This window comes from Nilaparvata lugens, chromosome 8 (assembly GCF_014356525.2).
Source record: "Nilaparvata lugens isolate BPH chromosome 8, ASM1435652v1, whole genome shotgun sequence".
Lineage (NCBI taxonomy): Eukaryota > Metazoa > Arthropoda > Insecta > Hemiptera > Delphacidae > Nilaparvata > Nilaparvata lugens.
In genome coordinates this window covers 32,650,639-32,881,982 of record NC_052511.1, presented here as the reverse complement: position 1 = coordinate 32,881,982, position 231,344 = coordinate 32,650,639, and the positions used below count along the sequence as shown (strand labels likewise).

General features: G+C 34.7%; 2 protein-coding genes across 2 annotated transcripts; one reads left to right on the top strand and one right to left on the bottom strand.

Annotated features, from left to right (window-relative positions):
• The first annotated feature begins 18,697 nt into the window (after positions 1 to 18,697).
• On the top strand, positions 18,698 to 202,774 carry LOC111049906. The gene is given in 21 exon segments (XM_039434559.1): positions 18,698 to 19,017; positions 149,277 to 149,342; positions 161,882 to 171,463; positions 174,608 to 174,876; positions 176,577 to 176,744; positions 177,371 to 177,578; positions 178,646 to 180,840; positions 180,843 to 184,443; positions 185,979 to 186,223; positions 186,812 to 186,941; positions 188,393 to 188,539; positions 188,796 to 188,918; positions 189,775 to 190,058; positions 192,799 to 193,065; positions 194,311 to 194,443; positions 195,562 to 195,694; positions 197,632 to 197,709; positions 199,278 to 199,392; positions 200,266 to 200,343; positions 200,970 to 201,043; positions 201,701 to 202,774. Coding segments are annotated over 20 exon segments (17,970 nt in total). The 5' UTR covers positions 18,698 to 18,902; the 3' UTR covers positions 201,003 to 201,043; positions 201,701 to 202,774.
• Positions 61,655 to 63,442, bottom strand: LOC120352706. The gene is made up of 2 exons (XM_039434558.1): positions 63,408 to 63,442; positions 61,655 to 62,247 (listed from the first exon to the last, which is right to left on the bottom strand). The coding sequence occupies exons 1-2, from the start codon at positions 63,409 to 63,411 to the stop codon at positions 61,781 to 61,783; spliced, it is 471 nt and encodes a 156-aa protein (XP_039290492.1). The 5' UTR covers positions 63,412 to 63,442; the 3' UTR covers positions 61,655 to 61,780.
• Positions 202,775 to 231,344: the final 28,570 nt, after the last annotated feature.

Sequence of the window (231,344 nt, the reverse complement as noted above, 5' to 3'; positions counted from 1 at the left end):
TGGCTTTCCTACTCGCTTTCATCTAAAAAGCAGCAGGCCTAATTAGAAAGCAGCTTGTCAACTGTTATGTGTTATGTTGGCAATTCAAGAGGTGGAGGCCTACACTCGATAACCTGTACATAATTCTTTGATAATGATCGATTTATCAATTTTTCGACCGCTGGAATAAGAACAACGTGAAGGAAGAGAAAAGAGGCATCCAAAGTCGGTAGAGCACGTGTACAGTAGTAAATACTACTTTCTTGTACAGTAGAGGAAGATTGTAAGAAAGCAAAGACGAGAATATGTCAAACGACAAATATATCTTACACTGGAGAAGAGCGCGGGAATAGCGATGCGGTATCATGATGATTGTCATTTATCGATTTTTTTCATGATAGATTATCGCATGATAGTTTGACATGATAATGGGGGAATCGACACCACACACACACACACACAACACACACACACACACACACACCCACACCACACACACCACACACACACACACACACAACACACACACACAACACACACACACAACATGGAACAAGGTAATAAACGGGGAGGTGAGAAATGAACATACATTGCGGGGAGGCTGATTTACACACATTTACACACATGTTGGAGACTTAATTTTGTTTTAGAAAGTATATTAATATGTGTTCAATACAGTTGTAACTTTTTTTTCTGTTAACTTGAAAAAAAAATTACGCATTAAACCTACAAAAAGGGGAGAAATGTGTACACTTTCACTGAACAACCGAGGAGAAATGTGTGTACACTTCCACTGCACAAAGCGGGGAGAAATGGTGTGTACACTTCAAACCCACATTCGGGGAGGAATTGTGTGTTTAGTTTAACTTACAAAGCGGGGACAAAACCGGTTCTTAACACAAGTTCTGGCTGCAACACTTATTTCGATATTTACTATTCTATTTGATCATAGAATACAATATCGTATGGGTCTTCGAAAGCCAGTTACATGCACGTTGATTTTTGTACATTGTTTTTGCCATCCTTATGAATTCGAATAAGTGCAACTTGTCAAACATCATCTGTTTGATCTAATAGAATTTTATAAGGACGGTAAAAAATCGATGTGTATGTAACTGGCTTTTACTAAACAGGCTTCACGAATTACAATACGATAATAGGATAGTTGATACAATACATGGTTTTAATTCAGATTCATTCATTGATAGAAATAAAAGGAGATTCCGGTGTCGATAGCATCGAAGTCGCCAGGCTGGTCTGGATCATTTATGAATTTCTCAGTATGCAGTATCCACTCAGCAGCTCTAATACAAACACAAACATTAGTTCGTTTTACTTGGAATAGTAAGACATTATTTCATTATGTCCATTATTACAATAGATCAATTCAGATCCAGTTAGCTGTTAGAGTAATATAATGTAATTACATTCTATACTCACTGTTCAGATCAGCACAATGTTTATAGCCTACTGTAAGCAGTGAGTATAGAATGTTACATTCTATACTCACTGACTGCATATTTATACTGTGTAATAGATTTTATTGATTGTTGCAAAGATTTTAAGTCAATGATTCAACAGGAAATCCATGGTAATATTCAACGATTTCAACCTAATGAATTAGATTGTTGTATGACAAAATTGAAATCCGACAACGTAAATAATTCAGTGATGTTAACTGTACAAGGTTACTTTTCTCGTATTTTATTGAGTGATAATGGGAGATGATTTCTGATTCCATATTTGGATTCAACCTTTTGAAGTTTGAAACTTTCAAAGCTGGAATTTTTTTTGTCTTTTTCTAAAAAGACTTTTCCACTTCAACATTAAAATGTACATTTCACAATATGCATAACAAGATATCAATAACAATAAAGAGGAATGACTCTTATCGATTATAAACTCCTAAAAATGAATTCCTTTATCAATTCTCGCCTGTATTCCACTGCCTCCCTCAATATCCTACTAGACTCGTCCAAAATTTTCCATTCAGATACTCAATTACTGTCTCTCTCTCTAGCATCGCCCCTCTCAGATATTTCTTTCTTATTTCACCCAAAATTGAACATTTACCGATGAAATGATAAGCATCTTCCGTTTCTCGGCTATTGCACATAGAACAGATACCTATCCCCTCCTCTCTTTGCGGTGCGTGATTGAGCGATAATAGCCCAGAGGAGGGCCTTGAAAATCATCGAGGTAACATTCCGTTTGGACATCATTCATGTAATTTCTCGTTCCATCGTCATTTTTACATCTGCGTAGATTCTGTGAAACTGTGACCGCTCTCTTCTCTCTAGCCACTTACTTTTAACTTTAGCTTTTATCTTCTCCATCACCCTCTCCCACGTTGCTTCCCACCCCCTCCTGAAATTTGCTGCTTGCCAGTTGCCCGCTGTTATCGGCAATTCAATATCAACTCACTTAATATCCGTCTCCATTCAGAATACCAACCACACTTTTATCTTAAACAATGCCTTGCGATCAATGTTCGATATCGGTCGCCAGGTATCTCAAAAGAATTCAATACATATTTATATGAACGCTCAAAGTATACAACCACAAAATTTCCTTTCCTGTCACTAAGTATACTATATAATTTGGCGTATTACACGGTAGTCCAAATATTTTCTTGACAAACAACCTCAGAAATTTTCTAGTTCTTCTCTCTCCGCATATCCCAATACCTGTGCTGCATATGTTACAACTGCTTTACTTATCGAATCAAAAATCCTCATTTCATTGACAGAGGTGCTTCATCATTCAAAATGAGTCTTCGCCATACACTATTAATCCCAAATCTGGCAGCTGTTATCTTACATTTAAAATGTGCGGTTAGGGCAAGTCTTGATGAAAAAACAACTCGCAGGTATCTGTACTCATTCACTGTTTCAATAACTTCATTTCCATAGTACCACTTCTCTCTTTCTCCCAATCGTCCTCCTCTTCTGAAAACTACAATCTTGGATTTAGCCATGTTCACTGTGAGATTCCACCTTATGCAATATCCCTTTAACTTATTTATCATTGACTGCAGATGTCGAGGATTCTCAGACAACAATACCACGTCATCAGAATATAACAGCGAATTTATCAGCCTCTGCCCAACATAATATACCTCCACCAATAACATCACTCAAATCATTCAAAAATAGTGTGAATAGCAACGGGGAGAATACGCATCCCTGTTTTAATCCATTTCTGGTTTCAAAGTATTCTGTTAAGTTACCCTCCACGCCATGCCATACAGGAGACTTCGTATTTCTATATAGACTCCTCAACATCGCAATAAATTTAGTCGACACTCCCAATTCACTCAGTTTAAAAAATAAAGCCTCTCTGTCCACACTATCGTAGCCCAAAAAGAAACAGTACAACTTCTTTGTAGGTCTATTCAACGTTTTCATTACTATATTGAATAGAACAAAAATATTATCAGTAGCCGAATAACCTCTCCGAAAGCCACACTGATTCTCTTTAATAATCTTTTCTCTTTCTCCCACAACTGCAACCTTCTCAGTAAAATAAATGAAAATACTTTAGCGACAGCATTTATAAAAGATATGGCTCTATAATTATTCACTTCATTAGTATCACCTTTTTTATGCAATGGAAATATAATTGAACGTGGAAACCCTGTTGGTATCTGTCCACCTCTGACGATGGCATTGGAAAAAGTCAAAATAATCTCTTTGTAATTTTTTGACGCATTCTTGTAAAACTCAGTTATCACCTGGAGCCTTATTGTTGCGCATTGTCTTGAAGGCACTTTCCAATTCATTCATATCTATGTCTTTGTCAAGAGTTTGATCTTCAACATTCCTCGCCGCATAATATGTGACTACCCCGCAAACTGATCCAAACACTCGTCTGAAGTGTTCAACCCAATCCTCAGCACTCACAGTTCCCGAAATCTTGAACTCTCTACACTTGAATTTCTTTATCAGAGCCCACAAATCACTGGAATCCTTGACTCTTCTGAATTGTTCTTTTATATCGCTGTAATACGCTTGCCTTTTACTCTTACATAGCAGTTTGTATTCCTTTACTACCTTCATATAATTTTCTCTCACCTGCTCCGAATTTGATTTTCTAAACACATTCAATAGGCTGAACACTCGCTTTCTCATAACCGCACACTCTTTGTCGAACCACTTTTCTCTCCATCCTTCTCTCTTTCTATCAGTTGGGGCACATAATTTGCAGCTCTATATACAAGATATTTAATACTTTATAAGTCTCCTCACTACTCTCGGGAAGACCATTTATTTCTCTACAAGCATTGGTGAGTTTAGATATATATTCATTCTTCCTCGCTTCCTTCCATTTCAACTTCGGTAAGAGTGGTAAAATTGTGCTCTCTCTTTCTAGAGTATCAACCGTGATTAGCGTAGCTTCAATTGGGAAATGATCAGATAAAAATTCTGGCACAATAGAAAATTTCCAACTATTTGCGCTAATTCGACAGCCATGCAACATAGATCTATTACGGAAGCCCCTCTGCCTATAAAAGTAAAGTCTCCCCACCTATCTCCACTTATCCTTCTATTCATAATGATGAAATTAAAAACCTCACAGAACTCCAATATTTTCTTACCTTCATATTAATCACTCATCCTTTGACTCTTGCTTATTACTCAGTGCATTTCCCAATTCTATTACATCTGTTAATTCCGACATGTCCTGTCCATTTCCTATTCTACCGTTAAAATCTCCAATTAAAATCATATTATTTCTATTATGCTCTTGCACTATCATAAACTCCCATAATGTATTGAATTCTCTCTCCCATTCCATGTCTCCTCCACCACTCAGGTAAATTGGAACTATATAATATTCATCCCGTTGTCCTGCATTCATGTGAATAACTTTCCTCTCAAGCGCATCGATTACCTTACAAAAACTCTCTATTCTTTTACTAATTTCTATTAACTTTCCTCCCTTTGCTCTACCTCAGTTTGATTCTCCAACTGCGAATTCCCAGTATAAATTGTAATCTGGAAAACAGTTTTCAAAATACAATTGCTTTCCTCTTTCAACAAACGTCTCCAATAGTACAAAAACATCATAATTACAAATAAAATTATATACTTGAACAATCTTACCACTTAATCCAGCCACATTGTACGCTACTATACTCAACTGTCCCTTCTCACACGGACTGACGGCGTTATCTCAGCGGTTGCGGTCTTCGTCCTCGCCGCCTCGCTCCTCCTCATCACACATGCTCCCGCTCACGGCCCGCATCACACTCTCATCGAACATGCTCCCGATCTTCTGCAGCCCATCCTCTCCCTCCGAGACCAGTCCATTCTCCTCATCCAGCGTGAAAACCCGACTATTCACGATTAAACGATCCACTTCAACCGATACTCTCCTCTCACTCCGGAACTTGTTTCTTCAACTCGCCAAGCACCCGGAAAAGCTTTGATCGTCGTTTTCTTGTGTCGAAAGCAAAGTCTTTATGAATCACAAACTGTGTACCCTTCAGCTTCCTACTGTTTCTCGTGATGAAATGGATGTCCTGATCGTCCGGAAAATGCGCAATGATTGGCCCGTTATTATTTTCTTGCCCAATGCATGTGCTCGATTAACCCAGGTACCTGCTCGTGCCCCCAAATGACTCACACAAAAGTCTTTGACAGTTCTCACGTAATCCACTGTTGCACATTCATATTTCAGCCCGCGAAAAGTATATTGTTCCTTCTCGATCTATTTTCAAAATTTTCCATCTTCCTGATTATGAGATTATTCTGAATTTTTTGAGCAACAATTTGATTTCTTAACTGTTAATTCTCGACAGAGAGTTTATTCACTTTTTCAATTAGACCATTTAAATCCACCTTGTAGCTAGCAGCGCGAGTTTTTCATCCATAGCCTTACTAAACCGCTTTTCAAAACGGTCAAATAGTGATTCAATAAAGTCTGAGTTCACATTACCGGAAGCTTTAACACTTGGGTCTGGAGCACGCTTTTTCTGTTCCATCTCTTCGAGCTCAGGCGAACTTTTAGCACGAGGACTCTTCTTAGCACTATCGTCCGGTGAAAAGTATTGTTAGATACTGTTCTTATTCATTCAGCTTCGAATATTTCGATTCACTTGAAAACAATTTCACAAATAAATAACAATTGATAATTCAATTTATTACGAAAGAACATATTAGAGACGAGATCTACACTCCTGTTAGCAGATCTATACTTCCCAGTGAAGCTTCAGGATAACAAAGGAGAGAATCAAAAAGATTCAAATTGAGACACATTATAAAGCTTATTATGTTTGATTAATTTAATGATTAAGTAACTAAGAAATTACAATTTTTGATTGAATTGAAGCTGGAGAGTTCAATGAGTCTCAGAAGACTCATCAAATAGGAGTTTTATGAGTATATGAGTCTGGCGAATTCCAGTGGCTTGAGCTTTGTTGGAATCCTATCAACTCTTCATTTATTTGTACATTGAAGTCCACGAGCAGGATGTACATAATTGTACTATAATTGAAGGAGACACTTTATCATTTCTATCACTTATTATTAGGGATGGGATTTACCTCTCATATGTGATGAATAACATAGTAATACATTAGTGAGGACTGATGAAGATGCAGGATCAAACTCTTAAATTTGATCAATAAAATTCGATTTCTATCGACAACCATGTGATTAAGCATTTCCTAAATCTCAATGGAAAGTTCTCAAAGTTGGCTTTTCTATACTGAAGCCTCTCAAAACAAATCTCTCCAGCGAAACTTGTTATTTTAATGAGTATAATACTGTCATTCCAAACTACTAATCTGAATCCGTAATGTATTTGATTTCCCTAGATCAAGTTATGTGAAAAATGCAGTTCTGATGAGTGAGTTATCAAGAGATAACATGGCATGGCATGAAGACATTTGAATTCTGTCATGTTTGTTTAATATCTCACAGGAAAATGTCATTCTTCAATAAATATAACAAGTGGCTATCATTCTAAAAATCCACTTCTGAGAATTGAATATTGTCAAAATTATCAAATAATTGAAAATTTTTGAAACTATGCATTTATTTTTCCTTGTTTTTCTTGAAGGCCGACTGTATATGCATTCCAGATTCACGGTAAGAAAACGATAAGAAACGGTCAGTTCGATTATAGCATAATTATTATGTATGAACGTCACAAATACCGTAGCCATTCTTTCAATTGTAGACTATAAATTGAAAATAATTCGAGTAATAAGTATTTGAACTTGAAAATTAATTAGTATTGACTTTAAGAGATAAATTTCATGTTTGAACAGAACATTTTAAGAATATTTGTATATTTGGGTGCTATTTCTCCCAGATCACTCTCCAGTGCATCGTTCTCCATGATTGCAGTGAGCAATGCTCATTGGGGCCATTTTTTGTGTCTTCTACAGAAAGCGCTGCACGCTTTAGTAAGTTATCAAGAGAAATCGCTTAGTCGTTAATCGATATGATAGCGATCGGTTGTTTTTGCCAGTAGAATTAAAAACAGTGATTGACCAATAATCGCGACTTCATTGTGCGCGCAATTCTACCACTATCAAAGCACTTGCCAATAATTGTGAATTGGAACTCATCGATTGAAAGTTTTCTTATTTAGAAGTGTTTAAGGTTCTTATACATTGAAGTTATTGAAGTCTTGAGAATCAGATGAAATTGAGCAGTTATGCAATAGGATGAAGTAAGGAATTATGTGATTGAGTGAATTGATCTATTGATGGGTGCACGCCAATCATCAAATAATCATCATTATACTATCAATCATTAATGCTACAGATTGAAATTGAAGCTGGATCAAGATGGAAATCTTTCAAATTCTATCCTCAATACTCACAATATTGGCGAGCAAAATAAATAATGGAATCATGCTTCTCTAGGAATGATCGAAAGGATCGCTAAAGTTTTGTAAAAAAAGATTTGTTACCCCAAACAAGGAGTGAATTACAATAAAGATATAGTTTTTCTTTCATTTCCTCTGAAAATGGTTACACAAACATCAATAATTATAATTCAATTACTGTCTATTATCACAATAGAAAAAGTGGTTGATAACCATTTGAGAATTCTCGGAGCTTCCGTAGTTGAACATTTACTGTTGTGGAGATTCCTAGTTCTCACCAAAATCTAGTTTGAGTAGTCTCTTGTTTTTTTTTTTTTTGAACCTCGCAAAAAGGTTTTTAAACACAAAATCAAAACAGAAACTACGTAAGTCCTGCTATCCAGTGTATACTAGTATACATGTTGCATGCTACAGGTTTTAATGAGTGATTCTCATTGGGGTTCATAAAGACTTTAAAACCACACGCTTGGAATTCCAGCATGATTGAACAATAAATTTAATAGTAATCGAAAAAGTCCATAACTTTTCAATCATATTACGTAAATGACACTCGCCCCTCATGCCTACAGCACCTGACTCCTCTATGTACATTATAAAACGTCACCGCGGGGTGAATTACGCAACAGGTTCAAGTATTGCGATCCCTTACCTAAGTTCATCGCACAGCCTAGCGAAGTCTGCGAATGAACCTGTTTCGAGGTGTGTTACATAGCAGACTGAAACATGTTGTCCCCTTATTATTGTCTGAATATACGCACCAGACAAACAGCCGCAGAGACTTGGCGCAGAATTTCCCATGAGCGGCAACTAGGTCTCACTAATATCCTGACAGTCGTCGTTGTCGTCTATTGTTCTGATAAATTGACTATCTTTGTATTACGAGTCACTCACTCAACATACCAGCCAAGCGTTGTGCAAGATCAGAGCTTGTATTTCTCTGGTAGGCCATTTCTATCATTTGCCACTGTTGAGAAATAAAATTTATTGATTGACCGTAAAATCATAAAGACAGTTTGAGTGAAATGATTTGGAATCGCTGTTCAAGACGATAGTGTGGGAATATCGGTTTCTATAATGAGGAAGCTCAGCGAGTTTTATTGACTGACTCATGAAGAATGCTTGATCCTTTGTCAATATTTTTTTCAATTACGCCACTAGACAACTCAACAAATACGAATATCTGAAGATCTAATAGGCTCATGATTTCACTAGAAGTTATGCATGATGATATTATATAATTATTAATATCATTGAAAATCACTCGTAATTATTGAGGGTCATTGGAACACAGTAAATTGCTAGAATATTAGTCTAGGAATACATCGGTCATTGGAAAACATCACTAGAATATTCGTTTCGGAATACATTGGTCATTGCTAGAATATTATTTGTATAAGAAAATGTTTTCAATGAGAAAATTAATTTTCTCATCTTCTAGTCATTCATGTATCTACATGATTCTATGATTTTGGAGGCAGCAGATGAATTATTGCTGAAGGTGTAGTTGAGAACCAATCTAGTTATCATTTATTTAATTATTCATTTTCTTCACATAGAAAGGCTCACAAAGATCCATAAAGAGCCTTATTTACACAATTAAATGAAACAACAATTTAACTTATATACATTACGAAATATAGTAAATAAAGAAAAGAAAGCAAAAAGCATTTACACAGTTGAAATAATCTGATTAATTACATTCATATAGAGAAAAATGTGAAAAGAAAGAAAAAGCATTTACTCAGAATGATCAAATTAATTTCATTATTATAAAGAAAAATGTGAAAAGAGAGAAGGTAAAACAATCCTTTCCAAAGATTCTAGAGGGAAATACAATTAAAAAAAACGATTTAAATATTACAGGAAAGAAAATAATAACTAAAAAAAGCTAAGTAAACAGGAAAAAAAAGTCTTAAACTAGGAGAGTTCCAGCCAGAGTTTTCAAAACATTCATCTCAAAAACGAGCGTCTTATGATAGATTCAGTTCACAATGTTTCTTATATTCATTGAATGAGTTCGAAAAAGGATCAATGTGTTCATTCAAGCTATTAAACAGTCGTAAGGTTTTATAAAGAAATGAGTTGTATGATGGTTTGTTCTAGCAAAGGGAATCTCGAACAATATATTCCTTCTAGGTCTTGCATATGGTACACTGAAATTAATTAGGCTGATAAAATATGGTAAATGGACGTTATGATTTGAAATATTATATAACAAAAATCTGGTGTGGCGCACTCACACAACTTTCCTTGCCGTTATGAAAATTGATCAACTGACGCTAGTGTTCCCGCGCATCTAAAGACTACTATTCCAAGATCTAAGCCAGCTGGTGACAGGACAATAACGCTGCAGACACATGAAGTCTGCTATCTCTTCATAGTGAATGATTCATTAGAATCAACACTTGCCAACAAATTGCAAATTGAATACCTAATCTTACTTTCTCGAACTTCGAGCTTAATTCCAATTTTAGGTGAAAATGTTACTGAACATTATTTGTAGAGATTTTTATGCTCAATCTTTTCCACTTGAAATTTTTCGTTTAAATTGTATCTGAAGCCTGTTAATTGGGAATCTAAAATCAAACTTTGCATAGTTGGGGCGGAGCTCCTGAAATTTTTACAGATATGTGACTAGTGGCAGTTAATAGAGCTTATCAATGACTTTCTTAGGCATAAATTTGATCAAAATCGTTGGAGCCGTTTTCGAAAAAATCGCGAAAAACCCTGTTTTTGACAACATTTTCGTCATTTTAGTCGCCATCTTGAATTGCATTTGATCGAAATTGTTCGTGTCGGATCCTTATAGGGGAATGACCTTGAGTTCCAAATTTCAAGTCATTCCGTTAATTAAGAGATGAGATATCGTGTACACAGACGCACATACACTCACACACACACACACACCACACACACACACACACACACACACACACACACACCACACACACACACACACACACACACACACAGACCAATACCCAAAACCACTTTTTCGGACTCAGGGGACCTTGAAACGTATAGAAATAATTATAGAAATTTGGGTACCTTAATTTTTTTCAGAAAGCAATTCTTTCCTTACCTATGGTAATAGGGCAAGGAAAGTAACAATAGGACATTTAATGATCTCCGCACCTGCAATGACCGGATATTCAATAAGGATCTCAATTCACTAGTTGGAAAATTGAATGGACAGAAGATACTGAATTTCTTGATGAAAAGGTGTCTTAGAAATCTATTTTGAATCTTCTCAATTTCGTAGCTATCAGTTACATTAGCAGGACCCCACACCATAGATGCATACTCAAGTTTACTCCGAACCAGTGCATTAAACAGTTTTATACTCACATCACAACTAGTAAAAGGTTTTGTACTTCGTAATTCAAAAAAAGTAAAAACAAAATGAGTAAAAACAAAAGAGGCCCAAGATTCGAATACTATAGGCCCATTTAACGAATACTATAGACTATTAATTTTATACGTCCAAATATCGCATTTTACCATGAATTTCATTTTTCACTCTGGATCACTTGAGGGTATTGGGGCAATTTAACGTCATTGTTTCTTGTTACAACATGAAACAAACCAGCATTCTTCTCACCAATAGTACAATGAATGTATTCCAGTATCTCCGTACCTGAAAAGTCAGCATCTTGACCTTTCAGACATCTTCCAAGGCACGAATGCCTTGCTCGGAAGATTTGTTGTCACAACAGAAGAACAAGGCCAGCATTCGCATCCACTTGATAAAAAGGACTTCAGAACGAGGTGATAATTTGGCAAGTGGTACCGTATGTGCTATCGTCTATCTTCGAATCTAGACGGCAACGAAAACAGAAAATAATTTAGAAAGTTTATCATTGTACGAACGAGTGGCTGACTGGTCCACTCTACGATATTCGCTACAGATTTAAACGGTCCGCAGTCCGCACATATGTAAAGCGAACTGGGCGTTATTGGGCCGGGGACCCGCATAATATGAGTGCGACTGCGTTGATAGTTGGCTGCTGCTGGCTTTCCTACTCGCTTTCATCTAAAAAGCAGCAGGCCTAATTAGAAAGCAGCTTGTCAACTGTTATGTGTTATGTTGGCAATTCAAGAGGTGGAGGCCTACACTCGATAACCTGTACATAATTCTTTGATAATGATCGATTTATCAATTTTTCGACCGCTGGAATAAGAACAACGTGAAGCAAGAGAAAAGAGGCATCCAAAGTCGGTAGAGCACGTGTACAGTAGTAAAATACTACTTTCTTGTACAGTAGAGGAAGATTGTAAGAAAGCAAAGACGAGAATATATCAAACGACAAATATATCTTACACTGGAGAAGAGCGCGGGAATAGCGATGCGGTATCATGATGATTGTCATTTATCGATTTTTTTCATGATAGATTATCGCATGATAGTTTGACATGATAATGGGGGAAACGAAAATAGAGAGGAAGAGAAAGAAAAATGTGAAACAAGTGAGGTAAGAGACAAGGTCAATGTCATCCGAAGTTATTGCAACTTCTAATTTAAAATGTGAACAGCTTGAAGACAAAAATCTTATTGTATAAATTTCTGTTTAGAGTACGTATCTTTGAAGAATATCTCAGTGAAAGAGGACATGCACAAATTGTAAAGTTCATATTTCGATTAAAGGTGCAGTTTCAAATGGAGTATTCAAATTATTAAGGTGACATTCTCCGTTTCAAATGAAATGAAAGTAAGGTATCATTGAACACAGTTTTCATTTAAATTTCTGAGTATTTTATTAATCAATATTTAATTACTAGTAATTAAGTGAACAGTAGACCTCGCGCAGTTATAAACCAGTCTCCTTTAATACTGTCCATCAGAGTAAATGCTGTCCTGTCCTGTCGTGTCGGCGAGATATCGGTGTATAAACGACTAATGGCTGTTCGGGTTGTTGTATCAACAATGATAATAATTTGATGTGAAAAGCTATATGCTACTGCCATCAAAAGCTTAACGAGTTGAAAGCAGAAAAACGTCGAGAGAAAATACTATGCTACTTCAAGTTATCAATTGCCTGTCTCACTGCATGCAATTAATAGTCCACACAACAGCTGTTTTTCACTAAGTCACTAAGTACTGAGACATTGAATTGCATGCAATTTATAATCCACTCGACAGCTGATTTATGATGAATAATTCTATAGTCTGATTTTTTACTCTAATATTGGCGTATGAAGGAGGCCCCTTTTCCTTTTATATTTTCCTTGAAATGCAAAATTTCCAAAAACCTTGTATATACGTCGACGCGCAATTAATAAATGAACATACCTGTCAAATTTCATGAAAATCCATCACCGCGTTTCGCTGTAAATGCTGAACATAAAAACATGAATACCTATAAAAATGTAAACATATAAACATAAAGATGAATGCAAAACCGTCGACTTGAATCTTAGACCTCACTTCGCTCGGTCAATTATTCATAATATTTGGCTTTCGTTTCGTTGTATAGGTGCATGTAACCCTGAAGAAAAATTTGACAATCAAACTCATCCTATCTCTATAATTATCTATCATTTGAACGATATCTATATTTTGCCAAATGATTAAAAAGCTTGTAACAAATAAATTATGCTGTATAGGTTTAAAGCTGATCTCTTTTAGATTCAAAACTTATCCATGAATTGAATTTGTTTCAACTATTAGCTGTTTGTAAGTCGGGACAGGCAATAGCCTAATCCTTGCACGTAAGTTGATGATAAACTTATCTATGATAGATTCAAATGAATTTTTGGGGGAAAATGATCCAAGTTTCTCGTAAGTTAGTTGCAAAATTCTCATTCTGAAATTTGTTTTCCTGGAAATACACCCACACAAAGTGAAGCTTTCAACGACCATTGACCATGTTACTCATTGAAGACAAGGAACATGGACCATACCGGAACAAGGAAGCGTCATTCGACCACCTCTGGCTATACTACTAAAACGGTTGGCGTGTTGTACATTCAGCCTATGGACGTCCACTGACGCGGTAAACCTCTTCGTCGATGTCGAATGGCATGAAGTGGTGCACACAAACCTACCACGTAACCTACTCTTTCTCTCCAGCTTATTCTCTCTCTCTGTGTATATTCCGCTCTCACTTCCTTTTCTTCTCGAACATAAATCTCTGTTGATATTTTTTATATTCCTCTATTTCTGTCTCTCTATCTTTCTTTCTCTCTTCCCCTCTCAATTACTTACTCTCTTTTACTCTTCCCCTCTCACTCGCTCGCTCTCTCTTTCTCTCACTCACTCACACTCTCTCCTCTTCCACTCCCTCACCCACACCCTCTATTGCTCTCACTCACTCTTTCTCTCACGCTCTCTTCTTCATCAACTGATTGAGCGCACGATGGTTAATTATTCTAACTCTCATCCACACTTACGTCTTCTAATAGACTACACACTCATTACTACCCTCTCTCTCCTATTCGCACTCATACTTACCGAATTAAACTTACATCAGATGGTTTCACGCTTATTTACCGTTTCCTTGGCACGTTATGCAGATGCAGATAATTGTGGCGTGTTGAGGAAACAGTCGTCTACATGGTTGACGATGTGCAAAAACTATCCAATATATTACAGATCGTTAGGTGTAGTATTCATAAGTTATCATATCAAAACCTTCTGAATGAATGAATCTTTCTTTTTATAAAAAAGAACAGAAAATGTATACATCGAAACTCTATTATGTTTAACATAACAGGCTTAAGGAATCAATGAGATCAATAAGCCTATGGCAGTAAATGCCCTTTGCAGTTTGATAGTTTTCACTCAGTTTGATTCAGGGTTGATAAACTCGATAATTCGATGAATATAATAATTGATGAGAAGGTTTTCATCTGCAATATTCTATCCATCGAATTAATGAAAAAGTTTTATCTTTGACATCATCAAACCTATAATTTAGTGTGCGCTATAAAAAGCATAGAAATTTTTGATCTGAATCTACTGTTGAATGAAAAAGACTAAGAAATTGTCAAAAAACCACTGATTTATTGATAATTAGAAAGACCGGTTTCGGTTATTACACCATTGTCAATCTCTGATAAACTAAAACTAAATACAAGAGCAGCAGAATTTATACTAGTAGGCGAGTACTGCTATTGGTCGAGGGCATGAACGCCTGCCATTGGCCTAGCTAGACAGTCTCCTCCCCCTCAACGGTGTGACAAAATGGCGGCTTAAGCAACAGAATCGCCATGATAATCAAATTTACTTTTTAGTACAAAATAAGAACCAAGAAAAAAAAAATGTGAAAGATAATAAAACAAATAAGTAAATGGAAAAACTATTGACTAATGTATGCTTACATGTTTATGATAAAACTAAATTCGTAGTGTTGTACTGGTTGAAATGAATCTGGTCATTTAAACTATACTGGGGATTTTCTTTAATTACTCTTGTTATTTCTAAAGCCTCTAGAATATTCAAAGATCTGCCTTTGTTATTAACATGCAGAAACTCAACATTCTCCTTAACTGTAAACTTGTGATTATTTGTTATCAAATGCTCTGCAAAGTTAGATTCCCCATTTTGTTTATTCCAATCTCTGATGTGTTCTTTAATTCTAATAGACCAATAGCAGTACTCGCCTACTAGTATAAATTCTGCTGCTCTTGTATTTAGTTTTAGTTTATCAGAGATTGCCAATGGTGTAATAACCGAAACCGGTCTTTCTAATTATCAATAAATCAGTGGTTTTTTGACAATTTCTTAGTCTTTTTCATTCAATATGAATAATTACCACAATATCAACTTCTCAACTACACAAAAAGTGAATCTACTGTAGTACAAGAAGTTCAGAAGCAAATATCACATCCATATTCCATCAAAGAAATTATCTGGATTATTTCCAGATATGACAACAAAATAATACGTGGGTTATCTCTTGTGGACGTAGTTGTGAACTAAGGGTGTATTATTTATCTTCTATTGATGAGCAATTTCAGTTGTGAATACATGTATTCAATATGAAATGTAAGGAAATGAAAAAATTGAATGTGAATGATGTTTCAGTTGCTTGGTCTATTATGATTTGGATTGAGAAAACCTCCACATAGAATATTTCGCCGTCTCCTACCAATCCAGTCTAGTCTAGAGAGAACACACCAACAAAAAGAACTTGATAATAGATTCATATTAAAAATTGTATAATATTTCTTTAATATTTTTCTCAAAATAGTATATTTTCTTTCCTTAATATTCTACATGTTTTGTGATTGTAAGACTTCTAAGTATTGTATCTTTTTATATTTTCTTTCAATTTTTTTCTTCTATTCAATAGTATGTTCGTAGAGCATACAATTCTATTGTATGTTGTTTTGTAGAGGAAACAAAATATGGTTACATGTTGTCTCCATAAATGAATAATTAAAAAATGTGAGATTAATAATATACTCTCAATCACGGCATATGTGATTACAAGAAGAATAAGTCATTGAATATTATTGCTGACAAGTACCACAACATCTCTTACATCTGAAACACTCAGATTATATTTGATGAATATTTGATACTGAAAAATATCATTGAATATCGTTAAAATACTACAAAATATTCTTCAGCTAGTCTCTCACATTGAAGTTTTGAACTGATAAAAGAATCTTATTTACAATTCGGTATCTGTATTCAAAACCAAGCAGAGTCGAATTAAAATTCGAATATCCCACTGATTTGATTTGTGATAAAAGGCGAATCAACTCTTTCTCACTGGTATTGGAGATCTCGCTGGAGAAGCAAGTGTCAACCTCTCACTCACTCACACTCCATCCACTCTCTCTCCCCTCTCATACTCTCTTTTCATTTCAATTGTATTTTTTAGTAAAGATTCCATTTTTATTTATTAATTTGTATATTTGTTTTATGTAAAGGGTTGTGTGACAGAGAGGAGCTGGAGTCCTAACACTGCCCTTAATAAAGGCATGTAAAGAATCAATGAATCAATCTCTCTGTATATCACTCTCTTTCTCTCTTCCCCTCTTCAGTCGTGATGACGTTGCATTCTTCGACTGTGGAAAGAGCTGTATCGTTGCTGAGTTTGATACACTGGCTAATTCCCAGTTGAATAAAACTGAGATTCACGCCGTTATTTCAAGGGTGATTAGGTTCAAAGTGTTTGATCTGTGATGTCTGCCGAGACTCTATACAGTTTCAGAATAGTCTATAGAGACAATATTCAGCTGTAGAAAATTTGAGAAGAATTAAGAGAACGAATCTCAAATAAAATTATAGAGAATGATAAAGGAAAGGGAGAGTAAATCAGTGACTAGGCATTCTCATTGAAGAGAAGTATTGAAATGTTGTCGATAAATGCTTATTATTAGGGATATAAAAGGTTTTTGTATGTTATTCGAATGTTTCACAAAGCAAAGCATGTGACACAGGCAGAAAATAAGCTTACTCTCTTAGTTTAATATAATATAATTTAGTATTTATTTATAATTTTCACATAAAGTAGCACTGATTGGGAGAGAAAAACTAAGGATACTTCTTGTACTATTTCTCTCCCAAATTTAGATAACATTTCAAAAGTCCGAAATAGGTTCATGGTTTCACTTTTTTAAAATTTAGTCCATTTTCACTAAAAAACAAAAAAAAAATTCACTAGAAAACTTAGAAATGATAGTTAAGAAATGATAATAATAATAATAATATCGAGTGACCTGGCTGGTTTAGCTCAGGTCTGTTGTCAGAGTTTTCAGGTCACCGCTGATCAATTCCAGGACCTCTGACATGACCTAACTACTACTACTGCTTTTTAGGCAGCCGTGACCTTCGACTTAACGTGTCCATCCGAACCACGGGAGTGGCCCGAGAAAAATATCTTGCCCGGGCTGGGATTCGAACCCGGGCATCTGGATTATAAAGCCAGCATCTAATCCACTCGACTACCGCCACTTCTAATGAAGTGATTTGAATTATTGATGGAAATTAATCAGTGAATGTGTTTGAAAGTTCTTGAAGGAGAGATGGATGTAGTTTATGAATATAGGATTATTGTGAATCTCATTCAATAATGAGAATTGAAGCCAATTGACTCGTGAACTTGTGAAATTTTAAAGATTTCGAACTCAAACAAGCCGTTTTAACTTTAAGCAAGAATATTATTCAATTGAAAAATATATATCTAAATATGAATTATAAATTGTACTTTTTCTTAAGGGCTCCTTTTGAATATAAATAAAATATAAATCCGAATACCCTTTTAAAATTATTTCGTCACGATATGTTTTGGCTACAAATGCCATTTTCAAGTAAACTTAGTTTTTTTCATTTCAGTTGAAAATGGCATTAGGAGCCGAAACATATCGTGACGAAATAATTTAAAAATGGTACTGAGATTTATAGTTTTATTCATATGAATCATGAAAAATGTCTTACCAAAATTCATGAAATAAATCATTCTTTCTCGATTCGAGTAAATAGTTACCGGTACCTACAAAGTTGTGATAGACTTCGGATACGACAACTAAGCTGCTTTCACTGCAGAGGAAGTGAGAAAGTCTCATTCTATTAGGAAAAAAGTAGCCATAAATTACAGATTAATTCATCACTTATATCGGAATAAGTATTAAATAAATCATTTGATACATGATTCAGGAGATGGTGGAACGTCGTGGTATGTTTGGAACGGCATTAGCAGTCTAGCAGTTAGGAAACGACACGAGTTGATATTGGCAGTAAAGGGAAACTCACTGGATTCATGTCGATTCTAGTGAGAATCGACACGAGTTTATATTGGAGGCAAGGCAGAATGGATTGGATGGGTGTCGATTGAGCATTGAGCCACCACTCCGGCCTGGATCCAGTGGAAGGAAGAAGGAGCAGTGCAGCAGTGAGTGGAACAGGTCTGCAGGCCCTCATTCTGGTGTGTTCTGCCTTGGAAGCAGCATGAAGCGGTCAACCGTTGTCGTCGTTGTAACGCGTAGTGAAAGCAAGAAGTTGTGGTGAAGTGAGATACTGTGTGGCGCGCCTAACCGGAGGACAAGTGCTAAAATCTGTCACTCAGGATTTTTGTCGTGAGGATTGAGTGTCGTTTGCAAAATAGTCGGGGTGTGCGTGGGGTGTGACCATGCTGCAGCCCAGAAGGGCGGGTCTACCCCTGGGCTCTGCGACATTCGTCCTGCTCGGAGTACTCATATTCTCCGCAACATGTCGTCTAGCCGACTCTCAACAGTATTTACAAGGTGAGTTTCCGCTTAACAAGTGATAAAGAAACGCTTACAAGAGTTTTCACTAAAAATGTGAGAAAAACGCTTTTCCTCAACTTTTTCTAAACTCTTTTCGAATTATTTGAATCCATGAATTCCAATAATTCCATGAGAATTATTGATCAATTCCAAATAGATGTATTTGTGATCAATATATTCAAAGGGAGTCTCCTGCCTATTTCAATATTGGGTGATTTTTTTCTGGGAGGGTAAATTTTGCCATCTTTTTTGTTAGAATTGTCAATAATATAATGATTAATATTACTGATAACTCTATTCATAATAATGAGTAAGAATCTCTCAAAAGGGAATATTTGGAAAATAATAAGAAATTCATGTTTTGGTAATAGGTATGGAGAGATAACTTAGTAGAGTACATGCGAGTTAAAATTCCATGGAGGGAATACTTGGCTCTTTCATCTCTCACTTTTACTCAATTTCCTACTGTTAAAATGTCTTAAGCTTCTCAGTTATACCCATCAAGTTATTGCCTGAAAATATTAATTGAAAAAAGATTATTTTAAAGGAAGATTACATCATGCTCAGCTCACACAACCAGAAAAGTTTGATGGACGTTGATGGAATAAAAACGAAGAATCCTAAACTAAATGATGTAATATGTGATCAGTGATTATTGATAACTCCAGTTTAAAGAGAAAAGCTGCAAGAATATTCCCAAAGTTAAATAATTAATAATGATTGAACAATATCGAGAGAAATTTGCTACGGATTCAAAGGTGAAAGAGATCAAGAAAATGTTGGGATAGTAATGAGATAAAAGCTCCATGTTATCATTTTTGAAAAAAAATTCAATCTCAATAATTATCTAATAACGAGACGATAATAAAATAATTGCTGGATTGTGGTGATTGAGTGAAGCAAGAGCACTCAGCTACGTGGAAGTCGGATGGAATATTGTCAAATCTTTCCTTGAATCGGGCCCAGAAACGTCAGGAAAACCTGTCAACTGTCAAGAACAGGATCTCGATCGAAAAACTTTATGGTAAATGCGATGGTAGATTAAGTGGTCGAATGATTTTTCTTTTCATTGAATATTATTTGACCAATAACTAAGTTCAGAATTGAGAATTCAAACAAAATAAAAAGCTTGCATCGAGTCAAGAAAGTAAATCTTCTAAGGGAACTTCGCGAAGCCTTATTCGCAGACCGGCTGTAGCTTGTGATGTAGGTCATGCATTCCCGTCTCCGTCCGATAAGAAGTAGAGGAGTTCTTTACGCTCACCTGTTGAAATCTCCGGTAACATTTTTTTTCTACACAGCTTATTTGAGATCGCTCTTCAAATTTTCCTGTAGAGAGGATCTGCCCTGTAGGAATGTATGGTTTTTTTAATTGTCGATAGAATCTTTCCCTGGATATCCCTTTTTTATATAATATCCCCGACATTTCATCCCGAATTCGCGATCGAGAATGAATATTCTTAAAGGAAGAATCGAGATTGAGAATGAAGAATCCTCATGAGGATGAAGATTCTAAGCTAGGAGTATCTATATATATATAAAAGCGAAATGGCACTCACTCACTGACTGACTGACTCACTCACTCACTCACTCGCAGAACTAAAAATCTACCGGACCAAAAACGTTCAAATTTGGTAGGTATGTTCAGTTGGCCCTTAGAGGCGCACTAAGAAATCTTTTGGCAATATTTTAACTCTAAGGGTGATTTTTAAGCGTTTAAAGTTCGTCTTTTAGCATGTATATTCTTCTTATTCTCTTAATTATAATTGAAAAATGTCCATACCATATGTTGATATAGAACTATAATCTAGAGAGAGTACCTCTTCGAAACAGTTGTTAAATGGTAACTAAATTAATAATTTTGTCAGTTTGGCATTAAGTTGAGTTGACTTTGTTAGGTTGGCACCAAGTTGAAGATTGAAATGCATTTATCACGGAAAAATTGATTGGGCACTGCTACTTCAATCAGAGCTATTCCTGGGAATATTATATTACTAGCCGTCAGGCTCGCTTCGCTCGCCATATCCGTTTAGCCAGACGTTTAGTCTGGACCCCCGACTGGATCGTCCTCACATATGATAAAAATGCTCAAATGAAAAGCGAGCGAAGCGAGCCTGCTGATCTCATTCTTGGACGATCCATTCGGGGGTCCAGGGGGCGGAGCCCCCTGGCTAGACGGATATGGCGAGCGAAGCGAGCCTGACGGCTAGTATCATATATTCCCAATAAAAATACAAATGCCACACACAAGAATACTATTAAGTTTGCAATCAAAAATGTGTTTTTCAATATTTTATTTATTTATCCTTTATTGCTGTCTTACATTCATTCATGAATTGAAAATAGACATTAATCAATGCAAAAACAAGATGAAAATAAATAGTACAATTCTAAGAGGTTATAATATATACTTATAACTACATAGCTATACAGTAATACATATTGTCTACTTATATTAGTATTTAATACATCAAAGTTTTTGTAGAAAAAAATAAAAAATAAAATGGATGAATGTAAGCCCTACGAAAGCAGAGCTTGTGTGTGTGGGATGTTGCAATTACAAAAATCATAATCAATAATGGCTTAAATTGAATAGATGATGGCATGATAAAATCTGGAAAAATATATAGTATTATGCAATGCCTTGCATGTTATATTATTTCCTTATGGATTAAAACTGGTATTCTTATTGATTTTGTTACAGTTCATTCATTGTCAGAAAAATCGAGTAATGTTTAGAAAGGAAAATACCACTCTTATAATAAGGAGTTTTTGAAGCTCTTCCACTAGTAGCATTAATTCTCGCAACTTCCCTACTTTCTAGATGACATTGAACTTTTCCATTCGACCTTTGATGAATCACAGGCTATTGTGAAATCAAATGCATCCTTTGAAAAATTACTAACAATCCATCACTTTTCCTTATAATAAACTCTTCTTGAGGTACTTTCATTTCCAGTAAACTCTCAAGAATAACAATGCAATCGAAATGATTGGAAGGTCAATATTACAGTAGGTCTCTGGAATATTGATAATATACAAGAAAAAATAATAGTATTCCCAGAGACACTCAAAACAGGATTTCCATGCATTAACAACAATTAAATCAATGCCATTAGTCTCATTACTTTCTCCAATGGCACCAATTCCAGTGGCAATATACACTGTGATAACTCAATTCCAGAACACATCAAGTACATTAAAATGCCAAGGTGACTGAAGATACAGACATACAGTTGATTGAAGTAATTATTCCACATTACTTTGATTAAACCTGACCTGGAATGAATTGACTGGAATTAATCTTGATGAATCAAGGGAACCGAGTTGATATCTTGGACCTACTCGCGAGCCAATACCGTACTAATAAGGTGGTAAAATGAATGACTTTAGCATCACTGCGAGTTGTCCATATTGTCTTTAATAAATGGAGAGTATTTAGGCAGCAGGTGATAGATTTATATAAGGCTGTTTATGCATTCTTCTACAGACATCAAGGTATTCATGAATTACGTCTTTTTTAAAACACATTTCTGGAAAATATTTCTTTCACCGAAATCAAGAAACGATCAAAGGTAGTATTAAGCATTCAAATGATCATGAAATCAATTTTTGCAACTTATTTGTTTGTTGATTTATGGATTTTTTTTTTGGTTATTGGAAGTCTTCCACTGATATCAAATAATAGAACTTATTTCTGACATGATTCACGTCACGTGATGAAGTCCAGATTTCAACCTTAGGCTATCCCATTTATTTTGTATCTTATTCCTTCTAAAAGCACCACATAAGTTAATCATATAATAAATTGGGCTTCTATGACAATATCTTGATGTATGAGTATCATAGATTAAGATTAAATACCTGAAAGATAGCCTACAAGTATTAAAATGTTAATTGACTATTCAATGTGATAATATAAATGTTGGTATAGATTGGACCAGTGAGATTGTGAGAAGGATACTGAAGGATCATTTAAGCCGGAAGTAGTCTTAATTTTTTCGAGCACATATTTGAAAGTAAGTAGCTGAAATAGAAAGGTACGTTTACAGTTGAGTAATTCATATGTGAAACTAGTTTGAGCCCGAATCATAGACGATAGTGAAGGACACTCGATAGTGGTGGCGTTGCGGCGATCTAGTGAAAGCGAAGTCTTCTGTTTATAAAGATGAGCCGGTTATTCAGCTCCAAGGGATGATGGAAATAGCTCACGCTACTGTATTGACACCAGCTAACACGAAATATTTCCAACACCTCTAAACCTATTATTCTCATATTGACTGAACTCAAAAACTGTAGAAACCATAAGAGAATAATTTATTTGAGACATTTTTATTCTTTTAAAACACTTCACAGTCTTTATCAGATGAAACCTTAGTATCTAACCAGGAGTGAGAGTTTTCAATAATTTCAATTGATCAAAATAAACATAAATTATCTATCAATACTTATAGTACTATAAATAATTATTAACTATGATTTGAATTATTATGTTGAATTAGAAATTACTATTATAATATTTGGAACATTATGAATAATGATTATTTTGGAGTAGAATCAATTGAACCGAATTATGACTGAAACAATTCGAGTTTAATTAATTCATCATTCTTCTTCAATTCAATTTTATTGTTTTTTTATCAAATTTGTGCCTGGCCTTTTAAAAGATAATTTGGAATAGAATTTAGAATTTGGAAATAGGCCGACACATCTAGAAAATACCTGAGTCTATACTTAATTCATGCAGGTGAACAGGCTAGAGTCAAGAAAACTTCAATTAATCTTGCCATGCCTGATTTAATAGGTTTCTACTATAAACTAATACTACACTTTGAAATAATTGAAGATACAGACAACTTCAATAATCATTGGCAACTAAAATCGGACAAAGGAAACAACAATTTCATGTCACTTTCTTGACATTCTTCATCTGATTTGGGGGCGCATTACTATCCCTCGTTTAGATAGCAATACGTCACAAAACCAAACAATATCAGTCATAAAATAACAAATTATTTCAATGCAGAAACTCAAGAAAGAAAAAAACCCGTTGAACTCAATTTTCGTCGACCCATATAACACATTTCACAAATTTCGAATCCCCACTTTTGATAGACATTATTGAATAAACCTTTTGTTTCACTACACTGCACATTCGTTGGTCTGTATGTTGCTTTATCGTCGAGGTTACAGTACCTTGTTTTTGGCGGTGAACTTATAGCGGTTGAATTTGGCTTGACGGCGACATCTTACGTCCCTAGACCTGTCATCTGAACGGGTGTCTTGAAGCGGTGTTACATAAAGTTGCGGAACCAAAGGGGTGGTAAATGAAGTTGGTTTGGGGGTCACACATGAACCACTGTAAATGAATGTATTACAGCATTAATTTCTAACTCTTCCTTCAATTCATCAAAAGCAATTCATAAACCATTGATTACAGATTATTTAAATTCTCTCATTCTTTTTGAATCCTCATTTTATATAGATTTTTACCTTTAAACTACTAATTCTTTGTATCAAAATTGATGGATCTTCCTCCACAAATAATTCAAAAGTTCTGGTATAATTTAATAAATTAGCGTTAAGTTAAAAGCCTTAACGCCATGAGAAAACACAGTCAGAAAAATATAAAACATTGGCAAGTCTCAAACTCAACATAATATTCAAAATTACATTCCAATTTGAAGACTATCTGACTTTCAGCAGTACTCTACAATAATATATTTTCAGAAACAATAACTCAAATGTAACATAACTGAAAACTTTCTTCTCTACTTTCTGTACTTCTTTAGAAAACATTATAATTATCTTCCATCACTAATAAAATCAAAAGGACTATTCTCAATCAATATTATTAAATTGAACAATAACAGGCTTTGTTGTCACAATCCTCTGAAAGAAGTTTCAATTTATTAAATTTCCTAAATTATATTTTAACCTTATTTTACGTATCATAGCGGTTATTTGAAGAAACAATTATTCGTACATGATGAAGAAACGCAATTAAACTTTTCAGGACATGGCACTACTAGAAAATTTAAACTTTAATAAAAATAAAACCAGCTCCTACATTCACTAATGATATAAACTTGTCCAAAAAGGGCGAAACATAATGACTACATCTTTACTCTCGTAGTGCTTCTAGCAAAGTGTCCTCCGAAACGTAATCTGGTCTCGGCTGTGGAATTGCCCCACTACTGTATTTAGAAACAGGTCTCCTATTGGGCGAAGGGAATCAATTTGACCAATCGTCGCGTTGCTTCTAGAGCCTTGAGAAAAAAAAAACTGCAAAATCATTAGTTTGTTATAATGTAATAGTTGCTGTTTTCCAACTTATCACACTCTATGTCGCGACAGGAAGGCTAAGTTTCCGAAATAATTCCATAATCTACATTCCTCGACGACTCGGAGCCACAATTTTTAAATATCTATCCTGGGAAACTCGAAGTCATGACCATTCATAATAGAGAGAGAAAATCATTTATTTCGCTAACTCACTTACAATAATGGCTCTAGCCTATTGCGTATTGAATTTACTATTATAACTTGTGAAAAGGACTGAATTAAAAACAGTGCTCAGCATACTCCCCGTCCTTACAGTGTGAAACGTAAAAAGAAATATAATCAGGATATGTTACCATAGAGGCATCCTGTATTATTTGGAGAGTCGAATTTCTGGATTGATAGCAGGATCCAATCTGAAGCGGGCCCTCCTCAAAAGGAATCCCATTAATCATTACGGAATTCAGGAAAATGTATAAATACAGGCAAATAACTTTTTATTCTTCAAAATTCACTTCTCAATCGAATTTAATATTGTTATTATTACAAGAATACCCTACAATGACTATAGTATACGTCCAGTATGAAATCTTATCAATTTTCACTCCTATGAGATATTCTCAGTATTATCAATATGATGAAGGATTAGGAAATATTTTGTTAGCCTACAATTTGAACTGAATTGAGGTACCTTACATGTCTGTAAGCTCCACATGAATGTGTAATTCACCCCCATGAATGGGTTATCTCTCTCACTCGATTTCTGTGGCTTGATTCAATATTCAAACATGGTTCACATCCAAACTTCAACCTTAAGGAAAATAACTTGAATAATGATAGATTTTAAACATTGGAATTTGAAAATTGAAATATTCGTGGATCAGCTACCAAGTCTTCTTAATCTACACTCATTATGAATTACTTATCGTTTTCACTGAATAAACTTAAACGAATATTCAAATGAAGGCAAGATGGATTGGATAATTTAACTTATGAAAAAAAAATTAAGATCAAAACTGAAGAATTAGACATTATTTCGCAAGCGAAACTAAGCACAGCTCGATCAAACATTTGTAAGTTCGTAGTTTGAACCTGAAACAAAAGAAAAAACCATTCTTGAATCTGTTTGAGTTTCTAAATACCGGCTCAGACTACAACTATGTAGGTCATTTGCATAGGCCTGTTAGTTAGAGCAGTCCGCACCTTTATTAGAATATTCTGTTAGCACAACTGTTCTCATAGTTTTCAATCTAGTTGACGGCTATCTCTAGACTGAGCTAGGTTGAGGAAGGGAAATAACTCAATCAATCTTCCAGGACTATTTGTGTCAAATACCAACTGTTGCATGCTGCAGTAATATGCTTGGTGAATTCAGTTATCGTGTCAAGTTAATCAAAGTGATCATTGAGAATGTGAAAGTTTTTTTAACCTCTGAATGAATCTTTTGGTATAGTTTCATCACAGTATTATCATAATAGTTTACCATAAATTGCAATCAAGATAATTGAATGTCCAGCAAACTAACCTGTGCAATTTCTCATAGTTTGTTACAATCACCATAGAGTTGTAAGAGAACATGGCAGGCAGAAATTGTACCTAGATAAATCAGTTGCCTAGAACTATATGCTTTTTTACTGGAAGGAACATGTAATTGTCTCCTCTGGTTCTTTCCCCCTCCAATTATTCAAAAATATAACAAAAACCAAGAATCTGATCATGATAGATAATCTCATAGCCTCACCTGAGGAAAGGGTTGATCACTGTTATGGTTCAGTCGAATCACTTTTGATTTTTTAGATTGTGAATGTTTTGACAAGGTAGGCCAAGGACAATATGGATGACAAATGTTTGGAAAGAGATGGAATGCAGAGGTTTGCGAGAGGATGACTGGAGAGATAAGGAGCGATGGCGGGGGTGATGCGAGGAGCGACTCTTGCGAAAAACTTTCGAAAAAAGTTTGGACTACAAATCAAATAGAGGAATCGTTTACAAAAATAAATATAAAGACTCACTTGCGTCTAGTCCACTGTTTCATAATACATTGTAACTGTACAAAAAAAAACTTTGAAAGAAGAATAATGCTTGTAAGAGTGAATTATTTGAAGCATCAGGTGGAATTAGAAGGCTAATATTATTGCCTATTGTGTAGCCTGATCAATCTTACTGTCCAAACTCACAGCGGAACATTATTGCTGGGATTTCCAAAGAGTTTATTACTCTGATGAGGTGGAGTTGAGTTGCAGGTGATTGACTTCTAATTGAATTCAGAATATGTATTAGGATATTCTCATAGCAAATGTACACGACTCGGTTTGGCAACACATCAACATTTTGTTGCGTGGGAAGACAGTAGCCATGTTCTGGTTGGCTAGGCGCAGCAGCCGGCCTCATGCAACAGGCGTGGGTAACAGAGTGACTGAACTTTTGAGCATCGGTGCAGTTGCTGCTAAAAATTATCTCATAAACTTCTTCTTCATTACCTCCATCGACAACAGCAGGTCCTTTCTCTTCTCCTTCGTTTTTCTATTCTCAACTTGGTTCATGTTGGCTCATGTTACTTGATCTTTCCTTCTACTATTTACCTACAGAAAACACCTGCTGATCTTTAGCTTCTTTCTACAATATTTTCTTGCTAACGAACATACTTGTTTTTTGTTTCTAACATGTTCTTGTTTCATATTTTAATCCGTTTCCTCAGATTTTTTCTACTCTCGCTACTTTTGTTTTCCACCTCAATATACATTGGTGGTCTTATACTTTCGTTTTTATAAGTTCCTATACACTATTTTATTGTCTTTTTTCTTAAGGGCTATTTATTTTTTTCAAATCACTTGAAAATGTCGTGACGGAATATTTTAAAAGGATACTAAGATTTATATTTTTATTCCTATACACTAATAAGTTCCAGATATTTTTATTGGCTTTCATAATTGAATGAAAAATTGACTGATCATAATATGAAACTGTGATTGAGCTGAGATGGAGGGATAAGAGCTGGAAAAAGTTGATTTGAAAGGAGAAATGACATTCTCATTTATACATTCTCATTCTCAACATATTTTTCAATTCGTAGACTCATTGAGTGTATTACCTTAGAGAAAAGATAGTATAAGTTTACCAGAGAATAGTCATAAATAGATTGGTTATTCCATAGTATCACTTTGTAAAATAACGGCATGATATGGAGTAATAGGCAATATTCAAATGAAGCAATTACAAGAATTTATTAGTGAATATAATGAAATAATTTAATGCATGTATCGCAGAGTGAGTATTAAAAAAAACCGAAACCTACTTCAAAATTCTTCAAGGATTCAAATCTCAAAATTTTTCCAAATTGATACCGGTATCGCACAACACACATTGTGATTTCAATTCAATAAAAGCGACTCCTAGACAATTCTTATAGTATTTTCATATTTGCAGTGAATTAGAGGTTGGTTTTCATGACAACTTTCACGTCCAAACTTTTTATATATAAATATATATCAATATGATAAAACTTATAGCAGTCTTTATCACGAGTGAGCAATTCAGAAAGCATGAATGCAAGATAAACAGCTGAAGAGACTCAAAGAATTTTGATGGAATGGAAGTAGAGTCAAGTTCACTATAGGGGCACTGCAGTTCATCTTCACTTGACTGCTCGCAATCAATGTGTAGTCGACTATCCAATGAACTGTGGAAATAATGGTCGTTGCAGTAAACTTGAGGAAGGAAGGACGAAAGAAGTATTTGTGACGAAAGAGAGGAAGAAAAAAGGCGGAGAAGGAATTTAGTGGAAGTAGTGGAGTGTTTATAAGGAAACAAGCCTATGAGTTCCGTCACCCTGTGAGAAAATTCTCGGAGAAAATTATTGTCACTGATATTATATGACGTGAGTCTACTCTTCTGACAGAATTCAGTTCATGTCACGGTGCAGTGCAGCCTGATGAGCTTAATGCTCCAAGTGCGTGCATCGGTGCGATGAATGCAGCAAAAGTGATCAACATTCAGATGCTTTGATACTTAAGGTCAAATCTAATACAAGCAGACATTATACTATCTACTATCGCCTGTATAAAATAGATGCGACACTCAAATTTGGAAGAATATACCAATCGTTTTCACTTCAATGCTATACTTACAACTTATTTAATATCGTCTTGATTCAACCCTACGACAATAATAGTTCAATACTGAATCTGATTTCCGGAAAAGTTATATTCAAAATAAGTTACTAATCCTCAATTAGATGGCAAGAGTATTAGTTTTTTTCCATACATGAAAAATAATTTGATTTTAGTTTTGTGATCGTATATAGAATATTCCTTCACAAGTGATATCAATTTCCAAATGTTCAAGATGCTTTTTATCCACTACTTACGGAACATGATTCAAATGACACTTGACTATTTTAATTCAATTTTTAACAATATTTCAGAAATAGGGTAAGTTTATTAACTTAGAAATGCCTATTAAATGAATTCGGGAGTTCAATGGAGGAATGGCAGCATAGATGCACTTGTATGAAAACTCCACTGATCTTCTACTCAATACAACGTAACCTTTCCAAAAATTGAACCATCAGTCGGGAAGGTCAAACGATGACACTATCCCCGCAAGTACACGACCATCATCAGTTGGAGTTGGAGAGGAACAGTGCACTTATGGGTAACGGTGGCATAATGTCACGAGGGTAAGCTCACGTCACTTCCGTATGCCCCTCTCCCTCCACTATACACACTCACCCCTCTCCCACTGACTTGGATTTCAGGTTGCAAAGGTGTGGCAGGCTGCGCGTCTGCGTATTCATTGAACCTTAGTAGGTTAGGAAGTGCAAGAAGGCACACACACACACACACACACACACATGCAGAAAAGATACACACACATACATGTAGAGACCAATCGGACTGCCTGTGCGTCGTCGACTAGTTCCCATGGTGAGACAAAAATGTATACCTATATAATGGGGAATATATATCTGTAGATATTAGCAGTATATGCGTCTGTGTGAAGAGTGAAGAGTGAACATAGCGGTTTGTGCGTCTGGTTGCTATCGGTCGCGGCAAGCGACGACTGCTATTATAGAAGCGGAAGTGGGTCTTGGAGACCGGCTTATGTCGGTCGCAGTCGCACAAGATACGCAAGCGTCCCGCGTTGCAACAACATCTGATACGATGAGAGACAAACATTCAGGATACATTTATGCACCCATTTCATTTTTATGTGTTTTATGTGGCAATGAAGATTTTCGAGATTTGAGATACATTTAGAACATAATAATAATATACTACATTGAAAAGATGAAAAGGTTCTCTTGAATGTTGTAAGTTTGTGATAAGAACGCTGAGAATTACGAGATCATTTGAATGGAACCAGAGACAACTGATACAAGTATTAAACAGTAACTTTACTCTATGATGAAACTATTAGATGTTGAAGAGTTGTGATCTTGAGTATTTAAGGTGTTTATGTGCCCTCATTGAAGAGGCCCTAGACTTGTGCTAGAGAGTGATGAATGTGATTATGATGTACTGACCTAAGAATCTGCAGACCACCTTATACATTTCTTTTTCAACAGGCCTACCCAGATGTTTCATTCAGGTTGAAAAAGTTGTGAAATCAATGAAAAACATCGACTGAATTTAGAGACGAGAGTTCAACCCTTTCCACTTCCAGACATTTGAAAAGAAAATTCTATTGCAATTAACATATAAAAATGGCAGAATTGGAACTCAATCCACTGATCATGAAGGTCATGCAATTCCACTTATTGGATCTCTCTGCACGATTTACGAGTCAAGTTCTTCGTCCTCGTATTGGGCTTTTAAACGTCCTTTTTAAATTTGCTGAGGATCTATAATCTTTCAATTGATTGTATTGGAACTTTTTCGAAGCTCACTCAAATCTTTTTCAATTTTGAGAATCACGTGGATCAAAATACAATGGAAAACCGAACTCTTGCTACAGAACAATAATCTAACAAGCGTTTTTTGAACGTCGGATTGAGTATTCAATGAGCATTGTGGACGGGCAACACAGCCCGAATTCAAATCGAGGTTTATCGAAGATTGAATTGTTTTCTTATTAGAGGTTTGATTGATAAGGAATAGCGGAATGCTGATTAGAGGAAGTATCGAATCAATGATCGTAGTCATCATGTCCAGATAACGGCCACAGGTGCCAAAGTCGAAGCCGCTGAGAAAGAGAAGGGACACCAGTCCACCAGACCACCGTGGTGACCCACTTTTCCACTGTCCTATCGCTCCTTCATTATCCGAATGGACTCTTCGATTGTACATCAACTTGTGGTTCAAGGATGTACATTTCCCTTTTCGTCCGATATTAATTTACCGATATCTCCAAGGTCCAATTAAAATCCAAATTTCTCATTACTTCTTCTGTGGGAACTGTACACAAGAAACTGGGAAATAGTATTCCATTAACAGGAAAATTGGAACGTTTAACTGTATTTTATATGTTGTTTTGCTATGAATCTCTTGCACTATAAGAGGTTCAATGTTAAATGTTCAGCTTATCCTCAGGAGCACAAAAGGAGAACATGTTTAATCAATAATATTTGATTTTTCTCGCATCATGACTCACCATTAAATGATAATATAAGTATAGATTTGGGAGTTTTCATTATAATTACAAATTCTATAGATTTGTTATAAAATATGAATTAGAAGTTTTCAAAGTTTCCTATTTCAACAAGCTCATTCATCAATTTGTCCATGTTCATGTCATATCCTTTTAGCAAAAGCAATCTGGATTTCGCTTGATTCTGTATTCATTTCTTAATAATGAGTAGAGAGCAAAGTAAAATAGTGAAATAGTATTACTACCCAGTTAATAAAATTATCCTGTGAAAACAAAACCTCTCCTGTAGAATATAGATTCACTTACAATACATATTATTTATTCACTTGAAGGATGAGGAGTTTTCAACTTCATAATGCCCATTACTCCACTCCTCATGGAATTTTCATTCCTTATAGTAATGATTACAACTGAATGAATATTCAAAAATCTCAATATATGAATTCCTATTGAAAACAGTCTGAGAACCCGTTAGAATGTAGCAATTGGAATGAACAGTTCATTGATTTTCTTTGAGTTCATAATAACCGAGAGGCTATTAATAATTAATACATAACAATAATAGCCTCTAACATTCAATTCAATTCAATTCAATTCAATTTATTTATTTCACAATATTACATTTCACCAAGTACATATATAATAACCTCTCTAGCTATTTAGCTATTTGAGAGGTATACAGTTAGAAAATTTACAGACAATAATTATTTTAAAACAATTTGACATTTCCAATGAACACAAAGTCAACAAAAGAAGTTCGAAAACAGTTCAGTACAGATTGTCGGTACACTTTTTTAGCATCCCACTTTGTCACAGTATTCTGATCACAGATATCCATACAGAAGGCATTTGCTGCCAACTTGATTTTCATCGTCTCAGCCACAAATTAATACACACAGGTTACAACCAAGATTTATCTAGTTACTCTTGCTAAAACTCATTTTGATCTTTTTCATAATAATAATAATTATTATAACCTTTCTTTCATCAGAGTATAAACATTACAAGAAATAAACTCAACAAAAAACTTTTCTTTTTCTACTATTTTCAATTTTGAACCCTTAATTGCTCAAATTATACATCGTATTTTTATGTGTTTCCATTTAATCTTGTTGAATATGACTTTATTATCTAACAAACAAATCTACTTATACCAGGCTCAATTCAGTGTTTATAAATAATATGGAAGTTATTCATATAATTGGTAGCATGAAAATTATTTATAATAATCTGGAAGTAAACTTCTAGCTTTAAATGCGTTTTGAACCATAGCCAACTTATTATAACATTGAATCAAGTATTCTAACCTCATTAACATTTACAACGGGTAAGTCATTTAATAATTTCAATCAGAATAATCTAAAGTTATGCTAGCTATTTTTCCTATTCGTTATTAATTCTCATAAAATATGCCTTTAATTTCCTTTTAGCTTCACCTTTCCTTTCCAAATTTCTTAATTCTATGGGGAGAGAGTTCAATAAATCGGGTATTCTATTATTAGGTAAGTTTTTCCCATAAACATTATTATATCTCTGCGTTCTGTAATTTCTTTGTCGCAGCCCATAAACAATTTCATTTAATACTCTATATTCCTCTTTAAAATAGTTCCTTGACAAGTCATGGTACTTGGCTAATAAATCAAATGATAAAATTCCCAGCAGATTTCTTTCAATTCCATTAAACAACGTTTGAACAATTCTTCTCATAGTCCTCTCCAATGGCAATTTTACGTATTGAGGGGCTAGGGAGTACACTGTTATTCCATAATTAATAATACTCTGTATCATTGAGAAGTATATAATTCTTTTGGTATTCACTGGAAAGTAATGACTAATTCTAGAACACTTGTAAAGCGCCACCTTCATTATTCTTGTCATTATATCAATATGGGTTTTGAATCTCATATGTAAATCAAAGTTTATACCCAGATGTTTAATACTATCATTAACTGGAAGGCGTTGACAGTTGCATACTACTCTATTCTCTCTTAAGCATTCTGTTTTATGACATACCACGTTGAACAAGTTAAAAGCATTTACAGTTATTCTATGGTTCTTAAATATAATCATTGAGTTTTCTGAGCATTCATCTTGATAGAATTATTGTAAAAATATTTCACTACCATATTCAGATCCTGCTGCATGTTTCTCAAGCCCATTTGTAAATCACTATCCATGACATAGAGTAAATTATCATCTGCATATTGTAGTATACTACCCTTGAATGCTAGACTAGCCAAATCGTTGACATAAATATTGAAGAGTGTCGGCGAGATTATACTACCCTGAATTAATCCGCATGTCTGATTATAACCACTACTAATTGATGTACCTATAATGACGTGCAATCTCCTATCCCTAAAATAGTCCTCAAATATCCTAAGAAATTTTCCACTAATGCCTATCAATTTTAGTTTGGATAGCATGATCTTATAATTCACCAAGTCGAATGCCTTACTCAAATCTGTTGCCACCGCTATTACAAACTTATTATCATTCAGTGCACCATTGATGTCATTTGTCATTTTTTCTAATAAGTCAATAGTAGATTTCTTATTAACAAATCCGTATTGTGAATTATTCAAAATATTATGTTTGTCTAAGTATTGTTGCAACTGCATACATAAGTAGTGCTCTAAAATTTTCATTATAACAGATACTGAGCCTACTGGCCTATAGCTTTCTAAATTTTTTCGAGAACCCTTTTTAAAAATAGGTCTAAGGTAAGTTACTTTCAATAAAGGTGGTATATTCCCAGTATCAACAATTCGCTTAATTAAATGCATCAAAATCAATTTCAAATAATATAAGTTGGACTTTATATCCTGCGGTCTAATTTTATCAGGGCCTGCAGAAGATTTGTAATTAAGCTTATTTACTGCTTTGATTAATAATTCTTGATTAATTTTTCTCAGATTCATGCTCATTTTATTGCCAATAGTATAATTGCCTTCCTCAAATTGTGCCGCCAAGTCAAATGGCTCTCCATTCATCTCATGATTTATTTTTTCAACACTTTCTTTGAAACAAAAATTGAACCCTTCTAGTAGATTAGACATTTGATGCTCATCATTAATCTGGAAACTACTCTTAATTGAATCTAAAATAGTAGGTTTACTTTTCTTATTTATAAACTGATTGATTGTCTCCCAAGTTTTCTTGCTGTCATTCAAATTATCAGAAAATATCCTATGATAATACAATCTTTTCTCATTACGAATCTTGAATGTAACCTCATTTCGAATCTTCTTAAATTGATCTCTTAATTCCAAGTTGTATTTATCTTTTTTCAACCTATTCCAAATATACTCTTTCCTATCTATTAAATTCCTAATACTATCATTGAACCAGGGATTTTCTGTCTTACGTCTATTGAATTTAACTTTTATTGTACTTTTATCATATATACTTGTAAATTTATTCAATATCTCATTGTAGATCTCAGATGGGTCTGTGATATCCAATATAGGCCACCAATTTTCATTTTGAATGAAATAATTAACTCGACTATTCAAAATTATACTTTTACAATCATCAATATTCTCCATATGAACATACGAATTATTTTTCATAACAATTTTCAAACCTGTCCAATAGTGATCAGCAATTTTATTTTCAACAACAAAAGATGAAAATGAGAAATCATCATGCAATTTAACATTGATATGGTCTAGACATTTAGACACTAATACATTATCATACAATTCCTCTCTAGTTGGTTTCTGAATACTGTTATACAAACCATTTGAATACAATACACTTAAATAATTATCTGATCCATACATGTATGACATATAACAAATATTAATATCTCCCATCATAACAATATTATTTTCATTTTTAATCCTTTCCAAGGATAAAAAATACTCTAGCTCTTCATTAAACAAATTGACATTTTGATTGGGAGGCCTGTAGAATGCTGCTAATATCATCTGTTTCCCATTATTATTAACTCTTAGACACATCATTTCAGCGGATTTAAACTCTATTACAATCTCATCGACACTCCAACCATCTCTATAAAAAATTGCCAATCCTCCCCCTCCCCTTCCATCTGATCTACATTTAAATTTATTTCCAAATCCCGGAATCCCGTATAAATTTGTTTCTTCATTTCTTAAATTAATTTCCGTTAATACAATAAAGTCTACTTCATTAATTACATTATCCAATTCTATCCTTAAATTATCCCAATGTTTTCTCAAAGATCTTATATTAGTGCATAGAAATCTTATTTCATTACCGGACACAATCTGCTTTTTCAAAAACCCCTAGTCTCATTCAAACTTTGAAAACATAATGTATCATCGTATAAATTCAAATCCTCATTATCCAATTGATGCATAAAAATTATTATATATACAGATTCAGTTAAAAATTAGTACAAAGTAGGAAAAAAAAACTATGTGACAATTATCCTATATTGTTTTAAGTTCTTATTGTGTAAGTGATTAGCAGATTTAATAGAATATTGCTTTAATGAAAAAAATGTGAATGATTTCTTGATAAACTTAATTGGCCATGGATCGATTAAGTCAATTCATTTTATCCAGATCGTCCAACTTGATAATTCGAATAGCCTTAGATAACTCATCTTTTTTGACCATTATTCTATCACCGTTCATCCACACAAACTTATAATTTTTCACCTTATTTAACTCTTTCACTTTCATCATCAGCGAATTAAAATACGGAGTTAGATGATCGTTGAAGTATATCGCTCTTTTTGGACGATGTGGATTTATTAATCCAGTATCTGGTTTCTTTTTTCTTGCTGCTTTAATTATTTTATCCCTAACCGCTCTAGAGTTCAATTGCAGAATTGCAGGACTATGAAGTTTATTTTTCGATGGCAGTCGGTGAGTTGAGATATCTTTTAATCCTATTTCGATTTCCATTTTTCCCAGCAAAGTTAACACATTCTGAGCTAGATCTTCCTCTTTTTCGAAAGGTATACCTGTAAGAATTATATTCCTGGATCTTGCATATTGCTTTTCACATTCCACTGTTGTTCTTAAATCATCCAACTCTTTTCTTAACTTTGCCGATTCTCCTTGAATAATTTCCATATCCTTCCTCATTTCTCCTACCTTAAGATCGATATTCGCAATCATATCCTTCATTTCATCCATCTTTTCAGTGATTATTTTATCCTGTTTGGCAAACAATTTTTCCATCATACTTTTCATTGCGATGAAAGCAGGGTCTGTAGAGTCTTCTTCAAAGCTATTCAATCTACTCCTGGATCTACATTTAGGACATTCCCATTCATTTTTTTCTGCACTCCTTTTGCCTTCCACGTACTTTTTGACACACCCGAACAGTTATAATGTAAACCAGACTGACACCTGCTGCAGGTAATAAAATCATTATCATCCGGTAGATCTTTATCGCAAACTGAACAGTTCATTGTTTTTCTTTGTTTAATATTCAACTTTAATGAGAATTATGAAGTTACTTACGAAAATAGATTTCAGTTTTGTACTCACTTCCCAGTCTTTAACCTCAAAATGAACTGTCACTGCAGGCCGGTTTCTAAATAATCACTCACCCACAGCTATTTATCACTCCTACATAATAATAACATAATAATAATAATAACATAATATTAATAGCCTCTCGGTTATTAAGAACTCAAAGAAAATCAATGAACTTTTCATTCGAATCAATATCCAGTCGGCTAAACAAAAGTTTCACAATAAAACAAATCTATATATTATATTTAGTACATGTATTTTTAAAATGTTCAATCAACTTTTCCAATACTCAATTTGGTTGTTGAAGTACTCTGTGATCTTTCTCTGATTCAATTTGGTTGTTGAAGTACTCTGTGATCTTCCTCTGATTCAATTTGGTTGTTGAAGTACTCTGTGATCTTCCTCTGATTCAATTTGGTTGTTGAAGTACTCTGTGATCTTCCTCTGATTCAATTTGTTTGTTGAAGTACTCTGTGATCTTCCTCTGATTCAATTTGGTTGTTAAAGTACTCTGTGATCTTTATCTGATTCAATTTGGTTGTTGAAGTACTCTGTGATCTTCCTCTGATTCAATTTGGTTGTTGAAGTACTCTGTGATCTTCCTCTGATTCAATTTGGTTGTTGAAGTACTCTGTGATCTTCCTCTGATTCAATTTGGTTGTTGAAGTACTCTGTGATCTTCCTCTGATTCAATTGGTTGTTGAAGTACTCTGTGATCTTCCTCTGATTCAATTTGGTTGTTGAAGTACTCTGTGATCTTCCTCTGATTCAATTTGGTTGTTGAAGTACTCTGTGATCTTCCTCTGATTCAATTTGGTTATTGAAGTACTCTGTGATCTTCCTCTGATTCAATTTGGTTGTTGAAGTACTCTGTGATCTTTCTCTGATTCAATTTGGTTGTTGAAGTACTCTGTGATCTTCCTCTGATTCAATTTGGTTGTTGAAGTACTCTGTGATCTTCCTCTGATTCAATTTGGTTTTTGAAGTACTCTGTGATCTTTCTCTGATTCAATTTGGTTGTTGAAGTACTCTGTGATCTTCCTCTGATTCAATACTGTATGTAACACAGAGTTCAACTCAAGCAAGGAATAGTAAGCGACAAAAGCATGTCACCCATTGTTGGAGAGCTCATTTATCAATGACACTGCATGGCACTCACTTAAGTTCTCCTCACAATGAGATCCGTTGTGAATTCTTTTCGGTGTCGTTAGCGCCACAAAATTCTTGACCTACAATCATATACTGTCCCGATACGAAATCTCGTACCGTATAAAATGCAGATACTTTGCAAATAACACATAACATATCATCTTCTTTTCTTTGCAAAAATGAATTCTACATGGAGAGTTATGTCAGGTGAATACTTCTCATTATCAAAACTTTCAAGTGATTAATCATAACAACTCTGTATATTCAGAATAGATTTCATCATTCCATTGACCTTATGAGCATCACAGAAATAATATCACAGTCTATATTTTTTGACAGTGTGATCTAATTTCAATGGTTCTCTTTGCTCATTCTTGGATCAATGGTTCTACTCCCAATTCTGTAATATTATTCTGGCTCATAAATATAATAGTCAGTTATTCATGAAAATAAACTAAAACAAAGAATATCTACGCATCACTCATATTTAAATCTCGAGGTGCAGCTTCATGACATAATACTCGACACTGTACCATTGTTGTTAATGACCAGATGATGTCAGTTACGCCTTGGAAGACCTTGCCAGCTTCTCGATGAAAATGTAAGTTTTTCGAAAACAATGGGACACTCTCACTTCCTGCCGGCCCACAGATCCCCGTTACCATGGCAACTGTGCTTACTCGACCCACGCCCAAGTACTTGCATGTTGCCATACCCACGTCTTCCAGTTGAATAATTACTGCCTGGAAAACCTATCTCACCGAGTGAAGAAATGGTCTCCAAGAGTGAGTTTGAGTCAAGAGATGAAAATTACTTCTTTCTTTGTTGAAGTATCACTGTACAAATATTATTGTAGACAAAGATAATCACTTTTGTGTTTATTGGGGTTACTTTTATGCAGTATGTACATGAGAATTAAAAATCAAACCTTTACATCCCACCCCTTCAACATTCATTCTTATCTTTACATAAAATGTTTCAACTCTCGAGTGATTTACAAGAGTGATTCATCTTGGAAATGACTTTGCTTGAACATGGTGTGTAAAAATAATAATAATACATGTTAAAAGGATATTTTGACTTTCAATTTGTTGGTGAAAAATGATATTCTATAGATGATTGACATTTGAAGTGTATGAGCAGTTAGCACTTCATGAACAATAAATTCACCCATATAAACTTCGAAGATGAACAAAACTTACTATCTATACATGATAAACCATATCAAATATAAAATAATGTATATGGCGAGATAATCTTCTTATTCACATATTTCAAATTCTAGATCATGAGGGCTCTCTGTGCTTGTAAGTGTACAAATTAATTATAATAATCATTATTATAAACTGGTAAAAACTCCATAACTTCTTTTTCAAATAAAAAATGGCGAATTGATTGGGTGAAAGCTAATTTCTTTCAGTTTCAAGTGCGCATCATAGAAGTTTGTATTTGATTAATGGGCCTTATCATATAATATTTATGTTTTGTTTATAATGGACAGAGGTAAGAGAACATGATAGATCAAAGCTCATCTATCGACCCTTGAAAGTAGCACAGTTGAGAATGGATGATAGGGCTTGAATGAGTTATTGAATTTCCATCAATACTATATGCAAAAGCGATTGGTATTGTTCTGTCCTTTGTTGAGGAAGACTCGTTGTGATCCGTTAGTAGCCGTGATTCATTAGCTGCCCATAAATTATGCGCGGAGTTCCATGGGTTATATAGTTTAACGCATAGGCTGAAAGACCTACTAGTGTGAATGGATAGTTTCAAGCGTTCAGAAATCGATTTTCCAGTTGTACTGTACTATAAATCATTAGAATATGTTTAGTAGGAAATAACGTAGATGATAAAACATACACAGAATGTGAGCAGCATAAATTTTGATGTGAAGAAAGACAGGCCATTATTGGGCAATTTGATCTAGAGCTTTTCAATCCTGAGTCGACAATCGGTATGTCGGTCCAAATCAATCCACCTCTCAACGGTGAGATATGTATGGAATTTGAAGTTAGATTCAACTACTTCTAAAATACTAACTACATACTTTTAAAATATGCAGTTTACTATTATTAGCAGTTTACTAGAATTAACACTTTTGTCAGATTATACTCACCAGTCTATTGAATATCATTCATCTTATATAATGTAGAGTCATATCATAAACATCGATCCGGAATTTCTTGTTCTAGAATAATATTTGATGAGGTCATCCCTGGTGAATACCTCATGATCATGGAGTCAATCATAAGATTTCTAGTACTTAATTCAATAAGTTTAAATGATATGTTATAATCTCTGGGTAGTGGGTACAAACTATTTGACACGTTGAGTGTTTTACAGGCCCTGTATACACTTTCTTCTACACTTGTATACACTTTGGCAGACTGTGGTCTGTCAAATACATGTTAATATACCCACAGTGCTAAATGGTTTTGAAGCGTCAGTTGTTCATTAAGTCAAACTCCTTCTCAATCGATCCTCTTCACTCAAATAAACGTCACTAGCTCCTATAGTGCAAATTCATCAAACAGTTCCAATTAAGCAAATTGATCAGAACTCCCTGTTCCAAGAAATTTCATTCTTGACTCTACTTACACCTCGAAAAATCATTTATGCTTCAATCATATCATGCTCAATCAATATTTTTCAAGATTTTATGGGTCCTTAATAAGTTTCAAGTTAGCAACGCAATTAAATCCCTGTCCACCAACACAAATGATCAATCATAATGTTTCCATTCACAATTGCCCTCTCACATACAGTCACACACATGCTCACTCTCCCACTTCTCAGATCGGTTCGCAGCTTTCTCTGCACGAACTACAACCGGTGTCTCTCCAAAATGAATCTATTAGCAAACGCTAGCACCCAGCTCATGTAGTCGCCCATATAAACATGTTCAGACGCGCCATATATGTATATAGAGCTGGTTTGGACTTTGGTTCCCAGCCAACACAATTCGAGCGATTAAAGCGCGCGCGTTTCCCAGTCGCAATCGCAATCGCAATCCATTTCACGCGCACGTATTGCCTGCCGCTTTCCTTCTGCTCTGAGATTCAATTCGAATCGGCAGCACCCCTCGTAAATAACAACAGCACTCCCCATTCAACCTCTCATGACACTTTGAAGTGAATCTCAGTATAGGTGCGGCACTTCAAACTGGCAGCATTTCTTGTAGTTAAAACAATAATACTCCCCATTCAACTAATGCTGACCAACTGAGGAGATTTCATTTCTACGTGTAGCACTTGAAACTGGCAGCGTTGGTCGTGATAAGCATCAATGCTTCTCATTCAACTGATGCTGACAGTTTGAAGAAAATTTCACTGTACGTGCTGTCAGTTGACGATGAGCTTTCACGACTCGCCTCGTTTTCATCCCAATCTGAAATGGATTTGACGTTCAGTGGCATCAACTCACAACTTGAATCCATGAGTTGTGAATTAAACTCACACTATGAATAGAAATCAATCCAATCCAACATAGAATCGATTATGGATATAAGATTCTACTCAAGGCTATAAGATGTAAAGCAAACTCATATTATGCATAGAGGATGATTAGCCGAAAACAAGTGGCATAATGTGGAGACAAGAACCAGACTTATGGACTGGTATGAATGGAAAATGATTTGCAAGAAAAGATTGGTCTAAAGATTGATCTAAAGGGTATTGTGATGTGAATTGTTGAGGGTTTTGTATTTTACAGAGTGTAAGACATCGTATAGTCTAAAATAAATTTCAATATATTAGTGTTTTGTATAAACATAAACTTGGAAGGGGGCAACTCTCCCCCAATAATACACTATGATTCAAATAAAATTATTTTTTTTCAAGGGGAATACACTCATGCCTAGAATCCTCGAGGTTGTTTTATTTGTTAGCTCATCTTATCGAAGAAGAGTCTCAGTATCTTCGTGTGTTAAGAGTCCCCCGCAACACCAGGTATTGACATAATCTGTGTCTCATTTATTTATTATGGAGAAATACCTAAGTATCTGTTCAAAAAAATGGAACCAAAATACAATTAATTTTCCCCACAACACTTGAAATGTTTATAAAGTGTGGAAAAAAGGCAATAGACATTTATCTGAATAAAAAGACTAGATATTATTCAATCACAGATGTATTGAATCATCGAGATACCAGTTTCGGTTGAAACACCATTATCAATCTCTGGTAAACCAAAACTGGCATTACTTATCTATCTATCCAAGTGAAGGCTTCTAGCTCATCAATGACAATCCTCAGATCTTAAAATGCCGAAAAGTTTTCCAACAACTGTTATACGATTTATAACAGTAGCTTGGCGTTGGCAATGACAGATCCTATTACCAAACCGCTCATGGAACAAACGTGAAATTGAATTAGCAATGGCAAATAATCTCCGAGATGAGATGAGATTCACGATGGTTGTTTGCTCAGTGCCTGCTGGATGATGCTAAAAGAACCGTTCAGTTATACCGACAGAAGAGAACTAAAAATAGTGATATTCACGCGAAAGAAAGAAAAGAAAGACTGGAGAGAGGAATAGTATTTCTTCTGGTCCAGTTATAATCTATCATGAAAGGCTTCAATTTATTCGATCTTCATTCTTCCACCCAATAAACCACGATCACCGGTATATTCTATACAGAAACGGTACTTCCGACAGTTCATGTTTTTCTTCTTCTCCATGATTGTCACCTTTTGGGTGGATTTTCATCGAGAAATAGTTTCGAAGAGAAAACAAGAATTTAAAGGATTTGATAGGTCTGTGTTATCATGTTTCGGGTCCTAGACCCCCTGTGGTTTGGGCTCAGTCGCATTCAGGTGGCTTCTGGTAAAGTTATAATAAACAAGTCAACGCATTATGTTAGGAATTATGTAAAACGTGTTTGAAATGTTATTGTTAGTCTATTGACCCATCTCCAGACTACATGCTTGAAGAGAATTCGAAGCATCCGGTTTGCTTGAAATAGGTGATCTTGTGACTATAGGCTATTTATTATTCTTGAGAAATGGGTTTGAAACAGTATAATCTTCCTGTATAGAGAATTATTACTGTAATTTCTCATTTGAAATGTAATATTCGGGTAATTAGAAACCATTTGATCAACGTGGTTATCTCCTAGCTTCATTTCTCCCATCATTAAATAATCAAATGACGGTACCTACCTTTTTTAAAAATGGAGGGAAAAATAACACATGACAGTGAAAAACTGAATGGCCGATGAGAAAGATTCATCAGCGCTTTTTTACTCATTACCAAGTTGTCTTTTCTGAAAAAGGTGCCTACATAATATATAGCATATTATATAGTTTACTATGCATTTTCATTTTCTACATAATAATGTTGTTTTATATCACAAATTGAATGAGCGCATCTACCCCTTATTGTGGTGGATGCCTCATTACGCCATTAATTGATGTAGTGGGTGCTATTTCCCTACACCTATACGAGTATAATAAATTCCACTACAGTACTTTGTACCTGGAACAAATTCGATATTCAGCTATTAAGTTCATGACAACCTTATATCTGTATCAGTTTTTTTTGCAATTCAATAATAATTTTTCAATCATTATGATTATCGAAATCTAAGTATTTCAGATGTGAGCAGCTCAATAAATGTGTGGGTTGTATGTGCAATAGACGCCTGAATTGTTTTAGTATGAACAGCTACTAGGCAACAGGCAATAATACTGTATCTGTAATGTGGTGAAAGTTGCGAGGACTTTTGGCTAATACGAAAAGTTGTGTAATCTGTTAGCCACACAGGCTACTGGATACTGTTCGAATACATACCATGAAGTTTTCGTTGCAGTAGGATAAATACTATGAGCCTTATTTTAAATTTTTCAATATAAATTCTTGTGGAGTGTCGGAGTGTGGTTTCAGCAACCACAAAAAACTCAAGTGTAAAATTCCTGCATGAATTGAGTACATACAATTTTCCACTGATTAGAATTGCTCAACAGCTTAAAAGGAAGGCTTAGACAGAGAGTTGTATGAATACAGTATTATTCTGATCATAAAGAGAACCTAACATTTAGCTTATCGAAAAATTCCTAAGAAGAAACATTCATTTCAGCATTTCAAATGTTTCACATTTTTAATCAAGAGCTGAGGCACCTATTATAATTTTATAACCAGTAGTCCTATATACATATAACTCAAAGTCCAAATTCCATAGAGAAACCTATTGGAGTAACAACCTCACTGCAAATGGATAAGATTGTGTGAATTCGTGTGAAATAACAACTCATAACATTAGTTTATCATAAAATCTAATCTAATAAAGCTTATAAAATTCTGTTACCTGTTTAGGAATTTGGAATCCTGTTATGGAGACTCACATTATTATATTTTAACACATAACTATTTTGATTCAAATATCCGCATTTTATTCAAATAAACTTGCATATTTCCCATTTTGGCCAGTAAGCTAATCATGTATGATGTAAATTACAAAACAGGAAGTTGAATTCCCATCAACAGAAACTTCTTCACCTACGAAGTAGCTCACAATAATATAATGCCATAATACAGGGAAGAAGTGGAGAATATGCAAAAATCAGTTGCCTGTTAGCAAGCAACATGTAAAAGGAGAGTCTGCATAGTAAATTCTGTCTCTCTCAGAAGTGCTCTTTCCACCTCCAGGTGCTTCTTCCTTCTGCTTTCCGCTCTCTTATCTCCAGTTACTTCTTCTCTTTGCTGCTCTTTCTGTGTTATGTACCAGCTATTAATAAATTACGTTTTTACTCTTCCAGGTAAGTCACGATCTTCGATTTCTGAAGCTAACACTCCTTCTCCATCTCCAAGTACCTACGTGCTTCAGGTAAGTAGGATAAGCCAGTTAAGATCGCCCTAGGGGTACCTACCATCTTGCCAGTGAATTTGAACAGAAATTGAATCTTCAGATTAGTTTCGAGATCTGTTTGGAACAGCTAATAATTTTTATTTCTGTGTCTAGCCTTTTACACACTTCCGTTATTATCTAGAGTCTAGAGAAAACAGTTTCTTTTACGATCCATTGGCTGTCCTTTCACATTTCCATCCCAATTATAAGAAAAACAGGAAACCGATCAAGACAAGGCTTGTATCATAAATAGATGATTGAAAAGATAAGTTAATGTTGTTACTCATAGATATAAGTCGGACTTTATAAACTAATTCAATGCCGTTACATTAACAAGTGAGCTAACAGGGTCGAAACTCTGGAAGTAACATCTCTAGGAGAATGTGAAATTCAGTGTAATATGATACTCATGTTACTTCTTGATGGCCTTTCACTATAAAAAGCTGAAAATGTGCTCTGTAGATTGTTTCATATGCTTTGAAATTTGGATCTGGAGCAATCGTCACAACCAATCTCTACACTCAAGATTGTTATTATTCAGAAAATTATATCCATTTGGAAGGATTTGGCACTATAATGTTCAATTCAATTCAATTTGATGATGTGATTGTGGGAAAATATCTTCAAAGTTCTCTTATAGATGCAGGGGATCTTTATACCACAACGCATAATGTGAGAAACATATTGATAATTTGGGGATTCAATGATAACCCTTTAGGTAACAATTCAATCTAACAACATATCCGATATGCTTCATGCTACTGTTATGAAAGTAGTCAATTCGAATTCAAATCTGCAGTCTTTATTAGTTAGCTATTTTTTGAGAAACTGTTATTATGATTTTTTGCCATATATCAACTTACCAGAGAATTCATTCTGAGATATTAGAAACTCAAGTTATTCTACACTGTATGTTGTCTGTAAATTTATTGTTCAAATTCGAAACTCTATTCCCAATAAAAACAAATTTCTCATCCTTCATTAATAATAACATGCAATAAAATTCCTCCACATCTCAGCTCATCTAATCAACTTGAAATAACACCTCCAGGCCACCATCAATTTTAGCCGAATTCTCTCTGGACATCCACAGTTCTCCGTGATGTTAGCGAATAACTCATTTCGAAAAACACTCCATCAACTTGAAACGTGATATCCATCATCCCAAGATAAATCTGGTTTGGTCTATTATTTCAATTCGACACCAACTTCACGAAATTCCAAGTCAGATGAGGTTTGTGCTCCAATTTCGGTTTGCGGCAATGTTTACATAATTCCACACCGGTGGCCCGGCTAGGAAATCTTATTGTTTTCGGTTTCGTATATTATACTGAAACGTGACGTGATCGTGAGTCATATCCTAGACAGTTATATAAGGTCACGAAGGATTGGCGGAGGGCGTGACTCTTTAATTGAATTCCACACACACCAATGTACCGTACCGTACACGATTAAGGGGGACAAAAGTTTAAACGTTAGTGCCAAGCAATTCGACTCCAATTTTCTTAGATTCTATTTTTCGAAACAGTGCGATGCGGCTAATTTTGCTAAGCGAGGAGCGTGTGTGAAAGTCTAGACATTTGCGGATTTCACAAATTTGAAGACGAGTTACTACATTACCTGAATCATGTGGCATGCATCACAAATACATGAGAGTGAGAGTTGGCTCAGGATAGGAGAGTTTTATGAGTAATGTATAAGTTTTTCATTCATAAGTTATAAATTATTATTTTTGAGACTCTAAACCCGTTCTCAGTCATCCTCAATTTCAACAGTCCAGGGATATCTATTGATTTCATGAAAATTTGATTGTCAACTCTAGGAATAGAAAGTTTCCAGTTAACTGACCATTTTTATGGAATTACTCCCTAACTCATTATAGAAAGAATTATACTCCAGTATTATAAGATAAACATTAGTAAATGATTAGTAGTTTTGTGAACAGTAGACCTCACGCAGTATTCGCATCCACAAGTACCTGATTGAAACTATAGACCTTATGGAAATACAGCAATATACTGGCTTCTCCACACATCTGTGTAATCACTTGTCAACTGATTTATGATAAATAATTCTATAGTCTAATTATTTCTACTCTAATATTGGCGTATGAAGGAGGCTCCTTTTTCCTTTTATATTATCCTTGAAATGCAAAATTTCAAAAAACCTTGTATATACGTCGACGCGCAATTAAAAAAGGAGCATACCTGTCAAATTTCATGAAAATCTATTACCGCGTTTCGCCGTAAATGCGCAATATATATATATATAAACATATAAACATATAAACATATAAACATATAAACATATAACATATAAACATATAAACATATAAACATATAAACATATAACATATAAACATATAACATATAAACATATAAACATATAAACATATAAACATATGAACATATAAACATATAAACATATAAACCTATAAACATATAAAAATATAAAAATATAAACATATGAACATATAAACATAAACATATAAACCTATAAACATATGAACATCTAAACATATAAACATATAAACATTTAAACATTAAGAGAAATGCCAAACCGTAGACTTGAATTTTAGCCTTCACTTCGCTCGGTCAATAAATGTATGATAAACCGTGTGTATTCAGGCCATATATTATAGTTTTCTATGTATCACTTCAATTACTAACTTCTCTATTATATTCAAATAATGTGAGAAGCTTGGAACAGATTACTCTCTCATTCAATTACATGAAGAAAAGTACCTATCAAACACTCTTAAGTAAATTTTCTTCTTGGAAGTGCTTTGATACGATAAAATGTTATTCGCTTCTCTTTTATATATTTTTTGGAATCATTGGAACAAAACCATGTCAATGTGACCAACATCGAAAATAGCAGTGTTGATGTTTACAGCTGACAACTGACACAGCCTTGAACCAAATGAACTTCAGTGACCCAACCACAATAAGTTCACCGGCATCACGACGTCTCTGCGTTCTGGGCACGCTTTTCGCTCAGCATGCCGATTTCAGGAAGATTTTCCAGACCTTTTTCCTGCTGAAAACGTAAATGTCTGTGTATCGCGTGTCGGAATTCTCACTTCTCCACACGAGAACAGTTATTACAAAACGGTTTGCCGGCTGCGTGATTTTCAACAAAATTCAAATTGCTCTTCGCCAATGAAGTTGATGATGACCGAAGGATCGTAAGGAATTTGGGAGCTGTGTGTTTGCTGGAGTAGACATGAGAGTAATATAGGAGTTGATGAATTCATACTAGGACATTCCGTTAATTTCTCAACTAATAATCTTTGAGAAAACTTGCTCCTGTTTGAGCTAGTAGAGACGGATATTGAATTGATCGTTTCTGTAAATTGTATCTTTCAGTGCATGGTTTTATTTTTAAAACTCAGCAGAAGACATTATCATATACAGTATGTGAAACATCTTCTTCAGGCGTTTAGGATGGAAACTTTTTCTATAAATATAAAACCTACTAATTTCAAATTGTGCATGCGTGGGTATGCAGAATTGAAGGCGAAAGCGATAATACATTTATACAACGAACATTCTTCCCTATACTTTTTCCACTATTTCTTCCAGGTTGAGTTCGTTTCTGTTTAAGTTATCGATTGACAATTTGACATCTTATGGACTCCTATGACATTTGCTAGTTTATTAAGAAACCTTATTAAACGTTTAACTTTACAACTAATTAAAAAAAATTCATCGATACATCATCATAATAATTTATTTTCATCGTGTTAGATCAAATTGAGGTTGATATTTTTAGCTTATTTGAGACAGTACCAGTTCTAGAACAGCTTCTACATTACCAGTTTTGAACATTCTTCAGCAACACGAACTTTTCCTATTCCTGTTGTCTAGTGACAACATCAATAATAATTGAACTTCCTATTGGTGTTCCCCATAATATTCTAACCTCAGCTTACAGAAACATTAGAGAACCTGTGGTGTTCACTTTATTTCTTTAAGAATCCTAAAAGCTAATATTTGTTTACATTTGATGTCTGTGAAGCTGCGTTTACACCAAAGTTATCAACAAAATGTTAATAACTTAATCCTTATAGATTCTATTAGATTGAATGGAACTTGACAAACACATGTGTTGATAACTCAAAGTTATTAACAAAATGGTTATAACTTAATCCTTATTGATTCTTTTAGATTGAACGGAACTTGACAAACACATAAGTTCATCATGTGTATGATAAGTTATGTTCAATCTAATAGAATCTATAAGGATTAAATTATTAAAATTTGGTGTAAACTCAACTTAAGACTTTGAACAAATTGTATAGTGCTTCAATTCACTAATCAATTTCACTAGCGACTGCCCTGGATAAGATTAGAGTAACTATTACACAACTCCTTGAGAACTTTGAACCAATGTTGCTCACCAACAATGAGCAACACACTTGCACCTGAGCACAGTTTGATCTAGTTAATAGCCTCTGTAATTATTATCATAGACAATGTGGTGCATTGTTCCTATTTCCAGCGATACCTCCTTGTTGCAGTTTTCCCATCATCTACTCCAGTCATTTCTGTCACAACTTAGTATTTCGTTATCCGCAAATAGGATGTTGTTAGCTTTAATTGACCTGAATATTATCAGAGTCCATTCATTGTATGGGAGCTGATGCTTTTTACAGTGTGTGTGTGAGATCCCATTGCTAATTGTGTTAAGATTTCGATCTGAATAGTCCCAATGACCAACAGTGTTTTGTAATACCAGCTCCAGCATTGCACTAGTTTGATCTCAGGGAAATTGGTGAATTGAATGTACCTCGTAATTTGTGCCAATAAGTAATTCAATTGTGGACGAGTTTCATCATCAACTGGTTTTTGATAAAGAGCTTCAGTATCGAAAAGCGTCGATAGTCCTGTAATATACCCTTTGTCATTCATTTTTGAATATTCACTCTTTTACTTGTGATGATGATAGAATCAAAGAAAAAATTATTTTATTTCCATTGGAAGTGTAAATTTCGCCTATAATATTACTCTCAAATCTGATTGAATATTGATCTCATCTATATTCTGTCACTTAAATATTCCATATTAGGTCGAAACCACAGTATACATACAGTACGGAAACTTGGCTATATCCTGACGCCAAAATCCGCCATCTTGTTAGGAAGCGCCGCATTGTAATAGTATTGATGGTAGGTTCGGATCACTTCAATGATCCGGATCAATTGATCTCGTTCACTGCCACGAGCCAATCAGAAGACCAGGATTGGAACTTCCCAAGGTCACGTGACGTGTTTAGTATTGGCGTCATGTAAAAAGCATTGGTTAGATAGGCGATTGATTACAAGTTTCCATTCTGTATATTCTGTGTCGAAACTTTGACGAAGTTGAACTTGGGTGGATCATACCACAGAGGAAAGAAGCCAGAAGCACTACTTTGGTATGCTTATTCCGTGATCATACCAAAGACCTTAAAGAGATATCGACCCACAATGCCTATGCCTTCCCAATGATAGCTCTTACTTGAAATTGTAGGCCGCCATTGGGGTATTTTAGCACGAGATATTATGTCTATATATTTGTTATATTATAGATTACAAAGGCATTGGTATGTAATAATATTATGGGTTGCCCCCTCAATGGCCGATTTCAATTCCAAGTACGACACTACCGCTGCATGTGAATCTATGCATCTTTAAGGTCTTTGGATCATACAGTTTCTGATTTATCGACAGCTAATTTCCAGTTACCACCAATCGACAGATTAATTCTCATGAGAGCTTTGTCATGAATAATTCAATGGAATATTGCAAGAGTTTCTCAACTGAGGTATCCAATTCCTAGTTCAATGCATCTATAATAATCATATTTAGAGAAAACATCTACAGAGAGGTCGTTTAATGAAAAAAACATAAAGATTTATGGTTTAATGTTTGTACAAGAAAACCATTGAAGATTAAAGACTACAATAATACAAGAATGCATTCATGGAACATAACGGAAGAGTATTCATTGATCTTTCAAATGAAAACTCTTTTCGTCCTCTCCAGTCACTGAGCTATACGATACATTCATGGTAATATGACAATAACTTCCTCGAATCTCACCTTGCTCTTGCTATTGTAACAATATCATGGATGATTTTCTTCTTAGTTCAGTCACCTATCTATCAGACAATACGGAGAAAACATATCGATAATAGCGCACCGAATTCCTTGCAATAGTGATTGGGAGTCAGTACTGTATTCGTATTGTACCCTAAACACGTTCGATTGCTTTCTTATCGGAATGCACCAAGAGTCTAAAAACGTTTCTTATTTCCGGAAGCTCACTTCCGTTTCATGATCACAACGGAATATTTCCCGGAGAGTCTTTTCTCACTGTTTATTTCTTGAAGTGAGATTTCAGCCTAAAACTACAAATTTACACAACATAGAAATACAAATAAGAGTACCAGTGAAAAGAGAAGTTTTCTCATGAAAATGATATCTTCTAAGTTTAAACATATGTTTCGATTTGTATTGAATACATACTAAACGTATGTATCCTATCCTATACTATTCAACGAGCAATTTCTGTTTAGATGTTTGTATTTCACCGGATCTCGAAAACGGCTCCAACAATTCTCACGAAATTCATAAAATAGTATGTTTATAATATAAAAATTCGATTGCACTAGATGTCATCCCAGGGAAAACTCGCTGAAGGACATTAAATGGACGATTATTATTCATCCTTGTAAACAGCTGATAATAATTATTTCGTCGTCTGTTAATGACGGAAGTGAGTGAACGAGTTCATGTGTGTGGTACTGTGTCAAAATTATGACTCAGCTGTTGAACTTTTGTAATCATTTAATCAGGTACTTGGTGCCGGTTGCAAAAAAGCCGGGTTATTTTTAATCCTGATTAATTCCAGTAGAACGATCTTTTTGAAATGGTCCTTCTCTGATTTGGTTCACGTGCAATTATTCAGGATTAAAATTTAACCGGCTTTTGTGCAACCGGGCCTTTGTGAGGAAAATTTTTGCATTCCTCTGAGAATTAATCTCAATTCACTGCGATTAGATAGAACATTTCTGTACGAACTATGCATATTATTATAATTTCTTCTTTCGTAATAATTTTTTTATGCTTTTGTACTCCAGAGCGAAGCTCGGTCCCCGATATTTGTATGATAACATCTGCTTGTGTTTTATAACAGCTCTTGTGAATCCTTATTATTATCATTAATCCTATTCAAATGAAATGGGAAGGAATGGAAAATTCTTATAGAATGTGTCGTATAATACAGTTTCATAGATATTAAACGTATTCTGAAAACTTACAAATTTTTAGTACCACCTTAACGAACCATTACATACTTGATTCATTCACCAACATTCAAATATTAACAAATAAATCTTAAGAAATTCTCAGTTTCTGCCCTAGGCCATTCACTATGCTAATTCTAAGATATTCACTTCTGCCCTGAAAATACCACCATCTAGAGTCTCACATTTCTAGAATTCATTTGAATTTGGATCCTCTCAATTCAGTCAATCACAATGACTCACTTCAATTAAGGAATTTGCTGCCATGGATCTGCTGATTAAGGTTAATGCAGAACCAATATATTCTTAAAAATACGATATATAAAGCTTGAGTGCAGGAACTTCAATCTATACTTAAGATATTCAACCTCATCTTACTCTCAACACCATTTCACCTTAAAAAAAAGCCCCCAAGTTCTCTGTCCAATTGTCCCCCGTCCCTTCCACTCAAATTGTGCTATATTACAGCCAGTTGCCCTCAAGAGGCCATACAATTTCGATCAATAACACAGAGAACTATGTGATATACAGGGACAGCAATTAGGAAAGTGTTATACAAAGTGGCTCAATCCGTTACAATCATAGACCGGGACAACACAACGACAATGCCAGTAGTAAGTGAACTTGAATATGATGTCTATAGGTATGAAGTAGTAATTGTGAAGCAAGCAAGTATTATGGAATAATGTGGGTATAGGAAGCAGACTGAGAGCAGTGAACAGACAATGTAGCTGCCAAGGATAGCGTGGGCAGCGAACCTCATCAAACGACACCTTTCGACCTGTGACCACGAAAAGAAAGAAGAGATGAAAGAAAGAGTAGGTGAAAGAAGGGGGAGAAAGGTGGAAGTGGATGAAGGAGAGAGACACGAAATAGTATCTCTGCCGATTCTGGACAAAGACGATGTCACCCCCTCCCTCACCAGAAAAAAGCATCAACTTCCTGTCTCGGCCGGAAAAAGCCGGCAGAAAATGAGAAGAAGTGAATTTCTTCGGCATGATTCTGGTTGCTGACAACGTCTATACTTGCTTCTTCAAAACTGAGCACGACTAAATCGAAGCTACTAAATGCTTTCTGTCACGAGGTATTTTGCATGATGTGTGCACCAGCAGTAAGGAGATAGAATTGTGAATAATGTTGGTGAAAGTAGCAGAATAGAATTCTGTTATCATTTAATAAGCGCATTAAATACATGGAGCACGTAAATTTTGAAGTAGTCAAATACGCTGCAATTACACCGCTTAATCGGTAAGATATGTAAAATAACAAAATCGATAAGATCGGTACGTAAAAAAATGTTATAGATAAAAACATCCGTCATACTAATTGATGGATGTATTCTTTCTCATTGAAGGACTCTTGGAATTCCATGGATGATGCATGGAATATGAGATTATTTTCGAACTGTCTATTGTCAAAAAAATTAAGATATTTGTAATAAATAATTCATTTGTAATCAGTATACAGTTTCTTAGCTCCTTACGAACTATTCTTTCTCATTGAAGGACTCTTGAAATTCCATGGATGATGCATGGAATATGAGATTATTTTCGAATTGTCTATTGTCAAAAAATTATTAAGATAAATAATTTGTATTGAACAAAATAATGAAAGAGATAACTTAACATCTGAATTGAAAACTTATTCACACAACTGAATTCATAATATCTAAATTCTGTAGATTGATTGCAGGTGCTTGAATGACAGGAATTCTGAAACTTTAATACTATTATGGACTTTCAAATGATACCTACAGTTAACTTGATTCTTTCAACGATATTGCTTCCTCAGTTCGCCATAATGTATTTCATCACATCACAATCATATTAATATAACATTTCAATCTGAATCAGTCAGATTTTTTCAAGAAAGATGAGAGAATCACTTCAGAGAAGTTTTTGAACACATCCCAGACGTCTGTTGTTCTAGCTGCGTTCCAATCAACATTGTTTTTTTGCATAAGATACATCATTGTCAATGTGCGTAGTTGTGCAGCGCACTGCGTCTCAAAGCAACATAGTTGAGTGTCTACTCACATCAATCAATATTGCAGAAACTTGTTCAGCCTCCACTACTCCACCACAAACTGCAGTACCCAATACAAGAACATAATTCATATTCATATGAAAATCGTCAATTTGGTCATGGTTGGAATGAATATTGTCTATCTATCCGTCAGTCAGGTGGTGACCTTAATAGCTTTGAAACGAGTTGCCGGGACTGCAGTGCCTACCTTTCACCTCGATCTTGGTTGGAGGTCCACCAGCACCAACCACTTCACACAAGTACGGTACCCGGCAACTATTGTATAGTAACTTACAAGAGCGATGAGTACCAATTCCAGAGTACCCTCACTTGGTCACCATAATCAAATCGATTCAATCCCCTGATGAAGGTCCAAGAGCCGAGGAAAGCTAGCACCTTCCACTCCCAATGTATGTCGTCCTCTCCAATTGCTCTCCTATGTCCGTGTTCTCAAGTCCAACTTACTTTCCTTGGTGCAACCTTTACTTTCCACCAGTTTCATGCGAGCTTATTCGTTCTGAATTAACTGCGCTGTTCCTTGATGGTGAGTTACTTTCTAAATGACGCGGCACCTTGTCTAACTTATCAGTTGTTTTGCCATCTACAGAATTAGCAAAATTCATATCATGGTTTCATAGATGAAAATAGTTGGTGGTTTGGAGGTTCGGAAACCACTGGAAACTGTACGTCCATTCATCTCTCATTATCATCCGCACCATTACCCACGCACGAGCAGTAGGGCATCACCCTCAGAAAAAAATCTTATCACATTTTGGAAAAATTCAATCAATTACTGAAAAACCGTGAATTTTAAAATTCACCCGTTTCCTATTCTCATAGATGAATTCCCAGAGTCATATAAATATTAATTATAGAAAGCAGCGCAGAAGATTGTGAATTTTCAATAATATTGTTATTCTGGTTTTCTTCTAATAATTTTCTATTATTCAATTGCACTCCATACCTGAATATTTTCATACAAAAATCAAGAATTCAAATGTAAATGAATACATTTCAAATGAATTACTCACCAATTTAAACTGGAAAATGAATGAATATTTGGCGGAAAATCAGGTATTCCACCTGTATTGTGCTAACGATCACTTCCAATAAAAATAAAAGTAATCAATGAATTGATTACATTCTACTGTAATTACAAAGTAGCTATGAGGAATAAGAGAATAATTATAAATAAATAGAATTCCATAATTGGAATGACAAACTCATTCAAAAATTAATCTAGTTTTGACATTATTTTGTTATCTGTTCCATTTCAGGAAAAGCATATTTTTGGTCCAATTATCAGCTCCATTAATTGAAAAATCGGTCAAATTTATGTAATATATTTGAGTTCTGTATTTTCCATATTCTCCAATCGTCATCTTGTAATAAACCTTGTGCTCCATCGTTAGAGCTTTTAACAATCGAAATTTTGTTTCTACAGAGCCGTTGATGCAATATTTTCGAATAACTTACAAAATCGATTCAATAAAAAATTGTAAATGTCGGAAAACTGAGAATAGCATCGAAGCAAGTGTCCAGTCACCTGGTTTGGAGGTCGCCATTCTGAGACAACAGTATTTATTCAACTTGTTGGCCTAAGACTGCATTCATTTCAGTCCCGTTGGCACAAGGTGAACAACTTCGCCAACGAGTGACGACAAATAAATGTTAATAGAGTGGTCAATACCTCAATTCACTAGAATACCACAGACATGATCACTGAAACGTTAACGTTATTAGAAACCATGTATCACTAATGATAGTCTAGTTATTTTTAGATTTGTTGTTTTCTGATATTTCAATCCTGAAATCGGATCTCTGTATAGAGGATACAGTATATCGATATGAGAATAAGAGAAATGAATCTCTAGATTGAGACACATTCCACTGAATCAAAAGTTTCTCTGGTGTATTAATCCGATTATTCAACTAATCCACATTCCAGACCTATATGGAAAAAAAATTCTTAGTAAGAATCTCAATTTGACAAGAATAAACTGCTTGTGTTGTCGTTGCTTTCAATATAATATTGTAATTTAGTCTATCACCTTATTTCCCTATAGATGAGGCCAGGTAATTAGTACAAATTCAATGGTGAACTTCGATACAGTTCTACAAACAATATAAATCAATAATTACAACTTACAGAACACTTGAACTGAATGACAACTACTTGAAAATTGTATATTTTTTAATTAGAAATTGGACTCAAATTGATAAAACATAACTTATTTGGACTTGGATTCGAGAGAGAAATAGCACAAGATTAACCTTATTTTTCTCTCTCAATCATGAAAGTGTCATTGATAGTCTATTCAATAATAAAAGTGTCATTATGAAAATACAAAATAAATGGAGAATAATTTGATTCTGTGTTGAGTTCTCCTGTATTAGAATTAGAAAATACAGAATGCAAATTTTTCACGGTAGCTTTTATCTTAGTATGTTAGCTCTTCAGAGTAAGATCCTGAATACACAGGATACTTCCGATACTCCCCATTAGCATATTTTCTCAAAAAAATTGTTAATAAGAGCACTCACAATTTGGGCGGAGCGGCTCTAACGAGCACCCTAGGCAATGGCCTACTTAAACAAGTTCAAAAATTGGAGTTTCCCGAGCAGGTTGAAATTGCAGAGGAGCTGAGAATGGTGTCCGGCTCCGAGGAAATTGCCACCTGTCATGTTTTGACCAAGCAGGCGCACTCACTCCCTCCTCTGTGTATTTATGAATGGCGAGGAATGCAGATAATACCGCCTTGCAGAAGTGGGCCAGCTGCCGATTTGTGAATTTTGAACGGTCATTAGTGCGTTGGAAAGTGATCAAGGGATTGTTGATAATCTGCCGTAATTGAACACGGTTCATCAAATACAATTTGTAATACTTTCAATGTAGGTTTTGCATTTTAAATCTCAATTCATACTAGGCTGAGTAATATGAAAGAATAGAGTGTGAAAGAAAGGAGGGGGAAAAACTGTGGAAAGTTTACTGTGGTGGACGAGATTGTGGGGCAGGTGGCATAGACAAAGAAAGAAAAATACATTTTCTTTTGTGAAGAGAGATTATTTTAGCTTCTTGGGGAAATGCACCATCAAAACAAACTATCTCCTTATACGGTACAAGTGAACTTGAATGAATAAACTCCAATATTACAAAAAAGGATAGTGTAAATAATAGTGTGAGTGTGAGTAAGATTCTATTTCCCTACCAAAGAGGGAAAACAATGAAATGGATTCTATTTTTCTATGATATTACATACTATAGGAACTATTATTAGTCATTTCCTTATAAGTTTTTTTCTACTAGAACTTATGCAGTAAAATAACCTTTTCAATCAAGTGGGTGAATGTCTACTGATGTGCTTGATGATTTATATAATCAACTCCTACTCGGAATTTTATTCTTGGCATATCATTTAGAAAGAAAAGAAAGTGATAACGTTGTTAGAACTATTCTAAATCTGGCACAGCTGTCATGTGTTTCCGTGAATGTGAATGTCTGAATAAGACTCTCTGAAAAGCAGGATATGAAATCTAAAAGTAACATTAAGAAATGAAATAAACTTGGGTGGATTTTTAGAGGATTCTTCATGGTTATAAAAAAGGTTCAACAGGCAAGCATTAGGATTCCATCAATGTTTGTTTAGGATTGATTGTTGATATTTGTATGACTTTTGAAGAGTCAAATAAACATTCCAAGCCTTCATTCTATAAATCCACTTTCTATTTCAGATAGGATAGGATAGGTGGAATATGCATTATCATCCGAGAGTGTGGGTGATAAAAGCAAACAATTTGTTTTTCAGTGGAGTTCTAGAAATTTGATAGTCAAGAGAATTCGAGTTTCTAATTATTGTTGATACCTACTGTAATCATTTGAAAATCACTTCCATCTGGAATGTCGTTTAGTCTTGGTGGTACGACCACCACCATTCGATATTATACTGATAAGTACTGCTGCTCAGTAAAGTAATTGTTATTATGTATTACAGTAGGTACTAGGTACTATGTTAATGTATACTAATACTAATTATAAATTACTACCAGAAAAACAAAAACTAGTGGTGATTATTCATGTTTTCTAGTTATTATTGATTTATAATCACTGTAGTGATCAAAATAATAGGCTAATTGATAGTTCTATAAACCAATTGATGGAGAATGTCTTAACCTGCTATGTGCGAAAGACCTGCACAACTTTCATAACAATCAAACAAACTAGAAAATATTCAAACCAATAAAAATATAGTTCATTGTATAATAATTATGTTGATGTTCTTTCGAACCACTTCAATACATGCTGAAAGTTAATACCATTGTAGAAATAGTTGGATAATATCCAGGTAGGATAAAAAGTCACTAGTCATACAGTATCTCATAACTTGAATTGCAATACAGTTCAGTCATGAGGGAAGCATACAAGGTACGCAGTGCAATACCAATGTAACTATACCAGGTTAATGTTGTTGGATAGTTGACAGATATGCCCAGGAAACAATAGAAGATTGCAATAAACTTGTATCTGTTGTACCGTAGGAATATTAATGGGATCACACATAATAGGAACATTTACTGACTAAAACACATTCATGAGCCACAAAGGTGAGCTGTCTCTATACTCAGAAATGTTTTTCAAGAATGTTAATAGTATTTATTTTGTGTATCAGTATAGTAAAAGTTGTAATCTATATAAGGCATAATAGAATTCCAATGTGCTATTTCGGGCCGAGTATGATTATAGATGACCACTCTTATACAGTGAGAAAGGCACTTAGGATTACGCAATAAAATGAAAAATGAATGTTATAATCCTTAATAAATGTCAATTATTCTTTCAAATTTTATAAATAACTTTCTGACTGATGTGGTGCAGATCCATTGTTATCTTACTTCATTGAATTAATCGAGTTGTCACATCAACTAATTTCTAAATTGAAAAATTGTATATTTGATTTGCTGAATTATAATTGAGAGGGAACAATTAGATCGTGATAGACAGATCATTTCATTTTCACATTCAATTCAAACAATTGAATGATATCAAAAAACAAATAATTATTCTAATAACGTAGAAGGTTTCTGTGATAGCCGCATAATCCGAATGAACTTATTTATATATAATTCTAGAAGATTATGGAAATATGGGAAGTAGCTCCACAGTTCTGTTGTTTTGCATATTTTCGGGAGACCATTATCAGTCTGAAGTAATACGTATTTGAGTAATATTCTTATGATTCCCAGAATCTTCATTGGTGCTTTGTATATTATTTGAGTTCAAAAATTGAATAAATACTTGAAGCCTGGCAATCAAACGCCTGGTTAACTCACTTATACAGGAGATTTTTAGAAATAGAAAGAAAAAAATAAAAATCTTAGTACCCTTTTTGAAATATTTAATCACAACATGTTTCGGACATTGATGCCATTTTCAAGTGATATGAAGTAAATAAATAAATACTACTAGAAGATTCTCATTTTGATCATATGTTAGTGTATTCATATGATTTTGTGAACTAAAACTATAAATGGTGGATTTAAATTCGCATAATTCTATCAAAAATGGGGTTATCACTTCATATCACTTGGAAATGGCATAAATGTCCGAAACATGTTGTGATTAAATATTTCAAAAAGGGTACAAAGGTTTTTATTTTTTCTTTTTGTTTCTATAAAAGTAGCCCTATACAGAAAAGAGATAAAAAAGGAGATTTTTATTTCGTTTTTTATATTTATATCTTCTTTTTCTCTGTTCACATGATATTATTTTCTTTTTTACTTTCCTTGCCCTATTACCATAGGTAAGGAAAGTATTGCTTTCCAAAAAAAATTAAGGTAACCTGATTTCAAGTTTTCTATACGTTTCAAGTCCCCCTGAGTCCAAAAACATGATTTTTGGGTGTTGGTCTGTGTGTGTGTATGTGTGTATGTCTGTGAACACGATAACTCCATTCCTAATCAACCGATTGACTTGAAATTTTAAACTTTAGGTCCTTATACCATGAGGATCCGACAATAAGAAATTCAATAAAATTCAATTCAAGATGGCGGAAAAAATTGCGGATAATTACTAAGAAACCATGCTTTTCACATTTTTCTCGAAAACGGCTCTAACGATTTTCTTCAAATTCATACCATGGATAGCTATTTATAAGCCCTATCAACTGGCATGAGTCTCATTACTGGGAAAATTTCAGGAGCTCTGTAATATTCTTGAGAAAAATGGCGGATAATGACGAAAAAACCATGTTTTTCACGGTTTTCTCGAAAACGGCTCTAACGATTTTCTTCAAATTCATATCATAGATAGCTATCTATAAGCCCTATCAACTGGCATGAGTCTCATTTCCGGGAAAATTTCAGGAGCTCCGTAATATTATTGAGAAAAATGGCGGATAATGACTAAAAACCATGTTTTTCACGATTTTCTCAAAAACGGCTCTAACGATTTTTTTCAAATTCATACCCTGTATAGTTATTTATCAGATCTATCAACTGGCATGAGTCTTTTTCCTGGGAAACTAATGGGGGGTCCACCCTATCCTTGAGAAATGGACTTTGTAACCTCCATCTCGTGCATGAGGTAGGTAGGTAGGTAGAGCAGTTTATAAAAAGTACACAGTCATAGTCAAGATAATTCATCTGTAGAACAGCTGTTTTGACGACTTTAAAAAAAAATCATCTAATTTTCACAATTTACACGAAGGAAAAAGTACTCTGAAAACAATAATTATATATACACATATACAGTAGTCTGATCGTAGTTGCAAATAATATGTTGCCGCCAATAATTGTCATGATGTGACCCTATTTTATTCCCCCCCCCCCTAAATTATTGTGACCCCTAAATTATTCTCGTTTGAGAATGAGGCTTACAGTTCAATGAGCAAGGAAAGTTGTGTGAGTGTACCACACCAGATTTTTAATCATGCTTTATCTTTGTTTTGTTGTTCTTGAAGTTTTCATATGACCTGGCTTAAACTTCCTTTCTTCAACTCTCCATCAAATATTTATAAAGAAACATTCTATACAATTTTTCTTTCTCAACAGTTTGGGAGAAATTATGTTATTGTTATCTATATGACCTGTTTTTGGACATTATATTTTATTTTATACTTGTAAATATTTTCCAAACTATTACTTGACCTTTTATTGGGAACTGTGCAACGCATGTGTTCAGCCAACCACAGTTGACCAAATGCAGGCATATGTCCGAGAGTTGCTGGTATCCAGCCCGAGGGCCGCAGATTCTTCTCGGTACAGTGACAAGAAATGTGGATGAACTGTTTTCCGCTATTATTGGGAATCGAGCGGTGCTGCATTGGTCTGCACTCTGCAGTACACCAGTCATCTTCTGTTTTACCGTTACAGTACAACATCGATAGAGCTGAGTTGTAACAGACTGCATTGCACAACAGACAAATAAAATACCTCTACATTTCACAATATTTGTATGACTGATATTGAGACGAAGTTGTTGTTCATTATGTGTAACAATATTATTCTTCGAAAGGAAAAAGCGATTCTCTACTTCTGAATATTTGCAGATTTTGTGACTTCTCCTTCCTCCTCCTGTGGAAGAAAAATAGGAACATTTAAGAAAGCTTGAATGAGATTTTCTTGTTTCCGAATTCTCTTTTAATATTTATCAGTTTTCATTTAGCCACACTTCTCGTAGAATCGCAGTAGAAATGATGATATTCAAAATCAAAATATGTGTGATGAACCCGATGACGAACGTGGATATTGATTTGAAAGTGTCTCACCAAAAATGTAAGTACTGTAGATTATTGTGATGGACTATCGCCAGACACAATCCGTGTTCGACTACATGTGAATAGTAACAATAATGAGTTTCATGTAATGATATTACGGGAGATTTTTCATAAGAGAGGAAACTGTTATGAGAAGACCAATATTTCAGTCAACTATGTTTTTCCGAACGCATCAGAATTTCCATCTTTGAATTTAATTATTGGAATTATATCTCACTCATCTCTTTTCCATTACAGTTCCTTCATCTTTCTCCATCCTCCTGACCAATTTCATTCCTGTAAGTCATTAAAGTATGAATTCTACTATTCAGTTGAATTGCTATTGTTAAATTTACCATTGAGTTCCCTCATCATCTCTCACAACACTGTATTACAATTTTTCAAACCGTCGTTCAACGATTTAACAAGAGCTTTTTCAAATTATTATTCATTGATCAATATCCAAGATGAAAAGTTAATTGAGTTTCAAATGATCCCATCAATCTATGTTTGATTGTTTCTTATCAGTTTCAAATTATTCATCCCTTGTTTCCAAGGAACGAATCTTTCAATTCAGGAAAATAACGGATAAATATAGGCCAACCACCATAATCAAGACATATTATTATCAAGCAAATAACATAATTATATCAACTAAATAAAAAATAACTTGAAACATAATACTCAGACAAATGATAAAAGAAAGACAATAAATGAAATGAGACTTTGAAAAATGAACAATGACAGTTTGTAAAGACGCTCAAGTACGAGTAAAGAGCTCAATGGCATTCGTCAAAACACACATATTTGCGACCGTTATGTCAACTTGACCTGACCTTGACTTTGTGTCATATTTACTGGCAATTTTACTGTTTTGTGCTGTGCACACCCATCGGCATCACTTATGCGACTTAATTATGCGTCTGAAAAGAGCAGCAACACGTTAAGTAGTCAGTGCCCATAATGTGACATCCTTACCCATTACAAGGCCTGCACCCAGCTCGGTTTAAACGGTATTTAAAAAGGCAAACTGTTAAATAGTTGGGACACGCACGTGACTTGAGATAATGCCTGCAGGCTTTGTAGTTTGTACTTCTTTATTGGTTTGCCGTTTATGCTTATTTGGACGGTTAGTAAGTGCACGACCTACTGACTGACTAACTGAATCTCAGTAATCTTTACATTAGTAGTCAATCAATGTACAGTGCACCATGTGTGTTCCGAATTTTTTATCAGGAAATTCGAAATATTGGGAACTGTTCCGTTGAAACGGGAATTTATTGCGTTATTCTGATCATTCCTAGTTGTCAAACTACTTGATAGTTTTAAGCCACTATTTATTTTTGATGGAGATTTTATGTTACAAGCAATGTAGGCTGAACAATAAATTGATTTGATATGATTTTGTTCAAGAAATAATTTGTTTTTGTAGTAATATTATGAGAGACAGTTAGATATTTTGACTTTTTCGACGTTTTTTTGATGCATCGGGTTTCAACTGATGTACTGTAGAGATAGAAATTGGGGACAGAGTATGAGAATGTGAGTAGCCTCACATTCGGATGTAGATAGATAGTTACCCTGGTAGTCTCTCATTGATTATTTAGGGTTTAATGAGTTTTTTTATATCTCCTTACCAAACAGGATTCCAATTCTTTAAAGATGATGTCACTTCTATAGATGATTCTATGTAACATTTATAGACGAATAAATAAAATTAATCATTTCATAGCAGAGCTCACCTATTCGTTGACATTACCATGTATGTCATCCCAATGACATTTTTGTCTTTTTGCTTTTGGAAATTGATTTTTTTTGTAGATCAACTATTATTAGAAACCGGTATTTATGATGATTCGTTCAAATGTGATGATTTTCTCAAATAAACATAGAATTTATTCGTTTATTAAATGGTTACTCTCCCGAAACCTTCTGAATAAAATCATTTGCACTTATAAATAAAATCAAATTCATTATTTTTCCGTAGAAGGCAGAAGATAGGGTGACCTGACTGATCGTACTTACACAAGGTCGATTATTTGAGCACTACAACACCGACTATAACTTCACTATACCAAGAATTCACTTCCTTAGGGCGTGAAAGTGGCTCATTACTCATTCATTGTAACTTCTATCTCTCTTCAACTCTCTAGCACCCACCTACTCTCTTCTCACTCACTGGTACATTATTTGTCGACTAGCCACCTTCTCTATTAACGAAGCGCCATCCATAAACAAGAATTATTCAATTCCTGTTCCCAATCTCCAAGTTTAGTAGTCTTGCATGTCAATATTGTATTTGAATAAATATTATCGTGTCAGGCCTACGACAATCATTCTTACGCTGTTTACTTTAAAAAGAAAAACATGAAAAATGGATTAGTCTGTTCCAAGAAGGTAGGAATGTTATTGGATGGGATTAGGCTCTAAAATATTAATGCTGGTGGAAAGACCCACTTATCCGGACTCATGAGAATGACATTACAATTCTCAACAGGTAGTTGTACTACAAATTATCTGACAGACAACAATAGTTATAAATTCATCGCACGATTGAACTTAAAGAGATAATTCAAGATTAAGTTAAAAAAATTTCTGTTATCTACTTTTCACATATTCGTAATATTCTGATCTTTCTCCATTTTAACAAATATATGAGCTCACACTCTGACATTACCCGCCTTTGTGTATATTGTATTCAACCAAAACCTTCCAAAGATAATACATGAAAATTTCATGTTAATATTATGATCTATTGTGGATTTGTGAATAATAAATTTGATTTCTCTAAATACTTATTAACACTGATACTGTACAACAAACTATTTGTAGAAAAATTCATTGAAGATGGTTAGTTTCGGTGGATAGAAATTAATAGATGGGAATGAATTGTAGATCCAGTGAATTAAGTGTCAAAGCTAAGGAAAAAAGTTCCAGCACAAAGGATTTATATTAAGTTTCGTTTTACTACCAAAATAAGCTTTTACTGTTTAAGGAGTTTGCTGAGACTCTTTTATTTTCAATATATTCAAAATCTACCAATAATCTTCTTCTTGAGAAATGTCAAGGTTGGAATCGCTCAACATCTCTTCTCGAATGTTTTTTTTTTGCAATTTCATTTTCCACTCTAACATATTTTTCTTTTATTTTCCAGGTTGGTTCCTGATACAAAGTCACTGAACTGTTCAAGTGAGTAATCAAATAGTGGAATTTGGTAAAGGCTTCTGAAGTGATTATTTTACAGCAATTACCTATTTTTTATTTGTTTTTCCAATTCATGCTGTCTCTCACTCTTCCTTTTCTGTAAATTAACATAATTACGAACTGGTTTATATATGCAGAAGTGAGGAATTTGGAATCAATTTTCGAAAAATCAATTTCGATAAATTCGTAGCTGTAATCAATACATTGATATTGATCACTCTCTCACTCTCCAGATTGGCATTACATTTCATAGAAATTCTTTGGGCTCTTATAGCTTATAAATCGTTTATATTGTTTCATATTTTTCATCCAATATTCATCAATAATAATGCTACTCAATCACAGTAAATGTTATGAATAGTGGAAGGAAAATAATACGAAGAAAATGTAAAAATCTATGTCTTCAATGTAAAACTATATTATTTTTATTCATTTTCTCAAAACTCAAGCTAGTTATACGAACCTGCAAAAAACTAAATTTGATTTATCTAAAGGCTCTGATTCAATAATTTCATCTGATCTTCCTCTTGAGAGTGATAATATCCAACCACTACTCTCTGGTCTGTTCTTATAGCAATCTCAAATTCATAAGTTTTAATTGATGTTTCGATACTAGCAAAGCATAGTAGGCTATATAGCCGTGCACCGAGATATCAGAGAAATTAGGAATACTGAACAAGAACAATACAAAATATGGAGTTGTACCTTACTGAGTTGAATCTAGATCTGCGAAAGGAGAGAAAGTGATAATAGTGAAGAGTTCACAACATCATGTGAGTTTCATGTGTCGTGGATGGAGTTGGAAGTTGGGCAGTTGGCCTCTCTCTCCATTCAAGTAGAACCGATCCGCCCAATGTCGACTATATCTATAAAGCTATACAAATTCCAGTATTCAAATTGCTACACTATAGCTGTAGCTGAAACTCAATCTAAAGCATCAACAGTTATCACTATCTTCAAAGGAGTTATACAAATCAGGCATAACCTAACTACCGAGTATTAACGAGTGTAAATTAATGTTACTCATTTTTGGAGTACCGTGGAACATTCAATTTGATCATGGGTTGGAAATTTAGAATACTTTCACAGACAAACTTTCAAAATGAACTATTTGAAAGTGTGTGAAGTCAGGGTGCACGGGAAAGTATCGGATTCCTTTGTGGTTTATGGCTTTTTATGAGGAGACTATTACAGCGACCTTGAAGAAGCATTTCTGTTTAATATATCTCCTATTACGGGAAATACTTCTGAAAAAATCAATAATCATAGCCTTTGGGGATTCTAACACAAATCTCACCTGTCCTATTTCTTCTAAATGATCTATGTTTCAATTTAAACCATTAATCTTTTCTCTTCTCTTTTTCTCCCTTCTTTCCCCTCTCTCGAATCTTCCTTTTCTCTCTCATCTCTTCCTTTACTTCCTTATCTTCCTGCTCTTCCTTCTTCTCCTTCTTCCTCAGGTTTGTATGACATACTTTCATATTGTCCTATTCTCTCTGACTTCCACTCTTTAAATTTTCAAGTTTGTTATAATATTTATTTTATTCTTCAACTACTAGAACGTGATTCCCCACCTAATATTAACTCTCTCACCTCGATGTTTATTCATATTAACCTTTGATTGATATCCTCATTCAATTTCAGTTTCACTTCAAGTATCTCTCTCAATTTCGAATTGTCTTTTCCTCCCTTCTCATCAATTTCCCTTCCTGTTCTCGGAAAGCAGTCTATCATTAGTGATTGCCATCTATCATGCAATAGTTCTCATCTATTATTATTTGCACTACATTCCTCGGACTGCATCGCATCATTGTGTTCATGACCTAGTTTGTTAATACGATGCACTTTCAACTACATTGATCAGTATTATTTCAAATAATCAATGTTCAAATGAAAGCAAGAGCACTGCATTAGTTGGTATGATTTCCAATTACAGATCGAGTTATTGATTATGACTAACAAGAAAATTATTATCAATCTATATCTTGCTTATTATTTGATTTCATGCATTAATGTTGTTATTGGTGTAATTGCTAGTATGTTAGTGTCTATTTCTAAGAGAAAACTATTTTCATCTATTCAATAAATATATAGGAATCTATTTCGCTATTTATTTATTTGGCCCTATTTATATTTGAATTTTCCTCAGAATTCTCAACTATGTTTTCTTTCCACTCATTTTCTTTCAAAATATTTCGATTTCTCAAGCTTATTGAATATTTTTCCTTTGTTATAACTACGAAGTTATTACCATCTCTACGTCAATTCTGGGCTTCTCCTCAATCATTAAAATATTATTGGTATTGCTATCTTCCTCCGCATTTCAATTTCACCCTGTGATGAGTGAGTGAGTGTTTGACGAGAAATGTGAAAACTCGATTAATTATTGTCAATAAAAAAATCTATCCAACTTCCATGTTAAGTGTGTGACTTCCATTATCAACTCATCATCTTCAATCTTCATCTGCATGAAAACTTGATCATAGTACCAAACGTCAAAAGTGGATAAGAAATTCAAATTAAATAATTAAAAACATATAAAATCAGACTAGACCACACAATTTCCCTTTTGGGAGTGTGATGATTGCTGATTGCTTCTCCGTGGTATCATCACACTATATCTCGTCAATTCCTGACTGAAAACAAAATAACAAGTGTTCCGACTTGAGCCCTTGAGCCATGAAACTGTGATTTCGGTGTGAAATGGAAATGAAAGTTAATAAGCAGAACACTTTTGATAGCAGCACGCGAGCAACGCCTGATGTGATGACGGACTACTTTTTATTCATTGTGCATCTAGTTACGGCTGTCTCGATCAGTGTCGATTGTCGATTTTAGAAATGCCGAGGAAATATCGCGTCGATTTCTCGATAGATTCGCGAATCGGAAAACAGTATCTCATCATCGATAGCAATCTACAATCAATCAAAACAGTTGATTTATATTATGAAGACTAGAAAGGATAGTGTAATAGACAGTTGAGTGGAGTTTCAATCTGCATTACTTTCCTTTCAAGAGTTTTATTTTAGTGATTGACACAAAATGATGCAGATTAGAAAATCATGAAGTAGAATTGAGAGGAAATTATTATAGGATTATAGTGAATGGCTTGGGAAGAAGTAGGAGATAATTTTGTTGGTAGAAATTCCAGAATTAATTGAGCGAATTTACTATCCTACAGTTATGCTGAGATATATGGTACTTTTGGAATAGCACATCCTGTTTTCGGTCAAAAATTTAGAAAAATATAAGTGCAAACCAACCGATGACTTCGTTCACTTTAATCCGTCAATCTGCTCAGAATCTCTCACGTTTCATCTCCTTTTAATCTTCATACAATATTCTATACTGAACATTTTTCATTATATTATGTCAGTGTGATGAGGGTTGCGTGATCATTCAGCTTGATTGAGTATGCATCTTACGGAAAAGAAAACTGCACTTTTAAATAATTATAAATATTTTCCAATCTCTTGTATTCTAACTTAACCTTGTCACCAACTAAAACCAAGTTCCATTCCACACTGAAGCAGTGCGAAAAAGTATTGTCCCCGTATATTTTTTTCAACTCAGTTGCTCCATATTGCTATAATTGTGTAGTAATTGTAGTATTGATAGTAATGCTCTCTATTTATTGAGTAAACTTGGAATCCCAATCTCCAGAACAGTATTGCGCTTGAAAATCGAAAAATTCCAGAACAAAGTTCCAATTTGGAAGAGTCCTTTGTTCGATAATAATTAATCACATTCAAGGAATAGAAGAAAAGTATTACAGCAGCTGCGGAAAACTAATTTTGAAACAGTGACAAGATTTGAGCAGGAAGCAATTGTTTACGGTTTTTTGTGCGTTTCTTACGGCATTTGTCACCGAGTTTTGATGTCTTTCTTGGTTAATGGGCAAAAGATGAGTCTCCAAGTCCAGAGACGATCAGGAGAAGGAAGAGGAGGAGGACAAGGGGGATCATTCTACTTTGCACTATATTCGGTATTGTCCGCTAGCAATGACATTGTGCCGAATGACGACCATGAGACAGGGGTTTTGTTGCTCCATTGAAATATAGGTCAGGTCATAAGGTGACGATATCAGGAGTCTAGGTGAAAAAATTGACCGGCCTTGATTGCTATCAGGCAATCGAATGCTCATTGATTTCGTCATAGTCCTATATAGTTCGATCAATACATTCCGATAGTTGAATGTGTACATTATAATTCAATTCATTATATCATTAAGATACAATGTGAATAAGTAGTAATAGTTCAGAATGCTAGCGGAAACGAACATTCTGGACATGCTAGACAACGAACATTCTTATAGGGTGGACCATTTTCACAATTTAATTGATTTTTATGCTTATTGCTATCTAGTAAGTTAGAATATTTCCACATCAAATTTATTTTTGAGCTTGATGAAGAGAGTTCAACGTGATCATTAATAAGCTTCCAACTAGTGTATATATCGGAATAGGTAATTTCTGAATTAAGGTTTGAAGGAGAACCAGATACTTGATAAATGTTTCATGAATTGCCTTGATTAGAGTTCTTGGAGTGAATTAGTTTCTCTCAGAGAAGAATAAATTTATTCCTGATCACTGCTTTGAGAGTAGGCTACATTTGAGTACAAATTCAAAAGTACAATATTTGATTATATTTCCGGAATGGATTTCGAAAACCTTTTTGAGAGTGTCTACTGACAATGAGAGTTAGCTCACTAATCTATCTGTATGGGTATCAGATAGATTGTAGAAACTCGTACAAAATCGTAAGACGCTCGTATAAGACTTGTAGAAAATATGAGTTGTAGGAGAACCCTGATTTTGCACCCTGGAAGCTTTAACTATTCTATTAACTATTCACACAATAAATCCCTCTTGGATATTATCAACAATCAATCGCAAGAAATCACCTGATTATGCTTATTCATTCAAGGAATAAAACTCTGCATTCTCCATTGGATGACACTACATGTCGTGAGAATTCAACTTTCACTCACAGTAGAATGGAATATCAGTATTCTACGCCAACGATCAAAACACCAGTAATTAAAATGTATTATTTGAACTGTTGACTCTATTGGAAAACACATTAACCACACCTGTTGCTTATAATGTAGCTTTTAGCAACTACTTGTGCAACAATCAACAATATACCATTATGATTCCTTGGAGCGTCTTCTTTAATCTCATCGATGAAGCAAAATCCATGTTTGGATGATAGGCCTTCATGAGATCCTTCATGAGGAGAAAATTGATGAGATATTTCTTTTAAAGAAATCTTTTTATCAATTATTTTTCTCCTCGTTTGCTTTCTACACAGCCTTGCACTGTACCCATCAATATATTTCTTACAAATAGTGTTTCAAATCTATCTTCATTCCACACACTCTACCAACCACATCCTCCAACTTGCAAAATTCTAAAACGTGTTACTTAGTTGATTCAGTCATTTCTGCAACCAATGAGATTAGAATATTATTCAGAGAGCATCCACGTTTCCCCCTCTTCACTTGGTTTTACGAAAGTCTTCGACGAGTTCTATTACGTAAGAGTCCAGCATACAACGGAATGTAGTCATCAATTCCGATTGAAATACGCTAATAATCCAACCGTAGTCTGTGCAGTTGTATTGTATTGTTATTTTCCTGATGTATAATCAAGTCACAACATTATCATAGTGCACCACAAAGCCAACAATAGCATAGACTCTTCCTATAAATAATAGAATAATAGATAGGATATGGCCTTAGATTGTTTCAACGTGAATTTCGTCTTCGAAATAGTCTGGCGTGTTATTGAAGTTTCATTTTCAGCACAACTCAGCTTGAAGTCTGTAATCAGCAATAGTTTACACTTCACAGGTGAAACTCTTCTGTTGCAATATACCGCCTCCTACACAAAACCCGGCAACACATTACTTAATAATTCCCTATTATTGCTACCCAACTTACATCACCCATTCAACCTCAACAGAGAGATTGATACTAACTTGGTAGTTCTGGAATGAAGCGACAAATTCAGCTGCAGTGGTAGATGGAGTATGAGAGGATAAATCCATAGAGTAAATGGAGTATGTTTTCTGAGAAGTAACTCATCGTGAGAGAATATATAATTTGTCTCTGAAAAATAACAAGAGATCGATGAGTAGAGGAAAAATTATATTTCTTCTTGATTTTGCAGCTTATTGGTTCAATGAATTGAGTATCAAAGAATTTTTTATGAGTTACTGGAGGATCACTTTGTACACAGATAAAATAAGTCCTATAATAAGTCCTATGCTTTGTAGCATCAGTTTCAACCTTGATATTGACTACCCTTGATGCTTATGCTAATCCAATATCGATGTTTCGATCCTCCACTTGTAATTTCCAAATTAATGTTTTTGTGAACAATTTTCAATTTACATTTGTAATTCATCATTTTTAATTCATGAATTTACATCATTCATTTTACATCAACCAGCATTCTTTCAAATAATAACATTCATTGATTGCAGACTCCTTTCCACATCATCACTACCTGATCTTCATGTAGGCCTTCTTGCATTGGTGTACATATATGACAGATGAGGCGTGTTGATATGCTAGAATGAAATGCAAGTTGCCAAATCTTGAATGATGCACATTTCGCAAATTTCCTACTTAAGTGATGTAGCAGTCGCATGAGAATAAGAAGTTTCTCCAAGTCGCAGCTTGACAGAAATGGTCAAAATGCTATTGATTTCCAATACACTGTCAATCCGGGTCGGTGACGTAGACATCTGACAGCTTTCACAATCAACCGATAACGACTTCGATGCACTTCTTCATTTTTAATCGATCTTTTTCTTATCCTCTATTGTGTGATTATTTTTCCTATTCATTCTCTCGGAGTAGCTTTTTCTGTCACGGATGTTCTATCATCGTCTATCAAAATAAATCTTATCTTTATTTGTGTATTAATTAATTGATCATAATAAAACAGCATTGTTAAAGAAGCACAGGCTGTTGCTTTTTGTTCTTGTTGTTGCTCTTGTTTATAGGACATAGATTTGTATTTATGAATGAGAATGTTAATATGTTTAACATGTTTCATACACGTCGTCTCACCTTCTCAGTCTTCTATGATGTTGATATTAATTTTTTCTCTAAAAATTTTTCCTATCGTCTTTCAACTTGTGCATTCTCGTGAAGATATTATTTTATGTCATTCTGTGGATTTTTCTTCATGGAATTACATATAGAATGTTATCATCCTTTGTTATGTGTTGACTGTTGTACTACATGGATGGAGCACATCTCAATCATTCCTCTAAGATTTCTCTACTCATGCTATGATCACACCTGTCCTGAGTTGGCAGCTTCAGACTTTAAGAATTCTCTGATAACTCAGAAGTTATTATAAAATGCCAAATGACGGAGGAAGAGATAAAATGGAACATTTCATTTTAAAATTAGTAGATCTTCTCAACAAGCTGTAAATCGTCCAAAAAAAAGGTATCAGGTGCTCGTCACCTTATTCAATCCAAATGGTTATATTGAAGCCTGTTATAATGATTGTTCTGTTGTAACTAATTTAAAAATCACAATAATGAAGAGCCTATCTCAACTAACCCATAAGTAATGTCATATCTGAACTTTCAGATTGGTTAATAGAGTTACATGGAGCCAATTTGTTCAGTGCTGAGAAAGATGCAAGAAAGATACTGAGTTTTGATAGCCTTCGATGCAGAGATTCGAAATCATGATCCTGCCTGCTAGAAGAATAGTCAATAAATCGGCGTAGAATTTTATCAATGAACAACCGTTAGATTTTTTCACCGCCTAGAGCATCTTTTGTAGCCAGTTGGTTATTGCATAATGGTCAGTCAATACCTGAGCAATACTTGAGCTAGAAAGCATCTCCTTCAGCCGGTCTTTTGCATTATAAACAGCCGCAACATATTGCTGTGAATCGACAAAGAGTAGCGTTCAACAAATGATTGTTTGCTGTTGCACAATTTCATTATCAAATTATCCTGTTGTGTCTGCTCGGAGTAGGATAGTGGAGCAATAAAATGGTTTTTTATTGGAAGTCCAATATTCACTCCTCTTCTATATCACCTTAAATATTCTCATTCTCCATTCACAGATTGTTGACTGTCAGAGTTTTCAAAGGAAGTCTCTCTTCTCTGGAGATTTTGTGTACTTTTGAAAAGAGTAATAACTTATTGATGAGGTGAGCAATTCAAGTTGGAGCTTGGAAAACTTACAGTTCCTTTTTATTTCAGTATGATAAAATCATTTGGAAATGTATTCACATATTGTTACAACCAAGATGACTATTTTAGCATAATGTGGTGCCACCCGGAAGCCAAGACTCATTTTTGGTCATTCTTAATCCTACAGGTCCACGGAAGTTTCCTTTACTGTCAGACATATTATCATTGCTACATTTCTTGACAAAATTCCAGCAAAGACACCTCATCCAAAACACTGCACGCTATAATCCGTCCGAGAGAAGAAATCCAGGTGACAGTTTAAGCGAATCTAAGTACAGTGGTGACACCATGTACAGTGTACAGGTTATGCAACTCCTACGCCTTCAGGCTTTGCTGACTTTTAATCACTAACAAACAACTTCCTCTTTCTACTTTAACTTACGATCGCGAATTAACACTTTCATATTCCATTAATTAACTATCAATTTCATACTTTATGGTACTTGTTTTAGGGCGCTTGTTATAAGTTGTAGTTATGTAATTGGGGAGATAGTAATTGTCTGTGCTTATGAGATTTCAATTTACTGAGTATTGACAGATATTGCTACACATACTCATTGATATGAGACCTGTCATCATTTATCAATATGATCTTATATGATTGGAACTTCATATTTGAATTCAGTTTCATCGATATAATTGATGTGGTTATAATCTTGACAACTTCAAGGTATAATAGAACAATGGAAAATTTGAAATAATGCAATAAAAGGAAGTTCTCAAGTGAAATTTATAAAGAAAATATGACATTTTTGAGGATGGACTTCTGAAATATCCAAAAATGCAATAAAATGAAATGCAATTTGATGTATCTCATAATCAAAAAATGAGTTCACTGTTTTCCATTGAAGGTTGAAATGGGAGAAAGTATCCAGTTTGATGGTCCGATGAGATCAAACTGGTCTAAATGAAGTTTAGAATTGATAATGTGGTAGAATAGTTGTAATATTCTCTAGAACTAGAAGTAGTCAATCCCGACATCAATCGATTTGGCGTGGAGATCTTGAATCAGCAGATGGAAAAAATGAATTGTATTACTGATTGATAAACCAGAATACGTTCATGTCAATATTTGAATGAATTCTTCCTTTGTAATCTGAATTAATATTATGAATTGATTCTGAAGACTGTAACATGTTTCTTCCATCAGCACTACTGGCGTATAGAGGCGTATAAATATATTTATGAATCTTAACGGATAGATGATATTACCGAGTTAATAGCATGAAAACTGGCGTAAAATGTGAAACCAATTGCTACTACCTAAAAAGTGAGCTTGCTCGTGCTCACTTCATCCAAAGTAATGATTGACAGTTGACTCTGACATGTCCCACTAGCCTTTCGTTCCTCCAACTTCTTAAACTCAACTTCTTCAGAGATTTTCACTTTTATTCCAATCATTTCCAACACGTATCGTTCATCTTATTAGTTTACTTCACCTCCACACTTGAAAACTAGTTACTTGAGAGTTTCCAAACTAGTAAAAAATAAATAGAATTGTTTTTCTCAACTATAAACGATTTTCATTGTTCGCAGTTAATAGTTTGCGGAATGCGACTGAATGTCTTGGGAGAAAGTCACTTTTAGAGTAGATTTGCGGTCTATCATAGTTTCTAGTTTTTGTTGCAAATTTCGGATTCCAAACGTAATGAGTGTAATTCTTTAATTCGTTTCTTGTTTCGACAGTAAACACTTTCCTACTTTGTTTTATTACTTCCAGTTTTTTACGTTCCGTTTATCCTCAGCTTTCAAATGGCTTTTTAATTGTGTTAAATGTACATTATTCTATTGCAATATGGGTCTGTTTGTATTACAGCAGATGGTGAATGGGCTGCTGGGAATTCTGTGCACGTTTGAAGCCATGTCTCCCCTAATCCGAATCTTGTATCTCCCATTCTCAAAGATATTAAAATACTAGCTCTAGCTTAGTATGCTTTCAACAACAATGATATGATTCTCAAAAAACTATACTGCATTTGCAAAGCTTCTCAGTTTATTGTTAGTACTAGAGCAGTAATGATCCTTGAAAGAAAAACAATTTGAGATTATGAATCGTAGATTCTAATACTTCTAAAATTGAAACTGATAACGGAAAATAACGTCCCCATGAAAATGCCTGGAAAATGAGATATGCGTCTATTCTATAGTGTGAAAAATACAACGGAGTATTACAGAAATCCTCTAATTAAGGAGTATTATTATTGTAATATCAAAATTGGATTAATCCTTCTACGACAGTATTCCTGTTTTGTATAAAGGAGTTTTATATAGATTTTATGTCTCGTTTCTTAATAGGGGAATGAACAAGTGAGATCAACATTACCTATCTTCTACAAATCAGTTTCAGAGTAATTTTGGGGCTTTGAGAGATGTCATGTCATGTCAATTGTTCAACACTTTCTCAAACAAACATACAAATGGGTAAAGACAAATGAAAATACGAGAACGATTCCATCTTCGTTTTGAATGTTTTGTACAGTCAAATATTCATAGTCATTTTTTTAAGACAAACTGAAAGACAATGCAATAATGTGAGGAACACAAATATTGATTAGAATACCACCTCATCATGAATGATTAGTTGTCCAAACCAGGTCACTTGCAGATGATCAACACTCCACAACCGTTTTGTATTCAACTATCAACTGGACATCTCCCGATAAATCATCACCATCCATCCACCCAATGACTAAGGCATTTCAACCAAGAATTTTATTTATGCTCCGATCTCAACTAGACTTGAAGATGATTGAACGACTAATTACAAGTCATACCACTCCCCTTTATTTTGGCGTTCTATAATGGGCTTTCTCTCACTGTTCCTTTATCAATCACCATTGATTGATAGGTTTCGACGCTGGCCTTTTTCTGAGGACTGCGATTCAGTCGGAGTTTGGCTTATCAATCCTTGCATTAGTTAGCTGGTAAACAATATGGTCGATAATGTTTTGCTCGATCGAGGACAGTAGGACATAAACTTCACCTTCGTTATTTTGAATTGTTCAAGGTCAGTAGAAAAGTAATCAATCTTTGTCGGAAACGAATTCCTTCGGCGATCTTTCGCTCAATGGTAAGTTTGTGGCCACTGCGGAGTGCGGGTTGGGCTTTCTCAACGATTCGTTATCCATTATTATGTTGCAGCGACGTTGAGTCGGAATTGCCGCTTCCGAAAGTGAGCGCGCCTTCTATTCAAACAACTGTAATCATTGATCAATGAGTTTTATTCTACAAGGCACTCACGCGGTATAATTAATTATCTGCAGTGTTGAGTCTCTATTTTATAGACACACAATCAAAGAAAGGCTTGAATTTTTTCATGATTCTACTACCAAATTAAAAAAATTCAATTCATAACTTTGATTTTTTTTAACTTGGAGGTAGAAGCGGTATTCTAGGTATTTCAGGGTTTTTGAACTCAAGGTACAGTATTATCGAAAACAATAATATTATTATCTTCTATTGAAATAAACGTATGATATAAGTTTATAATTATGTATAAAATATGAACAAATTCATCCAGCAGGGGAGTCCGATCTCACTAGGCATCAAATCTGCAAAACTGTAGAAATCAATCTGCAAAAGAGCAAACCCATTCAAACTATTCATTACCATCATATCACATTTTCAATTGTTAATATTTACAATACCACGTTTGATCTAATGCGATTTATACTCTTAAGTTCTATAGTCAAGTTCAAGTTTATAGTTTATTTATTCTACACTTCAAAGTTTTATAGTTCTCAACTTGAAGTTCTGTACTTGGAGCTTTCCCAATATTTTAAAATTTTGGATTTTAGATATTCTTCTAGTACCCAACTGTCTTATGCCAGGATAGAGCAACGGAATTCAAGTATTTACATTGAGTCAGCTTATCATACCGACTGCATGAGCATTGTGCTGATCTCGATTAAGATTGATGTAAGATAACCTCTCTTGGTGCAACACATTATTAGAAACCTATATTCAAACAAGAATTCATAGGAAATTGCAACCTTTCTTGGACGTTACAAGTTTTCTCTACAACAAAATATTGGTCACATTTGGGAACACTCATACAGAAAATTGCTACCATTTTAGGTACTCAATCTTTGGAAAGCCCTTACACCATTGAGAAACCTAAATAATAATCTTGCAGCATTAACTTTCAAAATTTCACATATTCAACAAGATGTATTCCGGTAAGTACTGGAGAAAGAAAGACTTGTTGCCAAGTGAATTCTACCAAATTTAAGTGGGCTTTGTTAGCAGATAACAAGAAGAAGAAGAAGAAGAAGAAGAAGAAGAAGAAGAAGAAGAAGAAGAAGAAGAAGAAGAAGAAGAAGAAGAAGAAGAAGAAGAAGAAGAAGAAGAAGAAAGAGCAAGACAATGATGATAATAATTCATCCAAAATCACTTCTTCGCCCTAAGCTCTCGACTTTACTCGTTGGCAATCGTATATGATTTACACTTTCACCTTCAGCCGTTGTTCAATACTCGCCCAAGAGTCACGTTATTACAAAATAACCCATTCATTCCAATAATGACGAATAATCCGTACGAAACAGCATCCCTCCTTTCTTACTCGCTCTCTTACTTGTCTCTATCTCTCTCACTCTCTCGCGTTGCTCGGAAGTTGTTTGCATACGCCTACCTCCCGAGCAAACTCACCTGTCAGATAATAGAAAATTATCTCTTCTAGTTTTTTTACCTATCTTTGTTAAAAAATCACTTGAAGAATGGCCAACACGTAAATTTCTGTACCTATCGGTATAGTAACTTCTTTCTGGTAGCATCTGGCTTCTTTTTTATTCTTCCCATAATTTGATTTCAGTTTCGATATCGCTGGGAAATGATCACTAAGCTTTTTAAAAAAAATGTCTTCCTGTAGCATGACGCACATTATGCAATGAAATGGTAATAAGTCTGGAGTCACGATTTCTGAGTGTTTCTGAAATGAAAAGGCGCAGCAAGAATCTCAATAGGATATCTTCCAGGGGTGCAGCAGCTAAGGGCAGAACCCAAAAGGAATGATTGTTAGTGATATTTTCCGTGGATCTATTCAGTACACGTTTCTATAGAGTTAATAAATTGATTAAATCATCAAAATTCACCAATTTCTTTTATTTAATAATATCAATCATGATTGAATTAGAGACAAAATATGTTTATTGATGAATGGAACAAATTATTGTGGACATTTTTGAAAAGTCACGTTTTTCTAAATACACTTCTTATTCCAGAACCTTCCACCATCCGTAAACCATGAAGGTATTCACTATTCAATTTGCTTATCGATTAACGATAAACAGGATCTCTTCCAAAATTATTATTGTTCTGTTAGCTGGTATTTTTTTAAAATAGAGTTAGTCTATTGTAAAACCTATGCAGAACCAATATGAAATCTATATCTAAAACTGAATCCAAATCAACGTGGAATGATTAAAATAATATATTTATTTGATGATTGCAATGTGAATTCTGTTTCACTGATTTGTAGTACGATCCTATGTTATGTGATAATTGTGAGCTAGTTTTTTCTTCAAAATAAAACAACTTGTAATCACCTAGAATAGTAAAAATGATGAGAATTTTCATGGTCAATTGATTTTATCATTCCACTGCAAAATCTTATGATGTGGATCTGTATTTTCATGTACGTTGCACCTTAGCAGACTGCTTCTACTGCCCAGCAAACCAATCGAAATGTTTGACATTGAAATTTCCAACAGGATATTCTTACAGCACCTTTCACAAACCAGAGGCTTGGCACCTACGTCCACACAACTACACTCACACACTCACGCACGCACGTGCTCAAACATGTGCGAACTAGTTATTGACTGTCTCTTTTTCATACCTGGCGAAAACTCACTTTTCACACCAAAACACACTCTCACCCATCTCTCAACTCTTCCTCTTCTTCTTCTTTCTTCTTCTTCTTCTTCTTTTCTTCTTCTTCTTCTTCTCTGTAAAGATTAATGACGATTGATGCTCAACATTTTTTTTCAGTAGATGAAATTTAGTGAGAATATTAATCAGGATTATAGACTATATTCAAGATATGAGGATGCTGATTTTTGCCCCACTTGTTGGGTGACATTGTGTAAAGTGGTAAATTGTAAATCCTTTACAGGTGATGTGGTATTTTTGATATTTGTAAGAGCGGTTGCTAAAGTCCCTATTTTGCAAATAAATTCGCAAAAAGTTAAGGCCGTCCGGCTCACAAAATTGCTGGGTTCAAACCACAGCTCTAGCTCAGTGGTAGATGCATGAATTTTCCAAATATAATTAATCACCACAGGGTTCAATGACTGGTGATTAATAATTCTTACCGCTGCTTCCGTGAAGTTTTTGAAGAATACCAATAAGGAAATCAAAAAGACAGTTGATGACTGATTACCAGTAACCATGTATCCAATCGAGAATAATGAAGACCAACTATGGTTTTTTCTAGTTGATTTTTAAAACGCTTGTCATGAATACAGGTATACACCAATTTATCCTTCTGAAATTCCTTAGAACTCACAACGCCAGTTCTTGAAGTTCTCTGGATCTTTATATGATATAACTGGAACCTTATTAATACTTATTAATATAATTATCAATATGCTTTTTCTGGCGGACTAGTATGACTATCATCAAAGGATGATAAGTACTGAATGCTCTTAATAAGATCAATATTAATTGATTCACTAATTTTATGTGCTGCAGAATATTTTTTCTTGGTACCAAGACAGCTCAAACTGTATATCACGAGATGAATTAGGATATAATAAAAACTTCTATGATTTTGTATGCTGACATAAAACACAAAATATATTCCCATAAAATAATATATATATAAAATATTCTTATATCTATTATTTTCTTTAAATAAGTTATTTTCTATAAATTGAATGATTATCACAAGTCTTAATAGCATTCACCGTTGTGAGCTTTAAAAATTATAAATTTGTATTTAATACTGATACGTGGACTTCAAGTCAATTCAGAATTCTACAACTTGAAACCTGTTCGGTCTGTAGATTTAACATGACATACTTCAATCAATGAGCAAATAATAATTAGCCATACAATGATCTCAGGATTTTTTATGAGTTCGTGCCGTGCATGGAAGTAAGCTTCCTATATTAATCAAATAAATTCATAAAACGTTCTTATAGACTATATGATAGCACTCAACACGTTGCGAATTTTTTAAACTTGAATTAATTTATATAGCGCTTTGATCAATTCCCCAATTTACTGTTAAAAGGCCTTTAAAAAACGAGCTCGTTTGAACTAAACACTCACAGTAATGATGTTCTTGAAGGTCTTGTAGAGTAAATTAATTATTTCCAATAATTAATTAAGCAGGTCCTTTTCATCTCTGCTGGGCTCGCGCGTGGTCCAGATTTCTTATAAATTTCTCTCAGTATTATAAATATATTATGGGAACCGATTACAATTAAGAACTCTTTAACAACACTGAGTTCACAGATAAATAAACATTAATTACAAACAGTTTACATTTAAAAAGGGATTGGCTTGATGATTTTAAAATTTAATAGGAAGAAAGAACCCTAATTTCCATGTGCGTCCTCACAGATCGGGATCACAAGCCAAAGAGAAATGATTTTCAGAAAAATTTCATCTCTTCCTTGAATGATTTGTAAGCTTCCTTCTGATTGGCTTTCTAATTTTAGTAAGACTCAATACAATTGGTTACTTCAGATTCAGGGTTTCTTCAACTTTGTTATAGAAAGATAAATAAAAAGTTTTTCTATAAATAAATGGAGTGATTGTCTTAGATTATTCCAATAAATAAATCTTGATATACGATACTATCAAGTAGTGTACATTTAATTTTTTATATGAGCTTTGTGTACTCTTGGTTTTCATACTTTTTTAGATTGCAATAAATACTCATACAGCAATAATAATTGTCCCTATTTATTTACATAAACCTTCCCTAGTGTATATAATCACTACCTCCGTTTACGGAGGTAGTGATATAATACATATTTTGTGAGTAAACTCTATAATTCAATTTATGAGGGTTGATCGAGCAATCAGCTGATTCGTTAGGTATCGATTCAAAGAACTGTCGATTTATCCTAGATCGATTGATTCATTTAAAACAAAAACAAACAATTCTAACCTCAAATGTACATGCAAACTTTTATTTTTTATGATCTGCCAATAATAAACAAGCCGCTTTATAATTTTTAATTCTGCCAATGGATTCTCATTATTCTTGAATTACAATTTTGCATGTTTTTTCTTATCGCTTTAAATAATATGATTACTCTTTATCACTAATAACATTCGATTTTACTTGAGTGGTACTTTGACTAGGCTATCTTTCCTTTCTATTTTATAATTCCATTAAAGCTCAATAGTTCATTTCAAAAATATTTTGTGGTGCTAAAATACCACGTGACAAAGACCAAAAACTATATAAATAATATTGAGGGTTACCAGTGGATAGTTTGTATAGAAATAACTATCATTGGGATAGTGGGATAGGTTAAGATGATAGGATAATAGGATGGGATGATTAGGATAATCAAGCAGGAATGCTATTCTCTACACTCTAATAAAGACCAATATGATTAGAGTAGACTTCTTATTTCAAGAAGTACCTCAAATGTGAAGATTGCGAAAATCCTTTAAAAGAAATGGTGAAAACTTTTATTTTCTTGATCTCTGGAATTTATAAAATCTTATTCCTTACTGAAATATTTGAAAACAGTCGGCTCTAATTGACCACTGGAGTGCATTTTGAGCCTTTGACTCAGAAAAGATCGATTTAAAAAATCGAGTTCTTCACCACAATGCTTCTAGAACATGCTCAACTGAGTTGTACGAAACTATAGAACCGTGGACGCTCAAGATGAAATCTAGATCCAAAGATACTATGCCATTAGAAGCTTTAATGACTTTTGATGGGATACCAATATTAGAGGCGTGATTCTTATACCTTATATTATACCTCACCTTTCTCCACTAATTCGATTCCGCCCGAAACTTTCGTTTAAAAATATTATCGCAGCCCAAGGCTTCTATTACAGATTGATAATCGAATGGATTTAGAAGCGAGATAAACTATAACGGTAAAGGACAGACTAGACACAACTATAGATGTGATAGGTACAGATATAAATATGTTAGTGTGAGTGTGTGTTTGTCTGAATGACTGTACCGAACGGTTGTTTGTCCGGACTTGGATATGGTATGGAGGCGAACAGGTATCAGAGCCGGTTACTATACAGGTGATGAGCCATCGCGAACATTACGGGTTTACCACTTTTTATCTGACCGTCTCTGACCATTCTCATTCTGTTTTTTGCTGTACTCCTTTTTCAATCAATTGGAATTGTTGGTATTTTTTGCAATCGTGTGGGATTGATGTAGCATCCACGTATCCTTGAACAGCTAATGGTTAAGATAACTCACACTTGAAACATATTATCTGCAGTCTGGTTAGCAGACACCTTAGCACACTGTAAAATGCGCGTGGTTTTTATGTGCTATGTTATGAGGCATGAAATTGATAAATGGAAGTTGTCTGGTTCTTAGAGATAGAAAGAGTTTTGTGTAAGTCTAATTAAACTTAATTTCTCTTGGGAATTTGGTACATGAGAGTACATTGTAAGCCCTAGTTATAATGTACATTTTTAAAAATAATTACTGAGAAGGTTACTATAAACTTTTATAGTCCAGTAAAAAGTATCATTTTCAGGTAAATTTTCAAAGTGTGTCTATGAAAGAATATGGCAATACGAGAGATGATAATTCTATTAATGCAATAAATATTGAGAATGGCATTTTTCATATTTGGATTTGAAAAGACAATTTACTTTTTATGAACAAATACAACATTCCTTCATTTCTCCAAGAGTTTTTTCAAGTATTACTTTTACTCTCAATAATAAGGACAGTTATAAATGTCAGTTGCTTTCAATCTAGTTTTACTCAATTTCTACAAGGGTGAAAGCTCACCCCAACCCTCCAGCAATTAAATGTTAGTCACGTATCTTAAGTAAAATTTAAATGAGCCTTCTTACACTATTTGTCTTCAACTATACCATTACATTTGAATACTTCAATCGTATCAAATACTTTGTTGGTTCAGATTCATCATTTTATCATTATTCATGAATCGAACACTTCGAAGATTTATAAGTTTCTCAGAGATAGAGAAGCATTTTTTTCTAGCACCAACTTGATCGGGGTTATAATACAAGGGGTCCAAGTGACATATTGTTAATTTCGAGAAGATTGAGCCTAAATTTTATTTACATTTATTTCGTCGGCTCAGTTCCATAAGGTTCTATGTGACAATTTTGGGCTTATTGAGTTATGCACATAGATCGATCCCCAAAAACAAAGAGAATGCACCAGTAAAAGGTTCTATGTGTTAAACTGTATTTTAGTTATAGAAATTGATATTTTCATTATGTCCCATGTGCATTACCCCTCCACTGATTTTAGCCATAAGGTTCTATGTGATCATACTGAAACATAGAGCATATTAATTAGGTCTGAACAGCTGCACTTCCCCTAAGTGGCTAGTGGTTCTATGTTATTAAATGCTTCATTTTCCCCAGTTTAATACAAATGTGGTAGAAGTATCAATACAAACATATACATTATTAGTTATTAAATCATGAAATATTTATTAGAAATATAGACTTACAGAGGAGGTCCTAAAGTAGGAATACACTGAAACAGATTTCTTAAAAAATCATGGAAACAGATACATTTTCCTTTTACAATAACAGTTTCAACAATTTCATCGAGAATCATATTCTTATTGGAAAATAACTTCAAGTTAGAAAGCTAAAGAACCTTTAAGCTGGTTCCATAATTTTCACCAACTCTGTACATACATTGATTGTCTGATTGCGCCCTTTCTTCTGCTTTCACTGTGACATCTTGCAACTTGTTAATTCTCACGTTGAAATATATGCAATAACTCACTTATTGCTCCCTGATCAATAATTGTACCTATTCTATTTTAAGCTTCAACTCTACCGCAGAGAAAAATATATTCTCTATTACTCCGTACCCGTAGCCATACTTCCAAGGCAATTTTGCTACATTGTTGATACTGTAGGAGGAATAATTATACTACTGCTGTTTTAAAAAAGTATTAAATCAGTATGAGATTTTAAGGATTCGTGTAGATAGACCCACATTTTCATTATTTATCTGATCCTTGGCGGGGGGGGGGGGCCTAGGAACTGCGTATAGCGAATACTTCAGAAATATCTTTTTGAAGTCAGTTTTGTTTTTACCATCTTTAACAATTGAAAGTTCAATATTATAACATGTATTGATAATTGTTCATTCAGTTTCATGCATAAATATGAATGGATCATGGATGTAAATCATTTCATGTGATTGAAATGTAGTTCCCTCAGCCAATGCTTCAGCACTTTTTTTTAGTATGGTACACACAAAATTTCCCAGTAATGTTATGATTAAAGAGTAGTTTCCACCGGGGACAGGAGGATATACAAATCTCCTGTAATATCTGGTAACATGGATATATCCCCCCCCAATATATTTTTTTGTACTTGAGTAAAAGTCATGAAAATCATAGGTTTGAAGACTATAATTTTGAAACTATTTATTGAAACAATTGAATGACTAATAAAATTATATTTCCATTCTATTTGTTATATGAACTGAAATATCATAGGCCTATGATATATTATTTTTTTTGAAAAATTAAATAATGATTTATTTAATAAAGGAACTTCATTATTAGGATGTAGTTTTACAAGTAGAAATTGCTTGAAATCACACCAAATTGAGGGTATTTTTCTAAAATTTTCCGGGGGAGGCCACCCAGACCCCCTTCTCGTGATAGGTATAGAATTTTCTTGTTGTTTGAAGGTGTTTTCATTTTCACTTTCTTATGTTTTAATATTTTAAACATCAGTGGAAAAACATTTTAAATATGACTTTGTGGGTAATGAAATTGTTCAGAATTCAAAGACGAACCCCAATTTGACACTACCAAGTTAATAGCTTAATCCGAACTTAAACCTGCCTCCTAGTAGGTCTAAGTTGGAGTCCAAAATCATCATTTTTGCTCCTGATATTATCTCATTTTAGCCTGATCCCGATCTCAGCAATTCACCGAGATTATCTTTTAAACCCGAGTTGATGATCTACGCTTGAACTCAGCAATCCACCGAGATTAATTTTTAGTCTGATAATGAAGAGTATGTATTGATTGAGGCTCTGTAGCTTTCAATTTGTTTAAAATGTTCAATTCATAGACAATTATCTAGTTTCTTAGTTTGTTCCCTTCATGATAATTATTATTCCAGGTAATAAACGTTTGAATAAGCTCTAAATCTTTAATCAGTGACCAATAATGTTTGATCAATAAAGCCTGCTTGCACTGTTGATAAAATGCTGGTATAATAGTTAATAGAGTTGGCTATCCAAATCCATGGATCATCCTTTACTGTATACTAGAATTATTACTAGATTACTAGAATTGCATTTATAAAAAATCGATTGCTTGCCTTACTGCAGTCATGATTTTATAGATGTAATCAAGGTTTAACACAGTATTGTAAAAATCTAAATTCTTAGATTACTGAAATTGTCAAATTCTTATTGATAATTAATAATATTTATAATAGTTTTTTTAATAGAGAAATTATCATGGAGTGGAGATATTCCAGTGATTTAAAAAATATCAACAGTAGAAAAATGGCGAGATAAAAGGTTCTATGTTACATAGTCGTTTCAAATGTGTGATGTAAATGAATAGCCAGAAGGTTCCATGTGGACAGTCTTCTATATTTCCTCAATTCCCAAAACTATTCCTCAAATTACAACATTGTTTTAGTTCCTATGATGATTGAAAAGGTATCTGTTCCATAAAACATTGAAAACATTGGAGAAAAGTTGGTAAGTTTTGGTGTGAGTGTATTTCGAGCCTGCTTGAAAACTTTGAACGCTGATATCTCCAAAGTAGCAAAAATACACATAGAACCTTATGGAACTGAGCCGACGATTTATTCTTCCTTCATGAAGTGAATATAGAAATTATATTCGCCTATTCCTATAACTGTTCAGTATACTTTTATCAAATCAAACGTACAGTTTCATGTCTCAAATATTGCTCTCCTTTATCAATTAATTATCAGCTAAATAGTGATAAGAAGTATAACTTGAACCCCTTGTTTACCAAACAAAACTCTATTGTCTAGCTACACATAAATCTATCAAATTTACCAGCAATTGAACAATGATTAATGACCTCATTGCAATATTATCTGATTCGCTAATTGGTTCTTAAGGTATCTTTTGCTTGGTGTCATGGCTTAATCAAGGTTAAATTTAATTTGATGGATACAAGCATCCGTTGTCTTGTAAACAAGGGATCCAAGTCACTTGGACCCCTTGCTTAATCAAATAAACAGCTGTTTGAAAATGTAGTTTAAAAATTTTACACCAGATGTCAGCACTGATTAGACTTACGCTTATACCTCTTGTATACTAGATTTCTACCACTTTCAGCTATCGATTACTGTAGCTAAGTCAAAAAAATGAAAAATGTCACTTGGACCCCTTGTATTCTGACCCCCTCATCTGTACTCGGATAACAGTAGTACCGATTGAAGTATTCTTCTTACCATATTCAATATCCTACTCACTTTTATCTGAACTATTTTCATAAACTGAATCTTATTTTGAAGAATTGTGATGTGCGGTGAAATATGAGCGATATGGTAAGTTCCACATAATTTATTTGGATTTAAGTAACTGAATATTTCTTGAACGAAGATTCATCAGTTCCTCTAGAAGTTTTCTAGTATAGACTAGTCACACTATTTGAAACTATTTCAAGTCCTTTTATATTTCCACACATTACCACTTCCCCTTGATCCATCTCCCCAAAAATATGCGAATTATATCCAAACTGTAGCCATCGTTGTAGCAAAACAGTTCGTTCATAGCCCATCAACTCCTCGCGGCTATATCATAACACGAAATGATTGTCAGGTACTGTTTCATGGACGACTGGATCCTCGAAATGTTGAGGTTGCTCAGCAACGTTTCGTTGCTCTCATCTGCATGTTACCCAGTGAGAGACAAACCACCTGCACTCTGTTCGCCATTCACGCCATGTAACGTGTTGCTTGTTGAGCTGCATGTTGAGCCGACTGACTGTAACGGGTGAACAATCTTCTCTGGACCGTTTAAACGGCTTGTGTAACAGTGGTTCTTGGCGGCTTACTCATTTTCTGCAGAAAAACCTTTGTTCTGATTGGATGAGGGAAATGTCAACTGAAATATCAAAAATGATTGCTGTGTTTTACCTGGTTCTTGAAATTGTCTTTTGCCACTAGGTCGTAGTAAATCTATTACTGAGACCTTGTCAAGGAATTGAGTCACCCAATGATGGATGAGAAAAATCTTTATGTATTTGTTGAACACAGTTTGATATTAACTATTCATTCATTATTTCTCTTTTAGAGTTACACAACAGTTTTGGAAAACGTTCAGGCAAAACATACATTATATTTCTTATAATTCCTAAAAGAGCACTCGTACATAGAGCTTGCTAAGATTTTTCAATAATTGTTTTTCCTTTTAAAAATTTCGTAATTGATTGATGGAAGAATAAATAGGCTATTTTGAGAAGAAAGTGATAAACTGAGGGAACTGACTCGAATCAGAGGGGATAGTCTCATTTTTCAAGGATGAGACAATCGAATATAGATCATATGCAGTGCAGCTATGATATGGTAAAGATTGGAATTCATAAATACCCGAAAATAAGTTCGAACTCAAGAGAAAATTCTAGAAATTACGGGAAATTATTGAGCTAAAAATGTGTAACTGGATTTTGTTTCCATTACTAAATAGCGATAATTGAGGAATTATAAAAATTCATGATGCTGCATACAGTATATCTTGTAGCACACAAATCATTGTATTCCAGGCATTTTTATCCCACGAACCATTCTCCTTATCTTCAAAATTGTATTAGTGAACAATGGAACAAAATATAAATTATTGTTAGACTTGGAAGTCTGAAAACTACAGAATAATATCCAACTCGTATAAGCCTAAACTTTAAAGGTTCTACAGCGCGGCATTATGCAAATAATTTAGTTTTTTCTTAGCCATGATCGGCTATGGCCATAATTCGAGAGAAAAATGCTGAATAATCCCCTGTCTAGTTATTTTTTCTTATTTGGAATATGAATGCACCAAGTTGTATTTCCCAAGCCTGTATCCCACTGAATGCAAGCCATTAATTCTCTTTTCACAAGCGTTGTGTGCAGAGATATTTATTGAACTTGCAACATTCTGTACATATATTATGGTCTTGAACACAATTTGACTCTCAACAGATTGATAATTCCCGGGCTTTTTAGAAGCTTCAGAAATCTTTGTACCGCCAGCAGCTATAATCCGAAAAATGACGTCATCGATAATATGCACTTGCCCTTTTTGGAAGAGCATGGAAAATCTGAATCATTATATGCAATATGGAATCGTGGAGAGAGAACATTCTATAATATACGATATATAATATACGATGGTTGTTTTTGAACATTAGAAGCAATTGTCGATGGGTGGTATTCCAGCTTGAAGATGAGCTGGACATCAAATATAGAATATTTTGGTGGAGCTCGTGTACTTTATAGAGATTACACCTCCAACTCTCATCAAGGTCAACAAGTTTGAATACGAATAGCATATGTCTCATTATATGAGAAGAATGTATAGACCAGTGATATTTTAATAAAGTTATAATCTCTCTTGGAGAAAAAGTAGAAAACTTAAGCAGAGTAGAAGCTTTATAGGATAGAGTTGAATACGTGGAAGACACATGGAAATGAAAACCCATGATTAGTCATACTTGAATGAGTACCTCTGATCAGAGAAAACTTTAACAAAAGATTGTTTTATTTTGTGCTCAGATCAGTCAAACATTTTACTTCTTCCGAAAAAACTATGGATCTTCTTAAGAAATCCCAGAAATTTTGTTGGTATCAAATATCATTCTGATCAATCACGAGGAGTAGCTATGGAGGTCTGAGATTTTCTTCTCAGGGTCATCCACAAAATTCTTGCGATCGCTGCTTATATATACGGGTGAAATTCAATCATTAATAGGTGATAAATCCAATAAAATCTGAATAAGTCTTATCCGTCATAACTCTAGAAGCTTCATACTATTCAGTTGTTTTTTACTTTGGGATGCGAAATAAAAAAAACCTCGAGGACCATGTAGGCGCTGAACCAGAATTGAATTAATAAATTTTCTTGGAACTAGGAACTTGTTTTGGAACATATTTTAATAGATTCTATGGAAAAAATTCGTATCACACTACTTTGAAACAATATCAATTATAAACTGGTTTCGGTAATTGCTAATAAGCTTAGTCTCATACACCATGGAGTAAGAATAGCACTCCATCTTCTCTTTATGGTTCCACTTAGTTTTGAAACGAATTATTTTCCTATTTTGCAAAGGAATGTTGATAATATTATTCTTTGATATGTGAATATTAATTTTTGTGAGGGAATAATACATTCCTATAATAATTATCCAGAATACAAATGTATACTTTTCAAGTGTTCAATACTAGTATTCAAATAGCCTTTCTATTCTTTGTTACAGGTGAGTTGAGGATCAAGATATCCGTGGGTCATCCAGCATAAACGGAAAATGATGTGAGTTGTAATAGGAAGTTTCTAATCACTCAGAAGACACTTCAAGAATCAAAAGACAAATCAATTGAATTATCGCCTATCCGATTGTGAAACATTTCATGAGTTTTCCCTTCCAATTTGGAAAATGTTATAATATTATCTCGTTAGTTGTTATCAATATAGCGTTAACGTTCAGTTCTTCTCTTTAACGTTCAACTCTGGCACAAGTTCATGCACTTGAAAAATCAGTAGGAATTGGTGGAAACAAATTACATGTACTAACAAAGTACATGGTAAATCGAGAAAAATCGAATAGGAGTACTTTCTGTGACTGAGAAGAATAATTCAATTCAATTCAAAAATTAATTTATTTCGTACGACATAATAAATTATTACAAACATTAAACAAAAACATTCCTGTGATAAGCTCCTTGTTTCAGCCCCAAATTATGTGGGCTAAAAGTAAGGAGCGCTACCAGACCAATAATTATCAGGAAGCTACTCCCACATGGGTCTATTATCTAATCAGAATATTATAGACTACCACTTTACCTGTTTTCACTCCATTCGAGCTGCATTGCCTATTGCCTGCATAGTATTTCACAGCCACAACCTACACTACCACATCGTCCTTTTATTAATATGCTATAAAAGAGAAGCTGACCACCTCTGAAGGTCAGTGAGTTTGCAGTTATTGTATCATCAAGTGAATTGCACAAACTAATCAAGTATTATTGAAACAACCGTTATACTTCATCTCATGAATTGTCAGCTAGAAAATATCAAGATGTATTTAACGTTGCATTGTACCATTAACAATGCTATTAATGAAAAATTTTCATGAAGCTATTAACTATTATAATAGCAATAAATATCACCAGTTAATTAGGTTTCTCATAATAATCAGAAATTACCGTTTATAAATTCCAGTAATTTATCAAATTGTGAATGGAATTCGAAATTAACTGTGAGTTGTATGCTTGTATCACTTGTATCATGAGTGAATTATCAATAAATATCAGGGTAGTTGATGATTCTGAAAGATAATCAACTAAAGTTACTTCTTGAACGAAGTTAGTCCAAATATTAAATTAATCAATCTGTGTTACCTAATACCCTCCCATTATTCAGCCCTTAATATACAATAATTATATATATATATATATATATATATATATATATATATATATTATATATATATATATATATATATATTCTGTCGTTATTTTTATAAATAACGGTTTGCCTAGCTTGGCTGCAATCGGTAAAGCATGAGTGCAAAATTATATAAGTCTGATAGTGGTTCTTAGAATGTAACTTAGATAAAGTTCTTATAAGTTCGCTCAGGGGCTCTTGCAGTTTACTGCTCTTGGACAATTTATATAAATCCTTGAAATGTATTATTCCCAGAGATTTAATTAACAATGCAATATATTGCTGAGTAAACCAGCTTATTCTATTAATAATAAAATCGGATGGTAACTTTCTTGACAATTCAATATTGATAATTCGATAAATGAATATGAGATTGGTCATGCATGCAATTGGGGAATCAAATAAAGGATACACCATAAAAAACTTGATACATATATTGTATAAATAAATATCAAAAACCAAATAAATGTGGAAACATATAGAGCAACAAGCACACACAATAAATATAGAAACAAATATATCAAAAATAAAATATCACAGATTGGCTCACTACTTTTTAGCTCTTTAGCACGAAACGTTACCATGTTCTTTAATTCATTAATAATAATGCATTTATTTTCATGTCAATAAATCAATTTATCCAGTGAACAAGAGCTACATTATATATTTACAAATTGTTAAATAGAATCAATGATTGAGTGAGCTCATGTTTATTACAAGATCAAAATCGAATATTCCTTTAAGCTGTGCACCTTTGGATATGTAAATTTGATATAACTCTTATCCAATAAAATATATTTCTTGTACCCTCTTAAGACTTGCGCGAGTTTTATAATAATTTTTAATATTTATAACCTTTCCGACGAGCTAGCTTTTCCTATTTGTTTCACTCTAAGCACTGAGGGCACCCTAACTTTATATATTTCGACAATTTATCACTCACGTGCTGAATTTTTACAAGGTTGGCGGCGATTCGAATTTCCTGGTCGTCCTGGATTTTTGGTGGCCGAAGTCGTCTTCTCCAAGGGAATAAATAAATGTTTAAATGACTTTCGCTTTAATGCAGCATCACTAAGTCTTATAAAAAATTAATTAAAGAATTTAACTTTAAGTCTTTCAAAAGTACAATTTAGCAAAGGGTCTTGTGCTCTACAAATTTTAGTGTCGTTCCATAGTGGCGTCTGGCAGGCAAGTGGGCAGGTTCTACTCTTATTTCTACAATTTTCATTTCCGACTTACAAATTTACATATATTTAAATGATTTACTAATACGTCTTTAAAAGGATCAAATAGTCCGTGCCAATCTACTAAATTATTACCTATATCTTAGGTATAATATTTCATAATTACTCGGACCATATCCGATACATAAACTGAGTAGTGATAATTTATAAATTCTTATCATTTATAGAAATATTTATATAGGTACACAATTGAATCGGTTCTCTATTGCCGCCCATCGATTACTGCAATTTGATTGGTTCATGCAGATTCATTAATGTATCCATGCGCCTAGGAATATCCTACTTCCTTAATATTCTAATTTATTTTTATTTGGTGGTTTATGTATATTCATTACAGATAATAGTTTTTTTTTTGGGTTTATAAGTTGTTTCTCCCTCTACAACAATTAGCCATGTGCTTCCCAAAGTCCTCCAGTTGCATACCATTTGTTTACAATAAATTTTTGCCAAGGTGTCTGGCTAGATTTCACATTATGCGACTTGATCGATTATTAGGTCGCCGATCAGTAGGTATTTTAAGCCTAACCTCAAATTTTTCAATACTTTATATAATATAATAAGTAGCAAATAACATTCTTTTTCTATTATATATATATATATATACTCAATATACACGCTCAATATACTTTTACTTAGCTATATTTGTGATAGTGAAGTGATCATTGTTATACATTATACTTATTATTTTCTACTACATTATTTTGATAGCGACTGTCTACTATACTCTCATGAGGTAATCAAGTCATACTGTAGCTACGTGAAACTTTACATTTGTATACTATGAAGTATAATATTATATTGCATGTACTTATTGTTGAAACTCTCCATGAAGTACTTGTCACTTAATTGGAATGCAACAACATTCACTTGCCCCTCAAATATTATTACTCTGTCAATGTATCACCTCACGTTTGCTCTTGATAGATTCCAATTTGTAATAGCTATTTATGTTAGCTAGTAATCAACTGATTAATTATTTAAATGTCACTGTTTAATCTATTTCATATCCAATGAACCTACTCATGTTCTAACAAAACTTTTGATGTGATTAATTTCCATATAGATAAAAGATTGATCGAGTTTTACTAGTCCAATGAGTTCAAGATCTCTTCCTTGTCCCCAATTCCTTGCTTTTTACTCCAAACAGAACCCATATTTCATGAATAGGGCCTGAAACACTATAATGGACCAGAAGAAATCTGTGCTGTTTCCGTTAGCTGTTGTATTATGAGCCAACTGCAGCAGCAACAATCCTGCTAACAATATCATTATCCAGTTACTGACAATCACTGCTATGCATTTGGAAAAATAGTCAGCTTATTTCCTTCTACGTTCTTCTGTAATTTTGAAATAATGATGACAGTGACAGCTCGAAACCGCAAAGGAAGACGAAGCTTTTCAGCAAGATAATATCAGATTCTCAATCCTAGCTGACTGTTTCCCTATTGTTGACCAGACGTAACGCCTTCGTGTATATCCAGGTACCATCCAACTTTCTAAATCTAATAAAAACTGGGCATCTATTTTTAGAGGTATTATTCACTAATGACAGACTCTGTCTGAATTGAGACGTGGTTTTGTGATTATTCAAAGCTCAAAAAGAATATTTAGTTTGTCTACTCACAGCTTATTTGAGTTTTGCCTCGAGCTTGAATGTTTCAAGTACGTATCTTTTTGTACTTCTTCACACATTCTTTACAATTCATAAGATACTATTCTAGTACTGGAAACTACTGAAAATTTTCAAGTATACACTCTATCAATCATGCTATCATTGATCTGTATTGACAATGAATAATTGATCTGTAATCTAAAGTTGACCTTAATCAGATTCTATAAATCTCAAGACTTACCTCTAAAAAAAGCTGTTGGACGATTGGAGACTGTCTAAGTTTAAGTTCAATCAAATACTCTCAAAGCTCATGATAGTTTTCGAAATAATACAGCTTCCTAAATTAAACTCAATGATTCCAAATATTTTTAAATACTTGTCTGATTTATTCACGGAATAATTATTTCAATTCATGGATTTGTGAGACACCCAGGATAATTGTTAATTAATTAAAAAATAAAATATATCAAACAGCCAATTCAACTTCTTGAATAAGGCGACAAAAATTCATCTCAAATAACATTGACTTGAAGATCCTGCTAATTTTTAATGATATTCCTACCAGAACGCAAATAAACGAATCTTATTCTCTGAAAGAGAATGAATTTGTTAAGTCGGGTCAATCACCTTCTTATTTATTCTGTGTGATTTGAAGCGAATCCTCAGCGGAAAAGAAGAAAAGGAGTATCCGATGATACGAAAGCGGATTAACAAGTCCAAACAGAACCAACCAACAAGCTTTGTAACAGAACCAGAAAAATATTATTTTTGATTGTCACATTTCATTAGAAACAGAGGGATTGGATTGGGATAGAATTTCAGTGCACCTTATACATAAGAAATGGATGGAAAATTGAAAAATATTATTTTTTATTAAAACTATGTTAAATCAAGTATGATGCCGAGGAGTTTTTGATAGATATCCATTTTCCAATAGCACGCCAATATGATAACATTAACATGGCTTATTCCATACGATACATCATTTGCAGCTTAATGTTCAACAACATTAGTTCTCTTACAAAAACTTTCGTTTTTTGAGTTTGATTGTTACAAATCGCGTTAGTTACTCAACAACGCAACAGCCAACCTGTTATGTTATTCCAATTTCTTCCTACAAGAACATTTGTCTTGAAAGTAAGCTATATTTACAGACTTATCATGTGGCCATCCATACATAAAGACTATTGCGAAAACGGATATGAATCTTTTTCACTTCTAACTGGAACATGGCAGTTGGATGATTATATCCCAGATTAGGAGTTGGATAGATCATAAGACGGGTAGATTATAAAGTAGATTGCATTAGAACTGGACAGTTGGTGATTGCTGTACTGATTACAATGATAATGATGTTGGAGGAGTTGGTACATCGTTGATCATTCTGCTTTGATATCGTGTGGAACAATAAACAATCGCTAAGGAGGAAAGCGAGAGTCAATGCACTCAACAAGTGCCAGCAAAAGTGTAAGTTGTTGAAAGATGGAGAAGTAAATGGGTGATGAGAAGAGTTGGGATTTCCATGGGAACATTATGAATCTTAGAATTATATTGAGGATATTTACTAGATTAGGGTGAAATGGTTTGTATTAAGTAATTATACTTGAGCAAAATTGAGTCAAAAGTACCTCCGAAATTTGAAAAATTAAACTAGAGAAAGAAGGATTTACCATGAGCATTCATGTTTTATTACGTATTTATGGAACTCAGAAAACCAACCCGATTGAAAAACATGTCAAATAATGTGAAAACAATATCCTTTCATGCTACATCTCTTTGATAGTGGAACTGTGTCATAGAGAAATAACTTAAGATAATTATTATAAAATTGAATGGCCAATTATATGCCTATTTATTTAGCCTACATAAGAGTAAAGTTTTTCTTTTATTTCAAATAGTGTTAATATTCTTTGTTGGTGTATCCAAGCGAGGAGGTATGATGGATGAACTGCCATTGAAGGAATATAAACCAGAAAAATCCCTTAAGAGCTTATGCAGTCTTGTGGGATCACTTTATTGCAAATAGTAAGAATTAATTTTGCTGTAAAAGCACAGCATCCTGAATCTTTGGTCAGGTAATACTTCTGTAGTGAAACACAAGATCTATCTTGGATCTGGGATTTATATCAATGAATAAATGATGTGATCACTACATGAAGTCAATTTCAAATTCTGAGTGGAATAGAACCTAGTTACTTACATGTATTCTAATATTGGATGGAACCTGTCGCAGTGAATAATATTATTCATAATTTACTTTACTCTTCAACTGTACTCATTCATATCTACCCGTCTGCTTGGCTCAATCTCACCCGGATAAGAGCACCTGTCAATTTCGAACAGTTCATGCATAATAAATTACATTATAATAATCCCACAGATTAGTAAAGCATCATAAACAATTTTGTTACCTTGAAACTGTCCAATCTTTTTAATAACGGAAGATTTTCCCTTCAACCACTTTCTCAACAACCTGTTGGACGCTGCTCTGTACCTTATCCGTTATCAGTCCCTCCTTTTTACTCTCTCTTTCTTGTCTCTATTTTTCTACCCACTTGAGCATTGACGGTGTGGAGTCTGGAGAATAACGCGTGGTTTGATAGGACACGACATGGCCCCAATTCTAATGTTCATGACTTCTCGATGAGCCACTGATACGTGACTTTTCCCTCTCCAACTCTCTCATTCCATCACTCTTCCTCCTTGTCTATCCATTCTCTTTCATCTCGTCTCTTCTTCATCTGTCTCATTTCTTTTCTCCCCTCAGTAGCCTTCCAATCACTTGCTCTCTCATACAGTTTCCCACACTCCAGCTTCAAAACGTTAAAGGGAATACGAAGCTGCCAAACAAGACTGAATTTTATGAAGACCACGCTCATCTTGTAGCTGAACACTGGGTGAAGAAATTCTTTGTCGTTTATTAATATTAAATTGATTCACTTTCTTTCAAAACAAATGTAAGAGGAAGGAGAAGAAAGGGTTGGGTTAGTATGTATAATTGAGAAGATAAGTGAGGAGAAAGACAAAGAACTTGATGGATGAGGAGAAGAATTGAATAAAAATGTGAATGAAAGGTGGAAGAAGGTAAAGTAGAAGCGACAAAAAGTTTTACGAAAAGGAAGAGATGAAGTGAAGGGATGAAGTGAAGATAATGAGCAGTAAAGAAAATATAACAATAATGATTATAATAATAATATATTTTTTGCATTAAAATCTGTGCATTGCAAAGAAGAAGAAGAAGAATGAAAAGAATGAAAAGAGGAGAAGGAAGAAGTAGAAGAAGAAGAAGTAGAAAAGCAGCATTAGTAGAAATAGAGATAGAATAAGAAGATAGAATAAAAGCAAAATAAGAAGAGATTGTTTAAAAAAAGGTGTGACTGTACTTGCAGGCATCTGTTTGAATTTGTTCACGCCCTATGGAAATTTCAACATCACTTCATCGATGTGTGATCTTTTTTCTTCTAAAGGGAGATCTGCCTTGTAAGGATATCACCTACATTCACGTAACACATGTTTCAGTTGAGGTTTTGTTCACCTGGTTGATTCAGCTCGATAATTCCCAAAACTTGAACTGCAGATCATGGCCAGGAAGATCGAATAAGTCAAGAGTATTATAAAAATTGAAAAAGACAGGAAATGTCAATGCAAATAGTAATTTGATAGTGTGACGCAATGGCTCATACAGTACAACAGGTTAGATTAGAATATAACATTTGCAACAAAGTATTGCGAAAAGACGAATATAAGAATTATATATTTAGGAGAGACATAATCTATTAGGTCTTGTATTATTAATGATAATGTATTATTTCGAAGAGCTTCAGTATTTGTGGATATAGTGGGATATTTTGAAGAGCTACAGTATTGATAGGTATCTACAGTATATCAAAGAGGTAGAGAATCATTCGATTATTCTTCTGCTTTGATTTATCACATGCTTTGAACATTGACCCCTGACTGACCTTCATCCTTATTGAAGACGTTGTTCGATGTTTATGGATCCCACTTTCCATGAGCAGTGACAGATTTAAGTTCATGTATATGTTTCTGCTATTGAAAATAGAAGTTCAAAACTTGAATTCCATCTTCCTCTTCTGTCTCATAAATCAAAAAATCTTCAAACCTACGTCAGTAAAATCGCCGTTTTTCTCCAAGTTTCCAGTTACCAAATGGAATATGGATATCCAAATTACTAAAATGAAATCTTGTTGAGTCACGAATCAAGATACAAATCTTCTATAAGCAAAAGAGTATGGATTTGCTTCAAAGAAAAGAGTCAACTTATATTGCTGGTAGAATGAATCTTTATGGAAAGTTGAAATGGCTCGTAAAATGATATTTTACATCCAATCGATGAAACATTGAAGATCTTTGGAGAACTTACTTTGTCTGATGAAGAGCAGAACACCAAGACAAACATAGACACATAGCTTAGCTCTTCATGTAGACAGAAATAGTTCGGTGCTTGAAACTCTAGAATACAGTAATTTGAGTTCACTTCGCTGGCAATTATAAAGTGAGCGGGGTTCCCATAGTCGTGAGAGAAGAAGCAGTAATGCACCCGGAGTGATATCTGGAGTGACTATTGCTAGGAAAAGTGCAGAAGATTTCGCTCATTGTCGGAAATCCTTTGAAAACTTTGTACTTTCTACATTTACAGAGTCCTTGAGTAAGGATGCATTGTAATCACTTTCGGAAGTAGATAGAGCATGCAATTAGTCTAGGCTTCCAATCAACTGTGTAATTCTAGGATCCACTATGAGGTGATCAATTCACTTCCAGTGAAAGGCTGTAGGTGCCTAGAAATCCTAGAGTACCTAGAGGAAGAATCATGAGGATGAGATAGATTCTTCTCGGAAGAATACCTAGAAAGAGAATGAGAACTAGAGAGAGAAAGATAACTCATTAAATTAGGCTGTAATTGATTCTGTGTTACATACGCAACACACTCAATTTATCCCAGTTCACACTAAAAATTTAAATTAATAAGCTTTTTATTGAAATATTGGATTCGCAAAGGTACTATAAGTCAATTATTCTAAAATCATCTTCTGTTGATTCTTAAATAAACATTGAGACTTTCTTAGGTATTACACCGTTGTTAGTTTATCCTATACTATTAAACGAGCAATTTCGGATTTCATGTTTAGATGTTTATTTGTTTGTATTTCACCGGATCTCGAAAACGGCTCTAACGATTCTCACGAAATTCAGAACATAGTAGGTTTATAATATAAAATTCGATTGCACTAGGTCTCATCCCTGGGAAAACTCGCTGAAGGAAATTAATGTTGATGATGGAAGTGAGCGAGTGCATGTGTGTGGAACTGAGACAAAATTATGACTCAGCTGTTGAATTTTAGTAATCATTCAATCAGGTACTCACTCAGTGCCGGTTGTATAAGAGCGGTTAAATTGTAATCCTGATTAATTCCAGTAGAACCAATCTGATAAGCTATCTTTTTGAAATGGCCTTCTCTGATTTGGATTGAAATTTAACATGCTTTTGTGAGAGAATTTTTTTCATTCCTCTGGGAATTAATCTCAATCCACTGTGATTAGATAGAACCTCTCTGTATCAACCATGCATATATTATAATTTCTTCTTTCGTAATACATTTTATATGCTTTTGTACTCCAGAACGGAGCTCGGTGCCCCGATATTTTATTCTCAAAGAACTGATCATCCAAACTAGGAAATTCATAGTCTATTGTGCGCCAAAATGAGTCAAAACATAATTTTTTACAATTTTTAACTATGGATCTGTTAGCAAGGATCAAGAGCAAAGCACACAAAAGTATTTGACAGTTATTGAATAATTTCAAGTATATATTCACTTTCATACGTGGTCATCTCTTCTAATAATGTGGGTGCTGCACTTTATAAATTGATTTTTTAGAACTAAACTGGCTTTCTATAAGTTTCAATAGATCAATTCTCCCACATCGGCAAAGAAGCACACATTCTCTATCAATGATATTCTTGTATAACAATGTGTTAGTGGTCAACCTACAATCAACTGTACAATTAGCCTACATCCTGTATCAAAAATCCCGGAATGAATTCACCTCGATTGAATAAACATTTCCAGTTTATCAAATGATAAGTTACACAAATCAAATTCAAATACAGTATCTGGAATGGACCCAACTATTGATTCACAGGTTTGCTCTACACTTTCAAATGTAACTTTATAAGATTGTATCATAGATCTAGATCAAGTGAAATCAAACCAAAAACATATTTGATCCCACCATCATCATTCTAGTACACAAATAATAACCAAGCCTCAGTTATTGACCATCCAGCTTTCGTTAGCCAACTATTACGTGAATAACGACGGAATCGCATAGACGAAATGTTACGCAATTTGTTTTAACCGCGATCACATTATTGCGAAGATGTTTCCCTCTTTTTTCTCAGCGGTTCGTGGTTCCGTTTCACCCGATGACCCTTTGAGAAAGGTCAGCACACTGAATGATCTCGAGGAGTGGAATGAGTGGATGATGGTTGATGGTGGAGGAGGAAGGCCGACTGCTTTCAACCACTTCTTGTCGAGCCTCTCCTAGCATCAATCGAAAGGCAACCTGATGATCAGAGTTCATCTGGCGCCATGTATATACATTATTGATCAATAATATTCATAAATAATGATATTTCATCGATGATAATGGATATGAGCGCTCAAAAAAGTTTTAAGATTTGAAATATTTTTCATGTTCATTTCATTCAATTAATAGCGTAGTTTAGTCTGTTTTTAACAACCAAAGTGAACTTGATGACGCGACTTCGTTTTATCATTCTCATATTTTCATTTCATGCTAAGTAGTGAGTTTGTCAAGTATGATCAACCTTACAAGTCGTAATAAATATTGTTCTCTGTTATTCATTCACGTACTATCACTGTCACTATAGTGAGGTCTACGTTATAATGGCAGTGGAGAAAGATAGAAGAACAACTTTGCTGATCTTCTGTCTTCTATAGACGGTAGCTGATACAGGTTTATTGATGTGATATTAGTGTTCAAGTGTTCATACTCGTTAAAAATAATCAATTATATTTTATTAAGCAAGAAATTATATTTTTCAATAATTTCTTAATGAATTTTCATAACAAAGATGAAATTTTTTGTTAATTAATTATTAAATCTACATTGTTAAAAGACTATCTGGCAACAGAGCAAAGCAAGAAAGAGATAGCGCTACCAACTTTGTTGGATAATAGACAAGGATAGCAATACCATTGCCAATCAAACACTGCCATTATAACGTGGACCTTACTATAGATATTCGAATTTATTCTACAGTATCTAAAATATTGATCTATATTTTTCTTTCAATTAAATACCTTTAATACTAATTTTTTTTACTTGCGCAAGTATTACTCTTATTAATTTCTTAATTTATACTAAACCCTTTCGGCGAGCTAGCTTTGATCATCAGATAATTCGAAGCACTAGGGCGCCCATCACTAAATTCAAATTTATCACTCACGTGTCGAAAATCTTCTTGTAAGCCGCCGATGTCGATCCAACTCCATGTGGTCCGGGAATATGGTAGCCGGAATCGTCTCCTCCAAGGGGTTATAAATTAAATTAAATGAAAAATGACTTCTGCTTCACAATAGCATCACGAAGTCTTTTAAGAATTTAATAATTTACTTTAATTTAAATTTTTACAAAATTATTAATAAGGTACTTCGCTCTAAAATATTTGGGGTCCTCTTATGGTGGCATCTGGCTGGCGAGTGCTGGTTCTTCCTCCTCAAGTTTTACAGATCCTCTTTCCGACTTTCAAATTAGCATAAAATTTAAATATCCCAATCCTCCGCCATTAAATTCAAATAGATCTTACAAAAAATGCCAAAATATTGCTTAGATTATATGGTTAATAATTTCTTTGCATTCGAGCCATATTGATAACATAGATTACACAAATTTTTACACAAAATCTAGTACATTTATATAAATATATATAAATATTTTTGAATTGGCCTACAGTTGCCGCCTATTAACTGCCGTTTTACTATTGGTGCATGCAAATTTTATTCGGTATTCATGCGCCTGGTAACTCTTATTTCCTGAATACATTAAATTATTTTTATTTGGTTTTTTATTTATGCTCTTTGCATGCTAGTTAATATTCTATACATTAATATTAATTCCATGCTACCTAATAATTAGCCACGTGGACGGGTGTTTTTTCACATTGCACACCATCCGAATGCAATAAAGCTCTGCCAAGGGGTTTTGGTCAGATTCTACGTTCTTCGGTTTGATCGATCTCTAGGTCACCGATCCGTGAATACATCTACATAACCTCAATCTTCAAATATTTTATATAATAATCTATTTATGAGCAATAAACTTCCTTCAAATCCTTTTAGGTTCTTGTACCGTTTAGCCAGAACAAGCTGATGCTATCTAATCTTGGTTATTATCTGCTTGGCGATATTAGCCAATTACTTTATTTTTAGACCTATTACTATTTCTGTTAGGGCTTTTTATCTACCCAGATTTAAATATGTTACACGCGCCCCTGGGTTTGAATTCAAAATATTTGAGAATCACAATGTTTTTAATGAAAACCCACCTTCAATACATCGATATACACTATACTTTATTTATAAATTATACTCTCATACTTCTATCACAGATCGCAGACATATTTGCTGCATCTCCTTTATACCTTTATCAAATACAATAACAAATTCTCCTCCTCAACACACATAAAATATCATAAATAAACTTCTAAACGCATTCCTCCTGACAACACTTAAACATAGTAATTTTTAATTCGCCGCTTGCAGGGCCGCCAACTTAACTACACACATTCATAATTCTCACAAATGATTCCTTTTAGACAATAATTTCGATTCACAAAACTTCTGGGCTTATATCTATAGTATTTCTTAGGTCTTAATATAAATATTTTCTATACATCAGGTACAATACTTTTCTTTTGCTAATGGCTCTTTGGTTTTGGTAGCTGGTATTCACTTTAAGTCTTTTTCAGGTAACAAACGTGGCATAATTAAAAGTAATAAATATAAAACCATATAAATAAATATATCGACATTAATAAATATAATAAATAACAATAATAAATAACTCTTTGGGTACAGTACTTCTTTTATAAACATATGTTCAACAGACATTACATATTTGATTTAGGTGGCTTTGCTCAGCTGGTCGCTGTTCTACATTTCATAGTGCTACATGTTACATCAGAATTTGCTGTCGACTTTCATAAATAACCTAACTGCTCAATTTTTTCTCTTAAAAAGGTAATTAACAAATTTTAATTTTATTATCCCCGCTTGTGTCCTTTTTTAGTGGATGTAGCTAATTTAATTACACATTTAAAAATTATTCTTTTTCTTATTGCAGGCTTCTAACGGCTGGAAGGAATTAAAACATTGGATTGTTGCCACGCGGTCCTATGCCAAGATTAAAATTATTAAGGAAGGTTAGTAATCGGTTTGATAATAATGTTTTCCTTGATTTCTTATCATATTTATTTCAAATTCTGTGAAGATATTTCATGTAGAATTGTTGTGATTTACTTGCATTCTGTTTGTAGTTGTTGCTGTAGGCCGTTCGGTTATCTGCTGTCTGGTTGTTTGTTGAGGCTGTCCTAATTGATAATTATTTTCATCATAAATTTGAAGCCCTTGTATCTGGTATACTTTTCTAAACAATCCTAGCTTCCTTAATGGTAATTTCTTTTAATCCATTCTTTTCAAATATCCTGCACTCTTACTCATCCTTCCTCTTATATTCATCTAATATTCTTGTTTTCGTTCACTATAATTCATTAGGCTTACAACAATAAACATTTTTATAATATTAAATTTCCAACCATCAATAATAGATTCATTAACACAACAACAATACAATATTTTTCGTTCTATCCACAACACAGTCTTTTATCCATATCACAGCCATTACCAACATTAACACCATAACAAAACATTTATCATCTCTTTAATAGTATTATCTCTCATCATATAATAGTCAGGTACTTCCATTTTATTAATATAATTCCTTGTTTCCATCACTCTTCTTAACCACCTTCCATTATTCATTAGTCCATCTTCCATTTTCTTGTTGCCCATGCACGAATCCGTATTTGTTCTGGTAGTAGCTCCATTTTTGTTATATTTCTTTGGCCTATTATTCCGGTCACATCGTTGATCATCTTCCTTAAAACGAATGTGCCGCGGATGCATGACGTTGGTCCGCTCCTGTCCTCCATCCTGGATTCTGTCCGGTGTTTTCCTCGGCCTCTTGAAGCGTGCATGCGGCCGGTATGCGCGCGCGCGGTTCCTTCTTCGTCGCTTCTTCCGCCTCCGGGCCTTACGATGCATGCTCCTCTCCCGAATGCCGTCCTCTCCGTCCTGATGTCGGCCGTCCGGTGTCCTCGGGCGCCTCCGTCTCCGGGCCTTGCGGTGTTGGTTCTTGCGGTCCTGTATGCTGTCCTCTCGGTCATCATCCAATATGCGGTTCAAGGCGCGAGCATCCAGACAGAGTCTCACTGTTCCATCCTTTTTGGCTACACACACAATCGGCAAACTATAGGGTGCTGTGGATTCTTCTATAATTCCTAGTTGTTCCATGCGAGATATTTCTGCTATGGCGGCGGATCGATAGGCGAAGGGTATGGGGTATGATTTGCGATAATACGTGTCGTGTGGTTTAACGTTGAGTGAACATTTGAAGTGAGTAGCTAGGCCAGGTTGTTCGGAAAAAACGTCTGCATTTTTGCGGAATACTTGAATTATTTCCTGTCTAGTGTCAGGGTGCCAATCGGTACGTTGATGAATTCTGTTTATCAGTATCTCTAACATTCTTCGTACTAGAGTCGGCTCTTGACGGTGCTCGGTCCTTCGTTGTTAGGCTTAATACCTCCATACACTCCATAGCATTTTCCATTCCGCGGATACCCCACTCCCTCGGCACGCCTTCCATGTAGTGAGCGAAATGTACCTCAGCGATTCCTTCAGTGCGTTTCTTCAGATCAAGGGGTACTATGACTTCGTATGCTTCGGTTTCGGTAAATGCATGAAATTTCGAGGTTTGGAAATTTAAACAGGCCTGGAAGTGTTGTAGAAAATCTGTACCTATTATTATGTGCGGACCGGAAACAGGTAATACAAGAAATGTATATGCGAATCGTTGTTGTTGAAGATTTATTTCCAGTAAACATTGAGTAGTATATGTATTCGCCGTCCTGGACTGATACCTGATACATATACGTTGGTTAACGGTAGAGTAGCTAATTTTGTTTTTTCTTTCAGACGTTGGAATAAGTCTGTTTGTATGAGGCTACATTGTGAACCACTATCTACTAATGCTTGAACCTTCATTCCATATATTTCTATATCGATATACGCTTGCATTTGTATATCCGGTAGCCTGCTTTCTTTTTCCGTTTCTTCTAACAAGTCTCCGGTAATCATTTCTGAATGTGGTGTATGATGTTGAGATGTCTTGTTTTTCTTGGTTTGTTTCACTTGAGTTTGTGCTTGCTGTATCGGGGGTATCATATAGTCATGGTTTATTAGCTGTAGTTTTCTGTATGTCTGGTGGCGGGTCGTTGGGTGTTGGGTTCCGGGTTTTTGTTGATCAAACCTATTGCATGTGCTAGTGTATATTTGTACTTACTTGTTGAGGTGGTGGTTTATAATTTCTGTTGTAACTGTTTTGTGTGTGATTATTATGTGAGTTTAATCGATCACGGCCATCATAGTGATTCCTACGATTGCTCTGCTGGGCATAGTGGTTGGTTGTACGATTTTGAAATTTTTCATTATTCCAATTACCATTTTGCCTGTGCTCATAGCGGCGTTCAAATTGGGGAGCAGATCGGTAGCGATCATATGATACCGGTTCATAATTTTGGCTGTTATGCGGATTAAATTTTGAATTATGCTGATTTGATGCGTATCTCTGGTCTGAGCGGTGGTTTGATATTGCCATTGCAGACTGTATGCCATATAAATATTAATCAGCTGCTTACAATCAGTAATGGGTTGTGTGGCGAGTGCCATTCTAACTTGATACGGTAGCTTCTTTAAAATAATACTTGCTAATGCCGATTCATTAATGGGCTCGCTCAATTGAGAATTTTTAAACTGTAGGGCAGTGACGAAAGTGGTACATGCACCGTCTAAGTTAGGGTTGAAATCGCATGATATGATGTCCGCTAGCACGTCCAACTGTTTACTTCTGCTCCAATACTGTTCCAGGAAGACAGCGACAAACTCATCCAATGATGTAAATTCATGGGCTCTACTCCGAAAAAACATCAGGGGTTCGCCAATCAATAAATTAGTCAAACGGAGACGCCAAAAATTCCAAGAGGTAGGTGCAAGAGTTTGTACTAATTTTATCTGATCAATGAATGGTTGAGGTTGCAAATGGCGATCAGTGTTATCAAATTTTCCTAGTCCTTGTAATATACTATGTACGTTGAGGTTGTCTGTTTGAATTCCTTGAGGTTGTTGTTGAATATGATTTTCCAATGCTATTATTTTTTCCTGTGTTATCTGCCATTGACTATTATGTGTAATTTTATTTGCGTTTATTTCTTGATTTAATTGAGTCAGAGTGGATTTTTGAATTAGTAGAGTTCCATTTAAGCTTTACAGGTTTCAGTGTTTTGATTGATGCTACCTTGCAGTTGGTTCATTTTGTGGACATATTAATCTGTTTGTTTTGTATTTCTTTAATATTGTTAATATTTTTGTCAACTGTAGTTGTTAAGTTTTGATTGGCAACGGTAATTTGTTTGTGGATTTCTTGGTGGCAATCGGCCTTAATGTTATTTGTTATATCCTGAATAGGTGTAGTGATTTGTGTAGTTAGGTTATCTATCCTTTCATTGAGTTCACATGTAACCGTATCCAACCTTTCCGATAATCCTGCCGTAACTTTATCCTGACTTTCTTTTTGTAGGGTTATCATTGCTTTTAACTCTTCCTATGACTCTCTACTTTAGTTTCAATATTATCCAACCGTTGTTCTACTGATTTTATAGCGCCTGTGGTCTCTTCATACCCTGTTCCACTGTTTGTTTATTTTCCTCTTTTACTGTAGCAATCTCTTTTTTATCTCCTGCATCATACTATCCATTGTTTTTTGTAACATAATGTTGAAAGTGCTACTAGTTTGTTCCATTATTACCTTTTGAAGCGGATCTAATTCTGTGATTGAAAATATACTTTGTTTGCCCAGTGTGACTCGGCCTCCGGCGATGCGGGTTCTGCAGGTTGCTCCTCGCCCCCTTCAAGTTGATCTCTACTATCCGTTGATTCAATGGTGTGTCAGCGGCGTCGATTCGAGTGGAGGATAGAGGTTGCAGACCTGGTGGATCGAAGACTATCGACCCGACGCTTCCTGGTTCCCTTTCTCGTGGCGTATTGGCATCTGCCGTGGTGGGGTTTGATGTGCTCGGAGTCGACAAAGTGGGATCTGTGCAACCGCCGTACATATATGAAACTTCAGAGTTTGCGGGAGTGTGATTCATTATGTCAAATATGATAAATGCTAATTAAACAGTGATAAGAATGATGAGCGAGAATGCTTAAAAAAAAAAAAAAGACACAAACCGGGACTTACAGTGAACAGTGATGTGTAAAGTGTTTGGATACTCTTACAACAAGGTATTTATACTTAAGTTTTTTACAATGTTCTAGCGCCCCCAATGTTTTGTTGATTTATTCTTGGCTAGTTTACAGGCTGCGACTTATTTTCCAACCGGCTTAAACACCTAATATATTTTTGACTAGAAAGTAATAGCAGTTTAGGCTTATAAAATATAATCTCTCTCTATAAACATGTAATTTTTCACAGTACTAATAATATAAAATTTTCTTTAAAACATATAATTTCTCTCTATTAAAGCTCTTGTTTCCCCAAAAAGTAATACAAATTTTCCTTCGCCAGTTTTCCTCACAACTCGTATAAGTTATCTATAATTTTCAATATGGTTATTGACCTAATTTCAACTAATTATTCGATGAGCTTGGCTCTCATCATCAGTCCCACGTTGGTACGACATGTCTTTGTGTCACGTTATTCTTTATATTTAAATAACGATTAGCCTCCTGCTTGGCATCAGTCGGTAAAGCATGAGATTTAATATAATTAGGTCGTGGTTTTTTTTAATAGTATTCAGTCTTAAAAAATCTTGATAGGCCTAGATATGGCTTCTCCAATAACTCTTGTAATTCAATAAATAATAAATATACATATATAAATGATACTTATACTATAGAGTTGAGGAATAAAAAATAAATTGCACACCATGGAAGTTTCATACATATATTACATAATAATGCAAAGATCAATCGAGGCAAAAAATATATATAGAGCGATAAAAAATATAATATAAAAATAGAACAATATTTGAAATCAATAAAATATCACAGGCTAACTTATATTCTAGATTTATGGCACGAATCATTACCATGTGCCTTTATCTTGGAATCATATGCATTCTTTTGCATGTAGCTGCGACATGTACTTGCTAATACTTGTCGACTTGGATAATTCAATCAAAAATATGTGCTCTAAGATCAGCTTGATAAATTAGCCACTAATAATCCAAATATATATATATTAAAATCTCTAGTATTTAGTAGATTTATTTGTATCGAATATATATATTTTCATCTCAGGGTGCAAGATTCGGCACCTGACGGAATAGGTAGAGCCATTCATCTAGTGAATTAGAACTATGATAAATTATCGCAAATTGTATTGCAAAAAATTAAATATTATATGCATATGTTTTAATAGCCTAGATTTCGTACTTCTTTGATTAAATAGAAATTTCTAAAATATTGATCTATATTTTTCTTTCAATTAAATACCTTTAATACTAATTTTTTTTACTTGCGCAAGTATTACTCTTATTAATTTCTTAATTTATACTAAACCCTTTCGGCGAGCTAGCTTTGATCATCAGATTAATTCGAAGCACTAGGGCGCCCATCACTAAATTCAAATTTAATCACTCACGTGTCGAAAATCTTCTTGTAAGCCGCCGATGTCGATCCAACTCCATGTGGTCCGGGAATATGGTAGCCGGAATCGTCTCCTCCAAGGGGTTATAAATTAAATTAAAATGAAAAATGACTTCTGCTTCACAATAGCATCACGAAGTCTTTTAAGAAATTTAATAATTTACTTTAAATTTAAATTTTTACAAAATTATTAATAAGGTACTTCGCTCTAAAATATTTGGGGTCCTCTTATGGTGGCATCTGGCTGGCGAGTGCTGGTTCTTCCTCCTCAAGTTTTACAGATCCTCTTTCCGACTTTCAAATTAGCATAAAATTTAAATATCCAATCCTCCGCCATTAAATTCAAATAGATCTTACAAAAAATGCCAAAATATTGCTTAGATTATATGGTTAATAATTCTTTGCATTCGAGCCATATTGATAACATAGATTACACAAATTTTACACAAAATCTAGTACATTTATATAAATATATATAAATATTTTTGAATTGGCCTACAGTTGCCGCCTATTAACTGCCGTTTTACTATTGGTGCATGCAAATTTTATTCGGTATTCATGCGCCTGGTAACTCTTATTTCCTGAATACATTAAATTATTTTTATTTGGTTTTTTATTTATGCTCTTTGCATGCTAGTTAATATTCTATACATTAATATTAATTCCATGCTACCTAATAATTAGCCACGTGGACGGGTGTTTTTCACATTGCACACCATCCGAATGCAATAAAGCTCTGCCAAGGGGTTTTGGTCAGATTCTACGTTCTTCGGTTTGATCGATCTCTAGGTCACCGATCCGTGAATACATCTACATAACCTCAATCTTCAAATATTTTATATAATAATCTATTTATGAGCAATAAACTTCCTTCAAATCCTTTTTAGGTTCTTGTACCATTTAGCCAGAACAAGCTGATGCTATCTAATCTTGGTTATTATCTGCTTGGCGATATTAGCCAATTACTTTATTTTTAGACCTATTACTATTTCTGTTAGGGCTTTTTATCTACCCAGATTTAAATATGTTACAACTTGATGACGCGACTTCGTTTTATCATTCTCATATTTTCATTTCATGCTAAGTAGTGAGTTTGTAAAGTATGATCAACCTTACAAGTCGTAATAAATATTGTTCTCTGTTATTCATTCACGTACTATCACTGTCACTATAGTGAGGTCTACATTATAATGGCAGTGGAGAAAGATAGAAGAACAACTTTGCTGATCTTCTGTCTTCTATAGACGGTAGCTGATACAGGTTTATTGATGTGATATTAGTGTTCAAGTGTTCATACTCGTTAAAAATAATCAATTATATTTTATTAAGCAAGAAATTATATTTTTCAATAATTTCTTAATGAATTTTCATAACAAAGATGAAATTTTTTGTTAATTAATTATTAAATCTACATTGTTAAAAGACTATCTGGCAACAGAGCAAAGCGAGAAAGAGATAGCGCTACCCACTTTGTTGGATAATAGACAAGGATAGCAATACCATTGCCAATCAAACACTGCCATTATAACGTGGACCTTACTATAGATATTCGAATTTATTCTACAGTATCTAAAATATTAATATTTATTTTTCAATTGAAATTGATTTTATAGTATAATTATATTCACTATTTTATGTAAGTCAATAACTACATATCATTTCTGAATATCATTTGTCAGCTTCAGAGAGTATACAGAATGTGATGTAGCCATAGAATGTGCTTAGCTCTTGTTAGAATACTATGGATTTGGAGTCAACCGTTTTCTTGAATAACAAGAATTGTCTTTTATTGATTTTTGAAAGATTGAATAATATTATATTATATTTAAGAGATAGAATTTGAAGATTTAAGGGCAAGTTTTTAACTTTATTCTGAGACCTTCATGATTGCAATAATGCATTGGAATGTAATGATAGAAAAGCCTAGAATAGTCTACATGAGTTGAAACTTCATTCTACTGTTCTACTTTATTCTACTGTTCTACAATCCTTTTGTTTCTGGTGTAATTGAATAAACATGAAAGTGAAACTGCAATATGATTATCAAACGTTTTTTATAATTCAACCTGTCTGAGTTTTTGTTGTAAATCGTATAGTCTCCTACTTGTTTGTTGGGCTCAACAAGTAATTCTTCAATAGAGAATTGAGATAATAAGATAATGATACGTAAACAAAGCAGAGGCGCCTGAGGCAACTTAGGGTTTAGGCCTACTAAAAATGATCCCAATTCTTCCCCGTTCCTTCTCCCACTATCTTTACCTGTCGTTGTCTCTCGCTTCCTCCTCATCATTTGTCGGAGAAAGTTGAAAAGAAAGTAAGATCATGTGTAGGCAGCTGCGGGGGATTATGGGAGATCACCATCTTCACACTTCATTCCTCTTCCTCACAAGCCAGTGAGCCACGTTTCCTTAATCCAGTCATTTGCCTTGGCTTATTCTTATCCTCTTCTTACCCTTCTCGTCCTATCTCTTTTACTCTTCTACTATATTTCCTGTATCAAGCCATTTTCATCCACTTTTTATCTTAGCCTCTTCATCCTACCTGCTCCTCGTCTATGGAATATATTTAAAAAATGAAGCAATTTCAGTCTGCTTTTCATCCAGTCTCGCATTATCCACTTTCTTACTATATTTCCTGCATCAAAGCCATTTTCATCTGCTTCTCATTTTACCCCTTCTCCAATTTTCTCTGCTCTTCCATTTAACTATATTTCATGAATTTTCAATTCATTTTAATCTGTTTTGTAGCACAATACATTTTTTTAACTCTTTCCTCTCAATCTTTTAATTTTTATCTCCAAGCTTAAGATTTTATTTATCTTCATGCTTGAGATTTCATTCTTTCCACTTTCCTTCAAAATAATTAGTACAATCCAGATGGATAAGGACCTAATTGAAACTCAATTCATGGATGTTTCTTATAATAATTAATTGATTATTTATCCATCATTGATTGTTGAAGTTACATAATAAAGAAATCTCATTACTAAACCTTGATTGAAATTTTTGTATACTAAAAATATTACAAAATTTCTATGTGATACTTCATTTCCAATATGCTATATCACTCTGATCTATACCAATACTCCATCCATACAATACCATACTATATCCATTCCATACCATACTATATCCATTCCATACCATATGCATAATTTAAAATTTACTAAAATGTACTTAAAATACTATAAAATTTACACACTGGTAAAATTTTACTATAATCTATTCGATACCACATCCATCACTTTATTCCTTTCCATGCTTTATTTCATAGTCCATACCACTCTATTGAAATTTCGAAGATATATTTATAATGAAAAAATATTGGAAATTTTCCTAATCTAGCTTATCTTGCAAAGTATACTGCAAAAGCAAAAAATATTCACCTAGATTGAACGTGCCGCTAATACACTAAGCCGCTTGCACAGTTACAAAAAAATTTTATTATTTATCAGAATACAAACTCAGTAATCAGGTGCTCACTCTATAGAAAAAATCCTATTACATCTAGTGGTAGAATCAGTTATGCTGGAAACAAGTGCGCACTGACAGAAAGCTGTTATTTTCCGGAAGTTGAGCATAGAACATCGGAATAAAGCTTACAATATGAAGCAAGCAGCCAGTTAACCGGTTAAATCAAATCAAAAAATGATAACCGGTGATTTTGCGAGTGGCTTGTGCACGCTTTTATGTCGTCTGCTCTCATTCTACGAACGTTACATTTTCTGGGGTAACAGTTAGGCGAAATGACCATTGGAATCAATCCGCTACGCAAATATAACCGTTATCCGTGACCAACCGAAGTAAGGTAGCAATCAGCAAAATTGTGAACGAAAAAACTATGATCATCTGCAGTATTCATATTGTGCAGCCTACTAAACTGAGGTAACTGGATAACATGCCCCAAATTGTAAGCTGTCACTTCAATTTGTTACCTGTTGTTTATTATTGGCTGACCTTCCTCAAGAAGAAGCTCCGGTTTGTTTTTATTATTCGGATCAGCAACAGCGGTTTTGTCTCCGGAGTTGATTTTCTGTAGTTAAAAGTGGACTAGTATCGAATACTTGTTTTTATTATTTCTAATCAAGATGTTTCAGCTGCCAATCAAGATAAGTTATGAGTTCGAGTGATGACAATAAGGGACCAAATTTGATAAGCTACTGAAAATCGAGGTGTACCAGTTTTATTTATTTTAAACTGATGCATTTATAGTTTAAATCACCAGAAATTCCGATTTAGTTCAAAATTACACTGAGCGAACAGAGAATAACAGAATAAATTCATTCTAATTGACAAAATTATTTCGATTAACTCATTTTGTACCTTTTAACGATAGACGCATACTCTACTTTACGCACACATAGTGACAGATGAGCTTCATGCACAATAAGTTATGCAATGCTGACATTTTGAAGATAAGTCTAGCAATCGCACATGGTAAAAACATACTACTATGTGAATCCCGCATTATGTGGTCACTGCAACCTATCACATAGACAAGGAACCATATATGACAATCAAATTCAATTGCATCAACAAAAATAAATCGGCAAGGGGAAGTAGATAACGATAAACAAATAGGGATTGAAGAAAATAAGTGAAACAGGCATTGGAAATTGAGGTAATTAAGTTGCTGAAAAAGGTAAGGAGAATAATTTGGTCGGGGAAAAGGTTATTGATATTAGTTATGGAAAAGATTAACAGTTATATTCAAATAAATCTCAATTAAAAATGAGAGATCTTGATTATCTCCACTTGCACCGAAAATGATGAGCAACGGCAGAATCCAGAGGGTATCTGGGAGAATCACCATTTGCATGAACAGTAAGTAGGTCAATGTTTTTTCGGCATGTATCTTCCCACGCTTATTGCCGAAACATCGGTGCATGTAACACAACCTATAAGGTGATTGATAGATTGATTTGGAAACCGGTATCTGTGCCTGATTCCCTTGTGACACTGACATATACTATACACTCGGCCATCTCACTGGAGATCATTGCGGGGATCGGGGATGTTATGATAATTTGCATCACACAATCTTTTGTATGATCAGGATCAATTTCATTCTAGTACATGGACGATAGTAATTGTGAATTACGAAATTATTGGATACTATTAGTTACTACCCTACCTATTTTATTCATATTATAAGAAGATAAGAACAAAAAAAAAACAATTCTTCATTTGACTGACAACATTTTCATGTAATATATGGCTGGAATTAAATGACCACTTCCATTGAACTACACACCAGAAATCAAATAGCATCATACAATTTGCATGGCAACGTTAAATAGGCTTCAATTAGAGATTATTTCGAAACACATAAATAAGGCTTCATACACTCTGAGCCACACAAAGAGCCAATCTGAGCTCTTCATAACTGAAACTATTATAAACAATGCAATAGATAATTAATTTTAACTTTGGAATCTCTATTCTCTGAGATCTCATTTTGGAACAAACGTAACTCAACAGTTTCTATTTGATTGAATCCTTAAAACGTTAGAAATCTTACATTGGATTAAGAGAATCAGTTTTGTTGTGACTGTTGACGAAGACCAAATCCTCAAGTAGTTTAACCCATTTTATCGCCGTTTAGCGCCGTCAATCATCGAATAATTTGTTAACAGACGATGATTCAATTGAATTGTCAGTCTTAGCTAACTGTTTTCATTACCGTTCAACCCTAATAAGAGCAGCAAGGTTGCGGTTCCCAGGCTAGATTATAGTCTAGAGTGATGAAGAAGCTCCTCTACTGGAACAAAACACTGGCAAACAACTCTGGTGAACTGAATTCAAACACGAAACAAAGCTTCTGGGTAAGGAACCGCTTTGAATTTTCCCACAATTTTGTATTTAATCGTGAACAGCAGTCTATTTACAACAATTTGGCGCTATACTCCCTAGTTTTTCTCAACTGTTGAATCTCAAATTGATTGATGAGTTGTCAAAAGAGTTATCAACATGTAAACATCAACAAAACTGTTTCATCAATCAGTACATACTCCCAAGCATTTGATATTGAAAGAAACTTGAATATTGATTCTCAACCACTTGGAACGCTTCTAAGAAGGTAAAAATCTTGAATTTTTTGTAGCTCAACTCTATGAAGAGTGAAATAGACCAGAGTTCCAGTGATAATTTATGTAGATATATTTTTGATCAATCTGAATTCGGAAAAAGAGTACTTAATATATTATACAAATTTCCTAGTCATTCACAAGTTTTTTGGAAAGCTTGAGTGATATGATTGTATTAAAGTAATTAATTGATGTTTTGATCCATTGTTGAAAGGATATTCGTTGCAAATCATTACTTAATTACTATTAGGTACTTCTTGGAAAACAGTTTTCTGAATTCATTTCCCAAGAGGGATGACTAGTTTCTGCAATACTAAGAGCAATAAATCAGATTTAATGATTCACATTTACGACGATATACTAATCAAAGCATACAATTCGTTTATATACTAATAGTTATCAACTAGAGTATAATACACCATATTTCAGTATAGTGAATATGTTATTCTAATAAAAAGAAGAATCACTAAAGAGATGAAAGCAAGTAAAAGTGAATGGCGAGCAAGTAAAAGCTGGAATATTGTGTAGAGAAAGCAGCCATTAAAAAACCAATCAGCCTTTAATGAGAATTTAGCCGCAACTAATAATGATAAATCTATTTGTCACCTCATTGGCGGGAAGAGAATTTTTAACAACATTAAACCTCCGTTCAATGGCCGACAGTAAATTAAAATCTGTCAGTTATATGACAATTAATAATTTTGCAGAGAAATTATAAACCTGTCATTGGGAAGATTTATTCTTAATTGTTATCAGCAGATTGTTATTGCTATATGAATGGAAAAATGATAATGAATGGGCTGTTAAGTTTGTCAGTTGGCTTCTGTAGAGTTATGTAAGCTGAAGCTTTATATTTTGTAATCATTAAGTAACAGGTATAAAAGTGGCAATTATATGTAAATAATGAAAATAGCATACATTAGGCTACCTAGCCCATATACTGTGTGAAGAAACGTGGAAATAGTAATTCAGGAAACCACTTACTTGAATTGATGATAGTATTGAGCTGAATAGGAAGTATTCTGAATTTATTCTTAGTCATATAGTGCTATAAATTATTTTCTCCGGAAATTGAAAATAATTTATCATTTTTTTATCTACTGTCTAATGCTTGAATTTCTCTTTTAAAATTATTTTACATGCAGAGGTTCTGCATAAAGCTTTATTTTACTGTAGCACACCAAATATTTCTCTATTTCCGGACTTTCATCTCAAAAATTCAAATCAATAATTCATAGATGAAATTGATTACTTAACTATAATTATTCTGAGAATGACCAAATTTTGAAAGTCCTAGCAAGAGAATAATATGAACTCACCCTCTTCTCTGGAGCATAGTGTCATGTCTGTAGGACAGGAACGAATAGGATTGGTTTGATAAGTCAAGTAAGCCTAGTAACATGAAAAAGGAAAAATTCTAATTATACTGAAGTTATACGTTTTTTACAAATTTGAAAAAAGATTAAAATTTGACAATCATTATTAGCTGCTGAGTTACCTAAAATGGCGCATAGTCGAGTAACAACGATGTAACAATGTACAATCAGAGATTGGTTCTCTGATGAATAACTGACTACTCTATGATGTTCAAATATCTGTATAAAGCTCCATAGATAATAATATTATTGAAGTGGACTAACCATATTACAATGCAAGCAAACGAGTTCAACCCTCCAAGTACCGTCCAACTATTAAATTCACGCTTGATATCACTCAATTATTATGTGGCTCATTTCGTCTCAGCTGCATTAACTGTATGCTTCATAATCAACTGTATGCTCCATAGTGGCTAATCGCCGTTGCAGTGAGGCGATTGTCACAGTAATGGTCAGAGTGCAGGAATCTTGCGACCTTGCCCGTCACGAGACGCTGATCATTCAGGCCGATGCTTACAGCGTAGGAGTGTGCGAGTGTGCGCGTGTTGTGTAGGAGTGATAACAGTTCACAGATAGGTAACGGTAACAACCGTGAGGATAGCCTTGAATAGAGTCTGAGTGATCGACTCATCCTATCAAGCATTATCCATTCTCAATAACTGGACCAAAGAAAAATGTTTTTTAATTTTTTTGGATGAATTAATTTCTCATACAATGAATGTAGTGGCTATGATGATAAGATACCAGTTACCAGTTGCACGTGAGTCTTCAAGCTAGAGAGTCCTACCGATTAATGATTTTTGGCCCAAAGCAATTAGTTCAAACTGAGGATGTTATTCCAACATGTACTTGAATGATACAGTACCGTATTCTTCGTGTCTAATACGAGAGGTAATGGAATGAAAAAAAGGGTTGATTGATAATAATTACTACAGATAAAACAAGGAACTTTAGTACTTAGTTTTCCACATAAATAAATTTTCCAAGTGTTCGATTCGATAGCAATGTTTTTTCAGGCCTGACAAAAATAATTGACTAGGACAAATCTTTGGAAAGATTATTCTTACTTTATTTGACGTTAAAATATTATCAACACATAATAGTACTGATGTTTCCATTCATTAAAGTAATAAATTATTCATTAGTTGGGATGAATTGAATGTTTCTTGCCTCATTCACAATCAGCTCCAAAGAAAGACAAGAGCATCAACGAAACTAACTATGATGAAGTTTCTTCAAATCCAAAATTCGATACAAATGTATCAAAGGGTGGGGCTGGACTATTTTTTATCTAACATGTATTTTAAGAAGGCCAGTTTGTCATTGAATTATTTCGCTCTTGGCTATAATGTCATGTATTTATCCATTGATAGTATCTACAGAAGCCTGAACCGTATTATTGATAGTTTTTTTTTTAATGAATAGGTTTGTATTGAAAATAACAATGGACGCGGTAGATAATGATGTCATATATGCAGCCTGTATTTATGTCTTTCAATAGCCAGGGGCTGTGTTCGGTACCAAGTTATTATTTGTGATAGAGGAGGCGTTTCAGGGGCGTATGTGATATACTTTTGTAGGGTGGGAAAAAGTGTTGTTTATGTGTATAGATGACATGATTAATTTTTACCATTCTATTATATTCTACAGAACTCACAAGGACAGGCGTTAAATAACCAAACTTTACGACAAGAACTGAAATTTGTTTTCACATTTTCTCAAATATACTTATATGTCGGGCACATAAATGATTATTTTTCACGAGAAACTATTATTTTTAGATGCATATTCTACAAAACAATCTGCCTTTGAAAATATATACTTAGTAAGTTATACAGTATAAGCAGAACAGGTAGGCTTTTCTTACTTCTAATAATACAGAAAGTACAAAATCATTATAAGTTATTAGGTCTAGTGTCATTTAGTGGACAAAATTAATAACCTTCTCACTTGATATCTTCCCAACAATGAAATAAGATTGAATCAATATTGTATGCATTCAATCTGAGTCAGAGACTGTGACTAAACTTTTAGACAGAGACAAACCAACAACGGTCATTATTTGATTCTGAATAATTTAAGAGAAGAAACCTGGAAGATTCATGTATGGAGAAATAGTCAGTATCTTTTATTGCCTCTAATGGAAGGAAAATACGGGACCTATCTCAAAAGGCATCAATCTATTTTCTATGCACCTAACACAACGTAACTAAACTATTGTAAATTTCAATGGATGCACACATTGCTTCTCAAAAAACATATTATCACAGGGCCTTCCACTTGGATGATGAGTGAGACTCTAGAGAAATATTTAATAATAATTATGTCTCACCTATCCTAAATATTCAACCATATCTTCAAATTATCGATAGCACTCCATTCACTCCAATATACAGTTGGAAACAGAATATTTTATTAATAAATCAGCATCTACCTCATTGATTGTAACTTCACTTTATCACAGTCACAACAATATTTCAATTTTCGACGCTGTAGAGAAGAGCAACAACAACAACTATAAAGATTCATGTAAACGGAAAAAGTGGACAGGATCTGTTCATCTGTTACAATCCTGAATAAAAAATGCAGGATCTTTCATTATCTGATGCTATCAAGATGCTTGTCAAATACGATTGAGCTATATCATCTAACGGTCGGTGAATCATAAACCTTGTATTGTGATATTCACTTTTAACTGTCATCATTCTTTACTTGATAACATCAATACTTTCCATTCAAACAATGCTGACAGATCAAAGTGAATCTCACTATAGATTGTCTGTATTGAGATTTACCTTTTACTGTCAGCATTCCTCGTAAACAACGTTAATATTACTCATTTAGACAATACTGACAGATCCAGAGTGAATTTCACCGAAGACAACCAAGTTTGGGTTGAAGCCGCCGCTGCTTCAAACAACGTCTGAAGAGAGTACCTTCTGTGACCGATTTTCGTGTCTATTAAATTCTCAGGACCGGTTAATTTATTTGGTGTCAACCGAGCCGGGGCAAGTGGACCGGATCCCTGCCGGCGAGGTTCACTGCATTCTGTCAGTGTATTCTTCATAAATAGCCTCAATGCTTCCCATTCAGCCAATGCTGACAGGAGTCAAGTTGTGTCCCACCACCGAGGAACTCCTGATGCTCGATCCGAATCATCGTTGCTTCCTCTGCAACTAAATTATCGCCATATCTGGCCAAGCTGTGGCTTTTCATTGATGCTCTATTTGGATTATGGATTCGGAATCAATGAGTAGTTACCGAAGTGTTGAAGTTAGCATGGATCGTAACCCTTTCTGGTCATTCTGTGGCTTCTTATAGATGCTCTATTTGGATTACCGATCAAAAATCAAGGAGTAGTTACCGATGCTGAAGTTATAATTATAGATGACGACCATTTGTGGTAAATCGTTAGCTTCTCATGAATACTCTTTATACATGATGCTTTTCAAGAATTTATTCTTATTCATGATTCTTATTCATCTATTTAACAATGAATACTTGCCTGAGTTGAAGCTATCATGGATCATAAGAACCATTTACGGTCATCCTGTAGTTTCTCATTGAGAATTCATTATAATTAATAATCTGTATTCATTGAGAATTCCTATCCAATCCTAATTTTAATCGAATCATATTTAACACTATGCATTCTATGAGAATCTGATATTTCATGGTGATGCATTTCTCTGTGAATCATGAGAGAGATAGATGGTAATTTACTCAGTGTTTTGCAAGAAAAAAAGTTTCTCCTTCATGAGATAATTTGTATTTTACTCGTATATCTAGGAAAGATAGTCAGTCTAATCCAGAGAAGGCTTATACACCAACTAGAATTCTCCAGCTTTTTCTGAAACTGCATAACAAAAGTCAACTACATAACAGAAAAATATTCCCGATCACACAAACCACAGACATATGACACTCGAATGTTTACCAAATAAAAAAGTCCACCTGATTGGAAACAGTTGATGAAATTGGTGGTTTGAAATGCCATCTATTTATAGCGTCTATGTTGCACAGGTACAGGATGGCATTGATCCAGATTTTTTGCTAGAGGTCTTCAAACCTCCACGCCCTTCTTACTGCTCGCATTCTTGTTCTTCATCGGTAGAAAAGCAACTATGAAGTGACCTTGAGCATTCCGTTTATTTCTTATATAATTTGTTATTAATTGTATGACTTGAAATGATTACATGCGGATGTAGAGGCATGAAGGCATAAATTGACCATTACTTATGCAGCTTCGCGGCTATGCAAATTTGTGATTCATGCCATGCCCAAGAATCTTATTCATTACACACTCACTTGTTCGTAAGTTACTTTCTGTGGAGGTGAAAGGTATTAGCATAGGGTATGCAAAAGTTTAATAACGAAAAATGTTCAATCAAGTGATCAAGATCATTTATTCAAAATTTTAATAATCACCTTGTAAATAAAACTGAATAATTTTTATTGTATTTATGGATAATAATGATAAATAATATTAATATATATATAATAATATTATATATAATATATAATAATAATATTCATATATTAATTATTAATAGGATATTGTAAAACCTCTTTGTATGTAGAGCATAACCCTTAACACGAATTATTGGTTTGATTTTTAACTAAATGGGCTAGACCATGTGTACAAATGGAACTTCACTGCAGTTTGTTTGTTATTCATTGAAATTTTTCAGTAGATTTAAATAATGATAATTTGAAACATAGTAAGATTTGATTCTGATCTGAATTAAATTAAATTAAATTCTGATTCTAAATTGAATCAAACACATAAGTTTTACCCTGACTTCTTTATCTTTCGTATGCTAAACAATACTAGTGGGAGAGAAAACAGAGTAGAAGTAATTTGGTCAATACACTGACAACAATTAACTTGCAATCAATCACGTTATATCTACCCATCATTTACAGTCCACTAGTGTGCTATTCAATATAGAGATAGCACCGCCATCGCTCCGCAGTCGCACCGATCATGAACGTTACGGGAGATGTTAGCTCTTCTCGCGTTCCACTCTTGCTCCCCCGTCGATCATCAATCGATCTGCTCTAGTGACGTTCGATTGCGGAGCAGAGCGAAAGTCTGTACGCACCTTAAGATTCAAGTCGACGGTTTTGCATTTCTCTTTATGTTTATATGTTCCGCATTCACGGCGAAACGCGACAATAGATTTTCATGAAATTTGACATGTATGTTCCTTTTTGAATTTCGCGACGACGTATATAAAAGTTTTTTTTTTCAATTTTACATTTTAAGGATAATATGAAAGGAAAAGGAGTCTCCTTCGAACGCCAATATTATCGTAAAAATCAGACTATAGAATTATTCATTATAAATCAGCTGTCGAGTGGACTATTAATTGCATGCAATTAATATTTCAATGTAAACTTAGTTAAAAATCAGCTGTTGTGTGGACTATAAATCGCATTCTCTCGACCTTTCTCTGCTTTCAACTTGGGCTGATCTGTTGCCAGTATGTTTTGGAGGAGATCAGCTCTTGATGTTGGCATTTTTGATACACCACCCTCAACAGTCACTAGCCGTTTTCACTCCGATCTCTCGCCGACATGACATACAGACGGGATTTACTCTGATGGACAGTATAAGAGGAGGCTGTGGTTTAAAACTGTGCGAGGTCTACTGTTCACAGAACTACTAGTAACTCACTTCTTCATGCAAAGTGCTCAGCATTTTGATAACTCTTGCAAATAAATTATTAACGTAGTCTACTCCAAATTGAGATTGGAGTTACGTGTCCAGTAATGAATATTACGAAATTTTGTCGCATACAATTGATTTTTTAGAGAGTAGGCACTGGCCAGATGGCAGGCCAATATTGAATGGAGTAGACAGTAACGAATGGCCAAAGCACAAAGTTGCTGCTTTGCCAGTGACCAAAGCACAGGTTGCTGCTTCCTTATGTTGTCTAGCCGATAGGGCTGGCTAGGGGCGATGAAAGCCAGACAGCTCCGTAATGACCCGCGCCGAATATGGTGACAAGAGTGGACAGTTGTTGCATGCAACCAGGCTGCTAACAAGGACTTAAATGCAACTTGCAAGTGCTTCTCGAACTTGATTGACAGGTCCAGCACTGAACGGCCAACGGTAAACTAGCGGATGGCTACCTGAACTACTGCTTTTCAAGTTCCGCAAGCATTCTGTCCTTTCCGGGCTGGTTATCAGCTACTCTACGGGAAAACTGTAAAGTGCAGTGCAAAGGTGTATTGCAACAATGCAGAATCGAGAGGCATTTTTCGATGTCTATTTTTGATGTGATTTTTCGGGTCTTTTCAATGTGAGAGGAAGGGGTTACCGAAACATTAGGCATATAATGGACCAGAACTGGAGTTATCGTGGATCTCAAACAAACTATCCAAAAAATAAAAAAATAAATTTAAAGGTTTATAAATATAATAAAGGTTTTAGATTTTTTTGAACTGTAAATCTTAATGATTCAAGGAAAATTTGTAGCATTTTATGTAAACCATGAAAAGTTTTAGGAATAGGCCTGTAATCATATTTCTATTGAGGACACAATAACTCACTTTGTTGCTCATGTTGATTGGGGATTCAGCTACATTCACTTATGTAATCAAGCCTGACGGTTATTTCTATATAGAGAAGCAATGGGACTTTAGGAGGGATTCAGGGTGCGCTATCTTTCTTGTACCAAAAGAAACCTTTCAAATAGAACAAGAGAGTTGGAAAAGTGATTGTAGCCATTTTAATAAGGCTGCATCAAGAAGAGACAGTTCGAGAGATAATAAAAGACAGCATTTTAAAACGAACAAGGCTCACCTTTTTTATTGGGCAAGAAGTAAACATTCGAATTTTATAGCCCATTGAGCCCAGTACATCACTCAATGCAGCGACACTCTTACCTCTTACTACTCTGCACAATGAAACTTACATAAAATAGAAAAAGGAACGAACTTTTTATTGTCCGTCCAGTGAGGACGATTTATGCTGTGTACTTTGGTCATTAATCATTAGTTGGAGTAATTGTATTACGTTCTAAAAGCTTTCTCTCACTTTTCAAATACATTTATCTCTTCAATCACAGACTTTGCTGGTCATTCTCCGCTTTCCATGTCTCGATAATGCGATTTGCGATTCAAGCGTCAGTAGTCCGACTATCAGGAATGATAAACAGAACTGGGAATAGATTTTCCAGCGTAGGCCTATAGATGTATCTCCTTCATTATTCGAGTTTAGAAGTAGTTACGGTTTTTACCAAAGATTGAATTGATTCTCTTTAAAATATTACATTCCGTTAGAAGATGAGGCATGGGGATTTGGAAATAGAAATGTTTTTGCTAAATTATTCCCATTTCAATTTTAAACTTCAATTGAAATTTTCAGTGACTAACGTTTGAATACCTCTTTTGTTACAGGTGAGCTTGATTGGAACTTCATCAAAGCAATATAATATTACAGCTCGTAAGTACAACGATAATTGGCCAGTGGAAACGTTAATAGTAGAATAATAATAATCATTAGCAACTGGTCTAAAATTTTCAATTGTGTTGAAGGATAAGTTTCTTGAAAAGCACTGAGGAATGGAGCATTCGCAAACATACTCAATTCAATCTCAAAGTGTGGATTTGTGGTTGCAGTTTTTATTTAAGTATAAATAAAGTTTTCACTACAGTTTTTATATAAGTACCGTACCGTAGTTATGAACGTAATTGTAGCCCGAATAGAATAATTTCTTTTCATTGATTGATTGTAAATAGAATAGATGTAGGATACAGAAATAAATATTGAGACATGACATGATCATGACATGATAGTGATTCAACTTTTACATCGTTATCCATATTGTTTTATATCTTAACTTATGTGTTGAATAGATCCAATTAACTTGAAATAACCATAACCTTACAGAATATAATCAATTGACAAATACGAATATGAATACTATCAATAATGAGCTTGAACTTATCACACATTGTAATTGAGAGCTCACCTGTGTATACAAAATGATGCGAGAATATCAGTTGCATGTATGGATAATATTGGTTTAACCGTTTTTATAGATGGATATTTAATCTACCTCAGAATACAAACTGTTGCTGAAGTACCATTTGGATTCTTAATTGACTCCATTTTGATTCTTGAATGAGAAGCACGTGTGATTCAATACAATATAAAATTATATATTATCAGTTGTTTTGTGCACAATTCATGTACTTCTGAGAGAGAAAGATCCTCTTCACTCTACAGTATAAATTTATTCCAAGATTATCCAACATTAACAGGCTACAATCATAGCATTGTTCGTCCACTCCCAAACAACCATTAATAACAAATTTATTGACGTTTATGGATCGAGGCCTGGCCAGTAGTCAATAAACTTATTTGTCCTTAAGCAATATTTTCAATAATTTTATAAAATGTGATTTGTTTCGATCATTTTTCGCGTGTTTGGAAAACATAAACTGTGCGCTAGCTTTTAGGTGACGCAATCTTTGGAAAGTACATAAAGTGGCCTTTGTGTTTTTATGTTGTCCTCTTACAAAAGTCTCCTGGAGCCGCCGCCGCGGTCCAACAATCAACAAATAATAATTCATTTGTTGATGAATTGCCCGATGGCACAAAATGAATGAGTCATTTTAACCATGTGGTCTCTCCTATAGTCAGGTTCAAGTTGAACTGTCAGAATTCCTCATCAATAACATCAATGCATTCCATTCAACTAATGCTGACAGATGAGGTGAAACTTACATTAGAAATAATCCCCTAGAACTCCGCTCTGGTCCAAAAAAATATAATGAAAAATATTGATAAATCAAAGCAGTAACATGTCTTGCAACATACACAGTGACCATTTGAAAGTCAATTGTTGTATTCCATTTTTTATGGTAGGTGGTCTGTCGCTCCGATAGAACTATGACATTTGACCTCCGAAATATTAACTCTGGCGTTGTATAACCTTCCAGTATGTGGTCGGACATGTGTAAAAGTAATTAAAAAGTCAAGGGGAGAAATTGAGGTAGATATCGAAGTTAATTAATTGTTTTGTAGCGCTTAATCGATGGCCTACAATTTCATTGTCCACAATAGTAATCAGTAACTGATTGAAAGGAATCTTTTTGACGAATCATTCTCGTCAATTGCATTGTCCGGGAATGATTACATCTGAATGTGATGTGCATCTTCCTTTATTCCCATAAATTACATCTTCAACATCTACTGATAGCATTTCGTCAAACGTTCTTGAATAAGAGATGCCGTAACAGAGATAACAGCCTCCAAAATTGCGCTTCTCAAACGGTATAAGTAACCACCACTTGATATGTAATTACCATTGTTACTAGATGGCTATTTGCATTGAATGGAAATGTCAAGATCATCCTGTCACTTTTCAAGATGATTCATATCACGAATAAGTGTTGTTGATGTGGGAGATTAATGTGATTTCAATTCTCAAGAATTTTTCAAGAAATCCTGAGAATAAATAGGAGTTGTACTTTGATAAGACTACAGAAGTGAGTAAATGAATTTGATTCTTATCTAAAAATTATCCATATTTCAGTCTTCGAGAACAATCTAGAAAAGCTGAGCATTGGATTTCAGTAGTATGCTTATTGAAATATTTCATTTTATTGAAACTTACCAAAAAAAAACTCCGTTCATTATTGATCAACTCAACTTTCTGAGTCGTATTTACTCATTACATTTTTCTTTCAATAAGCATACTAATCACCAATTCTATTTCCACAATGGAAATCCATTATTACTTCTTACTTTAACCAACGAATGAACAATCTATAAAAATCTAGAACTCCTAAAGCTAAATCTAAACTCCTCATTAAATCATTGATAATGAACATACTTTTCCAGTACTTATCTTTCCATATATTGATCTCAAATTTGAAAATGATTATAAATTATAATTGTACTCAAATCTAAATGTCGGAGTCCCAGAAGATTTTTCCTGTGGGAAAAATAAAATTGGATAATGAGTGATGCAGATGAAAGATACTTTTACAAACTCAATAATCATCTCTCAAATAATGCAGACTAATCGCAGAAAAGGCCTCGCAGAAAGCTACACAGAGCCAATAACACACAACAAACAAAACCTTCAACAATGATAACAGAGTCTCGCATCTTCTTTCTTCTACGGTAAATTACAGTTAACATTCTTTTAAGTTCAAGGTTAAATCTCAGACTGACCTTTACATCTTGTTTGCTGTATTCTGCAGCGAAAAAAGATCCGCCTGTCTCAAAATCCTCTCTCTGGAAGATATTTTTTAATTATTCGTAATTATTATGATGATGGAGGGATAAGAGCTGTTCCAAGGACAGAAAAAAATTAGCTACAGACATGGAGTCTAGAGAGATATTGACACAGTATCATTAATCTTATTATTAGTCTGAATACTACATCAATTAGGGCCAAGCCACACGAAGCGTTTATCAGGCACATTTGCACTGGCAGCAAACGAGTCGGCGGGGCAGGAAGCTCTCCGATTGGCTGATTATCAGCTGATTCCCGAACGCCAACCCAATCAGCTGATAATCAGCCAATAGGAATCGGAGAGTTTCCTGCCCCTACCGACTCGTCTGCCGCCAGTGCAAAAACACATGAAGAATTATTCATGTGGCTTGACCATTGTTGTATAAGTTATAGACCATTGAGCGTCATATCACAGCTTTTGAAAGTATGAAAGGCTTAATAGTCTATTTAGAAGCTTAAGTTGAGTGGATGTAGGAATACCTTTATGGTAGGGTCTACTATTATCATCATCTTATTGAGTAAAGGTCTATTATTTAATCTTTATTCCCCGATTAAGCCATTTACTATTCGAACGTTCCTTTTTAGAATTCATGATGTCTTCCAGTTGAAGGATAATTCTGTAGGGTACTGGGTCCTAAATTTTATTTCAAAATCCATGTTATATTTTAAATCTGAATTGAAGGATTGTACAAAAAGGTAATGTCAATAAGAAACATGAATATTAGAGCTGTTATGATCAAATAGCTACTTTTCTTTATAGTGTAGAAACAATTTTACTAACAATTCCAGTTCTCAACATTTATTCTATAGTTGCAGGCACAGATTTGTGAGTGGTACACGTTTGTACTTCTAGCAATTATCTGAAGAAGTTGAAAACTTGATGCATCGTCAAACTCCATCGTTAAAACTTGAATTTCGTAGTTGACGTTGAATACGGGTCTTTAACAGCCACTCTTTAAAAATGAATGTTGAGTATTTGACTGGGAACAAGGCGCATTTCACCCAGTTCTTGTTTTATAACGTCGATGACATTTGCAGAGAGCAGAAAAGGATCCACGACTCACGGAGTTTATTGGACTAGAGACCGAGTATTTCATGTTGCAAAGATTTTCACGATCTCCTTCTCAACAACAGTCAGGATACGGAGCAATAAGAATAATTCTTCAGAGGAAATGGTCATAATAATTTCGAAATGATGTTGCCTGTAGAAATATCGCATTTCCTCAATGCTTAATGACAATGTAACAAAAATCTCATGGGAAAGATCTGACACTTGAGAAGAAATCATGTTTCTCGATTTGAGTGATTTCAGTAATGTGACAGATTATCTCGTTATTATGAATATTGTTGCCTAACGATTTAACGCTGACATAAATATTAAGGGATGGTTTCCGAGCTCGGGATTTAGCTAAGTCCTAGACTTTGAACAGCTGGAGTCAGAAAATTGGTTTTCCAAAACGGGGCGTAGTCGCAGTCATTGAAATAGTCACGTTTGAATTAAATTTCGAAAAACTAGAAAATTTAACACAAAATAAAATAAAGAGAAATAGTTTAAAGTTTCAGCTATTTTGAATTATTTAGGAATGTCTAATTTCATCAAGGAAAAACGTTTCTAATTATAGAAATTAGAAAATAAAAACAACAACTACTTTTATAAAAGCTGCGACTACGCCCGTTTTGGAAAGCCAATTTTCTGACTCCAGCTGTTTAAAGTCTAGGACTTAGCTGAATCCCGAGCTCGGAAACCGGCCCTAAATGTAAGTTTTTGGGGATAAATACTTCCTCTTCTTCATTATTTATTTATATAGTCCATGATCACTGAAACTCTAAAAGACTATTTCTCCGGTGAAGTACCTAATAATCCTCGTATAGCCTATGGAGTACTGAAACAATATAAGGACGACACTGATAAAAATGGATTAGATGCTGGCTTTATAATCACGAGGCCCGGGTTTGGATCCCAGCCCGGGCAAGATATTTTTCTCAGGCCACTCCCATGTTTCGGATCGACACGTTAATCGTCGGTGCCTAAAAAGCAGTCGTTAGGTCGTATCAGAGGCCCTGGAATTGATCAATTGCGACCACCAGACCTGAGCCAGCCAGGTCATTCAATATTATTATACTGATAAAAAAGAGAAAAACACATTCAAAAAGCATCATATACTGGTACAGAACGTTGATGACATCATTCTATTATACAGAAGAAACAAAAGACAATGTGAACTTTTTCGTACTCACATAAACAAAATAGACAAAAACATCCAGTTCACAGCAGAGTATGAAACAGAAAAGAAACTCAACTTTTTAGATCTAACAGTCACAAAAAATATGAACAATCAGCACAGCTTCATACAGAAAACCAACTACATCAGACACCCTTATTCACCAGACCGCCAATCACCCCACTCAACACAAACATGCTGCTTTCAAAACAACACCATAACCTTACAGAATATAATCAATTGACAAATACGAATATGAATACTATCAATAATGAGCTTGAACTTATCACACATTGTAATTGAGAGCTCACCTGTGTATACAAAATGATGCGAGAATATCAGTTGCATGTATGGATAATATGGGTTTAACCGTTTTTATAGATGGATATTTAATCTACCTCAGAATACAAACTGTTGCTGAAGTACCATTTGGATTCTTAATTGACTCCATTTTGATTCTTGAATGAGAAGCACGTGTGATTCAATACAATATAAAATTATATATTATCAGTTGTTTTGTGCACAATTCATGTACTTCTGAGAGAGAAAGATCCTCTTCACTCTACAGTATAAATTTATTCCAAGATTATCCAACATTAACAGGCTACAATCATAGCATTGTTCGTCCACTCCCAAACAACCATTAATAACAAATTTATTGACGTTTATGGATCGAGGCCTGGCCAGTAGTCAATAAACTTATTTGTCCTTAAGCAATATTTTCAATAATTTTATAAAATGTGATTTGTTTCGATCATTTTTCGCGTGTTTGGAAAACATAAACTGTGCGCTAGCTTTTAGGTGACGCAATCTTTGGAAAGTACATAAAGTGGCCTTTGTGTTTTTATGTTGTCCTCTTACAAAAGTCTCCTGGAGCCGCCGCCGCGGTCCAACAATCAACAAATAATAATTCATGTGTCGATGAATTGCCCGATGGCACAAAATGAATGAGTCATTTTAACCATGTGGTCTCTCCTATAGTCAGGTTCAAGTTGAACTGTCAGAATTCCTCATCAATAACATCAATGCATTCCATTCAACTAATGCTGACAGATGAGGTGAAACTTACATTAGAAATAATCCCCTAGAACTCCACTCTGGTCCAAAAAAATATAATGAAAAATATTGATAAATCAAAGCAGTAACATGTCTTGCAACATACACAGTGACCATTCGAAAGTCAATTGTTGTATTCCATTTTTTATGGTAGGTGGTCTGTCGCTCCGATAGAACTATGACATTTGACCTCCGAAATATTAACTCTGGCGTTGTATAACCTTCCAGTATGTGGTCGGACATGTGTAAAAGTAATAAAAAGTCAAGGGGAGAAATTGAGGTAGATATCGAAGTTAATTAATTGTTTTGTAGCGCTTAATCGATGGCCTACAATTTCATTGTCCACAATAGTAATCAGTAACTGATTGAAAGGAATCTTTTTGACGAATCATTCTCGTCAATTGCATTGTCCGGGAATGATTACATCTGAATGTGATGTGCATCTTCCTTTATTCCATAAATTACATCTTCAACATCTACTGATAGCATTTCGTCAAACGTTCTTGAATAAGAGATGCCGTAACAGAGATAACAGCCTCCAAAATTGCGCTTCTCAAACGGTATAAGTAACCACCATTGATATGTAATTACCATTGTTACTCGATGGCTATTTGCATTGAATGGAAATGTCAAGATCATCATGTCACTTTTCAAGATGATTCATATCACGAATAAGTGTTGTTGATGTGGGAGATTGATGTGATTTCAATTCTCAAGAATTTTTCAAGAAATCTGAGAATAAATAAGAGTTGTACTTTGATAAGACTACAGAAGTGAGTAAATGAACTTGATTCTTATCTAAAAATGATCCATATTTCAGTCTTCGAGAACAATCTAGAAAAGCTGAGCATTGGATTTCAGTAGTATGCTTATTGAAATATTTCATTTTATTGAAACTTACCAAAAAAAACTCCGTTCATTATTGATCAACTCAACTTTCTGAGTCGTATTTATTTATTACATTTTTCTTTCAATAAGCATACTAATCACCAGCTCTATTTCCACAATGGAAATCCATCATTACTTCTTACTTTAACCAACGAATGAACAATCTATAAAAATCTAGAACTCCTAAAGCTTAAACTACTCATTAAATCATTGATAATGAACATACTTTTCCAGTACTTATCTTTCCATATATTGATCTCAAATTTGAAAATGATTATAAATTATAATTCTACTCAAATCTAAATGTCGGAGTCCCAGAAGATTTTTCCTGTGGGAAAAATAAAATTGGATAATGAGTGATGCAGATGAGAGATACTTTTACAAACTCAATAATCATCTCTCAAATAATGCAGACTAATCGCAGAAAAGGCCTCGCAGAAAGCTACACAGAGCCAATAACACACAACAAACAAAACCTTCAACAATGATAACAGAGTCTCGCATCTTCTTTCTTCTACGGTAAATTACAGTTAACATTCTTTTAAGTTCAAGGTTAAATCTCAGACTGACCTTTACATCTTGTTTGCTGTATTCTGCAGCGAAAAAAGATCCACCTGTCTCAAAATCCTCTCTCTGGAAGATATTTTTTAATTATTCGTAATTATTATGATGATGGAGGGATAAGAGCTGATCCAAGGACAGAAAAAAATTAGCTACAGACATGGAGTCGTGAGAGATATTGACACACTGCTCCAGTATCATTAATCTTATTATTAGTCTGAATACTACATCAATTAGGGCCAAGCCACACGAAGCGTTTATCAGGCACATTTGCACTGGCAGCAAACGAGTCGGCTGGGCAGGAAGCTCTCCGATTGGCTGATTATCTGCTGATTCCCGAACGCCAACCCAATCAGCTGATAATCAGCCAATAGAAATCGGAGAGTTTCCTGTCCTACCGACTCGTCTGCCGCCAGTGCAAAAACACTGGTTTTTGAAAACACAATTCATGTGGCTTGACCATTGTTGTATAAGTTATAGACCATTGAGCGACATATCACAGCTTTTGAAAGTATGAGAGGCTTAATAGTCTATTTAGAAGCTTAAGTTGAGTGGATGTAGGAATACCTTTATGGTAGGGTCTACTATTATCATCATCTTATTGAGTAAAGGTCTATTATTTAATCTTTATTCCCCGATTAAGCCATTTACTATTCGAACGTTCCTTTTTAGAATTCATGATGTCTTCCAGTTGAAGGATAATTCTGTAGGGTACTGGGTCCTAAATTTTATTTCAAAATCCATGTTATATTTTAAATCTGAATTGAAGGATTGTACAAAAAGGTAATGTCAATAAGAAACATGAATATTAGAGCTGTTATGATCAAATAGCTACTTTTCTTTATAGTGTAGAAACAATTTTACTAACAATTCCAGTTCTCAACATTTATTCTATAGTTGCAGGCACAGATTGTGAGTGGTACACGTTTGTACTTCTAGCAATTATCTGAAGAAGTTGAAAACTTGATGCATCGTCAAACTCCATCGTTAAAACTTGAATTTCGTAGTTGACGTTGAATACGGGTCTTTAACAGCCACTCTTTAAAAATGAATGTTGAGTATTTGACTGGGAACAAGGCGCATTTCACCCAGTTCTTGTTTTATAACGTCGATGACATTTGCAGAGAGCAGAAAAGGATCCACGACTCACGGAGTTTATTGGACTAGAGACCGAGTATTTCATGTTGCAAAGATTTTCACGATCTCCTTCTCAACAACAGTCAGGATACGGAGCAATAAGAATAATTCTTCAGAGGAAATGGTCATAATAATTTCGAAATGATGTTGCCTGTAGAAATATCGCATTTCCTCAATGCTTAATGACAATGTAACAAAAATCTCATGGGAAAGATCTGACACTTGAGAAGAAATCATGTTTCTCGATTTGAGTGATTTCAGTAATGTGACAGATTATCTCGTTATTATGAATATTGTTGCCTAACGATTTAACGCTGACATAAATATTAAGGGCTGGTTTCCGAGCTCGGGATTTAGCTAAGTCCTAGACTTTGAACAGCTGGAGTCAGAAAATTGGTTTTCCAAAACGGGGCGTAGTCGCAGTCATTGAAATAGTCACGTTTGAATTAAATTTCGAAAAACTAGAAAATTTAACACAAAATAAAATAAAGAGAAATAGTTTAAAGTTTCAGCTATTTTGAATTATTTAGGAATGTCTAATTTCATCAAGGAAAAACGTTTCTAATTATAGAAATTAGAAAATAAAAACAACAACTACTTTTATAAAAGCTGCGACTACGCCCCGTTTTGGAAAGCCAATTTTCTGACTCCAGCTGTTTAAAGTCTAGGACTTAGCTGAATCCCGAGCTCGGAAACCGGCCCTAAATGTAAGTTTTTGGGGATAAATACTTCCTCTTCTTCATTATTTATTTATATAGTCCATGATCACTGAAACTCTAAAAGACTATTTCTCCGGTGAAGTACCTAATAATCCTCGTATAGCCTATGGAGTACTGAAACAATATAAGGACGACACTGATAAAAATGTATTAGATGCTGGCTTTAAAATCACGAGGCCCGGGTTTGAATCCCAGCCCGGGCAAGATATTTTTCTCAGGCCACTCCCATGTTTCGGATCGACACGTTAATCGTCGGTCCCGGCTGCCTAAAAAGCAGTCGTTAGGTCGTATCAGAGGCCCTGGAATTGATCAGTTGCGACCACCAGACCTGAGCCAGCCAGGTCATTCAATATTATTATACTGATAAAAAAGAGAAGTCTTGAATATGAAATGATCAGAGTAAAAATGGAGTTGAAGGATTCGGGAGTAACTATTTACAGTTTCCAAAACGAGCTGATTCTAAGTAATATCATAGAGAAAATATAGCATAATAGATATCCCATGGTACAGGTCGTTTATGTTCCAATTTCCAAACCCATTTTTTTGCTAACTGAAGCCGATTACTGTTCTGTAGACTGCTGTCTATTATTACTGTTGGGGTAAGAACGGCACAGTATGAGAAACTACCAGCGTCACATAGCTTCACCAAAAAGAACTACTAGAAATATCGGCTTGAGCTAACAGTGAAATTTGGAACATCAACGTCCTATACCAGGTATATCGTGTATGCTATCTTTTCTCTATGGTAATATTGACATGCAATTCTAATTATTTGTTGATTTCAATATTTTAGTTCTAGTTAAAATAATACTACTGTGAAGTAGACTCAATATCAGTTAGAATAGTAGGTAGGCCTACTATGTATTGTACTAGTAGTGAGCATAGTACTACTGTATTGTAGTACAAGTGAACAACTGCCAGTTGATTGGGTAGCCTAGTGGTTGATCAGTGTTTGAGTGGCCGGCGATTCGTCGCACTTTCTCGGCTGAGGATAAGCAGACTATTTTGTGGTGTCGTCTGCTCGTTTATGGGCCTACGTGACAGTGATTGAGTCACCCTTTTGTCGTCACCTTGCATCCATCGATCATCTGTCCGTCAACACAACGGATCATCTTCACTTTAAACTGTCAACAGGCTTGTTGATGTCAAACGATTTCCTGAGTCGTTTGGGTATGACAACGGCTTGTCGAGGAATTCGCCTGAGATAGAAGAATCTTCTAGTGAGATTTGATTGTGATGCTTGAGCCGATTTTATGATTAGTGTAGTGGGTTGTTATATTCGATGTGGATGTCTCAAGAGGTTGTAGGTGAGTTTGAGTTGGCCATCAAAACATAAAATGTTTATAAATTGGGAGATAGAGATTAGAATAAAATAGAATGACTTCTTTATATGAAGATGTACAGTGGAGTAATGTCTACTTCAATGTAAAAGAGTAATGTCTAATGGCAATAATGTCTACTCTACCACTCAAACACGTTGTACAAAATAAAAGTATAACCACGGAATAAGTGTGATTGAATCAAAACAGTGCACATTTGGGCCTGAAATACAAGGGATATTCTAGAATGATGGAACATCTTCTTTTTCAATTAAAAAATGTACCTAATCGAATTGCCTTTTCAATTCATAAAACTGTATATGGGGCATACAATGACGATATCTTAATTCAATTGAATGTTTATGTTATAAAATGCTTTGATCCGCATTTAAATGCATTCTATGCGTCTGCATTGGATCATACAACATAAAACATAAAAATGGTGCCTTTTATACTAATAATATTGATATATTCTTATATTTCATCTTTTATGCCAAAAAAACGTCAGCACTCAATTGTCATGTCGTGTGGGCCTCTTTATTTATTAACGCCCACAATATTGGCATAAGCATGCTATGTATTTACCCCGTCTGGACATTAATACCTCGATTATACTTGCACTGCATGCTAAAGATGAACCACATGACCCAAATGTGACCACTTTCAAAACTTGTTGGAAGCGGCTGCGGCAAACCTAAAACGACACGATCGACAATAATTACAGTCGATCCGTTCGACTATCGACTATATCGTCCGCTAATTGGATCGATTAATAACAGACGTTTGTTGATTTATCGACTATCGAACAAGGAAAGCGGATGTAAGTGGGCCAGCGGATCCTCTCTAAAGCGGAAAATCGCATTGATAACAACTAGTTCTTCCACCCAAAATGTGCTTCAAAACAACGTAAAAGGGAAACTGTAACGGCGTTAATCAACATCATTAGAAAAAATAGCAGGTTGTTTAATTATTGTGGCTGCGTGGAGGTTCAATCAAGATCTCACACAAACTGTGTTAAGGTCACACCAGCCATTCGTCTACATCCAAATAATAGCAGCTCCAATAATATATTTAATGATAGGGCTGTTGTACCATCATTTCATATATAATAATTGTTGAAATATATCTCAGCATTTCAACTCATCATCTTTTATAGCAATCGAAATATGATAGCCGATAATAAAATCTAAGTGAAGACTATTTCATACTTGATGTAATTACAGATGTACTTGAAATTTGTCTAGTTTAGTAGGCCTACTATAGGAAAGATTTTGACATTATTGGTAATGACATTTGTCAAATAATAATAGACAAAAATTAAAATTGCATGGAAAAATTCATTTGTTGCATAGAAGAGATGTAGAAGATTTATGTAGATGTCACGTGGATGATAGATTAGATACTAAAATTTAGTGGTTTGAACTTTGAAACCACGGTTTAGTAGAGGTTGCCTATTCAGCTACTTGGCATATTCTTTGTCTTGAGATATATTGTAAAGTATGTACCATTAAACGTAGCAAAATCTGTATACTTTTCTCTGATTTACACTCATCTTGTCTATTGTATTGAGCTTTGGGGAAGTACATCTATTGGAAACACTCAAAAAATTTCATTTTACAGAAGCGTGCAGTACGGTATTTGGCTAAGCTTGATTACAATCACCCCTGTAGAGATGCCTTCATAGATTTAAAAATTCTAACTTTACCATGTATTTACATCTACAGAGTTGTTCTTTTTATTGCTAATAACTTAGACTCATTCAAAACTAATTCTGATATGCATGGCTATAATACACGAGGTAGTGGCAATCCATGTATTGTTCAGCATAGATTGAAGTTTTCCGACAAAGACCCTCGAACCTATGGTCTGAGATTATTAAATAAGCTACCTAGATCTCTGTCCATGTCATCTGCAACTTTTAAAAAAGATCTGTATACTTTTCTTGCGGAGAAAGCATATTATAGTGTGGAAGAGTTCCTCACTGATAGATAAATATTGTTCATTTCATAATGTCTGTAGTATTTAATACACGTAGTTGGATTGCTGGCTGTGACATGCTTATTCATATGACATTCTTTAGGCTATTTTGAATTATTCTGACGATATATGTTGAGTTTTTGTGATATATTTTTATAGATTTTGTGTATTGTTTTACAATTTATTGTAAATATTGTCTTTTCACTTTCTTAAATTATTGTAAATATTGACTTGGCCCGTACTTTCTTGTATTGTTTATGGCTTAATAATAAAATATCAATATCAATATCAAATACATTTAATTATCCCTACAATTTACTTCTACAAATCATGTTTGTAGATGCATGAAAATATGTGTTGATGACTGTCCTATTTGCCTTCTAAAACATGGAGTTATCATTTGAAGCTTTAATTATTATCACAAGATGGTACTTAATACAATTTATTTATTCCGGACATAACCTTCTTAGAAAAATGGTTTTATTGAGTTTTTGTTATACGATGATAAAAACTATTTATAGTATGATCGAATGTTATCTCGATCTTGCAACACTGACATAATAGATAGATAATGTTGAATTGTATCATTTAATCAATAAATAATAATAATACAAACTTGTTTTACATCAATGCATTTTTAAAAGTCGTATAATTTCCCAATCATGATATTTCTCTGCTATCCTTAGAAAAACACACTGTGCCGGGCACTCTCTTTAATTCAGGCCTTTTCCCACGTTATAATAGTAAATTTAATACGCAATAGACTAGAGCCATTATTGTAAGTGAGTTAGCGAAATAAATTATTTTCTCTCTCTATTATGAACGGCCATGACTTCGAGTTTCCCATGATAGATATTTAAAAATTGTGGCTCCGAGTCGTCGAGGAATGTAGATTATGGAATTATCTCTAAAACTTAGCCTTCTTGTCGCGACATAAAATGCGATAAGTTGGAAAACAGCAAGCATTGAAATTATAACAAACTACCGATTTTGCAGTTACTATTTGGTCCAAAGGCTGTAGAAGCCACGCGACGATTGGTCAAATTGATTCCATTCGCCCAATAGGAGACCTGTTTCTAAATACAGTAGTGGGGATTCCCCAGTCGAGAGACCAGATTACGTTCCGGAGGACACTTTGCTAGGAGCACTACGAGAGTAAAGATGTAGTCACTATGTTTCGCCCTTTTGGGCAGGTTTATAAGTTTATTTCATTAGTTAATGTAGGAGCTAGTTTGATTTTTTATTAATGTTTAAATTTACTAGTAGTGCCATGTCCTGAAAGGTTTAATTGTGTTTCTTCATCATGTACGAATAATTGTTTCTTCAAATAACCGCTAAGCGGTTCATGTGTGTCCCCAAACCAACTTCTTGTACTACCACCCCTTTGGTTCCGCAACTTCATGTAAAACCGCTTCAAGACACCCGTTCAGACGACAGGTCTAGGGACGTAAGAGGATGTCGCCGTCAAGCCAAATTCAACCGGTAAAAGCTCACCGCCAAAAACAAGGTACTGTAACCTCGACGATAAAGCAACGTACAAACCAACGAAAGTGCAGTGTAGTGAAACAAAGGTTCATTCGAGAATGTCAATAAAAAGTGGGGATTCAAAATATTATGAAATGGGTTATATGGGTTACTATCGACGAAATTTGGGTTCAACGGGTTTTTTCTTTCTTGAGTAATTTCATGTTGAAATTGATTGGTTATTTTATGACTGATCTTGTTTGGTTTTGTGACGTATTGCTATCTAAACGGGGATAGTAATGCGCCCCCGAATCAGATGAAGAATGTCAACAAAGTAACATGAAATTGTTGTTTCTGTTGTTCGATTTTAGTTGCCAATGTTTATTGAAACTGTTTGTATTTTTCAATTATTTCAAATTGTAGTGATTTTCTATAGTATAAACCTATTAAATCAGGCATGGCAAGATTAATTGAAGTTTTCTTGACTCTAGCCCGTTCACCTGCATGAATTAGGTATAGACTCAGGTATTTTCTAGATGTGTCTGCCTATTTCTAAATTCTAAATTTTATTCAAAATTGTCTTCTTTATCATCTTTAAAAAAGTGCAGGCACACAACTGCGCCACTGCTGCTGAATGTTTAGCGAAAGGCACACAACTGCGCCGACTCTGCTGTCTAGAGATTTAAATCTCTGGAATTCAAATTTTCTAAAAAATTAAATTTTTCATAACTTACTCTAATAATACTAGATCAATTTTTCTGAGTCTATACTTAATAATTCATTCTGTGAACGTGTTAACTGTCAATATTTTGGGTTTGGAGTTGAATGAATAATTTATAGTTGCTACTCCAATTTTTCTGATGTTTAAATAATTGTAGATGAAACAGGAAAGTTATTCAGTTATGTTAAACCATTAAAATGAAAATCTTTTGAAGAGCTTAAAGATAAAGTTAGGTATCATTGAAGCTCAAGTTGAAAGTATTCCAAAACTTTTTATTGAAATTGATTGACAAATTAAATGTTTAACGGTAGAATAAAAATTAGTAGAAGAAACTAGCATAGGTGAAAATAACTGATTCTAAGTGCTGAATAAATTTTTTGTATTCTGTAATTCCGTGAATGATGATAGAAATTATTGTAATGTCAACGTGCGTATTCTGGTCTCACGTCTGGTAGTTGAATATCATTATAGTAGTAGTGAAAGTGAATATTGAGATTTTTAAGGTCAACCCAAGTAAATTAGGAAAATTCGGAAATTATTATGGGAGAATGTTTGAGGAAAATAGGAAATTTTTTTGATAAGTTTAGGTAGATCGAAGGTAATCAGAGAATAAATAGGAAACTGTTTTATTAGTTATTGTTGATATGTAGTTTTGAAAAGTTGATGAGTAGTTTTGGCCTTGAGATGTTTAAACTAAATAATAATATATTGTAGATTAAAGTTGAAACGATGATCAAATCCTTGGGAATTTGTATAAAAATAAGTTGATTGAGATGAGGTTGTTAAGTCCCTTTATCAGTAATGTTTATTCTCGAAAAGGTGAATCAGTTTTATTATTGGAAATATTTTTTTTTAGGTGTGATTTTTGCGGTAGGCACGCGTAGTGATAGTGTAAAGATCCGTTGTGTTGATGACGTTTCCTGTAGACTGTGGGGAATTTTTTTTGTTTAGACTCAAGATTTAGAGGAGGACAAGGGGATGTCCTGCCTGTGTGTGTTGTTGTTGAATTTAGGTAATCGGCGCGAGTGTAGGTCCGTGTCCAGAGAGAACGGAGCACTGCCCGAAAGTTGTCCACGTAACAAATCAAGGAATCTAGCTGTGACTAACCTTGCAAATTTGTACGGTGGAATTGTTTAATTTTAGCGAAAGGCACCGAAGATGGTGTGAGCTAAGATTTTTTTGTATCTAGGAAGCGGTCTGGTTCATTCGAGAGTTATGGGGCTCGTCAGTAGAATAACGTAAACCGAAATCTAGAATATTTAGTGAGTCTTCGTAGTGATTGTAAGGAAAACAATCAGCGAAAAGCAGTTTAGGGAAGCCCAGTCAAAAGGTTCGTTAATGTTTGGTAGGAAAGTCAGCCGCAAAAACACAAGTAATAATTGGTAAAAAAAAAAAGGGGTATTATTGAGTTTAAAGTTGCTTAGAAATTTGGTATGGTAACGAAAATTGAAGGTTTTAGACAATGAATATTTAAAGTGATTAGTTAAGGTATACAAATAAAATAACAGAGAAACTTTTTCGAGTACCTAGGTAATGTTAAAATGGTTATCAGTGAAAGTAGAAATAAATATTGGAACACTAATGAACGGGTTAAATTAAAATAAAATTAACAGTGAAATTCTTCTAGTTGAATTTGAAATGAAAAGGGAAAATCTCTTGAGTTAAGCATGAGTTTAAATTATTCTGTAGTTGAGAGTTGAAAGGTTGATAAAAAAATTTAAATGGAAATTTAATTGAAATAGAATTTTGTTGGGAAAATTAAATTGAGGTAATTAACAGTGGTAGGACCCTTTAGAGATAAGTAGTCAAAAAGAATTAATAAATAAAATAAAATAGGAAAATCTTTAATGAAATGATAAATTTTTTAATGATGAATAGTAAAATTGCAATCAAGTTTTCCATGTGAATAAGTTGAGATATTTTGAGATCTAGTAGAGTAATTGAAACTAGTTGGATGTGAAGTTTATTGTTGAGAAATAATTATGTGAGGCTCCAGTAAGGTTGGAAATGTCAGTGCACTTGTAAATCAGTAATAGTGTAATAGTAGCCTATGCTTCCAGTGTTTTTAGAAAATGTCACGTACTTTGAGTTTGAGATAAATAATATACAGAATTATTATTGTCGATTAAAGCCTGGCACTTGATCATAGTTCTGTTTTGACTAGCGTTCTGTCGTGAAGGTTTCCTACTGGAATGTTATAATGCAAAATCACACTCGAGTTAGGTTGAAAAAAGATCCGACCAGGATACAGATCAGTCTATTGAGGACAAGATTTTTTGTCGTGAGTTATAATTGGATAAGTTTTTGTGAGTATGGCGCCACTCTATAGCCTTGTCTCTATACACTCAACGAGATGATTCCTAATGAATGAGAAGGAGAAAGGAGAAAAAGAGTTATGATAAAGATATTTACCGTATTTGTTATAAGGATTCATTACGGGTTCATGAAGGGTTTATTAGTCAAAGATTTTGTTACGTGACAATATAATGTATATAGAAGAAATTCCGGAATGTAAATAACTTGCGCAACTAGATTAGTCATTAAATTATGTTATTAACCTCGTAATCTTAAATATATTTAGGTAGGTGAATTAGGTTTAATTTTATTTCATTGATCGGCTGCCTACTCGCGGTAAATGAAATAATTGTACAGTTTTCTCACGGTAGTAGATAATTGATTGTTTGGTAAATCGGGTGATGATCAATTTTTGAAGTCATCAACAGTCATAATACAATGTATGTATGTGATGTCTCTAATAATAATAAGTTATTTAGCATAAGACGATTTATCATAATATTCTATACTATACCCATTTTCAATAGCTTAATACTCATCCATTCATAGTTAAGAATTATACATTCACATAGTTAGGAGTTAGTACATATAGATAATATATATTCCAATTCATAAAATAATAAGAATAATGTCTAAGGCCTCATATTTTATATTCTATTCGCTTTATATTTCATATTATTTTGTTGATATCCCTATTCTTTATTAGTTTACCTTCCATGATTAATACAATTATAATCTTATCATAGGTGTATTCAGTTTAACTGCTTCCGTTTTAGTTCACTTTAATACAATTCAGTGATAGAGATTTCCTGCTGGAATACAATAATGGATAGAAAAGTTTCATAGCTACGGAATGTACATCAAGCGTGTGTCATTGCTCTCCGATGACTCGCTAGCGTTGCAGTTTCAACCATTATTATCTTTGAATCGTAGTCTATGTAGAATAGTATTGCCTACTGAATTGCTTTATATTGTTAAAAATATATTGCACTCTCAACTCTATAGTAATGATAGTTAGATTTCAATACATTCAGCTGAGTGAAAAAGTTTCATCCTTTACTATTATGATCAAACGTACTTCATATTTTACAACAGCAGAGTAACATAGAACCAATTAAAACTATGTTGTCTTTTAAACGTTTTCCCTTGTTAGAGTTTGCCAAGAAAATAACCAGGGACTCAATAAAGTGATTGAAGTATTCAAGATTATTATACTCGGTCCGTCTTTAGTACCTACTTAAAAGGTGGACACGTCCATATTGTTTTGTCCTGACTCTTGCCACAGTTTTAAAGACTCTTGCCACAAATCTCAATTAGATATACATTTTGCTGAATTTCGGAATGATTAAAGAGATTTCTTTTGAAGAGGGCCCGCTTCAAATTGGATCCTACTATCAATCCAGAAATTCGACTCTCCAAATCATACAGAATGCCTCTATGGTAACATATCCTGATTAGATTTCTTTTTGCGTGTTTCACACCGGAAGGAAGGGGAGTGTGCCGGGCACTCTCTTTAATTCAGGCCTTTTCCCACGTTATAATAGTAAATTTAATACGCAATAGACTAGAGCCATTATTGTAAGTGAGTTAGCGAAATAAATTATTTTCTCTCTCTATTATGAACGGCCATGACTTCGAGTTTCCCATGATAGATATTTAAAAATTGTGGCTCCGAGTCGTCGAGGAATGTAGATTATGGAATTATCTCTAAAACTTAGCCTTCTTGTCGCGACATAAAATGCGATAAGTTGGAAAACAGCAAGCATTGAAATTATAACAAACTACCGATTTTGCAGTTACTATTTGGTCCAAAGGCTGTAGAAGCCACGCGACGATTGGTCAAATTGATTCCATTCGCCCAATAGGAGACCTGTTTCTAAATACAGTAGTGGGGATTCCCCAGTCGAGAGACCAGATTACGTTCCGGAGGACACTTTGCTAGGAGCACTACGAGAGTAAAGATGTAGTCACTATGTTTCGCCCTTTTTGGGCAGGTTTATAAGTTTATTTCATTAGTTAATGTAGGAGCTAGTTTGATTTTTTATTAATGTTTAAATTTACTAGTAGTGCCATGTCCTGAAAGGTTTAATTGTGTTTCTTCATCATGTACGAATAATTGTTTCTTCAAATAACCGCTAAGCGGTTCATGTGTGTCCCCAAACCAACTTCTTGTACTACCACCCCTTTGGTTCCGCAACTTCATGTAAAACCGCTTCAAGACACCCGTTCAGACGACAGGTCTAGGGACGTAAGAGGACGTCGCCGTCAAGCCAAATTCAACCGGTAAAAGCTCACCGCCAAAAACAAGGTACTGTAACCTCGACGATAAAGCAACGTACAAACCAACGAAAGTGCAGTGTAGTGAAACAAAGGTTCATTCGAGAATGTCAATAAAAAGTGGGGATTCAAAATTATTATGAAATGGGTTATATGGGTTACTATCGACGAAATTTGGGTTCAACGGGTTTTTTCTTTCTTGAGTAATTTCATGTTGAAATTGATTGGTTATTTTATGACTGATCTTGTTTGGTTTTGTGACGTATTGCTATCTAAACGGGGATAGTAATGCGCCCCCGAATCAGATGAAGAATGTCAACAAAGTAACATGAAATTGTTGTTTCTGTTGTTCGATTTTAGTTGCCAATGTTTATTGAAACTGTTTGTATTTTTCAATTATTTCAAATTGTAGTGATTTTCTATAGTATAAACCTATTAAATCAGGCATGGCAAGATTAATTGAAGTTTTCTTGACTCTAGCCCGTTCACCTGCATGAATTAGGTATAGACTCAGGTATTTTCTAGATGTGTCTGCCTATTTCTAAATTCTAAATTTTATACAAAATTATCTTCTTAGGCACAACACAAACGAACTTTGAATGGAATTATTGATCAATCTTCTCCCACGATGTTATGAAACAATAATTATTCAAAAGACCACAGATTCCCTTTAATATTTCCGAAAGTTACATTTTATAGGAGTTTTATTGGACACGACTCATCATACCGGTTATAGATAAAGCCCATAATGAAAGCTTACTCTACGATATTATAGTTGCACACTTATGAAGACTTCCTGATCAATTTAATTAACATCGAATCTACATAATCAGGGACTTAGTATTTACTGGTTCTCAGGAGAAAAATATGAAAGTTATTAAAGATGATTCTGTTGGACAGTAGCGCATCTTCAGCTGTGATAAGGCTGGGCTACTATTAAAAATCAATAAAATACGGTAGAGAAACTAATCAAGTTATTACGCAAGAGGTTTGAAAATTGGAATTAATTGATCTACAACGCAGTATACTGTGATAGGACCAATATCAATCATGAAACCTGTAACCTGAAGATTCTAGACAGTTTCATTTGAATTTTAATTGCTTAGGTACACTATTCGAAATCAACAACTTCTATCACATCCACAACTGTCGCCAAAATAAATATCATATGATAAGAGTTTTGAAGGGAAACGATAATTTTTATTAGGTAATGCATCATACATAGTAATCATTATAATAATAAAGCCTGAGGGTTTGAAACCTGTATTGCGCTTGTGGTAAGGGCCCTCAGGTAAAATACCAAGTTTTCCTCTTATTGATGTCAAATTATCTGAAAGTTGAGATGATGATAATATGTACAGCAACTCTCTTGATTTTACAGTCAAAAATCATAAACTCTTTTTTCGGTCAACCTACGTCTTTGGCAAACAAGCATTCATAGAAATTGAATTTCTTGTGTAAGAAATGAATTTGATAGCAAATAATTGAGTGATTTAATACGAAATGCCTTCACAATGGATGGAAATTTAAATGTTTTTCTACAAAAATTTCTCATGTTTACTTAGTTCCATTCAAGTCAATCCTTGCTGGAATTTAAAATATAATTGTACAATATTGTCTTATTAACATCTAGAAACACCGGTATTTAAAAAAGGTGGGTGAAAAGTCTGAGAACGGCTTAGTATCTCATAAACAAAGGTACCGTACCGTAATTTGACGGTGGGTGTACTACTTTTCTATGACTTCAAAAATCTGGTACGCCATCTTGGATACGCCATATTGAATGCAACTTTTTTTTTAAATAGGAAGGTGGTCATGCAATACATAATTTCGATACGGAATTTCAAGAGAAAATGAATGGCAAAAACCGCATATTTAATTTATACTATTCAAAGCAGAAAGGAGAGAAAAAAGTATGAGAACGGCTCAGTATCTCATGGAAGATAGTAATTGCAAGGTGAGTTTGATTGGGGTCCTACTCAAATTAAAAATATTACTTTATTATGAATTCAAAAATCTGGTCCGCCATATTGAATGCAACTTTATTTTTTTTTAATAGGAAGGTGGTCATGCGATACATGATTTCAATACGGAATTTCAAGGCAAAACGAATGGCGAAAACCACACATCATTATCTCGATACGTTTGGAAGATATTCACATTATAAATCAATACAATCAAATCAGAAATGAATAAATAAGTGGTATTGATTAATAATTTGAATATCTTCTTTACGGTTATAAATATCGATGCGCGGTTTCATCGTTCATTTTGTCTTGAAATTCCGTATTGAAATCATGCATTGCATAACCACCTTCCTATTAAAAAAAAATAAAGTTGCATTCAATATGGCGGACCAGATTTTTGAATTCATAATAAAGTAATATTTTTAATTTTAATACCCTAATCTCAAATTACATTTGTTTATGAGATATTAAGCCGTTTTCGGACTTTTCACCCACCCTGTATAATACAAATACTAAATACAGGCAAAGAATACTATTAATACTATATAGGCTATATAGGTTTAAAATAATATATAGACTAACATACCATGTAGATGAAGTATTCGATAGTACATAATGTATTTATGATACATATATACATGATATGGGGAATGTTTTTAGTTCTCCTACATCTTTTATGTATCAGAGGTGCTACTAATGCATTCGTAGTCGATAGCTCATTACCGATAGTGACTTATTTTTGGAGCTTGTTGTTTTTTGGTACACCTGGTAGGCCTGAGTAAGGACTACTTGTTATTCACCAGAAGACCAGAACTCTGATAAAGTTCTCAAAATCATTATTCATCATAATGGGTTCAGCATCACTATTATTGAATATGTGATGAGAAACGCAGCTGTGACATTTTTTAATGAATGTGAGATGGTAATGTTTTCTAAAGGTCAATGTAATTTATTTTAATAATATGGGTAGGTCCAACAGAAAGGAGTTCAGTAGTTTCAGTAGTAATTGAACATAATTCTTCTCTGTTGACCTGAAATTCCAATTTATATAATATCGAAGTGGTATCCTTCAAGGATTTAGTGATTCAGGGACCAATCCAGCATTTCAGGTAGATGGCATTTTGATTCTGTTGGTCAGATCCAGCACAATGAAAGACTCAAGGTCACTAACAATCCTCGATTGGTTTGTTTACTTTGTAGGGTACAACTAAATAATTGTTTTTTGTTCATTGACCTTTCCTTTAAATAAAAATCCAAGCACCTACCGTTTTTTTTAAATTGTTTATATAAATTATTGTTTAATGTAACAATTTAAAAAAGTGTACTTGGATTTTTATTTCTATTTGAGAGTAGCCCTCTGTAGTGTTCATTGTACATACTCTGACAGCCGATTCTGAAAACATGTTTAGAATTCTGAATCTGTTGTATGCTCCATTCTTGAAAAAATTTTAATACTGAAGTAAAAGACATAAAAATTTCATTTTCTGTTTCCATAAAAATAAACTTCATCTATTCAAATTAAAAACACACTCGAAAATTTATGGAACATAATATGGGATGGGATTGATGAATGGATATTAAATGTCAAATTTCCAAGTAATAAAATCTAATATTGAATAAGTCCTTCCAGTTTCGTCAATGATTATTTATTATTAATTGAATCGATTACAAAATCAAATCTGATTATGAGAGCAGCACCACAAATAAGACGTTAAAAAATGTGTCTGAAAACTTACACACTTAGGCAATTTTACATTATTAATTCATCACAAACGTCTCTCTCAATATCAAACGTATATGTATTTCGAGACAATACATTTTTTCATAAATGATGACAGAATGCATTTACGAAAAGTTTAAATAGTATTAGCATAGATAGAAGATAGCACTTATGCTATATCATCTCTATGGTAATAGGTCATCTCAGTTGTAATAGGTCACTGCAGTGTAGTGTACTTACAACACAAAATGCCCAAATGATCGTTTCCCTGCAATCTATCTAAAACAACAGAAACATCATTTTTAAAAACAAAAAAATGCAAGAGAGAAACCTGACCTAAGTTGCAAGTAGAGAAATGAATAAAAACAAATTATTATTGATTATACCATACAGGAACATGAAGAATATCTATAACCAGCCATAGACAATCTAAAACGACTTGCAAAGGAAATTATAGACAGTAATAGCTTGAATGTATTGAGCTATTAAGCTATTGATTTTAAATGAATATAGCAAGAGGAAAATTGTGTGAATAATAATTAAGAAGTGAATAATTTTTGCATTTTGTGCAAATAATTCGGATAATGCGCATTTTCTAAACAAAATATAGACATTCATCAATCATACAGCATGTTACATGGAATAAAAGTGAATGCATGGGAAACAAAACCGTTAATAAGGGGTATAGAGAATAAGAGTTATTATTTTTAAGAGGCTGTGTCAGTCTGGAGATGATGAAAAGAGATAAAAGGACAGTTGTCATGAGAGAAGAGAGGAGAATGAGTAATTCATAAGTTGAGAGGAATTTGAGGAAGGAGGTTAGTGTGCCTTGGTTAGCAGGGGCATGCTGAGCTCAGTCTCCCAAACAAGAATTTTCTGCGGATAGGTTCTCACTCTTCTCTTTCATTCTCTCTCACTCCTTCTCTTTCTTACTGAATTCTGGAAGTAACATTCCTTTTTCAGCAACAGAATGCGATTATTACATCCATGGAATAACTGCATCGCCAATAACTATCGCGTATCTCCCAACACAGGCAAACAACTTGAACATTACGTGAGTCACTTCTGTGAGGAAATTTACAGCTTGCTCATAACTTTTACACCTCCAACCTCAAGTCCTTTTTGTGAGTAATTTAAGAGAAAGTCGGTAAACGACTTCTATTAATTCGTTCCAGGTACAAGCAGTGTTATATGACTGAATTTTTTATGGCTCTCCCACTAGTCCGAGGAATTTCAACCATCATGACTGAAAACAATTTCTCACAAAAATAATGATGATAATGTATAATTGAACTTGGATATTTAGAACTAAGTGGCTTAGGAAAATTTGGGAAGGCATTGGGAGGAAGACAAAATGGATAATTAATTTTATAGCATGATATTACAAAGTAACAAACGAATAGACTGCGCTTGAATGGGTGATAGGACAAAAGGATTGGATCCACCTTCCACCAAACGAATATGGGTGTTGAAATGTTACAGTTTTTATACACTGGAAAATTATTCCGACGTTTTAATATTTCAGTAGAATTTTATTATATATTTTCTAATGCCCAGTTACAATTTCAGTAGATTGTTGAAGAACCTTGTTAAATTGTTTATTGATATTGTGATATAGTTGCAGCTATTAATTCACCTAGTGATATATTTATCTATTTTGCAGGATCACAATTTTTGCTCAATGAAGATGACACCAGTGCTGAAAGGATAAAAAGGGATACTAATGGAGGTAAGAACGATAATAGCCAATAATTTATGTCAACAACAGAGTCAAGTGAAAACTACAAAGATATGTCACAATTCAACTACTTTATTAATTTCTTTGATTTTGTAAAAAATCCACTAGAAGGTTGGGAATATACATTTTAAACAGAGATTTGATTCTTTCCTTCTCATAGGGTGAATTCAATATGTTTTATAACAAATTAGTCTATATTATTTTCAAAATTCATTAACTTTCTGGAGGAATATTCTGGAGTTTATCAAAACTTTATACATAATTATTGATGGGAAAGTGTTAGTGAGAATTTCTTCTTGAACTGTCTATCTTTACAAGTGTAAATAGTTAACTGTTTTATTGTTTTAACCTTGTCTTTTATGTTCTGTTCATTGATATTTCATTTGAAAATCTGGGAAACAATGATCAGTGTCAATTAAGTTTGTCCATATAATATGGAAAAAATCGATACATTGTGAATTTAAAATATGATTCAAAAAGAAAAATTCAGAAAATTAGCTGAGTGGTTGGACCTAGAATGGAAAATTTGACTCAATTAGAGCTGGCAACATTCAATTCTACAAATTTCCTTAATATCAATTCTTGAGATATCTATGGATATTTTTTTCAAGATGAAATAAATAAAATTGTGGCACATAATTTATATCGTTAAAAGATCATCAGCAATTGAAACCCTCAACCTCTAACCTTCCTCAATTCCATTTCTTTACTTTTAGGTATGTGATAGAAAATATGGAAAGCAATAAGGCTTTCAATCAATAAAGCTTTCAGTTGCAATGAGCAATAATATGATAAAATACAGATAGGATCGACAAAAAAAATGGAAGACAGGTGAACTTATTCAACAAATGCAACAAAACTATACTCTGTCCAATTTCGCATGAGCTCTGAAGGATTAGGCCGACCCTCGCTCCCCCACGCGCAGGCACACACGCCCCGCCTACCTGCGCCATTGATCTACTATGTATACAACGTAGTATACAGGTAGGCAGATCGTTCCTTTACTCAAACACACAAAAGGAGACTTCGCTTGTGTGTGTGATTAGTAGGAGGGTCGGCCTAATCCTTCAGAGCTCATGCGAATTTGGACAGAGTATAGTCAGTCGGTAAACAGACTTGATTCAAGTGTATAATTGCTTATAGTATTCCATGAGAGCCAGGAATCAAGATCCATGGAGAATCAATTCTCAATAGCATTAGACAATCTATATGTTCCACCTATATTTTACAAATTTATGAGACCAGCAAAGGATGTATCTCCGAAACGATTTAAATACTAGGTCTAGGGAGGGATTGACCATGAGACCAGCATAGGCAGTAGATTCAAGTACTAGTTCTAGGGAAATGTAGTTCAGATCTCATGATAACCCAATGCATTTACAACCCTATCTTGCTGCATTACTAACAATAGAGTATACTCATATACAATTCCCAGTCGGTAAGGTTCACTCGTTTTCAGATAATTGATCTTTATCGGAGGCATTACTCGCTGGGCAGATAAGGTGCCCTAGGGCCACATAGCATTGTTTGATAGCCATGTGCATTGTTGAGCCAACATTTCTGAGTGAGTAAAAGTTCGAACCAGTATCAAAATCAGTTCACGGAACTTGTTTTGACTATCAATGTAACGGCGGGTAAGTGTGTGTGAGGAAAGCCGGCGGCATTTCCCTTCAAGTTGGCCTGCTTTTGCGTGTGTGCGCATGCGTGCATGAGCCATAGAGGTGACCTCGCATTCAGTTCAAGTATATGCTAATAATTAAATTCCGCCCGGCTGTCTGATGCAGGTACAAGGGCTACCCGACGAAAATTGAAAACAAACCGGAAGAAATTCGATTGCCCGCAGGAAGTGTATGAATTCCGAATTGCAGAAATGCAAATAAATCGTGTGATTATTAGAGTTTGAAAACGTCGTTTTCTTTCGGCAGGTACCTATTATTATAGTAAGATCCAGATTTATATAATATTTGATAATGATCATTCACTATTTTTTCAACTATCTGATTTGATTTAACCTACATAATGATCCATTACTAGAAAATTGACCAATTGAGAACTTGGCGTATTGAAAATTAGGCAACCTGAAAACTTGACGTACTGAGATCTTGAAAACTGCAAAATTTCAAGTTGATCAGATCAGTATTTCAGACGTGATATGATGCGTGTATCTCCTATCCCGTACATGAATGTATAAGCCAATTCTTCTCTTTATAATATTATAGATAATTCTTCTACAATCATCTATTTTCTCAGTCCATTTTCCAATTCCTTTAAATAAAGGAAGCATGATAATATTCACTTATACTTGCCTTCTTTTCAAATATAGTAATATATTTGGTACTTCTTATTCGTTTGCAATTTTTATAAGCTTCTTCCAATCCTTCTTCGTTCCTTATTCTTGTGTTTAGAAATTGAATTCGTGAACTAGTGCAGCAAAGTGGTCTCATATTTGCTTTATGGTAATATATTTGCTACTTCTTGTTACTTTCAAATGAATAAGCTTTTTTTTCTATTATTCTTCGTTGCTTATTCCTGTGTGTGAGAATTGAATTGGCTCTCTGGTGCAGCAAAGTGGTCTAAAGAGTCGCAGCATCCACTTATCAATGATCAGTTTTGCCAGTCAGAGCGATTATTGCAATGACTTCCATTTCCATTTTACGTCTAACAGTTATATGTATCATCTCTCAGTAATTGAAATAATTCCTTAACTCACCATCGATGCAGATTTCATCTGCTATTTGTTTGAATATAATCTGCAATTCATTTTAATAATGTAATTATTAGAATTCAAATTCCTTAAAAACAAAGTGAGCACTAGCCACAGCAAGAAACTTTATTACACTATTATTCTATTATCATTGATATTACACTCTCAACTTTTTATCATAAAAAAATTAAAATTAGGTATATTTTTATCAAAATTAGGGAGAGAAACAGTTTTGGGTTTATCCTGTTGATTCTCTCTCAACCATTAATTTGATATTGTGATTGTGAAATGAAATAAATAAATAAAACGTTACATGAACGTAGAGTCAGAATTCTATTGGATAACAATACTCAAATCAATGTCTTATGCAAATATTATGTCATAGCAAATAAATTTCATACGCAAGTCAATTGAGAAACTTGTAAGATTTCTTGGGAGTTTAAATTGTTATAAGATAAGCAACATATTATTTTTTATTATTCTATCAAAGATACGGAAGTCTATTTCATAACAATATGTAAATTGATTTCATATGCAAATTAATTGGTGGCTGTAGCAAAATGTTCTTGCATTATTCATTTGCATTTTTTATATGATACACATCAGTTATTTTTAATCAATAAATTCTTGCACTGAAATCTATACAGGGTGTATTGTATAAACATTGAACAAATTGATATGATGTAGAATGTGATAAGTGATTTACCAGTTGATGAGCTGCATCAAGTCAATTATATCTCGGGTCACTCCCATGTATCGGATGGACACGTTAAGTCGTAGGTCCCGGCTGCCTAAGAAGCAGTCGTTAGGTCATTTCAGATGCCCTGAAATTGATCAGTTGCGACCTGAAAACTCTGACACCAGCCATGAGCCAGCCAGGTCACTCGATATTATTATTATATCAAATCAATCTCTGTTATGATAAAATAGGTACACTACTTCGTTGCAAGGAGATGTAAAGTGTCCCTATTTGAATTGTTCTAATCTGGAGTCACTATGAGAAACACGCATCAAAGGATTCCAGCATTCTACTTATACAAACCGATGTTGCTTCTTACGCTGACCGTACAATAAATAATTGTTGAATTATTGTCAATTGGTGAGTGTTGAGTTGAGTAGTGAATGAGGCGGAAAGCAGTTGACCTGGTCACTTTCCCCACCGGGATGAGTGGGTCACAAGTGCGATAACCCCCATGCGTCAAGTGGTAGACATTGTGGAGGCATCACCCCCCTCCCACCTACCATTCGACCCCTCACCAACAATCGTGACTGTCGAACAGGTTGGGAGGTTGGGAATGGGAAGCGGCAGTAGGTGCCCTGTCCCAATAATCAACCGGTAGTATCGCCAGCAATCAGCTGCAGAGGTGTTGATCTCTGGAATGTTGGGAAGTTTTCCAATCCCAATTTAGTCTTCCAAGTTATAAGAAAAAAATTGATTCCACACACAAATTGTGTGGGAGTCACTTTGAATGTTAATGTAATTATATTTATTTTTGTCCACTAAGTTTCACATGAATCAACGTCGCCACATTATGATATTGTTTACAAATGGGAATCTAATTTAATTTGGATTTTCGTTCAATAATAATGTAATGATTATTAGGTATTGTTCACTCAGTAACAGATTAAAAAACAAAACTTCCAGTTTTGACTTGAAAATTCCTCAATAATTGAATTTAATTGCAGATTTTCTTCTTTTTTGTAAAAATAGACTTCAAGAACCCAAAATCCAATTTTCATTACTTATTTATCTAATCCTAGGACTTTGGAAAGTGGTTGTCCCAACTGTTAGAGCTGTATCTGGTCGTTTTGATTGGATAAGCGCTTTGCTTTCAGTCGTCTCCTCTTTGGAAAGATAGTTGCTTGAGGCCAGCTCCGCTTATTTTATTGGTTACAATCTTCAAAATATTTTTTGTTGGTTGGAACTCACCTAAAGCTGTAGGTCCCATCATCTGTCATCAAGGATTATACTCTGTATTGGATGAATTAATTCATGAACAGTAAAAGCTATTATTGCATTTGTATTTTTTTTGTAGTTTGTAGTTTCAAAGTTAATAATAACAAGTAATATTATTGTAGCTGTATCTTAGAACTGTCGCTGGAATAAAAGTGATTTAGCAGCACTGAGCGAATATTAACGGAAACTGGAATTTGTCTTTGTTAGAGCCAGGGCCTAATACCCTTAAGAACCGGGTAAAATTTTACTTGAAAAAAATTATGATAGAATAAAATCATAATAAATGTTATAGAAAGGAAGCTAAATGAAATCAAATAGTCACTGGATTGAAAGTGATTTGTGTAAGCAACATTGAGCAAATATTAACCAGATTTTTTTTTTAGTAGTCTACATTTGAGCAAGGGTCTAATACCCTTAGAACCACGGTCGATTCCAGTAGGAAAAAATCATGATAATAATAATATCGAGTGACCTGGCTGGCTCAGGTCTGGTGTCAGAGTTTTCAGTTATCATGATAACTTTAATCATGATAAAAGTTATAGAAAGAAGCTATGAAATCTCAACAAACTAGTCTGTTATAAATATAATTACAGTGTTTCCCAATTTTCCTGATAGAACTGTTTCAATGTAAAATGCAAACCAATTAACTAACTTCAAACAAAATAAGTTTGAAGCTTAGTAAATCCTACTATAAAACCAGTAGCTTGAGGCTTTATTCCATTCATCACATTTGTGTAGCGGTGAAACGCGCATACCGCATAATCCTCACGGTTAATTCGGTTATTAAAAGCCACATAACTTCAACAGTAATAAGTTAATCACGATTTCCATGCGATGCAACAGTCGGTTTGACAATCATGCTAGCGAATTATGCTTTCATCGCTTAAATAATTAAGAATTAGGCTAATGATTAACGGCATTCCACGACAAAGGCTGGGTCTGGTGACATAATACCTTTAATTGATGTTACTAATATTGCGTAGGAGTGGACTAGTATTTACACAACAGAGTTTGGGCCACTATTGACTGATGTCATTGGGTTATACCATGGTTTGAGCCAATGTTTAATGATGTCATTGGGTTATACCATGGTTTGAGCCAATGTTTAATGATGTCATAGAGTTATACCATGGTTCAAGAATGATTGTAGAATGGTTCTTGAAAGGTGGTCAGTATTGTCTTCACAGGGAAAGCATGAAGGAAAGCCGCTCACGATTTGTTCTTTGAGAAACGACTGACAGAGCCATCATTAATGCAATGATGACAGTCACGTGATCCCAACGTGTGGTTGGCATCATCTTGTGAAATACTTTGTTCACGACTTTGTCCGTTCCACTGAATCTTCTAGCTAGAATAGAGTAACTGCAATAATGTAAAAGTACTGTATGAATTAGAGGGCTTAAACCATAATAACAATAAGTCATGACCTAGTACATTTTTGGCAAATTTAACGTTTTCTTAATCATATACTAAAGTTCCATTCAATATGGTATTTATTGTCATAATGTGATTGTGACATAGTTTACTTATGAACTGCTTAGCTTCCTGATACTTTATATGTGGATTTTATTTGTAGAAGTAAGTTTATGTTACTGGATTTTACAGCTTTTATATTGTTTTATTACTTTTACTGAATAACATAAATTTTTATAGCTGGGGTCTTTATCATTGAACTTCTTCCATAATATAAAGGCCAGACTATGGGTTGATTATTCAGCTTCTAAAACAATACGAAAGAAAGAAATTGATTTTTCGAATAAACATTGAGTAAAATAAGACTACACATTTCATTTAAAAAATGAACAAAATTTACATTTTTCAAAGAAAAACAACGAAACTGACATTTATGAACCACTCTAGCATGAGAAAGCACAAAAATTTTTACATTAGGCTATTAAAACTGGAGTGTATTGTCTTAACCACGTGAAATGTATTGCCTTCTGAAGGGATAAACATAAGAAGAATTCTTGGAGAATAGAATAGATTTGTTTTATTAGTAGACTGCTCCTTAATCAGAAAACCTGAGGATGTGATAATGTTCAAATTAATGTAAAACCGTAATTAAAACATGGTTTTAAATTATTATGAAGGTGAATCAGATATGACAATTTTCAAGATAGTCAACATTCATCCACAAAACATATTACAGCACTCAGCTATTCTTAAAAGTAAGAGGAGAGATAAATTAATTTCTCCACATAATATGAAAATACGCCTCCTGTATGGCTGGGCTCTCAACTCAGGAATAGACACAAGTAGGGCTTAGTTTACTAGGCTCATATATGTGCTTAGCTTACTAGGCTCATATCTGTGCGTAAATGAATTCTTATGAAAATCCCGCAATTACAGATGATGAAAGTCAGAAAGCTGAGTAGTTCTTCAGAGTAAGGTTGAATCAGACAAACTATAATTATTCAACAATAATATTCCAGTCATATCTTTAATTACTGGGTGAATCATTCAAGAAGGTTGTAAGCAGATCTGTTTGATCAGCATCAGTGAATGGTCTGCATAGAGAAGGAAGTTATTTAACCGATTCAAATGAAATGTCAAAGTCCGACAAGGCCACCAATAAGATTGGAATTCTGACAATTAAGAGTAAACAATGATCGTGACAAGGAAGAGTGGCATTACGGTACATGAGGAATAACGCTATTAATATCTTATCGATTATAACTGGACACAATGTTGATGTTTTGTTTACATCATTCTCTGAAAAGAAATCCACAGTTTTAGTAAAATAAGTTATTCTTGAAATCTTGAGAAAAGATTGATGGAGTAGTTGGTCATATTCAAACAATATAGCCCACTGAAGTGGATTTGGAATTGCCTATTAATGCTAACAATTAATTGTAAAATTAATACATAAATATAATATTTTGAAATAAAAATTTAAATCTCAGTACCCTTTTAAATTATTTTGTCACAACATGTTTCGGACATTAATGCCATTTTCAAGTCTTGACAATGGCATTAATATCCGAAACATGTTGTGACAAAATAATTTGAAAGGTTACTGAGATTTATATTTTCATTTATATTAAAAGTAGCCCTAAAGAAGAAATAGAATATAATATATTTATTACCCACTATTGAATTCTATTCTTAGAGATACGATTTCTAGTTGAGGGATAATTGACTCACCAAGGTGCAGACGGATGCATTGACTGCATATCAGTTAGTCCAAATGCACTTTTATCGATCCAAATTTATTACGATAACAAATAATATTATTTTTCTTTCTGGAGAGATCAATAATCACACTTCACCCTGATACTCACTATTTACTATTGTCTTCTAGATTTTCAATCAATATAAATTCAGATCAATAAGGTTTAAGCTACCTACTTCTTTTCGATTATCAACTTTCTGATATTTGCTTTACTTCTTTTACATTTCTTGTTACTACTTATGGTTGTTACTTTTTATCTAAGCTTTACTTTTATCATTTCTTGTTACTAGTTGTTATCTTTACTTCTGGTTATCCATCTTTGCTTCACTTGATTTCTATTCCTTGTTACTATTTCTAGCAGCTATGCACCTTTTATCTTTGTTTTACATATTTTCCACATCCTATTGTTACTCATTCTGGTAGTTAATTCGATTAGATCTGTCCGAACTCCTCTCACCTCTTTCCATTGTTTCATCACTTCTTCATGCTTGTAATCTCCCAGTTTCCGCATGTCCTTCGTCGAGCAGTGAGTCAGGTGTTTGCCGTGATCTCACACTCACAGGGTGTGGCCGAAATGTGAGCTATTCGAATAGGTTAGGCGAGCCGGTGACGGGCTACTTTCTCTAACTTGTTTTTGCCTCTCTTCTTTCGTAATTCACCTACTCAACCTGCCAGGCTCGCCCCAAATTACAATCAATTCTACTTTCCTGTATCTATCAAATACACTAATCTAATATTATCATTGTGATTTGACACCTGAAATTGGGGAAGTTGAAAGAACTATTTGAGACAACTCAATCAAGTTATAACTGTAAGCCGTAATAAGACGAAGCTATTTCGTGTCTAGAGTTTCTAGTTTGGATAGGTTATTGCTTTATGGAAAATGATATTAGATTGGAAGGATCTGGAATGATTCATTGTGAAACTTTCTTTGAAGGATCGGAGTTTGTGAAACGTTAAGAACTTACTCACTATCAATATCAATGTTGACCCTTATGCAACGCTTCTATAATCAATTGAGAAATAGGATCATTTTATTTGTTTTCAGAGAGCTATGAAGTAACATGAGAGCAAGATTTGATGTAAGTGAGTTTCACAGTCCAGAAGGCAATGAGTTGGTAGATTTCAGCGTCTTAGCCTTCTAAAGAATGAACCTCAAGAGTGAGGACTACAATAGGGAAAATATAACATTTTGCTATCTTTTCTCTGTGGTACTATGGTGCTATGGTGCACTGAGATGGGCAGTACTGACTCTTTACTCAAAGATCACAAGTGCACACAATGAAGCAATTTCCCTTGCGAGTCTTGAGATTCGAATAAAATAAACCTTATTCAGTGAAACATCCGAGCAATTTTTATGAACCATAAATAATTAACAGTACATTGTAAAGAGAGAAAAAATGGGAAAAATTAAAAGAACCTTGCAGCAGTTAATTTCTCCATGAGTTCACTTTTATCAATCTTTGAGAAGTATTGAAGTATATGAAGCTGAAAATAGCTTCCTTGAAAGAATCCTATACCAACAAATTCCAAGCTTTAATTGGAAATTCCTATGTGAAAAATATTATGCTCTTCGAAAGATGACATTATCTGGAATCTGTACTGACGTTGTACATAATCATAATCCTTCAACAAACCCCAAGCTGTAACCAATAATCAAAAGAATCTACAGAAGAGAGTATACATGTTTTAAAGATAAAATTATATGGAATCTATATTGAAGATTTTATCTATACAAAAGCTGTACTTTAGGCGGTAGGTAATTCAAGTGTACCGCCTCCGGTGCCAGATACCAATAGCAATAATAAGTTCTATTACACGGAGCACTTTAATTGAAGCGAAGTTGATGCTCAGCATGTCCTTGACATAACTGTGAGCGGAGATTACAGTTTATGGTTGTGAGATTGCAGAACATCTCCAGTGTATAGCCCACGTTCACCATTGCTTTGTTGAATGCCGCAATTCAAGTAGAAAAAAACACTTGAAATAGACCATTTCTTTATACGTTTATTGGTAAAATTGATTGACAATGGGAATTGAGTATTTTCAAGGAAATTGAAATAAAGATGCAACATCTCTGTTGAATACCACTTGTTCTACCATTGCCCAGGGAGCAGTTTACTTTCAAGTAGAAAATAAACACTAAAAATAGACCATTTCTTCATTAGTTTTATTTGTAAAATTGATTAACAATGGAAATTAGGTATAATTGAAATGAAGATGCTAAAGAAAAAAGTGTCTAAAAATAAAACAAGAAATTAAATAATGCTGCTATGGGGAGAAGTGTTTGGAATAAAAACGAAAAAGTAAGATGATTCTTCAAGATTTGTTGATGAAAGCTTCATGTCTGGCTTCCATGACATGAAATCTTTTATAAATAAAAGTTATTGGAAATTGTTCATTAATTTGTGAAGTACTGACAATCACAGGTTCCTACATTGACAGATTGAGCTTTAAGCATTCTCAAATGCTCTTCTATGAGAGCTTATTTATTGCTGTAGATGAATCGTTCTGCTAAAATCAACTTTTGTTCCAATTTCAATGACTAAGTTCATATAGGATATACTTGAACCTTGAAAATTAGAACCAAGTAAATAATAAACAGGTTACATTAGAGAGCTTTGAAAAAAGTTTCATATTTTATAGATGAACATTTATGTAAACATTGTTTATTAATTCGTTGTGATACTGGCATTACTCAAGTGTTGAATAGAGAGAACATTATAAAATGCTATAGCCACATAAACAATACTTGAATCTTTAGCCAAATTATAATTCGAGCCAAAATCATCCTTTAACGCAATCATTAAAACTAGGTTTGGAACACTGCTGCAATATACCCATCTAGTTAATAATACCCCACGTTCTGCAGCATAATTAACGCAGCGCTCCTGTGTTATCAATCACCTTCACCTCCTCGAGTCGATAATGAGAAGCACTTGGCTCTTTTGTGAGATAGAACCCGGAATCTTCCCATTCATTTAAACGGTTATTTAATTTGAATCATGCGAAAAATTCCTGCCTGTCCCATCACTCAATGTGGCATGCATGAATCCAAGCAGGTGGTCTCACGTTGTTATATTCATCATCACCTTTCTTCCTCGCTCTTTCGTTAACTTCCATTTCTCTTTCCTTCTCATCCTCGCCAACAGACCGCATTGCGCCTCAAAATTCTCAATCCTTTCCTCTCTCTCTCTGTCCCCTTCATCCATCCCGCATCAAACGGGTATTCCACCTTTATTGAGCACTTCCTCAACATGTTCTTCTACTTCCTCCTCCTCTTCCTCTCCGTCCATTCGTAAGTGGGTCAGTGGACTATCATTCTTTCTCACAGTTCTGGTATTCACTCCTCTCCTCTCTTCACCTATTCCCTTTTTATTACAGGTTTTTTCATAATAGATATCATAACATAATTATCCTTTTCATAACTCAGTTATTTTGATATATTTTGACATGATCAATTAGATGATTGATAGAATTAGATGTTGTTATGAATTGGGAAAGAATAATAAAGATACAAGAAAAAACGCGAAGAGCTTCCATCAATCCGATATATAGGTTACTATATGAACGATATTGCTGATAATCTTGTAACAATATTGAATGTGCCGGCCCATTCACTTACGTTATTAAACGTGAGGGTTTCTGAGCAGAAATCTGCTACATGATTGAGGGTGAATTTTTGTTTCTGTAAACCTGTTGTACAATTTTGTTTCTAATAAATGAGTGTAGCTTTTCTTCATCCATCTGTGTAAGTTGTCTATGTTATTGTATGGTGATTAATACTTTCCTGCTCTTTCAGTTTCAATCTTGAGTAGTCCTTGTGAAAATGTCATTGAAAAACCAACGAGATCATCCAAAATTTCATAGTATAATGAATCATGTTACTATCAATGAGGCTTAATACTTTTAATTATACATATTCAATTCAGATGCGATTTAAATGATTGATTTACTTTCTCACGCACATTTTACTTTTCATCAGCTGATGATATACTTATTATATCTGTATTCTACTGTTTTTTACAAATACAAATATTATCAGCTGATTAAAAGCGAAATGTCTGTATGCAACTCAACATTCACAGAGATCTTATTTTACTGATCCTATGAAATGGTCTCTCATAAATTCTTTTGTATATCTACTGATTTGGCCCATATTTAATTTATTTCTACAAATTAAACTTATTGTACATATCTGGAGATTGAGCTGATATTTTATTTATTTCTCCTCATTAAACTATCCACCTAAATTTCTCTCTCTCATAACCAATATTACTTTTCATTCAAGAGAAAGATGAGTGAAATTCTAATTTAAAAAAGTACATATAGAATTTCTGAGCACTGGAGTTTAGACCAGTTTAGCCCAACCAAATTTATCACAGTACTGAATGATGAAATATAGTATCCTTTAATATTGCCGTGATTTTCTGCTCTATATCCTTCTAGGGTAAGAGCCCACAAAAATATAATACAGAACAAACAGTTTTTCTTCGAGAAAAATGGATGTCTGTCATGAGTAAATTCAAAAATTCACTTTTTCAATATTGATTACACCTTAAAAGATCGATCATCATTTTGAAATGACATTTTGACAAGTTCAACTACTTCATTAAACATCTACTTGTGTGTGTGTGTGTATGACTCTTGCTCTTTCCTGTCGACTATTGTGTTTGTTTGTGGTTTTGGCTGAGCAGACGTGACAGTGCTGCTGCTGGATGACTCGAGGCACAACAAGGAGACGCCGGCACTCGGCCTGCTCACCACGACGGCGCGAACTTTTGTGCAAGAGGGCACCACAACAGAGTTCGCCACCCAGGTGGTGGGCACCACCCTAGGCACGGCCTACGCCAAGCTGCTCAGCACGGGCTCCCGGGTGTTCTATGACAGTGCCGTCAGAGCCACGCGTCCCTCCGACGCCTACCTCGTGTTCGCATCCGCCCTGCCCAATCCCCCCACCCAACGCACCTACCTGCGACCCTACAGCTCCTACTACAACCCCACTGACGAGACGCCTCCCCCCGTACCGGAGATCTCCTCCAACAACGCCGACTCCGAAAAGGCTGACGACATTTTCGAACGCGCCGACTCGAAAACTAACAGCGTTAACTTTCCCCCTGACGAGATCAACAACGTTGTCTCAGTACGCAAAGAGTTCTCTGTGAAACGTAACAGCGAATCTGTTGTTCGACCGGCCAAAGTACTCAAACCCAAAAACGATCTTCCCACCTTCACTGTTCGACAAGAGTTTGCCCCAAGTGGCTTCTCACTAGAAGTCGAAGAAGGTAGAAAGAAGGATGAACTATCAAAACTTGGAAAAGTGAGCCGTAGTGGTAAAAACCTTTTCAGAACTGGTTCATCTGTTAGTATCAAACAAGAGAAAAAACTGGAAACTGTAACCTATTTTGGTTTCGCCGACTTCACAACAACTGTAGGGAACACTGTGATTGTTTTCATGCCGAAAACCCCAGACGTTAACAACCCAGCTTCAATCACGTCAATCAAAGGAGACGCCACACTAAGACCACAAGATAACACAGTTTTATCAACAGCAAAAACATTTTTTCCACAATCTCCAGTAGTGGCAACTAAACCTGTAGCTGGTCATGACATGCAAACACCTCTCCCTACATTAGTGGTTGATCCAAATATTCGCCAGAGCAAAGCTCATGAGCCAGTGTATGTTCCACAGGAAACAACTGAGCAAGAACCAATCACAGAGGAGAACAGATTTGAAACACCTATTGAGGCTTCAACTGATATGAACACAGCCATTCAGTCCAGCATGCCTGATGATGTGAGACCAACAGAAGCATTATCAACTGAGCCACTCCCGACTTTATTCTCAACTGCTACTACCCAAATTTATAATCCACAAGAGGAAGCACTAGGTCTTGTAAAGTCTATAGGAGGCACAGAAGCTTTGAACAGTACCACAAAAATCTTCACGTCATTTGTCTATGGTACTTACATAGATGGAAAGTATGCTCAATTGATTCAGTCAGCATCCAGTCTCCTAATACATGAAGGTGACACAATTATCACACAGACGGGTGTTGGTATTTTCACTATCACACCAACAAAAGTTCAAGATTCGATGGTAGTAACCTCTCAAAACTATGATACAACTGAGAGTGGATCATTAACAACAGAACAGAATCCTACAACCAATAATCCTGACGTGGCAACAACTGAGAATGGCATAACAACTCTGCAAGATTTGCTGGAAACTACAACATCTCAACAATCTGATGAGAACGAAATAGGAAATGAAATTGAACAAGGAAGAAGATTCAACTTTGGTGGTAATGCTAACAGAATAAGAGGTGAAGTTAAGAAAGAGTCTGTACAAGAACCATCTAGTACCAATTATATCACACAGTTGATTCCAACCACAGTTTATAAGACATTCACATACTTGACAACTTTCTTCATTCCAGATGACAATAACTCTGTTTCAACTTCTATCAAATCTCGTGAAGTGACTTCTGAAGAAGTTTCCTACTCAACAAGGGTTGTCGATATTGCAATGACTGCTGATCCATTCCCCAATCAAGATATAACAATTGCACCAACTGAATCGATTACTGAGCCATCACTGCAGACTGTAACTACAAATAGTCCAACAACTCAAGAAACCACAACTGAGCCTGATATGACGACACCTGAGCCAAATAGAGACACAACCACTGAACAAAATCAATCCTCTCCAACCACACCTCAAACTGAGGAGGAAACAACAACACAACCAACTACACCAACTCCAACAACAAAGCCTCAAACTGAGGAAGAAATTGAACTGTTGTTCAAGACATTGTACACAACCTACACCTATCTGACTACATTCTTTGACGAATCCACTTCAAGTGTGGCCAGTAGTGAGGTGGTAGTAACCAATGTGATAACCACAACTCTCGACCAAGACATTCTAGAAGCTTCTGATCCAGCTGTTGCTGGTTTGTTTGCAAGGGAAGACAGTCTAGTTACATCTTTCCCTTCAGCTACTGAACTAGGAATCAACCCAACCAGCGTTGGCATAGGTAGACCTACAACAAAATATTATTCAGATTCAAACATAGAGAACGATCTCTTCACAGCAACATTGGATTCCATTGATGTCAACAAAGAGCTTGGACAAACTCCTCATCTCAAAGATATTGAATCATTGAGTGCAAATGATGGTGAACCCAAAACGTTCTATACTACCTACACTTACTTCACCACTGTTTTTGTAGACGGTGAGACTGAAATAACAACAAGAACTGAAGTCTATACAAATATTATTGCTCCCACATCCCTGGCAATCAGTTCAACTCAGCTTGAACAACAAAACACAGATATTGTTGGTGGCAAGCAAGAAGAACCTGAAAATTCTAAGAGGTTTATCAAGGATAAAGTATCATTGAAAACAACTCCAGCACATTACAACACATATGCAAGTATTTCAAGGCCAAAAGCTAGCATCAATGATGCAGTCTCAGAGGCTTTGACCAGCATTGAAAGTGATGCAGTAACTCGAGTTTCTAATGACAACAGTCACAAATACAAGACTATGTCCAGAAATCATGCTTCTTCTTCTCAGGAGACTGATGAGTTGACAACAGGCGAGTCAAGAATCAAGATTGATGGGAGTGATGGAGAGGCAAAAGTAGCGATAGGAGCCACACCAACAATCCCAGATGAAGGTGAAGTGATTGAGACAATGGTAACAGATATCACCAGCAGCAGTTCTGGAGGTAACAGGAAGTCTTTTGATGAGAGTGAGAGTGACCCTGATGACCAGATCAGCTCAGAAAGTAACACTGAAGAGATTGAACCTTCTTTCTCATCAAAATTGCTGCTGCAAACCAGCTATACTACATTCACTTACTTCACAACTGTATACAAAGGCACATCTAGTGATATCATAAGCCGGTTAGAGACAGTCACGAATGTAGTGACTGAAACTGTCAAGCCAACTGACATTGAATCTAGTCTTAGCCCAGAAGAAGCTACTCTCCCCATAACATACTTCACAACATTCACTTACTGGACCACTCTTTACAGAGATGGCAGCACAATGGTGACTAGCAGAGAGGAAACAGTCTCCAATGTGGTCACTCCCTCACCAACTTTGGATTCCACTGCTATTGAACCAACTGAAATATCTTCAACTTTAGATCCAATGCTGGAAAGTTCTGGAAAAGCTGCAGATCCTCTGGAACCAACTACATTCTTCACAACATTCACGTACTTCACAACATCTTACATTGGAAACAGTACAATTGTCAATAGTAGACTTGAAACCGTTACAAACGTTGTAACTCCTACACCGACACCTGAAGTGAGAGTCCTACCAACTGCTCTATCAACGGAACATATTCCTTCCACTGAGAAAGATGAGTCTCATAAGGATAGTAGTAAGCCAACAGGTCTTATCTCAACTATCAGGACTAGTGAAGTCAATGATGGCACCACAACACAGTTCTCAACTGATGTATATGGAACATATATTGATGGTTTGTATGCACAGGTACTTGAGAGCTCCACAAACATTGTCACGGCAACAGAGTCTACACCTGTAAAAGATGTACAGCCAACTGGAGTTGTTTCATTGAATGAAGGTAAGATTATCGATGCAGATGGTATTTCAACAACATTTTTTACAACCAAAGCAATTGGAACATTCATTGATAAATTATATGCACAAGTACTTGAAAGCACAACATCTGTCAGAGTAGATGAAGAGAAGAAGACAGCTAGTCCTGCATTGAATCCATCAACAGCAGTTATTGGCACAAAAACATTCAGAACTGGTCTTGTCAGGCTCATTGAAGGTTCAATAGTAAAGGACAAAGTTACCACTTTCTATGAATCGAAGGTGATAGGCACTTTGATTGATGGCAGATATGCTCAGATTATTGAAAGCACATCAAGCTTTAAAGTTGACATGCCATCAACAGTTTCACCGAATATTGTTCCTACAGCTGTTGTGCCACAAGGATCATCATCCTCAGCAACAGCAACTGTAACAACATCACCATCTCCTGCAGTTATTGAGAGTTCATTGACTGATGAGCAGAGTGAGGAGAATGAAGGTGAAGAGGGAGAAGAAGAAGAGGATGAAGATGATGGAGGTAAGAGAAAGACATCAAGATTGACATTCCAATCTAGGAAGAAGACATTTACACCAAACATCAGACCTTTTGCTTCTAGACCAAGGCCTACATTTTTACCAAAGAAGAAAACTGGTGATGTTGGAAGTGCCACTACTATAACTAGGAACTCTTTGACCCCTACAATAACAGCAACACCTGCTGCAAAGACATCAACTGGAGCAACAAGGAATAGATTTGCAAGTAGCAGAAGACAGAATGCTCCTTCCAGTGTTGAAGTGAAACCATCTTCTAGCTCAAGAAGGTTCTCAAGACCAAGAGGAAGCAGCACTCCTGGTGGTGCTCCTTCTTCTTACACTCCAACAGCAGGAACTAGAGGAAGATCTTCAACTGGACGAATTTCTCCAACATCTTCTTTCAGTGGATCAAGAAGAGGCAGCTCAAGTTTCAGAAGTTCAAGTGTGAGAGGAAGCTCATCTGGATTCCCTTCGAGAAGCTCCAGCATTCAAAACTCAAGATTCAGACCAGTGCGACCTACTGCATCAAATCCTTTCGGCAGGACTTCTTCTGTTGCTCAAACAACACCCAGTACTGAAGATGCTGAGAATACTAATGATATAATTGGTATCACATCTGTGACTGATGAAACAATCTCAGAAGAAGAGAATGAGACTTCACCTCCAACAACTACAACTGAGTCATCAAGGAGAGGAAATAATCCTCTATTGAGATTCAGGAGGCCACCAATTCTAAATAGATCACAGCAATCAACAACAACCACCACTCCTAAACCTTCCACTTCTCCTTCAAGACGTAACAACCTTCTGAGGCGACCAGATAACAGAGCTCCAACTACTGCTACTCCTCCAAAAACAAAGAATACTCCAAGTGTCAGTACTAGACCACGACCTCGCCCAACAGGTAATCTTTTCCCTCCTAGAGGATTGATTAAGAAACCAGAGGAGCAAGAAGAGGAACAGGAGAAGAAAGAAGAGGGTGAGCAAGCGGGTGATGGAAATGAGGAGGACATTCTACAAGGAGATGGTGATGGAGAAGAAATAGGAGACAATGAGTATGATGGATCAGAGAACTCTGAGGCAAAACAGTCATCTTCAGTAGCATCGACTCTTGCTCCAGGCCAAAGATTGGACAGAAGAGGAAAAACAGTTCCTCCCCCGGTTCAAATAAGACCTTTCACAAGGCGACCAAGAACAAAACGTCAAGCTTCTGAGTATGGCACCAGAAACTTCAGATCAAGATACCAAAGACCACAACAGAGACCACAGCCATCTCAAGACTATATTGATGAGGTTGAACCTGTTTCTGAAGCACCCAGAGCTACATCACCCAGGTATCAATCACGCAACAGGCAGGCTCAGCCCAAGCCACGTCCCACATCAGCATCTGCCACTGCTTCACGCTCCCAATTTACACTCAGAGACAAGTCATCCAACTCTGCTATGTCAAGATCAAGCTTCAGGCGGCCATCAAACAGGCGAAAACCTGCAACGGTTGAAACTACAACAGCTGGGCATCAGAGGCCAAAGGCACCAAGGCTGAGAACCCATTCAACCAGCTCTCAGCAGCCTGAGACAATGTATTCAAGAACTAGTGGAAGGAGATATTCAACTAGTCGTGGTAGAGGCTCCACCAGATCACGTTATAGGGACAGTAATGACTTTGATGCTTACACATACTCACAGACATTTGATGGCACTATCACTGTCACACATAAAGTACCAACAGAGGTCACAATCCCGATAATCAATGGCAAAGTAACAGAGTACAAGAATGTCATTACAGCAAAACCAAGTCTGGAGATTCTTGGTCCACATCAATACAGTACAATAATAGGCAAGGATGGAAATCCAGTCATACAGCTAGCCAGTGAAATCACAGAGACATTGGCTAATGGTGGAATGGAAATCACAAAGTTCCTAATCATGGAAACTCCAACCACCAGTATCACATTCACTCCCACTACTCTGAGAGGAAGAAAGACATCCTTCTCACATATAGTGCCAAGTACAGTGTATGAAGTGAGACAAGAGGTCAGCACCATCCAACCTCAACTTGCTAATGCACCACTTGCCAATCTTCTACTTTCACAACTCTTACTGGGTAACATCGGTCTTCAACAGACAATCAATCCTCTTCTGGGACTTCAGAATCAGGCCCAGCAGCCTCAAACTCCACCTACACCAGTCACAGAGTTCAAAACAAAAACTACAACTTATGTTACCACTGTTACTGACCACACATCCACCATCCTCCCTCTCACATTCAGAGGAAAAGAGATCTTGACAACTATTGTTGACAGCTCCACTCAAGTTATCACAGCCACTGAGTACTTGACAGAAACTGTGATTGTAACACCAACCCCAGCACTGGCCAATCAACAGCAGTTGAATTCACTACTTCTCCCTGCACTTTTACAAGCTCAGCTTCTTCAGCCTCAACAGCCAACAGTCAATCCTCTCCTTGCCCCTCTGCAGCAACAAGGATTACTACTACAGGATCCTTTGACTGCAATTGCTGAAGAGAAAATAGTCCTGGATGAACAACCAATTCAGAGATTTGCGCCCAGAGCAAGACCAGAAGATGATGAAATTGTTGCTAGTGAAGAAGAGATAATTAACGAAGAAGAGCCTAAACCAGATGTCAAGCCAGCTAGGAAGAAGACAAAGATAAAACATATCAATAAAAAACCTCCAGATCTAGAACCTGAGAAGCCACTGGAAACAAGTGTTGTAACTCTTTATGTGTCTGGAAGGAGGCCTGGAGAGTTCAGCACTGTACTATCAACTGTCACTCAGGAACAGGCATCTACTGCAACTGTTCGTAAGAGGGCAGCAGAATTCATAGAAAGAGAGGCTGATGTTTATGTATTGAAAGCATCAAAACTTCCCGATATCGGTGGATCTTTCCCAACTTCAGATGAAGATGATATAAATTATTATCTGATGTCAGCACTAAATGAGATCCCATTGGAAAGTAGTGGAATAGAAACACAGAGTCTTGAAAGTGTGGTAGGAGATGTGAGTAAGTACATTTCGATAAATACTCCACTTTCTCTTGTCAATGTTGAAAAAACATCAGTTCTCAATGAAGAAGGCAGCAGTCCTTCTAAGGAAGTTTCTCAAGAGTTTTCTTCGCCTTCAGCTGCAAAAAACGACACTACCGGTCATTTTTTATTGAAAGGCCCCGCTGAGTTTGCTCCAAACCAGCGGGAGGGCTTGTCACCTTGGAGCAAGACAAAACAAAACATGAGACTGAAACACAAAAATTATGAAGAGAAACTAATCAGAGAGGAGAGAATAAGTAGGAAAATTCGAACCAGAAGAGATGTGGGGGATGACCTAGTAGCATCGATTCCATCAGAACAGAGAAAACGGAAAATAAGGGTTAAAGTGCCTGTGAGGAGAAGAAAAACACAGGATGATGAAGGTTTCATCCAAGAAAATCCAGATAATTATAGATATCAACAAACAGAAACTCCTCCACATATCCAACCGGAGAATCCATCAGACTTTGGAACAAGGAAAATCAAAATTATCAGAGCAAGAAAGAAGAAAATTCAACCTGAGCTCAGACCAACAGAAGATTATGATCATTATGAAGCGCTTCCATTTGAGCCAACAGTCACTGAGATCCCAGTTCAAGTGGTCACTGAGATTCCTCGAAAACGCATCAAAGTGACAAGGAGGCGGCCACTGCAACACTCAACCAATCTTCCCCAACAAACCAACACACCTTACTCAGATAATACTCAAACATATTCTAGTCAAACTTACTTATCAGATTCAAACAGCGAGTTGCCATCACAAGACTATCCTTCGGAGCCGGAGCCTACGTTTCCACCTTCTGAGCCTAAGAAAAAAAGGATACTTGTAACGAGGAGAAGACCAGTTCAAAATGCCATTTCCACTTCTGAAACAACAAGAAGGAAAGTAACCGTAACAAGAAAGAGGCCACTTCATCAGAAAACAATTTTCCCAGATGACATTGAGGCGACTAGTGCTATCAGTGATTATGAAACAACAAATTATTATAATGAGGAATCAATCCATCCAAGCTATCCATCTAGTCAAGTAATTCAATCTACTCCTGTTGAAGAAACATTTGAAACAAGACTACATTCTAACGATAACACTCATTATTCAAATGCCGGAGAAGAGAAGGAACAAGCAGAAGAAGAAGATGAAGAGCAAGAGGCCGGAGATTATGAGAGTAATAATGATAACTACAGTTCAAGCAAAACACTTTCTGAAATTCTATCTTCTCTCAACACAACAGTAATAGGTGAAGAAAACTATGAACCAATAACAACAGTCGATGGCTTAACATTCCTAGACAAGAAGATTATCAGCTTATTGAATTTAGGTTCGAGTATAGGCTCTTACGATAATGTAAATGAGAATGAAAGTGGATCTCCAGCTACTGAAGCAATACCTGAAACTGGGAGCGAAACTCCTCTAAATTTTGAAACTTCGTCAGTGAATACTGAGCCCGCAAATGAGGATGATAATATAGAATACTATCCGGAGAATGAGGAAGATATGGCCGACGGTGAAGAACCAATGAGAGCGTCCCAATCTGAAAAAGATCAATCGAAAATTCGTGAAAATGATGAGGTACAACCAGCAGTTACAACAGTGGATGACGGATATTCGTTAGAGACAACTAAAACAAAATCAGGATATAGAGATAAATTGAAAACTACAGAAGAAACCGAATATGATACACAAGATCAGACCCAACTTTTTGAGCAGAACCCAGAGACAATAGAAAGTACACCAGCACTTGACGATACAGTAGTGACTAGCGGATTTAAGACAATATTCTTCGATGATGACTCAGCTTTTAGTGAGACTTTACCTACAGAATCAACATCTGACAGTAGTGTGGTTCCCGCTACTACAATTACGACTAGTTCTGAAACTACTGACAAAACAGAAATAGAGCCTTCCATGACGACTGTCGAACAATCTAGTACACTGGAATTTAAAACGACTGAAGTTTATTCGACTGAGGTAATAACTACCACAAGACTAAGGACTTACACTTTTGTCGTAACACGAGTCAATGGGGAAGAAACGATTGTAACATCATCCACATCTGTAAAACCAGGACTGAAAACTGTAACTGTCACTCATACCCTTCAACAACTCATTCTGAACACTGGTAAGTTCCATACATTATTTTTGTCAATATATTTTTCAATTCATTTTCACATTTGAAATATAAATCATCAAGGGCTACAGAGATCTTCCTATTAAATCAAATTTTTACAATTACTCTTATATTTTTAATAATTAAGAACAATAATGCTCAACTTTCAAGTTGAATACGTTGAAGCATAGAGAAACAATAGCGTAATATTATACAAATAATATGCTATTGTTTCTCTATGGTTAAAGCTTGATAAAAATTTTGAACGTCACAATAATTTATAATTTTATATTTGTTAGGCCTATCATTTTATTCAATCAAGTTTATTAATGACTGAAAATGCTAATAAAATCCCCTAAATTGCTTTAGCTTATGTCGATCTAACTCTATTTTACCGTGATACCAAGATAATAATCTCATATTGATAATTATAGAAGAGCAAATAATCCGTCATGTCAGAAAACAATAAATTCATTACTGTAGCCCAATTTAAATTACTATTTAATTTTTGTTGCTTATTCTTATGTTCTATTATAACTCAATGTAAATATATTAGTTTTATTTTTAAGAAGGTGCACGCTTATTGTAAATAATTTCAATTTGTAGCCTATAGTTCGTTAGTGGGGAATAGTTATTGTAAATAATTGTAATAATTACAACAAAAACTTACTATTGGAAAACTAACAACTGGGTGCTATACGTTGTATATGGAGGTATTTATGAATTGTATTTTGTACATATTTACGACTTCCCATTTAACACACTACACTATTTTATTAAAAATTCTTTGGTCAATGGAATATTTTATTGAACGGGGTTAGATTTAAAGGTACATTTTAGCCATGGTGCCATACAATTTGTATCATATTAATCATAAGCATAATAAGCGTAAATAAAATTTTGCATAGAATTATAATTTAGTTTAGTTTATTTTGGACAATTTTTGGATAAGAAGACCTCGTATCAAATCTAGCCGAACTGAGTGCTGTTATCACTTTAAAAGCAGCCTACAACACTTGTGTTATTCACTTACTACTCTCAAGCAATCGCGTCACAGCTTACAAGCCATCCTACCAAGTATTGATATCTTTTATTGAAGGTGTATTTGAAAAATGAAATAGAATCGTGAGATGATAATGAAAAAAGAATTTCTATTCATAAGTTGCTGATTAATTTGATAAATCAAACAATTGGAATATAATAAAAATCAAAAGAATTGAACAGTATTCCTTTGATAAATAATTGTTTTATTTTGAAAGTAGAATTTTGCACTGGCATTGAATGAAGTAGCTTGCCATATAATCAGGCACCAATTCATAATGGTCTCATAAATGGCGGAGAATAAGAATAATCGTATTCTTTCAAAATGTTCTCGCACTATCCAAAGACAGACATGTAACAGTGAGTTGAAAATTATTAAACCCTTGGATTTTTTCATGTTCATGATAAGCATAAGACTAAGCTTGAATCTTCAGTTCATACAATTATTTAACAGACTTCATTATTTAATGATCAATTGATAAAAAATGAACTGTATATACTGTATTTTACTGCATTTACTCCATTATACTGTATATGATCGATTGAATTATAAATAAAATTAAAATTGCTACTAAAAATCTTCCCTTGAAATTATCATTATTTTTCGATTATTTATGTTGGTACGAATATAATCCGGTTCCATATTCTCATCATATCCATTTGTAGCCCAACATTGTAAAACCATAGGCAAAATTATAGGCGTATCTTAACCAATTGTAATGTACGGTACTTATATTTAACAACCTTTACCAGGAGATATATTTTGTAGTATATTTATTGTATTTTTTGATGTAAATATTAACTTAAAGATTATACTGTGAAAATGTTTCTGAACTTTTAATAGGTTCTGAACCACCGGAAGCGATTTTTTAGTCATAAAATGATATTTAGAGGAGTTGCTACAGTGAAGCTGTACGGGGGTTTAAGACGAAGGAGGGTTTCAGGTTTAGGGAGTCGGAAGTACAGCTTCACTATAATAACCAACCCCACATATCCACACAGCGCGGATCATGTATGTTGAATCTGCAAACAGATTCTTCCGCCCTTACGATAAAAATTCTCTTAAAGTGTTGCTCTTACGAGAGTAGTAGGCGCCTGGATCTTATCAATAGGGTATCAGCGCGACCACGAAGCCAAACAGTTTCACATACTGTGTGCCATAAACTGCAATTTTATAGAACTAGAAACTTGATATAATATATGAATTTATATTTATATATTGATTGTATTACTGCACTTTAAATTATTTTAAAAATAGAGAATGTCCATGCAAACGTTTTTTTAACAAGTAAATTTCATAATATACATAATATTCAACATAAAGATGGCAGAAATGTGATTCAATATTTAATTATTAGCAGGGAAGAAATGAACAATTAATATGCCATCATTGCAGTATAATAATTATTTTAAATATCCAATAATGGCTACCTATAAAAATAGAACTAAGTACAGTTACTGCCAATATTGACCGAAGAACTAAATGGCAGAAATAAATTTCAAGAATGAACTGTTCAAAATTCAAAAATATTAAGTAATTGAAATAATTATTTCACAGTAATAATATTCCAGCAGTTGGTTAACTGAAATTTCGAATAAAATCTTCCATATGTAAAAAGCCATTAACTACAAAATACCCTTTTCTTTACGAGTACCCTTTTTTGAGGACACGACCGGTTTCAGCCAATTATGCTTTTATGAAGTTTCAAAATTCTATAAAAAAACAAGTAGACATATGAGAATGAACACGATTGTGAATAATATTATAGGGAAAAGATAGAATAATAGGATTAAATCACTTCACTTATATGGGCTACTTTATTCAAATAAATAAAAACAATATAAAACTTGTAGTGCCATATTTAATTATTATTATTTTTGTTAAACATTTTTCATGTTTTTAAAATGTTTTAATGAAAGAGTACTACACGTTTTATATTGTTTTTATTAATTTGAATAAGAGGATGCTATCTTTCCTAAATAAGAATATCCTTTGAAATAGACATGTGAATAGCATCCTATAAAGTGAGCATATGAATAATATACTATAAAGTGAACATGTGAACAAAATACCCTATTTGTTGTGATTAAGTTTGTATGGGTTGTTGTATACAGCTGTGGCCGACCAGCCATCAAAGACTGAGCAAGAAGAGGAAGTAGACGAAGGAAGAGGCATGCGCGTGGAAGAGGCACGCTACAATCTGGCCACCAAGAAGATGAGCAATGGAGTGGAAGTGATTGTGGCAGGCGACAGGCATGCCACTCACACTCACGCCGCAGGGCCCAACTACTTCCGTATCGCACCCTCCAACTCCAAGCCAGTCACTCTGGCGCCCAGCACGCTTAGCGATCACATGATGATGCACATGCCACACGCATCTCAGGTAAGTCTACAACCATTACCTTACAACTCAACTCTTTGAAACGAACTTTTACAATCATGATGATGATGATGATGATGAACGTGCCAAAGGAATCTGAGGTAAGCCTATGCTTTTCAAAAACTATTATCCCAAGTCTTAAATAGATGCTCAATATTGTTGTATGTACAATGTAGTACCTACTCATGAAATCAGGCTGCAGTGTATATGACGTCTAAACTAACTATGGCCTGATGTTATAAGTTCCCGACTTATCTAAAAAACTTAAAATTACAAGTCTACAACACTGTCATAAGACCAGTTGTACTATATGGTACATAAACCTGGGTAGCCTACTGAATCAAAGAGACGAAAACTAACTCAACGTCTGGGAAAGAAAGATAATTCGAAAAAATCATAGACCTATTTGCAGTGATAGAGAATGCACTAACCGAGAGCTGCAAGAGCTATACAATAACCCAGATATTGTAACTGAAATAAAAGAGAGGCGTCTAAGTTGGTTAGGGCATGTGGAACTCATGGATGATTCAAAAAATTGGAAGAAAGTATTAAGATCCAATCCAGAAGGAAGAAGATTGAGAGAAAGGCAAATAATGCGCTGGATTGACGACGTTGAATCTGACTTGAGGCAGATGGGCATCAGAGTATGGAGAAGAAAAGCACAAAATTGGGACGAATGGAGAGGCATACTGCCGGAGGCCAAGACCATCAATGAATTGTAGAGCCAAGGAGTTAGTAAGTAAGATGTTATGAGAAGGTACTATATTGTACAATAACATTGCACGTCTATAGCCCTTTCTAGAACTAGCTCTATTAAACCAATGTTTAGCTGACGGTTGTGGCCTAGTCTATATCAACCATCGATAAACTGATGTCGGAACATTCGTGGGTTCGTATCCAGCAAAACATGGATTTTAAATTATGTGATCAATCTATCTCATGAGTGAACACATAAATACATAATTGAATAAATGAATCAATGATTGACGGTGTTCAACATCCAGCTAAGGAGTAATATTAATAGAACATACCCATTTTTTACTTTTTACTCTGTTTATTCCTGCGCTAATGATTTATTTTGCAGAAATAATTTTCCATAATTTTAATAATACATTTTTATCCAACGAATATCGAACACGTAGTCTTGTTTTATACATTCTTCATTCTCATTTTATTTTCAACAGCCTGAATGTACTACAATTGACATAATATGGGAAAATACCTATATGGAAAAATATTATGAATTCTCTAATTGAAAACATATAATTTGGCTCCAAATGTTAGGCCTGTTAGGCCCTACCTAGCCCACCCAATAAAATTGTTGACTTTTCAAAATTAAAAATAAATAAATAAAACCTACCCCCCTCAAATGTGATCAATGTATGTAGAAATGCAAAGTGTATGACAATGTGGGAGGTCATCTTTGGATAAACGATTTAGAGATGAAATAAGATCTTCAAAGTGGATTAATAAAAATCGAGAACTTGTTAAATCAAAATCATGACCACATATTGAAGATTGATTAAATGTGAAGATTTACATAGTTATAATTCTATCATAATTCACTTTGATTTATTAAGATATGTTGACACATCAATCTATTCCATTGCATAAAACTCATACCGGCTGAAAAACCCTACATTAATTACTTCAGCTAGCAGTTTTACAAGATTCCTTATGCATTGATCTTACTTGTCTTACAGCACATGCAGTACGATTTTGTAACGAAAACGTATCTGACAACATTCACGTACCTGACAACATTTCTGCAAGACGGAACGACGGCCGTTTCCAGCACGGAAAAAGTAATCTCGAATGTGGCCACAGTCGAACTCAACAAAGCCACCATTTCACCAACCAGAACATCGCAGGCAAGTTCATTATTCGATGTATAAGTCGATGAATAATTACAATAATGTACAAGTCCGTTCGAAGAATAATTAATTGTACTGATTTTGATGATCCTTTTGCAGCAGATACCTTCCAAGAAATGTGAACAGTGTGTGGACACCATATTCACAAATGTTCTGGAACGTTAATCGTTTTATCCTTCACCTGGAATCATAAAAATTAGTTCAAAATTTTTCAACTTACAATCCTAAATGAAAAAATAATTTTCAAAAGGATTATTCATTTATTTATGATGACGATGCTGCTAAAAGAGTTACATGAATTACTATTAATATATATTATTCAAAAGTGAGAATCTTTAACTATGAAACATACTGGTGATCATCAACACTATCCGATTTCATTGCCTAACAAGTTGGAAGCTTATAATTATATCAAGTAATATCAAGATTGATGTTTCAATGAAATTTGCAGAATACAAATTGAGTAAAGCTGGAAATGTGTTGATTCCAGCATTAAACTACAATGATGCAAGTCAAATATATCGAAAAATGTGGATTTGACAATACAATCAGTTTTCTCAATCACTGATGTTTTAATAATGGATTCTTTCTTGTAAGTGACTGATATTTCAATGTGGTTTCAGGTGACTTTGACGGAGAGCCCCAGCCTTGGAACAGGCATATTCCACACGACCTACACCTACCTCAACACCCTGGTTGATGGCGAGGTTCCCCTCGTTGTCACCTCAAAGAAGACGGTGGCTAATACAGTCACAGCTCCCATCAACTATAACACTGTCCTGCAGCCGTCTGAAGTACCAATTCATGATACCAATACTTATCTCAACACAGGTAAAATGAGCTTGAATGAAGATTATTTCCATCTTTCAAGTCTTTAGTGTACTATAAGTGATGTTACTGTATAGATTTCACAAATTCAATGAATAGAGCTATTAGGTATTATTCATAATGTTAACAGCTTCTAATCTCCAGAATATTTTTAACAGAATTTCATTATTAAATATTAATTTTGGAGTTTTTGGGATTGTGACTAGTTTTAGAGCAAGTTCTATGGAAAGAGGTCAGGACACGCGGTTACGCTTGTTGAAAAGTTAGTTTACTTCCTGTTAGCCTGAGCTGATACACAGCTAACGTGTTATTTGTATAAAGAATACAGTATGGTAAAATATTATAGTATAGAGAGTAGTATATTTTGATAGAATTATATAATAAGAAAAAAGACATATTGAATCTCACTCCAAAATTAACTGTGGTGCTATGACCTCTATCAGTAGACCTTGTTTAAGAAGGGTTTCCCACTGAAAATGTTTTAATTTGATACTGAAACTGTAAAAATTAGTATTCGAGTATTACTGATGAAAATATGATTTTCCAACTTTACCTAAATTCCTCTTACGCCAGATAGAATATACTATTTTCTGATAATATTCTTTTAAGACAGATCATTGTGTCAAATTACGTGTAAAGTAAGTAGACACACCAATACACACCTTATTCGTTACCTAAGAAAATAAAAAAATATTAATATATTCAGTAACTATGGTTGAATTATTAGAAAATGGTGTATCCATTATGAAAATATCATTAAAGAAATGAAATCTCATGTTCTTTTTATCAACCTCTTTTAGTATTTTTTGAATCTAATGTTCTCATTTTTCATCAACTATTAATTAGATCGAGGAGGGACGTGGAAACTTGTAGATCGATTTTCAAAATCAATTCACAATTATTGAAAACATAAAAGATACAATAATAGAAAGTGTAATAATTTTGTTATAAGGTAACACCTGACTTATTGTGTTACAGGGTTTTATGGAGTGGAATTGAAAACACCACTTGTTTGGAAATTAATATTATCATCATAGATCCATTAAATAATTTTCTGTTTCTATTTCTAGTTGCTTTCACAAAAACGTTGAATGACGGAAATGATTTCAAAGTAATCAGCACTGAAGACATCATGACACAGGTGGTGATTACTGAATCCGACAATCCTTCATTGACAGTGAATCTGAAGCCAACTGTATCACTGACAACAGATGTGGTCAAGACATATTTCGTGACCTACACTTATTTCAGTACTATGTTAGATGGAGATGAGACAGTAGTGCATTCAAATATTGCAACCTCTGCAGATATTGTCACTGAGAAGTTTCTCATTCCACCCAAGAGAACAACAGCACCCGCTTCGATTGAGAGCAGCACAACAAAAACACAGGTGAAATCAGAAGAGATAAAAGCCACCGACTCAGTGCCGGCAACTAGTACTGAAGCTGATCTCCCCATCAATATCCTTGCTACCAAAACATATCTCACCACATTCACGTATTTCACAACATTGCTACAAGACAATGGCGGTAAGACACCTTCTACCATTGTAAGTTCAAGATCTAGAGTGGTGCAGAACATAGTAACAGAGACTGTTGATACATCTCTATTCGATGCTGACTATCTGGAATCCCTCAAGAATTCACTACATAGTGATCATACACCTATTGTTGCTACAGCAACTTTGAATGATGGGCAAAAAATGGAAATCACAGCAGTTGAAGATGGTCTTATAAAACCTACTTCCACTGTTATCACCTCTGAGCTCACACCGACTGAAACTCCAACAATTCAAAGCAGTAGTAGTAGTGATAATAATGTGATAAAAGGATCGACTATCATATTTTTTGATGAGAATGATCAAATTGATGAAAATATTTCACCTACGAAGAGTGTGACGATAGAATCAGCAGCCAGCAATACAAAAGCACCAAATGATGCATTTATCGATCAGCATGACAGTGAAGCTGAAACTCAGTTTCCTGATTTGGTAAATGCAGAATCGTTAGCTCTACCATTAACTACTTTACCGAATGGAGAAGTTCCTCTCTATGTAACATCAATTTTGAAATCTTCGACTGTTACAAAAAATGGGGCTACATTAACACCAGGAATGCAAGTTATCAAGTTGACTGATTCCAAAGGCAATGTGACAGTGATTCCAGTTTCTGATCCAGTCAAGAAGCATCCACAAGGCACTTCAGATCTGGGACTTGCCGATGCAGCTGTGGTTGGTGATTTATTGAATTTTGGTAGTCTTGGAATGAATGGCCTCAATGCCCTTGGACCAATGATTAATGCTATGGCAGGGTTGATCACTAGTAACATGAATGACAACCACAAGAATACTAGAAATGAGACAATAATTCTATCTAAACTACCACCTAGACCTGCTCATTTTAGTGAGAATCCTCTGTTGACCTACGCTGGGCCTAAACCTCCACCTCCACCATCCGCTCAGCCTTTACAAGCTCCTGGAGGACCAATCTACATTCCTCTAGGAAATTTAGCGTCTGATTCGGTAGCTGAGGAAAGTCAAAATATAGAAGGACACAATATATTTCCCGATGTTGATCAAAGAAACAAATTGCAAGTTGTTCTAGGTAGACCTACAATGGAGAGCCCACTCCTAGCTGGAGGTATACCTATCAGCCCTGGGCAAGTGATAACAACAAACAGTGATGTTATCATTGGAAAACCAGCTGTTCACGGTCCAAGACCACCTGAACTGAAATCGAAGCCAATCAAGAAGGATGACACACCCATTGGAATGAAGCCGCCACCACCACCAAAGCCGCAAAAGCCAAAGTGGCCTAATCTTGATAATAATGCTTATTATTCGAATCAAGGACACATTCCAGGACCTGTGAGACTCCCACCACCAAATGATCACTTGCCGAATGGTCATAGCCACCGTGATCCAGCGCCTGTGAGAGAGCAGCAGCCTGCACTAGACCCTTCTCCATCACCAACCTCAATTGTACATCACATTCCAATTGGTCAACATGAGCATAACCATAACAATCATGCAGGAGACAACAATATCTACAATCATATCAATGAGCATCACAGGCCCCACGATTTGCACAACCAGAATTTTGGACCTCACAACCACTTTGATCAATTAAGTCAAATATCCATAGCAATAATGATCATCAACATCACAATAAACATATTAATAATGATCATCAGCATCATAATATCCACAGTAATAATGATCATCAGCATCATAATATCCACAGTAATAATGAACAACAGCATCATAATATCCACAGCAATAATGATCATCAGCATCATAATATTCACCATCATCAGAATCAGAACATTCACAACAACCATCAGCATACTGTTCAGGTGCAAAGTAATCAGGAGTTTGAAAACCAACATCATAATTTGAACAATATTTTGCCAAATTATAGGCCAAACTCAGAGCACCACAATATTCCCATCAATGAACAGAGCTTGGCTCCGCATCTCAGACCACCAGCTTTGGCAGATTCAGAGCAGTTCAATTATCAAGTACATATACCACAACAACATCAATCTCCCAAACATAATTCTCCTCCCTCAATACCTGATTTCAGACCAACAACTGTTCTCAGCAATATTCAGACTCTGCAGCTTGGAACACCAGGAACAAGTGGTAGTAACAGGTATGAGAAACCAACACTGCATGACCAAATTCTATTGCCAGAGAACCACATAGTTGAGCACTCTACTGTGAATCCTCTGCTTGTGAATATACAGCCATCTCAGGTTGCCAATGTCATCATCCCACATGGTGGCTCGACAGCATTGATCTACAGTGGTGAGCCTGAGAAGCACAGTCAGAAGGGAGAAATATTCAATGATCCCTCACCTTATCCAGATAAAGAGGGCTTAGTGGGAATTGACAGTTTCAGTACACTGAGTCCATCCAACCAAGCAGAAGGCCCAGCCAATTCGGCAAGGCTCCCTTCAAATGCTATCAGAATGGATGTACCTGTATCACCATTTGGAATGAATGTGGCAGGCAATCAACGCCCCAGGCCCCAAAAACGTCCAGACATTCCAAACATATTCCCCAACCGGAGACCGCATCCAAATTCTGGATTAATTGTGAACCCACATAAACCTCACAGGCCACATCAATCTGAGGCCTACCCGGTCTATGAGCCAACTGGACTTGAATATATGACACCACCTCCTCCACCAAATCCATCGGTATTCAACAACAATTACAATCAGAATCATGGCGAACATCACCATATTCATTCCAATCGGCCACAAATTGATGAAGACTTTGTTTATGGAGGAAATGATTCTGAAGAGACTGAAGGTGGTGAGATCATTCAAGAGTCGAATTCAAGACCATTGAGACCAGGCCAGGTTCATGCAGAGATTGCTAACACACCATCAACTAGCATGCCTATTGATTCAGTTGATGATGACAACAATAACAGAGATCAGGTCATAAGTAATCACCAACACAACTTCAATAAAATATACTCCACTCTACCCACAAGGGACACATTTGAGAATCAAAATATTCCATCTGATTTTATAGCAGATAACATTCCTGAACCTACATCTTCTTCAGATGAAGGAATAAAAATATCAGTTGTCAACTCCAAGCCTATGCAATTGGAGAATGTGCCCATAAATGAAGAGAATAATCAGCCTCCTATCATCAAGGGACGTCCAGGTATAAACCACTTTAATGATGGAGGTGGTATCAATAGCTTTGGAGATAGTTCACAGGCAACTGTGGCTATTGGAAAGCCAACCAGTCTCTTGCCACAGGAAGGAGGCATTGGAGTTCATACAAGCATTTTGACTGTGGAGGAAACAAAAGAGCCTTCTAATAATGCTGTTATACCAACTCACCCAACAAATAACCAGCAAGACTTCATTGAAAGCTTATTCAGCAACCACAAAAAAGATCCGGAGAATTTCGATAGTCAGAAGGTTAATTCTGGAAAGCCAGTGACAAATTACATACCAACTATTCCTGCCCCATTTGATGATACTCTACCTACTATGAACATGGATGAGAAGCCTCCTCCACTGACATTCAATGGACACAATAACCAACAAAACTACAACACCCTACCAAATGTAAATCCAACTTATGATTTGGAAACTCAGTCCAACACACCACGACCATTTGGAGCACCCAAGCCAGATCCTACACCATTCGACAGGAACTCTGCCTCTCAAGATGAATCAGTGATGGGCTTGTCACCTCCTCCACCCGTGTCTACTCAATTCACTAAACAGGAAGAGACATCTAGGAGACCGATTTTGAACCTTGGTGTGCCACAACGTCGACCACATCCAACTAGACTGAAACCAAGACCATCACCTTCCTCTCCACCGTATAAATTTGAAATTCCTCGACCTATACAACCAAAACGCCCAGAATCTAATCCTCCGAAACCAACCAAAGCAACAGATTCTTCAATACTTAGCCCTCCTCCCCAACAACCACCTACTCCCACAGATGTTCTATCACCACCAAAACCAGATAAGAATTATTACAACAACAATTCTCCAAGTCATCAACAACCAAGTGACAAAGTGAACAATTTCTGGTACACATCAACAACACAACAACCATTGAATTCATCATATGACAGTATCAATCCTATTCTAGCTGGAATTCTGACAGTTGAAGAGAATTCTCAGCGACCAGAAGTGATAACTGCAGATACGAAAGTGGTAATGAATAATGCAATCAAGGGTCATCACCACAATAAGCCGAGCAATGGGGTGAAAGTTGGAGATAAACCTGCTTTCCAAACAGTTGTGATTGGAAAACCAGTGGATAATACCCCTTCTGAAAATGTGGTCATAGCACCAACTAATGTTCAACAGCCAGATCTGATAACAGAATGGGAAGAAGGAAGTCTGGAGGGCTCAGAGTATGTGGCAGAAGATCGTCCAAACAAAGTGACACCAATCTATCAAAAATCAAGTGAGGCTTCAGTTGTTATAAACACAGGAGCAACAACTATTTTTGGAAACTTATTCACTAAACCAAGCTTCACAACCAAAGTTATCAAACCAACCAAGGTTACTCACAGTATAATCAGCATGGTGATTGAGCCAGATTATATTGATGGAATGGATAATGTAGACCTACAGCCTAAAGATAGAAACAGGATTAAAAATCAAGACCGACAACCTGGTTCAGAGCGAGAGAATACAATGTATAACCCTGTGATTATAACTGCACCAAAGCCAACCACACATGTGATCACACATACTCAAACCCTTACTGTCACAACCACTGAGACAACAGTTGTTCACAGCCAGGGAAGGAAGCCTTCAACTCACACCCTTGTACTGACAAAGACACAGACGTCAACTGTGTTGGATACAGTGACAGAGGTGCATACTTTGGTCCAGCCTACAAATATCCTGTCAACAGTTACAAATACAATTCAACAGACAACTACAGCTACTGTTTACCCACCACATTTCGATCTGCCAACTAGAGATCAGTCACCATCGAGTACGACAACTGAGGAGAGTGCTCCATCATCAACTCAACCGTCGTCAACATCGTCGACAACTCACGATCCTCGCGAGAACGATTCGATTCTGATAGTGATGACTGATAAGAAGCAGAGTGGAACGGTGCAAATGCACAATGTTCCCGATTCGAAGCTGCCGGTGGCCGACATTCAGGTTCCGGATGAGGCGAACGAAGTGAGTCCCAATGTTCTGTTGGGAGGCATCCTGACACATCAGTCAGCGTCGGACACGGAATGCAGACCGGAGTGTAAGGCATCTCGCAACGAGCTTTGCCAGCGGCTGGACGGAGTGATGCGATGCATCTGCAGGCCAGGATTCGCCAGGATGTTCCCAGATCGACCTTGCAAACGTAAGTCTATCAATGAACAATCAAACTTTACAAGCCTACTTGTTTTATTTATTTATCCAGAATACATTACATGAAAATAATAATAAAACTCAAAGAGGTTTACATCTTAACGCCAAAACAAACCTCATTTACATCAAAAGTATGAAACGAATGTTTAAGAAAACAAATTGATTCAATATATCAAAACAAAACAAGATTAAGAAAACAGAAAAACTTTTTTCTAAGATTCGATAATCTAAATCACGTAAACTCATTAATAATGGATGGCTTATTTTATTACATAAAATAACTTGATAATGATTAATTACACTTGATATTGGCATAAATACCCAAAACTACTGTCTCAAAGAAACTGAAAAAAGGGAACTAGTAATACTATGTGATAATAATTTAAAGTGGCCCAATTAGAATAAATGAAGAGTACAGCTTATTGGTTACGCGTATTCAGAATTTTAAGCAAAAATTAATTTTTCAAAGAATATAGAGTTGCACATGATATAAAACTCCAACATAATCAAGAATCTCAGTGATTGGAAGCTTTTAGTTAAATCAGTTTCATGTGATGAAATCGGGCCAATTTGAATTACTCAGGTTGCGTTTCTCAATTTTATTCAATTTACTTCAAATTGGTGGATTTTCCAGAATACGAATAAATTGGACTCACACTAAATTGAATACCTTGAGAACCAACACGAAACAGGATGAAACAAACTAGATTCAAAAAAATTGATTAAAAATAATAATTGATAAATGCAATACTGGGCTAAGCTCCAAGAATATGAACCCAGTATAATCATTCTTCCATATTTGATGGATTCTTGCATAATTTAATAGCATGAGGATATTTTTTCATCAATAATTTGAGACAGAAAATTATTGATTTTGAAATCTATCAACTGAACTGATAGTCATTATGAAATAGAATATAAAGAAGCCCTATCACATGAGAATCATTAGAGACATCTTACCCTGAACACAATTCGACTAATGTTGAGAGCCAAACGTTTTTGACACGTACCAGTTATCACCACCAGCTCAAGCTGAATTTCAAACCTGGAAAAAGAACATATTTTTAGAAACTCAATGGATAAAAAAATTACAACTTTAAGATAGGCTACAATAATCTTCTACATTGAACAATTTAGATATTTAAATTTGAGCAAGAACTTATTATAGTAGGCTTGATTGATTTTTCAATTCAATGAAGAATGCTTTGATCAATAATAATGTTTTTATACGTGATGATATACCTCAGTGTGAAGTAACTTACAAGTGACAAAATATAACTACTATCATTCTGATAGAATTTCAATTTAATTTGAATTGATATTTTTACTGAATAGCTTTCTTAAATCAGAAAGCACATAGGTACCGTATTTAAATTTCTTTGGTATATTTCTACATCAAATTCATGTTTCAAATAATATATTTCTCATCAGAAATATTGGAATATTTCTTCAGGTTTTTAATTTTTCATGTATTCGATGTATCAAGTTCACATTTAGTAAAACCTTACTTCTTTCTATGATGTTTAGCAACATACACATACAGCATGCGACTAGCATTGGATAGATACGGCAAGGACCGCATCCACTTCACTCCAGCTCTGGAGGATGTGGAGACGCCAATCTATCAACGCCTTTCAGAGGCCACTCGGGAAGGTCTGGATAGAATGGTGATGCAGTCTGAACTCAGAGATATCTATCATGGAGTGGCAGTCAGTGGATTTTCACGTGCTTCCAAAAAGCCAAACCATCCAATGGTCAAGTTCTACGTCCAGGTAAGGAAGTGAAGAAGTGATTCAATAACTAATGTTATTTTCTAAGTAGCATCACTTGATGAGAACAATAGTCAGAGGTGAACTAGAAGATTAATTCTGCTCGGCGAAAAAAATAATATTACTATTCACTTAATCTAATAGTTGACTTTTGAATAGTTTTCAACCAACATTTATAGCTATACTAGAGAGGCTAAGGTATATTTTCAAAACAGGAGCATCCAAGTTATGAACTATTTATATTATAAATTAACTATTTATTGTTGTAAATAAATATCATTAACTCAGAACATCGCACCTTTACGTGGAAGGGGGGTTCCAAAAAGCCTTGAATTGTCTAGAATAGTTGGTTTCATTTATAGGAGGTGAGCTGGAAACTGAATTTTGGAGGTTGCATATCATTGGGCTTGAGAGACACTCCTGCTTACGGTACCGGTACATTCATTGATTTGCCTTGGCAAAGAGGAAACAATTTTTTATTTTCAAACTCATAACTACCGTTATGTGTTAAGTTTATAAAAAGATCATGGCATAAACCAATAACCATTTTTGAATTTTATCAAATTTATAATTTTCTTTGATATCTTTCAGCTATCTGAAAACACTGAAGAATTAAGATTGCAAGATGTTTTGAAAAAATCACTGAGGGCCAACAACTACAGCCTGGGTGGAACCGAAGTTTATGCAGCACGAGAGCATGTTCAGTATCTTTTAGCTGAGGGTAAGTCATCCAAATTGTTATCTCAAGTTTTATAGCGGACCGTTTATTTCCATTATATTGAATCCATAAAAATTAATGCCGCCTGTGGTTATCTAAATTATAATAATTGTGTAGGCCTAACATAAGTAGAAAGACATTTCCTTTGTAGGCCTAGTCTACACTACAGAGAAGTAGGCTACATTATGCGTAATTATATAAACACATTTTTGGGTTTTTTAACTCTATAAATCAGCAGACAAAAATCATACGAGGAATAGAATTTGAGAAAACAGATAGTTAAATAATAAGCATACCGTATTAATATAATTATGCAACAGGCCTACATCAAACATAATATAACTAGGTAATTTACGTACCTAACGTACGCTACCGTTTGTTTCCTCTGCAAATGCACTGTGATATTCAACGAAAATATCAAAAAAGTAGACTAGTTGAAAGCAATCAGTTACTAAATATGACCTGTATATTATTGATTCATTAATACTCGATAAATAACAGCAGTAATGTAGAATTCTTAAAGCATCTCACCTTACATTGGCTTAAAAAATTTAAGACAGGCTAAACATAACCTCTTTACAATTTACAGCACTGACCACTGACTGAAACTGAAATGGAATCACGGCGGGAACGGGAAACTGAATCTGCAATCACCTGTTAACGTTATTTATTCGATAGTTTGAGAACTAGCCACTAGGTGGCAGCAGCTTACGGACGCCCTTACCAAGATCTGTAGAAAGGGTTGTGTAGGTCTTTTCATGGACCCTGAAACTTCCAATCAAATCTTGCATTAGCCTACCGGTACCGCCAGTAGGCTATAAACAAATTTCTCAGAAATCTTTAGTTGATCGTCAACTCCTAACTTATCAATGTCAAAATAATTACGGTACGGTAACATAAATAATATGAAAAATGTTAGACCACAAAAGTAGGCTAATACCGTAATGTTTTCAATTATTATTATTAAACGATATTATTTTTCTTTAATTTTTTTTACTGTACACAGTGCATCTGGAGCAGGCGCGGATCCCAAGGGGGGCGATTGCCCCCCCCCCCACTTTTCCATGTGTTGTTTACTTGTTTTAATAAAAATTTAGCTAAGGGAGCACAAGTTCTAAAAATCTAATTAATATTAAAAATGAAGCTCTCAAATACTGTTTTCGATTGAAAACTTCAACAATTATCCGGATGGGGGAGCCGAAAGGGAGAGGGTCCTCCGGACGATCAGAGACCCCCCAATGAATGATTGTCAAAGTATCGTTCCGTATCCGACATTATTTATTTATAGGCCTAAAAATTTTCCAAAATAAATTTGATTGGACTATAATCATTATATTGATGAAAGAATATTTCAGACTGTGCATTGAAATTTGGAAGAAACATTTCTCGAGATGATAATCAAACCAAGCTGAATTTGAATAATTTTACTCCTGCAATTTGACAAAATGTTACAGATTTCGATGAGTGTGCAGATGCCAAGTTCCATGACTGTTCGGAGGATGCTCAATGCTTCAACTTGAGAGGAACTTACACTTGTAGTTGCAAAGAAGGCTTCACTGATATGTCGCAGAATTCCCTTTATCCTGGCAGAATATGCTCTGGTAAGTATCGTGCAAACCACATGAAAAGATTCAGAAATTTACTATTGAACTATACAGAAAGCTGCTCTAATTGTATGTAGCCTCATACAATGCCTATGGTGAACATTCATAAAAAAAATTGAAAATTAAGGTATCCATATATTCATTGATGGAGTACCTACCTTATTTGTTCAATGAAAACTATGCAATTATTGTGTCCATGTAAGTTTTGCAATAATATCAGAGTATGCCTTATTGATTGGTTTTAATTTTCCAGCTGAACAAATAGGATGTGAGAAATGTAACTACCATGGCAAGTGTTACATGAGAAGTGACGATGAAGATCTGTGTGAGTGCTTCCAGTGGTATGCGGGAGAAAACTGCCAAATTAATTTGAAAGGTAGGTCATACAAAATCCGGCAAGAATCAATCTATTTTCATTTTTATAACTCATAAAAAATAATGAAAAAACTTCAATCCAGCAAACTTGCGTACTATGTAGAGGTTTGTTGAAATTTTGTGGTGACCTTTAACTAGTATACACATTTTTCATCCAAAATTATTATTATATAAATATAGGCATCGTTCCGCATTGATTCGTGTAATATGTAGTCCTGCAGTCTGTGAGTAAAGATTCTGTAGCATTTGAACATTTTCTGTGCCTTGCAGAATTTTTCACTTTAAACCTACACAAAATGTTTGCAAAATGATATCCATCAAAGTTACATCATCATTTTTATATGAATTTCCGGTTATTGCACATTCTCCAGCTATTGAGTAATAATTGCATCATCCAATATTTCCTTTGACTCCTTGTTAATCTAATTAGAGAAATCCCAAACCTGTTTTTATGACTTCTACTATTATTATTTTAAGTTATAATTCCAGTTTTCTCTACTCATCATGTTGAAAATATGATCACAATAAAGAGAGTCATAAAACCAGATGTCTCGATATTTGGAAACAATAAATAAGACATTTTGCTGCCGCAAAAATAGTACTGGTTCAGTATTGAAGTTCAAATAAAGTATGCTCAAATAAAGTATGTATAATAGTGTGCTCTTACAAATTTATTTAATTTACTCAATCATTTAACATAGCACAACTTTCAGAAATGTACCACAGGCTCAAGCTCGAAACAGTTAAAATTCTAGTTTACTTATAAGATAGTTCAAATAAATGTTACTTAAGATTATGTGTCTTAATTTCAATTTTTCAATTCTCATTGACTCATTTCATTTTTTTCTGATTTTCAGTTCTTTTACTGGTGCTAGTGACGATAGGCGCATGTCTGATGGTGCTGCTGGTAGTGTGCTGCATCATGGCGTGCATGAAGCGCCGAGGGGGCGGTGGTGGCGGAGGTAGGAGTGGAGGTGGTCCACCCATGCTTCGTCCTGGAGTGGCGGGCTTCCGTCGCTACAGGGGTGCCATTGCGGCCGGCGGGCGAACTAGTGCCACGGGTGACAAACGGGCCATGATCAGTCTCGACACAAGCAGTGAGGCAAGCATTGACAACACGCTGCCGCCTTATGTCAAACAGGTTTGTTCACACATGTGTCAGTCAATTGAGAATTATTGTATAAATCAGTCATCGAATTTTACAATTCTAACACCATTCCAACTTTTTTATGAGCTTCATGTTCTATTGATGACGGTGTAATATTGTAATAACCAAAATTATTTTCTCAAACTGAAAATTTGGGAAAAAATTTAAATAATTCAAAGCAATTTTGGAAAAATAATAAGTGAAAATTGCTTCATGGAAATAATTTTGAGTTGTATCATTCAATACTATTCCATGAGATTAAAATTTACATTCACATTATGATAAATTGTGATTAAAATTCAAGCTTCTTAAATGTGATAAAGAAGAGGAGTGGATGTATTTCCAGACGAATATTAGTACAGATAATAATAAAACATGATGCATGATGAGAGGTTTTTCATTTATTGACATTGTAAGTAGGGATGTCAATCCCGGGACTGATTTCCAATCCCGGTATTTCGGAATTATCCAATATCAATCCCGGGATCCCGGGACTGATCCCGGGATTGGCAAAAATCAGTTTCATGCATTTTTAACCAATTGTTCCTCCTCAATTACATGTTCAGTAACAGTGTGTGGAGATGAAAAAGGGCCCATTAAATAGGGAGAGGCTATTATTAAAATGAAGAAAAAAATACTTGGGAATAATATTGAAATTGAACATTATATTTCTTTGAATGTTTTCAAGATTAGAAGTAACTGTTTTATTTCATGTCCTACCTCAAATTTGCTGTATCCTAGATGATGGTGAGAACTGAGGAAAGCAAGATAACTCATCAGAGTCTTTTTTATGTAGAAAAAAGCATTTCTATCCTACATCAGGACGGGATAGAGCTCACAATTTAATTACGTCAAATACTGTAAAGTGAATTGATATCACTTAAATTAATAATAAAATAGAATACTTTTTGTAAGACCGTAACGCCATACCGACCAAACAACGCGAAAGCTGAACCACTACACTACTAAATAAAATTTCGTAGAGCCAACTATAATATTTACTTCAACTAGATATTGTACTTGATAGAGAAAGAGACGAGGAGAGGAATAATTAGACAGAGAGTGAATCGATAGTGCATTTTTATTTCTGTTTTCTGAAGCCTTTTCGAAGTTCGGAATGCATTCCAAGGAAATGCCATCAGCACTATTGCAAATATTGCAATTACGCCGTCTAGACTGGTAATAATTGTGGTGATGTGTAAACAGAAACAAGAGTGTAGAGACATAACAACCAATCAACAACCATTCTGCCAATTATGCGAACTGATAATGCGAATTCTATTAAGCCAGTACAGAGTACAGTATACAATCAATATATGTATATGTAGGCTGTGCCTGTAGAATAAATTAGCCAAACACTTAGAACAATAAATTAGTTATAAAAACTCATATTCATCACCGTAAATGAATTCCATATTGAATTGTTTTTGGAAAAATATGATTCACAATTCCAGGTTTACAATCCCGAAAATCCCGGGATTGACGCTGAAAAATCCCGGGATTGTTAGGTATAAAAAATGGACCGGGATTGACATCCCTAATTATTGTAAGTTATACAAAAATTAAACAAAATGGAATAAATTGGTAGAGTTTTCATGAGTGGGATGCCTCCTGGAATAATTTATATGGAATTTTAATCTATAAAGATGATTCAAGAAAAAACTAAGTTTTAAGCAGTTCCTGTATTTTTATGCTTGTGCTTTAATTCGGTGCAATAGCATATTTATATTATCTCTTGTAATGCTTTCTTATATTTTGTTATTGAAAAACAAATAAATTCATTCATTTCAAAAATTCTAATTAATTCAGATTCTCAATCAGAGCAACACATACAAGCAACACATAATATTTATAAATGTTAGACTCAAGTTACCAATTCCATTGCTACTCTAATTTTTCTGTCATTTCCCCTGTAATAGTATCACAATATAGGTAGGCCTATCATTGTTGAAAAATGGTATCCCACTCATAATAATGTTCCTCTCCACTAGCAAGTCATAACTCTTTTCTCGAATATAGGTTTCGAATTTGGGTATCTTTAATACCATAAGGAAGAGAATTGACAACTTTTTTGCTAATATATTTGGGCCACTCTCATAAAAATCTAAGTGGTGCTGCTGCAGTCTAATGGAACTCCTAAATCTTGTATTGTGTTCAAGAGTCCATGCTTCCGTTATCAAATCATTTTTGAATGTATGTTTTCGCTATCAAATCATTTTCCAACCTAAAAGCGAAGGCCCGGTTGCACAAAAGCCGATTAACTTTACGAGAACCAATCAAAGAAGGCTTTTCTGATTGGTTCTCGTGAAATTAATCTCGATAAAAATTCATCCTGTTTTTGTGCAACCGGCCAAGTGTGTCAGATGATACAGAGTGATGGTACAGAGACGCAGGTGGTTTCTGTTGACTATCTTTTTTTTCATTGATATATACATTTCTGGTGCGTGGCTTTGGTTCTAGTAGCTTTGAATAAAATAAATCATGAATATTATTCATAACTTATATCATTACTTGCTGTCTTGACAATTCTCATGAATAGATAAACTCAAATTATTCATTTATTAGATCATATTTACAAAAAAAAATTGTATAACAATAATAATATATATTGAATATTTCGTACCGTTCTCCCTGCGTGGATGCGATATGTACGTGTGCAGGGAGGATTTGAAATAAATCAGACAGAAGTGTTTCATTTATTGAGAATATATTAATAGATGATTGTTGTATGTAGACACACATGTCGACCGCAAAGCCGAAAGTGGTTCGCAAAGCGCACAAAGCGCCGTCGCCAAGCCACCAGATCGGCGGAGGTGGAGGCACATTGGACCACCAGCGAGAGCGCTCACTCACCGTGATGATCCCTCGCGCCAAGTATCGCCCAGTGCCAGTGCCTCAGCCTGCCTCGGGCTCACTACTCACCATGTCCACGTTCGGGCCCGAACAGAAACTGCTCAACTACCTCACGCCTGACGGCCCTATCAGCGCTTCTGACAAACAAGTACGTTACTAAGACTTCAACTTGCTGTTACTTTAAGACTTACTGTTACTTTAAGACTTGTAGCGGAGGAAGGGGGTGATTTTAACCTGGAAACCCCCCTATGAGCCTAAAAAAGAGGCCCAAAAGTCCAAGATCCAAGATGCATTATGTAAAAATGACCTCAAATAATTGTTTTCAACTAGGTAGGCTACTATATATTGTTTGCTGAACGTTGAAAAATATTAAACTCATCAAAATGATTCACAATTGGCTACAACAATGACAATCTCATTGACAATATATTGAGAGGAACCTTCTCCTCTTAATGTGTAATCTATATATGTAAGCCTTTATGTGCATTCCAAACATCCATGAAACACTAAGAAAACAAAGTTACAATAAAAAAGTAGAAACAATTGCCTACATGGTAGAGTATGCTAAAGAGAGAATTTTTCTAAAGTCAAAACTTCCTCCTCACCAATAAAATCTTTATGTTGGAAAGGTTACTGTTAAAAGGTCTATAGAGGGCCCAAAATTTTCTGTCAACCCCCCTCCCCCCCGCACAACATTCCAAAATTCTGACCACGCTACTGCTTAGAATCTGTTACTTTGAGACACATTATGCACAATTCCGGTTGGAGAAGAGTTAAATTACCTGTGATGCATTATTGTAGGTTAATTTATCTACTGTAGTGAAGATAGTATCATTGCACTGATAACATTAAATATATGTATGCTACCTAAATAGATAATGTTTTACTGAACGAGCAGTTACTTCTGCACATCACTTGATCCAAAAGAAAATGGTCCTCCCATACCAAAGGTCGATATATCCACATATTTTCTGTATACTTTATTGTATTCTGTTCTTGCTTTCTTGTATTCTATCATCCATTCACTGTGTTGAACTAGCCTATAGGTCGTATATTGATATTCTATTTCATACAGCATTTTTGCTAGAAATGAAAAATCTAAGTACTTAGCTACCATTTTTTGATAACTTCTATTTACTATATGTTTCAACAAATTAATGCCATTCACAAGACATAGCAGGTATTCGATAAAAGTTTTGAAAAAGGGTCCCAGATTTTTAGTTTTCAAATAAATAAGAGTAGCCCTCAACAAAAAGTTAATAGCATTTTTGCTATATGCAGCATTCTGTCCAATATTGCTATATTTCCAATTCAAAAACTCAATTTAGATATTAGGTACCCATATATTTCTGTTGTATTTGCATAAGGATAACACTTATTGTAATTGTTTCAGTTCTCACTGCAGGGCTCGCGGGCCAACAGCAGGAAGCCAAGCAACTCGACCAATCATTCGGTGCCCCCTGCACCCCCACCACCACAGCACAAGTCACAGAGTGCCACCCCTGTACCTAGGAAACCATCAACTGGTAAGTCATCACACAAATCATTGTCTTCAGATACTGTTGTTGGTGAAATGTAGTAATATTTATTCAAAATAGAACAATGGATAATGTTGTCTAGGAATATCACGAATTGAAAGATCATTGAACGATCAAGTAGGCCTACATGTTTCAACACCTTTGGTGTAATTTTCAGTGTGAAAATTCAAAAGGATGAGTTGAATTTTCACACTGTAGATGACAGCATAGGTGTTGAAAAATGTTGTATGTAGCCTAATCTTTCAATAAATTCCTGATATATTTCTAGCCAACATTATCCATTGTTTCATTATCATGATCATATTTCATCAATTTACAAATACACACAAAGTAGCCTAAATTATTCCAGAATAATAAATTATTCAATACAATATCAAGTTATAGTTTTATCGAGTTACAAATACTCATGAGTTGATTATTCCAAAACAATTAATTATTCAGTGCATAAATGGTAGTCAAAATTGAATAATATTATTTATCTTCTGCTTCACCTGATGAATTTCGACATGCTGCTAATAACTGCGTGCAAATTATCATATCACATTATATTTCACAAAATTCAATTTTTTTTAAATAGTAAGGTATCACATCTAATAATGCTTATTTCAAATTTTTTACTTATAATAATAATGTACAGAGTAAATTTGAGAAGGAAGAAATTTCTGTTGTCAATACAGTCATAGAGAAAATATAGCATAAGAAGATAATTATATACCATGGTAAAGGACGTTTATGTTCTATTTTCAAACCGATTTTCTGTTAACTCGAGCCAATCACTGTCGTCTTCTGTCTATTAATAATATTTTGGCTGGATGAGAATGTATGAGAACGGCACAGTATGAGAGACTCTTAGCGTTACATGTCTTCACAAAAAATAACTACTACGACTATCGGCTTGAGTTAAAAGTGAAACTTGGAACATAAACGTCCTACACCATAGGACATCTTCTTGTGCTATATTTTCTCTATGATACATTCTAGTTCTTCAGTATAAAATTATCATAATACAACACTCATACTTCATCAAAAAATAATTCTCTTGAAATTGTATTGCCATTTTTATTTATAATAAATGCACCTAACGAGTGATTTTGAATGTTTGATAGGTGCCCTAGTATCAGCAGGATTTGAAGTGTCGGCCACAGTGGGCAGGACGAAAGAATTGGATGATGCTTTTATAGAGGAGCCTCACACCGACCTTGGTCAACAGGGATTCAACACTATTCGAACTGCTGAAAGGTACTGTTCATCAGTCTTGTTCTCAAATTTGAGATATTCTCGAATAAATCATTCTCCCCTCTCACCCCATCTAGTCAACTACATTTTGAACTTTATAATTTTGTAGATTATTCATGATAATATATTGTATTCTTCTAAGAGTATTACTATTGTGGGCTACTAGAATATTAATCTGACACCTTCTTTCTCGATGATTCATTACTCTCTATGATCAAATTTTGCGCAGATTGATTGTTAGAGAATTTTCTATAACTCTTTTGCAATGTGACATGTTGTTTTAAGAAATAGAGTGTCATCAATGTTCTTGAGACGATGATAAAGATTCATTCAAATTGAGAGCATTATTTCTCCGGCTAAAAAATTTTGAATATAATAAATAGGAGGGATTTCAATGATTCTTACCATTTCTTAGAACAATAGAACCCAATATTAAAACCTTTATGTAAAGCTCTGTAGGCGTCGTTTTAGGCTGGAGGGTATCCATTACATCTGTAGCTTTACCATTCCCATGAAACTTTTTTCCATGTGTACTGTGTAGTAATAATTATTATATTTCTTGTACTCCATTTACAGATTTTGCGTTTTATCAATAAGAATGCAATTTCAATGTGACTTGCTCTTCAAAAATAATCTCACTGTAATAATAAGCACTATTTTGCATGTACATATTTAAACGATGTTTAACATGATAATTCACCCTACATTATATTCTGTGTGTCTGTGATAACTTTCAAAAATATTCTAACCAACAGTTTCGTCCGAGTTTTTTTAGAATAACGCCACCAGTTATTCCACCAAATAGAAACGGGTATCTCAGGAAAAATATTTTTTCAACTCCTATACTCATGTTAGGTGAAGTCAATCTATTTATGTATTTATTTATTTTACCGGAAATAACATACACAAGAATTCAATCACCAACAAATAAATTTTCAATTTGATAATTTTTCTAAAGAACTCAATTATTGTTTAAAAGCGTGAAGGTTTCAACTCTTCAGATTTACTGTCCACTGTCGGTGAAAACATTTCAGCTACGGTACTTGTAGAATCTTATCCAAACTGTATCTAATCATTTTAGATAAGAGAGTTGAAAAAATATAAATTTTTAGTCTCTGGAAACACCTTATTTTAGACTGAAGACATAGTCGCACTTATTCAATTATAATGCATTGTTGATTAGTTCCTGAACACGTTGAATACAGAGGTTTGTTAAACCAAATACGGGAATTGCTAGTGAGCTCCATAAAGGGCCACACAAGCAGCTGTCTCTGAATTTTGCAAAAAATACCAGCGGCAGGCGAAAATCTTCTATTTACAATTTTTAAAAGTACGCCTATTTTTAGGGTATCTGATCACCTTTAATTCTATTCCATTTAGCCCATTTTGTCGCTTTATTCTGCTGCAAAAGTCTGCGTTAGTTTGCAGTCTTTTGGCCCTGTACACAATATTTAGATTGAGAAGTTTTCAAGATACGGTATACAATAATCATGATCAGTTGATTTTGTTTTATCGATAACGTTCTATCACATTCTCTAGTATTAGAAAACGTATTCACTATTGAAAAGTCAAGCATGGTGGATGAAATTATTTTAATGAAATTCCTAAACAAATAGGGTACCTACAAAAACTCTCAAATTCAAGTGAAAATAATAGAATTTCCTCCATTTATAACTAAAATTATCTCTTGGTTATCACTTATCACACTTATAAGAAAACTGAAACTTATAACATTTACTAAAAAATGTTTTCTATTATTAATTGAATTTCAACTTTTTTTAGACTTAAATACAGACTCTGCTGTTATCATAACACAAGTATTGTAGTCCATATTTTTCAAGTAAATGATATTTCAGAACGTTCTCCCATATTTGGTAGATTGGTGGAAGCGTAGTGGTTGATAGGATTTGTGTATGACTGAGAAGTTTCTGTGATTTCAGCACAATAATTGTCGACATCCCCCCTCCCCCAACGCTTGAGGCGGAGCTGGAGCAAGTCATCTCGAAAGTCGACTGCCTGTAAGAACACAACGTCTCTTCTTTCTTCTATCCAACTTCTTTTCACTGTTGCTTACTTGGAATGTTTTTTCTTGTTCTCTCCTTTTTCATCTTTCTTATATTTCTATAGGGGAAATCAATTGATCTAATATTTATTTATACATAGCTACATAATCACTCTAGTAACCTTCGATTGTTAAATACACATCCAGTTTCAGCCGATTTGAGTTTGTAATGAAAGAAGATTTTATCATTAACTTTTCACCTGGATAACTTCATTCCATTTATGTTATTCTCACTTAAACAATGAGATTTATTATCACGGTATGATTAATTTCACATAAACTTTCATGTGAAATTTGCTCATTAATTGTCGGTGGTTGGTAAATGACCTTCTTAAGTTAGTTACAAATCTCTATAATAAATTTAATATTTTTATTTCTGTCTAGATTTCGTTCACATATTCAATTTCCATGCTCTAATACAGACATTCAAGGAACGATCAGAGCAAACCGTCTGTCTTGTAAAATGCTCTGTTCTGTATATAAAATAAAATTAGCAAAGCCGCTCGTTTTTCATTACAGTATCTAGATTAAAAATAATTGAAATTGGTCATGGTTTACGGTTTCTTGTGGTATTTTGTTAATGTAACTAATAACTAATTATTTGTTAATATAACATAACTAATATTCGATGTAAGAGTTTGTCTGACACAATAACTACTGCGTTAATTCATGGATGTGTAAGCTTTTCAACTGGAAGATCGAAAGCATTTTCCTCTGTGCATTATATCAGATATTTTTTAATTAACTTTGTTGTAGTTCAGACACTGTTATACTTGTGAATATTTGAAAAAAACACTTACTTTTTCTTGGAGTGTTGATGAAAGCATTTCACTCCTGAGGAGGAGCCTCAGGCTGATAGAGCTCCTCCTTAGGAGTGAAATGCATTCCTCAACACTCCAAGAAAAAGTAAGTGTTTTTTCAAATATTTACAGGTAACACAGTGTCTGAACTACAACAAAGTTAATAGTGTTTCATCATGGAAAGCAACATCAATTTTTTAATTATTTATTCACAATTCTACAATGGAAACAAGAGGTAAAACCCCAAATATGCTCCCTTAACACTAACAATAAGACTGAAATGCAATTTAAAGTTGATATAGTCACATTCGAACAAAAATGCATTTAACTAAGAGTGGTTCTTTGTATCAATTTTCTTCCTATTCTATGTTAATCATGGTAATTCATTTCTGAACAGATCACTTGCATCATGGAAATGTGGCTGAGCAGATAAGTAACTCTAAATCTGTTGTACAAAAAATAAGAAACCCTTTTTTTCTGTAAATTGTGACTTGAATTCACCAACCAGAGTGAATTGGAAACATCACTTGCTTTCCAATCTATCCCTGTTGATAATTTGCTTTACCTGGTCTTTTCTGATGGAATTCCTCAAACTCATTGATGGGAATTATGATGGTTGAATCCAAAACTAACAAATTATTGAAACAGTATTCGAGCTTGAAGATGTTTCGTGATTAATATTTAGAGCAAGATATTTCAGTTTCTGTTGATTTGTGGATTACAGGACGGTGTCAGAAGCTCGGTCTTACGACGAAACAACGATTCAACCCCCGACTAAGAGTCTGCATTCATCACATCATCACCACCATCATCATCATCACACCAATAATAACAATGATGTGAGTCCCTATCAAAACTCATAAAAGATTCAAATCAATATAAACGAAAATACTGTTGACATTTATTGATAACTGAATTACTGAAAAACTGAGTAATATATAAATAGCGTGGAGTATTTGATGAATGCAGTTATGTTACCGCATGCCGACTTGATCAAAAACCTTTCAGTGCAATTGACGAAATATTCACCCTATTTTGTATCATAGGATCCATAGGATATATGGATATAGGATATATAGGACAACATAATGGGAGAAATCAAATAAATTACAAATGGGAGACATTTACATAAGACATATTTTATTAGAAGACTAGCCTATCAATACCATTCTTATCCAGTTGATTGAAGGCCTTGGCATAATCAATCCCTTTTGAAGGGTATTTTCAATTGTTTCAATCATTCCAAGATTGATTATAAACGAATATAATATTTCTATTCACTCTAAAAATTGTTTTTCTGATTAAAAAATATTCAACACATTATTGTGTGAATATTTTTTCATCATCCTGTTCTATCATTCCTTAGTCAAAAAAAGCTGTATCCACTTGAATAAAGAGATATTGTGATTGATGAATGTGTCACAATTTTGTAATTGAGGGCTACCTTGCAGACACAGCGTGCAAGATGTACTATGTGGATATTTTAAATAATTATTTCATAAATAATAAAGATAACAATGACAGAGTAGTGCCATATTATAAGGATATTTTTATACAACTGAATTGAAAGAATTGAATTTATGTTAATGAATAATGTGATTTTTAATCCTTATTGATGATACATGATATACTGCTTCTGTTATTATTTCAAATATCGTTATCATAGCTTTTATGATTCTATCATATCAAGTACTATTATTTTTATTTTGCAGGAGAGTCACACAATGGTAGAACGAGATCTGGGATCTACGTTTGTTCTGCCACAAACACATCTGTTCAAACCGGATAGGGTGAGTTTATTGACTCCTTGACTAAATAAAACTACTATAACTGGGATAAATCTTATACAATATTTTTCCCAATTCTTGAGATTATCAATAATGGAAGCAGCCATATTCCGTAGAGATGGCTGAGTTAAAGGTCTAGTGAATACTTATTCTATTGTCCAAACGTCAAAAGGATTCTATCATGCTAAGATGTGTTGAAGATCATCAGAATATTTGAGAGTTTGGGGGTGACATACGAATAAATATTTATAAATAGTACATTTCAAATTTTAGTTTTCATCATAATGCTATTAGTAGTGGTATGTTATAAAATAGGATAATGTTACAGTTCATTCCGTGGAGAAGAATATCAAGCATTCAGAAACACAATCCTGAAGAAATTGTTTCAGACCCCGTTCTACAACTCATTAATTATTTGAAATTGCTCATTAAAACAGTGGATGTAGAGACGTTTATAATGGAGTCACTAATCCATTATAAAGATTATTCTACCAATAAATATTCTAATATTTACCACATTAAAGACAGCTTTTGGTTCTTAAAAGCCTATCATAGGAAAATTAAATTTACCACATTTCAATATTCAATAATTATAAAAACTACGTAAGTCAATTTTTTTCATGTTTCAGGGGAGTGATGCTTCGAATTTCGACTCTTTATAGCGATGATTTAAATGAATCGGCCATATAAAATTTAAATGTTGGTAAGTTTACCATAAAAAATATCCTTCGCAAAATAACTCAAGCTTTTTCTATAATATTATGTTTCGTTGTAAATGAATCAGTTAAGTGCTGTGAAGTACTGCTTTACATTTGCCATATCTTAAGATGTGTACCGGTACAGACTTATGTGCCACAAACTCGCGCATTCCGCTTTCCATCACCTGATGCTTTGCTTATGATATCTGTATCGGTCTCTGTACAAATACAGATATAATAAGCTGGGCATCGGCTGATGAAAAGAGAAATGCGCTTGCTCCTGGCGCTTGCGCTTGCGTCTGTTCGCACCTATGATATAAGCATAGAGAAAAGAATGTTAATCTCTGAGTAATATCTAAGTATAAGTTATCTCTAGTAATACCCAATAATATTGTATATAAATGGTGATATTATTATACTTACAAAAAATTCATCAAATTGGAGGAATATTTCACATTTTTTCGAAAAAATTATAATCATTTATGATTGATTGTCATTAATCAAATAATCATATGATTCATAATTGACAAACAATTGTACTGATTTTTATTGGATTTTGTCTCTTATCAAGGTTTAAATTTTTTTATATTTCATATTATATTTTTCAGTTTTTATAATCTTCTCCATTTATCTTCTAATATAGATATGTCTATGAATTTCAGGTGCTCAACAAATCCTGTTGTGAAACGAATCTTTGAACACTACGATAAATTTCAGCTCATCAGAAAAAACTACCTGTAGAATTGTTCAAAAATAAAATGAGATATTATTTCCATTTACAAAGACTAAATCTTTACAAAGACAAATCTTCGGTTTATGTGAAACCGAACTATGAATTCAACAACAATGAGCTCTTTCAGATAATACGTAGTAGAATAGTCTAAATAAGTTATAGAGAGAGACTTTTTATCAGATAGTGGGATGTCAGAACTTCATACCGATTTTAACCGCTGCCAGTTATCATTTATTATTGTTGTATACAATCCAATTTTAAAAAACGAATAGAAGCATCAATATTCTCATTTTTATTTTAAAATTCTTAAATAATACTGTAGTTGTATTAAAAGTCTCCAGCCTAGCTGGTTCAGGAGTTTCAGTTATTGAACAGAACAGAGATGTTATACAAGTTACATAAAACAGCTTCATTTCAGTAGCTACTATTACTAATTGAAATGTTTCGAAACAATCTGGCAGGAGTGATTTTGGAACAAGTTTTCAAGACAAAGTTTGAATCGCTTTCTCACAAAATCAATTTTATAACATGAGCAGCTTCTATATGAAAAGCTAATAAGAATATAATTCAATTAAAATAGGTGTGCCATTATTCTAACATTAAATTTCAAAGTTGAATTCGAATTGCAATATAAATTACATAATTTTTGAAACACACACGCTTGATCATCAATCAACAAAACCAGCTTTGTAAGTACCGTATAGAAATCAACTAAATGCAGTACCTTTTTCAATAATAAAAAAGTAATATTTCTGGAATCTTCAATCGATTTACCGTCATCACCGTTCCGAAGAAATTGTAATGTAAGTTTCAGTTCTGGATGTAAATTAATATCACATCATACTATGAATAAATTATAACATTTAGGCTAGGTTTTGAGATAGATAGGAACAAGACCGTTTGTATAGCATCAACGAAATTGTTCATTATAATTTACAACTTGCTCAGATCTTTTGTAAATATAATTTTAAATTGTATTATAGAATCAATATATTGTGTATTTCGAACAAATAAGAATGTATAATACTTAATTAATTTATATAATATTGTTTTTTAGTATATACTTCAACATTTCTTCTCTATTGTGTAATGTGTCAACATATTTCTAATCATTGACTCCTGAACATGGACACAACATGCAACTACTATTACAGGTGTTTCATTTGGTCACCTATATAGGCGACTAATAGATGTTTCAGCTATTGTAACACGAGCATTAGATATTATGGTAGCTCTCATCACAAAATTGCAAATGAGACACAATTATTTTCGACGACTGTTGAATTGCAAAATCTGAATTCCACTTTAATTACTCTGCTGTAATCGGATTAGCCCATTTCATCAGTGTCATGAAGTGAGTTGTGAGCAAGCATGTCTCTTTTCTATACCACAGAAAAATAGAATAATCTAACTAACTTACTGACTTTACCAAGAAACTCCTCCTTGGGAACACTCTTCTGGCACTATTCTACTATTCATCAAAGAATGGACACGATGTCTAGCGGGGAAGTAGACAACTACCTACTACCGTACTACCAGTATACAGTTCAGGTTCAAATTCTTGCCGCTAGATAGTGGTTACGGTCACAGCATGCCAGCAAGGTCCTTGCATGTTGGAACGGGTCCTTGCATGCTACAGTGTCTGAAAAAGATGCAAAATCAGACACTTAGGCCCATGTTATACGAGCGCTAATGCCGCGACGTTAACGCCACGTTTTTAGGGTCGCGTTAACTGGGCAATGGTATTTCCATTAGTGCGCGCTAACAACGCTGTGTCACAGAGAAGAAAGAGCTCCTTCCACTTTGTGGCTGTCAAGCCCGAAAAAAATTGAAAAAAATTGACAATAAACTACGAATTTTGTGTCGGCAGAATATCCAAAAATCAAATTTTGTACAAGCACCGTTTTTTTTTTACTCGCATTTGAAGTCGCGGTCAAGGTCATTTTTCAATGCTAATTTCCCTATGCTGGAAGTGTGAACTTGTAGTGCACATGTCAGAAAAAATCCGAAAAAATTGACAATAAACTACGAATTTTGTGTCGTCTGAATATGCAAAAATCGAATTTTGTACAAGCACCGTTTTTTTTAGACGCTTTTGAAGATGGAGTCAAGGTCATACATATCATTGATTATTTCCCTACGCTGGCTACTTGCCAGCTATGCTACCGCTCATGCAGGCGTGATAGTACGATTTGTATTACTTTGAATGAATAAAATACTGTATTCAAGTCGTAAACATGATCTATTGAATCATCTTCAACCACAAATGAAATATGCAAGCCCAGTTTTCACGGGAAAATTTCAAAGTTGAATATTTGTAATAGTGATACTATGGAGAATTCTTGAATAATCAACCACGAAAGTCAGGTGCATGGCATTTCTCCTGTTATTCTGGACTGAATGCAATGTTGAACATACTAATGTATGTTCAATGTATTGCATGTTACAATGTTGTTATATATAGTATCATTTCTGATCTTGAATGAATTTTGCTCAAGCACAGTTTTTACGAAAAAAATTTTAAAGTTCAATATTAGTAAAAGTGATACTATGAAGAATTCTTGAATAATCAACCACGAACGTCAAGTGTATTGCATTTCACCTGTTATTATGGAATAAATGCATTGTTTAACATATATAGAATCATAATCATGATTCTATATATGTTCATCATTTCATTAAGTCCAGAATAAAAGTATAAATGCCATGCACTTGACTTTTTTTGTTGATTATTCAAGAATTCCCAATGTAATACTATTACAAATATTGAACTTTGATTTTTTTTTCGTGAAAAAACTGTGCTTTTACATAATTCATGTGTGGTTGAAGATGATTCAATATATCATGTTTTTGACTTGGATACAGTATTTTATTCATTCAAAGTAATACAAACCGTATTATCACGCCTGCATGAGCGGTAGAGTAGCTGGCAGATAGCCAGCATAGGTAAATAATCAATGATATGTATGACCTAGACTCCATCTTCAAAAGCGTCTAAAAAAAACGGTGCTTGTACAAAATTCGATTTTTGCATATTCAGACGACACAAAATTCGTAGTTTATTGTCAATTTTTTCGGATTTTTTCTGACATGTGCACTACAAGTTCACACTTCCAGCATAGGGAAATTAGCATTGAAAAATGACCTTGACCGCGACTTCAAATGCGAGTAAAAAAAAAACGGTGCTTGTACAAAATTTGATTTTTGGATATTCTGCCGACACAAAATTCGTAGTTTATTGTCAATTTTTTTCAAATTTTTTCGGGCTTGTGCACTACAAGTTCACGGAGCCGTCTAGCGGGGAAGTAGACAACTACCTACTACCGTACTACCAGTATACAGTTCAGGTTCAAATTCTTGCCGCTAGATAGTGGTTACGGTAACAGCATGCCAGCAAGGTCCTTGCATGTTGGAACGGGTCCTTGCATGCTACAGTATCTGAAAAAGATGCAAAATCAGACACTTAGGCCCATGTTATACGAGCGCTAATGCCGCGACGTTAACGCCACGTTTTTAGGGTCGCGTTAACTGGGCAATGGTATTTCCATTAGTGCGCGCTAACAACGCTGTGTCACAGAGAAGAAAGAGCTCCTTCCACTTTGTGGCTGTGTATAACTTGGTTCAGCGTTGCCAACGCCGCGTTAGGTCCGCCGCAAAGTAGATCCACGAAAAGCAACCCACGCCGTGGGATGTTTTGTAAACCATTGCTATAGAATTATTCATAATCAATCAGCTGACAAGTGGATTATTCATTGCATGTATTATTATCATTACACAGATGTCTGGAGAAGCCTAGCAATGGTTTACAAAACATCCCACGACGTGGGTTGCTTTTCGTGGATTAGCGTGGGTCTGCTTTGCGGTGGGCCTAACGCCGCGGCATTAGCGCTCGCATGGGCCTCACATTACGTACTTGCTGTCTGCGTCTGCAGTTTGTAGAAGATAGAAAACTGAAGCGATCCTTGTTTTGAAGCATTACTATGTTTTCTATAGTCACTAGAGAACGACCCAAATAGTGATTGTGATGGAACAGAATAGAGGGAGAATAAGGAGATATTTTCTTTGATCAGGCAAGACATCGGGAGGAAACACATAGGAAACAGGAAACAGTTTGAGAAAGTTTAGATCCTTATGAGCAGCCTTAAAACCGCCTTATGTGAGAGCCATCTAAATGAAAATTGTAGCAAAAATAAAAATAGATTAGAAAATATTCTTGGAGTTTATCCTGAGTAATTCATTATGAATGAATGAATAATTTTGAAGAATTTGTCTAGCGAATAGGCAAGAGATCAAAGTTTTTAAGAATATTCAAGGACTAATCTTCAAGTAGAGCTTGGAAAAATAGCTTAAAAAATATTTGCGGGACAAATACAGATATTAGAAGATATATTTTGCCCATTCGGCCACTTTCCTGGATTATCCATTTCCGATTTTCGATTATGTTATTACTTTGCTATTACAAAAAATGAACTCTGAGCTCATAATTTGTTCGTGGAGGAATTGTTTGGAATGCATGAGCCACAAGAAAGTGTTCTCCCGAATAAGACATTAAAGAATTTCCTCGGCATCTACACCACATAGGTCTAGCATAGCACGCCCATCAAAAATCTGTAGTTTCCATCAGCGCAAATCACCAGTTTTTGAACCGTTTCAATCGAAATATCGAAGCCTGCGGTTGTTCAATTACTCTGTAATGATACACTATGGATAGTGGATTATTTTTACGCTGTGGGGAGGCCGCTGCTTTCCTTAGGTCTTGTACAGGAGATCATGAATGAGGACTATGCCATGCCACCCAGTAAAGGCATTTCCGCCACTTTTCGGTGAGAGAAACTGCGGTTTTATTCGCACATTTTCCTCCATAATTACGAATTTGTGCTGAATAATATCTTTATCTTGCCACTAGTATAAGGATATACAGGTACATATCTCAATAAATATGATAAAAAGTAGAGGAAGTCAGAATTCAAAGTCAACAATTTATCTAAGATTTTGAAAATTTTCTTCCAAATCGAAGATAGTTTGTGAATTTCTATTTTTTACTACTTCAAACAATAGTGTTTCTTCCTCACTCCAAAGTATAATATTTTATTTAATATTGTATGTATTATCAGTGGAATGAATAATTGAGAATAGAATCTTTTACAATATTGTTTGAAATATAATTTAAAGTGATTTTCATCCACAATTTTTTATCATTAGAAAGTATATTCTGATAAATTTATTGTTACTACCTACAGTAGTAGGGAGATGATCCAAAATCAAATTGATTGATATGGGTCTGAAAATCTAGTAGTAATTTTCCACATATAAAGGAATATTTCTAAGAAATTTCCCAAATCCATGTTTCCAAATAATTTTAAAGGAAAGTTGAATGAAACAGCATATGATGGAAAACTGAAGCTAGTTTCTCCAGCTACAACCAACATCTACAAACAGAAACTACCAATGTTTCAAGAAAATTCAATCAATTTTTCTTATGCATGGGCTGGTCTCATATCTAATTTTTTTCAAATATATGTTTCGTTAAATGAATTCTGTATTTCTTATTATTGATATAGATAATGATCATTTAAGTTTTCTATGTTCCAGAATAATCCAACAATATGCATTTGATTCACCAAGGATGATATTTTTCAACCTTTCATGAACATTAGTGGAAGCTATAAACGGTTTCTTCTCACAGTCACATAGTTACAGATCCGTTCTTTTTTTATGAAGTCCCCTACATTGATTAGCTCTTCTTTTCTCCCATCTTGTTTCCCCCCCCCTCGTCTAATAAACAAGATAGAAATGACATTATTAGTTATTTTTTGTGCTTCGTTTATTGGGCTATTGTGATTTCATGTGTGTCTAAACTTAATGAGCCGATACGAATCTTGATATGAGACAGCTCTTCCAACACTATAAATAAAAATTATAGTATCGTTATATGCTTCTTTCGCTGACAGATGCATAATGAAGAAAAGGATTTAATTACTTAATGATTTATAACATCAAATCACGTAGAGTTTTATTTGAACTAAGTATTTTTTCACTTTATAAATCAAATGGATTATTACACTCTTTAGGATTTTGGATAGGATACTGTAGGTTTGGATATCAATATCTCACCAAGGAGACATCTTGTTTCCTCAGTGAATGCTACTTGGACAAGAAATTATGAATAATTTACTGCTATTTTCTGACATTACATCGTGTGAGAGCTAAAAATCATAAAGTAAAAAGATCAATAATGGTTTTACTGTATCTAATCTCATTATTATTTCCAATTCAACTGGATGTAGCAGCTCAGCAGGAGACTGATGAGTTGATGATTTGCTTCTCAAAAAAGAGAGACTAACTAATGACAATCGATGAAATTTTGAGAAATTTGAAATTCGTGTTGAAATATTAGTTTAAGAAAAATAATAATTTATTGTTTTGGAATTCCGTTGAGAGAATTACATTGAAACCATCAAGTTGACAGATTCAAATCAACATGAATAGCTTTTGCTCCTTCGAAGCTCCTTCAAAATATATTAGACTAGCCGTCAGGCTCGCTTCGCTCGCCATATCCGTCTAGCCAGGGGGCTCCGCCCCCTGGACCCCCGACTGGGTCGTCCAAGAATGAGATCAGCAGGCTCGCTTCGCTCGCCTGCATTTTTCATTTGAGCATTTTTATCATGTGTTAGGACGATCCAGTCGGGGGTCCAGACTAAACGTCTGGCTAAACGGATATGGCGAGCGAAGCGAGCCTGACGGCTAGTAATATAATATTCCCAGGAATAGCTCTGATTGAAGTAGCAGTGCCCAATCAATTTTTCCGCGATAAATGCATTTCAATCTTCAACTTGGTGCCAACCTAACAAAGTAAACTCAACTTAATGCCAACCTGACAAAATTATTAATTTAGTTACCAGTTAACAACTGTTTCGAAGAGGTACTCTCTCTAGATTATAGTTCTATATTAACATATTGTATGGACATTTTTCAATTATAATTAAGAGAATAAGATTATAGTTCTATATTAACATATGGTATGGACATTTTTCAATTATAATTAAGAGAATAAGAAGAATATACATGCTAAAAGACGAACTTTAAACCCTTAAAAACCACCCTTAGAGTTAAAATATTGCCAAAAGATTTCTTAGTGCGCCTCTAAAGGGCCAACTGAACATACCTTCCAAATTTGAACGTTTTTGGTCCGGTAGATTTTTAGTTCTGCGAGTGAGTGAGTGAGTGAGTGAGTCAGTCAGTCAGTGAGTGAGTGCCATTTCGCTTTTATATATATTTTATATAGATAGATACCTACAAATAATGAAAAATGTAATCTGGTATAAATAATGTCTAAATGATTCAAAAAATCCATTTTCAATTAAACCCAGAGAAATAAATTATATTCTTATCACATATAAAATTAAGTATAAAGGTTCAAAGTACCTTTCAAAAGTTAATTTTCAAATATTGATACAAAAAATTAACTATAGTCAACCGCACGAAAATAATCCGTTGGAAATTGGATCAGATGAATGCAACGTTGCCAAATAAGAGTTGATCAACGTTGTCCACAGCTGATTATGAGTGAGAATTAATTATTTGAATAATACATCTGACGTATTGGCAACGTTTTTTTATGAGTGCGGTGAGGAGGTACTCAACCGTTTCAATTTTCATTGTTATATTTTAGTGGGTTGACTATAGTGATCCCGCGAGATGGAGAAATCGCTTATGAACTGTTGTTCTGATTACAATTATTCTCAAAATGTAAATCAACAGTCAGCTGGATGATAAGGCACTAGAATTGTTTTCTTATGCTATTCTTGTTATATGCTTTCAATATTAGTTATCCTGTTCCATCCTCAAAAAACACGCAGTAGTGAGTCAGTTATAGTGACCAACGAAGTTGATCTGTATAATGTTTCAAGGAATAAATGTATTGATGATTTGTAGTTGATTGATGAAAGGAAAAATTGCACAACTGAATAGAAGGGGAATAAGACTCTCAATAAAATGGGTGATTGGCTAAAGCTTCTTTCCTTAAAAAGTAATCTTCGGAAAACAAACAAACAAACTAACAAACCTACTAACGGACAACTACTCGGGCACCTACTCATCAGACACGCCACGCTGGTTCAATCAATTGCCACATTGATTTAAATGTGCCCCCACTTTAAAGCCTATGTGCCGGGATGCCACAAAATACAAAGAGTATTACTTTTCAGAAAACATAATTCAAAACAAAATACAAAGACGCTATCCGGCTGCAGAATCCGCATTTGGGTCTATCCTCATAAAAGATTTGTGAAGAGAAGTGTGTAAACTTGCAACGAACAATCAGACAAGCAGGAGAATAGGAACGCAACTCATGTTATCTTGAAAGGAATTATTAGTCGGAAAGTGAAGCCACATTGTGCTGCCCAAAATTGAAATAACAAGTGCCACAAGCTGTTTTATGTTAGTTGCCTGTTTAGTTGAAAGCCTGTAATTAGAAAGCTATTCTTTACAGCGCACAAAAATCCTAACAATTTGAGTGTAATGGAAACTTCAAGTTAATATATGTAAAAGCAGTCATGCTCCAGGCGAAATAATATATGCTTGCTGCTCGCAGCCTATTGTTAGTCGGAATGGAAATGGTGTCATTTAAGTTCGTTGGTGATAATTTTATCAACTCAGAATGAAGAGGGTGGAGCTTGAAAACCACCTCCTCCTTTCTCAAATGGCCACCTGCCTTCTGAATTACTTCATTCGTATGTATCAATCCACCACTGATTACACAGCTTAATTTTTCAAATAATCTCTCGAAGATTATCTGATGGATAGGTAGTCTTGGGGTCAAAGATAGAGCCCAACTATTTCATTGAATGGTTTCCTATCATCTTTTACGATCAATTAGAAGCTCTCTTCAACTTAGGTACAGGTTTGATGCTATTATAATACACAATTATGCATTTGAAGTGTGGAGAACTATCACTTTTCTTCTGTTAGCGCCTATCTACAATGCTTCCCAAACACTAACTCCTAGAGGTATCTGAAATAACACTTTTAACATTTGAGCTAGGGGCCATGATAGGGATGGATCAAAATCGATTACTCCACTTTAAACCCGTGTACTGTCTCCGGGTATCTACATAATTAAGTGACCATTTTCATAGTTCCTAATGAAGACATTCTCATTTTGATGAAGCTATATTACTGACTGAGGATAGAAGCGTTTAATGCAACCTTCAGTTTTTATATTGAGTCAGACGTAAGCGTCCATAAATGATCCTCTGAAGACCACTTCATGCAGGAGTAAATGAACTCTTGTCTTCATGAATTCCCAGGTTCCCAGGATAATTTTTTTTTTGCTGATGAAACTCCCATAACTCACTGATGAGTGTGGGCGATTAGGTGAGAGATTAACAACATAATACTAATGTCGATTGAAAATTAAATCAGATACACAACCAGCGCTGTAATTACACGTTAAAGTAATTTTGCAATTCAACTATGAACTTTATTGTATTTTTCCTCCTCATCTCAAATATATTGCAACTTTTCAGTCAGTGTTTGGTTCTTGCTGGCTAAATAACCATACTCTTGAAATATACATGAGTAATTATTATTGAACGAAAATCCATAGTTGAATGCTGTAAACCACCCCGAATACTTCTGCTACTGCAAATATTAACAACAGTGTCAACAGCTTATTATTTATCGATAAGCATTTGAATAAATGCGATTTCTTATAAATTTCCATCTGTATATGGAACAGATTTACGCGCCGCGAACATGAGCAATTCACTTTTAATCAGCTGATGCCAAGCTTTTTATATCTGTATCTTACCGTTTCTGTAAAAATACAGATCTGATATAGTCAGCTGATTAAAAGTGAATTGCTCATGTTCGCGGCGCGTATATCTGTACGCACCTTTATATGAAGTATTTGTTCTAATTTGAGTACAGAATTGTCTCTTTACTTTCTAAACAACAACAACAAAATATATAAAACTAGTCTACCAAGCAAATCAGAACAGAAAAAAACACTCATCTCAATTTCTTCAGATAAATTTCCGAACATAGATCATGTTTGAGGGTAGTGCACAGATTTCTGACCCGCCTTGATCAGCCAATAGGAAAACAGCATAGAAGGATCATGCGCAACAGACATTTTTGTTAAGGTTTAAACGCCCTAGTTGCGTTGACAAGACTCGCGATTTAAGGCGCATTGTGTTCCCCTTTTGGTACCGCCCATTTGCTGGGGCTTACTGCGCCCCAGTGTGACCCTCACCTTCATTCTGAGCTCATTTGAACTTCAACTGCCAACTGGTGTGTTTGGAATTGTCCTGTGTTGCTTCAAACATACAATGGTAAATGCAAGGAGAATTCCTTGTAAATCGAGTAAACAACAGACTTGTTCAGTACTTCATTCAAAGATATTAACGATTTTCTCATGAGTAGTGTTTTCTTTCAGTAAAGTTGTTTGATTTGATACTGTGGAAAGTTTAGAAATAATCGCTTACTTTCCAGTTGATTGCAAATATATTGAATTTATTTTAGTTACTTTGATCCTTGGAATAACCAGTACACTTTATTCTTGGCAAAATTGCATAATTGGTCAAAACCATTCTTGTCTTAGGAATAAGGAAGACCTAGATAAGATTAGTCTACTGGTTTTCTCGAAGAAAACTGTCAAGTATCTCAGTAAATCGAAGTTTCCATCAAATATCTAGTATCTTAACTAAACTGTACTTAGGCCTACTTGAAGTAATCAGGAGGAGTGGATTGCAAAACAAATAAACATCACCTAGCAGCTTACTATAGTACAGTATCGAATAATAAGAATAACTTTTGACCATATTATTCAATGAATGAATTTTATTTCATGAGCTATTATTGGTAGCACTCAGATAGCATTTCTTGTCAATCTCAGTTTATCTTCCAAGGAAATTTGATTTGCTTAAATTATTATAAGTGACTTGCTATTGCTAATGCTGTTGGAAGGCTGATTGATTGTGGAGGCAAGAGATGACGACATATATGAGTTTAAAGAAGTTCATTTGATTTGAGACCCTCTAAATCTCCGGGTCCATTAATCTTCTATTATCTTCTCAATCACGCTTATTGCTGAAGTGTGCATCATCCGTGGCGAGAAATTATGTCTATTTGTTCCGTTGTTCGATCAAACACATTACAATATAATTTAAACAATTATTGATCCTTAAGTAATGAGTATTACTACAAACTACAAATTGCCTGAAGAAACCTTATTCATGAGCTCTCCAAACAAGTAAATATGATAAGTGATAGACGTTCTCGAATGCAGTAATTTGAATTCATTAGTTTTGCATGAATTGTAAAATGGACTAGACAATCCAACTCAAAAGGATTTATATAAACAGCTATGTATTAATTCAAAGTGCGATGAGCTGATTCTAACTTCCTACTGATAATGTCTTTCCATTTCATTTTTCGAAGGAATCAAAACAGATAACCATCAATCAGGTGGGATTAAGGTTTGGGAGCAGTGACAGGACTCATTCTGCATCGTTGCGGGGGGCTCTCATTTGTATCGAAGATAGAAGAGCTGAAAACAACCAGGCACTATTCTTCTCACCCCTGCCAGCTCCCCTCCGGAGGTTCAGAATTGATTTGTTGGAAATCCGTAACAATTCTTTAGTCTGTTAAAAGCAGCATCAAACTATTTGAGATTAGCCAAGGAGGGGATTTTAATGATAGGGCTTAGGGAATTTAAAAAAATCTTGATAAATTGGAGCAGATTCATTTTCATTTTCTTCTCATAATATATTACAAAAGTTTTTTAACCAGATCACTCCCGTGTTATCTGATGGGCACATTAAACTGTCGGTCCCAGCTGAAGTATGACAGTCGTAAGGCCCATTGAAGGCTTAAATAATATATTCAGGTGGTGGGACCTTCGAAGGTGGTGGGATCTCCCAATTAACGGAATGACTTGAAATTTGGAACTTACAGTACAAAATTCCGACACGAGCAATTTTGATCGAATGCAAATCAAGATGGCGGCTAAAATGGCGAAAATGTTGTCAAAACAGGGTTTTTCGCGATTTTCTCGAAAACGGCTTCAACGATTTTGATCAAATTTGAAGCCAAAAAAGTCATTGATATGCTCCATCAACTGCCACAAGTCCCATGTCTTTAAAAATTTCAGGAGCTCAGCCTCATCTATGCAAAGTTCGATTTTAGATTCCCAATTATCAGGCTTCAGATACAATTTAAACAAAAAATTTCAAGTGGAAAAGATTGAGCATAAAAATCTCTACAATTACTGTTTGGTAACATTTTCACCTTAAAAATTGAGAATAAGCTCGAAGTTTGAGAAAATAAGATTATTAAATTGCAAACTGTTGGCAACTGTTGATTCAATTAAATCATTCACTATGAAGAGATAGCAGACTTCGTGTGTCTGCAGCGTTATTGTCCTGTCACCAGCTGGCTTAGATCTTTGAATAGTAGACTTGAGATGCGCGTGAACCCTAGCGTCAGTTGTTCAGTTTTCATAACGGCAAGGAAAGTTGTGTGAGTGAGCCACACCAGATTTTTTCAGCTTTCAATCACAATCGTCACAACAGAACCAACTGGAGACTTAAATGATGCAGGGTTGAAGAAAGTATGATAATACGTGATCTCTTAAAGGAATAGTTACTTCAATCACATGATTTATTAGTTTGGATGGTATCTGAGAAAATATTTTGAAGGAGTTGCATTTTCTGTTTCCTATATGATATTTACTGCATGATTTGTTAACATAATTAACAAAAAACATCAAGATCAAAACAAAAGATGCTTTTATTAGCTCATTCTACTGGCTCTACTGTTTTCCACATGATAAAGTTGATGATGGGATTGAAACAGGAGTAATCAGCACGTAGGTAATTCAGGAAAAAGGTAGGTTATTTATCCTTGTTTTATAGTAAACAGATGGGTAGTGAGTGTTTCATCTTTTCATATCATTACATGTTCAATCCATATCTGATATCACATTGACATTGTGCTGATTGGAAAAAAACCTTCTTGCTCAACATGAAGCAGCTTGCTGCTCCCTTCCAAAAAAATGACAAAAGAATATCTTGAATGTCCAAGGGATTAAGAATAGATTATTTTATAACTTTCTACAACTATTCTAGCCAACAATTTCCAGTCAACAAATACAATTGGAAAACATTTCTACTTTAGAGAGTCCATCGATATTAAAAGTGTGATCCGTTTTCATATGAAATACAATGAAAGGCTTACACTTTCTCACCACCTTTAGAGGTAATCTTCCACCACAGTTGAATATTCAAAAAAAGTTTGTAAAGTTATTGTCCGACTACTTGACAGCTAAAGCTATTTTATGGGCGAGAGGAAAAGAGCAAACACAGCATAAATTGTTGTGTTGTGAATTTTCGGGTCGCCAGTCGCGTAAATAAGATGGAACCCGAAAATAATGTTTCGGGGGCGGCACGTCTGCTAAGTATTCTGAATAAAAGAACAAACCTCCTACATGGGCGGCGAAGCGGTGTCTCATGAGAATAAGATGCAAAGAAGATTAACGGTTAAAGAAAGGACGAGAAGATTGAAGAGAGAAGAGAGAGAGAGAGAGGAATGACAGACAAAAGGGCGTTTAGGTGAGAGAAAACGAATGTGAGAGGGAATGAGAATGAAAGAGACTTTTTCGCAGCCTCTTTCGAAATTTGCAAATCGATTGTGCGGCTTCGCCAGGCCTCCCAATCCTTTGTTTCATTTTTTATCGCTTTTTTCGGCTGACCGTTGACGTGTGACTATAGGCTTCGACGCATTTGTGGGACCAACTTGGCTGACAAAACTTGCAAAGTTTATTGCCGCCTGTAAAATGAGAGAAGAGAGTGAAAGAAGGAAAATATTATGAAGAAGAAGGACATGGTGCAGGATTATAAGAAATAAGGTAAAAGAGTCTAGCTGAGGAGGAAAAGGAAAGATTATGCAGTTATCTAAAAAAAAAAATAAAACCCTCTCCCAGTAACAATAACCAACTTGAAGATTACGATATCAAAGACTAACGGAAGATTGACCAAAGATACGTCCCATCTCATGCAATTCTCATCTATTCCTAATGAACTATTTTATAATATACTGTATTTCGCAAACTTTGTAGTTCAATTATTTTGGAGCTTTGTCCTACCACATTAATATCATTATTTAATGGGGATTGTATTTGAGTATTGTCTTGCTTTTGGCAATGTCTTATAAGTGATTATTTGTGTGAATTAATAATGATGCTGAAATGGAGAATGGTGTTTCTTCGACATCATAATAGCAACAGAATTAAATTTTAGCATCCAAGAGGGGGCAACTTTCAGCATTCTTCTTTGCATTCATGTGTCATCTCTACAGTGACAGCCATTCAGTGACATTGGAAGACCAAATTGATGGTGAAGTCTTCTATAGAAGAATTTCTAAAATTCTCAAAAATTGATCAGCAATATAATTTTTTTGAACTTATCTTTCACTTTTTATGATGGCATACTGACCTCTTTTCGAAGATCACCTTCTTCTAAGCCTAATGTGTGTAGAATTGTCAATAATGTAGAAGCGAATTGATCGTGAGACTTTTGAAGGAATCTCTTTTCAAAAGCATTATTGCCTGTTGAAACGCAAAACCGTGTCAATCAAGATTCTGGTGCTCTTGCATGATTTTATGTGGTTTGACAGATGTGAGCATTTTTGTTGACAAGTTGAAGTGGTGTGAGGGTGTGACAATCGGTGCATACTTCCGAGAGAGGATTGTCAGCTGACTGCAGACTTTTGCTGCTAACGATTTCCGGTCCCATTTTGCCACTTCAAAATGAACATGGTGAGGGTGGATATGTTCTATTAAGGATGGCAAAGGACCCTGTTGAATGCTTCAAGTAGTGTTTCTGGATTTAGAGCAGATTAATTCTTGTTTACAAAGGAAAACAAACGAAAACAAGGAAAATGCATTTTCCCAAAATCAAGGTCGATTTTGTTATTAGGTCGATCGTTTAGTATAGTTCATAATTATTTTAACATTCATGCTCCTCAAAAATAATCAATTACAGTACTCTGGAATCAAATAATTCCTGATCAGAAGTATGAAATACTCTATCTGATTCTATAATATCTGTTCCTGATAGGATAAGGTGACGTATCAATAGAAATAAAAAATAACAGACTGACAATGTTTATTACAATGTTTACGACGTATACTTTTCTATGAAGTAAAGAGGCCATTTGGCAAGAGTAGGCCTCTGATCGTCTACATCTGAAAGAAAGTATTTGAAACAATAATGGGATGCAATAGTCGATGTAGCATTAAGTTCAGATTGATCTTTTTTATACTACTTGATTTATTTGGGGAACTACTGAAATGGTACTAGTTGTCATATTTCAGATGGAGCTTTGCTTCCCTCATTCATAATCTATATAATAAAAGCAATTCAATATAGGAAGAGAGCATAGCTTTAGCATTCAACATCTTCACTTCTAAAGTTTAATCAGATAAATTGTCGAAAACAATATTGTTCAGAATTTTTAAAACCGTTGATTTTCACTGCCTGATTTCTAAAGATGACTGAAATTAAATTTCTGATTGTGAATCTTAGTTGGAGTTCTTGGAATCTTGCATTTGGAGAAGTACCTCCTATCATGATTTCCATACCGACAAATACCTCAAATCACAATTCCAAACGGAATCGTGATGCAATATTCCGTTAACAGATTAGGCCTGCATATTGCACAATAATTATGTCAGGGCGGAGATAGAAAAGGGTTAACGGATGAATTCCAATTGAAGCGGTGTCAATCATTTTATGGAATGTTTTCTATCATTGAAAATCGAAAATAGGAGACTGCTTTCTGAAGCTGAAGCGATTGTTTTGAGAAAATCAAGCGGAAAATTTGGGGGTCAACTGAATGGGTCGAGGCGTGGCACATGTCAGAGCCACAGACTCCAGTCAACATTATTCGCATCGGTAATCCGTACAGAATTGTGTTTTTGCAAAACAACTCGTGCCCGCCTCTTGTACACAATAATTTCTGTCTTTTTGTTCATTTCTGTCATCGATGCATGACAATGCGTTCAGCGAAGCGAACGTGTCAATTGAAGAGAAGGCCGGCGGACCCGTGTTGTTTTCGGACGCACTAATCGAATTGACAGATGACCGAGCTTCGGTCTCTCAATGATCTTCTACCCCTTCACTGTTGATTCTCTTTCGAGAAACCCATATTTCGGTTTTAATTAAGTGCGTTGTGCTACGAACAACAGCCGAATGGGAATGACTCTGAATAGTCGCGTGCTGGGAAACGTTCCCCTCAATCCTACATCTACTATATCTATAGTTTTTCATTAATCCAGCTTGCATTCGACATAAACTATACCTATATTTCTCATCTACCAATTGTGTTCTGAGTTTGAGGCTAGATTCAAATCCTATGTTCAGCTATGTCCGTTGTGATCTGCATTGAATGAATAGGAACAGAAAATCTGTGGTGTCTATTGATGAAATTGAATGTGGTAAACAATAATAATTTTGTCATGCATCGATGGGTTTGTAAGGGTTGAGGAGAATAGAGCATGTAAAATAATGAAGGTTGAGATTAATAGAAGGAACAATGATTAGGTTTGTAAGATTTTAATGTGAATGACATTAATTTGGTAAGATGGTATAGTATTCTCACCATTCAGGACTCACGAAAACGAGAATGTTCAGAAATCTGAGGAATAATAACAATAACATTGCCGATACTTTGATCAAGTATTTTCAAATTTTATTATCAACTTGTGATGTACCAATGATCGTACAGCCCTCAAAATACAGAATAAATTTGTCCATAGGCTAGTACAAGAACGGAATAGCTTCTATCACCGTAGAAACATATAATCTTATCTGAGGTCGATAGACGATTGTTATCTAACTTACCAGGCAAGAAATAAATAAATCTGTAATTGTATGCCTTCCAAAAAATTAGTCAATGGAAAAAAACCGTATATGTTTATATGCCTATGGATTAGAACAGTAAAGTTATATTTGAAGGTTAGTTTCGAAATGAAAACATAACCCCGAAACAAACCAAGGCTAGCTCATTAACAAGTAGCAAATTGAGAAGGCAGTTCAACTAAACATCGATCATAGAAATAATATATTATTAAATTTTTCATTTTTATACTTTCGTTTCTAGGCCAAATAAGCCCGAATATTTATTTATTTAAACTACAAAGAAAAATATACTTGTTAAAAATATATGAACAAATTAGCTTAGCCATATATAACGTTTGAGGGTCGATATTCTAGCGTATAAAAAACAATATAAACAAAAAAATAGGAAGAAATATTTATTCATTATGATGTTCGTTATTGTTATAAACATATATATCCTTGTCTAGACTACTGTATCTTATACTAGCATGTCTATGTTCTATAATCTTTAGCTGTTCATTGAAGCCAATTTAAAAGCATATCATCATAGACGAATTCTATTATTTATGTATTATTATAATTATAAAAAACTATATGATAATTTGGAACAACTTCAAATCAGGAATTTCGCCATATTTTTAAAGCTTTAAAGTTGGACACAGTGACACCACCCATTCGGCGTATTGGTTACGTCACAGAATCGGACCAATCCCGAATTAATATGTAAATTTGGCAAGATAAAATTTGGAGGAGAAATTGAAGTGAAAATTGGAAGAGGAAGACTCGAGGCCATTTTGCAAGGATCATCGGTAGGATGCAGACCTAGTCCACGTACCTAATTGTTTAAAAGCTTTAATTTCTGTTTCATGTAACTTAATCTTCGTTTTTCTGTTTTTTAAAAAAGTTGTTCCAAAGTTCCTATAATAATTGTGATATTAAGATTTTAAATTTCATTCAAATAAACCCTGAAATTATATCAGTGAAGTCTGTTCAACATTTTTCGCCACGTGGAAGGACCCAGCCGGAACGATCTATTCTACGGCCGAATATATTTCGAAAAACCAAAAAAACGGAAACAAAAGTCTGCATAAGTTGTTCGAATATATAAAAGGGGATCCCCATAAATCTGCGAAAATTGTACAGCGCATAAATTCGTTCATTTAGAAAAGTCATGACTATAGTTTTAAGGGTACAAAACTTATCACAATTAATTTTTATAATATTAAATACATTTAACTATCCACGCTGTACTTAGCTAAAAGGTCTATTTTCCTTAGGCGAAACCACACCCTGAGAATAATTTCAATTATTAATTTATTCTATTTTCTGAATCACTATTTCATATTAACTTGTTTTTTCTTGTTGAACTAGTTCAGTTTATGACCCTTTCCAAGGGCTTTTATCCATTTCATTTTGTTTAATTGAAGAATACCGAACTTTCTATATAATATTTATAAATTAAAGATTCAAATCTGCTATCAACCAATATTTATTTTGTATCTATTGAAAATTATTATTCACATAATCTGTTCATTAATTTGTTCCATATTTGCTGTAACAGTTTATCTCTCAGAATATATCCATATTACCGTTTTGTTAAACTGGGTTTACTTCATTTTACCTCCAAATTCGTTCTTTCTCGGCTGACACACATTGGTCATTCAGGACACGTCCTGTTTTGCAATAGCCAGACAGTAGCGAGTATAGTATCTATCATTAGACTATTATCTATTCTGGTGGTAAGTGGTGGTCGTTTTTCTTATCAAGTAATAAATTCTGTCATTGGGGGTATCCCACAGAATCAAATAATAAATCGACTCCCACCGGCCTGCTACACCGAGGTGAAGTGAATCCCGCATCATCAGCCGATCAACGTTGAAAAGAGAGGTAATAGATCGTATAGACAACGTTAGAATTAAACTCGGTACTCGAAATATTTACTATTTTGGTCCAGCACTTCGCTACATAACCTATAGTATTTATCAGAGACCTGGTTCGCATGGATTTGCCATTCTATCTGTTGTTTCATGCGGTCTAATATCTTTCCAAATTACGGCACAAGTATTGGATTCTGGATATATTGGTCATCACTTGGAGGAAAGGTTCACTCCAAAGTTACTATCTCTGTCTGATCATAGCGACAACAGGATTTATTTTCAGCAGATTCAAGTTGCACTGTATTTTATTATTAAAGTGAATTTAATTCCACCTCACTATATTATAGCCACCTACCATATTAAGTTAGAGTCTCAGGTCCCTTACTTCGGCTACCTTTGTAGACCGACAAACCCTCTGTTGAGCAAATTAACTTTTTCAATCTGTCCCATCCATATACTAGTCATTCTGCTTCGATGCATCGATTTAAGTGATATCGACAATTCGATTAAACAAAGATCAACCAATCTAACCTACAAATATCTATCATTGAATCATAACCTCAAATATTACAACCGTTTAACTATTCTATTTAATCAGACTATTCTAATCATAAATTACTTATTCATTTTGCGTCCTCTTCTTTCTACGGAACAAAACAGTGGGGCATTAAACGTTGAGAAATATTGCTCATGGTTTATGATTGTAGTTTTGGTTTTTGGTTTAGTTGTTGAAAGTTTATAATTATCAATTTTAGTGCATGTTCATGCCCCTCCCAGGAGCAGAACTTGACAAACTCTAGAATTTTCAACCTTAGATAGAGTTTCTAGATTTTCTAGAGTAACCCATCGATTTCTAGAAAAGCTAATAAATTATGTATCATCATCGTGATGGAAAGACTATTAATTAATAAATTATTAAAGGTTATTCAACTTGAGATAGAGTTTAACATTGATTTCTAGAAAAACTAATAAATTGTGTATCATCATCGTAATGGAAATACTATTAATATTTGATAAATTATTACAGAGCTTATTACAATCGGGACTGTGAGACTTCCAGTTCCAACATACTGTTTTGCTTTAAGGGATTTACATGGATACTATGATGTCCACTGCTTTTCTGCTAGTCTATGAGTTAATTTTTGTGGCGGATACATTTATATGAGCATATAATTTGAGTATTTACGTAGGCCTAGGCTACTTTGAAAAGAAATTCCTTTCAGTACTTGATTGAATTGCAGCTTGGAGAAAATAAGTATGATGTAGTAGAACCACAGAAAAATGATAGCGTAATGCTATATTTTTGGAATTTATATAGCTGTTTGATCTGTGAGTTCTCAATCCAAATAAGTTGTGTTGCTATGTAGCGGATTAAATCTTCCAAAATGAAGGAAACCACAAATTCGATAAATGGTTCACCTCATAAGAGCACCCACCTCCACTAATTTTTTGTCAGACGGCCAAGAAAAACTCCACTTTTGTCGTGTTGTGAGACGAAGAACGGTGCTCTTGAGAACAGGTTACTGCCAGACCACTTGAAAACATTTCAACCTTGAAACGGATATGGTAATTTAGTTAGAGGATAGCGCGGATCAGATAAAAGAGTCTCATCCAGAAAGGGCTTAGCGCCCTAAGAAAAGTTATCCGAGCCCAAGCGACCCCCGTTATTATCTTGTCAGAGGACAGGACCGACTCCGAGAAAGGGTTCCTTCCTCGAAACGTATAAATTACCACAAAGCAGAAGAATAGAGTCTTGGAAACTCAGATGTTACGAAATATATTACATCTCCGCAACAGATGGCTGAAGCCTTTTCAAAAGTTTATTATTCAATCAGGCCCATATTTGTTAAGGGTATTGTTACAAGAGAACAATCAATAATAACTCACCCTTCATCAAACAATTTATTAGTAGTAACAAATGTCTGGATGAGATTGAAGAAGATTCAATTTTTGTGTAGTAGGCTAATGATGCTATATTCCCTACAGCCATACTTTCAATTGATATTATTTGATTGGATACATTATGGATAAGTTGATATCGAGAGGAAGATAAAAAGGATAGTGAATATTTTGGAGACATAATAGTGATTTATTGAGGACGGAAATGAAAGTTCAGAATTGTTCTGTATGTTTCTAAAGAATTGTCTGATGGAAATCTGTCAACTCGGCTATTAGATAAAATACATCACTTTTCCCCATGTATAATCTACTTCCTTATTCAATTAATCTCTTTCCAGAGAGGAAAAATTAGATTACATTATATTTTCATGTCAGAGGATACTTTTTTCAACCAATTATTATGTTTTTGTATTCAGACGGGTCGATGTCAAACGAGGCAAACGACAGAAGAGTCCTGCGACAGTCGAGACCAGCGACGGTAGAGACCTGCGACATTCGAGGCCAGCGAAAGTAGAGGACTCCTGAAAAAGAGGCCTCAAATGTCGCCTGCGTTAGGCGACAGTTGAGGCCTCTCTAATTTTTGTACAGCCCCGACAGTCGAGACCTGCGACCGTAGAGGACTCCTGAAAAAGAGGCCTCAAATGTCGCCTACGTTAGGCGACAGTTGAGGCCTCTCTAATTTTTGTACAGCCCCGACAGTCGAGACCTGCGACCTTTGAGGACTCCTAAAAAAGAGGCCTCAACTGTCGCCTACGCTAGGCTCTCCAGAATGGCAGACAGCACCAAAAGAATTATCATTTAATTAGTATGGATTTACCAGCAATTGAATAATATATTATATCCCATTATTCCTTCCATATTATGAATAAGTATTGCAACTTTACAATTGTAAATACCTTAGTTGCTTCTTCATAAAAATCGAAATTTTCAAACTCGTAAATACCTTTTTGATTCTTAAATGTCAAATTCTCAGTAGATTATAGATGTAGGATTTTATTCTACAAATCAATATCCTGTTACAAATCAATAACTTTTATTAATTTCACACATTCACATTTTGCACTTTCTTGATCTATACATTGAGCTTTTCTCGTAAAAACTAAATTGTTTATTTATTTCATTAAGGATGTTACTTATGGAATTAATCACATGATGATACGTCAAAATAGAATTACCATCGCAACAATCTCATATCCTACACACGGCCATTCTGACAAATTGGCTTGCCCTCAAGCCATAAAATAAATGAATATGAAAAGGATTACAAACATAAACAAAACATGGAAAATAAAACAAACATAAACAAAACACACAAGATGAAACGAACGTGAACAAAACATAACACTGCATTACACGCAACACTGCTTGATAAGACTGACTTTCTTTGGCTGTTGGAGTACTTTGAATTGCTTTTTCATTAATTTTCTTCTCTTTGTTGAGTATGCAACAACTCATACATATTCTTCATTCTATAATTATTCTTATCAATTTCACTTTTTCCAATACTAGCCAATATTTTTTCTTCATTTCTTTCTAAATTCATATCTTGACTTTCTTCTATTTCCACATCTTTCTCATCTCTCCTCATTTTTTGTAAATTCTCATTCCGTTCTCCAAGTTTTTTATTAATTTCATAACTTGATTCAATTCCATTTTCCTCTCCACTATTCCATCATCACCCTCTTCCTTCCCCTTTACACCATTTCCAATGTGCAGATGATTGTGGGGTACAGATTTTAAACTGTCATAACCATTAATACTTTCAAGTTTTTGATCATAAATTTTCAATAATTCTTCACTGCAATGATTTGACAAGTTATCATTACAAGGAATCAGATCAAATGCTTGTTAATTTTTAGATTGATTTCGGTATTCATATCCAGGTTTTGAAAAATGTTCCAACTTACCATGGTTAGAAATCAACTCCGCGTCAAGACTAACTTCTTGATTGTGATTATAGTTACCACAAACTCTGTTTCTATGATACCAAAAGAGATTCTATGAAGAATCTACGAATTCTATGAAGATGGAGATGATGCATAATAAACAATACATGATGAACAATCAACTATGAAGATGATGCATGATAATGATTATTATGATTATTAAGAGTTAAGTGTATGGAATTAATGAAGCGGTACAGTCTGGTATCGCAGAAGGATGTGTCCTCAACTGTCGTCTGCTGCAAGCGACTCTCTAATTTTTGTACAGGCCCGACAGTCGAGACCTGCGACATTCGAGGCCAGCGACGGTAGAGGACTCCTGATAAAGTGGCCTGAAATGTCACCTGCGTTAGGCGACAGTTAAGGCCTCTCTAATTTTTGTACAGCCCCGACAGTTGAGACCTGCCACGGTAGAGGACTCCTGAAAAAGAGGCCTCAAATGTCGCCTGCGTTAGGCGACAGTAGAGGACTCTTCAATTTTCGTACACTCCCGACAGTCGAGGCCTACGACCGTAGAGGACTGGAAAACAGTCCTCTACTGTCGCAGGCCTCGAATGTCGTCGGTCTTGACTGTCGCGCCCCCATTCAAAACATACATTCCAATAAATTCGATAAATTTTATAATTTGTGGATGATAGTTTTGTCTTTTGTGGATATTGTGATTATTCACTATCATGTATAAGTTTTTCTATAATCGGGTGAAATAGGTCCTATCAAAAACTATTCAACTTAAAGAATTGAAGTTTATCAAACCTCAGGAACCGAGAGATCACGATGTAAAATATGTTTTATGTTGAATATTCAATACTTTGATTAGAGCTTCAAATGAGTGTCTAATTCTCGAGTTACTTGGAACATGTTCATGTGATTAGCCACTGAATTCATATCTCAACAGCTTTCCATCTTTATCTTCAACACTTTGCTTTGGCAACAATCACTTTATTTTAAGTTAGACTGACTCTTGAACACGATACAAAATCAACAGACAGTGTGAATATTCTCTGAGTATTGTTGTGCAAAGATATTCACGAGCAATGATGAACAAACACGAACAAACCCAACCGAACATACAGTTCAAATCATGGTCTGAGACGGCAGATGGAGATTATCATAAACTGACAAGTGGATTCGGAACGCAGCTGAAAGTTACAGAAATAATGTGCAGATGACAGGTTGACTGGGATGAATGGATCCGAAACATCTTTCTTTGAGTGGTTGGTTAGCGAATACAAGAATGCAGCCCAAAGGTGTGGTTGCTCGGACATCGGTCTCGTCTCAACTCTCAAGCACACCAAACTACAACCGTGAAATTTGAAAAGCCTAGTTGTAGATGTCCGTGGTATGGATTTTCTCACATGAATCGGAACTAGAGTTTAACGGGAACAGAGAGTACCATAATTATCACAGGGAATAAAAACTATTAGAATTGTTTCACTTATCAATTTCACAATAATTATGTTGATGAATCCATATCGACTCTTTCAAAATTGATTGTTCCTGTACCTGTAAGTCTATTCAACGGTTGATCAATTAGATGAGATGATTAAGATGCTGCCTACCGACATGTGTGAATAATAGTGGAAGTACTTCCCCAAAAAGGCGAAATCCAGTCTCAATAAGTTAAATTCATTCGATTGGCAAAAATCTTATATATTTTTTTGAATCCCTTGAGTTGAAAACATAGAAATGTAGAAATATTATCACAGCTTTCTCATGTTTCACATACAAACAGACAATTACAACAGCTTCAGTGGTTTTGATATTTATTTTGTAAAGAGCATGCCTAATAAATATTTGAGAAGTGAGTACGATTAAACTTACGTACACTATTTACCAATTATCAGAATGAAGAAAAAGATTTAATTGATTGTATTATCGTTTTATGAAAGATGTAAAAGTTTTCAGCATAATCGCTATTGCATATTTAATGCAGACTAGAAATTTTTGATTACACATTATCTACAATTGATCACAATAGATTCATGAGAATACAAAATCATGAAATTATCACAATCATATGTATGAAAATACACGAACTGAGACATTCATATTATTTGGCTTTGTCCAATATATTACTGTTATGAAATAGAAAAAAATAATTTGGTAGTAAAAATATCACTATCCTTATAGTTAAATTTATTTAAATGAATCAATTTTCCAAACTATAGTGTTTTTCAATTTCATTAGGATGAAATTACTCAATAGTACCAGAGACAAATGAATGAATAACAAGTAAATAGACAAATTTAACAGTATCTTTACTCTATGATAGTACCGACTTCTTATTTCTTATTACTTCTTGTCTTGGATCGACCTAAACTTCGATACTGTATAAAGTAAACAAGTATTTACAGTACTTAGATCGAGAGCAACTGAAGTCGATATATCTGACACGCCAACTATCAACTATTCGGGAACGCAATTTGTAGCGTGACGGTGTGCCTGCCATATAAGCGCCTACATCTTATTAGTGGCTGCACCCTTCAGCTCTCAGCAGGAGACTGCGGCTGTTATCAACCCGGCAACCAGGTGAACCAAATCTGCTTAGCCTCACACAAAAACTAATGAAACAGCGATGCTTTGAGAACCATTCAACTGTATGAGGATACAAAGTATTTGGCCGCATAATCCGGGACCTCTCGGTGCATCCCCACGGCAGCCATTCTTCCCTTCCTGGCCAACAAAGGCACACTGCATGCTGCTCCGGCCAATCTCCAATAATCCTCGTCAACTTGGTGCCAAATATCCCCTCTCTCCCTTCTAAGGATTACGTGAAGAAAGAGGCACCGAATCTGATGTGCTTGCAAATTGTGTACTATTGGGGAATCAAGAAATTTCTTGCTTATTTGGTTTGGAACAAAATTTGCTACATTTCTTGCGACGTTCAGGATCAAGTATTTCATCACTGTTTTAGATTCAGGAAACCTGAACTATTGTTTTGATGTATTATATTCAAGAATCGAGAAATTGTTTGCTTGTTATTAATATTAGGTTCAATACACAGTTAACAATTTTCCCAGATGTGATTGGCTAATATTCTCAATCATAATACGTATCTATTAGTGAGCAAAATATTTTAAGTTGTGATCTAATTTCTTTTGTGTGTATCACGCTTTTTTTGTATGGCATTTATTCTATCTAGCAATCCGTTATGTAGCATTGTAAGGTACCAATAATCAGAAAATGGATTCAGATTTGGTACCCTCATCGGCTTTCATGATAAGTTATTATTTATGTAGCTTATTGTTGAATCGAATCAATGATAATTATTAGTGATAAATTAATTTGAGTCCAGGTGCACTTCAAAGATTGAAAATTGTTTGTTTGTTGATTCGGAAATCTATAATTCGATTTTGATTGGTAATAACGATTTTAATGACATGAAAATATCAAGAGTATGATAAATTTGAATATTGCAAAGCTGTATTCAGTTTCTCACAATATAGATAAACTATGACTTGTAGTTGCGACATAATTGGTTAAGGAAAATGCCTTATGAATAGCAACAAAAATTATTTCCATCGGAATATTCCCTGCGAGTGTAGAATTGCGTCCACATACCAGCCTACATTTTTTCCAAGTACAAAAAATTAATAAACCAAACACAGATCATAAATCATAACACGAATTCATAATAACGTTTTTCATTTAAAATTGTTCTCAATTGACATCACCATCAGAGACTTGACAATATTCGGCCAATGATACCCCATCCATCAAGCATCAACATTCTGAAATTCCCGCAATCATGTTGGTGATAGTGGCGTATCGTACATGTTGAATAGCGTACGCTATTTTATTTAATAAGTTGTCACTGGAACATTTTATAGTTGATTGAAGACTCGAGTCGTTCCTAATTTCGTCTAATGACATTGATGTATACTTTTCTGTCGTTCCTGTTTTAGCCAACGGCGTCTGACAGGAAAGATACGACAGATTTACGTTTTTCTCTTTCCGCTTCTTATTATCTCGACAATCATCGACTCTGTTCGTCTCTCCCGTACTTCTTCCTCCTTCTTTTCTGCCACCAGATCTTTGCTTTCCACTTCTCCTTGTCTTCTCCTCTGAAAACTTCTTATTTTTCGTAGGTCGCCTTTTGTGGAGAAAATGTTGTCCTGAGTCTGAAACGCCGCTGAACTTTTAAGCTGACTTGTTTGCTCCTCTCTCAATCCTTGTGCGGCATTTTAATCCACACGCCTGTCGACAAGAATTTATATTCTGCCCCGTAACATATCTACTTAGCTGCGCCACCGCATCCATCCATACTCGCCAATTGCACCATCACTGTTTTACATTCTCTTACTTCTTCTTCCCCTTGCCTTCTCTACTTTTCTATCTTCTATCAACTCCTTCTCATCCCTTCCTCTTCTTTCTCTCACTTCTTCCCTTTGAGCTCTCTTCTTTTCCTCCTTCATTTTCCTTCATCACCCTTTCCTTTTCCTTCGCATCTTCTTCACCCAATCCTGCCTCCTCCTGTTCTCGTGTATCTTTGCTCTCTAGCATCCTAGTGATTGCATAATGTCATGATTGTCACACTTCACACATGCTCTTATTATCATGAACAATGTTCACGCGTGATGTTACATTTTAAATAATTTCAAGTTGCTTGGCGGTATTGTTGAGAGAAATTATCTTTAAATAACTAATCTATAATGGTAGTCAATAGAAATCAAACCCATAATAAAATTGTCATGATCATTCTCCACTATCAAACACAAAATTTAATTTCATAAACATGAATTAATCCATCTCAAATTAACAAGAATGATTCAATAATATGGAATTCTAAATAGTAATAATTTGTATACCTACTATGCAAAGATTGGAAAAAATACCCTAACTTTTTAAACTCATTCAAGATAGGTATCTCTAGTGTTCTACTCCCTTAATATTATAGTAGTTGATGAGATTCATCTTTTAATATAATAAAGGAGAGAATTGGCTTATTCATATGAAGGATACGAAATTCACGAATGACACCTCATCATGCCTGAACTGATTAACTTGCCATTTTGCATAAAGGTTCTGAATTTTCTGAAGCTGGTCATAGGCCTAATTTCATTGCTGTTGATCAATTATTTTGAATATAATTATTGAAACAAATTCATCGAATTTGTGGCTCGAAGTTTACGTAAGTATGAAATAGTTAAAACCAAACAGGGCTTCTCCAAGTGACTACGTAGGTTAGTTGGTAGAGCGCGCAATTCTTGATACAAAGGTTGCGGGTTCCAGACAACTCATTTTTTACTGGGAATTATCAACTCCAATAAAGATTATCCACGTAATTTTTTATAAAATAGCAAATAATAATCATATTTTTTATGCATCCTGGACATGAGGAATTTGCATTCTACAACACCAAATTTTCACCTGTGCAAAGCACGAGTTCTAGAATCAAATATAAGTACTCTACATTCAATCGAATCCATCATAATTACTCACTTGCTACATAATTTTTCTAATTCTTTTGTGGCGTCTCTCCACCGTAACTCTCTCCTAGCAATAACATTATCTTGTAAAAATAATATTAATCCTCATCCAATAATCTATTTCCATTACTTTTAAGTATTAAAAGTAATACTCTTTATTGTACTCTTTATAATACTCTATTAATAATGTCTTTCCAATCAAACGGTCCATCAACAACAACATTATTCTAAGGATAAGGAAAATTTCCTCTATGATTTCTTCTACTTCGACTGCCTCGTAATAGAGTGATTTCGTAATCTCTCAATTCAAATTTGGAAATACATGGGATGAAAGATCATCGATAGACGTGCACACGCGCCAGAACACGCACTCGAACATTCCAAAACGTTCGTCAAAAGTCGTCATCCTGTTGGCTAGAACTTGTTAATATTTGATGAGCATCTTAACAGCGCCGGCCACTATGAAGCGACAATCTTATTTATTGCTACCAACTTGTTTCTAATCAAGATCAGAAAAAAGAAAGATTTCCAAATGTTTCTCCCATGAAGAATCTTCCTTATTATCGAGAGACGTATTTCCGTTCCGCCAATAAATCAACGGCCATTTCAGGACAGGCCATCATTTCGGATGATTTTTCTCCCGAGATTGATGAGAGATCGCTCGTGGCGAAAACTACATTGTAGGTACCTGTGTTCTTCTTGTTTTGTTTGTTTTAGCTTCAAATCTATTTGAACTGATCCCAGTATAGAACAATCTTCTTCTCCATTTCCAATCAGTACTATAGTAACCATTCTAATTAGAGCATATTATATTTTCACTATTCCAAATCTATTATATTTCCACTATTTCAATTCTAATTTATTTTACTTATTTATATCACAGAATGGAGAAAAGGATTTGATTGTTTCACCATCAAAAATTTTTCCATGAAGCTATATACAGTATTTCAATCCATTTGATTTCATCAGAGAATTTCAATTCCCTTTTCAGGAAAGATACAATTCCACAGCACATGATATCATTTTATATTTTCCATTTATTCATCTTTTCAAGTTTATCCAACCCCAACTATATAATGGTGGAATTTTGGCAACTGAACCATAGTGACTGAATCGTGAATGAAGCAAATTAAAATCTTCATAGGGCATCAAAATTCAAACTTTTGTAAGCTTTAAAAAATCCAATTTTTTAAGCGAGAATTCCATCGCATCGATGTTTAATGTCGTTTTGATTGAATCTGTGAATCCTTGTTGCAATTTCTCATTGTGACCATACTGGATGATGAATTAGGGATTTCGAACGTTTTTCAACAATTTGTAAAAATCTTTCTTACGATGATATTTCATTTATTTAAATCAATTCATTTTCACAGTGACTTGGTTTTATCTACCGAATTTTTTTGCAATAAACTCCAGAAAGTAGCCTTCATCCCAGTCGCAATTATACTCCGTTCAAATTAACTTCGGACTTGGAATGGACATGCGCAGCAGAGAAGGCATACAGCGGCAGGGATACAACAGCAG